Source organism: Zalophus californianus, chromosome 4 (assembly GCF_009762305.2).
Source record: "Zalophus californianus isolate mZalCal1 chromosome 4, mZalCal1.pri.v2, whole genome shotgun sequence".
Taxonomy (NCBI): domain Eukaryota; kingdom Metazoa; phylum Chordata; class Mammalia; order Carnivora; family Otariidae; genus Zalophus; species Zalophus californianus.
The window spans coordinates 74,951,664-75,240,021 of record NC_045598.1 but is presented as its reverse complement, the minus strand read 5'-3'; the positions used below and the strand labels follow the sequence as shown (position 1 = coordinate 75,240,021).

Sequence of the window (288,358 nt, the reverse complement as noted above, 5' to 3'; positions counted from 1 at the left end):
CCTAGGTATCTTATGGTTTTGGGTGCAATTGTAAATGGGATCAGCTCCTTCATTTGTCTCTCTTCTGTCTTGTTGTTGGTGTATAGGAATGCCACTGATTTCTGTGCATTGATTTTATATCCTGCGACTTTACTGAATTCCTGTATGAGTTCTAGCAGATTTGGGGTGGAGTCTTTTGGGTTTTCCACATACAGTATCATATCATCTGCAAAGAGTGAGAGTTTGACTTCCTCTTTGCCTATTTGGATGCATTTGATTTCTTTTTGTGGTCTGATCACTGTGGCTAGGACTTCTAATACTATGTTGAATAGCAGTGGTGATAGTGGACATCCCTGCCGCGTTCCTGACCTTGGGGGAAAAGCTCTCAGCTTTTCCCCATTGAGAATGATATTGGCTGTAGGTTTTTCATAGATGGCTTTTATGATATTGAGGTATGTACCCTCTATCCCTATACTCTGAAGAGTTTTGATCAAGAAAGGATGCTGTACTTTGTCAAATGCTTTTTCTGCATCTATTGAGAGGATCATATGATTCTTGTTCTTTCTTTTGTTAATGTATTGTATCACGTTGATTGATTTGCGGATGTTGAACCAGCCTTGCAGCCCAGGGATAAATCCCACTTGGTCATGGTGAATAATCCTTTTAATGTACTGTTGGATCCTATTGGCTAGTATTTTGGTGAGAATTTTTGCATCCATGTTCATCAGGATATTGGTCTGTAATTCTCCTTTTTGATGGGATCTTTGTCTGGTTTTGGGATCAAGGTAATGCTGGCCTCATAAAATGAGTTTGGAAGTTTTCCTTCCATTTCTATTTTTTGGAACAGTTTCAGGAGAATAGGTATTAATTCTTCTTTAAATGTCTGATAGAATTCTCCTGGGAAGCCATCTGGCACTGGGCTTTTGTTTGTTGGGAGATTTTTGATGACTGCTTCAATTTCCTTAGTGGTTGTAGGTCTGTTCAGGTTTTCTCTTTCTTCCTGGTTCAATTTTGGTAGTTGATACATCTCTAGGAATGCACCCATTTCTTCCAGGTTATCTAATTTGCTGGCATAGAGGTGCTCATAATATGTTCTTATGATTGTTTGTATTTCTTTGGTGATGGTTGTGATCTCTCCTCTTTCATTCATGATTTTGTTGATTTGGGTCATTTCTCTTTTCTTTTTGATAAGTCTGGCCAGGGGTTTATCAATCTTGTTAATTCTTTCAAAGAACCAGCTCCTAGTTTCGTTGATCTGTTCTACTGTTCTTTTGGTTTCTATTTCATTGATTTCTGCTCTCATCTTTATTATTTCTCTTCTCCTGCTGGGTTTAGGCTTTATTCGCTGTTCTTTCTCCAGCTCCTTTAGGTGTAGGGTTAGGTTGTGTATTTGAGACCTTTCTTGTTTCTTGAGAAAGGCTTGTATTGCTATATACTTTCAGGACTGCCTTTGTTGTATCCCAAAGATTTTGAACAGTTGTGTTTTCATTTTCATTGGTTACCATGAATTTTTTTTAATTCTTCTTTAATTTCCTGGTTGACCCATTCATTCTTTAGTAGGATGCTCTTTAGCCTCCATGTATTTGAGTTCTTTCCGACTTTCCTCTTGTGATTGAGTTCTAGTTTCAAAGCATTGTGGTCTGAAAATATGCAGGGAATAGTCCCAATCTTTTGGTACCGGTTGAGACCTGATTTGTGACCTAGGATGTGATCTATTCTGGAGAATGTTCCATGGGCACTAGAGAAGAATGTGTATTCCGTTGCTTTGGGATGGAATGTTCTGAATATGTCTGTGGGGTCCATTTGGTCCAGTGTGTCATTTAAAGTCTTTATTTCCTTGTTGATCTTTTGCTTAGATGATCTGTCCATTTCAGTCAGGGGGGTGTTAAAGTCCCCCACTATTATTGTATTTTTGTCAATGTGTTTCTTTGCTTTTGTTATTAATTGCCTTATATAATTGGCTGCTCCCATGTTAGGGGCATAGATATTTACAATTGTTAGATCTTCTTGTTGGATGGACCCTTTAAGTAGGATAGAGTGTCCTTCTTCATCTCTTATTACAGTCTTTGTTTTAAAATCTAATTTGTCTGATATAAGGATTGCCACCCCCACTTTCTTTTGGTGTCCATTAGCATGGTAAATGGTTTTCCACCCCCTCACTTTCAATGTGGGGGTGTCTTTTGGTCTAAAATGAGTCTCTTGCAGAGAGCATATTGATGGGTCTTGTTTTTTAATCCAGTCTGATAGCCTGTGTCTTTTGATTGGGGCATTTAGCCCATTTACATTCAGGGTAACTATTGAAAGGTATGAATTTAGTGCCATTGTATTGCCTGTAAGGTGACTGTTACTGTATATTGTCTCGGTTCCTTTCTGATCTGTGCTGCTTTTAGCCTCTCTCTTTGCTTAGAGGACCCCTTTCAATATTTCTTGGAGGGCTGGTTTCGTGTTTGCAAATTCCTTTAGTTTTTGTTTGTCCTGGAAGCTTTTTATCTCACCTTCTATTTTCAATGACAGCCTAGCTGGATATAGTATTCTTGGCTGCATATTTTTCTCATTTAGTGCTCTGAAGATATCATGCCAGTCCTTTCTGGCCTGCCAGGTCTCTGTGGATAGGTCTGTTGCCAATCTAATGTTTCTACCATTGTAGGTTACATATCTCTTCTCCTGAGCTGCTTTCAGGATTTTCTCTTTGTCTCTGAGACTCGTAAGTTTTACTATTAGATGTCGGGGTGTTGACCTATTTTTATTGATTTTGAGAGGGGTTCTCTGTGCCTCCTGGATTTTGATGCCTGTTTCCTTCCTCACATTAGGGAAGTTCTACTATTATTTGCTCCAATATACCTTCTGCCCCTCTCTCTCTTTCTTCTTCTTCTGGGATCCCAATTATTCTAATGTTGTTTCATCTTATCGTATCGCTTATCTCTCGAATTCTGCCCTCATGATCCTGTAGTTGTTTCTCTCTCTTTTTCTCAGCCTCTTTATTTTCCATCATTTGGTCTTCTATATCGGTGATTCTCTCTTCTGCCTCATTTATCCTAGCAGTTAGTGCCCCCATTTTTGATTGCACCTATTAATAGCCTTTTTGATTTTGACTTGGTTAGATTTTAGTTCTTTTATTTCTCCAGAAAGGGTTTCTCTAATAACTTCCACGCTTTTTTCAAGCCCAGCTAGTATCTTTAAAGTCATGATTCTGAACTCTAGGTCCGACATCGTACTAATGTCCGTATTGAGCAGGTCCCTGGCAGACGGTACTACCTCTTGTTCTTTTCGCTGAGGTGATTTTTTTCATCTTGTCATTTTGTCCAGAGGAGAATAGATGAATGAGAGAACAAAATGCTAACAGGTTAACAACGTCCCCAGCAAATATACTCTATACAAATCAGGAAAGACCTAAAACCAGGGGAAAAGAAAGGGAAAGAAAGAAAAAAGAAAGAGAAAAGAAAGAAAGAAAAAGAAAAAGATAAAAACAAAAACAGAACAATACAAAAAAAACAGAATATGATCAAATATGATCAGGGTAGTGCATAGATCAGTGCCACACACTAGATTTTGGGCATATTTTGGTCTGTTAGAAAAAAGTGCCTCGTAAAATTTTAAAGGAAGAAAGACTTATATATGTACAAAATAAGGGTTGATACAATGAAGGGATGGAAGATGACTGTAAAGATGAAAATTATAAAAGATTTTATAAAAGGAATTGATAAGATAAGAAGTTGTTTGAAAAAAGAAAGAAGAAGATTTAAAAAAAACAGGAGAGAATGTGATCAGCCAGGAGACTAGAACAAAGCCATACACTAGTGATTTAGGGTATATTTTGATCTGTTAGAAGAAACTGTACCTCAAAATTTTAAAGAGAGAACAACTTATATATCTATATATATGCCAAAAATAAGGGTAACTACTATGAAGGGATAAAATATGACTCTAAAAATGAAAAATAAAAAATGTTTTTTTAAAAAAAGGGATTGATAAGATGTTGGTTGAAAAAGGGAAAAAGAAAAACTAAAAAAACAGTTAAAAAATTAACTTTGAAAAACTAATGAATCATGGTAAAAAAAAGCCATGAATTCTATGTGCAGTGTTCCCTTAGCGCTAGAGTTCTCCCGTTCTCCTTGATCGGTAAACTTGGTCTTGGCTGGCTGTTCATGCTGATCTTCTGGGGGAGGGGCCTGTTGCCGTGGTTCCCAAATGTCTTTGCCGGAGGCGGGATTGCCCCACCCTTGTCGGTCCGGGCTAAGCAAGCTGCTCGGGTTTGTTCTCAGGAGCTTTTGTTCCCTGCAAGCTCTGATACAGCTTTGGAGGACCGGGGTGAAAATGGTGGCCTCCCAATCTCCACTCGGAGGAGCTGAGAACTGAGGGCCCCGCTCCTCAGTGCTCCCCCAGAGAAAAGCAGCCAGTCACTCCCGTCTCCCTGATCTCTGGCCGCACTGCGTGCTCACCTGGCCTGTGACCGAGCATTTCTATCTCTGGAACTTGACCCCGTGTGGAGGCTCCAAACCCAGCAGATCCCTGCGGTGCGCTCCCATGCCACTCCTCCCGGGGGAGGAGGGAGGGGAGTCTCCCTGGATCTGCCACTTGTTTTGTCCCTGCTGGAGGGGCAGTGGCCCGACTGGGCCGCAGATCACAGTTTATGGCAACCCTGAGCTGAGAGCCCGCGCCTCGGCTCCATCTCTGCAGCCGGCTTCCCTGCTCCGATACGTGGGAACTCTGCCACACTCAGGCACCCCCGGTCTTTCTGTGACCCCGACGGTCCTGAGACCACACTGTCCCGCGAGGTTTCCACCCCCCGCTTAGCCACTGGAGCGACGTCGCTCAGCGGAGCCGGCTCTAAAAGTTCTGATTTTGTGCTCCACGGCTCTATCACTTGCCAGAAGCGGCCGATGGAGGCCCCCTCCCCTGCCGTCTATCCTTCCATATCGCCTCGGATTCACTTCTCCGCCACGTCCTACCTTCCAGTAAGTGGTCGCTTCTCTGTTCAGAGAGTTGTTGCTACTCTCTTCTTCGGTCTCCTGTTGAGTCCGTAGGTGTTCAGAATGGTTTGATCCCTATCCAGCTGAATTCCTGAGACCAGACGAAATCCAGGTCTCTACTCCTTCGCCATCTTGCTCCACCCTCTACAAGTTGAATTCTTAAGGACTTTATAATTTAACCTATCAAAAAAAAAAAAACTATTCCAAATAATCAGCGATCAAAATATGGTACGGCCAATAATCTGCACATGGAGGATTCCTTTTAGCACTTGAGTACCATATGTCTTTGTCAGACTTCTGTTAATGCATTCTAGTATCTTGAAAACTTTTGAAATAACATGCATTGATAAAGCATATTTTTTCAGTCTTGTCTCAGAACCCAAGATGAATTGAATCAAATATGCAACCTCATATCCCTATCCTTACTGTATGACTTTCATCTTGGTTTTGGTGGGCCATTTTATAAATCTAATTTTGAATAATAGCCTCATTTTCTCAGGATAATCATGCCCAGAATTACTTGCTCATCCCACCTGCCCTACAAACTTTACATTTAAGGACTCAGCATATCTCCGTTCCATTGACGTGGATTGATGACTGATATTTCTATCTTCCCAGGCCCCCATATAAAGGATTTTGAAATTTTAATTTCTTCAAACATCAGGTATTATAGGGTTTCCACATCTCCACATACTTTGCTGAGAGAAAAAGGCAATGAACAAATTGCAGCCATGTGCTATCACTTCATGCTTTCTCAATTTCCCATCTGCGTCTGTGTTAACAGGACACATGCTTGAACTTACACTTGGGTTTAAAACAAAATCTGCTTTATTGCTCATTACCCTTTTGAATCGTGTTTCTTGGTATCTAAAGTATCTTAGCAACATCTTTGAGCAGCAACCAAGGGCATAGTTTCCAAATATTCCAGCGTTCAAACTGTCCTACTTGGATGCTCACTGACTTTTTTCCAGGGAACCTATTTTTGTATTTTAGGAATAGAACAGGAATCTAGAAACTAATGACTTACTGCCCCCTTCCATCAAGTCCTCAGGGAAAGTCTTCCTGCCACAAGCACATTTCCAAGACTCTAAGACAGTCATAAGGAACTTCTATTTGCTGCTGCTCTATCAACTGTTCTTTTTAAGCTTTCCAAAGAAGGCAGAGCATTTTGGAGAGACAGTTCAGACCATGTCCGGACAGGAAATACCACCGAGATCACTTATGAACATGAACACTGGGATTCTCACTATTAGCCAGAGATTTAATTTTTTTTTTAATCAAGGGATAACATTTAACAGTAAGGTGTACAAATCTTGCATAAATTTGTTGAATTATACATACATATGCACCCATGGAGGCACTGCCTAGATCAAGATATAAATTATTTCCAATATCTCAGAAGACTTTCTTGTCTCCTTTGGGCCTCTTTCCAGTTAATATCTTACTCCAGGTAACCATGAAACTGACTTCTATTATCATAGATTGGTTTTTCGTTTGTCTTTTTTTTTTTTTAAGGTTTTATTTATTTATTTGAGAGAGAGAGAGCGAGCATGAATGGGAGGAGGGGAGAAAGCAAAGGGAGAGGGAGAGGGAGACACAGACTCTCTGATGAGCAGGAAGCCCAACATGGAGCTTGATCCCAGGACCCTGAGATCCTAACCTGAGCCGAAGGTAGACACTTAACTGAGCCAGCCAGGTGCCCCTTTTGTTTGTTTTTTCAGTAAAGATTTTGCTTTTAAGTAATCTCTACACCCAACATGGGGCTCAAACCTACAACCCTGAGGTCAAGAGTTGCATGCTTTACCGACTGAGCCGGCCAGATGTCCCATCATAGATTGGTTTTGTCTGTTCTCTAACTTCATGATAAATGGAACCACTCAGCGTGTGCACTTTTGTGTCTGACGTCTTTCTCTTTACTGTGTCATTGAGATCCATCCATGTTTGTATCTGTAGTAAGACTGCATTCTTTTTTATCTCTATATCTTCTTCCACTGATCAATGTTCCACACTTTATTTATTCATTCTACTACTGATGGACATTTGGGTTACTTACAATTTTAAACTATTGTGAATGAAGCTACTTAGAGATTTTCACATGTAAAAGAACACCTTGCTACACACAAATTCTGCTATTTGGACAATCCTTTATATGCTGACAGACACAGAATGGAAAACCAAATCAAGAAGCCTATGATGCTTTTTGTGAGACATTCCAATAGAATCTGTGTGTCATCCAGGTTGAGATAAAGTGTAAGAGTGTAGGCAACAACAACAACAAAATAGATAATTTGGACTTTATCGACTTTATGAACATTAGTGGATCAAAGGGTACTATCAAGAAGGCAAAAATACAACTTACAGAATGGGGCAAAATATTTGCAAATTATTGATCTGATAAGGGATTAATAACCAGAATATATAAGAACACCCAAAACTCAACAACAAAAACTCGAGGGCAAAAATAAATAGTTCAAAAAATAAGTAAAGAACATTAATACGTATTTCTCCACAGAAGACATGCAAAAGTCCAAAAGCCCATTAAAAGATGTGCAACATCGTTAGTAATTAGGGAGATGAAAATCAAAACCACACTAAGATACCACTTCACAACTACTAGGATGGCTATAATTTTGTTTAAAAAAAAAAGCGTTGATGAGGATATGGAGAAATGAGCCCTCGGGCAGTGCTGGTAGGAATATAAAAAGGTGCAGCTGCTATGGCAAACATTTTGGCAGTTTTTCAAAGGGTTGAGCATAAAACTATCAGTATGATCCAGCAATTTCAGTCCTGGATATATACCAAAGAACTGAAAGCAGGAAAGACTTGCACAGATATTTGTACACCAATGTTCATAGCGGCATTATGGACAATAGCCAAAGATGGAAACAAATCAAGTGTCCATCAACGGATGAATGGTTAAAAACATGTGGTATATGCATGCAATGGAATATTATTCAGCCATAAAAAGGAATCAGATTTTGGTATATACTACCAAATGGATGAACCTTGAAAACATCATGCTTAGTGAAATAAGCCAGACATAGGACATCTAGTGTGTGTGACTCCACTTATGAATCACAGAGAATAGACAAATTCATAGAGGCAGAAAGTATAATAGAGGTTACCAGGGACTGGGAGCAGGGGTGGGGGGCGCAGAAAGGGGAAGTTATTGTTTAATGAGTAGAGAGTTTTTTGGGGGAGAGGATTAAAAACTTTTGGGTATAGATAGTGCTGATGGTTATACAACACTGTGAATAACTTTAGTAACACCAAACTATGTTTACAAATGGTAAAAATAATATGTATATTTTAGCACAATAAAAAAATCAACCGTAGGTATAAAACAGTAGTTCTTTGGTATTTATGCATTCAACACATGCAGAAAGCAAGGGCACTTACAGAAAAAAAGATGAATCAAACATTGTATTGGTTTTTTATTGCTGTGGTAACAAATTACCACAAACTCAGTGGCTTAAAGCAACACAAATGTATTACCTTATAGTTCTGCAGGTCAGAAGTTCAAAAAAGAAGGAAGGCTGCATTCCTTTTTTTCCCCGCTTTTGGGGGCTGCCCACATTCCTTGGCTTGTGGCCATCCACCATCTTGAAAGACAAGCTGTTACAACCTTCCAGACTTGTTCCCCTTGTAACATCTCCTCCTCCAACTCTGACCACCCCGCTTCCTTCTTTCACTTATAAGGACCCGTGTGATTACATTTGGCTCACCTGCACGACCCAGGATCATCTTCTTATCTCCTCAGCTGATTGGCAACCTTAGTTCCATCTGCAGCTTTAGCGCCCCTGGTCTGTGTGGCCTAATCACATTCACACATTCCAGGGATTAGGGCATTTTCATCTTTGGGGAGTCATTGTTCTACTTACCATACATATCTTCCTAACTTCAAAGATAGGCACGGGAGAAGCAACAAAAAAATAAATTATGGACTGTACTGCTGAAGTACTCTGAGCTCAGGGTAAGATTATTCCAGCTGAGAGAACCAAGAAGCTCAGAGACTAAAGAAACCAGTCAAAAAATATATACAAGTTACCTTCTCCATCGAGAACTTTGGGATTAATGCTTCATAATATAAATGAGTTAGTAATATTCCACATCTGACGGTCAGGCAGGATCACAAAAAAAGCCACTGATCAGTCAATGGTAGAGAGTGATCCCCAGGGGCTTCACAGTGATGTGATTCCAGCGGGTCAGCTGGCAACAGGACAGCTATGCTGTTGCTGTTTGACAAGCAAGGCTGCCCGTACTAGTAAGTCCCTGTGGGATGTGCAGGTGACCCTGGTAGGTAGTATCTGCTAGCGAACTGGAAACCCAGAGAAAGGTGAATTCTGGTATTAGCATCAAAAGTGAATGTGAAAGACTGAGAAATGGCAGCCTGGCCCTGAAATTCTCTTACACACAGTGTGGCTACAATTTGGGCTGCTTATCAGTGTTTACATTTGCACTGCATTATCCAAGAAGTGACCTCACCAGCATTTTTATATAAATGGTGGCTAATAAAAAGCAGCAAGACCCACTATATCTTCTGGTGTAAACATTTTTGAGTGACATCTCTGTACCCTTAGTAGTATCAAGAAGCTCTTTAACCCCACAGGGCATGGGCTGGGAAACACTGCTCTCCAGGTGTGGGAGTGATGTGTTCTGTGTATCCCACACAGCACAGCATGGAACACTCAAAACTAAGTATTCAGGATATCCAGCAGTGGCCACTGCCCTATCCCTTCCAGAAAGTGCGATTTGGTTTTGTTCACCAAGTTTATCACTGAATAATGAATCCACTGGAGACATAATATGTGTTCAATAAATGTTTAATAAATGCAGGAGATAGGAATAAACAAATGACTTCAGGCACCTAAAATTCTTTTTTTATAAATTTTTTAAAAGATTTTTTTATTTTTAAGTAATCACTACACCCAACATGGGGCTCGAACTCAGAACCCCGAGACCAAGAGTCACATGCTCCACCAACTGAGCTGACCAGGTGCCCCAGGTACCTAAAATTCTTAACTCGGGACTAGGTTGTGGTTCTAAGGGATCATACCTTGCTGATCACATGCATTTCCCAGCAATGAACTCTTTGTCTACACATAACCTTGCTTAGCCAATTTAACAGGCTTGCTTTCAGTCTATGTGAACTCTAACTAGAAAAATATATTTAAGGATATTAGAAAAAATGTATTTAAGATAATCTAATAAAACAAGAAATATTTTTTCTTTTTAAAAAAGATTTTATTTATTTATTTGAGAGCAAGCACGCGAGCATGCGTGTGCATGAGTGGGCGGGGGTGTGGGGGTTGCGCAGCAGAGTGAGAGGGAGAGAATCTCTCAAGCAGGCTCTATGCTGAGCTCAGAGCTCGACGCAGGGGTTGATCTCATGACCCTTAGATCATGACCCGAGCTGAAATCAAGAGTCTGTTGCTCAACTGATTGAGCTACCCAGGCACCCCAAGAAATAGAATTTTTGCCTTGGTTAAAGGAAAACAAGCAAGGCAAACCTTGCTTGTGTTCTGTCTCCAAGGACACATCCAAACCATCAGACACAATTGCCTGCCGAAAGCCCAGGAGTTTGTGCTCTTGTCTCTCTACTTGGCGACATCAAGAAATAATAACCTCTTTTAGCTGTGTGGCTCAAGGTCTGCAAGGCCCAAAGTATTTGGGAGAGTTGATTGTGAGTCTCCAGACTAGTGGAAGATGCCACCCCACACCCATAATCCCCTTATAAATGGAGCGGATTCAAGGATATGTGAAGTCTTTAAGACACTAGGTGACCCTATCTTTAAGCCTTGCATAAGCTTTTCTGACTCTTTTTTTTCTTCTATCTCCTTCCCTTCCTTCTCCCTCCCTTTTCTCCCTCCCTTCTTATTCCTTATTTCTTCTTCCCTCCCTTCCTTCCGTCCTTCCTTCTTCCCCTCTCCTTCCTTCCTTCTTCCCTTCTTCCTTCCACATATTTATTAATTCAACAAATATTGAGCACCTACAACGTGCAAGGGGCTGATTAGGCACTGAGGATTCAGCTGGGACTGAGACCAAGCAGTCCTTGCTTCCATGGAATTTCCATACTAATGAGAGGGTGAGGTAATGAACAAAGGAACAAATTGATTAATGAAATATCTTTAGATTATAAGTCTCATGAAAGCGGTAAATCGGGTTCTGAGAAAGAGAATATCATGGGGGAAGTATGTTATTTTGTAAGCGCTGAAATCTCTGTGACAGGCAACTGTCTGCAGGTGTGTGGACTAGTCTTTGGGGGGCAGCTCCTAGAGGAGAAAGCCTGGATGGGTCTTTCTGCTAAAGGAGGGAAGAGAAAACCTAACATGCCAGGGTAACTTATCTGGCGAGGAGCTCAGGGAGTGAGCGATATCCATCTTGTTTATCATAGCACGGCCAATGCACAGTACTGGCATGCCGAAAATGCTCCTGGAGTAATATTGACAGAAAAGTCAACTGACCCTGCAAAGCATACATTTATCGAACCAGTTCTTCTTCTTCTTCTTCTTCTTTTTTTTTTTTTGTCCTAGCTAGAAGAAAATCCAGCAGTCTTGAGCGATATACAGATACTTTTCCATACATGACTGACTTTGATGGCTCAGGGCAGGACCTGCCAGGAAAGCACTTAGTAAGGCATAGTCATGGGTTCAGGGATGCAAGGAAAACTTTCTTCATGGCCTCATAAGGAAGATCGAACCTCAGAAGGACACTCCATTGGTGCTGACCGGGTGTTTGGGAGAGGATTCTCTCTTGAGGCCATATTGCTGTTTACGAGAAGAAAATGAGCACTCTTGGCCCATCCTGGAAAGGGTTTGTTAGGAAAACACAATAATACCCCATTATAGCATTAACCCTCTAGTAATTTATTTAACTGTCTACACATCCATTTCTGACTCCAGTAGACCATAAGCTTCTCTTGCGGCAGCTTTAAAAATCTGATGGGAAGAGGGGGCTAAATCTTGTCTTGAAGCTGCATTTTCATTTGCTTATGTTTTGAGAATACAGGCTTAGATCCATGAGGATGGCATTTGTACTCTTTTCATAAGATTTCACACTTTTCATTTATCATCATCATCATCCTGATAAACAACTGTGTGGTTTTGGGGTGGCTGCTGGAGATTATGATCAGGCCAAACCGCCCCCCCATTTCCTCCTCCCAAAGACCCTCCCCCCCACCCCGGTCTCTTTCTTGTTGATTTTTTAAAAAATTTTATTCATTTGAGAAAGAGAGAGAGAGAGAGAGAGTGTGCGTGCGCGCGCACGTTGAGGGGGGTGCAGAGGGAGAGGGAGCTGAGCCCAGAGCCCAACAAAGGGCTGGATCCCAGGACCCTGAGATCATGCCCTGAGCCGCAGTCAAGAGTCGACACTTAACCGACTGAGCCACCTAGGTGCCCCATCTTTCTTGTTGATTTGTTTAATTGCGAATGTCCAGCACACAGTAAGTAATTGTGGTATCGAATATAAAAATACAATAAAAATGAATGAAGTAAAAGAAAAAGAAAACAGAATACAAGTGTCAATCTTCTCTCTCAACACCTGTATGTGAACATGTTTTCCATCACTATTTTTAGCCTTTCCAGTGAGACATAGAACAAACCGCAACAGGATAGTCATACTTGATTCAAAAAATTCATTTTAATACTCTCCCAAACAAGGTGTACTGGAGACCACAGAGGAGAGAGTGCGGAGGCTTACTGTCTTAGAGTAATTCATGTAAATGTGTGATATTAAGATATTCTACAAGCCGGGTGCAGGTTGGACCTTTGTAACTGCCGCCCCATCCTCCCTCTCCCAACCAAACTGCTTTGACCCCAAAAGCCTCCAAACCTTCTGTCAGGCCAGGTGCAAGAGGCAGAGGCTAAAGAGCCCCTAGAGATAGAAGGCTGTCATGAAAGCGCCATAAGCTTTTCTTCCCCAGGATAGGGCATTAGAGAGGCCATGTGAGCTAAAACGATTATCGCTGGGCTGTGGTCAACAGACAATATCCTATTCCCAGCTTATTAAAAAAATAAATAAATAAAAGAAAATGTAAGTTGAATCCAAATGAAATATAATTCTATTTCCTTTTTATCCAAGTGATTTCAGTGGACAAAGGATAGGAGCTCTGCTGAAAGCAAATTAAATAAGTCCTCTGATGCATCTGGCTTTTAGGGCAGTGAGGCCAGTGGGCTGGAAAGGGAGGTAAAGGTGCTCCCCACTTCCCCAAAGGCATGTCTCAGGATGAAAAGAGAGGGAAGTGAAGGTGATTTAAGCTCCACCCTACTGATATCCCCCCTCCCCACCCGAGGAGTGTTCATCCCCTGGACAATCACGGCTGTAAGCAGTGGGGAGTCACAGAAGGTTCTTAAGTAGGGGAGTGTGGCAAGACAGAAAGTAGCATTTAGGAAGATGAACTTGTCAAGTCTCATTAAATATTTGTTGAATGAAGACGCCTGGGTGGCTCAGTCGGTTAAGCATCTGCCTTTGGCTCAGGTCATGATCCCAGGGTCCTGGGATCGAGCCCCACATCGGGCTCCCTGCTCCGCGGGAAGCCTGCTTCTCCCTCTCCCACTCCCCCTGCTTGTGTTCCCTCGCTCGCTGTGTCTCTCCCTGTCAAATAAATAAATACAATCTTTAAAAAAATATTTGTTGAATGAGTGATTCAGATTAAGAACAAGACAGAGACATAGATTTGGCCACTTGTGTATATGGATTTCAACAGAGTTCTCTGAAGAAAGGATTAGAAAATGATGGTCAGTCAATGCCGTAACTATAGCTTTAGGTTATTTATAGCTCTCTATTTCCTTTATTCTTAAGTTAATGTAGCAAAATAGATTTGATTTGTGGAATGTGGTAAAATGGCTTTACTTTTGTTCATAACTGATCCTATGAAGTTTATTTTCTGTGGTAATCCTTCCCTGCCTTGGATAAATACAATTCATTCATAGGCCATATACAGTCAGTCCTGTTGTCATTTTAAGTCACAAACACAGTCTATGGTACCCATCAGAATGCCCAGCTCTGGTGCGGTGCCTGTGTACCTCAGTTGGTTGAGCACCAGACTCTTGATTTCAGCTCAGGTGGCGAGATCGAGCCCCGCATCGGCTCCCCACTCAGTGTGGAGTCTGCTTGAGATCCTCCCTCTCTCTTCCTCTGCCCCTCCTCCCATGTGCACATGCGTGCTCTCTCTCTTTCTCTCTCACTCTTAAATAAAATAAATAAAAAAATAAATCTTAAAAATAAGAATAACCAGCCCTGGAAATAATTAAAATTCTGAATTTTATTTAACGTCAAATCTCCATTTGTCAGATCACACCACTGGTGGCTTGGTGGCCCACATTTTTCCTTTATTTCTCTTTTCTTGCTCCTCTTCCTTCATTGGGCTCACCCCTAGGGCTGGAACACAGAGAGAGAAAGGAAAGACGGGAGCAGGAAACAGTCTTACTTCTATTGTATCTGCCATTGCTTGGCTTTGTGCTGAGTTAGGCTTGTGTTTAAAGTTGATATTCTCTTAAGCATCCTTGTGAGGGGTCCCCCTGCTGGGTTCTCTGGAGACGTGTTAATGCTCCCCACTTTCTCTGAGGGCCCACTTACACACTCTTGGAACCCCACTGCCTCCTGCACATGGTCTTCTAGGGAGACCCTAAAACAGTCTTGGGAGGGCAGGTCCTGCATCCTGTGCATCTTTGTGTCCTGTTACAGCAGGAGATGAGGTAATTTTCCAGATGAAGCAGTTACTTGCCTTGACTCCACCAGCCCCAACCCAGCTGTACCAGCTTTTCTCCCACCCTGCATATTTTCTGGGGCGGCTCGTCATTCCTCAAACTCCACACCACACATATTTGACTCTCAAAGCAGTCACACTGAAAGTTCCCCAAGGCTGGGGTTGGGGGGAGGTTCAGGCACACCGACCCTCTTATTTCCTCACCGGAGGATAGGACTTCAAGTTCTCAGCACAAATTTCCCCCAAGAAATCCTTCCCACCAGAATCTTTCCTCCTCTTTCCCACTCTCCAAAAACTTTTTATATTCTTGAAGTGCAAAAGAAGTCCTGGATAAATGTCCTGAAATTTTGAAGCTAAACATCAGATTTTTTTTTTCTTTTTAAGATTCCTCTTATGGCACTCTGTCTCATATATTTGGTAAGTGAGAGCTATAATATCAGTCCCTCTGGAGAAATTGAAGAGAGAGTGTTCTATTTAACATCAGGTTGCATTCACTTAACAAAGTCTATGTAGGGCATTCCATAAAGTAAGTTTATTTTTCTCATTTAATATTCTTGTCCTTTCAAAGCTTGAAAAGTCCCCACCCTGGGTAAATGACGTTTGCAGTCCTTACTGATCACAGTTGGTACTTGGCCAGCAGCACCAGCTCGGGGGGGTGTACATTTCACACTTCAAGAGGACACTCTTTAAGGAAATAAATGCAAAATTAGGAAAACAAAATTGGGTATAAAAACAAATATTTACTTAGAATGAGACAAAAATTATAACAAATCACAAATTTTAAGATGCTGGCTATACCACAAACATCAAAAATCTAGAAAAATTACATAATGTGTTTATGAATGAATGGTCTTAAACATATGCCTCTATAATTTCTTTTGAATTTTGATATGATCAGCAATTCCGAATGAATATAAAAGATATCTGAAATTAAGACATACAAAAAGAGTAATTAAAATACATTTAAAACCCCCCACATTGCATTAAGCTACTTGGTTATATAATCACTTTCTTTTTTTTTTTTTAAGATTTTATCTATTATTTGACAGAGAGCACAAGCTGGGGGAGCGGCAGAGGGAGAGGGAGAAGCAGACTCCCCACTGAACAGGGATCCTAATGTGGGGCTCAATCCCAGGACCCTGGGATCATGACCTGAGCCAAAGGCAGACACTTAACTGACTGAGACACCCTACTCTTTTTTTTTTTTTTTTATGATTTATCTATCCATTTCGGACATAGAGAGAGCATGCCGGGAAAGGGGCAAAGGGAGAAAGAGAGAGAGAATCTCAAGCGGACTCTGGGCTCAGCATGGAGCCTGATGCAGGGCTCAATCCTACCACCCCAAGATCATAACCTGAGCCAAAACCAAGAGTCGGATGACAACTGACTATGCCACTCAGGTGCCCCACGTAATCACATTATTCTTAATACTATATACATTGCTTTGTTTATAAATATGTATAGTGATTTCGGTTTTTTTTTTTTGTTGTGCTCCATTGATGGATAATTTTTTTTTTTAAATCTCATTTTGTTTAAAACTGCTGTCCTATTCAGGATGTGATCCAATATATTGGGTTTTTAAAAAATTTTTAATTTTTAACTTTAATTTTTATTTTCTTAAGTAGGTTCCACACCCAACATGGGGCTTGAACTCCTGACCCTGAGATCAAGAGTCGGATGTTCTACCGACTAAGCCAGCCAGGCACCCCTAATATATTGGATTTTTAAAATACATGACTAAACAAACATAGTGACCATAGAACTGGTGTTGCTTTATGCCCCACAAGCACAGGAAGTCTGGTAAGTTCTATTTTGTATGATTTACATAAAAGAATATTGTGGGCTTATAACTGTATATAGAGCTTATTGAGTAGATTCCTGGCAGGACAGAACTTTTGTTTTGACTGGGCATGTGTGAGAATCAAATCCTTATAATTTTACATATCTGAAGACTGGCAGAATTTTTCACAGACTAGCTTCTTGCTTCATTATTTTGGAAACTTGTTTCTTCTTCAATCCCTATATACTTTCAATGCCCAGTGCAATAGGTCACGTTCATATTGCAATGTGACCCCTGGCATTGCCAAAGTGGGCAGCGGGAATAATGCCAGAAGCCATTCCTGCACCAGAATAGCTAGCAATAACTTAACTAGATGTGAAAGTAAACCACATAAATATAACCTTCGTAACGCAAACTCTGTGGATCTTCAACTCAACTTCCCTTTAGCTGAATCCCAAACAACCCATGGTCTCTCTAACACCACCCTACAGAAGGGCAAGTGCAAGAGAGGGTGCGTTGGAGAGGAAAGAGACAGAGGTCTTATCTGATTGTGGCTAATATACTTTCAAGTTTTACAAAAGCGTATTACCATGTGAAAACATTGCTTGGGCCCCAAACAGGGCCTTGAAAGAGGTGTGGGCACATGAGGGCCATGGAATGTCATGAACTTCAAGATAAATCTGCCCTGCCACACAGGAATGAGCCCTGAATGAGCCACCTATTCACGGTACAATTATATTTACAGCGCTGGTGCACTGGGGTGCTTGTGGGCAAATGCAGGTTAGTATGTGCTCCCACCAGCATTTAGCAGTTGGCTACCCTCCAACAAATTCAGCAATCAAATAGCATTTTCCTGTTTTAAGTTTCATTCCTTAGCCTCAATGCCTAAGGAAAGTTACCGACCTCATTAGTGTGTTCACATGCCATTGAAAGGTGTTTGCCTTAGAAAGTGAAGGCATTTTAGTAAAGTGGCAAGGAAGAGACTCGTGGAAGGACCATGAAAGGAGTGGGCTGTGCTCAGACATTGGGCAAATTAAAGAGAGCTTGGTAAGGTGTCCCAATTATCGGCATAAGCATTCTCTTTTGCACACTTGTTTTTCTATAAGGTAATAGTCCCAAGGAATGATTTCAGCTGAAAGTAACAGAATACACCACTAATAATAGAGCTTAAATAACAAAGATAATTCTTAGAACAAAAACTTTGAAGGCAGGTGATTTGCTAGTTCTGATAAGTTGGGGCTATTTGTCATTTTCTCTCTGATTTTCATGATCAAAAGGCAGTTGCCATAGCTCTATACATCATTCATCCAAAAGCAGAAAACGGGGGGAGAGGGGCAGTGAGAGAATGTGTACCTTTCCTTTTAGCAAGGAGGACAAATCTTTTCTAAACAGTTTCCCATCAAAATTCCTCTTTAGGTCTCATTGGCCCAAACTGAGCACATGGGCATCCCTAGGTGTAAGGGGGAATTGAGAAAGTGGGTCTGGCAAAGGAGCACGGGAGTTCCATGGTTGGCTTAGTCATGCTTCATTGTTCTGGGCTGGGTATATGGCTTCTCTGAACAAAAATATAGATTCTGTTATTAAGAAGAAAAACGGAATGGCTATTGGGAGGCAACTAAGGGTGTATATATATACAACTGAAACTTTTGTGTTAGGTAAACTAAAATGATCTTTTACTTGCCAATTACTAAACTCTTGCAAATGGAGAACATACATGAATACAAACTATCATTCAGTTAGCCAGGACTCTGTGCCAGGATCTGGTTGCTAGATGTTAGAGATACATTTCCTGCAGTTAGCCTGCAAGATGGATATTATTACCATTATTTTCAGAGAGATTAGATTACCTTCCCATTAGGGAAATAAGTAGCTCTATTTTGATTTTATCAAAGTCTTTGCCTTTCTTGAGCATCAAATAAATCATATATAATATTCTCTTTTGTCTCTTGCTCGATATTAGGCCTGGGATTCATTCATGTTGTTGTATCATCATTCATTTTTTATTGCTGTGTATTACTCTATTGGTTGAAAATATCACAATTTATTTATCCACTCTACTGTGGATATTTGGGTTGTTTCCACTTCAGAGATATTATGAATAAAACTGCTTTTAACATTCTTAATATGTGTCTTTTGGCATTCCTTTCTGTTGGATTTACATGCAGAAGCAGCATAGGATATTTTTAGCTTTAGGAGATATTCTTTACATTTAAAGATTTTTAAATCTTTAATTAAATTTGGAATACTTAAATATTTTGAAATCTTTTAAAAGATTTCCAAAGTGGTTGTACCAAGTCACACTCCCACCAGCAATTTATGAGCGGACCATCTGCCAATGTTTGGTTTTGTTACAGAGAAGGTGATAAGACATATGGAAAAGGAAAAGTTGGGCAAGACAAGGGGGGTTGTTAGGGCTGGGGGAAAGTGGAGCAGGTTGAACTTTTAAATACAGTAGTTAGGATAGGCTTTTTTTTTCCTTTTTGAGAAGGTGACATTGGAGCCAAGTCACAAAGGAGGCAAGGGAGTGAGCGGAGCAAACATGTGGAAACTGTTCGAGGCCGAGGAAAGAGCCAATACAACAGCTGCTAATAGAAGCCATGTCAGGGTAACAGGTCAGTGTGGAAGAATAAGAGTGGGGGCACCTGGGTGGCTCCATTGGTTGAGCCTCCGACTCTTGGTCTTGGTTCAGGTTGTGATCATGGAGGTGTGGGATCGAGCCCCAGGTCTGGCTCTGCCCGTTCTGTGGGGAGTCTGCTCGAGAGTCTCTCTCCCTCTCCCTCTGTCCCTACCCCTGCTCGCTTTCTCTCCCTCCCTGTCTCTCTCTCTCTCAAATAAATAAATCTTTTTAAAAAAGAAGAAAGGGGGGAAGCAATAGAAGATAATATAAGAGAGGCAAATGGTGTGAGAGCATGCAGGGTCTTCGAAGACACGGGGAAGACTTCTCCCTTTACTCTGAGTGACACGGGGAGTCACAACAGTGTTTTGAGCAGATGAGTGACATAATCGGACTTACATTTTAAAGAGATCATTGTGGTGGCTGGGTTAAGAGCAGGCTGTAGGATGGGGGCAGGGAGAACACTTAGTAAGCATCGCAGGAGGTGATGGTGGCTTTTGGATCGGGGCGCTGGCAGTGGCAGTGGCAGTGGCAGTGTGAGACTGGTTAGATTCTGGGTATCATTTTTTAAAAAGATTGACTGATTGATTGATTTGAGAGAGAGAGAGCATGCATGTGCACACAGAAGCAGGGGGAGGGGCAGAGGGAGAGGGAGGGAAGTACACTCCCCGCTGAGCCTGGAGCCCACTGCAGGACGTGTTTCACCTCACAAGCCTGAGATCATGACTGAGCCAAAACCAAGAGTTGAACCTTAACTGTCAGAGACATCATTTTTACTGACATCACCAGCTTTAGCATTAGCAATTCTATGGTAGTAACAATAGTTACCATTTTTCAACCTTTTACTGCATCTGTACTCCGTGTTTTATTATCTTCATAAACTAAAGCTCAAAGACGTTAGGCGACCTTCCTAAGAACCCACATTTCGTAAGAGACCAGGGGTTCAATCTTAGCTCTAGCCGCTTTCAAAGCTAATGCTCCTAAAACTGCTTTATCGCTAGGCTCTGGTTTCCCTTTTTCCTACCCCAGTCAGTGCCTTGTACATAATAGGTGATTGATATCTTTATATGGAATTCATTGACAACATTCACTTTTTCTGAACTTTGCTTCTGAGTTTTCTTAAAAATATGGTTTTACTGTTATATTTATGTACAGCGAACTTTACTTTTTTGGGTATAGTTCTATGACCTTTTAACATGTGTAGATTTGTGTAACCACTACCACAATCAGGATATAGACAATTTTCATCCCTTCCCCCCACCTCAGATTCTCTTATGCTGCGCCTGTGCAGCCAAACCCTCTCCCACCCATAATTCCTGGAAACTACGAATCCGTTCTTTATCTTTACCGAATATAAATAAGCATTAGTGTATAGTTTTTTGTGTGAGCACAAGTGTGCAATTTTCTAGGGTAAAAACCTAGGCATGTGTTTGCTGGTTCATATGGGTCATGTTTCTTTAACTCTACCAAATTGTTTTCTAAGGCAGATAATAGCATTGTGCTATTATCTGTGCCAGCACAGTTGCTCTGCATCTTTGTCAATTTTGTTTTTTACATATATCTTAGCCATTCTAATGGGTGTGCAGTGGTATCTCATCATGGGATACCAATTATTTTTGAAATTTACAATGAAAGTGTTTTTAGACTCCAGAATATAATTTATAGGCTACATTCCAAATGATTTGTAAATAAACATGGTATAGGCATACTTTAAAAAATTTACCCACCCTGCCCTTTTTGACCCAGATACCTTTCCATTTGGAGATTGTGTTATTGTGATATAACACATATAACTAACACAACTTGCTTGCAAGACTTACAATAAGAAATTCCCTATGAAATAGGCCTAGGATTTGCTTTTCTTTCAGGGATGTTGTAGAAGTTAGATAATCAAAGCTCATAAGAGAATGAATGGAGGGGCACCTTGGGTGGCTCAGTCGTTAAGCGTCTGCCTTCAGCTCGGGTCATGGTCCCAGGGTCCTGGGATCGGGCCCCGCATCGGGTTCCCTGCTCCATGGGAAGCCTGCTTCTCCCTCTCCCACTTCCCCTGCTTGTGTTCCCTCTCTCGCTGTGTCTCTCTCTGTCAAATGGATAAATAAAATCTTAAAAAAAAAAGATAATGAATGGAAAATTGCTTTAAGGGACAAGGACGTATGTTACTACTATTATAAAAAATGCAGTCACTTCTTAATTAAATGATCACTAAGTCCCTAATATAGTGAAAGTATCATGTAAGACATGTTCTATGGAGAGTATAAATATAAAACAGAGCTTTTATCCTCATGGCATTTATAATCTAGTTATGCAGAGAAGTAAAATATTAAAACAATTTGAATAACTATTCTAGTAACACAGGAAAACACATTATAAGGCTTTATCTAATTTTTTAGAATGAATGCACAATTAAATATCCCACACATTTGTCTATTACACACTTGCATAAGTTTATACGGTACACTATAAGAGTATTTGTTCCCTCTCACAAGAGATAATGTGTGAGATCCATAAGTCCAGGATTAGCTCAGTTCCCTGAGCAGGTGAAGAAATTTGAGCTGGGCGCCTCAGAACAGGTGAGGTCTTGACATTAGAGAGGAGGGAGGGGACATTCCGGGCAAATAAAGCGTCAAGAGCCGAAATGCAGAGTTGGAAAGTGCAAGGAAGTGCCTGACCTGTGAGCAAACCAGTTGGCTTATAGACAGAGGAGTACTAATTACAGCTGTCCTTAAGTGAGCATTGACCCTGGGGCAAGCTCTGGGCTAAGTCTCATACACAGGCTACCTCGTTAACATCTCAACAACCCTGTAAAGAAACTAAGGATCTAGAACCTTCCATACCATTACAGAGCTAATAAGCTGTACACCTGGGTTCTAAGCCAGACCGTCTGATCCTAGTTCTTAACCTCGATGTTATACTGTAACACTAAACCTAGAAAAGAAATTCAAGGCCAGACAGTGGGGGGCTGAGATGTCTGAACTTTTGCCCTGAGGACTTGTGGTTCTCCATCTTTCCCTCAGCCCTCTACATCAGAGTGATAGGGCACCATGAGGAACAATACCTCGATAGAAGTGGTTCAACATGAGCACGGTGTGGGGAGGAACATCAACATCTCTAGACTGTGTGTGGAAATGTGCTCAACCTGTCCTGAGACAGTGTGTCTCCCTTTTGAGGATCACCGCTAGAGACCATGGGGGAAGTCTGGAAGTCTTAAATAGAGAACATAGAAGACCAACAGTGAGTGCCTGGGAGATGAATTTGGCAGCGAGGTCCATAATGGATCAGTCACAGAGGTCCAGGCAACGGTCCACTGCAGCCCAACGACGCATGGGTGATAAGGCAGAACTAGGGTGGGCAACGGGGACAGCTGTTCGGGAGGGAAACTGATAGGACCTGGTGACTAGAAGGATCTGGGGGAGATGGAGAGGGAGGATTTAGGCTGTAAAGATTTTAGGGACTGTGGTTTCAGGAAGAGTGGACTGGTTCCGGCGGCATCCCAGAGCCCTCCACGCCTATTGTCACTTCAGCCTTGGCCACTAGAGGGATTCCCCGCCTCGTCTGGAGCCCAGCCTGATTCACAGGCAGGGAGGGCGGCAGGACTGTTTAAAATCCAAGTCAGGCTAGTCCCTGGAACTTCATGGGAGCTTGGGTTGACAACGGTTGATTTTCGTTGAGACGGAAGGTTGGAAGGTCTCCCACTCGACTGCCAATGGCTGGAAACAGGGCCTAAGATGTAGTGGTGGGGGCGCCTGAGTGGCTCAGATGGTTAAGTGTCTGCCTTCAGCTCAGGTCATGATACCAGGGTCCTGAGATCGAGCCCCACATAGGGCTCCTGAATCAGCGGGGAGTCTGCTTCTCCCTCTCCCTCTCCCCCTGCTCATGCTCTCTCTCTCTCTGTATCTCTGTGCCTCAAATGAATAAAAAAAAAAAAAAAAAGACGTAGTGATGGATTACAGGTTGCAATTGCCAGTGTCCAGGAGGCCAGGGCAACAGGCGGGCGAGAGGAGGAACTCTCAGGTTTTTTTTTTTTTTTTTAAGATTTTTTTTAAATTTATTCATTTGAGACAGAGATACAGAGAGAGAGAGAGCATGAGCAGGGGGAGGTGCAGAGGCAGAGGGAGAAGCAGGCTCTCCGCTGAGCAGGGAGCCGGATATGGGACTTGATCCCAGGACCCTGGGATCACGACCTGAGCCGAAGGCAGAGGCTTAACCATCTGAGCCACCCAGGCACCCCAGGAACTCTCAGGTTTGAAGTTCTCCTCGATGCCCCGTCACCGAAGGCAGAGACCTTGCACAGCCGACGGCAGCTGGAGCAGCTGTGTGTGCCTGTGTGCAGGAGTGTGTGTAGGCATATAGGCAGTATCTGCATGGGTGAGCGCCTATGTGCGAGTGTGTACGGGTGAGTACGTGTGCGCTTGCTCGTGTAAATATGTGTGCACGCCTGGGAGAGTGTGGCACGTGTAAGCGTGCCTCCAAGTGTCTGTGTGCGCCTGCTCTGCAGGGGGAATGTTAATGTTTGTTGCTTGGCTTCAGCCCAGAAGTCAAACAAATAATGAGGTGAATGGAAATGAACTGGAGTCTGCTTCAGCACCAATTAGCTCCCATCAATTGTGACCGAGAGAGATAAAACAGACACAAGTGAGCAAAGACTGGAAAACTCAGGGACCTCGGTTGTACTGGGGTCTGGAAAGCCACGCAGCAGTGTCCTTGGAGGGCGAAGGCCGTCTTAGGATCGGGCTGATGGGTCATTCCTGCCCTCAGATCCGTGCGTTCTTGGTCAGCAGCTCTGTGAGCTGGCCTTGGTCCTCCTAAAGGCCACTTCACTTTTTCATGGGTTGACAGCTACCTGCCTCACCTTCCCCGGCAGCTTCCTCGTTCCTTTATCAGGCTGGCCTCCCGGCACGCTTCCCACAAACGTGACTGCCCTCTTACTCCCCAGCCGCTCTGAGGAGCCTGGCTTTGACCCGGGTCCACACTGAGTTATGCTGTCTTGTCCTTAGGCTCTCCTTTTGCCACCTGTGATGCGTTGGAGGCAAAACGGTGAAGACAGAAACACGGACTATTTGGTGGGTTGGTGAGAAGGAGCTGCTCCTTAATCTCTAGACCTGTGTATATACGTATGTGTGAGTGAGTGGGAAAGGGTGATAGAAGGTGACGTTAGGGAACCCTGAGGCAGGCCTTCCCCCCTCCTAGCTGTGGTCCCTGGCTGTGGGTTCCCCACAGGCCCACAGACACTAGTTTGGCTGGAGCATGATTGTCCCCCAAGTTGCCGAAGTACATGCTTTATCCTCAGAGAACAGGGTCTTTCCTGGGCTCTCACAAGCCCTTTGTGAACACCAGGCCCCTCGAGCAGCATGGCTATGAGAATTTCTACAAAATCTCTCCATATGTGGCAAGTTCTCCTTATAGTTGTATACTTGAGTCGGCATTTCATCATTTCATTTACATCCTAATAAATCTAGAGAGTGGCTGCTCCTTAGAAATTCTTCATAACACGTCTGGTTTGTTGTTAGTCTTTAAAGAGCCCCTGTTCTAGTTTGCCCCTTCAGGGCACAAGTGGCCCCGTCCTGATTTCCTTTCTAATGCGGCTCTTCCTTCACGGTTCACTAGGTTGAATAGTTGTGGAAGCTCTCAAACTTTAATTATAATAATGATAATAATAAATCTCCTGAGGAGCTTGTTAATTTTTTTCATTGTTAATTTTTAATAGATTTCTTTCTTTCTTTTTTTTTGAAGTAAACTCTACCCCCAACATGGGGCTCAAACTCATGACCCTGAGATCAAGACTCACATGCTCTACCAGCTGAGCAAGCAAGGCACCCTGAGTAGCTTGTTTTAAAAGCAAATTGCTAAAATAAATAAATAAACAAACAAAGAAATAAAGGCAGATTTCTCATGCCCCACTCAGATCTATGGAATCAGAATTTCTGGAGACACAGGAATTTGCATTTTACCAACCCCTCCCCCACCCCCAAGATCCTAAGTCACGTGGTCCAGCTTAGTTGGTTGACTGTCTGACTCTTGATTTCAGCTCAGGTCATGATCTCAGGGTGGTGAGACGGAGCCCTTCACTGGGGGGAGTCTGTTTGGGATTCTCTCTCTCCCTCTCACTCTGCCCTCCCCCGTCCCGCTCTCTCTCTCTCTCTCAAAATAAGTAAATCAATCTTTTAAAAGATTTTTAAAAAAGAATACATGCTGTGAAACATGGTGCTGAAAGATGGCTTGGATCCATTTTTTTTAAATGTTGAGTTTCTAGAGTGTTTATGTATATTCTAGACACAAGGCCTTTGTTGGTTGTGTGATTTGTAAACCTTTCCTCCTGGCCTGTTGTCTTTCCATCCTTTTACAGAGTCTTTCATAGAGCAAAAGTGTTTAGTCCAATTTATAAAATTTTCCTATCATGGATCATGCTTTTAGGGTCAAGTCCAAGAACTCTGCCTAGCCCTAGGGTCCCAGAACTATTCTCCTGTGTTCTTTTTCACAAGTTTTAGAGTTCTGTGCTCACATGTGAGTCCATGATCCATTGTGAGTTAATTTTCATATTAGGTCTTTTTTTCATATTATTTTTTGTTAGGTCTTTTAAAAGCTCACACTCCGAGGGTCCAATTTTTCCAACACCATTTATTGAAAAGGCTATTTCTCCTCCGTTGGATTGCTTTTATTCCCTTATCAAAATTAGTCGGGGGCATATTTGTGTGGCTCTAGATCTGGGTTCTTTATTCAGTTCCACTGATCTATGTGCTTCTTCCCTCCACCAGTACCATGCTGTCTTCATACTGTAGTTACACATGAGGCCTTACTGTTGGGAAGAGGGATTTCTCCCACTTCCTTTTTGTTTTTCAACATTGTTTTGGCTACGCGAGAGCCTTTTCCTTTCCATATAAATTTTGGAATAAACTTGTCAAGGTCAGCAAAGAAACTTGTTCAGATTTCGATGGGAATTACATGAATACTGATCAGTTTTAGGAAAGGACTGTATTCTTTTTCTTGCAGCAAAATTTTTAGAGAGCAAGGTTTAACCAAAGCAGTTCTAAAGTCTTACCTTGTTAAACGTTTCTTGCCTGAGATATACTTTTACTTATACTTTCTAGCTACAGAGAAGAAACCATGTGGAAAAACTGGGCAGCTACAGTTGCTGCAGGTTCACTAATAAACTTTGTTCCAACCTATACCCCTGGAAACTAAGTAGACTCAATACTTTCAGTTGGCTCCTTTAGGGCGCACTGTAAACTTCTTGGGATTCCCCTGCTGTCTTGAGAAAACAGAACAGAGATGGCTGAAGAGGAGGTTGTACTTCTTGAGTCTGTGAGAACCAAATGTTTATTTCATTCCCTCGATCCTCACCTCGACTTTGTCAGAGACAGAGGATTGAATGAACTTGAGAGAATTGTTCTGGGGCGGGGAGATGCGGTGGCGCAAAGAGGATGGTTTTGTTGAAGGTCTTTTAAAACCTCATGCACCAAGGGGGACCTGGGAGGTGCAGTTAGTTAAGCGTCCGACTCTTGATTTCAGTGCAGGTCATGATCTCAGGGTCACGAGATTGAGCCCCTCGTTGAGCCCCTTGTCAGGCTCCATGCTCAGTAGGGAGTCTGCTTCTCTTTCTCTCTCTCTCTCTCTTTGCTCCTCCCCCTGCTCATGCTCTCTTTCTCTCTCACACTCAAATAAATAAATAAATCTTTAAAGAACCAAAAAACCAAAACAAAACACCCTCACGCTCTGCAGTGTCTGTTCTTCATATTTCTTGTCCGTTAGGGAAGCAGCTGTCAACACGAGGAACTCCTTTTCTTCATCATCACTCTTCCTCCCAGTCACACCCTTTAGTTCTCCAATCTGTTTTTATTTTTAGTCAGTGACTCAGATATTTGGCACGTTAACGTTCATGGTAACACCAGATGAAGTGAACCCAGTTGCATTTCTGTCCTCATCTCAAAGTTGGCCCCAAACTAGTTCAAAGAATCTCTGATTTTTTCTCTGGCCAGTGTAGGCTCTGTGCGTCCCTTTAGTGATCTGCAGCATCCCGGCTTTTGTGACATCCAGAGACCGGCAAGGACACATTTGATGAAAGGGACTACATACCTGGCATCTGCCCTCAGAACAACATAATCTTGGGGCGCCTGGGTGGCTCAGTCATTAAGCGTCTGCCTTCGGCTCAGGTCATGATCCCAGGGTCCTGGGTTCGAGTCCCGCATCGGGCTCCCTGCTCCGCGGGAGGCCTGCTTCTCCCTCTCCCACTCCCCCTGCTTGTGTTCCCTCTCTCGCCGTGTCCCTCTCTCTGTCAAATAAATAAATAAAACCTTTAAGAAAAAACAAAACACCATAATCTTGATAGTGACAGTTTTCTTAAAGCACCCCCAGTGCTTTAAGATGTTCTTTAATTCTGAACTATATAGAGGTAATCGAAAGATGTGTGGAGAACGACTAACTCCCCACGTGGAATGAGCACTATATCCAGTTACCTAAACAGTTAATTGTATCAGTAACATCCAAATGTGGTAGCCACACAATAAGCTTCAAGAAGTGTCCAGTGTGTTGTCAGTTCAAATATCTGATCTTAGGGAATTAGTAACACCCTTCATCAGATCTGGCTAAAGAAATGACTTTACCCAAGCTCAATAACCTCTTTCTCAACTCCTTCCCCCAGTTTTCTTTCTGTATTACTTACCCATCCTCTTACGTCTTCTGCCACGTGACATTGGAATGGTTCCTTCTAAATGTAAACTGTAACTGATGTGGTCATCTGGTCCCATGTCCGCCAGTCATTCCTTCCTGTGAGAGCATCTCTAGGGCCTGTGGGCTGGACCGTGAAGAAAATGAGGGTGGAGTGTTGCTGAGCTAACCCAGCAGCTATATATTCTTTCTGTATTCTCTCCTTGGACAATGACAGCATACAGCTGCCTTGCTTAGGGATTAGAGAAGCTTGTAGGGCAGGGCTCAGGGCTATGGAAACAGTAATACTCATGTGACTAAGGCATCCACTGTCTGTCCTTTGCTAAGCTCACTTCCATCACTAATGCACAAATTACAGCCATCCTCCTCCCCCACCATTTCTGCCCCAATTACCTCCTCCCAGGCTGGCCCGACTCTCTCCCAAGATTTGCCAGAGGAAGAGGGGATCTTTTTTGGTATGCACAGGAGAGCCCTAGTTTCCTAGTTACACTACTCGGTCCTTCCTTGTGGCAAGCTCCTTCTACTAATTGCAGAGAGCTCTGAGTTCACAGGGTCTCGCTTCTTTCACTGCTTGCTGTCTGCAGAAACAGGCCCAGCTGCTATTTGGGGGATGGTATCTCTCATGGACATCTGCGTGGACTCTGTCTCTGTAGACTGCAAGGATGTGAGTGGTTTTTATGAGAGTGGCTTTTATGGTAGGAAGTGAGAAGCTTCCAGATTGCACATAACCTAAAACAGGTTTTCCTCACTGAACAGAAGTCATTGATACTTCCTGTGTTGCAATAACAAACACCCGTCCTTCGGGCTCATTAGGGATGTGGGGCTGGGGGGATTGGAGTGGGAGGTGAGGGGCTACGCTTTCACGCTGAGTCCATCTACAGAACACTTCCTACAGGTCCCTTCCTGCTTCTATAATCTTGGCAGTACAGAGCTGCCACTGTTCCTCTTCGCCGAGCCCTGTCTGTGCTCAGCACCTCCCGTGAGCTCTCTAATTTCCCTCTTCCTTATGCAATCCAGCTGCCTGCTGAGGCTTCTCTCCCTGTATTTACAGCCATCTAATCAGCTGGTAATTTACTTTCAATCAGTGCCAGATTGGGCTCCTCAGATTCATATCTCTTCTTTCGTTTAGTGAGGAAACGATTGCCTTTCCTTTTTACCATTCGCTTTTCATATTAGTTGCCATGTTGTGCTGATCAATAGTCTTTTAAATGGGAAGGTATAACCCACGGTTCAAGAGAGCTTCTGTCCCAAGCTGTCCCAGTTAAGACTTATATCACAGGCAAGTTCAAGTACCTGCGACTGAGGGAGGGAGGGTCTTTCACAGCCAGTCTTATGTCCAGTGCCTCAAGTTCTTGAGCGGTGAGTGTCAAATCTAGATTGCTAGAAATTCCTTGTTATTTAATTCCAAGCAGGAATTCATTTCCTTGCAGGCTGCCTGTAAGGACCATTCTGAATGGTTAGGGATGGAGGAAAGGTGGTGCAGGGCTGTGGCCAAGGTGGCTATCCCTAAGATTTTAGCTACATCAGGTTGAAGAGGTTGCCTGCTAAAGTCTGGAAAAAAACTGCAGCCTATAACAATAACAGATTATTTTTGTGGCTTTTGAGGCTGGTTGAGTCGCGTGGAAGAGAAATTAAATCGAGAAGATGAAGAGAGCTGACAAGAGGAAAGCCAGAGACTGAATGAGGGCTGAGGGTCAGTTCAAGTGCATCCACCCACTTTCCCCTCATGCAGGTGTTGGGATGCTTTGCCGGACAGGGGACGTGTTCTCAAATATGACTGATGTGAGTGATCTGTCGGTTTTACGTCTCTTCCAGAAAGATCTCCTGTGGGACACCATGGGGCTGGGAAACCCTTGCCTCCCGCCCACGCCTCCAGCTACTTGCTCTTACCAGAAACCATCATGCTCTCTCTGGCTCTTGAGCCTGAAGATGTCTCCCTCTTCCCAAACCCATTAACATTAATAATTATTAATTATAATAAATGATATATTGAAAATATATTATATTTTTTACATTAATATATGTTAATAAAATGTTTTTGTACATTTATATACTAACATTGTGTTATTATATAATAATATCAATATATTATATATAACATACAAATTAATAATATATAGGTATATTATATAAGAATTTTATTTATTTATTTGGTCTTGGTTTTATTTTTAAAAAAATTTTTTAAAGGTTTTGTTTGTTTATTTGACAGAGAGATAGAGAGTGCACAAGCTCTCAGCAGGCAGAGGGAGAGGGAGAAGCAGGCTTCCCACTGAGCAGAGAGCCCGACACAGGGCTCAATCCTAGGACCCTGGGATCATGACCTGAGCCGAAGGCAGACACTTAACCGACTGAGCCACCCAGGCACCCCTGGTCTTGGTTTTAAATGGGAACTTCTTCAAGCTGCTTTCCCTACCTCCAAACCCTCCAGACCCTGGTCAGGTGCTCCACCTCTTTGCCCTTAGGGCCGTGTACTCATAGATAATGTGCATCCATGTACCTTTTTGTACCCCTCATTCGATTGTAAGCCTAACATGAAAGACAGAAGGGATGTGTATAGTACAAGATCTAGCACACTGAGCCAACCAAATCGTTGCTGAGCTTGGTTATGGAGCTGTAGCCAGGTTGGTACATCCAGTGTCTAGAGGGTAGGGAAGGGCCCTTCTTAAGTCAGGTAGCAGTTACTGAGAGTATTTCCCATGTTGGGTACATGATTCCTCCAAAATGACCAGAGCATGGTTGGAACCTGAGGGTAGGAGGTGCTCAAGAAGCAGGAGAGTGAGCAGTCAGTCATTTGGGAGATCTGTCCTCAGAGTTTAGTGGCCTAGCCACCAGTCTGGGGTTTAGGGTCAGGGCTCTTCTCAGGGGGAGGGCTAACAAGGGAATGAGGGAATAGCAGGCCCCCAGCTTAGGCCTGGTTCTGAGCCTGGGCACCTGAGGAGGAATACCAGGCAGCACAGGATCCCACTGGTTGCCACTGGGACCATCGGATCCTGGCTGAGCTCAGCAGCAGAAGCGGAACCATCCGTTTTCAGATATGCTAAGGCCATGGGGCCAGAAAGGAGACTCAACTACACAAAGTCTGTTAAGTTCTTCCTATTCTTATAGCTCAGAATTGCCTCTAGGGCTTAATAAAAATTAGATTCCTAGGCTCCACCTTACAGTTACCAAAACAAAACATCTGGAGATGAGGTCTCAAGTCTGAGAATCTTTAGTGGGGTAACAATGGGCTCTGACAGGATGAACTAGAGCAGGCAGAACCAGGAAAATGAGGTAGAGTTCACATTGGAATCAGCAGGCAAACTCTCCCATCTGTGGCCTAATTCTGCCCATATTCATTTGCTAGGGCAGCTGTAACAAAGTATCACAAAATTGGGTGACTTACACAACAGAAACATGTTGTCTCACAGTTCCAGAGGCTGGAAGTCCAAGATCAAGGTGTCAGCAAGATTGCGTCCTTCTGAAGCCTGGGAGGAAGAATCTGTTCTATGCTCTCTCTAGCTTCTGGGGGTTTGCTTCCAATCTTTGCTGTTCATTGTCTTGCAGAGGCTCACCCCATCTCTGCTCTCATGTTCATATGGCATTCTTCCTATGGTGTGTCTGTCTCTGTGTCCAAATTTCTCCTCTTTGTTGGAGATAAAAGTGTCATTATTATTGGATTATGATCTTCTTTTAACTTGATTACCTCTATAAATACCCCATTTCCAAAAAAGGTTACATTCTGAGGTACTGGGGACTACGGCTTCAACATATCTCTTTGGGGGGACATATTTCAACCCATAACACTGACCAAGTGGGAGAATTGGTTGGGGAACCGTAGAAAGGTAGTAGATTCTTATAAGAGTCCAAAATTTGAGAGCTGCTTCTGACATGCTCTCAAAACTCTTAAGTTTGAGAGGGACACCTGGGTGGCTCAGTTGGTTAGGCCTCTGACTCTTGTTTTTGGCTCAGGTCATGATCTTGGGGACCTGGGATCGAGCCCTGCATCTGGCTCCATGCTCAGTGGGGAATCTGCTTGAATTCTCTCTCTTTGGCTTCCTCTGCCCCTCCCCCCACCCACAAGCACACATGCACACACATGTTTTCTCTCTAAAATAAATAAACAGATCTTTTTTAAAAAAGATAACATCTGGAAATTTCTGGAAAAGAAAAAGAAAAATTCACAGGTATAATCGAAAGATCCACCATGAGACATAAGTAACTTTCAAAAATAAAATTCTGATAACACAAGTGAAAGTGATCCTGAAGGAATTATTGTGCCTGCAAAGAGAGTTCTTTGGTGAGTTCTTACTGTGAAGAGTCCCTGGTGTTGGAAGAACTGTTGGTGGAAGGAGTACAGAAAAGCACAATAACCTGTACAAGGAAGCTAAGAGTGAAACGCATCTTATAAAAATTCTGAGGGCAATAAAATGAGCTTTGTTATACATGTGTAGAGCAAGGAGAACACATGTGGAAGAGGTGATGGATGTTAACTAAGCTTACTGAAGTGATCATTTTGCAGTATACACATATATGAAATTGTTGTGTTATATACCTTAAACTTATTATACAAGGTTATATGTCAAATATACCTCAATAAGGGGCACCTGGGGGGCTCAGTCAGTTGAGCGTCTGACTCTTGGTTTCGGCTCAGGTCATGATCTTGGGGTCATGAGATCGAGCCCCGTGTTGGGCTCAGCTCAGCGTGGAGTCGGCTTGAGATTCTTTCCCCGCCCATTGCCCCTCTCCCCGTTCGTGCACATTCTCTCTCTCCCTCTAAAAATAAATAAATATGTACTAGAGAAAGCACGTAAGTGGGGAGAGGAGCAGAGGGAGAGGGACAAGTAGATTCTGCACTGAGTGCAGAACCCAATGTGTGGCTGGATCTCACAACTCTGACATCATGACCTGAGCTGAGATCAAGAGTCAGACACTTAACCAACTCAGCCACCCAGGTGCCACAGTAAATAAAATTGTTAAAAAGCCCACGAATAGGGGTGCCTGGGTGACTCAGTCATTGAGTGTCTGCCTTCGGCTCTGGTCATGATCCCAGGGTCCTGGGATAGCGCCCCGCATTGGGCTCCCTGCGCAGCGGGAAGCCTGCTTCTCCCTCTCCCGCTCCCCCTGCTTGTGTTCCCTCTCTTGCTGTGTCTCTCTCTGTCAAATAAATAAAAAAAATCTTGGGGCGCCTGGGTGGCTCAGTCGTTAAGCGTCTGCCTTCGTCTCAGGTCATGATCCCGGGATCCTGGGATCGAGCCCTGCATCGGGCTCCCTGCTCAGCGGGAAGCCTGCTTCTCCCTCTCCCACTCCCCCTGCTTGTGTTCCTGCTTTCACTATCTCTCTCTCTGTCAAAAAAATAAATAAAATCTTTAAAAATAAATAAATAAATAAAATCTTAAAAAACAAAAAACAAAAAAACAACGCTCCCCACAAATATACCTCAATAAAACTGGAAAAGAAAAGTAAATGTGAATTGAATAACTAAAGAAAGAAAGAAATATTGATTTTTGTTTTTAATAAATGATTTTTATTATAAAAAGATAAATGTGGAAGAGACACTATATGGAGCAGAAAGTATATCAGCAGATGACAGTAGACATCTGTCCATTTTGTTATGGATTCTTTAATAGAAAGAATAAATTTCAAATTGTAAAGGCAGATCAAAGATAGGGAAAAAAGGAAAAGAAGCCAAATATAGATGAGATGACAGAAAAAAAATCACCTAGCTGTCTTCAATGAGTTAAAATATTTATACTAGACTAGCAGTTGGTAAATTTTTTCTGTAAAGGTGATATTTCAGACTTTGTGGGCCACATGGTTTTGGTTGCAACTACTCGACTCTGCTTTTGTAACGTGAAAGTAGTCGTTGGTGATTTAGAAACAAACAGGTGTACCTCTGTTCTAATGAAATTTTATTTATGAAACAGGCAGCCAGCCAGATTTGGGCTGGGCTGTAGTTCATAGATCCCTGCACCAAAGCAATGACAACCCCAGGACCTGAAAGAATCACTCTTGGTCATCCCTGAGGAGCCCTGCAAGAAAGAGCAAATACCTCGAATCTGGAGAAGGACAGAGGATAAGAAGAGGAGATTTTAAAATTTACAATCCATTTAGTTTAGCATTGATTTCTGGCACATTTCCAGAACAAAGTATTAGATAATCCCATTCAACAAATATTATTTTAATACCTACTGAGCACTGTCTAAATTCTCAGTGGTAACAGCCTTTGCCCTCAAAGAACCTTTAGTCTCAAGCAGAGAGCAGGTGATCTTGTAAGAAGTGATTTCAGGGGTCCTGAATGTTCTGAAAAGGGAAGGGTATGGGGCAAATGGTCTAAACAAAGAGATCTGACTTAGTTTAGTGGGGGTCAGAAACCTCCCTGAGAAACTTGAAATTTGAAGTTTGAGGAGCTAAGGTGGAGGGGGACAGGGTAAGAAAGCATTCTAAACAGAAGGAAGGACTCATGCAAAAGCCCAGCATCAGAGGGAATCCTCAAGGCATCGAAGTAAATGGAAAAGTGTACAAATGGCTGGAAGTGAGAAGGAGAATGGAGCAGGACCAGCTGAGCAGCAGGCCGGAGCCAGGCTCAGGATTGTGGACTTGGTTCTTTCTCTGCTACAATACTGGCAAGAGTGGAAATGAAGTAATTGACAAAATTTTGTTCTTAGTAAGATCGTATTGGCCCCACTCATCACATTCCCCTTCCAGACGTTCAGAAGTCAACCTCTTAGCTGCCTCTCCTTCTAGTCCTAGCACCTTCCAATCATGCCCCACTCCCATGCATCTCTTAAATTCAAATCTGAGTATATCACACCCATGCTTAAAATCCTACAATGGATTACCATGCTCCTTGGGACTTCATATATTTGAATTTTAACAAGGTATTTAATTCAGTCTTTTATGATGTCTTTGGGCAATAAACTGAATTGGTAGCTGGAGGTAGAGTCTTTAATGTAATACTGTTAAAGGTCTTTAACGGATTGCCATGGGCTCATGTAAACTCCTCTGAAGTCATGGCATTCAGACCACGTGGCCTGCAAGATCTCGAAATCAGGCGAATAGAAGAAGAGAAGAATCACACTGGCTCTTTAATGACTTGGTCCAGAAGTGACATCACCTTCATTTACAATCTATTGGCCAGAGGTAGTCACATGGCTCCAACCCAATTACAACAGAGTCTAGGAAAAGTAGGGTAAGACATGGCATATTTGGTAAGAACTGTCTTTGCTACAGTGTGCTTGTTGAGTCTATGTATGTCATAAAATGTGGGTGGTTAGTTAATATGCCTGATAGGAGAATTAGCATTCAAAAATACTTCAACCAGGTAAAAGAATATATCTAAACTAACAAAGAGATATTTAAGAGGATTCAATATATAATCCTATACCTAAGTTAAATTAAAAATGAACCATTCTAGTACAAGGTGAAAAGTATCTTGCTTGACGCATTTCAAGTTAAAGAGAAACATACAAATGGTTTTAATTAACTACATATGCAATATGAATCATCAGGGTCTGCCAAAGAAACCTAAAGTAATCATAGCAGCCTTAATGGATGTATAGAGTTCACTCTAAAGTAGATAACAATTGCCTTATTCTCTTGGCTGGTTGGAACACACTTGCAAGTGGGTTTAACATCAGGGGCTACATTTAAAGAAGAAATCTAAGAATCTGGAATGAATCCAGAGGAATATAAGTGGGCTAGGAAGGGTTGTTGAAAGATATGGGGAAAACACTGGACTGGGAATTAAGAGGTTTAAGTTCTGGATCTGCCACTTCCAGGTGATGCCGAGCAGAATCCATTCCCTACCCAGCTACACTTCAACCCCCTAAACCTCATCTTCCTCCTGGGTAAAGAAGGAGATCTGGACTTGCGTTTCTGAAGTCCTTGTCAGTTTGAAAGTTTGGCACCTATGAAATTACGCTATCTGAGTCGAAGGAATCTAGGGATGTGTGGCCTACAGCAGGAAATACTGAAAGGGGACATGAAAACTTTTTAATTATCTGAAGGATTGTCATGAGGAAAAGGAATTAGATTTGTTCTGTATGTCATACAAGAACAGACCTATGGCCAGAAGAAAGAGGATACAGAGAATATTATGAACACTGGTACTTCCTAATGATGCAATGGATTTCCATGTGAAGCAGTGACCATTTAGGGGAAGCAGGATATAAATTCCCTTCCAGCCCCTCCAAAAGTACTTGGTACAATCATACATACTGGTGTGAGAATTGTATTAAAAATTCCATCATGAGAACATGTACACACCCGTAGGAATTTCTTCAGACTTACCTCCAATCCACCTACTCTATATTCCTCATCCATCAGCATCCTGGGTATCTTCTTGTATGGCTCAGTATCCTTTATTCTTCTTCTTGCTTCTGCGAATGACAAAGTTATTTGGTCCTCTTTTTCCGGGTCTTAATGTTGGCCCCTCTTTAAGATGTGACTTTATCTGTCCTTTGATCTTTCAGACCACAACTTTGGGCAATAGGTACCACAGTCGGTGATCTTTCCTAGCTAAAAGAACAATTTGCAATTAAATTGCTATTCATTTGGCCCCATCTGACATAGGAGGTGTATAGAACACAGAAGACTCCTTATCAGCACTGCACAGAAGTATCTTACATTAGGTGGGAGCTTGTACTTCACGACCACTAATGTCCCCCTTTATTTTCAGATTCCTTTTTTTTAAAGACCCATTTATTTATTTTAGAGAGAGAGAGAGTGGGACATAGAGGGAGAGGAAGAGAAGCAGACTCCCCCTGAGCTCAGAGCCTGACAGAGGGCTTGATCTCATGACCCTGAGACCATGACTTGAGCCCAAATGAAGAGTCGGATGCTTAACTGACTGCACCACTCAGGCGCCCCTTATTTTCAGATTCTGTGACTTTCTTATTTATATTTGTCACTGTTCACAGAAAGGGTAATACCTAGAAAGTTTTCAGTGATTCTTTGTCAATAGTAACGCTCTTCCAAGAACACCACCATTCAGTTAAGTCACATATATGTAGAGATACTTTTGCTCCTTGATTTTGCCACTGAACTACCTTCAGCAGATCATAGGCAGCTCTTGGAGCAGTGGAGATGAGCTAATTCTTCCTCATTTACCTTCTTGTCTGGTGTCCTCTATGACCAACGGGAGCCTATGAAGTACAGCCAGCTAGAACAGAAGTGGGGTAGGATTTGTCATGGAACAGTACTGATGGCCACATGATCAAACCATGGCTTTGCCCTCCTTGACCCTTTGAGCTAACCAAGAGTCAATGCTGTTCAAAGGATTGTTGGGGGGAAATTATAGGCACAGTTTTGTTGATCCTGGAATGATTCAATTCCAGTGGAAAGTAGCAGAAGGCTAGGACTCTGGCCCATACATATTCTGTGTAGTGGATTTTCCTCTTCATAGAGATCCTATAAAAAAACCCCAAATCTGATCATATCCTTCCACCAATACTCTTCAACTGCACGTATAATAATATCCAAACTCTGTATCATGACTTAAATAGTCTGATTCCTTCCCCTCTCTCCAATAGTTACTTTTTGAAGGCAAAAACCTTCTCTGTGTCCTGCTACATCTGCAGTGTTGAGAATAGAACTTGGCATATACTTTAATAACTATTCATTGAATAAACGAATCTAGACTTGACTTCCAAAGAACTTTACTAAATTTATATAATGGAATCTCTCATCACTAAATTCTAAGAAATTCTATCCTCACATCTCCATTATGCTTTGGGGAAAAAAAGCATTATTTGGATTAATAATAGAATAGCTGAAGAAGTGAAGAATAATGTCATGTCCAGTTCAAACTCCTTGGGAGAATTTGGTTGGGAGAATGGAATTACCCAAGTTGGACTCTGCCCAGCACACCAGGCTTAAGTTATTGGGTAAAAGTACATTAGAAAAATGAATTTGGCAGCTGACAAAATAGTCTCTTTATGTGGAAATAAGTGACCTTGGATTTAGTTTCTTTTAAAGGCTGGCTTTCTCTGGCAGGGGCAAGAGATGATACTTTGAAAGAGCCAGCATTTTGCAATGATAGCAGCAGTACCAGGAAATTTGTGGGTGGTTATAGAGTGTCTATTTCTCAGCATCCATTAGGGTAGGAATGCAGTGGACCAAATCTACTTTTTGTTTTGCCAGCATTTAGCCTCTTCACTTGGGGAATCCCCCATGACTGTGGCTGACTGTAGTCCAAGATTCTTGAGCTGCCCTGAATCAGATACCTATGGGCAAAAAGGAAGACATTTATTGCTTCCTTCCTTTTTCTCTTTTTTTTCTTCCCCCATTTAATTTCCCACGTTGTCAGTGAATGAGTCAAAAGTTCAATATTTTTTTCCCCCAAGACTGACTTTGGAAAAGCCAATGCAGTGCATCATACTGTTTCTAAACTAGTTCATCGTGACATTCTGGGATTTTGATAGGACATCTTTTCTGTGTCAAGCCATCCCAGGGTAGCTCATACCCTTTGTTCACTTTTGACAAGATATATGGAAGGCAGGATGATAACAGAGCAGGATGAAAGGGAGAAAGTGATCTTAGGAAGGGTGTATTCATGGCCATTGGGTGCAGAGGGTGCAGACAGAGCTGAGGGAGTGGTAAAAGGCCTCCTTGTCTGAATACCCCATATTCCAGCAAGTCCCTAAGGCTGGAAATAATTTAAACAGTGGAGGCCTTCTTTGAGGTATTTATACTCTCTGCTAGTAAGGTCATAAGTAATCACCTTGATTGTGAATCCAAATAGAGCATATGGTGTCAGTCATGTCGTGATTTGAAGGAAACCACCCCAAAATACCTCCTCCACCAGCTGGTCTGGTGTCTACAAACTCTACTCACATCCTTTCTTTGTGTAAAAGCCCCATCTCTCAAAAACCCTGAGAAAATGCTGTTATTTCACCTGGGAGGGGATGGAGGTCAGTTGACAGGATCAGGCTTGGTTTATTTCGCTGTCAGAGAAAAATGCAAGTGTAATTTTAACTAGGAAGTTTGGAATGGGGTGGGAGAGGTAGGTCCGCACCAGCAATTGCTCTTGCAATGGAGTGCTCTGGGAAGGCAGGACCAGCAATAAAAGACACTTGTTTGGGGGAACCAGTGAGATCAGTCACAGACTAGTGACAACATGTGCAACCTATGAAATAGTTATTGCTTCACTGCTCCCCTTCAAATCTCACCCAAGAACATCTCTTGTGGCCACTCTAATGGAAAACATGCAGGGAAGGGAGTTCTGGGAAATGTAGTTCAGCCTCACCAAGTTAACCCTTATCAAGCCACCATTCCAGGTCAGCTGATTCCATATCTTGTGGCCTTTCCATAACACCACATTGTCCCTTTCCAAATAAACTTTTAAGTTACTTGTTCAACCTTTAAACCCACGAAAGACATTCTTCCTAGTTCCATCTAGTTTGAGTATTGATACCATTACAGGCCTCGAGAGGAGCTGGCTAGTGGCTAGGGGGCAGCATGCATGAGAAAGAATAGGAGTTCAGCATCTTCTAGAGTAGATCCAAGAACAGGCTAAACTCTGGCTGCAAAGGAAAAAGGTCTCATCTGTGGGGTGTATACAGTAGGAGTCAGGCATTTTGTTCTTCATGTATGTCTAGCCCTGCAACACCCCCTCTCACATAGCCAGTCACCAAGTACAATTAGGCAGTTTCCGTCCCACACAGAGAGGTCCAAACAAGGGGAGGGGATTGGGAGTGGCTAAAATATAGCCCTGCTTCTCTCACCAGGCTCAGGGATGCTTCAGCCTTGAGGAATGAAAACTTTTCCAATCCACGGGCTTAGAGGAGGCAACTTTTTACAGTTCACACAAAGGCACTTGATGTGTAACTGTGCCCCTTGAATCACTTGCCTATAGCTGTCTCATAAGACTTCTCTTCTTCTCCCTTGAGAAAGCCACTGGACTTCAGACTGCCCACAACTAGCTCAGCTCCTGGCCTCCCTGTGTGGAGCTTGAGTGTACCTCCATGTGAGGAAAGAAAGAGCTGAGATGAAGAAACCAAACAAATAATTTCACACTAGTCCTTTCAAAGCATCAAGACAATGACACCTTCATCACGACTTTGAAGAATTCCTCCTTTCTCTTTTGAGGGTCAGCAGAGCATTTCAATAAGAAAAGTGAGCTTGAAATACAAGGATGTGTGTGTGTGCGTGTGTGTGTGTGTGTGTGTGTTGTAGGAAGTGAGGTAATGCAAGTACATTTTGAAAGAACCAACTTCCTATCAAGATGGAAGGCAGACTGTTGATTGATTTGGGCTATATATGGCCTGTGAGCTCATATAGCAGGAACACGCCTTGTCAGGATGCCCTGATAGCTTACTATCTACTTAGGATGATTTCTTTCCTTGCTGACTGTAACAGCTCAGTTCTGCCTGCTGTAGCACTTCCAGCTTTTTGCTCTGATGCTCCTCGGAGCTTCTGCTTTGGTTCTATATATAGCCCGGCACCCTCCTGCTGGTGCTATTGTGGGACGGCTAACTGGAGCTGGTTTTGGGCAATTCTTCGTATTTCCTTTTAAGCATCAAATGAAATACTGAAAGTTTTTAATGCTTGTGATTAGAATGACTATGGAAAGTACAATTGGCCCACACCAGATTCTGCTCTAAGAATCAAAAAGAGGTGTACCAGTTGGCTAACATGCACATAGCATTGTTCGAAGGGCTCTCTGATGGAGACATGATGAACCATCATTATATGGTGGTACTGCAAGTTATTTAGGGGGCCTGGCATAGAGTTATTCACACACCCACATCCATAGGCCCAACCCACAACAGCAACATGATGCTACACGTGTTGCTGTGTTCCGGGGTCCTCACTAATTCTCTCTTATCTGCTTCCCTTTCTCTCCTCTCAGGAACTTCTTCATTCTTTACTCTTAGAACCTTGCAGCATGGAATAATGCAAATAATCATAACCAACATGTATTACACACTTGGCATGTGTAACCATTTTGCTGAGCACTTTACAGAAATCATTCATCCAATAAATATTTCCTGAGGACTATAATATGTTAGAAAATGCTCCCAGTGACCATTTTGGTAGTCAAGCTAGGATTAAATATGCTCAGAGGCGTGGAACACACCACAGACACCCACAGATTTCTGCGCCTGTGCTCGGGTGACCCCGAGCATGGGCGCTCTGAACTGAGATTGCCTGGTTTGGTGCACTAGTTTGCCTCTTGGTAGCAAGTGACCCAAGTGGCTACACCAGCTTGCATTGATGTCCATCAACAGATGAATGGATAAAGAAGATGTGGTGTGTTGTGTATATATATATATATATATATATATATATATATATATATATATATATGTATATATATATATATATAAAACACACACACACATACACACACACAAATGGAATACTATGCAGCCATCAAAAGGAACGAAATCTTGCCATTTGCAATGACATGGATAGAACTAGAGGGTATTGGGGCACCTGGGTGGCTCAGTTGTTAAGTGTCTGCCTTTGGCTCGGGTCGTGATCCCGGGGTCCTGGGATCGAGCCCCGCATTGGGTTCCCTGCTCTGTGGGGGGCCTGCTTCTCCCTCTCCCATTCCCCCTGCTTGTGTTCCCTCTCTCACTATGTCTCTCTCTCTGTCAAATAAATAAATAAAATCTTAAAAAAAAAAAAAAAAAGAAAATGCTCCCAGTGCTGGGGATACAGAATAAAACAGACAAAAATCCCTACCCTCATGGAATTTACATTCCTGAGGGAGATAAAGAGAATTTTAAAAGTAAAATATTGGATAGGGAGAAGATGGTAAATGCTTTGTAGAAAAATCAAGGGAGGAAGGGTGCTAGGTAGTATTGGTGAGGGTCCAGGAGGGGAGTGTGGCTCTTTTAAATAGGGTGAATGGTGAAGATTTCCTGAAGAGTGATCCGTAGGACATCTCTGTAGGACATGTAATATTGTTATCTTCATTTTACAGGTGAAGAAACTGAGGCTTAGCATATAAAAACTTTTTTGTAAAACTAGATCTCTTATTCATATGTTAGAGTCTATCTCTCCCAGAAGTATTTGCTATCTATCACTTTCTTCCTAGCTGCAGAATGCAAAGCAATTGTACACAGTTGAGGAATTGTAACATGAGGGTTAGGGATACGCCAAAGGTGTGAGATAGAGGAAAAGTTACATTTCCTGTGGCTCCTATAGTCACAATGGCTTAGTCGGCCTGCTGACCCGGTCTCCTTCTTGAGGGAGGATCAACCTCTGCACGATGCTAGGCAGGGTTCTGTGGCCATAGAATAGACTTAAAAAAGAAATTGCAGCCAATTTTTAAAAGTGGATTTTAGGGGTGCCTGGGTGGCTCAGTCAGTTAAGCGTCTGCCTTTCGCTTGAATCGTGGTCCCGGGGTCCTGGGATGGGGCCTCGCATCGGGCTCCCTGCTTGGCGGGGAGCCTGCTTCTCCCTCTCCTCCTGGCTCGTGCTGTCTGTCTCAATCTCTCAAATAAATAAATAAAAATCTTTTTTAAAAAGTGGATTTTACTTTTTAGAGCAGTTTTAGATTCACAGCAAAACTGAGCAGAAAGTGCAGAGAGTACCCATACACTCCCTGCACCCCCCCCCCACAGCCTCCCTGACTATCCACAACCTGCTAGACTTTTTATTTACTCCTTCCCTGTCTTGCTTTTTTCTTAGGAATGAAATCTGGGCTACAGATTCAAATAATATTACTCACTAGACGCCGAGTCCCCCCACGCACACCTGGGCTGCCCTGTCTGTCGGGGGCCTGCCACTGTCCCTCATAAATGGGGGTCTGGTGCCTGCACAGGGGGTCAGAAGGACACACAGGGATCGCAGACAGATGGCCGGGTTCCTGAGTGCTGGCATGCCCATAAGCTGCAGCTGAGGCCATCCCCGCTTAGTAGCCCTGTCAACTCAAGCAACTTTCTCCTCCAGGCCAAGGTTGTGATTTCTTTTCTAGGAATTTCCCAGCCCTGGATTTCCCCTTTTGCTTTTCAGTTTCTCATCCTAAGTTGGCTCTGCTTGCCCTCCAGACTTGCCTAAAAACTCCTTATTTAATGTTGAGCCTTGAGTAAAATTCTCATCTGAAACAGCACGCTGAGTCATGGTGATGTGACTCCTCACTGACTGGGAGCTGCCTTTCAGACGGGTGGGCTTGCCCTGCGGCTGGCAGGAAGCAGCGTCCAGCCAGACGCCCACACCTCTGGGCAGAGCCACTTCTAAGAAGCTGTCGGGGTGGAAATGTGTCAGCCACCAGGAGGGTGGAAGAGAGGCATGGGGGTGGGAATGACATCATGCTGGATTTGAGGGGAGGTCATGCATGCTTGAGCTTGACATTTTAGGGAAAAGGAGTTGAAGTCATTGATGAGCTTTCTTTATTTGAGAGTCAGGGGATGAGGTCACACTTGGGTTTACCTTATTCCGGAGAAGAAAGAGTGATATCATGCTGCGTGTCCCTTATTTGGGGTTCAGAAGTGAGGGGAGAGGGTACACCATACTAGAATGCACCTCATTTAAGAGGCTGGGGATGTGGTGAAGCTTCTTAGCCTCCACGTGGAGGTTTGCCTTCCTCCTTGCAGAGCTTGCTTTTCCTCACCTCCAGAAAGGAATCTGGGGCCGAAGCACCCCCAGCTCCCTTGCCCTCACTTTGCCTGACTGAGATGCTCCGCCTGGGACTGGGCCCGGAGAACCGCACAGAACTGCACCTGCCTTCCCGTACAGACAGAGGGCGCTGCGCAGAAGCAGGAGGCTCCATCAGGCCACAGGCTTTTATTGTTACGGAAACAAAAGGTAGGAGTGATCACATAAATTATTCACATTCACTCATTCATCCCATTCAACAAATAATTATTGAACATCAACTATGTGCTAAGCGCTAGGCCTTGGGGATACAGGCAAGTTTGGCTTTTGTGAAGCTTAAATTAATATTATACACTGTACATTTGAATTCTCCAAGGTATCTAATTATAGCCACAGGAGAAGGGGGAGGGGGCAACAGATGAGTCCTGCTGCCCCCTGAGGCAGGATTAGACTTACTAAGTTGAGCTCTCAAAATCGTGAAATCGCTCATTCATTTTTCTTCTTATCATTATCATATCATTCTTAATTCACAGTCACTTTCTAGAGATTTTTTATTTTCTCCTAAAAGTCAAAGGCAGAAGAATTTCTGATTAGCTGAAGTTTCTGGTTGTTTAGTCTCTGGTAGAAGCATTCCTTGCCACTGCCTCTGTCTCAGCATCTGCTTAAAATACATGTTAATATAAGTAGATCTGTTTCTTTACAGGCCTTTCATACTGTCCTTCTCCCTTTCATACTGAGACCTACAAAACACCCAGTCCTGCCCCACACTGGTGTGGTCACGTAACAGTAACCGTCAGAACAGTCTTCCAGGACCTCTAGTTGCCATTGCCTGTCATTGACTAACTTGCATCTCTTCTTCTAGGTCTAAACCCCATTACCCACCCAAGGTCACCTTAAAAATAGAAGATGGCTTTCTCTTCCTCTCAGGATCTGCCAGAACCAGAGGAGATGAAGAAATCATCGCTAACTAATGAAGTTTCCAAATGTCAAAACAGAAATCAGTCCTGTCACTAAACACAACTGGAAGTGAAATGTGTGAGTAGAGTTGCCTAGACAGTTCATCTGCGAATCCCAGGAGAGTATCGAGGGAGATTCAGGAGCAGAGAAAGGCTCCTGCTGTGACAGTAAGTATGAGGCTTGACTCATAGGAGAGGAGGAATGGGAAAGACAGGAAATGCCTTTTCTTTTTTAAGAAAAATTACCCAAATCAATTTATTTTTTAAAGAATGGCATGTCATCAGCCTTATCAGGCGCTTTTTTTTTTAGAGAGAGAGAGAGAGAGCACACATGGCAGGGGGAGAGGGGCAGAGGGAGAGGGAAAGAGAGAATCTTAAGCAGGCTCCATGCCCGGCGCAGAGCCCAATACAGGGCTCAGTCTACTGACCCTGGGATCATGACCTGAGCTGAAATCAAGAGTCAGATGCTTAACTGACTAAGCCACCCAGGTGCGCCTCCCCCAATATATATATGTATATATACATATATATATGTATTTATTTAAGTAGGCTCCATGCACAGTGTGGAACCCAATGCAGGGCTTGAATTCACAACCCTGAGATCAAAACCTGAGCTGATATCTAGAGTCAGACACTTAACCGACTGAGCCACCCAGGTGCCCCCCAAATCAATTTAATTAACATTGAAAAAAATATAAACAAACCCTGGTATGGGAAAATATCATAAACAAGATAATTAATATATACACAGACAATAAGGAGAAGTGTGGTGCCTATGCTACAGTATAAATATGCAAATAGCAAAACCCAATCCCCTTCCCAAGGACAGAACCAGCAGGTCTCCCTGCCATTTCGGGACCTCCCCCACCTCCCACCTGGCCCTCAGTGATGAAGTTCACCTCTGACGCACAGCCATCACCCTTAGTCATGGAGAAATCTATGAGCCTCCAAGATGAGCTAGAGGAGAAGGGAGGTGGCAGGACACTTACTCCTCCAGGGAATTACCAGGCAGAGTAGGATACTAGACATTTGTCCAGACTACACAGAGATGTGCCAGGCCCTTGGAAGCCAGATCTCTGGTGCTGACCTGCGAGCCTTGGATGGGGTCCAGTATTCCCAGTCTATATACGTAGTCACCCTCCCTTTTTCCCTTCCTCCCTCCCTTCCTTTCTTCCTTCCCTCCTTTCTTTCTTTCTTCCCTTCCTTCTGTGTAGTAAGTAGAGTATAAAGAACATAATTTAATCTGTTTCAGTTGATAATAAAAATCCTTCTGGAATTTCAGATTCACCATTAGGAATTGTTTTCATCAGTTATAATGACAGATACTGATGTAGAAAGTCTGGAGACTAGTCTGAATTGTCAAAACCTTGAGAAATGTCCTGAAAGTTGGTTGTCAGAAGTTCTTAATTTACAGTCACTTTCTAGAGATTTTTCATTCTCTCCTAAAAGTCAAAGGCAGAAGAATTTCTGATTAGCTGAAGTTTCTGGTTGTTTAGTCTCTGGTAGAAGCTTTCCTTGCCACTGTCCTCTTCTTTTCCAGATACATCAGGGTTAAAGTATTGGGAAGAACTTAACAGGGGGAAAATGTCTTCTATTTATATAAACCATCCACATATCTGGCTGCAAAATCATCTTCATATACATAATTATCTCTGGTTGAAACATTTTATCTCAATTAATTAAAGCACTTCTGCTGCTCCCAACAGCAGGGAAGAGTTTCTGGAAAGGACTCCAAAGTCATTTTGCCTCCTTAAAAGCTCTGTGGTCCACACGTCTAGACTGGTAAATGCCTATCACCGCTTTAATGATTCCATCTAGTATAACAGAAGTGTGGCAATTACATACTTTAAGTTACTTCTGTTATAATTGAACACTACCTACATAATTAACAATCTCAATTAAAAAAATGTTTTTCTATTTTAAAAGCCACAGAATTTCATTGTAGAAAAGTATAAAATACAGAGAAACAAAGAAAAAAATAAAAATCAACTAAGTTATAAATACCATTAATATTTTGGTGAATATCCTTCAGTACTTTTTTCTATTCATACAATTTTTTACTATTCAACCAAAAGCTTACATTCTCATAGGGATTTGATTTTTTTTTCCGCTAAAAAATAGATCCCAAACATTTTGCCCATGCAGTTAAGTATTCATATGCAACAGGACATTTAATGTCTATGTGGTTCTCAGTTGTTAGATGTAATTTATTTAATAAATCTATTGAGAACCTCAATTAGATTGTTATTTTTTTCACTGTTGTATGTAACCCAGATTTGGATAGCATTGTGCATAAATCTTCTCAAGAATCCCTAATCACTTTTTTTAAAAGATTTTATTTATTTATTTGAGAGAGAGAGAGAATGAGCAAGGAGAGGGGCAGAGGGAGAGGGAGAAGCAGACTTCCTGATGAGCCAGATGCAAAACTTGATCCCAGGACCCTGGGATCATGACCTGAGCCGAAGGCAGACGCTTAACCAACCGAGCCACCCAGGCGCCCCCTAATCACTTCTTTATGGCAAATTCCCAGAAACAGAATAGCCGGCTGACAGGGATTAAACATTTTCAAGTCTTTTGCTAAAAATACTGCCAAACTGGCCTCCAGAATGTATGGATGTATATACATTCATTCTCTTAAAGACATTTAAGAGAGTGACTCCCATTTTCAACAACATATGGTCTTTTACTAATTTGGTTGTTGAAAATGGGAATCCCATTTTCACTGAAAGGACTTTGAATACTAGAGGGGTGAACCCTGTTTTATGCATTTAATTGGCTATTTGTATGCGGGCTCTGGGGTATGGTCCATTCATGCCATCTACTCAATTTCCTTCTGTGAGGGTTATCTTTTACTGCTTGGTTTGTAGGTAGCTAATTGGTCTTTTCCACAGTCAGACCATTTCCAAAGTTGAATTTTATGGCAATGTTTGTTTTACATGCTTCCTTTTTGTCGAAGTTCATGGAAAATGAACCCATGCTAAAAATTGGCCAAATTAGTTTGCTTCTTAATTTACAAGTAATCTTTTTTTTCTAAGCCAAGTCATGTAATTACTCTGTTTTGAAATTTTGTAGTGACTCCTTTCCACCTTTATTTATTTATTTTTTAAAATATTTTATTTCTTTATTTGACACACACACACACACACACACACACACATACACACACAGAGAGCATAAGCAGGGGGAGAAACGCAGAGGGAGAGAGAGAAGCAGGCACCCCACGGAGCAGGGAACTGGATACAGGACTCGATCCCAGGACGCTGGGATCATGACCTGAGCTGAAGGCAGATGCTTAACAGAATGAGCCACCCAGGTGCCCTCCTTTCCACCTTTAGAATGAAAATGAAACTTACCAGAAAAAACGAGGATCTAGCAGCAGACCCCACCCGCCGCTGTGCTGTTTAATACAGTAGCCAGAGTGGCTCTTTTGTTAACTGTTCTTATCACACACACACAGAATAATAATAAATAAAGAGGGCAGGAGCAAACCTTTGGAGGTGATGATTTCCCAGTTGTATACTTATCTCCAAACTCATCAAGTTGAATACCTCGATTCTTCACAGTTTTTTGTATGTCAATCATGATGTGGAGAACAAAGGCAAAAGGAGATATAGACAAAATTAAATTTCCTTACAACTTGCAGCCCATTGACAAATACTTGGGACAGGCAGAGTATGACATTCCTCCAGGAACTCCCAACTGTCTTAGTGTTAATGCTTTGCTAAAGGCAAAAAGCAACCTTGGCTTGACAACAGCCAGACCTCCAGCATCCTGTAAGTCTTCTTTAACATAAGGAAATCGTTTTTGGAAACTTCTTTGTCTCTACCCCCCACAACTTAAAAGTATAAAACCAATAGCTCCTTAAAAACCCCAGTCAGTGCAGGTCTTTCTGCCCATGGATTCTATCCCTATGCTTTAATAAAACCATCTTTTTTGCACTGAAGATGCCTCAAGAATTTTTTCTTGACCATTCACTCCCAGACCCCACATCAAATCACATCAAATCATACTTCAATAAGGGGGTATTAAAGAGGGCATGTATTGAATGGAGCACTGGGTGTTATATGCAAACAATGAATCATGGAACACCACATCAAAAACTAATGATGTAATGTGTGGTGATTAACATAATAAAATAAAATTACAAAAAGATACAGTAGCCACTAGTCACATGTGGCTATTTAAATTTAAATTTAAAAAAAGAAATAAAATTAAAATTTAGTTCTTCACTTGCTTGATAACGACACGTAGCTTGTGGACATTTTGGACAGCACAGATATAGAAATTTTCCATCACTGCAGATAGTTCTGGACAGCACTGATCAACAGATTTCATTTTCCAGTCTCTGGGTCTGCTCCCTTCTACTTCTCTTGGCTTATGCTTGGAATCCCTTTCTCCTTTTCTTTGGCTCATTTCCACACATTCTTCAACATACAGCTCAGATGTCAACCTACTTTGGGAAAGCGTCTCCTGACCATGCATGTCCCTAGTCTGGATGGCAGGCTCTTCTATGACCCATAGAGTTCTGGCCACAGCGTGCCTGCCATGGCCAACCACGGACATCACTTCATTTGTCCTTGCCCCCTACCAATTCAGTGAGGGAAGAATACATGCCTTTAACTTTGGATTCCCCACGACCCGGCATAGTTTCTAAAAAATGGACAAAGCTTGGTGTACTATATGGACTGCCCACCATTTGCCCCACTCCGTGCAAATGCAATGGCTTATTCTTAAAAATTCTCAGGAACTAGGGGCACCTGGGTGGCACAGGGGTTAAGCCTCCAACTTTTGGTTTCGGCTTGGGGCATGATCTCAGGATCCTGAGATCAAGCCCCATGTTGGGCTCCCTCAGCACCGTGTGCTCGAGTTTCTCTCTGCTCCTCCCCTGTGTGTGCACACTCTTTCACTCTCAAATAAATAAATAAATCTTTAGAAAAAAATCTCAAGAACTAAAGTGCATACAAAAAATTATGCTCCTTATTCAAGGAGCAACACATGTTTTAAAGAATAATACAACGATTATAATAAAGTAATGAAATACATGGGTGTACTTTATGAGCTGCCTCAGGGAAGATAGTTACAAGGGCAATACCATACCTTTTCTCCTGTTAGAGATATAGACATAGTATCTTTATGCTTCAACTTGTGTATCATTGGAAAAATTACAAACCATATCCTCTTAATAATTTTCACCAAAAATAAAAGACCATGAAAACTTATCTGTTATCATTAGTCTTCTGGAGTCTCTCTGGGGTCTTCGTCTCATTTTCTTTCTAAAGTTACAGCATATTTTACTGGCAGAATGTGCATTTTTGAGCAACAGGCTTTTTTGAGCAACTGGCCCAAGATATATTTTTCCTTTTAAATTAAAAAAAATCACAATTAATACGTATTTCTTAGAGGAAAAAAATTAAAAATACTGTTACATATAAAGAATAATGGATAACTCAATCTTACCACCAAAGGACACTTTCTGTTTGCATTTGGCACATAACCCCCCAATTTTTTAAATCACAGATATATGTATTTTTTTTCTCGCAAAATTGAGATCATGCTGTACTTGGATTTTTTTTCAATTGACACATCATGAATAAGTTTTTATGTCAATAAATATGCCTATAACATAATTTTCAATGTCTATCTAGTGTTTCATTGTAAAAATGTACCATTTAAAAAAATCACTCTCTGTTTTTTGCAAATTTAGATGATTTCTAACTTCTTCTCGCCCCCACTCTTGAAAACAGTGCTGTGCTGGATGGCTGTCCTTCTGACTAAATGTTTTCCAGAGATCTGTAGACCTGAACTTCTCCAAGGAAGAAACAAGCAATGCCCTTCTTTTGGGGTTTTAGAGTATGTTGGACAGAGGTGGATATAAACCTGCCCAGGCCAACCCAGGAACAAAGCAACCAAATTAATGGGTCCAGAGCATTATTCTGAGGTCAGTGGGCTGCTGGTAGTAGGTTCCCTAGAAAACAGTCTGGGGCAAAACTTACCTGCTAATGCCTCTTTGGGAGGTGGAATGGTAGGGTTATAAAAAAGAGGGAAAAAGACAATTGAGGCAGAGAAGGAGGAAAGTGAATACTGGTTAAAGAGTTGGTCACAGCTTCATGGTAGAATACAGCCAGTTTCTTGCTGATGTGAGACATCTCTAGCAGGGCGCACCCAGCAGTTGACTTTGGGGATGATCGGTAGGAGGGAGGAAGAATATATTTGCCCGCGCCCTATGGTCTCCTTTCTGTTTTTGGTTCAGGTAAATCCCACTGGGCATGACTCCCCCCACTTCTGGGTTGTGTCACCTGGTCCCTCTGGACAGCCATGGCCGAAGCAGTTTGACACTGGGGTGCTGTGCTTCCTTTGTGTCTGAAAGTGGTTGGAAGAGGGAGGGGCTCCCTGGGTCTGATCAGGGAGAACGCAGGTGATGGAGATGCTCCCACTGGGGCAGGCTCCTAGGGGTCCTGCCAGGATCTGAGTCTCACCCCGGGGGAAGCAAGGGAGTGAGAAATACACTGAGAAATGGTACTAGCAGAGGAGGGGACGACCTCTAGCTTTTCAACTTGTACCTTTCCTTGGAGGCCCATCAAACCCTTGGTTTTGAGAAAAAAGGGATTCTGTGGAGGGTTGTCCACACGAAATACCAAGACCCAGTCTCCCCAGGAGGTAGGACAGGAATGCAGTGTTGTAAAGGACGGGAAAAGGAAATTAAGTTCTGTGGGAAGGAAAGCTCCACCTTTCCTTTGGGGACAGAAAAAGAGCAAGAGGTCAGATGGGGACGCTTGGCTGAGCCGAGCCACGCCCTCCTCCACATCTCCTGGTCTGGACCATCCAGCCTGCAGGACAAGCAGGCAGCCTGGGCTCACCCAGGAGTGGGCTTCAGCAGGGGTGGGCAGATACAAAGTGTGTACATCCTCACGTGCCTGAGATCAACAGTACCTCCAAATGATGACCCCAATACCCCAAAGGGCAGGGGCGGAAGAAGGAGGAGAGTTAGGTCCTGAGACTTACACTTAGAGTTCAGTTTAATTGAGTGGTTTCCTTTATGACTTTCCAGACTCGAAACAGAGCAAATTTCCTGCGATTAGCTGGGATATTTAAAAAAAAAAAAAAAAGGCAGCAAAGCAAAGGAAGAAACTAGGGTGTGAAAGAAGAGGAAGAAGCAGGGACAGAAGAGAATGAGTCCACTGGGTGGTTTCCCTGAGGTGTCCTAATGCCAAGGACAAGTTCAAGCAACACTTTGTTTGTGAGTCTTATTATGTGTGGCCAAGTTTGCTCGGGGCATTGTCAGTCTGCTGACGATGCTTGGCTTCCCCTTGCAGCTTTTGGTTTTCTGCCGGACCAGATGGTAGTTTTTTTCTTTTTACAAGGATTTGAAAACAGAGAGGAAGGTCTCAGACAGACTTTATAAGATTATCCAGGCTTTGGATGTAACTGAGGATGGGCTTAAATTCTTTCCCATTTCCCATTGCCTGAAGGATGAGCTCAAGAGCTCTCTGGTACGGGTGGCTCATACAGGACACCCGCAAGCTGATCTACTATGTCTTCCCATCTGCACCTTCCATCTCTTCAGTGGCTCATGATCCTTCTCTGACACCATGTGGTCTTGCAGGCTTCTGTACCCACCCAGAAAGCTCTTCCCCCACAGTCCTCTCATTTCTGCCTGGGGTGTTGCTTGCATCAAGAGTAAGCTCAGGTTTGCCTCCAGAAAGTTTTCCTATCTCCAGGAAAATCTGACCACACCCTTCCTTGCACTCATGTGTAGTGTGAGCTCTTATAACACATTCTAGCTATCAAATACTTGGCTGTAATTTTCTGTCAGATTAGGGACTGCTTCAAAACAGGGATCATATTCATTTTTGATCCTTCAGCACCTAGAACAGTGTCTGGAACCTGGAGTGCGCTGAGAAAACGCAGTTGGTGGAGAAAGAGCCTGTGTTTCCAGAATACCACGTTTACGTACTTGCTACCCCACTCATCATGCTGCCCACGGGTACTGTTTCCCTGTGACTCTCCCGGCATGCCCCAGCTCCTTGAGGTCAAAGCTACAAGCTTACTGCCTTTAAGAAAATGTCTAGCACATCTAGGTGTTAAATACATGTTGGCTTTAGGAAAACGTACAATACCGTAGGCTACTTCTTATGTTACCCAGAGTTCCGTTCCCAATCATCGTGATGCTAGCACATCTCCTGAGTGCAAGCACTGAGCTAGGCACATGACATGCGTCACACTACTAACCATCACAACAGCCCTTACGGTGGGGATCCCCTCCCTGCTGTCCATGTTACAGATGAGGAGACCATGACTCGAGGAGCGAAGGGCTTTGCTCCAATACACACATCCAGTGACAGAGGTGAGAGGTCAACTCTGGTTTGAATTCAGATGCTATGAGGTGGCCAGACTTTTGGCTTAGCCTTTACCCCGGGAATTTCCAACCACCTGTCACCATTTGAACTTCTGGAGAAAAGGGAACAAGTCATCCTTCCCTAACTCCACCCATGTCTCCTCACAGTCCCATAACTGCCACAGGATAGAGCTAACCATCCACTTGGTGGACTATATGTATGATTACATTGTCACTTCATGTTACTCTCTTGCTATCAAACCATGGGTCATACCATAGAGACCCTGAAAACAGCTATGACTTAGGGCTGAGGATACAGGTAGAATTTCCAGAGCACAGATTGTCTTTACCTTGACTGGAACCAGTACTAGTGATAAACTATGAAAATAGATGTATAATTTAGCAAGGACAGAGTTGGAGATCACACCAGCATGGGGATACATAACATTTTAGCGCTGTCTGGGAGGGGCGGAATACGGATGCCTTTACTATAAACAGAGACCAGAGAGTTTACATGACCTGCCTCAAGGTTATACATCCGGTAAATGGATAGTGAGGATTTGAATACACTTTGGATTCCAGGGCCTGTGTTGGAAAATGGGGGCCAGACCTAAATTCTGGTGGGCCTTGAAATACAGGCTAAGGTCTACAGACTCTATTAAGAAGACAGTGAGAAGTTTTTGAGCAGAGGAGCTGTAAGATCAGAATTACACTTTGGAAAACCAGTCTAGCAATGGAGAAGAGGAGAAAGCGAGGTTGGAGGGATGAGCAGCTTGCGGGGAGACCATTCGGGGAGCTGTTGCCGGTAGTTGTGCTTAGATGAGGTTTGCTCTCAAACACATCAAGCCTGAGACGACAGGACAGGAGGAAACGCCCAGAAGGCAGCTGGAGGTGAGAGGCGGAGGGCGGTGGTGCAGGTGCAGGGGCGCAGCTCTGCGAGTTGCTATGGAAAGGCAGCAGACATCACCCTGAAAGGCATGAGGTCACTAAAGGCTCCTGTGAAGACCAAGGGGGACAAAGGGCTGAGGCTGAACCTTGGAGATTTGGCATATTCAGAGCGGAGGAGAAAGGCAGGGAATTTTGAAGAAGACGGGAGGAACGTCAGAGAGGGGCAGCCCAGAGCAAAGACTTGCAGCAAACAGGCTGACAAAATAATTTAACAGCAGAAGCCAGCATCCCCCTTAGGGAATTGCGCTGAGAGAGTCTCTGATAAGCTGCCAGGGTGGAAGAGGTGAGTGAGGAGGTCCATAGCGGAAGGCCACGGAAGAATGGGGAAAGTTAGACTGCCCTGCACTGGACTGAGGAATTTGAGCTGGGGGCGGGGGGGTGTGGAGCAGACAAGAGAGAGGGGCTGGGGAAAGGGAAAGGGGGGTGGAGGAGAGGCGGGGAAGCGGGGGGAGGTGGAGGAATAGTTCATGGACAGGCCGAGGTCTTTTACAAATGTAAGTCAGGAAAGTGGTCTGCGTGGTTCTCGTGAATGCTCCGCTCTCTCCCCAAACTTTCACTAGAGTCTCCCAAACGCACCAAAGCCTGGTGTGTGTGTGTGTGTGTGTGTGTGTGTGTGTGTGTGTGTGTGTGTGTGTGTGTGTGTGTGTGTGTGTTGGGGGAAATCAAAGAACAGGGCAGCTTCCTCTTTCAGGTCTGGAAGAATTGATCAAACACGTGGAACCGTGAGGTGATGCACGGAAGACATTCCATAGAAGCAGAGGTTCAGAGCCAGTGGCCTGAAACAATACACACACTGAAAATGTGTGGAGGTTTGGGGAGGGCGCGGGACCCCTGGGATGGGGGTAGAGCCAATGTCCTCTAAATCTTAAGAGACATCCAGACTCCAGCTAACCTCTGCGGTATGACCTTATGAGGGAAGACGTGCCATGAAATAGTTATATTTTCCGAATGAACTCAGTACGCTGGTGGATTTTATAAAAGTGAACATGAGCGAGGGGAGCCCTCAGTGAATGGTTTGAAGATGAGTAGGCTGGAGGGAGGACACCGATCTTGAGGTGGCCTGACACAGACTCAGTTCACATGGGCCCCCACGGGGCAGGCTGCCCAGCTGCGAGTCATTAGTTTAAACTGTCTGCTGGAGAACATCTCTGGGACTTTTCTGGTCCCTTAGCTTGTGAGTAATTGTTTCCTAGAAAACTTTTCCTAACCCCAAATGTTCCTCCTGAGCTGAAAGGCCGAGATCTAACAGAGAAGGCTGCAGAGAAGCAGGGGGTGGGCGACTGCCGCGCCCTGCTCCTGCGGGGAGGCCAGGGAGGCTGGGGAGGCTGCCAGGGAGGCCCAGGGAGGGCAGGGAGCCGGGCGCCGGGCCACCTCTGGGGCCTGGATAAAAGTGGCTGACGTGCCGCTCCAGCTCTCCCCACCTTTCAGCACAGACACTGATGAGACTTTTCCTTTGATTCCTGTAAGTCATAGACCAGGGCTGTGCGCGCCCTGTGTACAAGTGCATCTCTGAAAACTGCAGGAAATTCTGGCTGTCATTGGGAGAAACATACGACAGTCGAATAAAATTTGTGAAAACACCTCTCCCTGAAGCCGTGTCAAAAGGGTGAAGATTTAAAAAAAAAAAGTTTTTTTAAGCTGTACATTGTTTTTGGAAACTCTACCCCCAGGTAGCGCTCAAACTCAGGACCCCCAGATCAAGAGTCACATGCTCTGCCGACTGAGCCAGCCAGGTGCCCCCAAAGTTGATGATTTTTTACGATGCAATTCAATGCAATGAAATGACGACTCTCTTGCAGTTACTTCATAACAAATTCTGCCAGGCTCTCCCATCTTGCCCAAAGAAATTAGAAACAAAGGAAAAGGGTGAAGGGACTATTAGCCGGCTCAATTTTCTGGTTTTCTACAGTAATCACTGGATTTGCTGAAGGAGTATGTAAAATGTCTCAGCGTCATTTGGCCTCCGTGGGTTCTGTATTTACTAGCTACAGTTGCTAGTGAACATTAGTCAGGGAGAAGTGTTGCCTCTGGTTAAAGAGACTGGTGTGGATAATGGAACATTGTCATTTTCGCAGAGGCCACCACTGGGTGTCTTGTTCCATCTATTCTTCCAAGGTGACATTGACACTCCTCCCATTGAAAGGTGGGGTCTATATCCCCTCTCCCCTGCCCCTAACCTGGGCAAGATTTACAACTGTTTCAACCAATAGAATATGTCGGAAGTGATGTCACAAAAGTGATGTTATACAAGGTGATACAGCATCCTTTCTGCCTTTTGGAATAGTCTCTTGGGAGCCATAAGGTATTACAAAAGAGCTCTGATTACCCCAAAGCTGACAAGCTGTGTGGAAGCTCAGGCTGTATGGAGAGGCTCAGCTGAGGTTCAAGCCGACAGCCAGAATCAAATGCCAGATGTAGGAGTGAGGACGACTCCAGACGATTCTAGCTCCCAGCCATTGAGTCTTCCCAAATGAGGTCTGAGACGCTGTGGAGCAGAGAGAAGCTGTTTTTGCTATGCCCTCCAAATTCCAGAGCCACAGAATCTGGGAGTGTACGAAAGTAGTTGTTTTAACCTACTAAGTTTTGGGGCGGTTTATTACATGGCAATAGTAATTGGAACAGATATGAAACCAGGAGCCCTATCTAGTCTCCGAGTCTTCCTGAGATACTTTGTTGGAGCACTAGAGCTTCTTGGAACACTATCTGAAAACTCTGAATTAACCAGTCTTTAAGGGCTCCAAATTCTATGTTTCCAATAAACCTGGAATGTAATGGTTTTATTAAGAAAGAGAAGCATCTTGCCTAGTGTTATGGATTGAATTTTGTCTCCTGTAGTGCCAAGGACAGGCTGCCCCAAGATGGGCCACTTTGGCATGAAAATTGTTTTGAGCTGAAGGCAATTGAGAACCTGCAGGCTCAAGAGAAAATTTTGCCTCTCCCTTAACTACATAGAAGAATCTAAGTTGGGGTCTTTCCCAGAATAAGGGTTATTAGCAGAGAGAAATTTTATCTGACTTATGTATATGGCTGGGCAAATATCTAATTACCAAATATCTGCTCTTCTTATTACCCTGTGAATTGCATTCCTTCCCTTCGAAGTCCTAGACCTCTACCCCCTTCTCCTTAGTACAGGATGACATATAGATCTCATTTTTCCTGTTTTCAGAACTTCCAGTCTGTGTGGATTCCCCACAGGTATGCTATTAAAATTGAATTTCTCCTGTTAATCTCTCTCGTATCAATTTGATTCTTAGTCCAGCTAGAGGGACCTTGAAGAGGACACGAATTTTTGCTCTCCAACACCCTCAAATGATGAAGTTCTAACCCCCAGTACCTGTGAATATGGTCTTATTTGAAAATAGGGTCTCTGCAGATTATCAAATTAAGATGAAATTAATAGGGTGGGCCCTAATCTAATATGATGGAGTTCTTTTAAAAAGGGGACGTTTCGGGGTACCTTGGGTGGCTCGGTCGGTTAAGTGACTGCCTTTGGCTCAAGTCATGATTTCGGGGTCCTGAGATTGAGCCCTGTGTGGGGCTGCCTGCTCAGCGGGGAGTCTGCTTGCCCATCTCCCTCTGCCCCTCCCCCCCCTCATGCTCTCTCTCTCTCTCTCAAATAAATAAATAAATAAAATCTTTAAAAAAGGGGAGGAGTTTGAACACAGAGGTAGACACACAGGGAGGATGCCAAATGAAAATGAAAGCAGAGATTGAGTGATGATGCATCTATAAGTTAAGGATTCCCAGAGATGGCCAACAAACCACTGAAAGACAGGAGAGAGGCATGGAGCAGATCTTCTCTTACAGCCCTTGGATACCACCAACTCTACTAACACCTTGAGCTAGCACTGAGACAATAAATTTGTGGCAGCCACCCTGCATGTGGTAGTTTGTGATGGCAGCCGTAGGAAAATAATCAATCCCAGAACCAGTTTGGACAGGGATGATGGCCCTCAGGGCCCCAAGGCTATCAGTTAATAGAGTTAGGCTGTCCAAATGTTAGAGTATGATTTTAACAAAATTACTTCACAAAGACTATATGAAATCATAAAGGAATCCCCAGAACCATTGCAATTAAGATTAAAGAGCTATTATAATTTTTATATTAAAAATCACTGTTAGAAGTTTATTATTTTTTTCTTAGACTCTAAAGGAGATATAAAACACAAGAGTTACATGCTGCCTCTTTTGTGTCACTATTCCCAAGAGCTATATTACCTGAAACTATTACTAAGAATTGAATAAACACTTTTTTAAATGGTGATGTCTAGATATAACTTTAGTTGAAATAAATTCCTTGAAAGATTAAAAAAAATAAAGCCCATTTTCTACTTGTTTGCAAACTTTCTAACAAGATTCCCTAAATCAAGATAATCAGAATGGCCAGTTTGGTTTATGTTTGGTAATAACACCTTGCCTAATGTTGTGTCTTTTGTGTAAAATATTTAGACCCAGAAAACACTCATCCATGGTATGCCTGATCATAAAAATGTTTGTACCTTGCTTTGTTCAAATACGAAATCTACTGTATTCAAAGATTTACACACAAAAATAGTACAGCCTCTCACTTTTTTCCTACTTGGATACTGAGGATAACATTCAAACTTATGCAGGCCTGGGGCCATATGAGTACCCCCAGCTGAGTCTAAAATTGTCTTTAGTGACTTCCCTCTTAGGTACTTCTGCACCCAAACAGAAATGCTTATATCTTGGTAGCCTGAACAATTAACTCAATTTATTCAACATCAGTGTTTATCTCAATATTGTGTATAAATGAAAGGACCGGATGATGGGACATTGGAAGGTACCAGTGGACAGTCTTCTCCGTATGAGCACTTGCACTGAATCACCAGCTGTCTCCATTCTATGGCATTTCTCAGCTCACGACTCCAAAATTTCTCAAGCTGCCCCACAATCCTGTGAGTTTTTTATTATTTTTTTAAAAGATTTTATTTGTCAGAGAGAGAGAGAGCATAAGGAGGGGGAGCAGCAGGCAGAGGGAGAGGGAGATGCAGGCTTCCCGCTAAGCAGGGAGCCCGACATGGGGCTCAATCTCAGGACCCCGGGATCATGACCTGAGCCAAAGGCAGACGCTTAACCGACTGAGCCACCCAGCCATCCCCCTGTGAGAATGCACACATTCATGGGGCCTCTTGCCACTCTCAGAATCCTTCCTTGTCTCAATAGACTTTCTCCCAAGGGCTATCAGTTGATTATCAATAAAATGATGGAGTCACAAATGACTACAGAAAAATACAGTGACAATTTAGCTTCAAAAGTTACCAATCACAATTTTCTTATGCCTAAGTGGTATAGAAGATTTTCTGTAAAAGGGCTTCCATAAGCCTGGGGTATGTGTGGTTAAGGAGGGGAGGCTTTCTAGCTGAGCAGAACCATTCTGATTCCTTTAAGTAACCACAACCATTACCGTAACAGCGTTGGGTGAAAAGCTGAGCTGGACAGCAATCGCACAATCTGATCTGGCAAAGGTGCAGCCATTGCAAGCCAGACTCCATATCCAGGCGCTAATTACTCAGATGGAACTCCAGGGGCACCTGAGGTAGATGCAGCAGCACAGTGAATTAAGGAAGGAAATAATTAGTCACAATTGCAGAAACTAGCTAAACACGAAGTGAAAGAAGGCATGCGGCTCATTTCCTGCGGAGCACAGAGTCTTTGCAAAGGCAGATGCAAAAACCAGGAGAAATGCAAAAGATAAACATGACTTCTATAATCCAATAAGGGACGAATCTCAATTTTAAATTACAAAAATGAGTTTATTTAAGTTATTTTCTGTTCCTATGTACTACATAGCCAAATAACATGAAGACATTTCATCGGGAATTTGCACTATGACAAATCAACTTTCAAGCATTTTCTTGACAGTCTTAGAAGTTTTACCAGCATTTGACACAATCTGAACACAGTGAGAGAAAACAAGCGGCAGGAAAAACAACTGAGGGAGCACATAAGGCATTGAGTTTCAACCCCAGTAAAAATATTCATTCAAGAGGCAGAATCAGGTGGGAGAGGGAATAGTATTCAGCAGAGAGCAAATTTATAACTACATTAAAAACCATGCATAGGAACTGTTACTTAACATGGTCAACAAGTTAAGTTGTTCAAAGTACCCCTTGTCAAGGTCTTCTGATTAAAAAAAAAAATTCCTTGGTGGGGAGGACACTCTTCCCTCGCTCCAGAATGCACTTCAGGATGTTACCTTTGTCAGTGCATGGCTCTGGGAAGATGCAGTAACGGGGGACACCTCGTTTGAAAGGCTGGGATGAAATTGTATAAGAAGCATGTCACTGAGGCCTAAATCTAAAACATGAGTGGCAGGTCTGTTTGAGACTGTCTAAGTTTTCTTACAATGTGTCTGAATTGACAAGAAAAGATGAGAATCTCTTACAGACTCTTGAGGCATTCCCCTCACTCATAACTGTTTTGTTCACTTGTTTTACTAACTTAAGGTTACTATGGGACCCTACTGTGAGTTACTGAGATCCCACCAAAAATGTAACTGCTTGACGAGCATCACATCAGAATTAATGGGGGGACACACATTGAAATTACATGAAAATTTATCTTATCTATTCACTACTAAGTACTGCTGACCATTTTCATAGAGATGGATCACGAATGTTTACTGTTTATGTAAATATAGCATTACTATTGATAGCTATTTGGTAGGAAATTGGAGAGTAGAATAAACTACTTAAAAACGGACTTTTTTTAAAACGATAGAATTAGAAAAATAAACAACAGCAAAACTCCTCTTGGGGGAAGTAGTAATAAGAGATATAAAGAATCTGTCTTCTTTTTTCTTAATATCAGAAATCATAAGACAGCATACTGCAAGAACTTGGACCTTCCTCATCCCAAGTAGCCTGAGAAAGACACCAGGTTGTTTAAAACCCTCTCTAAGAAGATGGCTTGAGAGGCAGATAAAGAGGCACCTCTGGATGAACAAAATACTCCTACCAGGCATACCTTCTAAGCCTTCCTGCCGAACAGGATGCCATGTAAATTGTTGGAACTCTTTACGCTACATGGGGAATGCAGGGAAAATGTGGGTGAACAAGAAAAATCTACAATTGTTTCACTGTATCAAGAACATTTATGTTAAAAGTGCTGTGTTAAGAACAAAACAAAACAAAACAAAAACCTAACACATAACTAGTTTTCTGAGGTGTGGTCTTCTTAGGGGAGTTTCACTGGGATACACTTCTATGCTTTGCTTCAGCCAGATCATCACCAGACATTATCTGTTCTACGCTTAACCATGAAAACCGACCAGCAAGCATACCCATCATGGGCTTCGAGCGGCCGTAGGAGTTATGAGTACGTACGGTGCTTTTAGATTTACAGAAGCAGTTTCTCATGACTCTTGTAGAGGTTGCAGAAATAGAGCTAGTTGTTCCTTTTGAGCAAGAGCACTTGTAAAATATAGAAAGGGATTAGGTAAATACCCCTTTTACACTGAGTTGATCCATTAAAGGACATTAGAAAAGTCAGCAGTTCATTTACCTGAGTTTCCCATTTAAAGGCTAAATGTAATTAAATACTTTTTGCTTATACATGTGAACAAAAACTTAACAATATTAAAAAGGGCCAGAGTCAGAAAATTGAGACTCAAAATGAAGTTTGAGACTTTGGAATTTTTATAAAATCTAATAGAAACATCTATGAATTTTCCTTCATATTTCCTTCATAGTTAAAGCATAAAGTCATAGAACAATACTGATTTACTGGATGTTATTTAGAATTTGGTTTAGGGGCCAGCCTGTGAAATCATTAAGCAAGCAAATCAGAGTCATTTGGAATTGGGAGCAAATTATTACAAGTGATAAAACTACTTACTAGTCACTTACTTCAGTTATGAACCCCATGTGAGATTATGAATTAACACCAGATAAAGACTTCAGCATAAATATGATTTTTAATCTGAATAGATCCTTTTTGAAGGGTGATATAGAAACTAACTATAAGTTTTATCCAGAAAAATAGCGCACCCAGTGTTTCACCAGTAGTTATTTAAGCTTACCTTTCAACAGGGTGTTTTTGTCATGCTCAGTCATGGAGAATCTTCCAAGTCTTTTGTTTGTTTGCTTAAAACAAAGAGGGCTCTGTTTCTAAATGCAACACATTGTTCATAATCAGGATCCTAACTATATTCTGGAATCGAATATTTTCTCCTACAAGAAATATAGCCATGTTACTATTTTAAACATATCATTTCAATTCTAGGTGGGGAATAAGTTACACAAAATCACCATTCTAACACTTGGACATAGAGCAGAAACAATAAAGCATCCCGGACTGCATGATTTCATTATTAAACAAATGAAAAGCATCTTTCCCAAATCCTTCACTCCATGACATCTCATAGCATCTCAAACACGATTGAGGTACGTGTGTCTGCTGAGTCGTTCCTATAGTTGTGTTCTGTACACGACTCAAAGCAGCACTGCACAAAATCCCCAGGATCAAGGCGCAAAATTTAAAAGCAATTATTTTGAAACCCCAAATCATCTTCCTATTTTCTTTCATTGTTGAGTCACAAAACTCTTTTAGATCAGACTAGAGCTCTGAAAACAGAGTGAATTTACTACATAAAACAAAATTCCCATGATCAGCAATACTGGTCCTGGATTGAGGGCTCAGTGTTTTCATTTTCCTGTCTTACACAGTTGAAGAATCAGTAACATTTTGCCCAAGATGCTATACTATGTTGGTTTAAATGCAAAGGTAAATAAAAGCTCTGCTGACCATCAAGTACAAATTATTTCTAAGTGACATCCACTTAGCAATTTATTCACCCCTTTAAAAAAACAAGTAACAACCATTTTAGATGAGATGCTTATTTTAAGCCAAAAAGCAGAAAGAGTTTCTGTGCTCGCATCCCTTGCATCTGCAGCAAGGGCAGGATTACGGGAGCTCCATTTATGGAGATGAGGGTTATTCTGTGTACCAGGCAGAATGTGAGGAGATGGCCACCCCTGCCCAAAGCAACCAGTGCACCTGACTACAGTGCACCAGCCCTTTCATAGACTGCTTCAGCCGGGAATATTTTTTCCATCTGATGTACCCACATATCAAGATATCAAAGGTTATTACATTACTTAAAAACCAGGCTTCTGATTCTGATTTTTAAATTTAATTACCTATTTTAATTAAAATAAATCTAGCTTCTCTAAGGTTGTTCAGCAGTACTACATAGCAATATTAAGATGAAGGGCAGGGGGAGGAGAGCCTCTGTATTTTGTTTTTAAATGCTATTTTTGAAATGCTGGCGAGAACGCAAATCAGTTAGATGATAAATGACCAATTCAGATCAGCCAACCATGGAAGATTATTGTCTTCACTCACCACAAAATCCTAGCCTAACGATCATGTTGACTGTCAGTTAGGTATATGAAATAACACAAGTTAGGGTTCTGTTGGAGATGAGGAGAAATTTTGAAAACAATGGCCTGTGGCAATGCACTTATGTGAATTTACACTCCAGAGAAGAGTTTTCTATAGGATGAAGGACTTGGCCAATGCAGAAGGCAGCTGGTATTACAATGACCAGCACGGACTACTTGGTACATACACAATGAAAACAAAAGGACCCTGGACAGGTGTAAACAAGCAAAAAATGACCTTGGCAAAACATCTATTTAAAAAATACCAAAAAGCATGCAACTTAAAATTCCCTCCCTTTCACAAGAATGAAATGAAACAAACAAACAAACAAACAAACAAAAAAACAGATGGAACCACCTGTTTCTCTCAGTAGAAAACAATAATAGATACATTAGGTTCCAGGACAAATAAAACTTTAAAATATTAATATTGAAAAAATACAATTAAATTTTTATTAAAAAATACATACTCCTTACTCAATCTTTGTGTACATTTTGTTTTGTGTGAAAAAGAAAAAAAATAAAAATAAAATAGGAAAGGCATTAAGACTACCTAATTATTTATACTGTATTTGGTAGAAGCACATTTCAGTCAAGCTTTAAAGAAAAATAAGTTATTCTGCTTTCATTTGTTCTCGGACATCAGAAGGCAGAGTTTCAAACAGAGCATCTTCCACAACCAACCCGGCTCGTTTCAGGGCCCGACAGTCACCCAGTTCTGGAGGGAGGATTTCAAAGTGATTACCTTTAACGTCTAAGTAGGAAAGGAATAATAAATTTCCAATTTTCGGTGAAAGTATGGAGAGGCTGTTTTTCCCAATCTTCAAAGTTTTAAGTTTCTTGCAGAAGTAGAGTTCGTCTGGAAGGCTCTCCACTTTGTTACAAGTGATGGAAAAATACTGTAAACTCTGTAGAACTCCGATTTCGGGTGGGATGAACCGAATGTCATTGTAGGACAAGTCCAAGTATCGGATTTTGTTGCATAGGAAGAGGTGGGAAGGCAGCACCTCTATTTTGTTGTGACTGAAGGCCAGGCGCTCCAGGCTGGTGAGTTTCTTGATATGCTCTGGGATGTAGGTGATGCCATTGTGCCACAATTTCAGCACTGTCAACTTCCTCAAGTGCTGGAAGCTAACGATTTCTTCTATAGATTTCAGATTATTCTCTTTGAGGTCCAATTCCTGGAGGCTGAGCAGACTAAACACAGCATGGGGAATGCGCTCCAGGTCGCAGTGGACCAGCTCCAGCTCCGTCAGATTGGTCATCTTCTTTAAGTTGTTGAGCATCACCAGCTTGGTGCCGTCGTTATGGATGCACATCTTCTGGAGATGGCTGGAAACGTCCACCACTGCCTGAGGGATTTTGGAAACGTTGCTTTTGATAGAGAGAATTTTAAGGCTTTTGAGATCCCGCAGAGACTCAAGGGTGACATTTTTGGAAATATCATGACTTAGAGAGCCGACCAGGTAGAGCTCTTCCAGATTCCGGAGCCCATACATCCAGGGGGGCAGCTCCCTCATATCATCAAACTTGACGCTCAAGACCTTGAGGTTTTCCTTCAGGAAAGAGAGTGCCGCACTGTGGATTTTGACTGAGCACTGGTGTAGCGAGAGCTCTTGGAGATTGTCTAGCTGCGCGATGGTGGCTGGGATCATTACGTTCTTGATGATTTCAAGTTTTAGAGACTGCAACTCTGTGATCTCAAAGACTGTGTCTGGAAGGCCAGAGAGCATAATAAGAGGCAATTCCAACCGGTTATGGGCATTCGTCTGTAGCTTCTGCCTCAGTTTATCGGGAGTCCACTCATTATTTAAGTTCAGCTGCTTTAATTTGTTCTCACTCACTTCAGATAGGAACACCGCAAATCTCTTGGAATACAGTGGGTCATACTGATCTATCATATGAAGCATAAACGCAAAGTCATTCTTCACATCCGGAATATCATCAATCCCAGTCTCCTGCCGGACGTACTCGAAAGAATATTCCCGTAGAGAACGGTAGAAGAGCCAGTATAAGGTGTAAAGGCATGTCAACCCGTAGATACTCACAAAACACAGGTAGCAAAAGGACAGCTTTGAGAACAAGTGTGCCATGGTGTGATTACAAGAGAAGTTTTTATATCCAGTCATATCCTGAATGTCCACGTTACAGTCCACGGTAAACTGGACTTTGGAAACCAGGGCACTATTATACCCAATAATGATTAGGAATTTTATAACTTTAAGCACCGTCTGGCGAACGTACATAGCATAGAGTATATCACCTTCTTCGACGTGCAGCCTGAACTTCTTCACCTTCTCAAATAAGGCCTTTGCTTGCTCACCTTCCTTCTTATCCAGAGCTCCTGCGGTGGATTTGTCAACCACGAACTTCTCAGGAATGGACTTTAACGACGGAGAGTTGACCAGGCTGCCTTCCGGACCGGACTGGACGGTGTTGGACCTGCTCATGTTGTTCTTCCTGTTGTCCTTTTCCTCTGAATCCTCCCCAGACACTTCCGATAAAGCCCGTGTGGTCCAAGGAGAGTCAAAACACTTCCCCAGGATCGAGATGAAATGTTCTATTTTGGAGCTGGAGCCAGGGAACTTGAACCAAAAGTTGCTGCAGAGCATGAAGACCAGGGTATGGATGAGGACCAGGTAAGGGAAATACTTGGCATACCAGTGGAGGGCTCGCTCGTAACACATCTGGTTTATAAAACTGTACTGCTGGAGGTCCAAGTCCGTCTTCAGCCCTTTCATTTCCACGGTGGCGGGGTTGGGAGGAGACGGCTTAGGGGGAGGCAGCGGGGTGGTGCTGGCAACTGCTTGAGAGACATTGGACACGGAAGAGTGATTCTGAGAAGGCTGGACTCTTTTTGGAAGGCAGATGATCTTGTCTTGCATGACCTGAAACACAGAAGTAATGTTGTCAAATTACATTATTCGAAGAGCTCCGATAATGTCATTAGTGTGAAGCAAGCAGCAATAACATCCAATAAATGTCCATTTCCTTCGCCTGGAGAATACAATGCTCGATTCCAGCACCAGGATTTCATTCCCGGCCCACGTGCTGGGAAAATGAAATATTGACTTTGCTCATCATGTGTGAGTTATGACATAAAACACGGCAGTTTTCTTTCTTTCTTAAGATTTTCTATTAGTTATTTGAGAGAGGGAATGAGAGAGAGAGAGCATGAGAGGGGGGAGGGTCAGAGGGAGAGGCAGACTCCCCGCTGAGCAGGGAGCCTGATGCGGAACTCGATCCCGGGACTCCAGGATCATGACCTGAGCCGAAGGCAGTCGCTTAACCAACTGAGCCACCCAGGTGCCCAACACAGTGGTTTTCTTAGGTCACAGAAGAACTCACAACAAAATAAGTATTTAAAGAACATTCACATGTTTTAAACTTTTGCGTTTCTTCTCTCCCTGAAACCTGGGAGAATCAGTCATTGGTCTGGGAAGTACGTCCCCTTATCAGACTCAATCCTGAACTGGATGGCTCCCCAGATTAGATGGGCCTGTGTATGAGAATTAACAGGATTGGCAGGAGGAAATGTGGAAGAAATTCCGGTCTTTATCATTCACCCCTTACTTTCTACCCATATCCCGGACTGCATGCATAGATGAATGCAAATGGCCTTCATACAATGGGAATTCACTACGCTTTTAGAAAAACCATTTCATCTCTCCACAGAGAGATAGGCAAGAATACAGAAGTGCTCCATAGTAAAATAATTAGGTTTCAACTTGCTGGCTTTTCACAAAAAATATTACATTGAAAATTTGTATCCCTCTACCAATACTGCAATTTGTCAGAAAAAAAATTAGTAAGTCCTAAGACTGTCCAGTAATCTCCTAACATTGTAATTTTGGTAAGAAAGAGGGCATCCTTTTTGCAGATGACGGAGTACGAGGCCAAATACTCTTTGAATCAACCTGGAGGAACTGTCCACAGGAACAATAAGCAAATAGTTCAGAGGGAGAATAACCACCAAAGAAATGACAGCGATAACATGTGGAATTAATAATGCAGGGAAAATCTATTTAAAAATGTCAAATGGCTGGAAACCCATAGCTTCCAGTGATTCTGCAATCGCAAAACATTTAGTGATTTCGGTAACAAACAGTAAAGCCCTTTATAGCAGTTATAGAAGCAGAAACTGAATCCACTGTGAAGTGGGCTGCTGTGACATGGGAATGGGACCACAAGTCGGTGACATGGGGGACACCGCCCACCAGACAGAAGTGCAAGGCCTGACAATGGAGTGGAGCGCCCAACACTTAGCAGAGTGCCCAATACAAAGGAGACCACCCGCATGTATCTGCTGAGAAAGTGGATGAATCCTGAACTGACACGAGTATTTCCGGTTCAGAGTTGTGTACATCTGCGTGTGGCCCCTAGCTCTTCTAGGGAAGAAGGTATGGATTGTGATTATAGCGCTGACGGCAGAAAACTTCTGCTGTGTTTAATATGCAACTGAGCCTATTCTAAAAACGTCATGGGTATTCATTAATTGTCACCGGAATCCGATGAGGCAGGTACTCATTATTCCCATTTCACAGATGAGGAGACCAAGGCACAGAAAGGTTAAGTTGCTTGCTACTGTCATCCTGCTCAGGCCACCTGGATCCAGAGCCCACGTAATCTTACTTTTACTGAATTTCTAGAATTAAACCAAAAAGATCCCAATCTGACTTTATCATAACAAATTACCTTATGCAAATTATGTTCCAGGAAAAGAGCTTACCTCTTCAATACCCTATGCAGATAACAATGAAAGAATGATGTTAAGGGGAAGAGAAGAAGTCTCACTACAAGAGTTATAAAAGCTCTGTCCTGGAAGATAAAGCAGGGATCAATTATTTACTGTGTCAATCAGGAGAAGCAAGGAAGAAATCACACACATGACTGCATTTCTAGAACTCGGTGGCTACAGAGGTGTGAGAACTGAGCAGTGGCCTTCAAGCGTTTTTACCACTTACCTATGTCAGAGAAAAAATGTTGAGCGTGCCCACTCAGTATATGTATGTCTATTCATAATTACATCCATAAAGTCCTGTTGATCCATATGTGAAATATTAGGAAAGCTTAATTCCTTTCCTTTGAAGCTTAAAATAAATGCAGGCATACCTTGCAGGTTCGGTTCTGGACTACCACAATAAAGCAAATATTGCAACACAGTGAGTCAAATGGACTTTTTGGTTTTCCAGTGCACAGAAAAGTTACGTTTACACTATACTATGGTCTATTAAGAGGGCAAAAGTGTCACGTCAAAAAAAATGTCCACTGTCATCTGAGCTTTCAGCAAGTCATAATCACTGGTCACAGATCACCAGAGCAACTATAATAATAATGAAGAAATTTGAAACATTGCAAGAATTACCAAAATGTGACACTGAGACAGGAAGCTAGTGAATGCTGTTGGAAAAATGGTGTCAATAGACCTGCTCGACCCAGGATTGCCACAAATCTTCCATTTGTGAAAAACACAGTATCTGCAAAATGCAATAAAATGAGGTGTGCCTGTCTAAATAAAAGTTTTCATTTTTATCTCACATCTCAACACAGCACCCTTTGCATTTCTTGGGGGTCAAGCACTCTACCTTGAAACCCCTGGAATAGAAAATAGCAGGAGGAAGCCTAGACAAATGCCAGACTACCCTTAAGGAATACAGAAGAGAGACAAATAAGCACTTTAGTGTTTGGAGTCATGTTCTGGACGTGCTCCCACTCGTGGTCTCATTTAATGCTCCAACAGTCTGTGTAGTAAGCAGAAGGTGGTGGTGAGAGATGAGCAGGCAAAGGGAGTGCTTCCCTGAGCACCTTCCCCAAGAGTGACACCTTCAAGCTTGAGTGTTAATATGGCATTGCTGGTGTTGTGATGAAAACACGGAAGACTTGGTTTGTGAAAGCAAGATCAGTTAGAAGGTAAAAAGGCAGGTACCTTCTTAAAGTGCTAACTCCCTGCCAAGCGACCAGGCAGACCCCCTTCCTGGCCCCCTGCCTAGCACTTCCCCAGGCTTGTTCCTAATGGTGGAAGATGATAGACCTATGGAGCTTGCTTGCATAAGGTTTCAGTATATCCATTGCACAAGGGTGCCAAGCAAATGGGGCAAACAAGGGTGGGCTGAAATCCTGCTGTGCTCCCCTCGGTGGGATGGAAGCCCCATCCTCTTGGGGCTATCCATGGTCACAAGGTGGGGATACTTTTTATATTCTGCACAAAGGTACCTAACTGGCTAGCATCTGCCATGCTAGGGAAGCAGGTCATATTCTCCCCATTCTACAGAAGAAAAAAGCCAACTAAGGTTCAGAGAATGTCAGTAACTTGTCCAAGTTCACACAGCAGGAGCTTAAACCTGTCTCCTGTTTACAGCCTAGTGTTCTTCTACCCTTCCACACGTCTTCTCACCTCACCAAGCTTCTGCTAGGAGGGCTTCCCAGAGAACAGCCCAGCGAAGGAGAGGGAGACAGAGCTCATCTCCCCAAGTTCCTTTCAGTCTTCTGATGCCGGCTATTTCTCTTTCAATCTTCACGAAGACAGAATTTTTAAAAATGTGCCTACTTAAATCCCAGGAGGGGAAGGACAGTGAGCTACTTTCCAGCAGCTGTTAACTATTCAGAAGTGAGCACAGAGTAGAAAAAATACTGGAATTCAGTTGCTAAGGATGATACCCGCCCCAGAGGCTGAGAGAACATTTCCTAAGAAGACTTCCGCAGAGACGCAGCTCAGAGTAGAATTCCCCCAAAACGTGACGGCTGGTTGCCTAATCCAGGACTGTGAGAAGGAACAGGGCAGGTTCAGGAGTCCAGCAGCAGGAGAGTGAGGATTTGAACAGTAAAGTGGCCACAGGGCAGAGGAAGGAAGTTGCCCCCGCCATGTTAAAGAGACACAGTATTTCTGAACATGGCAGCGCCAAGAACTGGGAGAAGGACGTGCATTTTCGAAGGTAGAAAAATAGAAGGAAGGACCGACAAAATAAGGTGGCCAGGTTTTCCTAAAACAGCAGTGGCAACCACGACAACAAACGGCACAGGGTGCTTTGTGGTATCTTTGTAAAAAAAACAGCAGCAGCTTGTAAGAACTTGAAATTCTTTGTTTCCTCTTCCCCGCTTTTTGGAGAAATTTGTTAATTAAACCGATATACCTCACTTCTCTTTACTTTTATTCATTTAAAGGTTAGAGCCCCAAACAAGCCTTACAGAAAGGCTGCAACACCAATTTCAAAGGAGCCTCAGGGTTGCAGGCTGCTGGAGCAGGACTGAGGGAGAGTGGCTGGGGGGTGAGCAGGGACAACCCCCCCCAACCTTGCTCATCCCCAGCTCATACACATGCATCACAGTGCCCCGGAATGCCACCATTTTCATCCAGAGGCAACCCTCAGAATGCCCTTTGGAGGAAAAGGGCTTGAGACCAGGAGCTACAACGTGTGTTTTTGAAGGGAGACTGGAGGGGGAGGGAGAGGGGGTAGGGGGAGAGAAAAAAAATGGAAAAAAAGCAGATACACCAGAGAATCCAATCCAAAAATATAGCAAGGTGAGAAAGTTACTATCCTAAAGGCAGATATGAGAATAATTCTTGAATAAAAATCAACTGTGTTAAGGAAAATATCCGAACGGGTTTGGGAAGCAGGAGGGGAAGGATACAGAATAAGGTGAGTCACTGAGAGCAAAGGTCAGACGAAGCCATGGCAACAAAAGTGGCCAACCCTACTCTATATTGGGATGTACGGGCTTGAAGGTGGGAGGGGGTGAGTCAGCAGAGCAGAGAGGGGCTCAAATCAAAGAAAACAGGTCAGGCAACATGGTGGGAAGCTGGAGGATATACTCATTATTTCTATTTTGAGATATAAATACCTTGCAGTCTTGCCTGAAGCTTTGGTAAAAATCTGCTACACACACACACACACACACACACACAGCTTTTGTGAGTCAATTTTATAAAAATCACAACAAAAAGGAACAACTTTCATGCTTCAATCAAATCTGTACAGACAGGGAGAATTTGCCTGGGATGGTAAAAATCTATAATCTAAACTGTTTCCATGGAAGCAGGAATGAGGACCATGAGAAGCAAATCCTTCCAGGAGTCTGTAGAACTTGGAGAGGGCCATGGGGCAATGGACTGGAATTTGATCCATCATGCTCTAGATCCTAAGGAGCAGCTGACGTCTAGGTAACCAACATGTATAAAATGCTCCTCAAGGCCTTATAGTGAAAGGCCTGGAGGGATAAAAAATATACATGTAAAATTGTTCCATCACTGTGATATTATCTAGGTAATGTTTCTGGAAAAGAAACCCAAGGGTTTCAGGGATTACAGAAATGGGCTCAGTAAAATTTGGATTCATAAATTCTCATTTATAAATTATTTTGAGATAACATAGCAGCTGCTTTCAGGGGGAAAAATGAGACTCACTGTGTTTTTGAGACAAAGTAAAAATTCAAGCTGCCTTATAAAAGGAAACAACCGGGGCTCCTGGGTGGTTCAGTTGCTTAAGCATTAGTTCAGGCTCGGGTTATGATCCCAGGGTCCTGGAATTGAGTCCAGCATTGGGCTCCCTGCTCAGCGGGGAACTTGCTTCTGCCTCTCCCTCAGCTCATGCTCTCTCTCTCTCTCAAATAAATAAATAAAATCTTAAAAAAAAAAAAAGGAAACAACCCATCTAAACCATGCGTGAAATGCTGCTTAGATCTGAGAAAAGAAATCAAATATTTAACTGTCAAATTTATACCAGCAAAGAGATGCATTGTTAAGTGGAATATGTGCATACTTTATCACTTATTGAAATGCCTTGCACTGTCAGAGCAAAATTAGGGCCTTTGGATCATACTTGTCACTATTTTAAATCATTAGTGGTCATGCGTACATCCTAGATTGTCTGATATAGCTTAGATGATAGTTATTTGAGTCTCAGCACTTTGTTAGAATTATAACATCCACTATGATAATGTAAAAGTAAGATCTACTTAATTTAGACAATTTCCAGAAACCCAATGCTGTGAAAAGCAGAACTCACCTGTGGTAACAAGTTGAAACAGTATCCCATTTGCATGAATGAGACACCAAAGAGCTGAGGTTAAAACAAAACAGAATGAGACACCAAAGAGCTGAGGTTAAAACAGAATAAAACCAAACCACTTCACTTCAGAGAAGCTGCTTGAAATAACAAAGCCAGAGCTACAGAAGTAAGTGTCAGCTTATCTCTAACACGCCAGAGATAGAAATGACATTGATGGGAGGGGCAGACCAGGAGAGCGGAGTAGTTCTGTGTGTGCCCTCAGAAGTCAAGCATTTTGGCCTACCTGCTGTATGTCAGCTACTATGTTAGGGATACCAAGAGCAATAAGCCCTTCAAGGTCAAGCATGGGAGAAAGACAACTGATCAGTCATCAGTGCAATTAACAGCTCAAACCCCTGCTCGTCTTTCACAGTGAACTTTATAATCAACTTGCCTAGATCCAGAAGGGGGAAAAAAAACCATCTTGGTGGCATTTTTATTGGAATTAAATTACATTTATAAATTAGTTTAAGAAGAACTAACATCTTTATGGCATTGATTCTTCCTCTCCATGGTGTGTTTCCATTTGTTTCCATCCAGTTTTATGCCTATCAAGAGTGTTTTATAGCTTTCCTCACATAGATTTTGGACACTTAATGTTATGCCTAAATACTTTTATTATTTGCTATCATAAACCTTTTTTTTTTTTTTAAACACAGATGGTCGAGTCCTTCTTTCCTGCTTCCCTACCTTTGTGCCATTCCTCAGTAAGCCTGCTAAGTCTGGTGTATACTCTTCCAGATCTCGATCTGTGCATTTGCATATATATGACATAAACACATGGGATCTTACTATAGGGACCGTTCCTGCACCTTGAGCTTTTCCCTTTCATTGTATGTCCTGAAGACCCTAACACATTGGCACATAGGGCTCTACTTCATTTTGAGGACCAGACAATTCACGGTGTGGATATGCTATCATTTACTAAAAACATTCCAGTGATGACATGCATTTAGGTAATTTTTCCACTGAAACCAATGTCAATGTCAAAAAATGACATGCCGTCTGATTTTATATGGCATTCTACAAAACAGGACAGAGAACAGATGGGCAGTTGCCAGAGGTTCACTGCAAAGGTTCACCACCAGGGAATGCCTTGGGCTATTGAGATTCTTCTGCATCCTGTTTGTGGTGGTGGTTACAAGAATTAGGCATGTTTTAAAACTCAAATATAGATCTTGTTTTGATAAAGAGTGCATTCTTGAAGATGGCAGGGCTAAATGCTATCTAATATTAACAGTACTCCACCAGCTTTTTAAAAAAAAATATTGTTCTTTCATCTACTTTGCACCCATCTGTGATTTCGTTTTATTTTTTAGGTGTCTCTTTTATGGATCTTAAAAAAATTCAAACTAATCACCTCTTTCTTTTTATAGTGATTTTAACCCATTACATTATTTTGCTCACTCATATTTGGATATTTACTGGTATTTGGATTTATTTCTGTATTTTTAAATTTTTATATATCCCTTTCCTTCCTTCTTCCTGCCTTCTGCTGCACTGATCACATTTTCCACACCTCCTATTTCCCATCCTGCCTCACCTGGTTAGTAAGGTGTAGACTGTATTTCTAGAAAAAGGCTACCTATAATTCTAAAAACATACACATTTATTTATTTTTTTTAAAGATTTTATTTATTTGACAGAGAGAGACACAGCGAGAGAGGGAACACAAGCAGGGGGAGTGGGAGAGGGAGAAGCAGGCTTCCCTCTGAGCAGGGAGCTTGATGCAGGGCTGGATCCCAGGACCTGGGATCATGACCTGAGCTGAAGGCAGACGCTTAACCGACTGAGCCACCCAGGCGCCCCTAAAAACATACACATTTAAAGTTTTCAGTATTGCAACCCCGCTCCAAGCATTTTTGAACTACCCACTGAACTACCTCATTGTGTTGTTCTTGGGCTTAGTTTCAGTTTTCTCCTGAAACACACATTTTTTTAAAAAAAATTACCTTTAGTTAGTTGAGCTTATTTATAGGTTTATGAAATCATACACTCACTTAGTTCCTGCATCTTCTCTAAGTAGATCTGTTAATAATTCTTTTATAAGGGTCTGTGGGCTGAAAGCTCATATACCTTATGTATCTGAATGTGTCTCTACTGCTTTCATTCTTGAATAATAGTTTAGAAAGTTATAAAATTCTCTGTTGATAGTAATTTCCCGTCAGCACTTTAGAATACTATTCCATCGTCTTCTGGCCTATATCTTCACTGCTGGGAAGCCTGCTGTCATCTCAAGTTTGTTCTCTAGTGGGCAATCTATTTTCCTCTATGGTAGCTTTTAAGATCTTGCCTTTAATCCCAGATCTTCTACAATTTCACTTTAATTTTGAATATATGTGGATTAATCCTGCTCAGTATCTGTAGCTCAGGACTCATCTTTCTTCAATTTTCGAAGACTTCAGCAAAATTTCTTTAAATATTGTTTCCACACTTGCTCCATTATTTCTTCCATTTTTTTCCTGTCATTCCTACTAGATGTATGTTAGAGCCTCTCAGTGATCCCCCCACGGGTGTGTGCACTTTTTAATCACTGCCTCTCTGTGCTGGGTTCTGAGAAACTCAGGACTCTTATCTAATTCATAGTCTTATTTTTCATATTTTTAAAATCAGTCACTTTTTTATTTCCAAACTTTCTAAATGTTTTATATCCATTTGCTCTTCTGTCCCAACCCCCCATTTTCTAATGTTATATCTTTATCTTTTTGACCACTGCGAGTGTATTTATTTGAACTTCATTATTTGGTTCAAAATGGAGTTTGGTCTCAAGTGATTCAATGGTCCAATGGCTAATTTTGCTGAGAGCCTTCTCTGAGCATAGTTTTCTTCCTGTGCCCTTGGTGGGAGGCTGTTTCTGAGATGGAGATGGTCCCCCACCATCTCTTGTGTGCTCTTCTGTGGTTTCCTGCACCCAACCCCCAGCCCCCTGACCCACCATTGGCTCTTATCACGGCATTCTGATGTTCTGCTCCGGTGTCAGGGTCTCACAGATCCGGTCGGGAAACAGCAAGCGGGCTGGCTCTGCTCCTGGTTGGGAGGCTTGGTTTCCTCAGAAGCACCGGTCCACCATCCAGTTACTTGTCATTCTTCTCCGCTTCCTTTTGGGAGGGGGGGCCTTTGGCTTCAAACAGTGACCAGGCTCCAGTCTCTTATCTTGTTGCGTGCATTTTTAGCTCCCCTTGCCAGGGGGAGATGGGGGAGAGCGGAGCCCCTGGCTGCTACCTCCCGCTGTTGGCTCACAGCCCGGCAGCTGCCTCAGCCCCACTCAGTAGTCCATTCCTGCTCCACAGAAGTGCTGTCTTGTTTTTGAGTCTGTGTATGCATTTTTTTAAAATCTCTTTTTATACGTCATCATGGCTATCTACATTGAACAGAGGGAGTGTTTTGAAGTACAATGCTTGCGTGTGTATGTTTTAATATGAAAATTTAGTCTCAAGACTAACATTATGAAGAATCAGCATTGCTTGGGTAGTGCCAGACAAGGCACACCTGTCATGCCAAATTCTCTCCCCACCAAACAAAGGTTGAATTTCTTTATACATCTCCCAATAACAGCATATGAGAGTACGTACTGTCCTACAACCTCAAGGATTAAGTCCATTGCTCTTTTTCTCTATATTAGAACCCCAAAATTATTTCTCTTGTCTAGACTTTAAGTCATGGTCATGACTATATTATCACTGAAAGTGAGAAAATGTGCTGCGTACGATGAAACAGCAGGTGTCATTCCAACATGCTAACTTGTGATCCAGGCATATTCTTTAGATTGGGGTTGACTCTTTAAAGAGGTAGTTTTTTTTTTTTTTAAGATTTTATTTATTTGTCAGAGAGAGAGAGAGAGAGAGCAGGAGAGGGAGAAGCAGGCCCCCCACCAAGCAGGGAGCCTGATGCGGGACTGAATCCCAGGACCCTGGGACCTTGACCTGAGCTGAAGGCAGACCCTTAACCGACTGAGCCACCCAGGCATCCCAAAGAGATAGTGCTTTAACTTGGTTATGGCCTAGTTACAAACAGATAGATGGCAGCCACAAAGAGGCAGATGGGCCAAAAGAAAGGTGATTAACTGTACCCTTTTCCCACCCCATAGATCCAAATACAGCTGATTCCAAAGGGTTCTACCCTGCAGCTAATCATCCAGATTTGCCCCCAATCTGACATCAAAAAAATCTCTCCTAACCCAAGAATGACCTAGCAAAAGAAACAGATCCTAAAGACCTATTTCCCAGGGCTTGTTCAGAGATACTAAGGATAGAGTAGTTTTAGTTTTATCAACTAAAACTTCTTGAATATCCACTCTATGCTAAGCAGCATAGGAAAATCAAGGAGGCATAACCAAGGTTTGCTGTTCGAAAAGGACTTACAATTCTACTGGAGAGACATAAAGAGTCATATGAAAAGTCAAACAGGGGTGCAAACAAGGCAGTATATACACCAAGTAAACAGCGTGGTAAGTACAATGAACACTCAGGCTTGGAGCAAGCAGGGTGGGCTTCATGGGGTTGGAGCACCTTCATTTGGACCTTGAAGCTACTGGACTTGGATAGGTTATGGGAGGGTTAAGGTCAGAACCTCGTGGGTCCAGAGGAAGGAACATAGGGTTGCACTTGGGAAGAGCAAGAGAAAAGATGCCAAAGATCGAGGGTGGCTCTTCCTCTCTGAGGTAGACTCATTTCTCCTGGGAGAAGGGAGAGAAATACAAGGGAAGGAAGTTAATTTTCATGTCTCTAAGTTATCAGTTAACGTACAAACTTACTGTCCCAGGAAGATGGTGCTAGAAGATAAAGAAAGCACCTATTCTCAAGAGACAATATTTGCCTCCATCAGTGACAGGATTTGCTCTGAAAATGCAGATTTTGTTTCAGGGCTAACTGCTGGAAATTTTTAGGTACAAACAAATCTTGTTGAGAAAGAAAAGGAACTGAAATGGTAGGAAAGATGGTTCTAAAAGGGTGAACATCTGAGTGCGTTCCTTCTCAGCAAATGTCCGATTCACACGTCCTGCTACTCTCCAAGGCCAGTGTGCGTGTGTTTGGGGGCAGTGACCACGGGAGGACAAACACAGACATCCCCAAGCACTGCACATGGCATCCCTCTCACCAGCACAAGCCAGCGTCTGTCTCTGGGGGAAATGGGAACGCGTATGTGCAAGGCTGTGGGCTTCCCTGTGTGCCACGGGCACGTTGTTTGCCTTCTCTTTGAGGGTGGTTGTCGAAAACTTACATGATGGACAGGTAATAACACACTGTGTATGGAGGAAGTGTACATATAGCCAGATAGTAACAAGAAAGAGAGAGAAAAAACACCAGTCTTAAGCAAATTGCCCAATTTAAAGGTGTTTATTAACAAACACAAGGGCTGAGTAAAATGTCTGTTTTTATTGGTTGCTCATTTTCCCGATAGCAATGGGGAAAGGAGAAGGAAAAAAAAGTCAGACCCTGGCACCTCTGACGCACGAGTCAATGTCCTTGAAGCAAAATTCAAGGGATTGGAGGGATGATGAACTGATTAAAATTTGAATTTTTGAATTTATGAATTCTCTTGGTGGTAAGGTATAGCAATAGTACACTTGCAATAGGGTTCATCTGTACACGACTAAAACCCAGGCATCAAGCACATCTCAAGTTCAGCGTTATCAGAAATTTCTGTGCTTGAGGGAATTGAATGCCATTAGTATGAGAGTAGAATTAAACACTGAAAAGTTAAGGCATGGTTTCCTGAGTCACTATGATACAGAATCCTTATTCCAGTTAAACAGAACTGGAACAGGGCGCCTGGGTAGCTCAGTCAGTTAATTGGTTGAGCATCTGCCTTTGGCTCAAGTCATTATCCCAGGGTTCTGGGATTGAGCTCCTTGCTCGGTGGGGAGTCTGCTTCTCCCTCTCCCTCTGTCCCTCCCACTGCTAGTGTGCTCGGGCACTCTCTCTCTCAAATAAATAAATAAAATCTTAAAAATAAAAGAACTGGAACAGTCTTTTAAGCCCTGGTTTGCCCCCATCATAGCACCTAAGGAAACATAGCGTAATTGCTCATCATTTTACCTCCTAGACCAGGAAGCCCTTTAAAGAGGGCTCCATCCTTACCAACACGGCCTGGCACAAATTAGGTATGCAATAAATATGAGGTGAATAAACAAACACATTTTCCCACCAAGGGAAACAAACCACAACAATGGCAAGCATGCACACTTATAAAATCGGATGCCACTGAACATCTGGAAATATTTGGCTTCTAGTTACCTTCCTCTGAGATGAAACAATTCATTTCACACATCTTCCAAATTGCCAAATGATGTCTGCCTAATGATTCCTAAAGCCGGAGCTAAGTGCTTACTCGTTTAAGATACACAAAGAGGGGGCCAGATTTGGGAGGCACTATCCATTTATTCCTCAGTAAAAAAGAAACCATCACATCTGCCTTAGGATCATGTCCACATTTGATACTTCCCTTAAAAAGGTGATTCTCCTACCACTGTAAATACAGACACTGACTTTTTGAGGGTAAGGATAACTATACATACTATAAATGTTATTTTATTTTAATTAATTATTTTTAGAGAGAGCGTGAGTGTGTACGATTTTGTGAGTGCAGTGGGGAAGGGGGAGAAGGAGAGAGAAAATCCTAAGCAGACTCCATGCCCAGCGTGGAGCCCCAATGCAGGGCTTGATCTCACGACCCTGAGATCATGACCTGAGCCAAAATCCACAGCTGGTCGCTTAACTGACTGAGCCACCCAGGCACCCCAAACGTTAATTTTTTTTTTAACCTTTGTTTAGCCTGAGACTTTCCAGCCATCAAGGACGCTCTCATTTCCTGTATCTTAGTGGTATCTACATTGCGTTTTCTTTTCCTTTCGAAGTCGGCTGCTCTGGGATGCAAAAGGAATTAGGGGAAAAAAAACTAAAAAAGAGGGAGTGGATCGAATTCAAAACTGTTTTTGCTTCATGGCATTTTTCCATAAGCCAAGTGGACTAGTGAATTATTTGATTCATGGCAATTTAAGATTTAAGCGGAAAGCATTTCAAAGTCAAAACCACGTAAGAAAATTTAGTGGATATAAAAAACTATGGATAAACATTAGGAACCTACAGTTAATGATTCCTAATAGAGTTTGTTTAAGTTGCCTGAGGAATTTAAAATATTTATAATTATGCTCTTGAAATAACGAAGGGAAAGCTCTATTTGAAGCAATCTCCAGGAACTAAAATCCTAGTTCTGTACTCACCTGACTTATCGCTGGACACCCTGAAGTTCACTGATAAATCTGTGAACAGGAGTAAGATGAAAGAAATTGGAGGAGTCCAAAGAGCAAACATAAATCCTCTGGACTACCTAGACAATAGTGTTGTACAACCAGCACAAATATGCATAATTCTAAACAACGGAAGCATACAAACAAAAACCTGTACTGAAAGGATTTTTTTAAAAACGGTCATTTATTTTAAAAATTTACTCCGGTAATCAAAGAATAAATTGCTACAGTACTCAGCAAGTGAATGATGTCAAGGCTGAGGTCAATCTTCTGTGAAGGAACAGATGGCATCGTTTATGAGAGAATACCAGTACCTTGTGAGGACATCATAGAAGGCTTGCAGGTAAGGCAAGAGTCATGGCAATTCTTAGTCATTTAGGTTTGTTGGATGGTAGGAAATCATCATGCTTTTTGGAAGCTAACCTCTCTGGACTCCAGAAATATCATTAATTTGGATAAGAAAGTTTCCACACACTCCAAGCAATAGATCTTTCACCACATAGGGTGAATTTCAGTTATGGATCTTTTTCTGACTTATCTAGATGGTTGACCTCCAGGCAGAATGCAAGACTCTTCTTTGTTCCTCCTTCCTTCTTTCTAGGAGAAATGGGGCTAGTAGAGATAGTAGCATTAAAGGAAAGGTAGTGAACCTTGGTGCTCAAAAGAGTTCAAGTGGCGGGAGCTCTCAAGTTCTGTTCGTCTGGACTCTCTCTTTAGAGCTTCCCTTGGGAGTCACCACTTTGAAGTCTCTCTCTTTTCTTCCTTGAAGCTGGTGAGATGTGATAGGTCTGGAGCTGCCTCTCTCTTGGAAGTGGACCGTACCTGAGGAAGGCCTGGGGAGGAGAGCTCAGACAAACTCTCCCCTTGGCTTTAGTGTGAATCAGCAATCTCCTCCTCCCTGCTTCCCCTCTCCCAGCCCTCCCTTCCCCCCTCGATCTCTTCCTTGCCCAAGTGTCCCCTTTCTTGCTCTGGGCAGGCAGAGCTTAAAGTGCAGGGAAAGAGGATAAGGAAGCTTCTTGAGCTGCCTCCCAGCCCCTCTTCATCCAGATCACATAGCCTTCGGTGCTTAGGGAAAGGAAAGCCTTGTGACTTATCTGAGGTCTGGCTTAGCTCACCAGGAGATGGATATAGTGACTTTGGGGCCAGCGTTGAACTTTCATCAAATGTTCTTTTGACTGGTCTTGTCCCCTGTCTACCAAGCTCCTGTATGGTCCTCTGGGAGAGGGAAGAATTGAGCATTTGGCCCTTTATCTTAGACCTTTCTCAATCTGTTTACCAGAGAACCCAACTAATCACACTTAGGCTATAAGGAAATGCACCAGATGTAGGCATTTGGAGTCTATAGTAAAAGAGACTAAAAATAATACATTTCTATTTTACCACCAATTTTTCACAATAGACTGTGAAATGGAAATGATGTCTATCCTGCTCATTTAATAAAACTGAGGCTCAGAAAAGCCATGTATTTTACCTAAAAACCTGTCTATAGGGGAGTTCATGTTTTCTGTTTGCATTTTGGGGGAAAGACTTAACTTTTCTCTTTAAATTTACTTGATGTAGCTGAAATTATAAAAATCAACCCAGGTTTTGCATTTCCAGTGAGCACATGAGGTTTCTTACAAGGTAAAATGATGATGTCATTGATGGCCTGTTTATTAGACAAAAGACTTGTGGTTGATGGTGCGGAATTTCTAAAAATATAAAATCAACTGACTAACCAATACAGTCATATACAAAAGTGATCCAGAAGGAGATATCTCTACATTTTCTCATGATGCGTTAAGTATTTCTGAGTCCAATATCTAGCACCTACATTTTATTTTCTTCTTTTTTTAAATTAAGTTTTTATTTTATTTTATTTTTTGAAGACTTATTTATTTGAGAGAGCACATGCCGAGGGAGAGGAGAGAGAGAATCCCGAGCCGACTCCACGCTGAGCGTGGAGGCCAACACAGGGCTTGATCCCACGACCCTGAGATCATGACCTGAGCTGAAACCAAGAGCCGTCACTCACCCAACTAGCCACCCAGGTGCCCCTTAAATTAAGTTTTTATTTTAATTCCAGTTAACATACAGTGTTGTATTAATTTCAGGTGTACAATATAGTGATTCAACAATTCCATATATCACCATAGCACCTACATTTTAAAAGTTAACATCAGCATCCTAAAACATTAGCTAACATATTTGAACTTAAAGCTACAGCGCCTTAGCTTTAGGTATCAGTGCAAAGAATCTCACCAGCTCTTAAGGACTAATATGCTTTGAGACATCAGCTCAATTTTAAAATAGCTGACCCTAATATTGCCAGTTAGCATAGTTTACTTCTTAGGAAAGCTAATGTTTAGAACTTGCTATTCCATGATGAAAAGTCACTATGCATATTTAAAAGACTTTATTCCTTTATTCTTTAGGAAGAAGAAATGCTGTTACATCAAAAACACCTGAGTCTTCATTTGCTAGAATCTTCCAAGTGAACATATATTAAATTTTACTTTGCCTCACAAACCCTATTCTTTGTAACACACCATAACACTTTCTTCTCCCGGGAATATAATTTAAATCATCCTACAGAATATTGACAAACTTGATTTCCCCAGGTGGACTTAAAACTGTTCTTCTTCCTTTGTAGTCATTGCAAACAATGGTCATTGAAATATGACCACGAGTGTGGGTGTGCACACACACTGCAACAATTATCTTGCATTTTAGATGGATGTATATGAATGTTTATTTTTGCAACAGTGTAAATATCTTCAGAGCCAAGACCAAGTTTTGTGTTGTCAGAACTTAGCTTGTAACATAGCATATAAAATAAAATGGTATAATGAATGAATGAATATGTTATTTTGCCTCTCCAACTATTCCTTAAGCTCCTTTGGGGCAGAGATGGAGCCTTAATTATTTTGTTTTTCCCATAATACCGAACACAGTCCTGGGCACCTAGTCACCATTCAATAAATACATACTGATTTATTCGTAGTTTCCTGGCAAAAATTTCATTGAACAGAATACTTCTCCCAATCACCACATATACTTAAATAAAAACTAGATATTAATCTATTAAGGATGTTATAGAAGAGATTTCTGTATTGGATGGGAACCTATAGTAAATCACCTCTAAATTCTCTGGCAATTCTGAAATTCTGCTGTTTTTATTTTTAAAAGAAATTTAATTAGTACAGGACTACAAACTTCAGAGAACAGAATAAACCGATATCATGAAATTATCACCATTATTCAAGAACCACTAAATTTTAAGTTAATTTTTAAAAATCCCTGAAAGACCAAAGTATACTAAAGAGTCAATGAACATTAAAAAAGCCCTCAAAAGTCCATTTGAAAACTGGTTGTTTAGAATGAAGAAACCATTTTCCCACAAAACAACATAGAGGTTTTTTAGACTCTTAGAGAAGCTCATAAAATCCCATCCCTGGGTACAAGGTCAAGTATTAATACTGTTACAGAACTTAATCACTGCCCATAATATAGTTTACTTTGGGATGCTGGCAGTATACTTCTCTGCACATCATCTGAATAAATGGGCAACTGTCTGGATAAGAAAAAACTGGTTTTCACCATGGCCGTCAACTACAATTTTATTATAAAACAACCACATATGGTCAAAACATAACAAATTCTCAGTTCTGTAAGATATATTTCACTGGTCTCACTGAACTGACTCTATAACTTGTTCTGCTGAGGTACCTCAGTATCTGGAAGTTTCTTTGCTATAAGAGCATGATATTTTTTTCTACACAAATTTTGCCTGTAGTTTTCTAGCACACGAAGGCGTATAACCGTATATAAGTCAGGATGAGTTGATCTCTCTCTAGCACATTATTGCAATACATCCTCAAAGGACATCCCCCCCCAATCTGATGCTCAAACACAGGGCCTATCTCACTTCTTTGTCACTAGGCTTATGCTAATTATTCTAAGAATGATGCCCTGCCCTCCCCTCCCCCCCCCCCCCCCCCCCCCCCCGGCCCCCGCCGCCGTACTTACCCAGTTCTAGAAGGCTGCGTTTAATCTCTGATATTACTAAAGGAAGATTACTTGTTACTGGCTGCTTTTTCCGCTTTGGGGGGAAGATCTGATTTTTATTACCTCTTCATTAATTACCCCACACAAAGCTTTTCTCTGGCAGTTTATGATTCAGTTTTAAGCAGCATGTTCATATAATTGGTTTTATTAAGACGGTCACTGAATTCTTAGAGCTGCTGAAGCATATTAATGCATCCACTCAACACATTTCTTGAGTGTGTGTCAAGTCTAAGACATGCAGGTGGGCACAAAGATGGATCAGACATGCATCCTGCCTTTTAGTAACTTCAAGTCTTGTAGGGACAATGAGATATGCTCTTGACATTTTCCACCACACACTCTGGCTAAAGTGTCAACAAAGGGTCATGCTAATTGCTTTAGCAATTCATAAGGTCCTAGGTCCCAAACGCTGTAGGATTAAATTCTTTGTCCTAAATCTCACGCGTCAGACTTAAATCTGAAAGCTTGTATCTAAGACCTCTGATATTTGTGGGAGCACAGTGCTCCACGGCACTAGTAGGTTTAGGTCAGTTTAGGTTAATACTGATGTCAAACCTGATGAAGAGGATGCAAACAAGAAAAATGTCAAGGGGCCACCCTCCCTGTGCTCCCTCTGGACCTGGCACACTGGCCTCTTCTGTTTCCTTTGCTGGCATTCTCTTCCTCTAGATACCCACATCCCTCCCTCTCTCAGTTCCTTTAATTCTGCTCACATGTCACCTTGTCAGAGAGGACTTCCTTGATCACTCTATTTAGAGTAGGATACTTGTCACTCTCTCTCCTTATATGGCTTTACTTTTCACAAAGCACTTATATCTGATATATTTTAAATTGTTTATTTATTTATTTTTTTTTTACCAGGGACTTGTCATTTTTATCACTGCCTGACCTCACTGCTTAGCACTATTTATTAAATGTAGAGAACAAAGGAACACTGTTTGCATGACACATGGATTCTTGGGTCATTCACTTTTTGGAAGGGCATCTCCAAGAAGAGAAAACTCACTACTTCACATGATATTTTCAGAAAGTTCTTAACTTTTTGAAGGTCTGGGTTTGTACTGAGCCAAAATCTTCCCTCCTAAAACTTCTGTTACTGGTTCTATTTGCTGTTCTAGGACACATGGAATAATTTTAAGCCATTTCGATTTTCCACAGGGCACCTCTTCAAGTATCTGCTGTCTATTCTCATGTTCCCATCAATCTTCTCAACTTTAGGCTAAGCATACCTTCTACCAGGCCTCAGACAGGGGGTGTGGGTTCTCTCTTGTACTGGTCACAGTCTCTTAAGTTATAGTGTGAGATACCCACAAATGGATATACTATCTCTGTGATTCAAAGGTCTCAGCCCCTTTCCGCAGCTGTTAGATGTGCTCAGTGTACCTTAGCACTTGGCAAAAACTGTCTCATCTGCTCTTCCTTGCTCACTCACCCCTTCATTCCACAGAACGAATTCTAGTGAGTGCTTACACCAGCCTGCTACTATTCTTTGTCCTGGGGATAGAGGATAAACCTGACATGAGGCATGGCCTTATGGAGTTTATATCACTTAGAGGTAATTCTTCCAGCTAGATTTTTGCTTTTGAAACAAAAGGATGATGAATCTTACAGCTAATGATTCTTCTACTTATGGAATTTGGAGTTAAGAAATTCCCGGCTTGGAAAAAAAAAAAAAAAGAAGACATTTCCAGGTTGTGAAAAACAATAGAAATATTTGCACAGAAACTTAGAAGTTTACAACTGAAAAAAAGGCTGAGATTTAAATGGAGCACCTGACTCATATTCCATAAAGAACATTTAAATAAATTAGTTCATACCGTTGGGGTGGTGTGTGTGTGTGTGTGTGTGTTAGGGAGAGGGGAACCTCAAGGGCAGAGGGTTGAATTATCCATATTCCTCAGTGCATAGTAATTATCATTCCTGCCATGCCTCTTCCTCCCTCCCTCTCTTCTTCCTCCCCCTCTGTCTCTTTCTTTCTTTCCTTTTATTCCTTTATGCCATTCTACTCCCCATCACTGCCATAAGTGAACACCTGTCATATAAATTTTGGTATAAGTTTATCAAGTTTCTAAAAAAATCAAATTGGAATTTTATTAATATTGCTTTTAATTCATAAAATAATTTGTGGGGACTGGATCTCTTTGCATTATCAATTCTGTGCTATCTAAGGACATATAATATCTCTCCATTAATTCGAATTGTCTTATATGTCATTTACTAGACATTTTAAAGTTTTCTGTGAAGTTCCCGTGTATTCTTGGTTAGCTTAATTCCTATATATGTGAGAGTTGTTATTTTGAATGGTATCTTATTTTTTTGTTAAATCTTCTAGTTGGTATGTATCTTCTAGTTGGGAGTGCTTTATTACATATTTTAAAAAGTGAGCACAAAACAATACTGGGTTAATTTTTTTTAACCATACAAAGGCTAGATTCCAAAACAATAGAAATTATAAAAATAAACATAACAAAAGTGCAAGAGTTTATAAAGGAAAACGGTACTGTAGAGGAAGAAAGAGCAGCACTCTTTATATTAAACAGAAGACTACAGATACAACCTAGAAACTTACTAGCCTTACAATTAAAATGTAGTCCCAGTATTAGCCGAATCTTTATCTCAGGGCCCCTGTGTGGATGAGAGGACCCATATGTTGTCAGTGTCCTCAGTGAAATGGGAAGGAGGGGACTTCAAGAGGAAGCAAGTGAGCAGAGGAGGACTAGTCGGTCTGTCTGGCTGATAGGATTAGAGGACTGGAGAAGGTCTCCAAGTGCAGGGTCCTGATAAGAAGCACAAGATTATGCCCCCCATATCAGAGCAAACCTACTCGACAGAGACCTTTAAATACAGGTCTTGGTGACTTATAACCCAGGATCAACAACAGAGACTAAATATATGGTAAATCTCATTTGCTTCTTATAGGAAAACACACACACACACACACACACACACACACCCCTAAAGTCTATCAGTGCTGTGTTATTTGAGGGAAAAGATACAGTATTAAACAGTCAATAGGTAACATGATCATAACAATCCATAATAGTGAGATAAAAAGAAATGTTCCTCATTCACTAACTGGCATTGCATGGCTCTAGATTATCTAAGAAAAGCATTTAGATTTATGCCCATGTTAAACCCCAGAGGATGAGGTGAAAGGCACTCATATATTATATTCGTGGCCAGGAATTCACTGCACATTAAATTGTCAAGGTGATAGATGACAAGAGTAAAGTTCTAGGGAAGATCAAAAGTATCAGTTTGAATAAACCACCATAACAAGGAAGTCCTAACTAAGGCATATTTTAGTTACTTAGATGCAACGGGGACTTTGAAATAGTGTTTCCCTTACAGCATCCACCACCATCCTACAGAGATGGGAAAGGCTGCTCTTTAAAATTATTTTCTCCATCAAATGATTTGTTTTACATTCCTCAAAGACCCCAAGTAGAATGGTGACATGAGGTACACAGAAACTTTATAAAACAGATCATAGATGAGGGCTTCATTTTCAGTCTACCCATTAGGGCCATCTGCTCTTTCAATCAGAATTCTGAGTTTCACCTAAAATAATAGGCTAATCTAAGTAAGAATTTCTGAGTCTCCATCTCTAAATTCAAATTTGACAAAAGACAAAGATCTGCTAGAAATCCAGATAGGATGGGACCGAGGGTGGGGTAAGGAGACAGAAGCCGGAATTCAGGGCACGTTATCAAAATGAACTCCTCTGGAGTCATCCTGGAGTCCATCATTTTTATCACCTCTACTTTCCAGTGAACTGCCTGTGAGTCTTTTCACCCGCAGGCCATTTGCTGTGGAGTTGACACTGACGGCTCTATTTCAGAGAAGCAGAATTTACCTCAGTAAATTGCACCAAAAATCAAGGTGGGGATTGACTCTGACCAACAAGCTCAAGTGTCCCAAACTCCTCTCCAGGGTGACCCTGCTGGCCAGACTACACCTGGGGATAGGCTTAAGTCCCCAGGGATTTTTTGGTAGGTGCTTTCAAGTCATTGAAATAATTCTCTTGGTTTTCTTTGCTTTCCTAATTCAGAAAGCAGGAAATGTCTTTCTTGTGTAACAGTCACAAAGCAGTCCCCTTGGACTTCTAGGGGGCTTGTTTCTTCCAGTTCCTGTTTCTGGTTTCTAACTACTAACTCTATATTTGGTAACAGCCTGCCTGTGGGCTGTTTTGGATTTGGTCATAATAAGATAACCTGGAGTCACGGAGCAGAGATCTAAAGCAATCTTATTTTTCCAGGAAGCAATGTGTTGACCTTTTGGGATTTGTTCCATTTTATTGAGTGTGTTGAGTTTTGAATAGTGTTGTTTATGGCACAAAGTTGGGTGTTTACACGATTGGTCCTTAAGGGTGTATGACTGTACAGGAATGGGATATGTACAGTCTCCTGGTTTACAATGAGTTTACATGTGCTTCTAAATGTGCACTGATATCATCTAAGGAATGCTTTTTATACCTGCTCTTATTGATGGCAGCCTCAAAAATAGCTACTTGCTTGGAAATGGACCAATATTTGTCAGAAGAGTAAGACGCGAGTGTTGACTGTAAGCCTTTTTCATCAGGGCCAAAAGGAATGGACACCGATAACAATGGATTCGTAGGTAACAACTTCCTCCTTTCTCCAGCATTTTCAAAATGCAGAGTGTCAAACCTCTACGAACACAAGATATTTTTAAAAGATTTTATTTATTTATTTATTTTGAAGAGAGAGAAAGCACATGAACATGCGTGCACAGGGGAGAGGAGGGGAGGGAAAGGAAGAAAGAGAAACGCAAGCAGATTCCGTGCTGAGCTCAGAGCTGAGTGGGGCTGGATCCCATGACCGACACTGAGATCAAGATCTGAGCTAGGGGCGCCTGGGTGGCTCAGTTGTTAAGCGTCTGCCTTCGGCTCAGGTCATGATCTCAGGGTCCTGGGATCAAGCCCCGCATTGGGCTCCCTGCTCGGCGGGAAGCCTGCTTCTCCCTCTCTCACTCCTCCTGCTTGTGTTCCCTCTCTCGCCATGTCTCTCTCTGTCAAATAAATAAATAAAGTCTTAAAAAAAAAAAAGAAAAAAGATCTGAGCTAAAACCAAGAGCCGGACGCTCAACTGACTGAGCCACCCAGGCGCCGCCGAACACAATATTTTAGGAATAAACAATCAACTTTTACTTGCCATTGGAAGAAGCCATTTCAAAAAGAGTTGAAAAGCTATCGTACTACTGTTTTATCACCACTGAGTGCTCTTGAAACCCTACCTTAGATTTTGCTTTGTCATGTGTTTGAACCATAGGAATAACTTGTTTTGTAAATAAGATCAGAAAGAATGATCACACTTCCATTTTACAAAGGGAAACCGAAGGCATAAAAACCTATTTTATGATATGATTTTAATGATTATTTAAGTATTTAAACTATTGCCTTGGAATTGGGAAAGGAATTTCAGTTTCACAGAGAACCTTTTGTTTATGATATTACCAGTCATTAAGCCAATTTCAGAGGATTATATGAGAACTAAAATAAGAGCTCAAATTCTTCCCCTAAGGAACATTATTTTCAACATTATTTGTAATATGGACATATAGGATGTTTTTACTTTCTTAAGTAATTTATACCATATTTTATTTTTTGTTTCTTTAATGTTTACTATAGGTTGAAAGTCATTCTTTTTTATGGCAGGTATATAGTGAATAATCTTTTAGAAAATCTAAGATGTAATTCAGGATATTCATTCTTTCTATTTTCCCTTTTAGCCATTTTGCACTTGTTTTTATACTTAAGATCCTGTTTCACAAGCCAATATTTGGCCCTATGATCTGTGCAACTGTCATGATTCCATATTATTCCACAGCAGTGTGCACAGGGGTGAAAGGTACAGGCTGGAGAATCAACAGCAGATCTGAACATATTTTGCATCCCTTCTGGCTTTGGGACAAGTTACCTAATCTTTCAGTTGAAAATTCTCATCTGAAAAATGGGACTAATCTACCTCTACAGTTTTCTTCTAAAGAGCTAAAGTACACAGAGATTCTAGGACAGGTTCCCTTATCAGGGTTACTCAGTGGAAATGCTATCAGCATTCTGGATAAGACAATTCTTCTGCTGTGTGGGAATGTTCCACCCCACTGCAGGATGCCCCCTAAAAGGCCATGAGTACCCATCAATGAGGGCTTTGTAAAATGATCAGGTCTTCTGTTTGTGTTTATTTTCCTTCCATTCCTTTAATATATATATACATATATATATATACAAAATATACAAATACAAATATACGAAACCATATATATATACTAAACCATATATATATATATCACACACACATATATATAAATCATATATATATATAAAATCATGCATTGAGACTTAGCTCAATTTTCATCTCAAGTCCCTAACTTCCAGCAGCTGAAATGACATCATATTTAATGTTCTTGAAGTCTACTGCCATTGAGGTGCACTGAATGGCACCACTTAGGGATTTCTATGATCTTTAGACTATTAGCAATCTGAAGGCTGGGCTGTACTGTATTTCTCTTTCAGCGTCTAGCACCCCACACAATGCCTGACATATTGTGGGTACTTAGGGATGTTTGTTGAATCGAATGGTCTACTCCCTATGAATTCTGAGCCTGGAAGCCTTCACATTCTGATGTAATCTTCCTTTGAGGCATTTCACACTGTTGAGAGCTTTGACATCTCAGACACACTCCATGGATCTAGTTAACTGAGGTCTGTTTTCTTTTAAAGGCTGTAAGGATGAAACAGGCCTGTGTGTGAAAGGCCCGGGGTACGTCACTTTCTGATGAGCTGTAGTGGCGCTGGGCGGGGTGCTCCGTGGGGAGCACCAAGAGCCACTGCACAGCAGAGAGACATGACAGGGCTGTGCTCCAGGAAGATGACTCTGACCACGGCACAGGAAGAGATGATCAAGTCATGCTTGAACTGACTTGAATTCATTCACTTGTCCCTTCTGAGCTCACTGTGGGCACACTTCTTAAATGATGTTCATTATAGACATTTTCATAGGTTCAAGCTCTTGTTTTCATTTTGGTCCAAGTGAACTACTAGTTCTTTTTTTTTTTTTTTTAAGATTTTATTTATTTATTTGAGAGAGAGCACAAGAGAGCACGAGCAGGGGGAGGGGCAGAGGGAGAAGCAGACTCCCCGCTGAGCAGGGAGCCTGACTCGGAGCTCGATCCCAGGACCTTGAGATCATGACCTGAGCTGAAGGCAGATGCTTAACCAGCCGAGCCACCCAGGCGTCCCAAACTACTAGTTCTTATAAGACACTCGGTGCAGTTTCCCCTTTCTGTGTTTCATCCTGCCATGGGATACACAAATGAGAGAAATGATTCCCACACTCTGTAAGCAGGTCCTGTGGCAGGGCCAGGTGCCATGACATGGTAATATAGTAAAACAGACGGGGTTCTCCTGTCCATGTCACCTCCCTCTCTAGTTCCCAAACCAGCCATTCTAAATATCTGCCCTTCTCCTTGAGGACCTTACTCCATGCCTTCCTTGTTGCCACATCCTGCCACCTCCCTGACCCTCACCAGCTCCCCACAGATGTGTTGCTGTCTACCTCACCGAAGTCATAAGGCATAAACTCCCATCTTTCTGTGCCTCTCCCCCCTCCCCCGACAAAATGCATCTATAGCCATCATTCCTGATCTGGTGGAAGATGCCCCTTCCCCCAAATCAAGGGTTATCCCGCCACCTGGATCCTGAATCCATCACCTCCTTCTCTGTGAAGACGACCATCCTTCTTCACCTACCCTGAACTCCTCAGTCTTATATACAACTGCTGACTTAACAGGTCTACTTGGATATCTAGTTATGCTCAAAAAACAAACTTTTCCCAGATGCTCAGGCCTGAACACCTTACAGTCACGATTTCTTTCTTTTTCTTCATATATCACATTCCATCTTTCAGCAAATCTTAGTGTTTATCCTTCAAAATATATCCAGAACCACAGCTTCAATGCTGGTGCAAGCCATCTGATTCATGTCTTGCCTGGATTATGGCACTGGCCTTCTAAATAATCCCTCTGCTTCCACCCTTGCCTCTTACACTGTGTTCTTAACAACTGGAGTGGTCCTGTTGAAACACAGATCTGATACTGACAACCTTCTGCTTGAACCTCCAAACATGTCCCACTTTGCTCAGAGCAAGGCCCAAACCTTTACAGGGGCCAACAAGGTCCTACGTGATCCACCACTGTGGCCTCTCAGGCCTTATTCTTCTACCTGCTCCTCCCTCACTCTGCCTCAGCGCCCCAGCCTTGAGGCTCTTCCTCCAGCATGCCACGGACACCCCTGCTTCAGGCCTGGAACATCACCGGCGGTCTTTCTAGGTTCATCTCAACACTCAGACTCTAAGATTATCCTAACACTCATCTGACCCTGAAATCACTTAGAAAGATCCAGGAATAAAGTCACAGCTTGCCAGCAAAGCAGCATCAGGCTTTCTACCTTTGGAGGAAACTTCATAACTGTGTATGGTCCAGACCCTGCCCAGGACCTCGTCGTTCCACGAGCCCCTCCTCCCAGATCATCTCAGGCACAAGGATAAGAGATCCACTGAAGGTGGGGTCTGCCTTTACCCTGGCTTAAAAGCCTTATGCTCCAAAGGGACTGATATCGGTTGTAACTCAATAGATACCCTTTCTGTGCGTCAAGGGACATGCCCATTTAGAGGTGTCCCCATAATCACAGAAGTCCCGTGGTGTGGCTTCCTCCCAGGCATCTGTCATTCTGCCAGCCCTGATGCAGTTGACCAAACAGCAGTCATTTCTACCATCAGCAATGTTGCCTAGTAACACAGCTAACATTCTACTTTTATCAGGTCTCCCGGGAAACAGAGCTAGAAAGTTGAGAAAGTCAAATGTCAAATTCTCCTGGAGAAGGGGAAGGGATCTGTGAACACTTTGTCCATGTGTCTCTTGCTTTTGCTCTTCTCTCTGCCGGGGAGGCTCCTCCCTGGACATCTGCCTGGCCTGCTCCTGCACTTCCTTCAATGCCTTCATCAGAAGTCACCTTCCCAGGGAAGGCTTCCCATTGGAGAACTGCAGCTCCTAACATCACCTGCTGAGACCATCCCCGTATGCTCTCCGTTCTTTTCCATTGTCCTTATTGCCTTCTAATATATATAATTCACTAACTGGTTTTTTTCTTATTTGGCTTTCCCACAGAATTTAAACTCCATAAGGCGGTGATATTTGCCTTTTACTTTTTCCTCCTGCATTGATAATTCTTAGCACCTAGGACAGTGCCTGGGACACCGTAGGTTCTTCAACAACCAATTGTTTTATTTACTAATGAACGTATGTCCTTTCTCTCTTTCAAGCTCTAGTTTTTCACTGGCATCCTTTTTGAGGGGTAAGGGAAGGGCAAAATGTTTTCAGGCTACAAAAAAAGAGCAGCGTGGGGTTAGAGATTAAGAGGAGAGAATTTGGGGTCAAACTGCCTGGGTCTCAGCAAGCAACCTCACCTTGGAGGTTTCCCTAAGCTCTTTGAGCCTTTGTTATCTCACTGGAAATGGGGATAATAATAGTACCTACATCTTACAGTTGCCATGAGGATGAAATGAGTTAAAATATGTGTGAAGTATTCAGAAGAGTACCTGACACTTAGGAAGCACTATGTGTTAACTATTATTGAAATCCTTTTTTTTTTTTTAAGGGAGGGAGAGAGGGGGTTGTTGGGGAGGGGCAGAGGGAGAGAGAGAATCCTAAGCAGGCTCCACGCCCAGCACAGAGCCCTATGCAGGGCTCTATCTCATGACCCTGAGATCATGACTCTCTCAAGTAAATGAATAAAAATCTTAAAAAAAGAAAAAAAGAACTGGAACAGTTCAAACCCTGGTTTGCCCCCTATCACAGCACCTAAGGAAACATAGCATAATTGCTCATCATTTTACCACCTAGACCAGGAAGCTCTTTATTTTTATTTTTAAAAAGATTTTATTTATTTATTTGAGAGAGAGAGAGAGAACATGAGCAGGAGACAGGAGCAGAGTGAGAAGCAGGCTCCCAGCTGAGCAGGGAACCCGACGCGGGGCTCCATCCCAGGACCCTGGGATCATGACCTGAGCCGAAGGCAGATGCTTAAGCAACTGAGCCACCCAGGTGCCCTTCCAAGTTTTTTTTTTTTTTAAAGATTTTATTCATTTACTTGAGAGAGGGCAAGAGTGAGAGAGAGCACAGAGGGAAAAGGAGAAGCAGATTCCCTGCTGAGCAGGGAGCCCCATGTGGGGCTCGAACCCAGGACTCTGGGATCATGACCTGAGCTAAAGGCAGACGCTTAACCAACTGAGCCACCAAAGCTCCCTGGTTCTCCAAGTTTTAATACAGCCATCCCCTTTTCTCTCTTCCCCAAGCCCAGTGCTCCTCCTCTGTACTCCCCTAGTGTTTTATGGATGCCTCTATCATAGTATAACACTTATTGCTGGCTTATTTAGTTTTACCTGAGAAATGAACTGCTTTTATATATATCTTCAAACTACAGTGCCTGGCACATAACAGGTATGCAAAAAGGATCTGGATTCAATATATGAATATATAGCATCTACATAGAATAAATTTTGGTTGGGTTACACTTTAATTCAGAAATAAACTTGGGGAGGGGCGCCTGGGTAGCTCAGTCAGTTAAGCATCTGACTTGATTTTGGCTCAGGTCATGATCTCAGGGTCATGAGATTGAGCCCTGTGTTGGGCTCTGTGCACAGCGCTGAGTCTGCTTAAGGTTCTCTCTCTCCCTTTGCCCCTACCCCCACTCACACACTCATGCATGCGCACATTCTCTCTAAAATAAATAAATAAAAAAAAAATCTTAAAAAAATGGGGTAAAATAATGTCACCTCAAAATGTCAGTTCTTTCAGAAAATCCTATGAGGGGTTAGTATGAGACGTAAAGAAAAGAAAAAGGTTCTATTTTGGCCATAGAAATGACACTGTGGCTGTACATGCTATATTTTACTATATTTTACTATAAACCCAACTTTGAAAGATAAGGTGTTATCAGTTATTTCCAGGACTCTTTCTTCCCCTAAACAAAACACAAGATAACTTGATGTTAGTGGCATCAAGTATTACTTGACCATAGGCAACTGTTGTTTGGGCTCAGTGAAGTCTTCCAAGTACCATATTTACCTTATTAGGAAAGTTCAGTAAATACATGTTTTGGGCTCCCTGCCATGACTACAAACACCACACACAGGCAGAGAAGGGCAACTAGTACTTACGTAGTTAAAAATCACACTGCCAGCTCTTTTTAAAGGTCTCAATAGCTTAGTGTCTTGCTCCGGCTTCTGTTCTGACCTGAGTCTAGGCACCTACCTGGAGAGTACACCCGAACACGCCGATCATCAGCATAGCCACCGAAAGGTAGTCGGTAAACACATCCCACCACGGTTTCAGCACACGGAAGGCAGGCTGCTGCTCAGAGAACTGCCGGAATTCTGTCACCGGAATCATGTTGCTGAGAAAGGAAAGGCTGTGAGTTAATTTATCTTCAGGCACAACACACCGCATTAACAGTATTCGAAATGCTGCTCCAACCCGTGAGAAACAGTCTGGATCCGTCCAGGAGTTGTCATGGCACCTGAGTGTCTTATGAAGCCAATGAAAAACCATAAAATGAAATAGAGTCATTTCCACATGGAAAACGCAAGTCCTTTATTGACTATTATCCCATAAAGTGGGTTCCCTTTGGCTCCATGTGGACCAGAGAGACCACGGTCAGGGCAGAGCATTATTTCCTGGACTCTTCCTTCCCCTAAACAAAACACAAAGGTGTCAGAGAGAACAGAGCCTAACCTTTGAAATGTTTCTACTATTTATCTTACCACCCTGCGTGGCTGCTTTAAACTCTCTTAAATGTAATCTCAGCATTGGTTTGTGTTATTTACTGATCTCTCTTTGTAAAATAATAGTGCTTGCTACCTGGGAAGGCAGATGACTTTGCCACATGGTCCTTGTCTTATGAGAGAGAAGATCTCATCGGTGGTGGTTACCGTAGGGGGAGGGGATGCTTTGGAAAGGACTTCCTTTTTTCTTGCCTCCCATTTTTTTTTTTGTCCCTGTGCTTTTGACTTGATTTCTTTTCTCTATTTTCTGTATTCCTCATACTTCACCGTGGACCTCAAATTCATCCTGATTTTCTCTTCTGAGAAATCAGTTGTCCTTGGAAATGTCTCTCTCTCTCAAAATAACAGAAGATAAATGAAGAGGATGCACGTGAGACTCTGGAGGGAAGGGGCAGGAGGACACAGCCGCTTCTAGCCTGCGTTGTACTTCCTCATGGCTCAGTCCCACTGCCTTTACTGTGATCCGGGACTTGAAGTTCGTCATCCTGCTACTGTGAGAAGGAATGTTCTTTTCTTACCTCACGGCAACGAATAAGGGTAGCTAGCCTATGTGAGACAAAAAGAACATTTCTCTCCCTTTTGCCACCTTTGGATCCGATAATCTAGTTCTCTGCATCCATCCTTGTTACTCCGTCTTAATTAAAGAACAAGGGCAACGCTACCTTGGCTGCTTATTCTCCCAAGCCTTGTTTGTGTTATGGATCTTTCTTTCCTGAATACTGAATTAAGGGCTGTACAATAAACAGCCCAAAGCAAAGCAAAGCAAAGCAAAACATCTTCTTTGAGATCACAGGTGGTTTATCTTTGAAAACTATTATCATGTTATCCATTCTGTCTTGTTTCTTTAGCTGACTTCCTCAAGCAGTGATTCGTCTTCTTTTTGGATTTGTTCCTTAAGATGATGTTGAAAATTTCAACTGCCTGGTGCTGCTATCACCTATGACCCACCTACCTGACATCTGTGTAGCATTTGATATGACCTCGTTTTTTTATGATTTTCTCATTTTAACAAAATGCAACTTTCCTAACTCCATTCTGTTACTTCCGCTGGCCTGCAGGCTTCTTGAAGGAAGAACCTATATGCTATGCCTATGTGTCCTCAAAACATAGGTTGCCAGCAAGCCACACAACCTAAATAAAGAATTTTCGCAGATTCCCAGCATCCCTGACGTTTCAAACTAGTTCAAAGTTTGATGTCCTGACACTTCGTGACCTCTTTGCCTCTCCATGAATCATTACAACCTTACTGCCCCAAATGTTTCCTAGTCCCGAAGGCTCCAGTGGCAGTCACAGAGGCTCTCGGTCCTCTTCACCCCCAAGTTCTGCTTCAGATGCTCCTGTCCTATTCTATTTCACATTCCCATCACTCACCACAGTCCCCGGCAAACAGGAGGAGACCCTGAACAACTGTTGTTGAATGAGTGAGAGCCTTCCGATGCTTATTCATGGAGGGGTGCTCCTCCGCATTAGATCGGAGGTGAGCCCGGCCACTGCCGGGACAGCGCTAACCAGAGCAGCACCTGCGCTCGGGTCTATATTCTTGGATGGATTTCTTGGTTGTTTCCTTCACGGTAAGTTCCTGTACCCCTTGGGGGGAACTGGGCTTGTTCTTTAAAGTGAGGAACAATTTGAGGAATAAAATGCACCATGTAGAGCAGTGGTTTTCAAGTGTTTTGATCTCAGGACCCCTTCATGCTCTAGTAGTGAGAAGGACCTCAAGGAGCATTTTTTTAAAAAAAGATTTTATTTATTTATTTTACAGAGAGAGAGAGAGATCATTTCTGGCAGCAAAGAGTATCAGTAGCTTTTCTTGAAGCATTAGGCTCACTTTATTCATCTTGAGAAGATATCTTCCACATACTAAAGTCTGAAAAATCAGTTGTTTTATTCAAATAAAAGTAGTGTAATACGATAAAGTAGCTAATTCAACTTTCAACTCAAATAAGGACTTTTCCTTGAGACAACCATTGTACTGTGCAATGCAGCAGAAATGCTCTATGTATTCTCCATCATACAGTGCATTAATACAATATGTAGTCATGGGCTGTGTTATTAAAATAATTTTTATTGGGTCAATAAGGACATGAAATGAAACTGGTATTATTTTTAAAGTTGTAAGTGTATGCCAGTGAAGAATATAATCACCACAGTACAGTCTGAAACCTCTATCTTGTTTCATGCTAAGGTGCCCACCATCACTTTTGCATCATAAGTGAAAAGGGCAAAAAAAAAAAAATCTTAGCATTAAAAAATAGTTTTGACCTTGTGGACTCCCTAAAAAGGTTTAGGCCACCAGGGTTCCACGAACCACACTTTGAGAAGGACTGAGGTAGAGGCTTGCTGTTCTTTTCTTTATCTGCAGCTCTTGTTAAAAAAGCAAACCCTGGGCACTCAGACTAAGCAAAGTTCTCTGAGTCCTTGGCCAAGTTGCCTTCACAGGCACTAGTCTCTTAATATGGAAAATAAAGACGAACTAAGGAACTTAAGTATTATGCACTGCCTCGAATACTGGCACAGCCTAATTAAGATGGGTCCTTAGAAAGAAGACATACACATGACCAACAGCACATGAAAAAATGCTCAACATCACTCAGCATCAGGGAAATACAAATCAAAACCACAATGAGATACCACCTCACACCAGTCAGAAAGGCTAAAATTAACAAGTCAGGAAATGACAGATGTTGGCGAGGATGCGGAGAAGGGGGAACCCTCCTACACTGTTGGTGGGAATGCAAGCTGGTGCGGCCACTCTGGAAAACAGTATGGAGGTTCCTCAAACAGTTGAAAATAGAGCTACCCTATGACCCAGCAATGGCACTACCAGGTATTTACCCCAAGATACAGATGTAGTGATCCAAAGGGGCACCTGCACCCCAATGTTTATAGTAGCAATGTCCACAACAGCCAAACTATGGAAAGAGCCCAGATGTCCAACAACAGACGAATGGATAAAGAAGATGTGGTGTGTGTATATATATATACATATATATATATACACACACACACAACAGAATACTACTCAGCCATTAAAAAAATGAAATCTCGCCATTTGCAACGACATGGATGGAACTAGAGGGTATTATGCTGAGTGAAATAAGTCCATCAGAAAAAGACAATTATCATATGATTTCAATCAGATGTGGAATTTAAGAAGCAAAACAGAGAAGCATAGGGGAAAGGAGGGAAAAATAAAACAAGGCGAAATCAGAGAGGGAGACAAACCATAAGAGACTCTTATTAATCAGAGGAAACAAACTGAGGTTTGCTGGAGGGGAGGGGGATGGAGGGTTGGGGTGACTGGGTGATGGGCACTAAGGAGGGCAATGGATGGAATGAGCACTGTGTGTTATATACAACTGATGTATCACCGACCTCTACCTCTGAAACTAATAATATACTATATGTTAATTAATTGAATTTAAATAAAATTTTTAAAAAAGATGGGTTGTTAGAGAAACAGCTGGTCAAGATGACACAGCCTTTTAGTGTTTGAGCTCCGAACACACTTCACCTCTTTTGGGTAAGTGTATGTATATAGGCATGTTTATGTACCTACCATGTATGTGTGCACATATTATAGTACATATGAATGTACATAGATGTATAATACATACCCACACACAGGCTTTATTATTTTAACATATCATAAGGCTAAAAGGTGATATCCAGCACAGCAATAATCCTTGGAATTATTTTTGATGCAAAAAAAAAGGGTAGGGATAAAGAAGTTGATTAAAAAACTCCCATAACTAGAGAGAGGACAGATGGACCTTGGGCTCACTGATTGAAAAAAAATTCTTTTTTGTATTCTTTCACAAATTTCAGCATTTCTGATGAAAGACATGCATAACAGGGACTACACTTGATCTCTCTTTCATTATTATTGTAGCTTCTGATTGATTTGTTACCATTTCAAGAGTTAGTGTTTCAAGTTGAAGGAGTCACTTCTGAAAATTAACTGCTTGGGTTTAAAGTTTTTTCCCCTAAAGATCAATCAGCATAATTTTATTTCTATTTTTTTTCTATTTTAGATATGTAAATGATTATCTCTATATTTCTTCCAACTTGAATTTCCAACTTAATATGTAAGAGTTTAGTTTATCTAATTAAATAATGTCCTTGGAAATATGGCATTTCAATTCAATCATGAGATTCTGGTATCCTAATTAAAATTATATAATTTTTACATTATGTTATATATCTGCCTCTGTGTCCTTTTGCAGAAATCCATGTGCATTTCTTTATTAAAATACTTATTTCCAAAAGTCATTTTAATGGCTCTACAAAATTTACTTCTCCAAAAGATCGTATCATATAATCCTTTGGTAAGGAATATTGGTAAAGTTACTTGCAAACCCAGAGTTTCTTATTTCTTTCACTTATTTGGCTCTCCCTGAACAATCTGTCTTCTTCCCTCTCAAGAGAATCTTAATATCGTCTTCTCCAGAATTAATTACACAGAGCAAATTCTGCTCTATTAATCTTTACCTTTAAGAACGTGAAATGTACTCTACTTCTATTCAAACCTGATTGCTAACACAGTTCTCCAATGCCTATCGGGCAGGTATGGCCAGCATTTGCTTTGTTCTACATTTTTCTGGAAGCTGGAAAGTGGCATCACCTTTAGACAGTACATCCATACACCATTCAAGGGAACAAGAGCCAATTCCAATGATAACAGGTGTTGTAATCGTAATGTGGCCCATTATAAAAATGAATTTAAGCACATGAAATATGAATTCTACAGAAAAGAAATCCACATACATTGTTCATCGATGTTACTAAATCAAATGGCCAATTCTCAGCCCTCACCTATTTGCTCTATCAGCATATCAGCAGCACAGGCATAATTTGACCATTCTTTATTTCACTTTCAGGAAGCCACAGCCTTTAGGTTCTCCTCCTCTTTCCCTGGCTGTTCCTTCTTTAACTCCTTTGCTGGTTCCTCCTCTTTGACCTGACCTCTGACTTTGGAGTGCTCAGTGCTCAGTCTTTAGTCCTCTTCTCTTCCCAAAGTCTGTCTTCGTCTGGTGATTGCATCTAGGCACAGTGCTTTAAAGAGCATCCATAAGGAACACAAATTCATATCTGAATCCAGAGTCATGGACCCAACTGTCTACTTGACATCTCCATGTGGATATGCACCAGACACATTAAATGCAGTATGTCCCAAATCCACTCCAGTTCTATTCTCTTATTCCTACCTCCTCCTAACTCCAGCAAAGCCCTGTGTCTCTTGCAACTTTCCTATCTCAGTCGATGGAACTCCATCTTTCCAGTTGCTTAGGTTCAAAAACTTGGAGTCATCCCCGACTGTTCTTTGTCTCTTACATCCCACATCCAATCTGCCAAAATATGTTGTGTTCCTTAATTTTTTGTCTGTCTCCTACAAGAATGTAAATTTCAAGAAGGCAGGTACTTTTCAGTTCTATTTTGTACGTTGATGTATCCCAACTATCCAGAAAATAATGCTTGACATATAGTAGGCACTCATTGTTTGCTGAATAAATTAGTTGAAAATGCATAATTTTAATGAAGGACGGGGTGGGGGGTGCAATTGCCTTTAGCTTTAGAAATAATCGTTATAAAGGCAAAGTATGTCTCTGAGTAATGTCATGGGAGGAAGATCCCATGGTGCAGGGCCAGGACATCAGCTGGTGTCCTGAGGCTAGTGCGGAGAAGGGGTGCAAGTGAGGAAGAACGCAGAAATACCATGATTTATTTAGGGGTTCTTCCCAGCTGTACCCAAAGGCCCCATAAATCCTAATAAAGTCATCAGGATATGCTCAAAACATCAATTATAAAAGTAAAACAAACTGCTTTTCTTCTGGCAGTACAATGATAGAAATAAAAAACGGGAGAAAATGCCAAATTTTCCAGTTCCTAAAATGATACCTTTCTCTCTTGGGAAAACATGACTCTAGATTGTATTTTACTCTGTAGTTGTGGTACACGTGACAAAATATCTCTAGAAAACTCCACCAAAGAAGATCAACTCCATGGTTCTACAGAAATATATTCAATTAAAAGAAAATCATAAACAAGTCATAAAATTTTAGAACCTGAATGGCACCTTCAGAGATGATCTCGTCAATAACTCTCCTTTTACGAGTGAAAAACTTGAGCCGAGAGCTTAGGTGACTTGCCCAAGGAACACAGCCAATGGTAAGCCAAAACCTCTAACCAAATCTTATCCCTTATAGCTCTTAGTTAATACTACATCATGCTGATTCAAAAGTAAAGAATTTTGAATATCCTAAGAAACAAACTGTTTAAGTAGAATTTGTCCTGTATTCAATTTCTCTTTTCATATTCCTATTTGATGGCATGAAATTTTAAAAAGCTATTATTAATACATATATTTAAATGACTTTTGAGCTCTACTGGCCTTACAGTCCCATAAAGCAAGAATTTGACTCAGACAGAATGGGAAGAGGCAAGTGAAACTTGCAACCCAAGGGATACTTCTGTGTTATTATCTCCTTGCATATTTCCATGATGCCATGTCAAATTAATGGCCCAATCACATTATTTGGAAAATATTCAAATTGAGCTTAACTTGTTTTTCCTAAGAGTGGTAGTGGAGGTGGGAAGCAAAAATTACTCCTACCTAGCAAATCACGTTCTTAAAAAAAGATATACCTCTTCCTCATTATACCTTTCACATACTTAAAGAAAAATCCCTTTAATCATTCTACTTCAGGTCCTACATCTCAAGGACTTTGCTTTGCATGACGGTTTCCACAGTTATCTTTATCGTAGTCAGAAGCTTTTGAATCCACTAAAAGTTTGTTACATATGATGATCACCAGCTGAATTTTTTTTCTCACAAGCATGGATTACCTTTATTTACTCATGCACTTGCTATAGAATAATGGGAGTGTAAGATATGTCAGGTACTGTGCTAGGTGCTAGGGGAATGGAAGTGAACGAAACAGAAGACAAGGTACCTGTCCTCACCCCCGTATTAAAGAAATTCCTATGAAAGCATCAATTATAATTGGTCTGCTTCGTAAATGTGACGGGATTAGTGTTTCCTGCGCCAATGATGCCTTTAAAGAGGTTATTTTTACTCTACTGAAGACAGGGTTTATATCTTGTTTATCTCTGTGTCTTCTAGAAAACACAATGCCTTAGAATGGACCTCAATTCCCATTTGTTAAATCAAACTAGGCCTCCATATACACACATACTCACACACAGATACACACACCCAGTTGTGCATTTTGTAGTAAGGGCCAAGCTCTTTCTTCTATTATTATCCTCTGTTAAAAGTATGACGCTGCAATAAATAAAAGAGTGACTATTACCATATAGCTTCACATTGTAAATAATGATTATTCAAAGAACATGCACTACTGAAGAGTGTTTGAGAAGAAGAAAAGAGTCAGGAATAATTTATGATTTCAAAGTTAAGGATCCTTGAAATTTTAATGCACAATGTTCTGTCACTAGTGCTAAAGAAGATGTGTCGATCAATAATGACTTCTTAGGTCGAGCGTGTACCCAATGGCCAAATTTTGTGACTCCCTTATCAGAACATTGCTCTATTAAGAAACAAGAGACAGAAAGCAGATCCACACGTAACAGTCTTGTTTATGATAATAATGGTTTGGAATAGTGCACTTCTAAATCTTGGTGAGATCTTAAAAAAAGGCTTTGCTTTCTTTGGAATTTTCGTCAAAGAGCTTCAGCTTCATCATATGACACCAATAACTATTTAATGCTTACAGTGTACACTTCAAGTAAATGTGAATTCAGAAATCTTTTCTAAAATGAGGCTGCATTGTGATCTGATAGTCTTAAAAAGTGATCATAAAGGATTATCATCAAATGTTACTCCCTGCCTTCCTCATCTCTGTCATTGTGAATTTACAGACAGTCTCTCCGAGAAATACGGCTTCGGCTCTCGGCATCCCACTGGTCTTCATGGTCACCTCTTTGTTTCAGGTTGTTTCCCTCTCCTTTAAAGCAGGAACAGTCTTGCAGGAGACACAGTGTATACATAAACCTCCACCCCCTCTCTAACAGGATTCTAAACCCTTGAAAAGATTGTGTGTTTCCCTTCCAACACTTGATATCATTTAAATGTGATTGAGACAAGATTTCAGTTCATCTTATCAGTTTTGACTTCCAGAAACTAAGTCTAGGATTCAATTGAGTAAATCTGTAATGACTGCTTTGAAGACTATCTCTTCCTTTCATGGACAAAAAGAAACATTTACCTCCAGTCCCGTTTTACCCGTCTGAGCAAGGAAAGCACAACAGTCCTAAGCAGCAGATGCACCGTGAACATACGGAGCAGGCCAGAAAATGCAGACAAAACAGGTGCTGGCCAGGCGGTCAGTCTCCCTGGAAGCCTGCTTCCTTTCTGACCGAAGGACAGCCAGCAGAGGATGGCGGGGAAGACAGGAAGACCCTGTCCTTCAGAACATCAACACTGAATGCTCTTAGTTTTTTACTTTTTGGAGTTGAGTGGCCTGAAAGCCAGAGGTCACCTTTCATTTCATATTGTTAGCGCCGGGGTATAACATGCTCCATAGTTTAAGTTGAATTCCTAATGATTCTACGGGGGAAGGTTGCCTCATCTGTTCCATTAGGCAGTTTGGCATGTTTTACAAATACTTTTCACAAACATAGATAGACTGATACTTAGAAAAACAGTCAACCAAAAGTGTGACAGGCAGCTAAAGCAACTTATTATCAAGAACTTTCCCACTAAGCTTTTTTTTTTTATGTGGTAAAATTAAAAAATTTCTACCTATGTTAAATATAACACCTTGGGAACGAAGTAACACTGCTCTGGAAACAAGAGATTGGTGTTTAAAGTGAGAGATTGGAAGACTAACGGATTTATAGTATAACCTTTTGATTGCCCTTTTTATTAAATTCTTTACAGGGATCTACCAATTACAATTTCTCTTTTAAGAGAAGGTTTGAGAATAGCAAAAAAAAAAAAAAAAATTAACTGCTAAGTTAATTTTGGGGCTTTTCAAAAAGGTTGTTTTCAGGAAGTCAGCTCCTGGTTTGTCTTTCCTGTTGGATGTGCTCAATAAAATCCCTGATGAAGGAAGTCCAGGTCCTCCAGCCCCCAGGAAGACACGACTCTATGTGAGAGAATTAACAACTACCATACTTTTATTGGCAGAATATTAAAATGGATGTGGATGCACCTAAAAATTAGAATATTAGGTTTTTGTTCATTCCACATAAATATTTAATGCAAGGCTCTTTGCCTACAGGAAGAATATTTGTTGGGTTTGGCTCTAACTTTAACATATTGATTTAATGGTCCATCTTTTCCAAGTTAGGTATTATATGAGTTCCCTCTTCCAACTCTTATTTTCTCACAGCAAAGCTAAATGAAATCTAACACAATGATACTCGATACTCCTAGAGGCTTGCATTCTAGAAGCTGAGGGAGGGAATAAAAGTTTTTTTATATGAAGGTTCTAGGAGAATATGGTCAAAGGCTACCTGCCTGTCAGACCTCGAATATGCCAAAAATCTAAATGAAAGAAAAGCTTGGGAGGTATGAATCAACTAATTAACGTACATCTGTTTCTGAAGATAATAGATTCTTTAGTTAAAAAGGACAAAAAACAAAAAAGCTACCCCCACCCCCAAAAGAAATAGTGAAAGGAGGTGACCTACATTACATGATTGCAAAGGTCAAGTGATCTGTGTGGCTCTTAAAGTCACTACGAGGGTGATTCAGGCAATAGTAGCAGGGAGTTGTGGTGTTAATCCTATAACTGAAATAAATGTTCTTTCAATTCCCCTTTGCTTTGCAGATTCCTATGCATCCTGCAGATCTTGGCTTTGGCGCCGTGTGCTCAGGCAAGCCACCCCTGATCTCCCCGACTGGGTCAAACCCAGCACGCAGGCTCTGCAGCACCCTGGACTCCCTAGGTGGCCTCTGTCGCAGACCCCATTTTCCACTCATTTGTGTGGTTCTTGGATGAATGTTGCTCTCCATTCTATTCCTATCATCTAGCAGTCTTTGGCATGTAACAGGTGCTCAACATATATTCACTGAATAAATGAATTATTAAAAACAAAGCTACAAGACCAAGTAAGTGTGAGATCTCAGGCTTACTCATTTGAACACTTTTGTCAGCAAAAAGAAAAAAGAGGAAAAAAAAATAGAACTCATTAGCTAACATGGAATAAGACCCAAAGCAGTACCACCTTTATAGACAAACTGTATAGTATTTTGAAATTGTTTACTTGCAGTTGCTATTATTAGTAAGAAAGATGGCTTGGGGCCAGTGGAGTCCCTTCCTGAGAAAACTGTCTCAAAGACATTGAGGGCCCTGCTAAATATATTTTTAAAAATGGTTGAAAGACCTAGAAAACAAGATACTGAAGCCCCGCAATCTATTGACTTGCATGGTGCCATCTGGTTCTCTAAAGTTGTTTTGGTCAGCAACTTCATCAGTAGGATGAAAAGGTGGACTAGGGAAACTTGAAAGGAGCACAACCAGTTCAGTAGTTGTTAAATTGGGATTTTTTTTTTTAAAGATTTTATTTATCTGTCAGAGAGAGAGAGCATAAGCAGGGGGAGTGGCAGGCAGAGGGAGAGGGAGAAGCAGGCTTCCTGCTGAGCAGGGAGCCCGATGCGGGGCTCGATCCCAGGACCCCGGGATCATGACCTGAGCCGAAGGCAGACGCTTAACTGACCCAGCCACCCAGGCATCCCAAATTGGGAGGTTTTATGTATTAATCACAAATACTGAAAAATGAAAAATTGTGTAGAAAGGTCACAGAATGTATCTAAAACCTTAGATTTAGTTGGAAAAAGTAAGGAAGAAACAAGAAAAAAAACCTACCTTTTTAAAGTCAAACATTTCAAAGCTGAGAGACTCTGGAAGTTCTGAAATAAAATGGGAATTTAGGAATGCATGGATGATCTTTTGGGTGGCTCAGGTCCAAGGGAAAATCAAGGTTTATGGAACAACAACTGTGGGGATTTGTTTGTTTTTATCTGTTCTGTAATGTTTGATCCTATTTTCAGATGACCCATGTTAAAAGCTTAATAGACTAATGTTTTAGGGACCAAAAAAATGTCTCTATAGACATAAATTTAAATTGTTTTGGTAAAGCCAAAATAAATATCCACTCAACAAAGAAACAAATTGGTGGAAAGATAGGGTGATTCATTTCTACTCCATGTCCTCAGATACAAACAGAGTCCATGTTGGGATTCTTGTGGGAAAGAAGTAGGATTTGGGAAAATGAGGTGGAGAAAGCCCTGACGTCATGATTCACCCTTGGTCTCTCCCCTCTGGAAGCTGAGAGAAGGATAAATTATCCTTGGAGATACCTACTTCAGGAGCACAGTTTCTCAAGGATAGATGCAGTGTCTTTAAGAGCTTTGTATCCCTAGCACTTACCACAGTGCCTGGCACCTTTATTCATTCGTTTTTTGTTTTGTTTTGTTTTATTTTGTTTTGTTTTGTTTTTAAGACTTATTTATTCGAGGGGGGGGCAGAGGAAGAGAGAGAAAATCTCAAGCAGACTCCCTGCTAAGCATGGAGCCCAAAGCAGGGCTGGATCCCAGGACCCCAAGATCATGACCTGAGCCAAAATCAAGAGTTGGGCACTTAACCCACTGAGCCACCTAGGAGCCCCTTATTCATTCTTTTACAAGTCCTAGAGTAGCTTTAAACTGCAAGGTATTGAGCTCACCAATGTGGATATACTAGTGAGTAAGCCAGACATAACCCTTGTCCGTATGAACCCTACATTATGATGGAGAGACAGATAATAAATCATGACAATTTAATCACAGTTGTGATAGGTATGATGAAATGGAAGTCTAGGACACTGATATATACTGAGATACCTGAGACACTGCGGGTTTAAGAAGTGATGTCTGCATGGAAATATGAAGTACAGATAGGAATAGTTATCTAGGTAAAGTTGGAAGCCAGGATCAGGAGAACATTCCAGGCATAATGAAAGGTCTGTAATATGATGGCTCTTTGTTCCCCCTTTAAGATGTATCCGTTTAGCCCTCCATCACTCATCATAACTGTTTTGTTTCTGTGTACATTGAATGAGGTTAGATCTGATATTTTCTATCTCTGGAGACACAGGGCAGCCCAAGCTGGTCCAGATTGCGAGACAAAGAGGGCAACAAGTTACACATTCTTAGACTGAAATGCCAAAGGCACTAAGACTCACCAAGAGTCTAATTTTCTAAAAATTTACACAAAGCAACCTTTTTGTAGAAGCATGTAGACCTTATCAGCTTCACCTTGTACTTTGCTGCTGAAAATGCCTTCTCAAACATATGAACCAACTTCTCCTGGATCTCCTGAATCAACCTCCACACAACGCCTTCACTCTCTTGTTAATTGTCTAGAGATGCTCCAAATTTCGGGGTGGGTAGGCCATGTTTGGTGCTGAATTCACAAAATGCTCACCACAAATAGCGAACATTGTTCTCGAATCTCAGTAGACGAGTCATGACCAGTGAGGGGGCTGCTCAGTAATTTCCTGGGACTGAGCACAGGTGGCAACTATGAGGGCCAACGCTGCTCTTCTCCCCTGCATCTGTCCAAACATGTGCCAACCTGCAGTGTAGCCACCTAGCTCAAAATTCATCTAGAATTCCTCCTTTGGAGCTGACTTCTGAGTTACACATAGGAAATTCAGTCTTTGGCCAGAGGACAGTCTCCTTTGGTTTATTTTTTTAAATTTTCTCCTTTTCTTCTTTCTCTTAAAAAAAAAAAAACCCTTCTTTCCTTTTCTTTCTTCCCCCTTCCCTCCATCTTTCCTCCTTTCCTCCCTCTTTCAACATTTGTTATCCAACTACTACGTGTCAAGAACTGGGGATAAAAGATAAATAAGCTATAGTCAAATATGTGGGCAACAGATCTATTAAACAAGGAAACTCAAAAATGTGTCATCTTTTCTCTTTGCTCCTTAGTTTTTTGCGTGAATTCAAACTCAAAAAGTTTGTGAGCCAGACCAGCATTGGGAAAGATGCATGCCAACTAGCCATTTAACTCCTCCAGGTAATTTGCCAAGAGACTTGCCAGAGAAGGACAGAGATATAAAACCAAACAGGAGATTGCCCTGGGATGAAGTAAAAATGAAAACAGAACTGAACAGGTGTCTTAACTTTCACAATCTGAACTTAGAATAGAGTGGGACAGATTTTTTGGTGAATCCTTTGCTATACAAACTCTTGCAACTTGCTATTCAAAACCCAAGACCCAAATAAATTTGGATAATAAGAAATAATATTTGTTCCATATTTTTATGTCTTTTTTTAAGATTTATTATTTTAGAGAGAGCATGCGGGTGTGTGAGCAGGGGGAGGGGCAGAGGGAGAGGGAGACAAGCAGATTCCCTGCTGAGTGGGGAGCCTTGATGCAGGGCTTGATCCCAGGACCCTGAGATCATGACCTGAACCGAAATCAAGAGCCACTCAACTGACTGAGCCACCCAGGCACCTCATCATGTCTCTTTTTAATCAAGATATAATTGACATATAACATTGTATTAGTTTCAGGTATATAATATGATTTGATATATGCGTATATATTGTGAAATGATTACCCAAATCAGTTTAGTTAATATCCACCAACCACACATAGTTACAACTTTTTTCTTGTGATGAGGATTTTTAAGATGGAGTCTTTTAGCAAGTTTCCAATATACAATATGGTACTGTTAACTATAGTTGCCACACTGTACATTACATCCCGACACTTAATTATTTTGTAACTGAAAGTTCATTCTTTTTGACCCCCTTCCCCCATTTTGCCTACCCCTCCCTCTGGTAACCAGCCATTTCTTCTCTGTATCTACAAATTTTGTTTTATTTTATTTTTTTTAGATTCCACATTTTAAGTGAGATCACACAGTATTTGTCTTTCTCAGTCTTACTTATTTCACATAGCATAATGCCCTCAAGGTCCATGCACTTTCATAAATGGCAGAATTTCCTCCTTTTTGTGGCTGAAAAATATTCCATTGTGTGTCTATACACACCACATTTGCTTTATCCCCTGATCCATCGATAGACGCTTAGGTTGTTTCCATGTTTTGGCTATTGCAAATAATGCTGCAATGCGCATGGGGGTGTAGGTACCTTTCTGAGTTAGTGTTTTTTGTTTCCTTCAGATAAATACCCAGAAGGTGGAACTGCTAGATTGTATGGTAGTTCTATTTTTAAATTTTTTCAGGAACCTCATACTGTTTTCCATAGTGCCTACACCAACTTACATTTCTACCAATAGTGCACAAGGGTTCCCTTTTCTCTACCTCCTCCCAATGCTTGTTATTTCTTGTTGTTTTGATAATAACTATTCTAACAAGTAAGTGGTTGATAACAAGAGCTGATATCTCATTGTGGTTTTGGTTTGCATTTCCCTGGTGATTAGTGATGTTGAGCACCTTTTCATATACTTGTTGCCCATTTGTATGTTTTCTTTGGAAAAAGAACTATTCAGATCATCTGCCTACTTTTAATAGAACTACTTTTTTTCCTATTGAATTATAGGAGTTCTTCACATATTTTGGATATTAACCCCTTATCATATATATGGTTTGCAAGTATTTTCCCCTATTCCATAGGTTGCCTTTTCATTTTCCTTTCCTGTATAGAAGCTTTATGGTTTGATGTGGTCTCCACTTGTTTACTTTTGCTTTTGTTGCCTTTGCTTCTGGTGTCAAATCCAAAAAATCATTGCCAAGACTGATGTCAGGGAGCTTATCCCCTATGTTTCTTCTAGGAGTTTAATGGTTTTAGGTCTTATGTTCAAGTCTTTAATTCATTTTGAGTTTACTTTTGTGTGTGGTATAAGGTAGTGGTCCAGTTTCATTCTTTTGCAGGTAGCTGTCCAGTTTGCTCAACACCATTTATTGAAGAGACTGTCTTGTCCCCATTGTATATTCATCCATTATTTCTTAAACTGGCCTTTATTTTTTCCTCTGGTGAGAAGGTCCATGGCTCTTTTCTAATCCTCAGTAGGATTTTAATTCCCCCACATACTTAACTACTATACCAACAGTACCTCAGCCATTGTGGCTACAGAAAAGCAGAAAACATCTGTGTAAAGAAAGTAGCTGTGGGAATTAAACTAGAAAAGAAGTAAGAACATGAATGAGTCAGCATGAGGGTAAAACAGCTTTAAATGCATCAACTTCAAAGAGAAAATGAAATTATTTGGGTTGCCCTAGTAACACCAAGATAAAATGTGGAAGTAAAAATGCAAGATTTAACACTAAGAAAACCTCCTTCAGCACTGAGGTCTCTCACTCGTGGAATGAGCTTTACCATGGCAACAGGCAAAAAAACATGTAAACAGATTAAAGAAAGAGAATATCCAAGGGAGTAGAACCATAGTAATAAGGACTAAGCTTATCTAATAAACATTCTGTACCTTTCTTTTCTTTAACTCCCAGAATTAAACAGGGGGAAGGCAAAGAGTCTACAGGGATCAAATGAGACTTTCTTCAGTAATGTGTGATCTTAAATGACTTTAGAAGTTCAGCTTTATGTATTTCCAGCCCACTCGTTTTTCCCCAAATGGCATGGTACCGCCACACATTCTAGAGCTCTGGTTTTCTTATAGGAAAAGACAAAGAAACAAACCTAAGGAATAGGTTACATTTCCCATGCCCAATCTCTACTTCTTGGGAGGTGATATGTCCTTAGTAATGAAGGCAAGAACAGACAGTCGTATTAATGTAGTACCAGAGTTTTAAAAGTGTTACTCTAGAATTACAGTGACGGGGGGCATAGCACTCAAGCAAGCCAAAGTGCCTGAGTGTGGATCTTGGTTCTGCCACTTGTGACCTGGGTGACAAGGAGCAGGTCTTACTTAATCTGTTTCTTCTTCTTTAAAATGGAGAAAAGCATAGAATCTTCCTTCACAGGACTACCGGGAGAAGTGTGTTAAGAGATCACTGTAGCAAACACTAACGGCAGTCCTATAGCCCTCAATATACGACAGCTACTGATACCATTGGTAAAGCTAATGATCAGATTTGGTAAGTGTGATACGGAGTTTACTGTTAGGAATAAGAATTCCTTGGTGTTTGGAGCCTTTGGTTCTAACTTGGGATATCGCACTAAAACATAATTCTTCATACAAACAGAAGAAGCAAACTTTGAATCATTTTTGTTAGAGGGAAAAGGAAAAGCATAATAACAATGAACATTTAATATTATTGTGTCTACTACTTGCCAGACATGAAACATGTTATCTGTGGGGCTTCCACATTAAACCCACGAGGTAGTATTATCTTTGCTCTACAGAAGAGGAAGTGTGCAAAGAGCGATTAAATAATTTCTCCAAAGTTTCAAAGGCTGTGACTAGCATAGAAAAACTTCCCACTCGGGTCTGTCACATTCCAATGCCCAAGCTCATTCTCCTTGATTAGAGAAATTATTTCAGTCTCTAACAACTTCCTTTACGGAGAATTCAGCCTTGTCATCCATGGGCAACAACACCTATTTGAGGAGTTAGCTATCTGAGGACGGAATTCAGGGCAATCTTATTTACAATTTGCTCATTCTAGTCTAAAATCTGGCACTGAGAAAGAAAGCCAGTTTGGGGTAAGATCTTCAGGGTTATAAAGGGCTCGGTTTCTCTCTGTAGAGGAGTAACTGGTATGAGACTTACTATTCTATCACATGGAGCTAGAAAAAACAGAATTTTACCAGAGACACAGAGAGTCCTTAATGTTATACTTTTGGTTATTTGGTTATACCCATTTTTCATTTGACACTAAACCCTTGGTTGGAGAATGCCATACTCAAATTTTATACTGTTCCAATCTCTTTTTGGGGGAATCTCCATGTGATTTCCAGGAACTCAGAGCAGCAAAACAGCAAGAACCTTCTGTACTGAAAACTTGAATACTGGGAAATGTATACCAAATTAAAACAGAAGGACAGCGACTACTTACTTCCTTTTCATTGTTCTTTTTCAAATTAATCTGGCCAACACACTTAACTATTAACCATCTCTTGCCTCTAGAAAATTATCAGAATTTCCCTTCCCTGATGCTCTAGCAAAGTTTTTGCTTTATTACAGAGATGCCCACAAAGAGGATTGGTTTTTCTACAAAATGGTTCAAATGTTCACTATCTTTTTAAAATTATGTCTCTGCATTTCTGGCTTCCCCATCCAGGTCCACAAAGTTTCCAGAGGCAGGGAATAGAAAATGCTTCAGGTGGGGGTGCCTGGGTGGCGCAATGGGTTACAAATCCAACTCTTGGTTTGTGCTCAGGGCCGTGATCTCAGGGTCATGAGATCGAGGCCGGTGTCGGGCTCCATGCTCAGTGTGGAGTCTGCTTAAGACTCTCCCTCCCTCTCCCCTTCCCCATCTCCCCTCCCCAGCTCTCTCTCAAATAAATAAATAAACTTTAAAAAATATACTTCAGGGGAACCTCATGTGAATATTCTCATGGGTACCTAAAATTTCTTCCCAATCCCTGGAGCTACAGCCTTAGTTGTGCCCGCTAATTTTTGATGTTAAGACGTATCCAAATACAGAGGACCACTCCGAAGTTGTAGCTCTTGTAGGGACTCATCTGGCTTATGATGTGGTTTCACATCAACTGAGTTCCAGAGCTCACATTCCCTTAGCCTCGATTTTCTTCATACCATCAAATAGTACCCTGCAGATACTTCTATTACTGCTCTGCTTTCTGCTTTATTCATTTGCTTTGTCCCAACTCCCCAAGTTTCCACCTTTTCCAGTTTTCCCCAATATAAGTAATCCTGATCAACCTGATGGATGAGATGTGGGGTTTCAGAGAGGGAGATGACACCAAGATTTTTGACTTGCAGAAGAGAAAGGATGGGATTGCCATTTGCTAAGGGGAGAGAGAAGCTGCAGCAAGAACTGGCTTGGGGAAGGGGCAATAAGCTTGGTTAGAGGCCTGTTAAATCTGAGCCACCTATCAGGGGCTCCATTCACAGCTGTTTACACTAGGCTGGAGCTAGGAAGATCTGGGCAGGAGAGACAAATGTGGGAGTCATCACCCTACAGGAAGTGGGTAAAGCCATGGGGCAGGATGAAGTCACTTAGGAAGTGCATAGCAAGAAGAAAACCACCTAAGGACTTCCCGTAGCAAGGAGCATTTTCCTAACAGATGTGGGACTGAGTCACTCTCACTTCCTTAGGTTCCTGTGCAAATGTCATATTATCAGACGCCTTCTCTGGTCACCCTATTTGTTTTTTTAAGATTTATTTATTTGAGAGAGAGAGCACGCAAGTGAGCGCAAGTGGGGGGACGGGCAGACCGAGAGGGAATCTCAAGCAGACTCCTGCTGAGCACAGAGTCCCACATGAGGCTTGATGCCACAACCCTGAGATCATGACCCAAGCTGAAATCAAGAGTCAGCTGCTTAACCGACTGAGCCACCCAGGCGCCCTTCTGGTCACCCTATTCAAAATATTAATACTAACTTGCTGTGGCCAGTAGCACACCAGCCCAGCATTCGCTTTTTCATTCTAAGTGACTTTTCTCAACAGCATTATCTTTGTCAGATGTACTACATATGTACTCACTTGTTTACTTGTGTCTGTCTCCCGAGTTATAAGCTCAGTTCCATAAGAAACGGGAACTTTGCTTTGTTTACTCCTATCTCCCACTGTGCAGAACAGTGCCTGGCACATAAAAAAGTACTCAATAAATAGTTGCTGAGAGACAAGGGTATACTTACTCTGAAATTCTCCCAGTGGTTAAAAATGTGTAGCAGAAATATTCTGTGAATACCAGGATTTACAGTTAAGTGCACTTAGTTTGGGGGAAGAGAACCACCAGATGTCTTTTGCAATACTCTGCATTTTCTCATGCTTGCACTCTGCTTAGGGGCAAAAGGGATGCCAAGAAGGCAATCCAAGGCCACCTGAGAGATTTATGAGTAGGTTGAAAAGGAAAATCTTTTTTTTTTTTTTTTTTGCCTTGTTCAAGGAGTTGGGAGAAGGAAGATGGGAACGGGAAAAGAGGTGTTCTCAGCCTGATTTATTCTGAACCTAGGGTTCCTTTATAAAAATATTAGTAGGATTATGTTCTTTCCTCTACTCCCATTGCCTGCCTAAGCCACCTTCCAGGGACCTACCACTGAATCAGGTAAAGGCCACAAGAAAGGAAGAACAGGTGTTTACTAAGTAACAGCAGTGCAACAGTGGTCATTGATAGTTTGGGTCAAAATTGTCAGTGGCAATTGACCAGCAATGCACAAGTGCAGGAAAATGTGGGAAGTTACGGTGGATCAGAAGTAGAACAAATCAGCAACACTGTCGTTCTTTAAAAAAACAACAGGATACTGAATTTGGGGTATTCAAGGGCCAGAAAGTTAATCTTTTTCTACAACTAGAATGATTCGGGTCCATTACTGGAGTTTGAGGAATGTGGAAAAACATCACACACTTATTTAAGAGCAACAAATTCTACCTTCAAAAATATATCCAGATCCAACCGTTTCTGACTCATCTCTATTGCTTTTACCCTGGTCCAAGCCATCATTATCCCTCAACTAGATTATTGCAATCAGAACTGATCTCCCTGCTTCTACCACTGACCTATACAGATTAAGTCTCAACGGAGCAGCCAAATGATCCTATTAAAATATTGGGCCAGACACTCTCCTAGACATCTCCTCTGCTCATCTCACTTAGAGAAAAAAGGCATAATCTTTGCTAAAATTCTACAAGGCCCCATGCAATCTGCACCCCTCCCACCTCCAATAGCAGTATTTTAGCCTTCTCCTTCACTCTCACTTTGCTCCAGCAGCACTGGTCCTTCTTGCAGGTTCTTGAACATTCCAGATTCACTCCTGCTTCAGGGCATTTGCATTTGCGGTGCCCTCTGCCTGGAATTCTCCTCTTCATGATATCTGTCTGGCTCAATGCTTTGCTTTCTTCAGGCCTTGCTGAAACTTATCCAGATTCTAACCAGTTTTCACCATCTCTGTCACCACCCCTCTGGTCCAAGCCTTCACCAGCTCTTGCTTGGGTAACACGGCAAAGCTGATTTCATATCATAAACCACCCCCAGCCCCGGCACTCCGTGTCTCCTGCCCTGCCTTATTTTTCTTTATAGCATTTAGGACCCTGAACATACCACATATTTTACTTATATATTTCTCTTCTGTTTCCTCCCACTTGAATGTAAGCCCCAGGAGGCCAGGAATTTTTGCCTGCTTTGGACGCTATTTTGTCTGTAACATCTAGGAGAGTGTCTAGCCCATATTTGTCATTCAATAGATATTTGCTGAATGAAAAAATTGTAGAAACAGAACCCACAGAGAAATGTTACATACACTGAGATAAGCAAAGGAATATAGAATTCTAACAGATGAGTCAAGAACCTGTAAATATATGGACAGACTAAGGTACCAAATACAAAATCCTTCAACTTTGTGTATAAAAACAGACTTCAAACTGTTACGTGAGAAGTTTACGGTAGACAGGAAGAATCTGTTATTAAATGATTGAACAGAAGGCTCTAGAACAAAACCTGTCAGGTGGTCTTGCCTTGGAAATGTGAAAAATAGGCAAGACTCTCTCTGGAGGCAGAATGCCAGCTAAGAAAGCCCCCTGCCGCTCCACTCAGAGCCTAAGATAAGTCTTTCCTTGGGAGCCAACGTTACTTACGAAAGAGCAGAAAGGGGTATGTGTTTCCAAAGGGAAAACATGTGGACTGATATGAAATTAGGAACTGTCAGTTGGAAAACCTGTTGACAGAATCTGGGCTGAGCCGGTCTTCTGAAGCTTATTAGAACATCTTGCGGGGAGGTAGAGTAGTGGCTCTCAATGTTGCCTGCACACTGGGCTCAGCTAGAAAGCTTTAAAAATACTGATGCTTGGGTCCAATTAAGTCAGTATATCTGGGGTGGGACATGGGCATGAGGTTTCTCAGGTGATTCTAACACACAGCTGAGGTTGAGACCTATTTCCCTACAAACATCTTACTTCCTCTTCTTGTGATAAAACATAAACTCAAGCATCAGATGAAATCTGAAGGAAAAACCAGAGCCTTATCTGGGCCTATCAAAGCAGAATTCACTTACTTAAAGGGACTTTGGTACTCTATAAATTTATACTCTAGAGCTATAAGGAATAGGTTAATCACATCTTAAGTTACTAGGTACCTCTGACCCTCTCTTTCCCCAGACCAGCACATCAAGACAGGATCTCCCTGCAGCCCCTTTCCCATGGGAAATACTTGCCACGGGATGACATCTGCGAGGGTCTTAGACCATATCTGCAGTGTCCTATTTTGGAAGCCTGTGGCTCAGTATTTTTGTACACAGTCCAGGACCAACACTTTCCCTTACCTGTTCTGTTCACTCCTTCACGCCCCTCTCTGGGTTATTTATACACCCATCTATCTCCCCTCTCATACTGTAAATCCTGCAAGGGCAGAGTGTTGCTCAGTTTGGCACTCCTAGACTCTGCCCTAGTTGTCTGAGCAGTCATGGTTGTACATGGACATGAAGCTCCACACAGGCAGCAATGATTTACCCCTCCAGAACATTCTCTGAATGTAGATGATGCTTTTAAACGTTAGAACTGCAATCCATTTTCATTTTACAGGCATTTTATTTTAGAACGACAGTGAGTATTGATCTTCCCTAGCAAAGATCTCTTTACATATAAAGGAAAATGCACCTCCAGCACAACATGAGCTAAGGTTGACTGTGCACCTAGTCAGTGTCTGGCCCTTTGCATATAACATATTACTTCATCCCCAAATATCCTGAGGCTCCAGGTACTGTCAGCCCACTCTTACAGAAGAGACCGAGTCTGTGGAAGGTAGATGTCCTGCCCGGCGTTACACAACATTAAGCAGAGAATCCTGACTACAAGGCAGGGAATCTGTTTTTAGAGCCAGCTATTTTAAGTCACTAAACCTAACATTCCACAAACAATAGAAACAACAGAATTGAAGACTGAATTCCTTCAAGATTTAATTTAGGAAATAGTTAAAAAGAAAGGGTGTTTTCCTCTACAGAAAAAATTCTTTAAAAACCGGAGTGATGCTACTTAAAATTTCCTATTAGCTTACATTATAATATCAGAGATGCTTTCTTTCAAATTTATATTCTACTCAGTGTATAATATCTACTCTGTGTGTGTGTGTATTATATTAGCATGTGTTTTCTTTTAAATTTCTGTTTGCTTTTCCATTGGCAGTGGCTCCCAATGCTCTGGCTTTAAATCTCTTAGCTCTTCAGTCTCTTGGTCAAACACTTAATAACTTTAAAGAATTTAAAGGGTAGAATCTACTTCATCCAATAGCTAAATGAGAGTATGAATAGTCCATTTTCCTGTTAGAAAAGTGTCCATTTTCAGCATACTGAACATCCATATTATTAATAAGCACAGTTTACCACTTGATAATGTACAGGTTCAATTTTTACACCAATTGCTTAGTTTTAGAAAGACAACAAAGGGGAGTGGCTCAGGCAGTTAAGCGTCTGACTCTTGATTTCAGCTCAGGTCATGACCTCAGAGTCATGAGATCGAGCCCCGCATCAGGCTCTGCGCTCAGCGTGGAGTCTACATGAGATTCTCTCTCCCTCTGCCTCTGCCCCTCACCCCCACTCATGTTCTAAATAAATAAATAAATAAATAAATAAATCTTAAAAAACAAGAAAGGCAAGGAAGATTTCTTTAATCCTGTTCATAGGTGATTCTAATATAAAACAGTGATGGTGCTTAGGTAAAATCTTTTTTAAAGTGAGGACATGGTTGTCTATTTTTAAAATACTGTGTTTCTCTACCTTCCCGACTTCCACTAAATAAATGTCTTGGTTGGAGTTCAAGATGTTGAGAGATGGGGAACAACTATTTTTTTAAAATTTTTTAAAAAGATTTTATTTATTTATCTGAGAGAGAGAGAGAGAGCACAAGCCGGGGGCAGGGGCAGGGGCAGAGGGAGAAGCGGGCTCCCCACTGAGCAGGGAGCCCGATGTGGGACTTGATCCCGGGACTCCGGGATCCTGACCTGAGCCAAAGGCAGCCACTTAGCCGACTGAGCCACCCAGGTGCCCTGGAAATGACTATTTTAAAATGTTATGGAGGTTACAAATTTTCTCTTTTTTGATTATATTCTAAAAACAAGTATATTTTATAACAGGCTTCACTCCAGGTTTCCAAGCAAACACACCCAAATAGATTAATCTATCAGAGCCTTAGACTGTTTTCAGATGCTATACTTAACACTGCTTATAATGTCATGCAAATAATTTCGATTCAGTTTGTATATGTCAACAGGAAGAGGTCTGGCAGAAACATAAAAATTCTAAGCAAACTAATTCTGAGACTCAAGCAATTCCATTACCAGAAATGTTAGTTAAACCAAACAGTAGTGTGGCCAAAGCACATCAAGGAACACCACTGTTTTCAAGATTTGTGGTTTCCTCATATAAGGGACCTATTCTGCTCATATTTGGATGTGGCACAAGGGGGCTTTTGGAAAGCATGGTGTATTTCGATTACAAAAAAATCTCTACACAGCTGAGTAAATGTAAAGATGCTCGCAGTCATATACACTCTTGTTCCTGGAATTCTCTATAAATATGTTTCCTGCTTAACACTGAGAACACACCTTGCCTCCCCTACACCATTTTTGGTTTTGTGTATAAAATATTCTAATGTGATATGGTCCTTTGTGTGTGGCTCCAGTTTGGGTCTAACATTTTTTTCTCTTCTGTGGCAGAATAGATCCCCTGAAAATTTCTGCAGAGGCACACTGTCATCAGATTAAGCATCCTTCTTCTAAACCACAGCGGCCGCTGCTTACTGAGCCCACGGCCATCCTTAGGTGAACTTATAAGGAAAGGATATGCCCCTACTTAGAACACTGGCATGATTTTCAGAGCATTTTAATATAAAATTTCAAGGTAGTTTGTGCAAATTTCCTTCTCTATGAAGTGATTACAGTTGTTGTGTACATCTAGGGTGATATAAAGTCCTTAGTTCAAAACAAGTATATGCCCACAATAAAACTAATAAAAAATATTCCTGTTATTACCTTGTATATATATATTACCTCACTGAACATGGACATTCCCAGAACATGAGGTTTAGTCATAAGCAGCCACATTCATCCAAAAAATAAAAAGTCATCCCTACTTGCCATTTTTTTTTCCAACCTAATGTAGTGGTTACAATGCAAATTTTACAGCTAGAAAGACCTGGGTTTAAAATCTATCTGTGGGGCGCCTGGGTGGCTCAGTCATTAAGTGTCTGCCTTCGGCTCAGGTCATGGTCCCAGGGTCCTGGGATCGAGCCCCGCATCGGGCTCCCCGCTCCGCGGGAAGCCTGCTGCTCCCTCTCCCACTCGCCCTGCTTGTGTTCCCTCTCTCGCTGTGTCTCTCTCTGTCAAATAAATAAATAAAATCTTAAAAAATAATAATAAAAAAATAAAATCTATCTGTGGCAACCTTTTTAAATTATGCACAGTTTGAAAAGTGCCTGGCAGGAAATATGACAATTATCAACCTCATTATTTAATTAAGAAAACATGAGCTAGGCTTCTCTCTTGGGAAGAGTCTGGATCCTCGAAAATCCTATTTACTCTATGTTTCTCTATATTTACTGTTCATGGAACGTGTCTAAAAAGTACCCCAAAACTGTGGTGTCCTCTTTAAATGTTTGCTAATTTTTTTTCAAGATAGGCCAGTTTCCTCAAATCAACATCTCTAATTCCATGTGTTACCTGTCCTTGTTGCATGGATATATTGAAACAAAAGCCCATGAAAATGCCACCCTGCCCCAATTCTTGAACCAGATCTCTACAAATCCAGACGTCTCGGAGGTGCAAATCTGCCAGATCCCCCACAGCCTATGTGGCTCCTGGAGCTTACTCAGCACCTAGCAACTCTGGAGTATGACCTGGAGTTTTAGGAAACTCCCGAGTTGAAGGAAATCTTAATGATGATGATAATGATAAAGTAATGGTAAGGTTAACTGAACAGTTGACCTTAAGAACAAGCCCTTCCCTACCGCACACTGTCAGGTGGGTAGACCTGCTAGTGCGAAGAACACACAACCTTGGAAAGGCTGTTCCTCGCTGCCATCTACAAACACAGCTGCCTTTCTGTGGTCTATGGGATGGTCAGCAACGCACGTGCCTCTGCTCTGTGTGCCTTCAGCTATAAGACGGCAATACCACGGTGGGAGAGAAGATCACTTACTGTCTCCCAACATCCAGTCTCTCCTTTTTACATGATAATAGGCAAGTATATGTTCCAGTCCCTTTGGAGGCAGGGGTGACCATGTGACTTAGTCCTAGCCAGTGAAACAGAAAGAGAAAAAAAATATCGTCAACTCCGAATTGCGCCCTTCAAGGCAAGGAGTTTGCCCTCAACATGTCCTCCTCCCCACTTGTGAGTTGGGATGAAGGTTTAGTATTCATCACCTTCAATCAGACCAGTGAGGGATACATGAAAGCGATGGTGGAACGTCAAGACATGAGGAGGCTGAACCCTTGACATCACAGACCCACGTGATTATGTTCCTACTAGTATGAGAGGGAAAGAAAGAATGTCCTTTCTTGTTTCGGTCACCGTTAGGGATGGAGAAAGCAGACTCTGATAGTATTTGCACTCCTGACTTAACTCTTTAGCCGCATGGGGCAGCGCTCACCCCAGAGGAGGTAAGTGCATGCCAGATGGGGAGTATGAGAAGCCACAGGGTACACACGGCATATTTTACAGGCACGCTGAACTTACTAAAAGATTTTGGATTAAAAGAAAGTGTTATATTGAAACCAACAAGGGGGTAGTTTAATGTGCTTTTTAAAGTTAAAATACAAGATATTAAATGAAATCTGGTACTTCACCTCTGCTTCTAGTTCTACTCCAGATTTCTGAAATAAGCTGAAATTCTGAAAGTCTGATTTCTGAAAATCACTTCTATCCTGCAGGAGGCTTGATGGAAAGTATGAAGAGCATTAGTTGTAGAAAGAACATTAGACTGGAAGTTCAAGGTTCTAGACTAAACTCCATCTCTGACTATACTATATTAGACAAGTCCTACTGCCCTGGTGCTTGTACATGAATAAAACAGAGTCTCACACCTATGTGTCCAGTCAATACACACTATTGTATATAGACACACACTACTGGGTTGTGTGCAGGATAAAGATGATGTAGACATGACCTTGCAAGGCAGTAAGATGCTAGGTGTTGTAATCCTGGAACAATGATGTCTAGGTGGAAACCTTCCCCAAAAGGCTGCTTAGCACCATAAACATCCTATTGGGAAACTCTTCAGTGGATAAACTCTACAATTCACACAGTACTCCTAAACAGCTTTCTATGTTTCGTTATGAAATGTGAAAACACTATTGTAGATTACCAGCCGTTTGGGGAATGCCTCCAACCGGAAAGACAGATATAAACACATAATCAAGAGTGAATGAACTCACAGAAAAACCAAAAGCAGGAGCAGCACACAAAGCAGATTGCAACAGATCCCATTTAAATTAATAATTAGCATTCTCAGAGCACTAGAAGATACTGTATCCATAAAATAAACGTATCAGAAAAAACTTGGAAATTAAAAATAAGATAATAAAAAAGTCACTGTAAGGGTTAGATTATAATGCTGAGGAAATTCATCTTAAAGTCAAACAAAAAGGCACAGGGGAAGAACAAATAGATACATAGATTTCAGATCCGACAGCTAAAAAAAACCAGAAATCTCATAGAATAAAAAGATAAAATGAATGAAGAAACTACCAGGGAAATATTGTAAAATTTTCCCGAACTGAAGGGAAAGGCTGACCAATGTGTCTAGCACAATGAATGAATATAAATCCTTGTACCATCATGAGGTTTCAGAACTCAGGGATAAAGAGACGACCCTAAAAGCTTCTGTGGGAGATGAAGTGGGAGGAGACATACAAAGAAACAAAACTCAGACCAGCGTGAGACTTTTCAGTGACAATACAGTGACATACCAGAAGATAATGGTTAAAAAGAAAACCTTTAGAATTCTCAGTGAAAGTAATTGTTAACATAGAGTTCAATATCCAGCCAAACTAACTTTCAAGTCTGAGAGTAGAATAAATAATAGATTTTAGACACTGAAAGGCTCAGAAAACTTAGTTTTATGCATTCTTTCTTTAAAAAGCCCCGAGGGATGTAAAGGCGATTAAAAAAACCCTTCTCCTAAATCCCAGCCTTAAATAGCCAGCTGCAGACTTGACATTTATAACTGGATGTTTAACAGGCATTTCAAAATCAGTCAGTTCAAATCAGAATTCTTCATTTTACCCCCAAATCTGCTCTTTCCACAATCTTCCACATTTCAGTTTTTCTGGTTCGAAACCTGGAATTTTGACTTTATTCTCTCACATCCAGGTCTATCCCGTCCACAAAGCCTATTGGGGTCAACCTTGACAGTATCTCCAGAATAGGACCATTTCTCATCACACCGACTGCTATGACCTGAGCCACCAGCAGATCTCCTGTGGTTCACTGCAACAGCTTCCTAACTAGTCTCCCTGCTTCCATGCTTGCCTCCTACAGCCTAGTCCCTTCTGTGCCTCTGTTTCTCAAAGGGTGCCTTTTCAGGGGCTCCGTGAGGTCAATACTACACATTATTTGCCTTTTTATTCTCATTTTCTTGTGAGTATACAGTGTTTTCTAGAAGCTACATGACATGTGATAGTGAACAGGCTCAACAGACCCCCGAGGAGACTGTAAAAATGTAAACAATGTCATTTTCTCTTTTTTGGAGGAAAATATAGTTATTTTCATTAAAATATGTTATCTGTTAGCATGTAGTGGCTTTATTATTGTCATCTTAAAATAAATACTTAGTTTTAAATTCCTAATATGGTAAATATCTACAGATCAAAGACACACAAAGCCCTTTTGGGGTCTTCAAAAATTTTTTAAGAGTGAAAGGCCCCGAGGCCAAAAAAAAAAATTGGCGAAGGGCTTCTGTACACTGCAGCCAGAGTGATCCTTTCAAAAGTCAAGTCAGGGCGCCTGCGTGGCTCAGTCGTTAAGCGTCTGCCTTTGGCTCAGGTCATGGTCCCAGGGTCCTGGGATCGAGTCCCACATCGGGATCCCTGCTCAGCGGGAAGCCTGCTTCTCCCTCTCCCACTCCCCCTGCTTGTGTTCCTGCTCTCGCTGTGTGTCTCTCTGTCAAATTAATAAATAAAATCTTTAAAAAAAATAAAAAAAATAAAAGTCAAGTCAGATTTTGATCCTCATTTGTTCACAATCCTCTAACAGCTCCTCACTTCGCTCAGAGTAGAAGTGGACAAAAATAAAATCTTTTAAAAAGGGTCGGGGGGGGGGGCGGTGCCTGGCTGGCTCAGGCGGTAGAGCATATGACTCTTGATCTGGGTTGTGAGGTTGAGCCCCACGTTGAATGTAGAGATGACCTAAAAATAAAATCTTAAAAAAAAAAAAAATGGAAGCGGACAAGATACTCCATGAGTCTACAACATCCTCTCTTAATAACTGCTATTCTCCCCCTTACTCAGTGCCCTTCCCTCACCCTGGCCTTTTTGCTGTTCCTCCATCGCGCCAAGGATATGCCTTTATATTTGCTATTCCCTCTGCCTGGATTGCTCTTTCCTCAGATAGGGATGGCTCCCTCCCTGAGTTCAGGTCTTTGCCTTCTAAGTCATATTTTTCACTGGTTCCCTTTCCAGATATTTAAAATACTTGCAAATATTTCTTTGTCCCCCTGTGGTAGTGCTACCCCTTATCTTTGCCACTTACATATTTGTTTACCTTACCCACTCTGTCAAAGAGTAAGTCCTCAGGGACAATAGCTGGTTTTAATCTCCTCAAAGGATAGCAGACCTGATGACTTGTACCCTGTATGGTCTTAAATGAAAAATACATGATCTCAAGGGGTTATCTGGCTAAGCCTTCAGACAAGACCATATTTGACCCATGGCAGAGAGCCCCAACTCTACTCTATTTTTAAAGTGTCTTAAAGACCCAGGCTCTATGAAAATTTGTGTAAAGGCTGATGTCTTGATGTCATCCTCATGCTGCAGGTTAATTTTTTACCTGTTTTTCTTTTTTTTTAAGATTTGTTTTAGAGAGAGAGAGAGAGAGAGAGAGAGAGAGAGCATGAGTGGGAAGGGCAGAGGGAAAGGGAGAGAGAATCTCAAGTAGACTCCATGCTGAGAGTGGAGCCCAATGTGGGGCTCAATCTCATAACCCTGAGATCATAACCTAAGCTGAAACCTCAGTTCAAAACTGTGGCACCCAGGTGCCCCAAATTTTTACCTCTTTTGAGAAGAGATGTACAATCGCTGTTCACGTTCAGTTGGAGACCCCTTTATACCCTTGGAAGTAATTGTTAAATTTCTCCTTGTCCTCATCTTAGCTGAAACATCCAATTCCTTTCATTTTTTCCACATAGATTCAGTTTTTCAATGCTTTAATCCGTTTGTGATGGTCTTATGACTCCCTTCCAAATTTTTCATCTTCCTATTTATTTGTGTAGTCCTAAATTAAGCTGTAAGAGTTAGTGTGGCGTCAAAGTTCCTAGAGTCTACTTTTCTTTTACTGCATCCCAGTGTATGCTTTTAAAATATACAATACATTGCCTTGTAAAAGAAAAATCGTTCCTAATCTGTTTGTATGATATAATTTGCAACCTCTTCCCAGAAAGAAATGTGCTCGCAATACAACACTCAAGTAATGATTCTCATGAACTTTAATGACATTAAGACTCGTTCTGGGAAGTTAGTTACCACCCACACAGTTGACCAGCTGTCAACCAAGTTTAGTGCCCTTTAACAAATATTATTTTCTTTTGATGTCAAATCTAATGCTTTTCTAACCATTCTCTTCTCCCACAAAATGTCCCTACCAAGAGAAAATCTTTAAATTAGCCTACTGGAGAGCTTTTCTCTTACAGGAAGTTTGTTATAAAACTTTGACACATACTAACAATGAAGTTGTCATTTTTTTTTTTTTTTTAAATGCAGGGATAAGGAATCTTGCTCTAAAAAGGGAGTGATAGTAAATATTTAGGATTTACAGGTCACATATAGTCTGTGTTGCATATTCTTTCAAAAAAAATTTAAACAACCCTTCAAAAATGTAAAAACAAATTTCAGCAAGTGGGCCAGATAAAAAACAGGTTGCAGACCCAAACTATGTTGGCCACAGTTTGCCAATAGTTCTTGAAGGTTCAATGGAGACTCATCTCAAAAGAAGCAGAACTGTGAGTATCCTCTGGATTAAGGAACTTCATGGCATGTATACTGTTGAGATCCTTTGTGTTTTTCTTCCTGGGTCTTGGAGTTTTTGCTGGGATATGGCAGTTTGAGCACTTGAATGTCCAAGTCTAATGGCTGAATGGGTTCTCATTCTACTGGGCTTAGATGACTTGCCATCCAAGTTGAGAGCTTGGAGAGCAGGCCCTAAGAAGTGGCTGAACTTGGGGTTGAAGTTAAAATAGAACTCCTCCCCAGAATGAGGTTAGAGAGGTATATTGATATCTGAGAGACATAAACGACTCCCAAGGAGTCAAGTGTAGGACCCAAAGTTTCTGTCCCATGTTTTGAGGATTTCCATGGCCAGGGTTCTGTATCTGACACATTCCACGGCTAAATGTCTGTTATTTTACTAAGAAACAATCAAACCCCTTAAAAAGAAAATTTACGATGGGCAAAAGTATGCATTGTTAAGGAAAAAAGTACCCCAAACTTGGAAACGAGACAGAGAAGGCAGTACACCTTTTCGATGTAATACTAAAGACCTGTTTAACGGGCTCACCCAAAGATTTAGAGAAATATACCTTTCTTGGACTTGCTAAGTATTGCTAATTAAATTCCAGACTTGTAGATTTTTGTCCAGTATAAAAGAAAACCCCAAATATTGCTTGTTTGTTTTTTATAGCCCTGCAGGACATTACCTATTTTTTGTATCTAACCTAGCAATGTTATTCTAACATTCTTTTTTCAGATAGTTCCTTGAATGCTCTTTGAACCAGCTGGCTTCTTTATTAAGAGCTTGACTAAATCCTTTACGTGTTCATTCTATATTAGGAGTTATGTTCAACTTCTTGAAAATTATCCTTTGACAACATTCACAGAAGTCTTAAGTTTTCTGTGTTTTGCTTGTGGTCAGATTGTGTATATATTTGCATTTGTCTAACAGTTAAAGTTGTATGTAGGAATTTTTTCAGAGGTTTTCTGTTCATTTGCTTGTGTTTGGAAGCGGTTATTTATAGTATTCTGTTTTTATGGTGAGTGAGTCCCTTGGGCCCCTACTAGACCTTTAGCTTCCCACTTGCTTAGAACACCTCTAAGAATGAAGGTTAAGTGGTTGCAGGAGTTTGTCTTTTGTGTGTTAGAAGAATACTTCCTTAAACAAATAGATTCACTTTGAAAGGAAGGGAAAAGGGAAATCTGGGTGATTTTACAAGGGTGTGAAGAAAGCATTAAGGGAAATTTCTGCCAGGTCTTGGTCTGACAGTGAATTAAAAGAATAGTAGGAAATAGACTGAAACAGATCCAATTTATCAAGACAGCCTCTCTATCACCATCCCAGGCAAAAGAGCAGTACCTGAAAAAAATGTTAACCAATAAGAGATATTTTACTTTTATAGGTGACTTTACCTCTTTCCAGAGGGAAACTTAACAAGAATGTAGACTTCCAAATGAATGGAGTTCACATTTTCTAGGCAGAAGCTAATAAACACTTACATACTTCTAGAGTAAGGGAATATGAAAAATATCCCTCCTCCACCCTACAATAAAAAGAGGAAAAGTGCACAGAAGAAAAGTTTGGCATTAACCGGTGGTGTTCAGTTCACTAAGGATAGGGAACCCAAAAATATACAAATAGCTACAGAGTTAGCCTTCAGTAGTCCTTTCTATATATATATATATATATATATATATATATATTTTTTTTTTTTTTTTTAAGATTTTATTTATTTTAGAGAGAGATGGAGAACGCGAGCAGGGGGAGGGACAGACAGAGAGGGAGAGAGAGACTCCCAAGCAGACTCTTTGCTGAGCACAGAGCCCAATGTGGGGCTTGATCCCAGGACCCTGAGATTGTGACCTGAGCCAAAATCAAGAGTTGGATGCTCAACCAACTGAGCCATGCAGGTGCCCCCTTTTCTATATTCCTTAACCAGAATTTTTAATCCAAAATTTAAAAAGATTTAGTGGTGCATTAATAGTACTTTGCAAACTGTGGTTGAAGTATATTAAAATTCAAAGTTCAGTGGATATTCCTAATGATGAATACTTGGACAAATTAAACTTTTGTTTTCATTAAAAAGACAGTTGAATGTTTTAGCCCTGATTTTATTCTAGTTTGGGATAAGATGCAAAAATTATACCTCATTTACATCAAACTCACATCAAAATTTTAAACACAAAGTTATACATGACCCAGCAATTCCATTTCTACATAAACCTATCCCACAGAGAAATGAAAACCTATGTCCACACAAAAACTTGTATACGAACATTCATAGGAGCATTATTCCTTATAACAACCTAAAAGTCCATCAACTGATAAATGGATAAGGAAAATATGATATATCTATACAATAAAATATTACTTGGCAATAAAAAGGCATGGAGTACTGATACATTCTAGAACATGGATAAACCTCAAATGTACGCTAAGTGAAAGAAGCCAGTCACAAAAGACCATATATTGTAAGATACCATTTATATGAAATGTCTGGAACAGGCAAATCTATAGATACAGAAGATAGACTGGTGGCTGCCTAGAGTTCAAGAGGAGGAGATGTCGGGGGGCAAGGTGGGGAGTAACTGCTAATGGGTACAGGTTTCTTTTTGGGTTGACAAAAATGGAAAATTAGATTATGGTGAGGAATTCTGTAATTATACTAAAAACCACTGAACTGTATCCTTTAAACAGATAAGTGTTATAGTATAGAAATTATGTATCAGTAAAGCTGTTAAAATATTTTAGCTTATGCATGACTGACCTGTTCTCTGATAGGATGCATATTTAATTGGAAGTTACTAAATTCCTTGTATTTATATCATAGGTCAGATCATTATTTACACTAAAAATTTAAGTGTTTGTAGGTATGTTCAACAAAATTGAATTATAACTAGTGTCTGTTTCTTTAATGATGGTTATACATTTTAGGCAATGCTGCAGTAAAGTGAAAGCATGGAATGTCATATTTCTTTGGTAGATTTCTAATATGGATAGGGATCATACTATTTTTAAAGATTTTATCTCTTTATTTAGAGAGAGAGAGTGCGTGTGCACATGGGGGGGTGGGAAAAAGGGAGAGGGAGAGAGAGAATCTCAAGCAGACTCTTGTGCTGAGCATGGAGCCCTACTTGGGGCTCGATCTCACGACCCCGAGATCATGACCTGAGCTGAAATCAAGAGTCGGACGCTTAACTGACTGAGCCACCTAGACACACCTATATTATTTTTAAATGGCAATGTAAATTGTAATTCAAGATAATTAATTTTAAGGCTTGGGACGAATATTAAAATTGGATAATGGATGAATAATCTTTGACAAAATACTATCATGTGGTAGTTTAAATTTATATATCACATATACAAACATAATTTGTTCTTCATAACATTTGAAGATCATAATCATTATTTTATAACATGCTCTATAAAATTAATTTTATCTTAAAAAGTAAAGTCTAACATTTTAAATACTGTCATCCACCATTGCTTAGCTTGTGATTTATATAAGAAATAACACATACTGAGATAAAATTATTTTTTAAAGTAGCTTAATAGAATAAATGACAACTGAGAAAGAAAATGAGATGGCCTTTTATCAACATGAGGCTGTAAAATTATTTACTTACATATCCTACCCAGGTAGCAAAAGTTATTTTTGTCTTTACCCAACTCAATGTGTTCTTTCAAAAGAGGCAATTAGCTTTTTTGCTTTTTTTAAAAACTTTATTTATTTATTTAAGGGAGAGAGCAAGAGAGCACAAGCAGGGGGAGTGACAGAGGGAGAGAGAAGCAGACTCCCCGCTGAGCAGGGAGCCCCCCGTGGGGCTTGATCCCAGGACCCTGGGATCGTGACCTGAGCCAAAGGCAGACAGACACCTAACCGACTGAGCCACACAGGTGCCCCAGCTTCTTTGCTTTTATACTGTTTTTTGGAATTGAAATGATAAATAACTGAAAGTAAACAAGCAGAATAATAAGAGATTCCTGGCCTCTAGAAAAATTAAAATCCTGACATTTCTTTATAGACTTTCTAATTTAGTTGTTAGTAGTTAATACAACAACCAACAATATGGCCTTCTCTTATCATTGGGCATCTATATTCTTCTCTGATAACATTTTATAATGTTATGTTGTCTTAAGATTATCTTCCAAATTTGAAGCAATAAAGACAGGAGATTTTTTATACTCAGAATATATCTGATACACACTAGACAGTATCTAGGTAGCATCAAAAGTTTGCTCCCTCTCCTACAATCCAGAATATGGCATTCATAAGTAAGAGATGCTGGAAATCATTAATTTTAATTGATTTGCTCCCTAATTCCTTAATTAGGTCAATAGTAGGCTGCTCTGTTTATTGCAATCACATTATGGGAAAAGCTGTCATGTGGGGGGAAAAAAGCTAATAGACAAAATGTTATTAATGTGATTACATTTTTAGGATACACTCTCAGGACAAGTAAAATCTACACGCTTATGTACAAGGGTTGACTGAAATAATTACTGTCAACATATTTACTTCTAAGCTTTTTGGGGTAAATTTTAAATACCTGAAGGTCAATTAGATTAGTGAGACCCTTATTGTTAATTGCTACTTTATAGATTCCTTAGGATACAGAATCCTAATTTCTAATCACAAAGTTTATAAGGAGAGATGTTTTTACTTCACCCTTTCTCATCTTTATGTCTTTAATTTTTGTCATCCCTATTGCCCTGGCTAGCCTCCTGTACAAAGTGGAATGGGGATAAGACCCGTCCTTGGAAACCAGCTACCGAGAGACCCAGTTAACTGTCAACTGTTACTCAAGAGTCTAATAACCCTCAACCCACATTTTTTATCTGGTCTCATAATGATGTATAACCATCCATTACTTTTAAAAGATGTCCCCAGTAAGAATGAATTTTCAAACTGACTTACCAGAAACCTTTTCTCTTATATGTCAGACTGAAATAAAACTTTAATATATGCTCATAAATAAATGATTTGTCTAGAAAGTTTTTCCAACAATCTATTCAGCCTACTAGTTACCCAGCACCATTTCCTTAGGAATAAATTTGCTTTTGCCCTCATGGCATATGGTTAGTCTTTCTCCATCTTGCATTTCATTCATTTATTCATTTAACAAATATTTATTGATCCTTTGCTACATGTCAGGCACTATTCTAAATACTGGTGCTACAGAAATGAACATACCCAAACAAAACTCCAGTATATTTATATGGTTGGCTTGCTTATTTTTCTTCAAGATATAACCCTTTACTTTCCTTAAGTAAATTTTATTGCTTCATTTTGACTACTTCCTTTCATTTTATTTTATTTTTACGAAGCTCATTTCCAATCCTTGCTTCAACACCAAGCCACTCTATCCACCATGGAGCCATTTAACAAAATATCAGATACATGTTTCCCATTATTCCACGTAGATTTGTAGATAAAATACCTAAGCCCTCAACTCAGATCCAAACTCTAGACACATGTGCAGCTACTAACTCCTCAGCTTTAACCACGCTCTGGGAGCCACACAGCTTTGCATTAACTAGAAAGTTGTGTGTGCTGGACAGTATTTCCTAACTTTACTGATAAGAACATTATCCTGGAGTTAATGTCAAGGGAGATAATACAAATTAGCCTGGCAGTGTTTTTTCTAATGAAGCTATTCTCATAGTTATTTTGAAAAATCAAGGTGTTATTAGCTTAATAATCCTCTATAATACTTTTCTAGAAGTTGGATTTATTGGTTATATTTTATTTGATATTTTGGTTATATTTTATTTGATAAGATATTTGAAACTTTTTTTTAAGATTTTATTTATTTGAGAGAGAGAGAACATGAGCAGGGGGGTGGGGCAGAGGGAGAAGGAGAAGCAGACTCCCTACTGAGCAGGGAGCAAGATGCGATGTGGGGCTCGATCCCAGGACCCTGAGATCATAACCTGAGCTGAAGGCAGATAGATGCTTAACTGACTGAGCCACCCAGGCACCCCCTGAACCTGTTCCTAATTTTCATAAACTTCAACAATATTTGAGAAAGAATACTTAAAAATTTTTATTGGTTTGACACTTCTTCAAATACACGGAATGAAATCACAGGACTTAGGAGTTTTCATATATTTAGCTTATTTAGTGACTTTTGCCTCGGATTTATTTTGGTTTCCGGACTTCATATTTTAGATAATGCTTGCCCCTAATTTCCAATCACATATAGAAATATTTCCCTGTACATATTTCATGACCCTATTAAGAAGGATAACTTCTCATTACACTATCAAATTTCATAATCAGAATTTAAAATAATAGAAAGGGAGAAGGATACACTCCAAACTGGTAGCTTAGCAATGTTACTGTAACATCTATCATTAAATATTTATCCCACAATGCTGTCTTGAGCAGCTATGTCCCAGACACTGTGTAGGTGCTGTGGATACAGAAGTGAACAAGACAGATACAGTCTCTGCCCTCAGGGAGGTTTCAGTGCAGCTCCAAAAATGAAAGAGAAAAGATGGTGAAAAACAATTACTGGAGGTTTGACAGTGAAGGAAAGGAAAAAGAACAATACAGTTAAAACAAAAGCTGGAGGAGATGAGGATGAGCTATCTGGGGGGAAGGGAGCGTGCAAGGGCTGATGGGCTCCAAATGCTGAAAGCAGTCAATATGCAAAGAAGCCAAGCTCTTCTAATGCTTGCAGCTCCCGAGACTGGACACCAGAAGCCCAGGCTTATGCTCCCTAGGGAACTGGAGTAAGGAACAGAACACGAAAAAGCTAAGAATGACTTCAGAGCCCCACTGCACCCCCCCCCCCTACAAATATCTACTTGTTACGACCTGAAATCTCTTTGGTAGGGAACATAGTGTTTCATAAGTATAAATAAATGGCTTAAAATACAAATGCTCTATTAAAGACAAACTAATTTATACTCATGTATAATTGACTGGTCACAAGAATGAATAGTTAATAGCAGAGCCTTTCCAGCATAACATAAGTAAAGGGTGTTGAGCATTTAAAGTTTGGGGAGGGCTTCCTATCCCTATTCCCCAAAAGAATGCAGGTAGAGGGGCTTTGGAAGATAATTTTATAAATTTAATAATTTTGCCAAGGTAGAACTGGGAAAACTAGAAGCCTTACATTTTTTTACATGTATATTTCAGCTTAAGAGCCAATAAAGTATGCTTTTCTGAAAAAGGCAAAAAGAGAAAAGAACAATCTAATGCCAGAGAATTTGTCAAGTAAGGTATCATACACTCATACAAATAAATATGTTGACTTTTCTTCAGGTCTTTTAGTTCTATATGGCTCTTTCACAATTTTTGGACATAATATAGAATTGTGCCACACCATGTGTTCTCAACTGGGGGGCAATCTCGTCCCTGTCAAAAATCAGTTCTGTGGGAAAAACTGCAATCCATGAAAATTCTCTTAGGCTTTTATTTACAGGAAAAAGAGAGAAAGTATAAACAGAGTAAATTAAATCTGATGTTTCTAGCATGTGAAAAAATGCATATTAAACATTGGTCATAAATTTGCAAATAAAATCTAAAAATATAACACAGGATGTTTTTAAACTATGTAGACATTGTTTTCCGTCCATTTTCATTCTTCTTTTATTAAGAAAAAAGCAGAAATAAATGAATAAAAAGGGAAAATAATAAAGAAAAAAAATCAGTTCTGGAGGGCAGGGTAAAAAAAGAAATCTTAAATAATGGTTTGTAGCCTGCCAAAAGGCCACAGTTCATGAACAGATATACAGTGTATCTGTATCATAATTTATCTATAAAAAAAAAAAACTCGTGGAGGGAGAGTAATAATGAAATAAAAGGTTGGGTAACACTTTTCTATGATCTCCATTATGTGCTCCCTGGTGTTTCAAGCCTTTGGGCGGTTTTTTGGCTTTAGCCAAAATAACTCCTCTTTGCTCTACCTTCCCACTCTTCTCCAGGAGAATAGCTCTGGTTCTTCCCAGTTCTTAGAAGTGTTCTTCAAACAACATACATTTCTGGATTCCTTTGACTGAAAATACTTCAGTCTTCTGAGACATCTTCAGTTACTTCCCTAAACTTTAAGGAATCTTTCTTAAAATTGGTTTCTGAATTTTGCCAATTCTCCCTTTTCTAAATCCTATTCATTTTCTGAACCCATATTGCCATTTCTCTACCAGCTGCCATTCACAATTAGATACACCACAGACTATATAACCATATTTTATTTTATTTTATTCTATTTTATTAAAGATTTTTTTATTTTTATTCATTTGAGAGAGCGAGCACAAGTGGGAACACGAGAGCAGAGGCAGAGGGAGAAGCAGGCTTCCCACTGAGCAGGGAGCCCGATGCGGGGCTCGATCCTAGGCCCCCGGGATCATGACCTGAGCCGAAGGCAGACGCTTAACTGACGGAGGCACCCAGGCGCCCCTATAGAACCATATTTTAGAAGAGCTCCCATCCAACATCAGAAAATGATCCTAAATTCACTCCCAGAACCTGTGAGTGTGTTACACTTCTAAGCAGATAGCCCAGATTCTTTATTTCACGTCTGATACTAGAGAAGAGTTCAGTCATTCTCTACTCTTAATAATTAGGAAACTTTCAATATCTTCCTGCCAAACTATCTACTTTAAGCAAACCTCTGAGATTACCCTCTTGTCTTTCTGTGCCAGCCCGGGGTACAAATGAGAGTATATTAAAGGTACTAGATGTTTGAGGCCACACTAGTTCCTCTCCTTTCTTGCCAACTTGCCTCACCGTCTCTTTTCTATTTCTACACTCCAGGAATACCATATATCTAGCAGGCCTCCGTCATATACTATTATAGTCATGCTTCCTTTCTGTTACCTCTTCCATTTTTTCCACCTCTCATATTTGTGTGAAACTGCCTGCGTCTTTTCCCTGTGCTAATTCTCTCACGAAGTCACTTCTGGTTGCAGCCTCCACACTGTGCCATGGTTAGTCCTATTTCCAACCAAAGTGGTTTGAAATCCTCCTTGCTCATTACCTCAACCTTCTCTCAAGGTAGGTATTCCTTTCCCTCAGGTAAATCCTATTCCTTATTAAAGAAATCCATCTGGACCATTGAAAATACCAAACTACTCAAATACCGTTGGTGTGCTCAATATTTGCAAACTTAATGAGTTTTTTATCCCACCAGAGGAGCCATTTATTAACGAACCATAGCTATCTCACCTGGTACCGAATGGCCGAAACTTTAAGAAGTATGGCCTTCCAGGGATGTCTGAGTAGCCCAGTCAGTTAAGCGACAGACTCTTGATTTCAGCTCAGGTCATCATCTCAGGGTTGTGAAATCAAACCCGGGGTCAGGCTCTGTGCTGGGCGTGGAGCCTGCTTGAGATTCTCTCTTCCTCTCCCTCTGTGCCCCACCCTCCCTCTCTTAAAAGAAAAAGAAAAAAAGGCCTTCCAGTAAATGTTATATATCAGTTAAATTGGTGGAGAAGCCTCGGACAAACAAGTCTCGAAGAGGAAGGTGTCACTAATAATCATGTAACAGAGACGAATAATTTAGGCATCTTTCCTAATTACTGTAAGGCTCTCCCTCAGAATATCTGACTCACCTTTCATTCAGAAATTAGAAACCATTTGTATTTTATACTAGCAAGAAATATAAAGAAATAGAAAAATTCCCTTTTCCTCAAAGAGTGTACAGACTTTCATAGGATATTATCCGGGCAAATAACTAAAAAAGTAAAAAAAAAAAAATTTTTTTTTTAAAGATTTTATTTATTTGACAGAGAGACACAGCAAGAGAAGGGACACAAGCGCGGGGGGGGGGGGGGGCGGGTGGTGGGAGAGGGAGGGAGAAGCAGGCTTCCCGCAGAGCAGGGAGCCTGATGCGGGGCTCGATCCCAGGACCCTGGGATCATGACCTGAGCCGAAGGTGGACGCTTAACAACTGAGCCACTCAGGCGCACCCCCGCAAAAAAAAAATTTTTTTAATTATTAGGCTATATGGTGTCTGACTTATAAGTGAACTGAGAAAGGATTTAAAATGGAAGGTATGTGGGCTCCAGAAGGAGGTAGCATTTAGGCTGGGCCTTGAAGGACATGCAGAATTTTAGCTAGTGGAGATCTGGCCAAGGGTGAGGTAGGTGGTGGGAAGAAAGTGGGACTGTCATGGTGCCTTGAGTGATAAGCAAGGCTGAGAAATCAGGAGAAGCAGAAAACAGGAAAGTGTGTTTGCCAAAAATTACAAATTCCAACTCACTGAAGTATGGCCAGTAAAGTTCTAAAAAATATGCAGAGTGGAGCAAATGACAAACTACGTAAGGTGAGTAAATGTAAGTCAGGACTACGAAAAAAGGATGTGATTCAAAAGTTAAAGATGCTAGAAACCAGAGTGGACCTTTGTCTAGCCATATGAAGAATGAATCACTGATAGCAACGACTAATCACTATATGCATGTAAAATATAGATGGAGCTAATTCCAGCAGAAAATTTCCATCAACGCCAGGATACAGGGGTGCTAATCCCTGCCATTTACTGAACACCTAGTAGGTGACAGGAGCTGTCCTTTATACAGTTTGTTACATTTAGTCCACACAGTACTCCAACTAATAGGTTTTATTAACTCCATTATACGTCAGGAAATGGGCTCAGGAAAGTTCCACAGCATGAATTAATTTACACTCCTACTGGACAGTAAAACCAAAATCTGATACCAGCTTTTCCCATCTTGAGACCATGCTCTTTCTCCCATGCCAATCTAGCCTGATTTATATGTTAAGAGAAATGAAGTGGAATCAAGGATACCTCCATAGTAATATCACCCTCATTGGCTGCAAATATGCTTTCATCAGTGATAGAGCTGGAGATACAGCCAGCACTCCAGGGACTAAGTATAAAATCTTGAGAGTGTACTGCGGCCTATGAGACCATCACTGTCATGTTGATGAGAACCGCTGATGAAAAAAAGTAAAATGTCGAGGCGCCTGGGTGGCTCCGTCGTTAAGTGTCTGCCTTCGGCTCAGGTCATGGTCCCAGGGTCCTGGGATCGAGCCCCGCATCGGGCTCCCTGCTCAGAGGGACGCCTGCTTCCCCCTCTCGCACTCCCCCTGCTTGTGTTCCCTCTCTCTCTGTGTCTTTCTCTGTCAAATAAATAAATAAAATCTTAAAAAAAGTAAAATATCCATTAGGTTAAGTTCTTAATCTGTCATTTAATAGAGATCAGTGGCAAGAACACGGGTTTAGGAAATAGATGGCCCCAATTCCAAATGTGAATTCTGCTATATACTATTTACATTGGAAAATCCTGGATAGTGATTTTACTTCTTCAATCTCAGCTTCTTCATAGAGTCATTACAGCAAGTTAACAATAAATCTTTGTAGAAAAAAGATAGGCAGCTTTGGATAACAGAAAAGTACATCATTGAGGCTAAAGAGGTTTGGCCTCATTCAGGCATTAAGTTAGCTGTCTTGTCTTGGGCAAGTCACAGACTCTGACCATCTTTCTTCTGTAAAAAGTAGATGGCACCATCTACTTTAAGCATTTGTTGTACGAATCTGAGTATAACGTATGTTAGGCACCTACAGTACTAGACTATATTATAGCAATGTATCCACCATATTAAATCATTAACACAATGCTTGGCAAAATATGTGTAACTTTCCACCCCAACTGTTTTTACACTTGGGCTCTATTATAATGTTATTGGTGATTATAACTTAAAAATACTACAGACTACTGGAAAATCGTAACAGCAATTTGGTAAAAATTAGACACCTTAGGCATTTTAAAAATTGCTAACTTTGTATTGTACTTAAAAGTTAAAATTTACATAAGTGGAAAATTAGTCATTCTTTTATACTCCCTCATACATTTTTTTCACTAAAAGCATTCCATTAAACAAAGTGCTTAGTCAATCTGAGAAATAAAAGATTAGTACCATTAACAGAGACTTTGATAATTTTATTGCTAAGAAAATTGTTAAACATGCTTGCTATCTCTGATAGCATTGTTGAAGTGGTAGGACCCAGCTGTGGTCAATCCATTATGTGAACCATGAAAAATATCCATCCTTGCAAAACTGGTCCCCAACTGCCCCTCAAAAGCAAACAAACAAACTGACGTCAAGACAGTATTTAAATCAATCACTCCAAAGTAAAGTAAATCAGGGTTACACCCCTGGTATTCCCTAATTAAGCGAGTCAGAAGAAATATACAGAAAACTAGAGCAGGATACATCTAATGGGTCATCTATATCCACACATCCAACACTTGGTTTATGAATCGAAGCAAATTTGGGAAGTTCAATGTACCTTTTGGGTTTACACAAATCATTAAAAAATAAAGAAAAAAATGTATACACGTATAAAGCTCCTTGGTTCCAGCGATTTTGCAGTGTTGTGCCAAGCAAGAGGGTTAACATCAGTTTGCCTCCTTTCCCACCTAGACGACATCTTACTGATTTATCCATGAATAAGCCTCGTGGATGCCTTAGGAAACCACTCCATACCTGTCCGGAAATGTGCCCGTTGGTTGAAGCTCCATTTCTTACATTATAAGAAGTATGCGAATAAAATAGGACTGCCATTTCTTTTATCTATTCCTCCCCCGTAAAGCTGCGATAAATAGGGTCACTCAAGCCTCCCTTTGCCCAACGCTAGCACTCCCACAAAATTGGTTCTTATTTTTTACCTTAAGGAGGATGGGGAATTGAAAGTGTTTTCCTAACGGGTTTGCTGAGTTTCAGATGTTTAAAAAGAATTTGAAACCAAGTGAAGTTTGGTCTTCACACTGAAATATCCGTCCTGGGATGTGGGCTAGGTGTCTGTGGTTATTCAGAGCGAGGTACCCTGTGAGCTTCTGAAGGAACTGTAATCTGATGTACACCGGCAGGCGTGGGGTGGGGGAGGGAAGAACTGGCCGGGGAGAAAAGAATGGAATTAGCGTCTACGGAGCACATCCTAAGGTTCCGGAGTTGCTGACTCCATCCCTAACCACCTCGCTGCTGGGAACCAGCTGGAAAGGGAAAGACCGGCGACCCTGGGTTGAGGTTGAAGGCGGCGGTCCTGGTCTCAACAGCCGGCCTAGACACCTGGCTTCTGGGGCCCGCCCGATCCGGCTAAACCCTCTCTCCCCGCCGGTCCTGCAAAGGGGTAGGCACCGCGCTCTCGTTCCCGTCGGAGATCATCAGATTCCTCTCTCCCCGAAAGTGCTAACTTCAGGGGCTCAGGGGTACAAAGGGAGAGCAGACCAGAAGGGACAGGCCGTGGGGTCTCGGGGGCGGAGGGTTCAGGTAGGGAAGAAGGACGATCGCCCCGGCGGTGGCCGCCTTTTCTCCTCGTCCTCCACCCCCGATCCCCCCACCCCCCACTAAGTCCGCAGAACCTGCGGCGGCCGCGCGGTGCTCGGCGCCAGGCTGGGGTCCCTGGCCCCGACGCTGGGGCTGGCTCGGGATGGGTGGGGTGGGGGCTGGCGGGTCCCAGAGCCCCAGCAGCGGGTGGCTGCAAGGAGCAAACCCCGGGCAGGCGACCACCTTCCGCCCGCCCGAGAGCGCGAGCAGCAGAGACGCGAGCGAGGCGCAGGGCGAGCAGCGGCTCCGGCGCACCTAGCGGACCGAGCCGGGCGGTCCTCGGCGGGCCGCCCCTCTCCATCCCTCGGCGGTCCCCGCCCTTACCTCCGGGCGCGAGGGTGCCGGCGGGGAGGGTGCTGGGGAGCGGCGAGCGGTCTCCCGGTCCGGCTCAGCGGCGGTCAGCGACAGCGGGGTCGTCGGCGGGGCCGCTGCTCATGGCGTGTGGCTCCCGGAGCACTGCGGCCGCGGCCACGGCGGCGCCTTCCTCCTCGTCCTCTTCGCGGGCTCCCAGCCGGGACGCAGCTACCGCCCCAGCCCCGCAGCCCTCCTCCCCTCCGCCTCCCCGGCCGCGGACGGAGCCGCCTCCAGCGCCGCCCCGCGCGCAGCCGGGCCAGCGGCAGCCAGCGCCGCCCAGTGCCCGGCCCCGGAGTCGCCGCCGCCGCCGCCGCCCGCCCGGCGGTCCCAGCCCCGCTGTGACGCAGGCCGCCGTGCCCGGGAACTTCCTCCCCTGCGGAGACCACCGCGCGCCGGGACTGGCCGGCGAGGCTGCCGCTGGCAGCCGGAGGCTTTCCCCTGGCCGTGGAAAACGGGCCCTCCCGCGCTTCCCGGCGGGGCCGCTCCCGCCTCTGAGGCGGCCACCTGGCGGCGTCTGCCTGGGGAACGGGCTGCGTCCAATACCTCCCCCATCCCTAACAGGGCGCGGAAAACCGAGGCTTCTCCGCGCTCTGCGGCCACTCCACTGCCGCAGCTCCTCCCCTGGGTGTTAGAGGGGAGCAGCTACCACTAAAAATAGCCCTTCTGGCAACTCCCCTGCGGGACTGGGGTCAGGATGGAGATCATCCCTCCTCCACATCTCCCGCCCCGCAGGAGAACAGAAGGACCCCATAAGAACACAAGGATGAGGTGGGGCGGGATGGAGGGCGGGCACTGAGGGAGACGGGGGAGAATGGTTAAAACCAATCTCCCTGGACACCTGAGTCTCCTCTCCAGCAGGAACCCCCATGTTCCCGGACACTGAGAGCTGGGCTCCCTCGTCTCTTCAGCAGCAGGTTCCAGAGACGCGGAAATTGAACGCTCCGCCTACAGTTGTGAACTGTGCATAAAGGAGTTGATCGTCCTCATCAAAACCACTTGTTGTTAAGAGTATGGGGGGGAGGGGCTCTCCCTATTGATTGATCTGAAGCATGTTTTTCTTCTCCACATTCTCCTACCCACTTTCCGGATGAAAAAGCAAACTGTCTTCTTGAAAGCTGACAGCTATTCGTATGGAAAATCTTCTGCCCAGTGAAATGTACAAACAAGATTACTAGGTTATATAAAATCTCCTAGGATGCCTTCTCAATGTTCGTTATTCTAAGAGTACTGAAAATGAACCTACTACTCTGTCCTGGCAGTCAGGAAAAGGCCGATGTACCTAATTGTCTTTCACTAGTTGATTTGTTCTTACAAGCAAGCCTGAAGAAAGCAGGCACCTCCTTTAACCCCATTTGTAGTTCCAAGTCAAAATGAAAAGAAAATTTGTCCGGAAGTTGCTCTCTTAAGCTTTTTAAAAAAATTTATTTTATTATGTTAGTCACCATACATTACATCATTAGTTTTGATGTAGTGTTCCATGATTCATTGTTTGGTATAACACCCAGTGCTCCATGCTTCTCTTAAGCTTTTAACTGCTTTTCCTGGGCTCGCTGGGCCAAATTCAGTATGCTATGGAAGTCAACCTTAAACCCTCTTAGGCTGTAGGAGATGACTCTAACACCAGCCTTAATTAACTAGATCAGCACAAAAATCTAGTGTGGGGCCTTTCTCCTCGATAGCAGGTAAAAAAATTCCTGGAGAGTTCCTGGGAAAAGGGAGAGGTTGGCTTCAGCAATTTGCTAAAATTGTGATTACCTTGCAAGCTACCAGATACTATCTGAGGTAGCTCCAGCTCTTAAATACCTTACCTGGATTTAAACACTCAATGAGGCAAATACTAAGGGCACAAACCTCCTGTCGGGGGCTTTGTTCTGCAAGTGCTTTCTGAACATCTCTATCCTCTGTACAATTGTCACCCTGACCTCAAGCTTGCGCATCCCTGAAATGCTCCCTCATTACCCAGTGATAAGGAACTATTAGACTAGACTTTGGACTCAGGTGAACCAGGAATAAATCCCTGTGTAAATGTAAGGGAGTTACTGCTAATTTTATTTTTTCCCCATCATCAGCAATATAAGGATAGTACTTTAGGGTGCTGTGCGAATTAGATAACATGCTTAAAGCAGCAAGAACAGTGCCAAGCACTTTATAAGTACACAATAAACAGTAGCTGTTATGTACTTAATATACTCTTCATAGACCTGAAAGCAAAAGGACCAGGAATGGCAACAAGGTTTGGAAATGGGATATGAACCCTGAAAATTGAGTCTCCTGCCTCCCCCAGATGTTTAATTGCAATACTTTTGTCCGCACTTGACCTGTTTTTTAAATAGGGTGTATTGGGTAGGGCTACATGTAGTCACGTGATTCACATGCACCCCAAAGTCTGAGAGGCATGAGTCTGAAAACCACTATGTTATACAGCTTAGTATATTTTTTCTTATTTTAGAGCATGTAAACCCTAAGTCTACTCAACCTCACCTCAGTCAACCTAACTTAAATCAACATCCACACTTATCAAGCCCTCGGAAAACCATAAGGTGAATCCACAATCCATCAGCCAATTTCTGTGAGTGCTGGACTCTGAGGGTCTCAAAGAAGCATAGTAGACCCCATGATCTCTGGGGAATATGCTCCAATACACCCAGTGGATGGCTGAATTTGCAGATAGTACCAAACCCTATAGAGGCTGTTTTTTTCCTGTACATACATACCTGTAATATTTATAAATTAGGCACAGTAAGGAATCAACAATAATAAAATAGAACAATGATAACAAAATCTGTAATAAAGTTATGTAAATATGGTCTCTCTCTCTCTCAAAATATCATATTGTATTGTATTCCCCCTTCTTCCTTTTGTGATGATGTGAAGTGATAAAATACCTATGGGGCGAGATAAAGTGAGGTGAGTGACATAGGCATTATGATGTAATGTTAGGCTATTATTAGTCTTCTGACAATTTGTCAGAAGGAGGGTCATCTCCTTCTGGACCAGAGTTGACTGTGGGTATCTGAAACCATGGAAAGCAAAACCTCAGATAAAGTGGCGGGGGGGGGGGGCCTGCTGTATAAGGCTTATTCCCTGACTTCAAGGTGTTCACAGAGCTTGAGAGAGGGAATCTGGCAGCCCATGAGTCAGAATAAACCATTCCAAACTAAATGTGATTGCATTTCAGAATAAGGAGAGGGCACTATACCCCAGGTGAGCCATGTCTACAGAGCCACCATCTTCACCTTTCAGTCACCCAGTTCTTGATACCAAAATTTGAGATTCTCTATGGGCTTTCAGAGTGAGTTCCCACACCAAGACTCCACATACTTACAAGTTAATCATGTACTGGTTGGCAATAGGGAGCTGAAGTGGATTTTCTGGGCAGTGCAGGGCCATGGTAGGGGATTTGGAATGATACAGATCTGGGCTCAAGTCCTCGGGCCATTCCCTACTATCTATGTGACCCTGAGTTTCTTAATTTTTGAACCCCAGTTTCTCCATCTGTCTATTAGAACATCAATACCTACTTTTTTTAAGGTTCTAGTGAGGGGCGCCTGGGTGGCTCAGTTGTTAAGCGTCTGCCTTCGGCTCGGGTCGTGATCCCGGGGTCCTGGGATCGAGCCCCGCATCGGGCTCCCTGCTCAGCGGGAGGCCTGCTTCTCCCTCTGCCACTCCCCCTGCTTGTGTTCCCTCTCTCGCTGTCTCTCTCTGTCAAATAAATAAATAAAATCTTTAAAAAAAATAAAAAGGTTCTAGCGAGACTTAGAGTATCTGCAACCCCTCTAGTGGGTTGTATAGAAGTGGTAATTACATTGTTTCGTTGTTAGTTATAATAAAATGCAGGCTGGGCTATAGCAGTCCTTGAAGGCATATTTCAAAAGTCGCTTTCTCTGTGAAGCTTCCAGAGGCTCCCGGCAAGTGTAATTCTCCCTTTCTTGTGCTCCCACAGCACTGACCATGATGTGCTGCCATTATCTCTTTACATTTTTGTTTCACTACTGTGTCTTTTTTCATCTCTATGTCAACACCTAGCACAGAGCCTGGTATTAAACGTTGAAAGAATGAGTTTTTTAAAGTGTCAATTTTTTGTACTGTTCTGACTTCCAGTACACAGTAATTTGTATTAAACATCATGCTCTAGAATGTGAAATCCTTTAGCTCATAGAGTTTATACTGACATTATGTATCTGCTTAAACCTTGATTTTTCAATGTTGGGCCTGTTCTTGAAGACCAACCTGCTATGCTTGTTTTGTTTTATATTTGATGTCAGTTGATCCTGCCTAGTAATAGTGAAAGTAAAATCTAAATTCTAAACCAAAACCACCAGCAGGGTTTAACCCAGCATTCTCTACGCACCCTATGCACATCTGCTCCCCCGATCCTTTCTGAGCTTTTGTGGGAAGGTCCTGAGCTAACAGAAAGCATTGTTGTTTTAAATTTCAACTCTTATAACACTGTTGCAACAATTAGCACTTTCTGAATTAATAGCTGCCAGTTAAAATCCACCTTTAGCAACAGTTTTGAAATCCTTGGCTCTATGCCATTAAAAATGCTAAGACCAGGAGAATAAACCCCCCCTAGAAAATGTCGTGTGAGCAGGAAGTTGCCCAAGAGGTAATGTGGTCAAATGCGGTCTTGACTCTAAAATGGCAGTTGAATTTGTGCCAGCGGAGAGGGTGGTGGTGCTGAGGATTTAAAAATAGGATACTACAAAACTATGGGCCAAATTCTTATAAAATCAGTCTTGTTTATTGACCACCCCACCCCCCCCCCAGCCCTCACCCACCGCTAACACATACACACACATAAGACTGAAGTGGTTGGTCCCACTAATCTGTGATAGGCTTTGGAAATGATACTAAGAAACACTTACTAGGGGCGCCTGGGTGGCTCAGTCCTTAAGCGGCTGCCTTTGGCTCAGGACATGATCCCAGGATCCTGGGATCGAGTCCCGTGTCGGGCTCCCTGCTCCATGGGAAGTCTGCTTCTCCCTCTCCCACTCCCCCTGCTTGTGTTCCTGCTCTCGTTATTTCTCTCTCTCTGTCAAATAAATAAATAAGGTCTTAAAAAAAAAAAAAAGAAAGAAACACTAGGTACACACTGTGTGCTAGGTACAAGCTTTATATGCATTGTCTGATTTATTTACCCTTGCTATCCAGGCAGTGTTATTTCCTCCTATTGACAGAGGAGAAAACTGAGGCATATTATAAACAAGTCACTAATCAAAGGTCATATGACCACTGAGTAGAAGAGTTAGGATTTGGGCCTGGGCAAGTCTAATTTCAGAGTTCTCCTGCTTAACCACTACTCAGTCATATGGAAAATGAATATTTTTAAATTGAATCCATCAGGTACATTCAGTAAGGTACTTTTTCAGGAGGTTTTGAAATGGCATTAGTTTGTGCTGCCCAATAGCCTACTCACGTCCCAAATGTGTCTTCATGAGGTGATTTTACAGCTTACTCTTTAACTGAAAAGCATTTTATGACTGAAAACAAACTTCTTAATGAAAGATCATAAAGTGTCTGTGGCTCGGAAGTTAGGCAATATGAAATATACCAGGCAGAGAAACCCATTCTTAGAATTATTGTTCGTATGGGCCAGTGATATATAAGTAACTTTCACATAATACTTATATAATATAAGCTTAAAGTGAAAAATGAGTTTGACATTCTCAAGAGTGGCTTTTATTTTTTTGCACCTGAATCTCACTGTTATAATTATATTACTAAATAGTATCTTCATACTACTATTTATTAAGCACATGCCACCACGCTCGAAGAACTTCACATCATCTGTAAATGACTAGCTGTAACCATGCAGTGAATTATTCTAAAGGTAATGAAACATCCTTAAGGGGTTTGGAATGTCCTTATTTATTAAAACAAAACAAAACACTAAGATATATCTCCTAAGAAAGGTAACTCAATTTTCCCAGGACTCGACATTTCCAGTCTTTTAATGCCATATCTTATTATGCATATAGAATGTGCCATAGAAGATCTCAGATCACAGTTTAACATTGACTTGCTTCAAATTTCAGTGACATCAGCCCTCACGAAGCACCTAACTTCAAGCCGAAGGAATTGCTTCTTCCCTTTGACTAAGAAGCTGCTTGCTCTCTGAGGCATGACTATCGATGGCTCAAGAAACCTTACCAGGGTAGTGAAATTGAAGATGCTCTTGTTACTTACATAAACATGACTCTCTTTGGAAAAATATCATGGGGACACCTAGGTGACTCAGTTAATCACCCCACTCTTGATTTTGGCTCAGGTCATGATCTCAGGGTCGTGAGCTCAAGCCCTGCATCGGGCTCTGTGCTCACCTTGGAGTCTGCTTGAGATTCTCTCTCTCCCTCTCCCTCTGCTCCTCCCCCCATTTGTGCACTCTCCCCCCCAAATAAATAAATAAATAAATAAATAAAATCTTTTAAAAAAAGGAAAACTATCATGAAAGGTGCTTTGTATACTTAGAAAATGCTTTAACCATGCCCAGGTGATGTCTTCTTAAAACCACCACCCATACTAATACAAGATGATTTTCTTGAATTCATTTATGAATTTCCTGAGTTTACTTATGTTGTTTACCTCTCTAGGAAAAAAAAAAAAAAACAAGAAAGCTTGGTTTTCCTTCTCAGTATCAATGATAGTGGCCCTTAATGGTCACTTTTATTGCTGTTCGTGAAAAGAGCACAGATTGGGATTAATGAGACCTAGATTCCAGGCGTGGCTCTGCCATTAACTAACTTTGTGACTTGGGACAAGTCTTTTAATATCTTTGCATCCTCAGTCTCCTTGTTTGCAACAAAGGGGTTGGAATAGGTGATTTCTTAGGACTTACTCAGGGCTAAAACTTTTCAGATTGATCTTAAAATGATACATATTTATCCTCCCTAAATTTCAGTCAGTAATGGCTATAATCACCAACATCTGATCAAGGAAGGGTGAAGGCACCCATTGCTGCTATCCATAGGAAATCTGCCCGGAGCATGGCAGACCCATCAGGCAAAATCTTCCCAAAGCACCTTTGTCGTTCACCATCCATGGTCAGTGAGCTAGGGCCATTTCCCCACTGAGGCATTTCCAAGCAGCTTTCCTTAGAACTCTCCCCTTCAAGACTCCAGAGAAATAGGGGTCTGTGGTCAAATTCCCTTGGAGGATACTATATCCCTTTCAGAGATTCACAGTGCATGTTAACATGCTTAGGACTCCGAGAAGTCCTGAGTTAAAAATACTTGTTTAACTTTGCTGACCCTAGCATGTCTCTAACTTTATCTGATAATGGAACTGTTTCCTTTGTCACAACTACCAACATTCCAGGAAGAACAAAATCTCTCAGAATAGAACATTTGAACTGTTATTCTAGAGTTAAAGACTGCAGAACCTTCGTATGACCTTTTTTCTTTGGAAAGCACAGGAAATTATCAGCCCTATTAATTCATTTAATGAATGCCCACCAAGATAAGCCCTCTGGGTAGATGTTTTCCATAGCTCCTTTCCTTACAAACATCAGTAAATAGAGTGCCCCTCATCTTTAATAGGACAAAGAGCACCAATTCTCACTAGTAATAGTGTGGCCTTGGTCCTTTACACTGAGGAATATTTCCTTGCCTTTACATATTCTTATTAGCCCCTGGGTTCTTTGACATCCTTTTAGAAATTTGAAACTTGTATAAGACAAACACATACATCCTGAGTACTTAAAGGGGTGGCATGGAATAGTTTATTTATTAGTGACTTAGAAGACTGTTCTCCATGGGTTTCTAGTATTTCCACACATCTTATGAGCAAGGCACTGCACGTTTTATAAGTAAGACCCTTTCTTCCAGTCTAAAATTCAAGGATACTTGTAGAGTGAACAGCCTTTGAAGAGAGAGAAAATTGCTTCCCCCGGAGAAAAAGGCAAGCAAACCTACTGTCCAGTATAATAAAGATAATGTTTCTCTTCAGAGCAAGAGGCAGACATACTTAAACTCATTATAAAACATTCACATTCCCTAAGCTCATGGTTCCTCTCCTATAACACAACCTACTATTACTGTGTTGGGACTCCAGGAACTGACACAAAATTGCTAATACTCTGGCTTCTACTTTTGCTGAGCAATAAACTTTCATCTGATCCAGGAGTTTCCTGCCTTCTACCACCATCCAAGAAACTGTGGCAGGCTCATTTTTTTTAGCTTGCAAGGGATAAAGTCTCAGATCCTTCACAGTTCTGACAATAACTGGCTTTTTTTTTCCCCCTACGAATTGGACATTGGTAGAATAACTTTATATCCTTAGGTGTTCTCCCTCCCAGAATCATCCCCGGTCTTATAATTATTCTCTCCTTTGACTGCTTTTCTAGGCCTGGTGTAACATTTATAGCTGTCTCTCCTTGTTTCTGAGGTACATTCAGTAGAGGGTTATTAGGAGTGATACATTCTGATTATGGAATTTCAAAGAAAGGCACCATGAATTCTGTCTAGCATGATAACGTTTCATCAAAATGATTAGAAAATATTTTACATTCTATCTTGTTTTTAAAAAGAAACTGAAAAATTAATCCTCAATGAAAAGGAAGTACCACCTTATAGTAAAGAATGGACATCTGTGTGTGTGTGTGGTGGGGGGTTCAGGGAAACTTCCGAGTTAATTGCACTGATTGCTTCCAAAAGCAATGCAGAAAGAGAAAAAGACTTGAGTTAGATAAGATAAATTGCTTCATGTGACCAGAGGAAGGATCATTTTACCACAACATGAAAACAACTGTGGCCTTATTTAGGAGACTGAAAACATCCAGATTTCTTGAACGTCGTCAATCAAATGCTCCTGACAACAGTCTGATCTGATGTCATTTCACATTAACTGTTGAGTTCATTGGCTAAAGCAGAACTCAAAATTATGCTTCCTGTAACAATGCTTCTGATCAACTGCTTTGAAACAATCAGAAAATGTTTTCAGGGACTTTAGAAATTGGTTTGGGAACCCAGTCTGGAAATCGTAAGTGGTACGATTGCTACAGTGATTTGAATGCCACAGATAGGGTAGTAAAGTAAGTTTTGTTGAGTACTCCACGCCAGGCATGGTTTAAGCATTTCACATGTATTATTTCACTTAATTCATGTAACAGCACTATAAAATAGGTACTGTCACTGTCCCCATCTCACAGATAAGAAGGCTGAGACACAGATAGGTACTGTCACTTGCCTAAGGTCATGGTGCTAGTAGGTGGCAGAGCCAAGAACAGAATCCAGGCAACCTGACTCCAAAGCCTATACTCCTACAACTCCCTTTTTACTTTATAACATCACAATTTTTTAAACTGCTGGAAATGTGATTTTTTTTCCCCTAGAACATTTAAAAGAAATCAACATCAGTTTTCTTCTTTTGATTTTTATCTCTAGATTATTATCTTCCCAGATATAATGCTGTTCTTCATTTTTCTACGAGGAATATACCTCAGGACTATTAAGGGTAAATTATGTCCATCATCAGCCCACACGGACAGAGAAAGGAGATACTATGTAGTCCGTTTAGAGTAGGGAGACACTCCAGTTAAGCCACCTTGAAATCTTCTGTGTAAGATTTTGTCTTGAACTCCTACATGAAAAATCTTTAAATAATCTAAAACAATTACACAATAGGTGTTGAATGTTTCTCTTTAAGTCTGTATCCAGAGAAGGAAAAAGCAACAATATATTGAAAGTTATCACTTCTTTACTTGGGCAAGCTTTAATCTTTCATGATCAGGAGTGGTAGGTAATACCAAATCAGCCACAATTGCGACAGTCCCCAGATAGGCACACTGTGACTCTGTCTAGACCAACAATCACATCATAATGCTTTTCCTCAAATCAGACTGGCCCCTTATCCCCTCCAATCTCCCAAAGAGCATGGAGGTGGGAAAACTGGGGGACTTCTGCATGCTTGAAGGGGAAAGGAATTTTCAAAATCTTGGAGGACTATTTCTTAGAATGGTGAGGAAAGCATTTATTATATAGCATTTATAGATTGCTGCCCAGCCTCTAAAATTCCAGAATATTTTTGAAAACTAGTGATAACAAAGCTTATGTAGAATTCTCTGCAAGGTTAGATCTGTTTAGTGTTCTGAAGACAAATGGCGTGGTACCAATTTCAGATGCGAGAGCGAGAAGCACTTCTGCACGCCCTGCCACCATTTTCACAGGAAAATGAGGGAGTCAGCATGGTCTTTGCTGAACATTTTTTGTGGCGATTGGTGGATATTTTTCTCTCTTCCCATTAAGGCCTTGTAAAGCCAAGAGTTGTGTGGAGATTCCTGCCTGTCTTCTCAAATCGAGAGTAAAGCTAGAGGTTCAAGAGAAGCACAGATGAATCTATCTTCTGATCTTTCTGGGACCCTAAGCAGCTGCATAGAAGTATTGTAATTCCTTAACTAAAAGGATTTGGATTTATCTTGATTTTACCCAGCACTGTTTTAAAAACAAAAAACAAACCAAAAAAACCTTATATAACTGAATTCTTACAAACCTAACTTTCTTTAGCAAAATCAACTTCTCAAATGTTACAGTTTACTCTGAGGGGAACTGCCATCAAATTTGCATGTGCCTTCAGTGGCTTCACAGCTCTTTACCACCTCCTTGATTTTGTATGTATCTTGACTCCCTTTTCTAATTTCTCTCCCCTCTGTTCTCTCCTCCAAATTGCATCGGTCTTTAAATGTCCTATCCAAATCCTAGCTCCATGAAGTGTTTCTAACACTTTCTTTTCTGAAAGCTCTTATACTAATTAACCATTTTTTTTTTTAATCTTCCATAGGTGTGAAAACTTAAATAAGTTGCTTGGCTTCTCTAAGCCTCAGTTTCTCCGTAGATAAATGGGGATAATTATAGTACTTTAGAGTGTGTTGTGAGGATTAGGTGATTTAATACATGTGTCTTAGAACTGCCTGATACACACAAATATGCACTGTGTCAATTTTTATTAATAGTCAACAGTTAATTTTATCTTCTCTTTTTTGACACTTTACATTTTTTTTGTTTGTTTCCCACATAGTTGAGGTTCAAAAATTATTTGTTGACTTAATTATTTTGATATTATGTCAAAGGGGGAGTACTTCCTTCATGTTTTTTAAAATAATTAATTGATGGGTGCCTGGGTGGCTCAGTAGGTTGAGCAGGATCTGACTCTTGATCTCAGCTCAGGTCTCGATCTTAGGGTCATGAGTTCAAGCCCCACGTTGGGCTCTATGCTGGGTGTGGAGTCTACTTAAAAAAAAATTAATAAACTGATAAACATGAAGAACTGCCAGTTGACAGTTTCTTAAAAGCCAAGCTCTTGCAGCTTGATATATGATTTTTTTAAAAAGTAAACATAAGTGCTTATTGCAGGAATACAGCATATATTTTTTATACTTTCATTTCTATTTCAATTTAACATATCACCCATGATACATAAAATAATCATTATTTCTCTTCCTCCCTCCAATTGAAACCCGTGAAATTATTTTTTTTGAGAAATTTTTATGTAAAATATCTATTATGTTGCAGAACTTCTGCAAATATAAGTGATTTAGTCAATATCTTAGTTAATGTTACGGAAAAAAGAGTATACACTGAGAATTTTGAAATATTGTTTTTATTGTTTACCAAAATCTGCATGCAGGAAGAAATAGCCAGTTTTAACATATCAATGTTACAGGTTCTTTTTTGTACCCGATTTCCAGAGGGGTCCATCCCAACATTCCCCCACCAGCTTCGTGAATTTGTGATCTGCAAGGGAAGGGAGCACCTTGCCCTCCAAAGAGAACACATTTCAAAAGTCTGCTTGAAAGGTAAAAACTGACTATGTTCATTTTAAAACAGAAATAGTTTAGCCATTGGAAGACAAGAGGAGTCAATATTTTTGTTCAGAAGAATAATGGAAATATGGCATTTAAAAATCAGGACAGAGGTTGCTCTGTTGCTGAAGGTTGCTCAAGAGCTGAAGTATTAAGATCTTTCCTGCTAGTTGAGTTTTCAATGTTTAGAACACAAAGCTCTGTTAATCACAAAGGAGCCAGTTTATCAATATTACTTGGATTTCTTTAGAAAGTAGCTAAACTCTTCAACTAGTCTTCTCTAGTCATCATGTAGTAGTTTGTAACAGAGACAAAACTTTGAATGGGGGAGAGAACTGGTAGAGAGACCAGATTGGCCGGGTTAGTTCCTGCATTCCGCCTTCTTGTAACCAGGGTTTGCTTTCTGCTTGTGCTGGACTCTGGTACCCAGACGGAGTTATCTGACGAGGAGAAAAACCTGTTCCAGGTGGAACAGGAAATGCAATGGCTGAGGGACGGGCACCAGGGACCAGACAGAGATTGAGTTTCATGCCAAGATACTGGATTCTTCTGGTCAAGATAAAGAGCTATGCATGTGTTAACAGTGAAAATGGCATAATCTGTGTTCACATCCCATAACTTAAAGGCATGACAATGAGGGAACACACATGGATTTGTGGCACATGGAAATGTGTGCACAGAAAAAGGGGATCTATGATTTTCTAAATGTAGGAGGGCATTCATTCTTTCTCACCAAAATGGCTACATCCTGCTTGGTTATCAAGTCTGAAAATCTCTAAGAATGAGACTGTGTCCCTGGGGTCCCATCAGACCCTTAGGGATATAGCAACATGTTCTACCATGGCCACGACTGACCCTGTGTTGTGGTCCTGGCCTTTACACACCACTGGAGGAAGTGTGACTTTATTTCAACATGTTGATAAGTTATAAATTATAAAATTCTTTATAATTACTTCAATGCTATGTTTATTGGTCCTGGCCTTGTCCCTTTGGGGCAGAAACCAGAAAATTCTCAGGATAGTGAAGTCTGCCAAGCATACGGGGCTTGCATCACTGCAAAAGGTCTAACAGATATGTGATGAAGAGGGACCATCACTGTCCTTGGATCAGCAACTGTTGTGGTTCCCGAAATCATGCTTCCTTCACACTGTTTCTCCTTTGAACACCACTGGCTTGTATTCATACTGCCTTCGTTTTTGTTAGGACTGTGTTTACACAGCTTTATAGTTGGCTCTCCTTTGGGTGAAATATGGTAAAGATTGATATGAATGCAGCTTGGAGAGACCCTCTTCCAATTAATTCCCTTTGAGTTAGCAGCTTTTGGGGCCACCTTGTCTGCCTTGGGATTAGCTTTAGGAACAACCATAGCTGTTGGGATGTTATTTTGTAACCAGGTGAAAATAATTCTCACAAACAAAACTTCTATTGAATCATGGATTGAAGAAAAGGTTAAGGATTGAATTCAGTATTACCAACTAGCTGAGGTCTTTGTTTTACCTTATGATTATGGGAAGTAGATGGAGGAATTTTAAACAGGTATTTACATGGTCAGGGTCCCTGAAGGAGATGGGCCAGAGTGGCCAATTAGAGGAGGCTGTCAGCAGTAGAACAATTGAGACAAAATACAGATAAAAGAGTCAAAAGTGGTGGCGCCTGGGGGGCTCACTCTTGATTTCCACTCAGGTCGTGATCTCAGGGTTGTGAAATCAAGCCCCAGATCAACTCCACACTGGACGTGGAGCCTGCTTAAGATTTTCTCTCTCCCCTTCCCTCCGTCCCTCCCTGCTTCTAAAAAAAAGTTGGGGAGGGGGCACCTGGGTGGCTCAGTCCGTTAAGCATCAGTCTCTTGATTTCCACTTAGGTCATGATCTCAGGGTCATGAGATTGAACCCCAGGTCAGGCTCTGCATAGGGTGTGGAGCCTGAGGAGCCTGACTAAGATTCTTTCTCCTCCCCACGCCCCCCCCCCCCCCACCATGGACACTCTCTCACTCTCTCTCTCTAAGAAAAAAAAAAAAAGAAGCATTCAGTATAAAGCAATAGAAGACTATAGTGGTACCTGCTGTCCTTTGAATACAGGAATCAAAAGGAATGAAAACCTTCTTCATGAGCCCCCGCACTGAAGAATATCGAATAGAGCTATAGAAAAGGGAGTTCATTTCAGCCATGAGACGGTTATGATACTGATTGTATAGAGGTAAAATTCTTGATGATTCCTTTGATAGAAGGTGTTTCAAGAATAGGAGTCTGGTTTTCTAGAAACTGTGTGGAGACGTATCCATGTAATTCTGAAATAGATCAAGCCCCAGAGGGCAAGAAGAAAAATAGATAGCCACAGTTAAAGTAAAACTATTCCTTAAGTCCTCTCCATTACTTGAAAATTGTACATATTACTAAAAAGTTATGCAGTGAGCCTACTCTGATCAAGGCGTGTTTTTTTCCTCAAAGGTGCCCTAGTGCCATGATCTAAATATTTTTATTACCATTTTGAAATGGGAGAAGCCATTCTGCTTATGCCTTTGAATTCCTGCCCCTCTTTGCCACACTTCCTCTCCCCAAAAGGAAAAACACTTTACCAAAGTAGGTCAGTTGCATTATCCCTAGGATTATTTTTATGTGTTGCACACTATGGACCACACCTGCAGATATGGTGATGCTTTTACCCTCTTTCCCCAGCGGACATTTCTTATGTAATATTCTAAATACTACAGAACTTAATATGTTAGATTCAATATAAACTTAAATTTTATTACCTGTCTTTTAATAATGCAGATTTTTATCAAATCAAATAAAGATCAATGGATGTTCTGTAAAAACAAAAACAAAAAAAGATGGTAAGTTGAAATCTTCCTTCAAAACCTCTCTCAAATACCTCCCAAATTTTCTGTTTCCACTTGTGCTCCCCTAGGTTAGCTCTCATTGCTTTATGGCTACACAGGGGCTACTGCCTCCTTCCTAGTCTCCTGTCTTCACGTCATGCAGACCACCCTCCATGCAATCACCTAAATTATCTTCCAAAAGTATAGCTCTCAGCATGTATATTTTGAATGGCCCATAGTAGCTGCTCAATAAATCACTTGCTTTAAGTGATTCCCACTGCCCAAAGGAAGAAGCTTAAACTCAAAGCCCTTATGTTTTGTAAATAATAATAAGAGACTATGATATAATAAAGAATATATTTGGTCTTTGCTGGCCCCCTTCCTGATACAGAGCTCCTAAAACCCTTGGAATTTCCCGAATGATAGAAATGTCTTTGTTAAGCTAATGAGATGACTCCTGTGGGCCTTTAGATAGCTTCAGGATGGAGGCTGGACATCAGAAAGGCCAGCCATGTGATTGGAGTGTTGGAATTTTGGCCCAGCCTGACCTGGGTGAGGGAAAGTTGCAGGGGCTGGGAGCTGGGGAGGGGAGAGACTGAGATCAGTCATGTCTTCATAATGAAATCCCAATAAAAACTCTGACATCAAGGCTCATTGGAACTTCCAAATTGGTGAACTCATAGAAGTGCCTGGAGGGTGACACATTCTCTCTCACTTTGTGGGGAGAGGACACAGAAGCTGAGTTCTGCCCTAGGCTCTCCTCATTTGGCTCTTCTTGAGTTGTATCCTTTCAGATACGATTGTAATCATAAGTATAGCATTTTCTTGAGTTCTATGAGTCAGTCTAGTGAATTATCAAACCTGAAGAATTTATGGAACTGCCATATTTGTAGCCAGTTGGGCAGAAGTTTGGGTGGCCTGGGGACTCCCTGAAACTTGTAACTAGCATCTGAAGGGGGAGGGCAGTCCTGTGGAGGGCTTTGCCCTGAACTTGTGGAGTCTGCGCCAACTCTAGATAGTCGGTGTCAGAACTGGGTTGGGTAGAAATAAAATCCAGTATTAAGCTGCTATTACAAGAATCTACAGAAAGAGAGCATGTCACCAGAGCATGACTTTGGATATCATAGCTGTAATGGAAAGATTGATTTACTAAAAGCCTCCCCAGGACCACAAAATGATAACACTGCTTCCTGTACGCTGGCTTTCGCAGAACCTGTTAGGTTGGCCCCATGCTAAGGAACCATGCCCGTGGGTCATTTGAAGAAAGAAGAGTCAAAAGATTTTGACTAGCCTAGGGCAAGGCATTTGAAATGCATTATGATCTACGGTCTTAATTCCAGGGGTCCTACCAGTGGCTTATTTTGGTGAAGACAACGTAAGTGTCCCTCCCCACTTAGCTTCTCTGAGAAACATTCCACTTAGGCAAGACAGCCCAGCCTGGCTGATGAGTTATAAGTTAATGGGTATGTTCTTTGTGAAGATTTGGAGTCCTCTGTGCTGTCCACATCCTTAGTAGCACTTCTGAGAAAAATCAAGCTGCTGATGCTGGTGACAGTGGTTATGGCAAGAGAGAGGCCACTATACATTTGTCCCTCACCAAGATATCTGTTTCCAATTTTGCAGTAAAACATGGCAACAGAGGGAAAGAAAAGAGAAGGCCCAAGGCACTGCACACCTCTTGCCTACCAGACTTCGTATGAGTGCTTTGACTTAAGTTAGTTGATTTCATCCTCGTAACCGCCCTGGGGCGGAGGGGGAGGTATGATCATCCCACCTCACAGAGACTCAAACTGTGCCTGTGAGTTCCTGGAGGCCTCCCAGCTCATAAGTTAGAGAAGAAGCAGGAGAACTCAGGGCTATCTGAACCCAAATTTAAACTCTCCATTCTCTGTTACAGCTGACACGCCAGCTTTGGGCTTCACCCTGGCATGCCCAACTTACACTCTGGGTGAGGAAAGCAGAGAAAGGTTATCTTTTCCCTCTCAACTTAGCCTAGAGTATGCTCCTGAACCAATTTCCCCCAGACAAGCTGGAGATTTCCACTGGCAAGACAACATGGAAATCTTTTGCAGCCTTTTCTTTCAGCATTCTCCCATTTAGGCAAATTGGTGCTAATTCTGGAGCAGGTGGGAACAAGTCATCCTCACAGCCTCCGGAGACATTGTTGGCACAGCCTCCCAGGGCATACTTGGCCATGTTTCCAGAATGCTCCCCCCACGCCCCTGAATTAGCTCCATCTACTCACAAGTAGCAAACAGTGACCCTTCCAGAAGAATCCCTGATGGTGCATCCCTCTGACTGCCAGAAGACTCGCTAGAGGGCTGGAAACGTGCTGAAACCGGCCTGGGAGGTTGAGGCTTGGGCACCTGCGTTATCAAGTGTCTGTGTGTCATTAGTAGGTGCCTTCTGTAGCGTGGTTGGCAAGGCCCTGACACTCGAGGGCCTGGAGTATAGCGCCAGACCCTGGTGGCAGACGCTCAAAGGACACTCAGATAAGACATGCTGACCTTGGTTTCACTCAACCACCAGCACAGCGGCAGCCTAGGACAGTGTCTGGCCTGTCCAAAATTTTTAACAGCCTGGGGGCTGGAGCCTGGGCTGCAGGCAGAGGGTAGCCACACACCAGAGAATGAACACCTCGAAATGAACCACACTCTCCCTTCTATTTCCTAAGGTTTCGCAGAGCTTGATTTCCCATGGAAACAAGCAGAAGTCCGTTTTAATCATCTGGCATTTTTTAGTTCCCTAATTTGTATGAGAACCTGGAGATACTGACATATGGTACATTCATTACCCCAGAAAGCTACAGCTGAAAGAAAAATAGTTAAAGCCAGTCTTAAAACTGGAAAGCTTCAGCATATGCCTTCAAATGACTTTCCTTAATCTCAGAGATGGTCAAAAAGGCTCCCAGGCTCTAAGCACTGGGAAGATAGTTGTTTCTGTTGCAGCTCAGTGCTTCCAGCAAGATTCACATTTGAACCTTGGTGTGTGCCTCTCCCTCAGTGCAACCACCCGCTTACCTCCTGACCCAGACAGAGAGAGTGGAAGGAGCCCTGGCTGAGTCCCGGGCCCGATCCTTGCACTCACTAGTCCTGTGACCTTGGGCTAAAACAGAGCTTCTCTGGGTCTCATTTTCCTCATCATGAAAATGTCATTCAATCATCTAACATATTTATTGAACATCTATTTTGTGGCAGGCTCTGTTCTAAGCACTGGGAAGATAGTAATGAATAAAATAGCATCCCCACATTTGTGGAGTTTAAATTCTTTGTGGGGGAGATACACAAATGCGTAGAAGGCATAATATATTAGCTGGCAATAGGGGTCATGAAGTAACACAGAACAGGGCAAGGGAGTACTTGTGCAGGACGATTGCAAGTAGGAAATACACTGGGCCAGGAAGTCCTCCCTAGAGAGGAGGCAGCTGAGGAGAGGGCGGAAGCGGGTGTGAGGTGCGCCGGGTGGACGGCAGAGGAAGAACATTTTGTGGGGAGGCCCTGGAGTCGGGGACTCCCTCTGCTTTTGAGAGATAGCAAGAAATCCAAAAATGGCTAGAATCCGTGAGCGTGGGGCTTTAGAGGCCACCAAAGAGGATTTGCCCGTGGTTGCTCTCAGAGGGTTTTGAGTAGAGGAGATACGATCTAAGTTGTGTTAAGGTCACTCTGGCTCCTATGTGGAGAATACAGTGAAGGGGGACAGCGTGGGGCTGCCTTCGCTATAATTGAAGGGAGGCCCCGTGATGGATGGGACCAAGGGAATTGGCATTTGGTGGTGAGAAGTCCTTGGATTGTAGCCTATATGTTATTTCGAAGGCAGAGCTGCCAGGGCTGCCAGAATAGAGGTGGGTGTGAAAGAAATAGGGAGTGAAGGCTAACTCCACGGTTTTTAGCCTGGTTCCCAGGAAGAATGGAGTGTTCATTTCCTGCAACTGACAGTAGTTTAAGGGGACAGGTGGGGAGGCATGGAACATCTGGAATTCAGTTTGGGACATGTGAAGTGTGAGCTGCCAATTGGAAATCAAATGGATACAATGGAAGCATGTCACTCAACAAACAATAAAACTTATCAAATGAATTAGATCTAAAAGAACGACTGCTTTTGTCTTCAAGAAAAATAAGAGTAACCTCTGGTGATGCCATGTGGTGAGAAGCCAAGATGCCTGAGAAGTAAATCATTTTGAGAAATGAAGTTTCTCTGCTTTTCTAGGATGGTCACTATTATCATTATTACCTTCTTGCAGCTAATTATCTAATGGGATTCCAAAGGTTCACAAATTTAAAGGTAAAGAAAGGTCTTGTCACTGGAACATACAATATAGAAAGCACACATCCAGGGCCCCTAGGTGGCTCAGTGGGTTAAGCGTCTGACTCTTGATTTCAGCTGAGGGCATGATCTCAGGGTGAGACCGAGCCCAGCGTCAGGCTCTGTGCTGAGCGTGGAGCCTGCTTAAGATTCTCTCTCTCCCTCTCCCTCTGTCCTTCCCTCTCTCTAATAAAAAAAAGAGAGAGAGAGAGAGAGAGAGAGAGAGAGAAAGCACACATCCACCCACCCATTTATTTGGTCTCTAGGAAAGTTACACAGTGCAATATAGTCTGAATGTTTGTATATCCCCCTTCCCACCCCCACACACCCTGGCAAAACTGATATGTTGAAATCCTAACCCCCAGTGTGATGGTATTAGGAGGTGGGGCCTTTGGAAGGTGATTAAGCCATGAGCTGGGAGCCCTCATACATAGGAATAGTGCCTTTATAAAAGAGATCCCACAGAGCGTCCTGCCCCTTCCACCATGTGTGGACACAGCAAGAAGTTAGCAGTCTGCAACCCAGAAGGGGACCCTCACTAGAACCCAACCATGCTGGCACCAGATCTTAAGTTTTCCAGCTTCCAGAACTATGAGAAATAAATGTGTAGAAGCTGCCCAGTCTTTGGGATTTTGTTATAGTAGCCGAAATGGACTAAGACATACAGGCTAGAGTTGGAAGAAGGGTATTTATGACTAAGGGTGTAGAGAAGACCATGGTACCTATGCTCATCTCAGTTTGAAGAAACTTTCTGGCCCCCAGATACAGAAGACTGTGAAGCTGGAGTCAAGATGTGTAGTGGAAATTATAATTATAATATCTTGTTTGCAAGGTTGCCCAGGGCCTGGCTCATAGAAGGACTCAATGAATCTTAGTTCACTTGTTCTTAAGGACAAGAACCCTGTGCTATTAATCTTTGTACTCCTAGTAGGTACATAATAAATGTACTTATTTCCAGATATGAATATGGTCACTTTATACATTAATACTTTTATATTTTTATATTATATACTAATTTTATATTGTGTACTAATATATATGTATGTTTCTAAGGTCCTGGAGACTTAAGGATCGGGTAAAGACAAAGTTGAGACTTTAATTTAGAGCAGTGGTACCAAGTAGAAATATAATGCAAACTACACAGGTAATTTTATGTTTTCTAGTATACACATTTTTAAAAAATAAAAAGAAAGTAATAAAATTGATTTTGGTGATATTATTTAACCCAAAGTACTATCCTTTCAACATGTAATCCATATAAAAATATTGATATATTTTATTGTTTTTAACTAATTCTTTGAAATCCAGTGTGTATTTTATACCTACAGAACATCTCAGTTAAAACTAGCCACATTTCAAGAACTTAATAGCCACATGTGGCTAGTGACTATCATACTGGACAGCATGTTTCTGGTGGCAATAGGCAGGTATTTTTTTTCCTCTTGCTTTATATTTTTATGAGCCTGACATTCACCTATAGAAACATGGTGTATTTTCAGTCATTCAGGCTCAGATATTACTTGTCCCTTGGTTTTATAAAGCAAGCAGTTATGTGGTCACTATTTTTATACGTGTTGGAAACAGAGGATCTCAGATTATCTTTATGCACTAACCACTAGAAATGGAAAATTGCTCTGCAGGTCTCCTGTTTCACTTCTTATCTCTCACAGGTAGAAACAAAACCAAATAAAAACCACGAAGGAAAGATCCAATAGCAAAACTTCTGCTTGTGTGGGTGGTCATCCTGATGCTGCACTTTAAAATGTTATTTTCCAGGGCACCTGGGTGGCTCAGTTGGTAAAGTGTCTGCCTTCAGTTCAGGTCATGATCCCGGGGTCCTGGGATTGAGCCCTGCGTAGGGCTCCCTGCTCAGCAGGGGAGTGTGCTTCTCCCTTTCCCTCTGCTCCTACCCCCGCTCATGCTCTCTCTTGCTCACTCTCTTTCTCCAAACAAGCTCTCAAATAACTAAATAAAATCTTTAAAAAAATAAAAATAAAGTGTTACCTTCCTCTGATTTTATGTTAAAAATCTCTATGATGAAAAAGCATAAAAATGGTGGTGGAGGGGCACAAATTACTTGGAATTGGTGGCAGAAGGTCTTCCGAGAAATGGCACTCACAGGAAATAAAAACAAGGGGACAGCTATCTTGAAAAACATAGAGCTCTTAGTCGCAGAATAAATGGGACTTTAACTTAACATTTCAGTTTATCAAAATAACTTCATGTACTTTTGCAGACTCAATCATATCTCTTACAAAATTCCTCCCTGACTCCAGATTCTTAGTGTTGGTACTTAACGGAGAGAGTTACTGCAAGCAATACTGTTCTAAGCGCTTTATTTATTTATTTAATTTTATTTTATTTATTTGAGAGAGAGAGACACAGTGAAGTGAGAGAGGGAACACAAGCAGGGGGAGTGGGAAAGGGAGAACCAGGCTTCCCGTGGAGCAGGGAGCCGGCCACGGGGCTCAATCCCAGGACCCTGGGATCATGACCTGAGCCGAAGGGCCACCCAGGCGCCCCTGTTCTAAGCACTTTAAATGCATTAATGTGCTTAATCTTTGTAACTGTCCTATGCTCCTTATAATAAACCTGTAACAGGTTTGAATCTCAGCCCTGTCACCTGCTAGTTAGGAAACTTTTTGAGATTCAATTTTCTAATATGTAAACACTTATCTCATAAGGTTGTTGTGAAACTAACTTGAAATGTGTGAAATGTACATAGAACAGTACTCCACACATAGTAAGATCTCCATAAAATTACTGCTCTTATTAGTAACAAATGGTTACTTTGCAAATCTTGAGGAAAGAGGTTACAAATATTCTATGGCAAGGAGGCCACAGGATTAGAATCTCTTTTTCTGGCTATTAATAGGCTATTAATAGACAGTGATTTTCAGCTTCAAGAGCCAAAATTTCCCTTGTCCATATTATTAGAAAGCTTTAGAAGGTGTACTCCAAGACATGGGAGAATTGTTTCTAGATTATATAAATCGAGAAATTATTTCAACATCATTGACATTTTTTTAAAGATTTTATTTTTAAAAAGATTTTATGTATGTATGTATGTATTTGAGAGAGTGAGTACAAGCAGGGGGAGAGGGAAGGAGAGAAAGAATCTCTCAAGCAGACCCTGTACCGAGCTCAGAGCCTGATGTAGGACCAGGGCTGTATCTCACAACCTTGAGATCATGACCTGAGCTGAAATCAAGAGTTGGACACTTAACCGACTGAGCAACCCAGGTGCCCCTAAAGATTTTACCTTTAATTAATTTCTATACCTAATGTGGGGTTTGAACTCACAACCCCAAGATCAAGAATCACATGTGCCACCGACTGAGCCAACTAGGTGCCCCCCAACATCACTAATGTTTTTAAAGTAATTTCTGAATAGGCAAAACATGCACAGGATACAAAAATAAAAGAGAATACAAAAAGATACACAGAGAAAAGGGTATACAAGATGTCAACTGAGAAAAGAGGCTGAGCTACAAAAAACCAAAAGCATTTATCTGGGGTCTCAGAATTGCAATTTGGGGAACACAGATTTGGGCAGGAATCCAAAGTGTACCCCCACCTCCAGCTGAGGGCACAAAAGTCAAGGGTTTTTAAAGACAAAAGGGAATGCCTGTATATGTTGTTTACAAAAATTGTGATTGGTGTTGGTGGCAAAAAAACCAATCTTGGCTGAATACGATTGGTTGCTAAGGCTATCACCAAGCAAAGTCTCTCACTATAGGACGTTACAGGTGTTGAGGCTAGGTCCTTGGAATATTTGCTGTTTGGCCCAGTTCAAAAGTTCATGGTTCCACCAGGACGTGCATAGGGCCCATCTCCATAATGGCCTCTTGGCTCCACTTAAATACCTCTTGACATAACTAACCCTAATTCATTTCACCCTTCACATGGCCCCTTTTGATCAGGATCTTTCCCAGAAAGCATTGCGGATCAACCATAGATGACTTAGTCCCTCGTTACTGGAATAGACCTGTCCCAGGAAGCCATGTATGGCATTGGGGAGCATTTTTAATCATTGAAGGTTGTTTTAAGGCATCCCTGTCGTTAGGGTCAGGCCACATGTGAGCAATAAGGGGGCTGTCAGGAAATGGTTCTTAGGCAGTTTACTCATCTGGGGCTTTATGAGGTCACCTGGAGCTTCTGATGGATCAATTCATGGAGTGACCATATTCAAATGCTTATAGAGGTTTTAGCAAGGTGACAAGCATAAAAAGAGCAATCAGCAAAAAATAAATTATAAACCTCATGGACATTTGGCCTTAATCTAAGAAATTGTTAAGAATGTTAGATTATTAAGTATCTAAGCGTTCAGTAAACTTCAGGGTGATAGAGCAGTTCTAAGGAAGTAAAACCTTACGTTAATTTTCACAAATCAGCAGGGATAGCACAGATTCATTTTTTAACAAGATTGATTACCAACAAAAATGGTGTCCTTGTTGGCAACTCTTTTTATAAGGTGGTTAGTTGAGCCAGGACAGACATGACTGGGAGAAGGTTGAAGGGGGGGGGGCGCCTGGGTGGCTCAGATGGTTAAGCGTCTGCCTTCGGCTCGGGTCATGATGCCAGGGTCCTGGGATCGAGTCCCGCATCGGGCTCCCTGCTCCTTGGGAGCCTGCTTCTCTCTCTCTCTCCCTCTGTCTCTCATGAATAAATAAATTAAATATTAAAAAAAAAAAAAAAAAAAGAAGGTTGAAGGGGGTAGGGGAATACCTGGTTGTAATAATGTAACCTGAGAGGTAACATTTATAGGTTGGGGGTATAATCAACAGTAGCATTTGGGACTATAGAGAAATTAGGTATAGGGAAGACCAAGGGATCTCTGACATTGTGTTTTTTTGGTGATAGATCTAACAGTCAGAGAGGTTTCTTCCTTTTGCAGTGGACTGAGAAATGGGGGTAAGAGCATTGTCTAAGAGAAAGAGGGGAAAACAAAAACAAAAAACCAAGGTAGAAGCAACAGTGAGAAAATGGTATACAGGCCTGGTGGAGTCATCCTGGGAAAGCTGTCTCTTTCAGCTTTCATCTATTTCAGTTCCTGGAAATTTTTATTTTTAGGTCACCAATTGGTGTGTAGGTCTGGTCAGGATTTGGTGTTTTGTTTTGTTTTGTTTTTGAGATAATGACTGGTGAACCCAAGGGTCTTTTTCTTTGCGTTTGCTGGCACAAGGATTGGTTCATTGTACCTCATGGGAGTCTTGCCAATGGGGTTTTTGGAGATGTCTTCTCTAAGAGATGAAATCTCTGGGTTTGTAAGGTGTGATGTTAAGATTTCACTCCCCAAGAACACACTGTGAAAAGATTGCTCTACCAAAGCATGGTTATTTTTTATACAAGCAATTAGGCCCTTACAACACTGACATATGTTGTCTTTTGTCAACTGTGGATCAAAGAAGCAGAGGTTATGAGTGTTGGGTGTCCTTTTATAAGAACAGATTTCTATTAAACTTATGCAAATACATACATTTGTCATGAAAAATAAGAATATTTAACAAGAGTTTTAGAACTCTGGATGTAGGGAGGAAAAGATAAATGTTTTGACCTTTGTTGTAAAGACAATGTACCAACTTGTGGTAAGTTACAGATAGCTGAAAGTGGAGGGGCAAAGAGGGTGGGTCCTTTTTTTTTTTAAGATTTCATTTATTTATTTGACAGAGAGAGACACAGTGAGAGAGGAGGGAACACAAGCAGGGGGAGTGGGAGAGGGAGAAGCAGGCTTCCCGCTGAGCAGGGAGCCCGATGCGGGGCTCAGTCCCAGGACCCTGGGATCATGACCTGAGCGGAAGGCAGACACTTAACGACTGTGCCACCCAGGCGCCCCTCAAGTGGTAGTTTTTTAATTTCAAAAACTTATCTAGAAAAGAAATGATGTATGACAGTTGTTAAAGAATAATTACAGATTTACTCTTAGAGGATAGTATAATTGCTTATGTATTGCATTAAATGAATATAAATTCCTTCTATATAGCATAGTTAAAATAAACTATACACTTCTAGGAAAATTATAGTGTGAGATTTATTTGTCTACACACTCATCCTGATATTGCTCTGCTAGACTGGAAATGGTAGGACAGACAAGGGCAATAGGATCCCCACATTATTGCTGACAAGGGTTGTTCTAAGTTGAGTGAGGCAGAATAAGGATTTGAAAGATGCAGCAGCTCCTAAACTGATGGCAGAGCTGTATCTCTCAGAGGAACCACCACCAGAATCCCCAGCCTTGCCAGGAGTTATACGGAATGGGGGAAGTTCTTTTAAACAAAGATTGTTGCCTGGCTGTAAGTTGGAAAAGATAAGACAACAAAGTATGAACCCATCAAAGAGTGATTACAGCTTGGCCTTGAGGAGTTACCACTGTGTCTACAGGACCGAAAGGGTGGTTTTTTGGGTACTGGCCTTTTCAGTTGGCCACATAGAACTTCTGTTGCTCAGTTTACTGTGGTATGAAGAGCGGTGGCTTTTAAATATGTTGGATCATTCCACAGCAGGAAATACAGTGTGTGCTACATCCTAGCACATACACGTATAAAACTGTGTGACTGAAATAAGAGTCTAATAAACTGACACAATATTTCTATTTTCAGTCTACCCCCATGAGTGCATTTTATTTTTCATTTTATGAAATTATTCTTTTTCATAATATTTTTTAATTTAAATTAAAATCCAAAAGTAGGGATGCCTGGGTGGCTCAGTCTTTAAGCGTCTGCCTTTGGCTCAGGTCATGATCCCAGGGTCCTGGGATCGAGTCCCGCATCGGGCTTCTTGTTGGGTGGGGAGCCTGCTTCTCCCTCCGCCTGCCACTCCCCCTGCTTGTGCTCTATCTCTGACGAATAAATAAAATCATAAATAAATAAATAAAATAAAAAGCCAAAAGTAGATAAACTTATGTTTAGCATTTGATGTTTGTCTTATTTGGAAAGATAATTTAGATATTCAGTGAATATCCATTATTTAGTTTAACTTAGTATAAACTTTGATCTTATTTATATTTACTTAAATTACTTGTTTTTAGTAATTATACCTGGATTATCCATTATATAGCTGATTATCATTTTAAATTATTTTTTGCTTTTGTTGACAAATTTTGTATCATAGAGATTATATGAGCTTATTTGATTAGTAAACACAGGTTAAAAAAAGTGGTTGATTTCATTATATTTAATGCTGATAATTCTGAAGACAGGATTAAACCAACAAACTTGAATTAGCTTTCATTTATCAAAGATTATTTTAGATTACATGAACTTGGAAAAATTTTGGGGTTAGTTTTCATTATACTTCTGAGAACTTTAAGAATATTTAATTTATAAGCATTTGACTTTCCTTAAGCCAATTAAATAGAGCCCTTTTTTCGAACTAATACCATCCAGAGGTAGAACAAGATCACATATCTATAACATAATCATATAAGCATACAGATGAAGAGACCTTATAGTTTTCATTTTTGTTTTGTTTTGTTTTGAAATTTAGCAATGCCTCAGGTATGAAACTCAAAAAGAATAGTTGGATTCTTTTGGTTTTATGGTTTTAGCAGATGGACAAATTTAGGGTTACTGGCTTAGATGGCCAAAATCTTTTACTAAAGACTTCTATACTATTTGTATGTTATAAGGATCCTTTTAGAACTGTTTCTGAAGACATTTTGTCTTTTAGAAGCTTCTGTACATCAATCAAGGGGCATATTCTATTGTCTCCCAGAAGTTTGGATTCCTCTCTTTTAAGGATGCTGCTTTAAGGTGGATTGATCTAAGTTAAAGGTTCCCTAGTATGGCGTTCACTTACAAGCAAATGAATAAGCTGGTAGAGACAGAATAACCAAACTTCATAAATTTGAATGACCAAATTAATTTTTTTTTAGCAGACTCTAGAGGGTCTTGAGGGGTATTAAGAAATTCTTCAGTAATAGCTCACAATTTAACTTTAGTTTAAGGGTGCTAAGAAAAGGAGGGAGTTCCTGAACCCCCTTCATTAGGGTTTATCTCAAAGGGTGCTTGACTGCCTGCAGGATTCAGGGAGCCTTCAAGGTTGTTGCTATCGATGAGAAGCTCAGCTACATTGGGGTAGATAGGTAGAGGATGGGGGGAAAGAAGGCAGAGGAGAAGTACTAGTGAGCATGGTCAGTTCAGGAGCTCCAGAAAGCTTTTCTACTTTGGAGAACCTCTGGGGAAGGTCAGAGTTGTCTTTAGAGAGCCAGGATTAGTTTCTTGTAAGAAAGAGAGTCTTGAGTCATTTGATCGCTTGGAGGCCTCTAAGTACCAACTGAAACATGCTTCTCATTGATTTTGCTTGGTTATATACCCCCTCTCCAGTTGTGCATGAAAATAAATTCATTTTCAAATTTCAAAGGATCTCCAAAGTGACCATTGCAATTTTATTTGTTTATTTATTTTTAAAGATTTTATTTATTTGACAGAGAGATAGAGAGCACAAGTAGTCAGAGTGGCAGGCAGAGGGAGAGGGAGAAGCAGGCTCCCTGCTGAGCAAGGAGCTGGATGAGGGACTCGATCCCAGGACACTGAGATCATAACCTGAGCTGAAGGCAGACGCTTAACTGACTGAGCCACCCAGGTGCCCCTGTGACCACTGCAATTTTAAATGGATAGTACTCCCCAGATAACTCTGGATAGGAGTGTATTAATACCGTGCAGAAGCCTTACCAAAGAGAATCCCGTTAGGAAAGTGTTAATCCCCTGTGAGTACTAGATAGAGTTAGGCGGGATGTGTGAATCCCCTGTGAGAAATTCTACCTAACAGAATTGGGTCAGAGAAGTTTTACTCCTCTGTACAAGCCAGCACCAAACAGATATCCAATCAGAGGCTAGAACTTTAAGCAACGAGGGAGGTTCAGAGCCAGGAGGACTCAGCACAGGAACTTGGGCTGTGAGGAGACAATAGAACACAGAGGATTCAAGCAGGTACCTTGCTGGTCCAACAGCAGCACCAAGTTGAGGTGGTGTGTCACTTCAGATCCTGCTTCTTCAGACACCAGAAATGTCAACCGAGAAAAGAGGCCGAGCTACAATTAAAAAAAAAAAAAAAAAAAAAAAAAAAGGCATTTATTTGGGGTCTCAAAATTGCAATTCAGGAAACACAGATTTGGGCAGAAATCCAAGCAGTGCCCCCTCCAAAATATTTAAAAGACAAAAGGGAATGCCTATATATGTTGTATACAAAAATTTTTGATTGAAAAAAGAAATAAAAGAGGCTTTTTTTGTGATGGGTGTTGGTGGCAGTAAACCAATCTTGGCTGAATATAATTGGTCACTAAGGCTATCACCAAGCAAAGTCTCTCAATATAGGAAGTTACGGGTGTTGAGGTTAGATCCTTGGAATATTTGCTGCTTGGCCCAGTTCAAAAGTTCATGGTTCCACCAGGTGAGGACGTGCATAAGGCCCATCTCCTTAATGGCCTCCTCGCTCCATTTAAAAACCCCTTGACATAAGTGATCCCATTTCATTTTATCTTTCACAAGGGTTACCAGTTTTTTGTGCCTCCTCCTGATATTCTGTGAATATCCAAGCTTACACACACACTTTCAAATACTCAATTAGCAAATGTATTCCATAGGAGTCTATTGTCTTAACTGAGATATTCCAAAACCATAGTGTTTAGAAAGACTTGGGGCAGGAGTTTTAGTTTAGGAGTATTGATGAATGTTTCCCCAGGGTCACTGTCTTGCAGGCTCACCATTCCTATTGACACTGTTAGCCATTGCCTCACCAAGGGTCCCAGAGAGGTATCAATAATCAGGTATAAGGAACGAGAAGTGGATAAGCAGAGAGCTCAGAGAAAGGAAGGGGAAACTGATGAGTACCTATCTGCTGTCAGATATGACTTCAAGAATTTTAAAGGTACTGTGTGACTTCATTTTCCCAACCCCCCTGGGAGATGCTTATTATTCTCTCCCATTGTACAGATGAGAAAACTGAGGTGTGGGGAGGTTAAGTGACTTGCCCAATGTAACACAGCTAGAAAGTTTTGGAGGCAAGATTCACACTTAAATCTGGCTGATGTCAAAGTCCCAAGCCCATTGACTTCCACCCTCTGGGAAGGACAAAGGGGAGCAGGTAACCAGGAGGGGGGAGATGGCTGAACTGCTCTAGGAAGTGGGGGGAGGCGAGATCTGGAAAACGAGCAATTGTAACATCGCAACCACACCCGATAGGCAGAAACCACAGAGGACATCCCGTTCTCTGTCTCAGCACCTCTTCGAGTCGAATGCTCAGCTCCGAGGTGAGTGTGGAGCTGGACACGGGGTTCGATCCCAGGACCCTGAGATCAGGACCTGAGCCGAAGTGAAGAGTCGAATGCTTAACTGACTGAGCCACCCAGGTGCCCTGCTAATATTTTTATAAATCAAAATGCTCGAAGAAACAAAACCATGTGGACTCTTCACCAGGCCACATTTTAAATGTTCACAGAGGTCCAGGCTAAGACAAACAAACACAGGTGAAGTTTTGTCAGGAAAGTGAACATTCTACTTTTATGTGTGCTGCCTTCGTCCATTCCCAGAATCCCTACTTTGGTGGCTAAGTGGAAATCAGTTATAATCACTTAAGAACATAACTAAGATTTACTTATTTTAGAGAGAGTACGTGAGCAGGGGGAGGAGCAGAGGGAGAGGGAGAGAGATTCTCCAGCAGACTGTGAGCAGCGTGTGGAGCTGAACGCAGGGTTCGATCCCAGGACCCTGAGATCAGGACCTGAGCCGAAGTGAAGAGTCGAATGCCTAACCGACTGAGCCACCCAGGTGCCCTGCTAAGATTTTTATAAATCAAAACGCTCGAAGAAACAAAACAAAACTAGGTATGCTCTTCAGTTCTGGTGGTGTTATTTTCACAGTCAGTTTAGGCCACTTTGACAGAATACCACAGACTGAGTAGCTTAAACAATAAACATTTCTCACAGTTCTAGAGGCTGGCAGTCCAAGATCAAGGTGTTGCCAATTCAGTTCTTGGTGAGGGCTCTCTTCCTGGCTTATAGACAGCTGACTTCTTGCCATCATAAGACACAGAGAGAGAGCTCTGGGTTTTTCCTCTTTTTCTTCTTCTTCTTTTTTAAGTTTTTGTTTAAGTAATCTCTACACCCAACATGTGGCTCGGAACTTACCACCCTGAGATCAAGAGCCAGCTGGATGCCCCTCTTTCTCTTCTTATAAGGACGCTGATTACATCATGGAGGCTCCACCCCCGGGACCTCACCTAATTACCTTGCAAGGCCCCACCTCCTAATACCAACAAGTTGGAGGTTACAGTTTCAACATTTGCATTTTGGGGCGACACATTCAGTCCACAATACTAACAATAACAAGCCCATACACACAGAGCTTAGCAACTGGCAAAGTATTTTCACATAAATCACCTCATTTGCACCTCATGATTGTTACCAGTGAGTTAGCTATTTTTATTTTCCTTGTTTTACAGATGAGGGAGCTAAGTTGAGAAGGATTCAGAGATTTCCCCAAGGTCACACCCCTGGTAAGTGGCCGGGTGGAGTACAAATTCAGATCCTCTCATTCCAAATCCTGTGTTCTTTTAACTGCAGCAGGAATTGGGCCGTTCTGCCCTGGTATGAGAAACAACAGTCTCAAATCCAAAAGGAGAACTGATGTTTACTTAGTGCTCTGCTACAGGCCAGTCTCTTTGAAAACACTATCTCTAGGATAGGCATTATTACTCTACTTTATGTCCCTGAAAAAACTTAAAACTATCAGGTTTAAGTCACTTTTTCAGATCATGCAGCGGGTCTATGACAGAACAAGTATTTGAACCAGGTCTGGCTGAACCTAGAGATTATGTTCTTAAAATCCTCTTCTCTTTGAAATGCTCTTTGGGAAACAGTATATAAAATGAAAATATTCTGTTAGACATACTTACTGAGATTTTAGTAGAAATGGATCTCTTGCCCTTTTAAAAGCATTAGCGTCGTACAATGTACTCCATTGAAAGCCCTATTTTCTAAGCACTGCAGATGGAGGACAGATGTTTCTTTATGCTCTGAAAGGTCCACTCTATGTAGCCGACCATAATGAGATTGTATCTTGTTCTGAATGTTTCAGAAAAATGGCATCGGACAGATCATTCCAAATGAAAGCCAAATCAAAGGAGTTACTGCATAGATTTGATGAAAACAACAGGATGTTATTCAGTGGTTTGGGTGGGAACTTTTCATTTCAGAGTTCATTCTGAATCACACAGACATTTTCAGATGTGTTCGACCCTAAAATTCAGCCTGAAGTCAGAGAATTGCATGCATTGTCTGATTGAGATTTCTGTGATGAGGTGGGGTGTCACAGGTTTGGGGCTTGCAGTGCTGGACTTTATTTCACTATGATACAGAGTTACACGTATAACGAAGTCCCTAAGGCCATGGAGAGGGAGTGGAAACTTGGACTTATGTAGACTATTCAGATAAAGATACTTTCTGTGAGTTCAACAGTTATACTTTAATGCCTGAGTATATTTTAAACACCTATTTGGGAAGAATAATTAGGCCTCTAAGATAATATTTCATAGGCTTTGTTGTGTTTTGGGGTCATGACTGCAACCCATGAAAAGGTTTTCAGGGCCAATACACCAGTGCACTTAAGTTTTGACTGAGCTGACTGCCAAGTCAGGAAGTCTGCTGGTATTCTACAGAGAATCCTAGTATCTCAGAGCCTGAATTTGGCCTCACAGACACCTAGCTCAGTGTTTCTCATTTTATTGAAGAGGAAACCAAAGTGGGACCCAGTAAGGGTGGGTGACATTCTGGAGCCAAACTTAATACAGCTGAGGGAGCATTCCCCGAAGACCTAAAGGGCCCAAGTTCAAGGTAGTGCTTGAAGATTTGATTGAGGTTTTGCATAGCATCTAAGAACACAAACTCTGAAAACAGATCTGCTAAAACAGATTTCTTTGCTTACTAGCTCTGTGTGTCTTGGTAAAAACATTTAACTTCCTCCAGACTTAGTTTTCTCATCCGTAGAATGGGCAAAAGATTTTCATCCTTTAATTTCACCACACCCATTACACCTTCAAATAATGTACCTAAAGTTCTACTTCCTTATGCTGTTTCTTTACCCACAAACCTTCAATGACTTTTCATCATTTTCATATTCTGTCCACAAAAGTATCCACTAGTAGTTTCTGGCACATACACTTGCAGTTAGGCATTCTGGGTGACCCACTGGCCCCGTGACACAGTTTACCAATGCCTAGCTTTCTGCTATTTATCATTCTGCACCTGCAATGTGCTAGGCACTGTACAAGATTTGGTTTCTGTCATCAATTTAGTGAGGAGGAAATCTAGAAATAACCTCACTACATTGTCATTCCAAATAAAAGCACCTAACTCCAATTTCGGAGAAGGAATGTGGTCAGAGAAGGTGTTGGAGACAAAATGATATTTCATCTTAGTCTTGAAGAATGAAGGGAGGGTTGACCAATACACAGATAGATGATGATGGGTAGATAGATGACAGATACTATTCCATATCTCTGTGGAAGGAAGGAACTTCTGAAGGAGAGAACAACATGGGCAAAGACACATGGAGGTTTAGAAAGGCCTGGCAAAGAGGACTGCCATGCAGTTCCATATGGTGGGCTTGCAGGAATGCATGTGGGAAGTCCAGCACTGCCCAGAGCATTTGGATTTTGGCCAAAAGAAAACCACTGGGGTCAGGTCACATCGCTGCTTTGTTACATCCCACAGGGCCCCAAAGGGCAACAACATTAACCTTTGCAGTGAGTCACATGTAAACGGCTGTGTTTGCCGAAGTCTCTTTCTCAATGTACTGAGCCTGGGGGCATATTTCATACTTCGTGACAGAGTGAAAAGTCAACATGGTTACATTTCTGCCGCTGACATCATTCTGGCCACGTGGCATTGGATTTCATTTTTTAAAGCTTCTTCTAACTAGTTACAAGAGACAAGACCTTTTCCTTTAAATCATGCTGCCCGGCTGTGAGAGGGCAGATGAGGGTGTGACGGTGGTACATGGTCCCAAAGGAGACTCCTGCCCTGTTCTCAGCAGCACCCTGAGTGGTGATGGATAAATCTTGTTACCAATGGGCAACCCAACAAGCCATCCTTTGCACGGTGACTTGGCTACCTGATTGCCTCCAGAGAGATGGAGGTGCTGCCCAGGGCATGGCCTGTTTTTTCAGCCATCTCTTGGCTGTCCCTCCTCTTCATATTAGGCCAGAGAAAAGAGGAAGGACAGAAAGGGCCCATGTGCTCTTGGTGGGCCAGATTCTCCTTTTTCTGGTCCAGTATACTTCTCTTATTTGGAAGAGAACATCCCATTCACCTGTCAGCCAGTCGGATGGTCAGATACTTATGGAGCATCTCAAAGCCGGGAGCCCAGACTTGCGGGAGACATGGATGCTGTCCACACCAGCTTTATAGTCTAGTCAGGAACACAGACACTGAACAAGTAGTAGCTACCAAAGTGACGGATACCTCAAAGTAGAGCACCAGTTGCTATGAGAACACACAACAGGGGGACGTGGACATGGACCTGGTTGAGGAAGTGACCACTGACCCCAAGCACTGGATGAATGGGAGTTAGCTAGGCAAAGGGAGCACGGAAGAGCCTTCTAGGCAAAGAGAAATACATGTGCAAGAGGTGGGAAAGCACACGTTTTAAAAGATTTTCTACCATATTTGGAGGAAAAGTCATTAGAGCTAACCAGCCGTTAGCACTTGCTAGGGTCAGACAAGATGCTAAGCATTTTATATAATCTCATGGAATCCTCCTAAAGCCCGATTTCCATGAAGGTGGGGCCCTGTTTGTCTTGTCCCCATTGATTCCACTGTACCCTCAGTACCTGGGGCGGCAGCTGGGTAGGAGCAGACGCTTAGTGTTTGTAGACTAGAGTTTATGTTTTATAGAAGAGGAAACGGAGGCTCAGAGAGATAAGGTTACTCAAGTGTTACTGGCGGAGATAGGCCTCCAAGCCAGGGTGGAGCCGAGTGCCTTCCCGGTAGCCTGCTGATCGTCTGGCTCTGTCTTGAACAATGATCTTGCTTTCCCTTCCAGACACAACGGAGCCCAAGCCTAGGTCTGGAACAGTCCTGAGCTGGGCCCCAGGACACAGAGGAGGTGCACAGCACATAGCTCCAGGACAGCCCGCCGAGTGTCCGGTGAGCCCAATGGGCACACAGTCTGCCGTGGGAGCTGGTACCCCGTTGGAGTCGTACCCTAAACGCAAGGAGAAGCCGACATGTCTCAGTCCACCTAAGACTGGAGGCATGTCTCTCCAACTGAGCCTGTCTGCTGCTTGGACACTTAGGCCCAGAGCCCCATGAAACAGAAACCTGAGAACTGAAAACTTGGAGGCATCCGTGGGCCCCGAGTCAGACTCTGGGCTCAGTGTCAGTGCTGATGGATCGGCCTCAGATTTCCAGCTTTGGTGTTAAAGCCCAAGAGGGTCAAGTACCTCACGGGTCACCGTTCTACCTGTGCAACCCTAGGACATTTGTCATTACTGGGAACTGTCACCTGAGCCTGAGGAAGGCCCTCCTGAGAATGTTCTATGTGCCCTGCCCTCGATAGCCCCTTTCCCCGTTGTGCTAGCTCACTAATGCGGAGGCATGGCAGAACAGCTCTTTCAAATAATTCCATCCTCCTTCACTGCTATTACGCTTTAGGTTCTCCAGCGAATAAAAGTCTTATTCACATGTCATAAAAATGAGTCATTTCAGAAGCTCAAAAATAAGTGTATGATGTGCTCAAACTCTTAAGAAAGTTAATATTAACCCCAATCAACACTTCCTACTCACCCTGCCTTCTATGTAGACCTGAATATTAGAGTTGCAGGCACCCTAGGGAACACTTAAGTTCACCTTCTCACTAGGCTCAGTTAGGCCAGGTCCCCGAAACATGCTGACATATGGCCCTGAGAGAGAAATGTGTTATTTTCATACAGGCCCTCCTCCAGTCACGGGCTCAGCCAGGGTCTCTGCTGATTATGCCAAGGCAGCACCCAAGCCATCTGGCTCATTTCCACCCTTGTAAAAAAATTCTCTGTGGGTACTCTTTTCTAAGCAGGAGGAATTAGACTCACCACCAGAAGAAAAAGGGCCAATTTCGTTCATCTTCCAGAAGAAGATAAAAACAACCAATGTGATTGCACAAAGTTGCTTGGTAAATAATCTTCCCTTCCTCAGCAGAGCTCAGTGGCGGGTGGGGGACAGGCAACATCCAAGAGCTGCAGTCCCACTGGGTGCGCGGACCCTGGAGACAGCTGACCTGATGTGCCACTAGCCTTGAAAGGCACGGGTTTTGAAGACACCAAAGGCAAATGCCCAGGGAATCAGTGCTTCAAGGAGTGGGTTCTTTGCTTGACTTCAGGCTTTTTCCATGCTTAGCAGTGTATTCAGCCAAAAGGCAAAACCAGGGAGGGACACACCATCAGCTTGGGATGAGAAACACAGCTTCTTAGCTGGAGCATGGCATGAATTCAATAAGGACAGCATAACCCGCTCCTCCAAATGTCTAAATCAGCAGAACGCATTTAGAATGAATTTAGCCTGAACTGGGATTGGTAGTCATTTTGCAAGTCTAAAATGTCTGCCAGTATTTCCCTATAATAAATCAGGACTCTCGGGGCGTTAAACTGCAATTCTGTAGTGAAACCCAAACTGACGGCAAGCCTCATCCTCACCTTGAAAACAAAAACCAAAATATTAACCACTCCTTTTAATGGGATGAGGGTCTTTATTGAACATCTCCCACAGGACTCAAAATTCAGAATGGCATTCCATTCTTCTCATGATAGCAAACAGGCTCAGAGTTTAGGTTAGGACATTTAAATAAAAACTGCATTTTTCAAAAATAACCACATTTAAAAATACATTAGACCTTTGGATGAAATTTTATATTTACACTAAAGGGTGTTTAAAACTGTGTTTGTGCATATGTGTGTGTGTGTGTGTGTGTATCAATCTTTTTCCAGAATATTCAGAGCCTGTAGATCATAAAGAACAGTATTAGATGCCGAAAACCTCAGCTGTACTCATCACTCCATCCCTGGCTTGCCACATGACCTTGACAGTGTGCACTCTACAAAAAGTGGAGATTTGGTGCTACAGAGTCCCCGGTTCAAAACCTGCCTGTGCCACATACTATGCAATCTCTTATATGACCTAACATGTCATTTAACTTGCCTGGACCTATTTCTTTTTCTATAAGATGGAGATAATGCCTACCTTAATATGTTTTAAGGATTAACGATGTTACATCTATGGCAGATGCTCAATATGGTAACCATCGAAGATGTCTCTTTCAAAGCCTAGTTTTCTTGTAGGTGAATTGGGGACAGGAACTGCTTTGTGCCCAGTAATGCACTGTGCAATGGAGGGGTTGTTATCAAGATGCAGGACGCAGCTCAAATGAATGCAGCTTGTTAGGGAATGCACAGGACTGGAGTTAGGGAGGAGGCCTGGGTGCTGACCTCGGCTTTTCCACTCTTTGGTTAAATATAGATTTTCTGGGCTTCTGAGAACCAGCCTAGGAGAGCACAAAGAGTACTCACCAGGGGGACAAACAGATAGGTGGCAGCTCCCTCAGATAGTGGGTCTGTGATCTCAAACAAGCCAGTTAGGTCTTCCTCTTCAGAAAAGTCTACATGGTTCCTTCCAGTTGGAAAGTTCTAGAATTCTAGAATTACATTTGGGAAAGGGAGCAAATAAAATGGACAGGAAGTGATTCATTGGCTCAGAGAAGACAAACTAGGACAGATATGGAGGAGGAAGCATGGGGCTTAAAAGGAAGGGAAGAGGGCAGTGAGCCCTGAAAACCAGAGAACCACCTGTGAGTCTTCAAACCTCAGGGTGGGGGGGAGAGAGGAGGTAGTGCTGAGTTGTGTTCTTTACCTACACCTCTGTAGAAACAGGCTTTGCAGGCCTGTAGGTTGAATAGGATTCCTCTTCTGAACAGTCATGAGACCTTGGAAAATGTTACAATTTCCAAGTTTGTTTTCTCATCTGTAAAATAGGAATAACACACCAAATAAGGCTGTTGGATGGATTGAGCTCACACACATAAACAACCTGCCACCTGGCACGTAGCACGCGCTAAGTAACATTATTGTTCTATTCCATTATGCTATTTCCCCTTCAGGGATGGACACCAAGCTGAAGGAGCATAGACAAAAGGATTCGATTTTTATCTTTTCTCAATTTGAAATCATTAATGTGGTTCATGATGTATTGTTCTGCCCAGGGATCACAAGCCCGGTAAAATTTCCCCAAGTCTCTTAAAGCAGAAGGAATCAATTCTCCTTCACTTGGCTATTTCTTCAGGCTTTCCCTTTTCACAGAGCAATTGCTGGAAACTGGCTCTGTCTATTATGAAAAGGGCGACAGACTGTTCTCTTCTCCCCACAACGATCTAAGTAATTTCTCTGGGAAGCACTATAGAGACCCTAAGACAAGGATGTGAATTCAAACCCAGTTCAGGCAAAGGCTAGAAAGAAACTTCCCTCACACAGGTGGCATTTGGTCCTCCTGGGGTTTAAACATTTGCCTTGGGTACTAATTTACACAGAACACAGTATCAATGAAATAATTGGAATTAGGAGACCAGTTAACTCATTTGCAATTGTTTCCATATGCAATTCTTGAGGTTGCCAGCCTAAGGAATGCAAATTGGTCCTACTCCCATTCAGTACATTGAAGAAGTCTCTTATTTGGAATTTGAAATTCTGATGAGAAACCACCTTCTAAGAAGGGAGAATCTTGATAAGTGAAAGACATTTATTTTGGTGAGTACAAGCTAAAACATCATTCTTACTATGACTTAATACTATCAAAGATGGCATTTAGTAATGGGTGAGGATATGTAAGCTTGGAGTGTGTAATTAGGAAAATACTAAATAGCACAACCAGACGAGGGGTCGAGGGAAAGCGAGGGAGAGTGATCTGGAAAGGGAGATGGTGGGGGCCAGGAGAGTAAGGGACTTCAGTCCTTCCAAGGGAAAAAAGAGAGGTGAGTCCCAGCAGCTGACAGGCCTGCTCATGAGGCCTGGGAGGAGATTCTCTCCTGGGGGTGACTGACAGAAATTCTACGAGCTGTGAGAACTCAAGAACTCTCACTGGCCCTACGACCCCTGCCCGCAGCTGTCTCTACTCTTCAGAGTTTTGTTTTGGAAGAAGGGACTAATTAGACAGGTGACACAAAAGTTCATGATTTTTTTTATTTTTAAAGATTTTATTAATTTACTTATTTGAGGGGGGGGGAGAAGCAGAGGGAGAGGGATAAGCAGACTCTGTGCTGAGCTTGGAGCTTGACATGGAGCTCGATCTCACGACCCTGAGATCATGACCTGAACCGAAATCAAGAGTTGGGCGCTCAACCGACTGACCCACCCAGGTGTCCCGAAAGTTCATGATTTTTGCTAACAGAAGACCAATTCCCTTATCTCTGCCAAATGCATATTGAATAAATAGTCAAAGCAGGTTTTTTAAAGGGGTGCCAAATTCTTACCTGCCTTGGGCACCTACATGTCTGGTCTGGTCCTGGTGCCAGGCACTGCATGAGGCTTTCTGAGTGCATCTCATTTGAGATGGAGTCACTGAGATTAAGGAGGGGCCACTGAATTGTCAAGATCTTACCTCAGGGGTTGCATTTGATAAAGGCAAGGCAAGGAGAAATGGAATAAAGGGGAAGAAGTCGAAGCTGGTCACCTTCTATTTGATTTATTCTCATCTCAGCGGCAGAGGGAGGCAGAGAGTAAAAAATGGTGTGACAAGTCCTCCCCGAACAAACAATAGGCACGTGTAAAAAGGCATACACAATTTAAGGTATTTATAAGAAATGATTTGAAAAGCTTCCGAGTAGCGCACAGGCAGTTCTATAGAATCATTGGTATTTGGGAGGCAGGACTTACAATTCTAGTCCAGAGGATGAGGAGCCAACACAGGATGAGGAGAGACTTGTAATTTAAAAAGACCATGCATTTTATAAAATGACTTTTTTTTTTCTTTCTGATCTTTCTTTGGCATACAGATCTCTTTTCTTCTGTAAATATGGGGCTTGAGTTCAAGGTGTGACTCTTTGCCTTTGATCAACCACTTTTCTGTAGAGCTCAGAGAGGAAGGGACAGATTCTGCTGCTAGGCACGGGATTTTAGAGAATCCCCAGGAGTAGGGGAGTGTGCCCTCAACAGCACAGGCACACCCCTCCCCTGCTGGCAGGCCCTCACTGCAGTCACAGTCCACAGTCGGGAAAAGCCATGTTGCAGCATGGAAGGGAACGCCGAAGAATGAAGCCACGCTTCTACCTGCGCTCGGGGCTCTCGGTCACTGCTCCAGAGGCTGTGTCCCCAGCGTCCCGAGGCCCCTGCCAGTCCCTGAATGGCTGCTGACGTCTTAGGTCAGACACTGGTTTCCTTTCCTCAGTGTCTCCCATTGCTCAGGCGCTTCAAGGTGAGTGCACACCTTTCTTGAAGTACCGCATTTCCAGGGTAAAACACGGCCAGCCAGTGTCAGCAGAGTCACTTTCCTTTATAATCTGGTTCAGTATATGTCGAGCTGTGTCTTCCAGCAGAGAAAAGTCTTTGATCAGCTTTCTAATGTGCTCCTGAAAGTGTGTGTGGGGGGCGGGGTGGGGTGGGGTATGAGTTTGAGAGGGAGACAGAGTGGAAAGTCTTCTATCCAGAAGGCCAAACTATCATGTGCTTTCTTTGCCCAATAATTCCATTTTTCCCCTTTTACTCAACCTTCTCAAAATTTTGTCTTGCAGTTCTTCACTTTTTATCTAGTCCATATTTAGCATTAGTGCTAAACTAACAGTAAATGGAGAAACGAGAGCCAAAAGGAGAGGGAGAGAGCTGGGTCGATTTGTGAAGATCAGTCCCCAAGGATGAGCACCATTGGAAAGGTGGACCTACTTAGAGTTGGGACAGATCTCACCCCTCCCTGCCCCCTGCCCCAGCATATTCTAGGATCAATCCAGCTCTTTTCAAGGGGCTTTGTTATTTTGTGATCGTTGTCACATATTTTGAAAACTCCTACTCTTGTTACAAGATCCACACGTAAATCTAAAATCAATCATCTTGTGAATGATAGTACAACTGCACCGGGACAAATCAGTACAGTCAACTTTTTCCAACATTTAGACTGTTTTTATTTGCCATTTGTTATAAAAATTGAATCTGTATTTTACACAAAAGATACTTTAAAACAGGGAAATTTACCAAAAACCACCGAATCTCAGGCAAAGGGGTTCACCACCAAAATGCAGATTTACACGGTAAACCTGAGGGCCAAAAACATTCAACTTACAAAAAAATCTTATATTTTCGAACAATTCATTACCAGAAGCAAAACCTGATTACATACATTTTTCAAAATAGGTGACAAAATAACAAATTCCAGCTTTCACTGTGAAGCTAACCAAAGAAAATGCCTCTACTCAAGATTGGCCCATTATTTCACTCAGAGTGAAACATCTGAGGAGCTTTAAAAATATTTAAACATAAATACTTGGGTTTACACACAACACACATATGCACAGACATATCCATTCTAATTCTATGCCCCTTTGAATTTTTTAAATTGCACCATCTCTGTTAGAGATAATATAGAACATGCAGGAGGCATTCGTAATTGTTTTTCTCAGCAGTGGTGGATTATACAAGTCAAATGCAAAATTTAAACATGAATTAGGTACAACTGGAAACCATCTCAACTCAGTACTGTAGCTCATATATTCTGTGTTAATGCTTTAGTGTTGATGAACTTGTTCATATTAAAAAAAGAAAAAAGGTGAAGAGAATGTAGTCCATTACCAAAGGTACTGAGCAGATAGTTCCCAGCGGATATAAAAAGTGATGGACCAGAAACAGGAAGAAACCAATTAAATAGGACTGCAGGTTTTCACTGCTTTCACATTCAACTGAAGATAGAAATAATTATATTCAGGACATTTTCCAACAGCCATGAGTTTATACCATTTCATGTATATAATGTCTTCATAATTCAAACGAGGATACTAAAGAGCTCCTCCCCCTCCCATCAGCCTCCCTCTTGTTTCCAGAAAGAAAGGAACACAGATTTTGATGCAATATACAGTTCCCGGAAACAAAGTGGACTTATGGTTATATTCTCATGCTTTTGGTAGGGATGAGAGATCATGGATTCAATCAGCTCTAAATACTGCAGGGATGGGTAAAGTGGAATAACTCAATTAGGCGTCATTAGAGGCCCTGGCTTCCCCCCAAATAAATACATGCTCAAGTATCACTGTGAGTTCTTTAGCACAAATATATTCTGTTATACACAAGTGCTGACCAAATTTAAGGAGGTGAGTGATGGAATGGAGTTACCTATGCAGTTAGGGGACGATGCTAAGAGAATGTAAAGATGGAAGGAGCGTTTTATACAAAATACTGGGAAAGAAAGCTGTCAACCCACAGGATAACTGTTTGATTATTTTAATGGTTTCTGAACCCATCATTATGCAATATTTTAATTAAACATACAAAATTTGAATCATGAAACGCATGGGGAACAGAAACAAATATTGTCGCTCTCAAACAATAATATTATGCAAAGAACTCACTGACGCTTACCACAGCGCGGTAGTTAGGTTACCACACGAACGAGCTATGCCACAGCGCTGAGCACCCATGGATCTCTACTTACCCTGTTTAACGCAAACATTTGTTAAGTGACCTGAAATATGATGATATCCAGGGAGAAAAATGAAGACTGAGGATGAAGATTGAAAACACAGTATCTATGCGCCACACAGATGTATCCTAACATAGGTGAGGGAAAGAACACTATACCTTACCGGGAGTGCTCAAAACTGCCCAGGGTGTGTGTGTCTCTATGTGTGTCCAAGCTCATCTGTGTGTGTCTGTGTGCATATGTAAGTGAAATGAACCTATGCCATTGCTGGCATTAGCCATCAACTTTGTTCCAAGTAACATCCACATGTATTTTTTGGAAAATGCATTATACATTCTTGGAAATCCTATGCCATCTAACGTGTCCTAATTGAATACATCGCATTTTCCTCATTGAAAATCCTCTTAAATGAATATGAACACTCGCAAAATGAAGATCTGCTCCAACAATGCAGTAAAGGTGGCATCCAACACCACATTTCCAATATGTCAGGTGGTGGTCTCAGAGTTCATTGCATCAGTACTATGTTATTTCGAAAGCTCCCTAAACACTGGTGTGTAAGCCTGGAATAAGACAGAAATCTAAAAACTATGGCATCAAAGAACAAGGTTTCTTTGTAACCATACCCTAGTGTTTGGAAAGCAGTTTACAATATTCAGTATCAATCCTGATAAGTAAGTAATGTGCTTCCAGAAATTGAGCGAAGCGATAAGGAAGATTTAGTCAATGACTTTTGCAGGGGAACACAACCAGTGTGACTAGCCGTGGAGAAGTTCTAGTTTGTGAGAATGGTAGCAAATCTGGTTTGTTTTGAAAACTCTTCTTTCTGGAGAGGGGGGTGGGATTTTTCATAGACATTATGGCTAATTATATGGCCACAAACATTTCAATACCTCTTCATGCATATTCCATATTCCAAAAACTTAAGATTAATCCAATCCAACATTGAAATCCGTACATATGACAATTTTACTGTGAAACATTAAAATGGCCATTAACTTACATTAAAAAAACAAAAAGAACAAAAACCCAGATAGAGTCAGAATCTGTTTTCTAAAGTCCTGGAAGAAAGTTTCATCAGTTATGCCTGGGTCCCTGAGAACTTGAATGTTCTGACTAAAGGCAAGTTTTGGTAAGAATTAACATTTTTACACTGTTCCTTCTCATTCAGAATAAAAATAAATGTTTTAGGCAGCTGTTGGTGTTTATAGTTTTATAGCTCGTATTATTCAAATTACATTTGACACAAGCAATTCCTTTTTCTGAGCTTCACTTCAGGGGTGTGTGGCAGGTGAGGGGAGCTACACTTTGCTATAATTTAAAGACTCACTTTTATCTTTCTGGAAGGGGCAAAGCAAGAAACAACATACCACGCATCACAATTCCATGTTCACAGTACTTTACCCATAGTGTTTTCCAGTTTTGTCTAGGTGCAGTTAATAGGTTACTTCATAGTTAACATCCAAAATGAGACTGGCATCATAATGCTTAGACCCATCAGAGAAAAACCATGGTAAAAATGTACATTTCCCAAAAATGAGTCGGTTGACTTTATTCATTTTACAAGATGTATGATAATAAAAGGCTAAACACAAAGCTCTTTACAAAAAAAAGAGCAAAATGTATTCCAGGAAAGTTAGACAAAGGCATGAGATGAATTTCAGTTAAATGGATCTACTGCTTTGTGAGCTTTGAGAATTCTTAAATACTGAACAGAGGCGGAGTGTTCTACATTATAATCATATCTAGAGATCATGCAGATGGAGAAGCATTTTGCTTTAAGTCTTAATTTCTCCAAGTGTTTTGAAATCACTTTTAAGGATTCAAATCTGTACCTCTCCCCTCCATCACAGTTTTTGAAGTAATTAAGAATTGTTACCCGTACAATAGCACAGCGACTAGGGAAGAGAGAGGTAGATGATGTGGCCATCCTCTTATAAGGAAACCCCCCAAATATTTTAGGGCAAGAAACACAAGGCTTGTGTTACCCAAAAGTAATCAGTTGCAGAGTACAAAAACATTCTGGGGCAGGATGCACACAAATATGAGACTCGTAAGCAGCCAAAACCAAGTATATTAATAGTAAATTCTTAAAGAAATGCATGAGTTCTCTGTACCTTACAACAATTATTCTCACATATTTTAAATCCAAGATTATACCACAGAAAATAGTTATATGTTTTACATTTAATATAAAAATGATCAGCAAATAAAAAAGGCTTTGATGATACATAAGAAGACATTTCAGGAAATAGAGCAATTTTCAAGGTGCCCCGAGGGTGACGTGTCCTAAGTATTCTGTCCTTTTCTATGCAAGGGCCAAAGACAGGCACGTTTTCAGGGTTCACCCTTGTTTTGGGGCTTTTTTTAGGGCTCCCATTGTTAAGAAAAAACAAAATGAAGGAAGACTCAAGCGAGCTGGGACAGGAAATAAAATCAAGCCAAGAAGGAATTCAGCCAAGCACAAGGTACACCCTGCCTAAAAATATTTAAGAACATAAATCAAAGACAGTGTTGAGTATACATCAAGGACCTTTATACTTATGAATTTATGGTCTAGGTGATAAGTATCAAAACAGGAAGTCAGTTAAAACGAGTGTGCAAATAAGTAAGTAATGGGGCCTGGGGGGAGGGATACGAAAGAATATCTGATCTTCAAGGTAAAAACTGCCAGGTAGAGATTCAATAATTCCGTGTCCCCCATGCCACCCTTGAAGTGTACTTCTCACATCTTAATAAGTTAAAGGTCAGTTATTCACAAAACTTAAGTTCAGTGTTAACAATTTTGACCTGTTTAACTTAGGGCTAGACACTGAGTTGCTTTAAAGACATTTGGTTATAGTTAGTCATAATTATTACCCATTTTTCATCTTTATAACTTAGAAAATTTTAGTTCTCATTTAAAGCCCTGGGGCAAACTTTTGAAAATTATTTTCTCTTTAGGTCAACGTTTATCTAAGCATGTCTACAAACGTTCTGTTACAGGGAGAGGAAGAGTGTTGAGCAAATTCTCCTCTATAATCAGACAGCTCCGTTTTAGGGACTGACATCCTTCCAGTTCAGGAGGAAGTGTTTCCAGGTAATTACCAATGAGCTCCAGATGAGTAAGGTTCGACAGCTCACCCACGTGAGGGGACAAACTCATCAGGCTATTTTTCCCCAAAAGTAAACACTGCAGCTTTTTGCACTGAAACAGCCCATCTGGTAGCGTCTCAATCTGGAAAGGGAAAAAAAGAAGCCAGTAAAACTGGTTTTCTATGGCCTATGATAATGCATTTGCTTATTTATACCCCTACCGCTTTCCGAAAACATTTCCAGACATTTATAGGAATGCATAGAACAATGATGATAAATTTGAAGGAGATGGAAAAGATAAAGGGAAAATAAGAACGTCCTGACTTGAACTTGGTGCTGAGGCTACCATGAACTTCTAAACACTTGCTGTATATGTGGGTGGGCCAAAGATTTTATTCTAAGCATTCTAACAAGCAATTCTCAAGCAAAACCTAATTAGTCACCTACTCATGGTCCCTAAGAGAAAAAACAACAACAACAACAACAGTATTTTAGGAAAATCACAATTATTCTTGAGGCTGAGGATCAGAAATAACTTTTCTCAAGAATCCTCATAAAGAGTTACTGTGTAGTGTAATGAGCAATATCCTCAAAAACATTGTGAGTACAGACACAAGGCTATTTCTAAGGGTTTCAAACTAGACTGAAAACTTCATTCTGTTAAAAGAAAAATGTCAACCGAAGCATAGACAAGACATGATCATCTATACACGCACATTTCATTTCCCTCTACATATATACTCCTGAGTATTTACCCTTCTTCCTGCCCTCTGGCAGTTTCAATTAAATCATGTAACATGGAGAAATAATTTAAAATATGATAAATAGACTGAAATTAGGTCAACTCCTAGGACTGCTCAAATGAGCTGCTCCCCTATGTGGTGGGTCGACTGCATGTGAATTTCTAAGGGAGCCACAGTCCACATGTGAAAGTTGGTTGGAAAAGACATCCACAGAAGAGCTGAGAACAAGCATCCTCCACTCTCACCATGCCACTGCGAGATGAGTTTGCACCAGGCAGTGCTGGACAGCACACACCCCAATCTCTAATACTCCACATATTTATGTACCTGTGGATGGGGCATCTTTGCAACTATGAAATAGCACAGGCTCCTTCCTTGGTTCAGGATGTGGCTTTGTTAGACACGGGGATGAAAGGGGCACTCGAGAGCTCAGCCTGCTCCTCTGATGGGCTAACACAGTCCCACTGAGCCAGCTCTCCCCTGGAATTTCCAGGGCCATCCAGAACTATCTCCTCAAAAGGATAAACATTCTCTCTACAAACTAAAAAATGGTCAAACTGCATTCAAAAATGCTCATTATATTGGAAAGTCCCCTCTCCTCCATCACTGCCACATACACTCAGTATCAGATATCCTTGGAAATAAATCGAATGATCACCATTGCTAAGTATGGCATTCAATAAAGTTCATCACTGTACACCAAAATACTAGGAATAAGCAAAGGAAAAATATCTACCCTTCCATTTCATTCTCTTCTCAAGAATGCAGATGCAAAACCATACATATGTAGATTTCAGTGTAGAGATGTGGCAGAGAGATAAGAGATGGGAGAAACGTAACCCCTGGGGCTCCTGGGTGGCTCAGTTGTTAAGCATCTGTCTTTGGCTCAGGTATGATCCTGGGGTCCTGGGATCGAGCCCCGCGTTGGGCTCCCTCCTCAGCGGGAGGCCTGCTTCTCCCTCTCCCACTCTCCCTGCTTGTGTTCCTGCTCTCGCTATCTCTCTGTCAAATAAATAATAAAATCTTTTTTTAAAAAAAAGAAAAGAAATGTAACCCCTTTCTAATGCAACCTCTTCTGGTCATACACCTGCAGCTCAGAAGTAGGGTCAGTGATGTACAAGTAGAGTAAACAATCTGTCCTGTGCAACCCAAGCTCAACCCTGAGAATGCCTATTAGTGTCTAAGCAATGACTTAGGCAAGCGAGCTGAAAAAAAGAGGGCAGGCTTGGCTCATCTCTATTCAGTAAATGCATGCAGAGAGCCTCCTTTTGTGCCAGGCTCCCAGTTAGGTGTTGAGGATAAAGTGCCGAGCAAGACAGATGGGTCTTTGAGAACCATGGTCTAATGCAGGGTTTCTCAACCTTGGCACTGTTGACATTTTGGGTGAGATTCCTTTTGTGGGGGTGCCCTGTGTACTGCAGACTATTTAGCAGCAACCCTGGCCTCTGCCTACTAGAAGCCAGTGCTATGCCCCTCCTCAGTTGTGATCATCAAAAAGGTCTTCAGATAAATGTCTCTATGGGGGCAAAAGTGCTCCCATTTGAGAAGCACTGGTCTCCTGGGTGAGAAATACTAAACAGTTAGGTGAATAATTAGTCTGTATTGGGTGCTGGGAAGGAAGGACTATATCAGAGACTGTGTCGGGACTCCTCCATCTCCCTAGTACGGTCAGTTTCCAGATGCCCAGCAAGTACCTTGCTTAATTGGACTCCTTTGCACTAGGTGAATACCCTGAAGCCATTGCCATCACTCTCCTTCTGTCTGGCTATCAGCGCTACCATGTTCTCCTCCATCTTCTTTCAAATTTCCAAATTTGTGATTTTAGCGACTTCTCAGCCCCCTAAGACAGGAGAGGGATTTCATAAGGCAGTGGGAGTGAGCCACTGGGGTCCCTCAGCTGTGCTGCTGTCATGAAAGTGGGGCAAGGGCTGCAGTGAGCAGTTCTCCTTCCCCATTGCCAAGTGTCCGTCTCGGGGACTTTTACTCAGTGCCAGCACCCAGCTGAGGCACGAGACCTTTTGTCACCTACCTGAATTCAATTATGTTAAAGGAGGCTGGAGAGCTGTGTTAGAGACACAAAACTTTCCTTCAATTCAGCAATTTTATCCTGAAAAGTCTACTAAACCTTTAAAAATAGTTTACCCTGGGGACGCCTGGGTGGCTCAGTTGGTTAAGCATCTGCCTTCGGCTCAGGTCATGATCCCAGGGTCCTAGGATAGAGCCCCGCATCGGCCTCCCTGCTCAGCAGGGAGCCTGCTTCTCCCTCTCCCTGCTGCTCCCCCTCTTTGTATTCTCTCTCTGTCAAATGAATAAATAAAATCTTTAAAAAAAGAATAGTTTACCCAGAAGCTTATAAGAACATCAAAAACATTTTGCCTGGGCCAATACATTTTATAAAAAAATTTTAGATAGCATTTATTTCTTCTCAATTCATTTAACATGCTCTTTCCTAGACAATATAATATACGATCCAAAAAGGAAAAACTCACCCTCATGGACTACTAATTTCTTTTAAAAAAATCAAAAGAAATATTTGCAGACTATCAGGGAGATGACAGACTTCATATGCAGAATGGTTTTTAACAGAATAAACTATAAACGAAACATGCAATAAGCTATTAAATAAACTGGAAAAAAAAAGAGAGAAACTAATGCTACATCCTAGAATTCTCTGGCAACAAAGTTTCTTGAACAAAATGTAGTAGAGTCCCCAGACATCCATGGAGGGATGGTCCCCTTCCTGTATCTATTGCTGACATGTGATAATTAAATACTCCCCTGTTTCCAGAGCTGAGACCTTACTTCAGAATCTGTCTCAATGGCAGATTTCCCTTTTGTTTTTTCTGGCCATTGAACACATCATCTCAGAACACGCTAACCAAATCCATAAAATCCAATCATTTCAGGAAACAAAAATGAATATTTCCATTTCTAAGCAGTGATGTCAAACACAAGCTCCGCCACATAAATGATCTTCAGAAGGGATTTCTACTTCCAGCTACAAGTCTTTGAGTTAATAAAAGAAATGCATTAAATGCACAAATGTAGAAGTTGGAAGACCTAGGTGTAAATTGGAGTGGTTTTTAAGATTTGAGTGTAACTATTGAGTCCTCCCCCCTTTCCTATGCTTCTCCATCACATTCAATACCGTCATAATCCAATTACGCTTTGGCACTGGTATAGAGATGCTGCCTCCTCTCTCCCATCTCCCACGCCCATCCACACACACCACTGCTTCCCGCATCAGAGCACTTGGTTTGACGAATCTGAGATGCAGTAGAGGGAGGGTCAGAGAGGGAGTTGGAGCTCTTGGGTTCCATCCCAGATCCATCGCTAGGAAGCTTCAGACTTCAGGCAAATTGCTCTGAGCATCAGTTTCCATATCAGTAAAATGAGGGCAGTAAGTAGAGCAGAGGTTGGAAAGTTTTTCTCTAAATGCATAGGATAGTAAATATTTTAGGTTTTGTGGGTGAAGAAGCAAAACTGAAAATATTATGTAGGTGTTTATACAACAGGAGAGAAAAAACTTCATACATTTTTAAATGAGGAAATTCAAAACAGAATAACAATTGAGGATGATTTTTTTTGTAATATAGGCCCACGAATGAGAACAATGGAATTTATTCATGGCTACTGAGATTTGAATTTATATGAAATTCATGTGAGACAAATGTTTTCATGTGAGACAAATGTTATTTAAAAAAAAATTCCCTGATCATTAAAAAATTAAAAAAAAACTATTCTTCGGTTGGGGCTGTATACAAATTTAAAAAGCATTCTTAGCTCAGGCTCTGGGTGGGTTTTGGTCCCCAGCTGCAGTTTGCCGACTTGATGGCTCATGGTATTCCTTTTAGATATAAATCTTCATTTTTTGTTTTTAATTTATATTCCTACTTCTAAACCATAATTGATTAAACTTTTTCAAGGGGTTTTATTTCTTGATTGTATTCTCCCAATCCTTGCAAGAAATGGGTTACAATTAGAGCCTCCTTTGAAGGTGTCAGTTCATGCTAAATATCACTTTCAAGCTCAAGTCTGACCCCACCTACTGTCCAATGAACTTAAACCTGAACTTGACTGGCAGACTTCAAGGCATTCTCCATTCTGACCCACCTTCTAAATGCTCTCATCTCTGATTACATCTGGGCATGCCTCTGCACATGACCTCTATCCTTTTACATTTCCCCAACCCCCAGTGTTCTTAGGAACACTCCTCTCAAGAGTTACTATATTAAAAAAAAAAAAAAAAAAAAAAAAAAAAAAGCATCTTGGGCTCCTGGCTGGCTCAATCAGTAGAGCATGTGACTCCTGATCTTGGAGTTGTAAGTTTGAGCCCCACATTGGGTATAAAAATAAAAAAAATAAAAAAATAAAGAGCATCTTGCTCAAATATATTTGGCAAACATTGCATATCATACCTCCCTCTTGGAGAAGCACAATGCATATTCAACTACTAAAGGCTCTGAGGAATCCTGCAGCAAAAAATATGATAAAAAGAAATGTTTAGTGTTTTGTGTGATAACACCTATTACTATCTTGTGGAAGACTCTCTAGCGTGCCCTCTCTGTGAATGTCTGTCATTTGGGGGATGCCCAGTATCTTCGATGTTTGGAGAATTCCCTACTTCATCTTGGTGGGACTCTTGGTGGGAAGCAGAGTCCACTTCCCACTGGAGGAATTGACACCAGATTCTAGTGTTCCCAGATCCTTTACAGCTTGAGTGTGGGGTGGGAGTTCATAAGCTCTGCCAATCAGGTGCTCAAACTTGGACTTTAAATCGGAGCTAGTGTCACAAAGCAGCAGAAACCACGAAGAATTTATTTTGTGGGAGGGCGAGGGCTGCAGTAGCAGAAGTATCCAGTTTTCAGGGTGGGATGGTCAGCGGCAGGGTACCCTCACCATTTTGCTTTTGTGCTATGCTTTTGACATTTTGGTTATCCGACTAATTTTATGCTTGTTTTCCAAGCTTGATTCTGCAGCCTTTCAGTGATAATATGAGAGACACAACATCCTTTCAATAAATGTCTTTTCTACTTAACCACAGAGAGCATTTGTTGACTCCATCCATGAACCTGGTATACTGCCCAACTCTAGAAGAGTATTTTAAAACCTCTCCTTTCAGGAACCTTTACCGACTTTTATTACAAATGGACGAATCAACTCACATTTCTGAGTATGTGCATATCTAAATACTTATGCATCCAATTTGATGTTTTATTTTCTAATTTAAAAAAAAAATATTTTGGCCTACATCATAGAATCTTAGGAATCTCCAAGTTAGAAGGAACCTTGAAACTGAAACATGAATCCCTGATTCCCTTTAACAACACTCCTACCAAGTGGTTGACAATCTATATCTGGACAGTTTAATAAGAAATCACTTCCCCCTTCTCAAAGGTTCAATTTTTTGGGGCGCCTGGGTGGCTCAGTCATTAAGCGTCTGCCTTCGGCTCAGGTCATGATCCCAGGGTCCTGGGATCGAGCCCCGCATTGGGCTCCCTGCTCCGCGGGAAGCCTGCTTCTCCCTCTCCCACTCCCCCTGCTTGTGTTCCCTCTCTCGCTGTGTCTCTCTCTGTCAAATAAATAAATAAAATCTTTAAAAAAAAAAAGGTTCAATTTTTGGACTTTTTGGGAAATATGAGAAATCTTTCCCCTGCTTGTCCTGGTTCTAACACTCATGGTCACTTGCAAGAAGATTTCTATTTAAGTTTTCCAAATATTTAAAGATCAATATTGTGAACTATTCTTTCTCCCTTTCCTCCCCAATACTTCCTATCTTTAGACTAACTGGTCCGCTGGAGAACTTTTCATCTCTCTGGCTGCTATCTCCTGAGTGAGTTCCACTTTCTCCATATCCTGATTAAATAAGTCTCTTCACAGTTCTGATGAGAGTGTTCCTCACCCATTCAAAGGTGTCATGGTCATTGTTATGGCTCTGGGATGCTCGGCAACTGCTGGTTATTAGACTTCTGAGACAACTCAGCCTAAGATATCATTCTATTTTGGCCATAACTGCCTTCAGCATAGGACTTTTCTTTCTTTCCTTTCTTTTCTTTCTTCCTTCCTTCCTTCTTTCTTTCTTTCTTTTTGTAAGATTATTTATTTATTTGTTTGAGACAGACAGAGCACGAGCAGGGGGGAGGAGCAGAAGGAAAGGGAGAAGCAGACTCCCCGTGGAGCAGAGAGCCCAATGCAGGACTCAATCCCAAGACCTCGAGATCATGACCTGAGCGGAAGGCAGACGCCTAACGACTGAGCCACCCAGGCACCCAGTATAGGACTTTTTATGTGCACCAAGTATCTTCCCTTACTCAAGATAAAATGTGTCTGATACTCGTACCTAGTTTCTCTTTTAGATGTGGTCAAGTCAATAAACTTGGTATCAAAAGTACCAGTGGTCTTTTTTTTTTTTTTTAAAGATTTTATTTATTTATTTCACAGAGAGATAGCGAGAGCAGGAACACAAGCAGGGGGAGTGGGAGAGGGAGAAGCAGGCTTCCTACCAAGCAGAGAGCCTGACGTGGGAATCGATCCCAGAACCCTGGGATCATGACCTGAGCCAAAGGCAGATGCTTAATGACTGAGCCACCCAGGCGCCCCCAAAAGTACCAATGGTCTTAAGGTTTTATTATATTAAACGAGAAAAGCACATTAACCTGCTTACACACTTAAATAATTCATGGCCAGCTAACAATTTAATCAGCTGCAACTTTCAAAAATTCATGTAGTGATATAACCACATAACAACTTAGTGGACCCAAAGCCTTTCAAAATAATTATTTGTATTTTTTATTATTGATTTAACAAAGGGAAAAGTATAACCAAATATTAATATTAATGAACGACATGATTAAACAACACTAATGATAAATCTCTAGACATACAGTTTTCAAAGTATGGTCACCACACCAGTAGAATCAGCTTCACCTGGGACTTTTTAGAACTGTCAACTCTTGGATCCCACACCAGACCTACTGAATCAGAAACTCTGAGAGTGGGGTCCAGCAGTCGGTGTTTTAACAAGCCCTTCAGGTAATTCTGATGAACATTGCTAATCTAGATCAACCCTCAAGGAGTTTTACAGCCTCATAATCTTTTAAGACTCTTAAGATTTCTCATTTATCTTAGAATGGGTTCTAGCCTTTTAACATATGAGTTAAGTCTTAGGGTTCTAAAAATCAGCAAGAATTTTGCTCTCCTTCCCCAACTTTCTGGTGTTTTCCCAACAATCCATGGTTTTTGAAAATAATGTCTGGTGATTAATATGTTTATTAGCTAACACCATGCTCATAGTTATATTTAGCATGAAATATGAATTACAAAAAGTCTAGGAGATATTACATTTATGGGGGTGGGGTAGAAGAAAATAGCTCCCATTTTCTACAACAGGAAGATCAATTTTCATTTTTTGGCAGACCTGATTTCTGAAGGATTTTTTTTCCTTCTTATATGGACATTACCATCACTCTCTTGCCCTTTTGGCTAGCATGATTTTTTTTTCTTTTCCCTCCTGCTTCACATTTTAACCTAGGAAACTACTCATTTATTTTTTTTTTTCTTGTTTCAGTGAAGTCAAGTTTTCCTTAACTTGGCTTTACTGTTGCAAATTATGGTTCATTTTTAAAGTATGGATGCTGGAAAAAGCTTCTAAGAAGTCCTAGTGTTGCATTATAGAACCAGGCCTTTCATTTTGAATTGTCTTTCTAGACATGCATGTAGATTTCAAGTCTTTTTTACTGCATCACAAAAAAGATTTATGAATAATTCATGATCCCAGTATTTTTAACAGAAATTTCTTCTCCTAGGACAGATCTGGAAAGCTAAAAACTTTTATGACTTTCTAACTACTTAAGATCTTTCCAAAATAAAAAGTAAGCTCTGTTATAACTAATTAGTTGAAAATACTTCAACTGTGATGTTTATGTAAAAAAATGGGGAAAGAGAATAAAGAGAACATTCATTGAGCAATTACTATGTGCCAGGAACTGTGCCCAGTGCTTATGTATATTTTTCTCATAAAATCTCCATGACGACTTGTAAGTTAGATCAAAAACTGATGCTCAGTGTTTTGCTAATTTACTCACAGGCACGTATCTAGTAAGTGGTAGTCAGGCCAGGCTCAGAGGATACTTCGTAGGACTGAAAGTCATTTTCTTTAACCACATTATACACTGCAACAGCAGCTGCTCAAAAGACTGGTTAAATAGAGGGAAGAATGGATTTACTTACATTGTTGTTGGTCACAGCAAAGTACTGCAAATTACTCAGATACTGGATTTCTTCTGGAATGAAGGTCAGGTGGTTATAGCTTAGATCCAAATAATGTAGTTTGGTGCATAGGAAAAGCTGCAGGGGCAGATTCTCAATATTATTATGGTTCAAAGAGAGCTGCTCTAGATTAGATAGTGCCCCAATCTGGGCAGGAATATAAGCAATGTTATTGTGCCACAACTTTAAGCAGGAAAGATTCTGGAGATGCTGAAAGCTAATGATCTCTTCCACAGTTTTAAGGTTATTTTCTTTAAGATCTAACTCATGCAAATTGTTCAGGCTGAAAATGGAGTGTGGGATGCGTTCCAGGTCACAGCTGATCAGCTCCAGGCTTTTCAGGTTGACCATCTTTTTCAAGTTGTTCAACACAACCAGTTTGCTTCCCTCATTATCGAGGGACAACTTCTGCAGTGAAGGCAGGAGGTCTGTAATGACTTGTGGGATCCGGGAGAGGCTGCTCTTCAAGTAGAGGGTCCTCAGGTTTTTTAAGTCCTGAAAGCCCTCCAACTGCATGGTACTCAACTGCTCAGGGAGAACACAGCCAGACAGATAAAGTTCCTTGAGATTCTTCAGGTGAAATACCCAGCGTGGGATTTTCCCCATTTCGGTAAATTTCAGGCGGAGGATTTTTAAATTCTCCTCCAGAAAGCCCAGCGCCGGATGGTCCACCACTAGGGACGAATGGTACACATGAAGCTCCTTGAGGTTGACCAGCTGTGAGACTGCAGAGGGCAGCTTGACCTCAGGGATGAGCTCCAGGCTGAGCACTTCGATTTCTGTCAGCTCAAAGACATTGTCTGGAAGACCATTTAGCATAAAAAGATGCAGTTCTACCTTGTCCTGGGAATTTTTCACAAGCTTACTTTTCAGTTTCTCAACCGTCCATTCGTTGTTGAGGTTGATCTGTTTCAGTTTGTTCTCACTGACCTCCGACAGGAATATGGAGAAGCGTTTGGAATAGAGAGGATCGTACTGATCGGCCAGATGGAGGATGAAGGCAAAGTCATTCTTGACGTCAGGGATATCGCTGTAGTTGCTTTTCTCTCTCAACGCCTCAAAGGAATATTGCTTCAGAGAACTCCTCAGCATCCACCACAAGCTGTAGGAGGAGGTGAGACCATAAAGTATAACCAAAATCACATAAAACGAAGCCAGGACCTTAAATATTTCTGCCAAGGAGTAGACACACTGGTAGCGCTTGTAGCCTGTAAAAGCTTGCACATTGACCGAACAGTCAATTTCAAGAGTGATGTAGGTTAGAAAATACGGAACGTAAGTTATGATGAGGACAAACAAAATGACCTTCACGATGATTTGCTTCAGATACACTCTATAAATGATGTCCTTCTGCTCCACATGCAGGCGGAACCTTTTCACTTTTTCAAAGATGGCTTTGGCCTGTTCGCCCTCCTTCTTGTCCAGGACACTAGAAGTGGGGCTTTCGATGCCAGCTGACTCCAAGCCAGGCTGTGGGTAGGGCAATGACTGCTTGCTGGAATCAACATCGGCTGAACACCCTGAGGACGAAAGCAGAACCTTGGATTTGGAGAGTGTCAGGGGCCTCACTGATTGCTCGGCCACCGTTTCAGACAGGGCACGGGTGGTCCACGGAGAATCGAAGCACTTGTGAAGGATGGCCACAAAATGCTCGAGCCTGGAACTGGTACTGGGGTAGTGAAGCCAAAAGTTGCTGCAGGCTGCAAAGATGAGTGTGTGCAGGAGCACCAGGTAGGGGAAGAACTTGGCGAACCAATGGAGCTGCTTCTCGTAACAGACGGCGTCGATGTAGGAGTACTGCTGTCGGTGGAGGTCATTCTGGATTCTGAGGGGGAGCGGAAGCGGGGTCCCGGGATCAGAGGAGGACGTGTTGGCGCTGGCTTTCAGGAGGTCCCAAGGCACGGCACAGTGATTGTCAAATTCCACCTTACATGGAAGACAGCACAGAACCCTGCTCTGTGTGAGCTGGAGAGCTCCAGCCAGCACGGCCACCAGCAGCATGATCAGGGTGATGTAATACCAGAAGACATCCCACCATGGTTTTAGGATGTGATAAGATGACTGGGCGTCTGCTAGACATTTCAGCTCTGTTAGTGTAATCATGATTTTCCCTTGTAGGAGTACAGGAACTGGAAGAAGAAAAGAAAAGAAAAGCCACTGAAGCAAGTATCCAAAACTCTAATGGCTTGTCCTACCCAGGTAGGATTTAGCTTGGGGACAGAACCTGGGAAGCAGGGCTGATCAGAGGATACAAAGGTCTTCTGGTTTCATGTGAAAACTTTGGCCATCCCAGCTGTGCACTTTAAAGTCCTTCAGGTAAGAGATCATTTGGTGGTCGCCAGACTGGAACTATAAAGGTATTTGGGGCAGATTGTGAAGCAACTATCTAGTTTCCTCCTGGATCTTGACTCTCTGCCAAGCTATTAAAAACCAGAAGCCATGTTTTCTTCAATCAACCTTAGGAAAACTTACTCTTATGCTACTTATTTCTTATAGCCATATTTCATACCTTCCAAACGGTCTGAATAAGGTCTTTTCCATATCCTACCCCTTGTCTGGAGCATTAGTTGCAGCTTAGGATTTGTGTTTCAACCACTATGGGGAACCTCTTCTGAGCAAGCACTGCTTTATATAATTATCCCTTAGGATTAGAGGGATCTACCAGTTCTATGTTCAAAACAAACTGTGAGTTAATGCATTATCTCCTCTCCCCTCAAGCTCCTGATTTCTAACTTAAGTTCACGTCCAACTCAGAGTATTTAAAAGCTGACAAAACAACAGTAGTGGCTTAAAAGGGGATAGGGAAGAAAAACCCAGTTAGAACATGCTACTACGGGGACTCTCTCTCATGATTACTGTTTTGATGGCAAAGTACTAATAGGATAAACGATTAAGGGTATACTCTATTATTAAATTATTTTTGCCTTCAGAGAAAACAGATTTTGCATTTTTTCATATTAAAAAGTATTCAGACAGTGCTCCTTACAGCAATGATTTATGTAATGTTCAACCTTAGATACATCAATTGTTTAAAAAATAGCTAATTAGTAAAATCCAGACCACCTATAAGGTGGCACAGAGTAAGACAAATAAAAGGAAATATTTGGATCTAATAACATATCTGGTAAGAAAAAAAAATCACAGTAGCATCATCTTTTAATGGATAAAGAGAATGAGCCAGATCATCTCTAAGGGCTCTGCCAGCTCATAGTTTATGGCTGTATTTGTCCTCTTAAAGGTCCTGAGAGTTAAATTCATTTAAGACATACAACTGAAATTGCAGAAGAATGTAAACACAAATGGCCCCAACCATGAAGGGTATTTGACAAAGAGCGAATATTTATTCAACAAAGAACACAACTCAACATTGACCAAAATAATGTACTTTAAATATTTATACTTACTGGATGAAAAAAATGAATCCAATAAGTTGACTGTGCTTCAATCAGGAGGCCGACACCTTTTGAAATTTCTTAGACACACCATCTCTGTGTTTGTCTTCATTCTATGAGAAAGCATAGATATCTTATAATAGCTGCAGTATTTCAAACAAAAAAGGAGATACTGTCTTCAGAGACCCTCTCTGTCATAAGACACGATACAGCAAATAGATTTTCATAGATCAGTTTACTTTTCACACTGGAGGACATTTTGGCAAAGCTATAAATAAGGACCCCACCCATGTATGAGATCATACTCAGCCCCTGAACTCCCTTAAATTACAGAGAAGTTTCTATAGAAACCTAGATGTTAATATATTTAAAAATGCCATATTTACAACACTTAGATGAACATTTAGCTTTTCCAAGCAGCCTACATATGTTAATTTCTCTCATTCAGTCCTCATATACAGTTGGTCTTATTTGCATTTATCAGATGGCCTGTCAAATCATGTAATTTCTGCATCCTAATTTAAAGCCACACATCTCTCCAAATAAGAAGACTCAGTGGTCTTCAAATTTAGCCTACTGATTTCAATAGAAATAGTCACAAGTTAATAACTTTTGAAGACACAGCTCAGAAATATGGCTGAAGTTCTCTGAAATTATGATATTATTAAATGTAGCTACACTTTCTATTAGCTTTTTTTTTTAACTTGGAGGTTAATTAAGTGCTATTCTTAGCATCTAATTCAAACAATCACTTGTAATAATTTAAACTGCATATATATCGATCAGTTTGAAATATGGGACCATTCTAAAATATACAAAAATTTTAAGTTGGTATGGAAATTGTATTTTTTTAGTGCCTATGGTGCCTCTGAAAAGTTGCTGGGAATGTTTATATATTTGCCCTGAAGATACAATCCTTTTTTGGTTTATTAAGTACTTGAAATCCAGCTCAGCGTACCAACCCCAAATTGTATTTAAGATATTTTTAGTAATTCTCTTGTGACCTTGTCATTTTCAAAGATCAAAAAGTTGGGCATGTCTGAAATTTACTTAGGATTTACCAAACCATGTGCAATAAAGCCTGCTTGATAACTACTATCCAGTACCAAATTATTTTGTAGGCCAGAAAACACAGTTAGTATGACAATCCAGCTGTGTACTAATTCATACTTAGATAGCACCACTAGAATATGAGTTTCTCAATCACAATTCATTTTTAGAAGTCTTCTAACATATGATACACAACTGCACTTATGTGCAGCAAGTATGATAAAGATATGTGAGGTGTGAAACATTTTACATATTCTTCCATTGCATTGCATCTATAATGTATCAGGAAAGAATTTATTGTATAACTCCAGATTGCTACTCACCCATCCTGATACCTCTTGTACAACACATTTTCTTTTAAATATTGCAAACACATTTTCTACTTTAAACACAGTATTTCTATGAAAGAAGAGAGTCACAAACCACCAACTATAGTAATATTTTAAAATAATAATAGGAGAAACTATTATAACTAACCTGTTAAGAGAATCACAGCTCACTATAGGTTTACCATATTTATACTAACTGAAAATGATTTGTAAAGAACTTTTCCTGTTTACCTTTTTAAGAATTATGAACTTTCCCTCCAATCACCTAATTTAATTTTCCATTGAGGAATTCCTTGTCAATAAGAGAGCAAATAAAAATGTACTATTTATAAGCTGATATCTGTTTTCCTACTTTCAAAGCACTTTCATTTATATTAATTTGTTTCATATAATAAGCCGTTAGATAAATATTATTATTCTTCATATTTTAAAACATGGAAAATAAAGCAGGCCCAAAGGAGTTAGCCTGTCCAAGGTGACAAAACTGTCAAGAAATAGTTCCAATTAGAACCTACGTCCTCTGACTCAAATTTCAAACCTTGTCCACGGCAGACCATGCTGTCTCATTTAAATCCAATTAACTATGCCACTCAGTTCTTTCAAAGGCTAAAGAAAAAGCTGAATATTTCTTTTTCCCAACTGCAGTAGACTAAATACTTTGTCCCCCTAAAACAGATATGTTGAAATCCTAACTCCCAATGTGATACTGCTAGGAGGTGGAGCCTCAGATCATGAAGTTGGAGCCCTCATGAATGGTATTAGTACCCTTATAAAAGGGATTCCAGAGGGCTCACTTGCCTCTTCCACCAGGTGAGGATACAGCAAGAAGGCGGCTGTCTATAAACTAGGAAGTGAGCTCTCATTAGAATCTGCCCATGCCTTGATCTTGAACTACCCAGCCTCCAGGCACTGTGAGAAATAAATGTCTGCTATTTAAGTCACCCAGTCTGTAGTAACTTGTTAAAGCAGCCTGAACAGACTAAGACATCAGCTATTCCCAACAACTGCATTGTAACTGGGTTCTATTTTAATCTTTTGAAAAACAAGGATGCAAATATACAGTTTTCTACCATGTCCCCTGTAACATACTATATAATCTACTTTCCCAGCTAAACTTTTTCTACCAAACATTTGCCACTGAACTGAGACTTCACATATAAATACATAGCATCCGGATTTAATGATGTATGAAAAATCTCAAGCATTCCTATATATGAAATGATGTTAATTTTTCTAATCAAAGTGTTTAATTCAAAAGCTAGAGCATAGCTGTTCTTTGTCATTACAAAATTTAATACTGTTTGTGTGTCTAAGAAATTTTTTCCAGACTATATTTTTGCAAACAATGAGGATTCAATCTAAATCAGATCTCTATTTCTAATATACAAATGCACTACTAAATCAGTTCAAAGAAATCATGTTAAGAGTAAAGGATTTTATGATCCTAATCCCATTCCTTTAGCTTTTAAACCTCATTAAAAAATCATAAAAGCTTTTCAAAGCACATGAATTCATTTGACAATCTCACCCCAAAGACTCTCGGACTGAAACAAGAACACTCAAGTTAGGCATCTTTACTTCCCACTAGTCCCTATTTTACTTTGAAAGCATTTCCAAAATAACCAGTGAAAAAACAAACAAATGATGATCAGATGGTATTTAGAGTCATTCTATGCAGAGAACTGGACACTACTTCAAAGATCTCTGTCTCTGACCTCAGGCAGGGATATAACCAAACAATTCAAAAAGGAGTTTCTCTACACTGTCACTGCAAATTGATTTAGAAATTGCCTTATAGCCCTTCAAAATGTTTAGTACCACTTCTCGTCAAAAGATGTTTCTTGGGCCTAACATATATCCAACTGAAGTTTAAATTCACCTCTTTGAGTTCTCTCTGGGAAACAGTGCATCAGTATCGTTGATTAATTTGCTCCTTTTCTTCAGACTAAATTACCCCTTGAGCCATTCTTCAGAGATGTGATGATAATCATTCAGCATTTCTCAAGAACTTAAATGATCACTAGCAAGACACTTGGTATGCCAGTTTATGTCCTTTACCAATTGTTTCAGATCTTGTCAATATAGCGACTTCCAAATAATAAACATCCTTCCCAAATTTAGTCGTAGTTTTAAGACTTCCTAGAAGGGAACTAAGATTTATACAGTAAAGTGTTTCAGTAACATTAATGTTCATAAAAAATCACTGGAGAGCTTATTAAAACACAAAGTGCTAGGTCCCACCCTCAGAGTTTCTGATTCATTAGGTCTGAAATAGGCCCCAGGAATGTGCACTTCTAACAAACTTTCTAGTTAATGTTGATGCTGCTGGTGTAGAGACCATTTCTGAGAATCTAAGACAGTGGTTCTCAACTTTGGTTTCCATTAGAACAACCTGGAGTGCTTTTAAAAAAAACCCCTCAAATCCAGGCCCTATTCCTATAATTGATCAAGCAATTTAACCCGTCTAGCTTAGACCAGTACTTTTTTTTTCCCCCCTCCAAAACTCCCCCCGGAGGAGAAAGCTCACAAGACAGAATGGCAATAAAATATCTGGGGAAAGTGCCAACCTTTTAAATCTCCCTGAAAGTTTCACTAGATGTCTAGAGTGCTGCCCCTCTCCACAGACTACCAGTAACAGCGACCACCTGTTCCGTGAGCCCTTCAGAGACCCGAGACCCAGGTGTGTGAGGCAGCAGAACAGGGAGTCCCTGAGCTGTAGGGGTTTGTAGGGTGGACTTGAGGAGGAATCAGAGACAACAGAGCCCAGCTGAATCAATCATGTGGGCTGAAGTAATGAGGGAAAATTTTGCAACACGTTTGAAACGAAAGCAATGAATGAAATACTCACTGTAAATGAAAATTCAACACCACCTAGCAACAGCATCTAGAGGGGTCCATGGAGAAGCAGGAGTCAAATGGATTCAGATATTGAGTTTATGGTGTTATATAGTATCTTCCACAGTTCCTAGCACATGGTGTGCAACAAATATTTGTACAGTAAATAATTGAGCATATCAGAGTGCAGAAAGAAGTACAGTCAGATGTTAGGCAGGGTGTAGCTAAGGTCATAGGCCTTTCCTGGGAGAGGCCAGCACTAAGCTGCATGTAGATGGGAAGGATTCGGGCTATTCTGCATATTCTCAATATTAACGGCTTAAAAAAACAATAGGGTTCTATTTCTCATGATTTACTTCATGGGATCGACTGGTGCAAGAGTGGCTGGAATGTCCAGAACGCCCTCATTCTTCAGGCTGGTGGCTGGAGCTGGCTGCTGGCTGGCTCTTCCAGTGTGACTTCTCATGGCTCTTCGAGGGTCCTCACATTGTAGTTGGGTTCTAAGACGGTGCCTTCCAAGCACAAAGGTGAAAACTGCAGTTCTTGTATGGCCCAGCCCTCAAAGTTACACAGTGTCACGTCCACCACATTTTATCAGTCAAAGGAGTCACACAGCCAGCCTGGATTCCAGACGACAGAGGAGCGGAAACGTGACTTCTCAATGGGAGGACTGGTAACAGATATACAGCCCGGCTTAACTTACCCTGCTCTTCCTGCCCCCAAATGATTTCTACTCCTTCCTCCTACATGCAAAGCAACACTCACCTTCCAAGCCCCTAAAAATTTCATCTGACTATGGCATCAAGTTCAGGCTTGAAGTCCAGGATCTTGTCATCTAAATTAGGTCTAGGAGGCTGTGGGACAGCATTCTTAAGGTCCTTAGAAGCCCTGTTATCTAGCAGAGAAGGTCCAGGAGGCATGGCCTTACATCTTTCTGAAGTCATAATACAGGGTCTTACAGCAAGGCCCTGGGTTTGTTTGCACCGTGAGATTAAGTTTTACTGGCAGTAGTGCTCTGGATCTGATCTTTCGACCTGAGGCCATTTCTTACTTTGACTACCTTTTGCTGGGTGGAAAAGCTGGGAATGAAGAACAGTTTTATTTACAACCCTAGACAATTCTGGGTGGGAAATATATCCTCTCAAGTCTGTTTAAAATCTGAACAGTCTCTTCTTTAATTCATCTCTCTCTTGCAATACTTTGGTCGTGGTTAAAAAAAGTCAGTTGGCACTTCCAGTATTTTTTTTTTTTTTTAAGTAGGCTCCATGCCCAGCATGGAGCTCAACACAGGGCTTGAACTCATGACCCTGAGATCAAGACCTGAGCTGAGATCAAGAGTTGGATGCTTAACCAACTGAACCACCCAGGCGCTCTGGCACTTCTGATATTCTGCTGGAAAATCTCCTAAGCTAGATACACAAATCCATTAGGTTCATTTCCCATCTTCCATGTTGCTGGGGGTGTCAGTCTGGTCAGTTTTTCTGTCAGTATGCAACAAGGGTACTGTTTTATACTCCCCAATAGCAATTTCCTCACTGCCCTTCCAGCCACGATGAAAGTTGTCTTACTTCCCTTGAGACCTTCGTTGTTCCCTGGTCTCAAAGCCAATGCCAAATGTTTCCTTATGGCAGCACCTCACTTCTGGGTACCAATTTTTGTTTTAGTTCTTTATTGCCATGCAAAAAAACCATTCCAAAGCTTAGTGGTTAAAACAACCATTTGTCATTTCTCATGAATCTGTGGGATGATGAGGCAGATCTGTTTCACATGCTGTTGTCTGGAATGTTGGGATGGCTGGAAGGTCTAGAATGCCTCAGTCACAGGACTGGCATTCGGGCTGTCTGCTGGTCTTGCAGCTCAGTTTAGGCTAATGAGCAGGGGCCCTGCCACTTCTCCACATTCATGGCTGGTTAGGCTTTCCCCCGGCAAGGTGGCTAAGCTCTAAGGAACACTGCAAGCACAGAATAGCAGAAGCTACAAATCTCTTTAATGTCCAGCCTTACAAAGTACTCTACACAACTTCTGCCAGACTCGAGGGTTCAAAAAAGGTAACCGGGGCTGGTCCAGATTTTGAAAGGGAAGGGAAACAGACTCCAACTAGAAAAATCACAAAGTATTTATAGCCATCTTTAATTCACCGTAGGAACTCAAGAACATTGAAGTAGTAGATACTACCATAGAAATGAATTCGTTCTTTGAGAGAAAGAATCAGTGATTGAAGAACAGAATCTCTCCCCTGGATAATATATCACATGAAGAAGAACTCTTAGACCAGAAAGAGCAAAGGGGGAGAGAGAAGCAGGGTCAATGAGATAAAGGAGAAGCACAGTGTTTCTGGAACGGAAATCAGTTGCAAGGGAAGAGTATGACATCATGGTCAATAACACAGAGAAACTAAAGGAGAGAAGTGGTGTGTAACTACCATTCAGCAGTTTCTTAGCCAGAGCCATCCAGAGGTAATGGGTTTCCAAAACAATCATAAATAATATTCTAAATATTAGGAAAATTAATCATCTGAAGCCCCAGAATACAGTTACTGAATATGACAATTAACAGCACAGGAATAACTCTAGAAATCCTAATTAATACTAATAATCTGAGTTATTCTGAACTTTAAAAAAAAACAAACATTGCTCTACTTTTCCTTATTTCTGACAGTTATGGAACACATGATTTATTTAATGCAGATGGTAACTGTCTTTCTAGGAAAAGGCTTCTCAGTTCTTTGAGGCATTTAGTAAGCTACTGAATTGTCTAGAATACATTTAAAATGAAGGAAGTTGCAGTCACATTATAATATTAACACTGGCACATAAGCTACCAGTGGCTACATAATTCTTAGAATATGTAAGCAGAAGGCAACCTTGGACCCTCTCCACCATCTTCATTGTTTATAAAAATGTTTTCTTGACTTGCCCTCCCACCATCCACAGTAAGCACACCATCAAGTAGATCCAAACTCAGTTCCTGTGTTTGTGAATCTACATGTCCTCCTTTTAAATGTCTGGCTGATAGCAGAGATCATTATTCCATTTGCTTCTCCCACTTCTCCCATAGGTGACCTACCTTTTACAGGAGCAGAATTATATGGGCTATCTAATCTAGGAAGAAACCATGGCGATTAGACTCTAACTCTACAAGTAAGAAAACTAAAGTGTAGAGATGTTTAAGTTACTTCTCTAGGGCATGGAATTATGGGCAAATTTCCTAATTTGAAAAGAACTGGGAAGTTGATAGCATTGATTCTGGCCACCTAGCCTAATTAATAATAGGCCTTCTTAATGAAATAAACAGTTTTGAAACATGAATTTGCGAATGTAGTCCAGAATATTTCTATATTACAATTTTTAAACTATAAACATAAATCAAAATGAGATTTTTTTTTTTAGCTTTGGGACAAACCAGTGTACTCTAGAAATACTAAAAATATGGTTAAGCCACTCGTCTTAACCTTTCTCTAAAGTTACCATTTAAATACACTCAATTAGGGAGGCTAGGACTACAAAGGCATACCGAGGCAATATGACACCTTGTTTCTACTTTCATGGGATTTACAATCCTATTGTAGAGAGAAGACATGCATAGTTGAAAGGATCAGTATGCCATGCTGTCACAAGGGCCAAATGGGTGGCATGATGGCTAAACCTAATAAGTATTACATTTGATTCTATACAAAGAAAATACCCCAAGAGAATGCATGGAGCATCCCTGACCAGTAGCACTTCTCAAAGAGAGGTCAGGATTTTAGTCTGTAGGATAACTACCACACATCTGGTGGAGGTCAAAGTGTTCAGAAAATACAGATGTGCAAGACAGAAAGATCCTTGCTCTCAGGGACCTTACTGAGGAAGAAGGAAAGAGAGAAAACCAAATATATAAACATGATAAAATCAGAAATGCCATGAAGAACATAGAGCTCCTTTAGATTGGACAGTTAGGGAAAGCCTCTTTAGATCTGAACAGAGTCAGACATGCAATGATATTGGGGAAGCTCATTCCAAGTAGAAGGAGCAAGAAGCTTAAAATAGGTGCAGATCAGAAGGGAGGCCACTCAGCTGGGATGTTAGGAGCCTGGGGAAAGCAGAAGAATGAGAGGGCCTGCAGGCCAATATACAGAGTTTGGATAATAAATAGTTCAGGAGGAATGGAAAAGCCACTGAAGAGCCATAAGTAGAGAAGCAGCTGATCTGTTATTAGTTTTTTTTTTTTTAATTTATTTTTTAGAGAGAGGAGGGGAGGGGCAGAGGGAGAGAGAGAGAGAAACTTAAGCAGACTCCACACAGAGTGTGGAGGTCAATACGGGGTGCATAGGCCCATGCCGGGCTCTGTCTCATAACCGTGAGATCAAAACCTGAGCCAAAACCAAGAGCTGGATGCTTAACCGACTGCACCACCCAGGCACCCCTGATACTAGCTTTTAAAAATTCATAGTCAATTCAGTGAATCAGCAGGGATATGTGGATATACTCAAGAAGTCAAAGGATCTATACTTTCATCTGTAAAAGAAGGGTGTTCACAATACACAGAGGACAGACCCAATGCCCTCACCACTGCTTCACCTGGATTATATATGTTCAGAGCTGGGCAACACACTTTTCAAGACGTGTGTCGTATTCACAATACTAGAGTCATGCTACTTAATACAGTGTACAAATTAATTGCTCATCATGTCAAAGTCAGAAGCTCTGCCACAGAACTAATTTAAGATTAATCTTCCACAACTATAAAAGATAAATGATGTTTGTACAAAGCAACAGATATGGAGCTTGTTTATTTCCGACATGTAATCTGGGAAAGCATGGCCATTGTTTATTTATGGAAACATGGCAAACCAATTCCCTGCATAAAAAACACTACCTTCAACAAAAATCAGAAAAATATAGACATGGAGTCATGGAGTCTAAGTCTGTCATAGACATTATATTCCTCAGATCTTTAAGGTTTAAAAAAATGACAAATATCAAATGCACACAGACATATACTCTGCAACATACAAGACCAACAAAGGACCGGAAGAGGCCATTTTACCAAAATGTATACAGATTTAATTTTCTTTTTAACTGGTTTAAATATATCAAAAGGATTTTATGCAAAAGGTCTGTAGGAATAATAATCTCTTTTTACATACTAAGTATTCAGTATTTGCCCCAAGCTACCAATGTAATAGTAATTATCTTTACCATGTGTTCACAATTCAGAATGTTAATCTTACCCTATGAATGCTGGTCAACCGGAAACTCTGCAATTAGTTTCTATTTGAAAAATTCCTAAAGAGAAATCATAAACATGTTGTTACACTTTACTCATCACAGGACTGCAAGACAAGTTATCCACTTACGTGGTTCTAAGATTTCCAAAATCTATAATAACTTTATGAAACATACAACTTAAAAAGTGAGTGTTATTATAGAGGTCACCTTCTGATCTCCTGCAAAGGCTGTCAACTAATACCCAGGGAGAGACACAAATCACTGTCACATTTAATGTCATCACCACAGCAATTTATAAGGCATAAAATATGAACATTCAATTTTTAATTAAGAATGAGATAAGCATTATATCTCAGGTACCATTCATTTTATAAATAATTGAAAAACCCATTGAAAATATTTGTGTTTCTTATATAAAAAAGGGGGAAACATGGGGGGAATATTTGGGATAGTTTCTCTTTCCAGTTTTTATTGTTGCTGTTTTCAGGGTTTTTTGTTGTTATTTGCTGTCCTGCTATTTGACACAATTATGTCACTCTAAACTTCAGTGGCACAATATTTTTGCCTCTTATTATTTATCATACGCTTCCTTAATGTTGTTACAGATTCTCCAAACAACATTTTTTTTAAAGGATTTTATTTTTAAGTAATCTCCACACCCAGCTCACAACCCCCGGATCAAGAGTCGCATGCTCCACTGACTGAGCCAGCCAGGCACCCCTCTAAACATCATTTTTGATGGAAGCATAATAGTTCATACATAGATATGTCATAGTTTACAAAATTATTTCCCTATTGAATCTTAGATTTTCCCTTTTTATTACTGACAATAGTGTAAACATCCCTGTACTCTTGTTCATATGATTTCCTTTGCAAAGATCTCTAAAAGCGAGAGTAATGGGCCAGAGGGCATAAACATTTTAAGGTCTCTGATATATAACAACAAATTATTTATTAAGAAGGTTATACTAATTTTCTGATCTATAAACAGTATACGAGTAGTACCCTTACCAGATGTCAGAATCATCATTAAATAATAAAAACAAACAAAAAAACCTTGGCTAATTCCATCCCAAATTATCTTATTGTTTATTTTGCATTTCTTTGATGGGGTTGAGTTGAATGCTTTTCAACGTGCTTTACTAACAAGTTTCGGTCTTCTTTTTCTTTTTTTTAAATATTTTATTTATTTATCTGACACAGAGAGAGAGAGCACAAGCAGGGGGAGCAGGGGAGGGAGAGGGAGAAGCAGGCTCCCCACGGAGCAGGGAGCCCAATGCGGGACTTGATCCCAGGACCCAGGGATCAGGACCTGAACCGAAGGCAGACACTTAACCGACTAAGCCACCCAGGTGCCCCTCATTCTTCTTTTCTACTTAACATTTACCTACACCAGAGGAATATTTTGCTGAGAAGATATAAGCGTAATGAAAGCTCCCTCCTAACGACAACTTGTCATCTCAGAGTGAAGCCATTGCTGCCAAGTAAAAAAACAACAAAATGTAGCTCAGTTTCTTTATCCAGGCTAAAACCAAATGGCTCAAAACTAATTTTAGAAACGATAGCATAAGTAATCACCTTTCTTTCTCCACAGCTGCAAACAAAAGTACAAGTTAGAAAAATAAAATGTGAAAATACTAAATGACAAGGCTTGTTAGGATAGAATAAATAGTCCACGCGAGGCAGGCAAACCCAGGACTCGACTGCCAGGGTAACGCGGCCGGACCCAGCGGCTGACAAGCTGTGGCGTCAGTGGCTTTTCTAGCTTGCGATGCTAATGAGTGTTATGAAACTGGTATTACCTACCCCCACAAAAACATTTTCTCTCCCCGCTGGCAGGACACAAGGCATGTTCATTTTCACTTAAAAAGTCAATTCCAAGAGAATCTTAAAAATTCTATTCTGGAAGATTTGGAGATGACAAACATAATACTAAGAATTCCCTTTCTCAGAGAAGAGCTCCCTTCAAAAGGTTCCCAGCGAAGGACATACAAGGGAATACTTTCAAGTGACTGTGGATTAAAGAACAATAGGGGACAATCAACTATGATAGAAAAACAAGAGGCCCCCTGCCTTTTGCTTTGAAAATTGAGAAGTCTGGATGCTCTTATTTCCTTCTGGTCAGTAGAGATAGGGGAGATTGACAAAAAAAAACTCCTTTGTAGTTAAGCAAAGAACGGCTCTAAAACTCTGGAATCTGAGAATGGCTCTCCATTGGCGTGAATTTGTGTCTTAGTGATGGTTAAATAAAATCCTTCCCTTTAAGGGTTAGCCAGAAATCAAGAATCTTTGCCTAGTAACTTGATCTCATTTTGTAAGTCAGATATGGCAAGAATCATTGCAATATCACACTTACTCATCCTGCCTCGAGCAATGCTGTAAGTTTAAGGCTTTGGGTTATATAAAGTTAAAGTAGCCTATTTCATCAGTTTGAAAAGTTCAAACTAGGAATACCAGATGTACTTAAAGGAGAGACATTTCATTTCACCGTTGGTCCCACCATGGCATCAGCTCCAAAAGCCACCTTGACCTCCACAGCCTGAATTCACTGCTCCTCCATCTGTGTTCCTACCACATTAACAGTTCTCTTACACTGTTTTATAGTATATAATAAGCTATTGCCCCAAGTTCTTTGAGCGCTGAGGCAGCATCTTATTTATCTACATTTCTGGGATCTATCCCAGTGTCTCTTTCCAGGGCTAGATTAAAAGCCTGGATGTTACGACAGTTTCCATGTACAGACATCCACGGGGTGCTGAAAACATCTCTGGAAACTTAACTAAATGAAACAAAAATAGTATCCACCAGAACTATTCTCAGGGATTGTAGAGAATATGGTTGGAAGGAAAAAGAAGGGGTCTGCTATTTTTCTTCTGGTCAGTTGAGATCCTAGAAACTGGCAGGAGAGGGATTTGAGGGATTTGGCTACCCCCTGCCCTCTTATCTAGGGTTTGGTTTTTCCTCTTAAAAATGTTGTGAACAAATATTTAAAGGACAACAGTCTGAAGTGGCATCAAATCATCAGCCTGCCCAGGGTAACAAATTATTAGCCTATCTCTTGGACCCCCATATCTCAATCCTGCCCCTATCACTACCATAAATATTTAGTAAATAATTACTGAGTGAACCAATAATACTAGATCAGGTTTTACCACCCAGCTAGGAACCAAGGGTATGGAGGAAGAAGGCCTGGCTCTCTGAATGACCTATAAACACAACTGGTACACACACACAATGGGTCTGGGAAGGCGGGAAAGCAGAGCAGGGGGGATAGAACCTCTGGCATTTCCATCACCCCATGAGAGGTGCAGAGATTCAGAAGCAGAGGCAAAGCTTTCACCCTTCAGGAAGAAAGGAGGAAAAGTCATACTTTTCAATGTAGCCACCAAACATGACATCTCAGAAATCTGAACGGAGAACTGCTGTCAAATTTAGCATGACTGGCTGCATTCTAATGACGGTGAGTCATTTTGAATCAGTGATGGCTCGCTGGATAAATGCTACAGCATTCCTAAATGACCTTAATATCTTATCAAATTATGATTTCACAATTCTTTTGTACAAGCTAAAAGTACATTGCGACAGGAATCATGCCAAGACCAGGGGAAGTATCAAGTTTTCACCCCAACAAGGATGGTGTGTATCATGCTGTTCTGTGAGCCCTTTCCCTCTCCACCTTCCCCTAAGACCATGGGCTCAGGGAAGGCAAGAACATTTCTTGTCTCCTCAGGGTCCCACCAGATATTAGGTGCTCCGTAAGTTTTATAATTCTACAACTCCTGTGAGCTATGATCAAGCTGAAAATATTATGTACCTCTGGATGGTTTCAGTCTCCTAAATCAGTAACATCTGATAGCAATCACTATAAAGAATGCTATATCCTGTAGAACATTTTCTTAACCCAATGACAAATACCAAATTGCCATGCACTGAAAATCAGCCTAGTGTTTAGGTCGAGTTAACTTCTGACTTGAAAATATAAAGGCTTAATGCTCACCAAGTATTAAAACCGTTGAACACAAAAGATGTTTAAAATGAACGCTGCTACCCACTCTACCCCCCAAAATCAGTAGTTGCTTCATACTTCATGCTTCTTCAGCATTTAGGGAGTGCTGATAGTTCTATTATACTGCCATTAATCCGCATCACAAAGAGCTGGTTAGAGGCCTTCCTGCCTCTCTCTTTGAGCTCTTAGAAGAATACAGAGTACGGGACAGCTGGATAGGACCTAACACACAAAACATTCTTAGTAATAGCTATATGCTGAATTAAAAAGGTAGAAGGAGATGGAAAAGGGAAGGCTAACATTTACTGTGTATTTAGTGAGGTACGTATTATGATCTCAGCTCTAAAGGTGAGAACGTTGAGGACTGGAAAAATTAAACTTGCTCAAGCTCACAAAGCGAACCTTGAATTCACACCAACCAGCAGTATGAGCCATCTGCTACACCGCCTCTCCAGTGAACTATATAAAAAGGAGTTTTATATAGAACGTGGCATCTCTCTTTAAAAAAAAAAAAATCTACAATCTATCTTTTAGAGGAACCAAAAGACATAATCTAAAAATCAGATCTATATAGGTTTCCTAGCTCACTACTCAGTAATGAGTAGGAAATTTTATTGTAGTTAAATGAGTAGTTATTTTAAGAATTAAATGAGGTGGAGGCACCTGGGTGGCTCAGATGGTTAAGCAGCTGCCTCCATCTCGTGAAACAGAATCAACAAATCCTCCCTCCGTCCTGCCTGCCTCTATTATATAATTAAGATAGACATGCTAGATAGCCAGAGCAAGGGTGCAACCTGCAGGCACAGCCTCTTACAGAGAAACATGCCCCCAGTAATATAATAAAAGGAATAACAGGTTTAATCTGTATTTAAATGATATTTTACAAGGCTTTTCTTCTTGGTTTTCCTATTAAAATGTGGTTAAAATAAATTAATACCATATCCCCTACATACAACATTCTTTCTGAATGACTTAATAAAGAAGTATCACATGCCTTCAGTATGTTAGTTACTTTTAATATGTTAGTTACGTTGTTAGGCCTAGTTCTCATTATAAAACTCTTAGGAATGTTTGAGAAATCTGGAAGGGAACGCAGCAAAATGGTTAAGGTCCGATTGAACTCTAACTTTGTCATTTACCACCTGCTTGATGTTAGATAAGCCAAGTATCAATTTTTTCATCTGTAAAACAGGGACATTGCAGTTATTTTAAGAATTAAATGAGGTGGAGGCACCTGGGTGGCTCAGATGGTTAAGCGGCTGCCTTCAACTCAGGTCATGATCCCAGGGTCCTGGGATCGAGCCCCGCATCGGGCTCCCTGCTCCGCGGGGAGCCTGCTTCCACCCCTCCTCCCTGCTCATGCTCTCTCTCTTCAATAAATAAACAAAATCTTAAAAAAAAAAAAAGAATTAAATGAGGTAACCATAAATCAAATGCTTAGCACAGCAGCAGGTACAAAGTAAGCACTCAATAATGGTAATTCATTAACAGAGTAGCAGCTTTATCTAAAATTAATCCTTTAAAGGTTGGCTTTAAAGTATTAGCCTGTAAAGAGAAACCAGATTGGTTGTCAGGGGGTTTCCTTCTCCACCTAAATGAGCGATTTCCATGCCAGGTTTTGCAATATATCACATGATTCCAGTTACTAGAAAGTGTTGTAAAACATAAACGTAACTTACCTCAATTATTTAATATATGGCCCAGAGGGAAGACAGTGTTGTGAGGCCAAAACAATACAAGCTGATGCAAAACTAAGTTACCCCCACTTTCTGATGCAGTGCGTGTCTTCCCAGTCAAGATCCATGCTGCAGGCGAGTCAGATATCGCCAATGTCACCCAAGCAAAGGCCATGTTTTAAAATCCATAGTTGCAGAACAGTGTGCATGAACTTAATGTCACAGAACGGTACATTTAAAAATGGTTTAAGATGATACATTTTATGTTATGTATATTTTATCACAAAAAACCCTATAATCATGTAAAACAAAAGCTGTTCTGACTGCTTAAAAATGAACATAAACGGATTACACAAATCTAATATACAGTGGGCCCCGATGTACTGGAAGGCATACTGACAGATAAAAAATATGTTTACTATGTCAAATTTACTTTACCCATAATTCCTAGATTATAATAAATACTATTTAATTATCAATTTTGTTTGTTACCTTGAATTAGAAGGATCTGGCTGTGTGAGAGAATATGATCCTACTAATTTGTCCAGAAAAGGCATAGATCTTCTTTTCTACTAGAGAAATAGCCATATATGAAGCTAACACGTTCAAAAATCTTCTATTTAACTATCTAGGTAAGCACACATATGAGATCTTTTTTTCTCCCTAAAATAACCATTGAAGCACCCACATGTTTACAAAACTCACCAATAACTTTATATGGGTTTGAAAAGTACTTGAGCCTCTTATTAATCTTTTATTAAGAGGCCAATCTAGAGGAGGCATCAAGGATAGCCTAATGTGAAGGAGGGCTGGGGGAGGCGCAGATGGCAGGCGTGGGGGTAGAGGGAGATGGAGTGTGTGTTAGGAAGTAATTAAAGAAGAGCAATCATAACCCTTTCCATTAGTGATAGCAGACATACTTACTGGGCACTTAACACTCATCAATCAATCAGTCAATCAATTCCTGAGACTCTCATAATTATGAACTCATTTTTGTAGGATTGCCTTGTTACTTCCTTGGGCTCTGGATATGTGGGGTGGAAATGACCAACCAACGCACAAGAGGGTAGAGGTAATGATCCATATCAAATGAGAGCTAATTTAATAAGAGAAATCACAGCTCTGCCTCTCTGTAGGGCTATACTGGAGGAGAATGAGGGAATACAGGAATGAGACTGGATGTTCAAATGAAGGAAAGTCACCATCACAGCGACAGAGGGAAGAATCAAAACCACAAGGCAGCATGGCTTAACAGAAAGAACCCCTGACTAGGTGTCAGGAGACTCAATTTTTACTCCCTACTTTCTACCGATCCAACAGTCTAACGTCGAATGAGTCACCTCGCCTCATCTGACTTGACTTTCCTTACTTGTCAAGTTGGAGGGAAAGCCAAATGATCGATAGACCTTCCACTTCCAACATCCCACCGTCCACTGAGTTGATTAATTGCAGCTGGAGCTGGGGGATGCTTAATCTGAAAACACTCCTCTGGAGTGGCAAGAATTGAACAGGGATTAAAAAGAAAATGGTGACAGCACCAGGGCAAACATGAATTCAAAGACAAACAGTGTAGGTTTTCTTAGAAAGAGCAATGAATGGTCTATAATTGGCTACTCATAAATCAGTCTTGCTAAAAAGAGAATAAAAGTAGGTCATAGCAAGAGAAGAAGGTCATTGGATCAAACAAAGTAACAAAAGCACTGATTTTGATTGAAAGTAAAAAGGTAACTGGGAACCATGCAAGGGTCCTAATACAAACCTATCCCTTAAGAACTGGGGTTCACCAGGATTCAGTCTTTGGCCAGTAGCTTCTCTGCTCACGCACAGGCGTTCCTCAAGTGACATCCTCTACTCTAAAGGGTCATCCACCACCTCTATGTAGGTGATCCCCAAAGCTACAGGGTAAGCCCTGCTTTCTAGCTCTGAGCCTCAAAATCATCTCCCAAACATCTTCCTGGCTATCCACTGAGATGTGTGGAAGCAACTCACACTCAGCACATCCCAAACTAAATCCACCATTTCTGCTCACACCTACACCAAACTCGCATTTCTTGGATCTCTGAATGTTGGTAGCAACATCAAGACTAGACAGCTGAATGATGCTGAAGGTTGATAGCAATGTCAAGAGCTCAGGCACCTGCCCCCCATTCTTCTTTCTATTCCCTCAAATTTACCCGTTCTTGCCTTAAACTAGCCCCTTCTGCATCCCTGTCTCGGGTGAAGCCTGCTGAATCTTTGGGGAAGACAACCGAAATGTCTTCCTCACTTGCCCTCCTTGGTCCCATTTCCAAACAGCAGTCAGAGAGCCCTTTTTAAAACATCAAACCCTCCTGATTTTTGTTGTTGTTGTTGTTATAAAGTCAAAATAATATCCCAGGGAGGGTTCGGGAGGCCTGGCAATGGAACGTGATGGGAGCAAATGCTATCCGGCTTCTCTTGCTGTCTTATTGGCTCTTGCTATGTCCTTCCCAGGAATGCGAGGGCTTGACTCCAAAAGGCTGGGCAGATTGGGTCACATAGTCTGTGATCATCTCTCACTTGAGACTAGCTGGACTAGGAAGAAAGGATATTTCACCCTATGGCTCACTGTGGGCACTCATTCAACCTGACAAGTCAGGTATGCCCCAACTCCTGCTCATGCTGCCTGTGTCATGGATTCAGATCCAGTTGGGACTAGTGCTGTGAGAAGCAATTTTTAAAGCCTTTAGCTCTGTTTCTACCTACATGTTACTGGTGTCTATGCTCCCAGATATTGGGCATTTTTACAGAAGTTTTCTCCTCCTCGGTCAGCAGCAGTCATTGCTACAGTAGTCAATTCTGGGATAGAGAGTGATTGCTCGTCCTGCTGATGCGTTGCCCTGTAAATGTTCTGGAGTCGAGTTAGGTGAGTGCAAACCATCCAATTTTTATTTATTTTTATATCTCCTCTTCCCTCAACCCTGGGGCCCTGTTGCTCATCAAGTGAAGCCTCAACTCTCCATTCCCCCCCACAATCACGAATTCAAGGCAGGGGCTGGTTTTCCATGGAGGCAGTGTGGAAAATGTGCACTTCGAGTCCCCAGCCTTCCTCCACCACCATCTGCATGGCCTTAAGCAAATCAACTCATCCAACCCAGGCCTCTAGTCCTCACCTTTACAATATGGACAATTATAGAGGCCCTGAGGGTTGATATTGGTGGTAAAATAAATATTGTGGAAGTACTTTGGAATCATTAAAATGGCATATAAATGTAAGGGTGAACTCTTATAAAGAAAGCCATTTTTTTTTTTTTTTTTTTTTTTTGCCGGTAAAGTAATTTTAAAAGAGGATGCCTTTGGCCTTGGAATATTATCTTAAATCGAAACAAAACAACCCATGAAGTGAGATTTATTTATACCACTTTCGTTCCAAGCAAACAAAACAGCGAGTGTTACAAGGTCATTGACATCTCCTAACATTTAAGTCCCACTATAAAAGTCAAAAGGAATTTTTCCAAAAGGCCCAGGGGTCCAGGTAGAAATATGTAGCCCAAACACAGAAGTGCACAGTGAGAAGACAACAACAAACGTAAACAAATTCTTTTCCAAATCAACCTTGCAATATTGGACTGATAATGGACCATTTATATTCTGTCCATTGGAGAAAGAAAAGAAGAAAAGATGACACAACACCCACAGCCTCTGGCTCCCAATGCCAATGAAGGGCAGCCATGCCTATGTGCCCAGCCCAGAGAAGGCCTTTTGAAACATTCCAGTCAGCTGACGTTGCTTATCTCTTCCCTGGAAGAAGGTGTGGGAGGAGTGAAGCATCCAGCAAGAGCATGAGCAGAGAAAGAGGTCAGTTTTGAAAGCTCTTCTGGCATCTACATTTCCTGTAAAAAGTCCACGTTCACCTTCATGTTAAATCAGTGCTTCATGTTTGCAACTTGGATATGGCTCCTGGTCAAAATCACTGATTTCTATTTGCTCCTCTGCTGGAGCAGAAAAATATCAGGTTTACATTTCGAGTAAACATGGTGAGGTGTCTTTTTTCTGACACCATGTGGGTGCCCTACCATGCAGTCCTATTTTGACACTAACTACCTCGAGTCAGTGTGAGACTCCAACAGGTTTAAGGGCTCAGTCCCACAAAGCTGCCCCCACTTCAGACACCAGTTGTAAGTCCTAGGACCCCGAAAACCCACTCTTCTGTCTGACTTGGTCATCAATCCAAGGGTTTCCATAACCCCCTCCTTAAATTTGATAATTCACTTGGATGACTCATAGAACTCAGGAAAACACAAACCAGCAGGTTTGTTGCAAAGGATACAACTCAGGAACAGCCAAATGGAAGAGATACCTAGGGCATGGTACTTGGTGGTAGTCTTGGTGGGGGAGGGGGAGGTGGGTATGGAGCTTCCATGCCCAATCTGAATATGCCAACCTCCCAAGCACCAATCGGGAAGCTCCCCAAGCCCTATCATTGAGGAGTGTTTATGGAACTTTCATTACACAGGCATGGTTGATTAAATCACTGGCCACTGGCAGTGAAAAACCTCCAGCTCTTCCCCCCTCCTCAGAGGTCAGGGGTAGATTGAAAGTTCCAACCCTCTCATCACATGGTTGGTTCTTCTGGTGACTAGCCTCCAACAGGAAGCTCTCTATGGGCCCACCAAGAGTCACCTCATTAGCAAAAACTCAGGTATGGTTAAGAGGTGCTCATTATGAGTAACAAAAGATGCTCCTATCAGGAAATTTCAAGGGTTTTCGCCCTGTGCCAGGAACCGAGGGCAAAGACCAGATACATATTGTACAACCTGTAGCATAGAACCGCATAAGAAGAGCCACACCTGAGGACTAATTCTCATTCAAAACAGTTGCAATTTGAAAGAGTGCAAAGCAGTTCACTTAGAAGGTCAAACTCACCTTCAAGGGCCCAACCAGGACCATCATTAAGCCTCTGATTTCCCCAGTCAATGACTTACAGACATTCTTCCTAAGGAAAGCCTTCCCTGACCATTCTGACCAAGCCCATCACAATGAGCTCTTTTAGTTTTCCATCCCTCGCTTTCACAGTGCTCACCACACACCCTCATGCAGTTGTTCAATTAAAAGTTTCTCTTCCACTAAACTACAAGCTCTGAGGTCTGGTCTACATGAGTCATGCTGTATCCCCCTGTGTTCTTACAGGCAGAAGCTGCTATTAAACATTCAATGAATGGATAAAAGAATTAAGATTAGACCCCCTTGTTGGAGCAAAGACCATAGCAACTTCCTACAATCACCACATCATCTTGTCTTCAATTCTCCAAATTCCATTTGACATGCAAGGGCCCCTGAGTCATTTAGCAGATTCAAGCCCTATCGGCAGAGAAGAAAGATTTAGCTCAGCCATGGCATTAAGAATAATTTCAGGTCATTCAGGGCATACTGAAGTGAGAGAGTGAGGTCAGGCTCTAAAAGAACCCACAGATAATGAATAGGAATCAGGTAGAATGCCTACATTGCAAAGGTGACAGTGTTTCTGCACACTAGGTTGGCTTTGGGCTTCAGACCCTTCATTTGTTGTTAGCAAAGCAGGGAAACCATGTTCCCTCTGGGAATTTTAGAGTTTTGATGGCTTCTCAGGAGACAAAAGTCACATTCCCCATCTCGAAGTTTAACACATGACTTCTAAATCAGGGTGGGGCTTTGTCTGGCTCAGTGACAAATTCAGCTGCCTAACAAGCATAATCTCTGGGTTAGTGACCAAAGTTTCTCCTTTGTGCACAACAAATGAATCTACAGTTATGTCTTAGCAACCAAACTTGAAAGGTGGAAAGATTGTACCAAGAAAGCTAATGGTGTGTTTTTTTTTCCTCTGTCCTTTTTTTCTTCCCCTTACCACACACAAGAAATAATATTTTTCCATTCATATTTGACACCACCATCTGTTTTTATTGTGGAAAGTCTTACCCATTTAAGGAAAGCCACAACTTAGCTGCTGCTAGTTGAATGGATGTAGAAATAAAGAGGACCCTATGTACCACCAACTGTGTCATGGCCAGAGATGGGACCCCAAGAGAAAGTGTGATAGGATGTCATATCTTGCATCCACTCTGACACTGGGTGCATTTGACAGTCATGACCTCGCCTCTGCAAAGGTGCAAAGCATGATCCCTAATGTTGAAGGGAATAGAAGGGTGTGTGTCAGCCTCAGACATGACCCTCAAAAGGAGCTTATGCTTTAGTGAAATAAAGCATGAATACAAGAAAGCTCAAATGGATTACAGTTGCATCTTAGGGCAATATACACCAAAGGAGCCTAAGAGTTATGAGTGGGCCAAGAAAGATGCATAAGATTTATCTAGGTGTGAGGCAAAGGGATGAGGCTGAAGGCGCGAGGATTAATAATAAGGCACATAGTATTTTATGTGGAGGAATGGAGGAACAAATAAAGAAGGTAGGAGGATGCCAAGGTGAATTTTAGGAGTTAGTGAAGAGACATATACTGATGGAGTGGAATTTTTGAGATGGAAATAATGGAGAGAAGTAGATTAGGGTTAAATAGTAAAGTCTCCAATGTCAGGCTAAGAACTTTTCAAGACATAGCTCAGGTCTTATTAGTGCATGACTGACAGGCACCTGAGAAATGATTGTTTTAGAGTCACTTTATGTCAGTTTAATTTCACTTTTAGAATCAATAGCCAATATTTTTATGGGAACAGAAAGTAATTTAGATTTGATCATATAACCAGTGGGGAACCATTGATGGCATCTGAGCAGGGGAATGATGGAAAAAATACATTTAAAGGCATATTAGTGTGTATTAGGGAAATTAATTTGAAAGCATCAGGAAGAATTCATTGCAGGGGGTTTGACAACAAGAACAGGAGGCCTACTTCTGTATTAGACTATATATCAGAACACCTCATAAAATAAAACATAAATGGACTGCAAAACTAAAATCTCAAGTAGAAAAATAGTTACACTTTAAACAAACTTTCAGGGGCACCTGGGTGGGTCAGTCGGTTAAGCATTGCTCAGCCAGGTCTTGATCTCAGGGTTGGGGGTTCAAGCCCCACATCTGGCTCCACGCTAGGTGTAGAACCTACCTAACAAAAAATTTAAACTTTCAGGTTAGCCAAATGATACACATGGACAAAACAATTATATTTTCAGTGAGCAGACTTTTCCTGTTTCACTGGTATTTTCAAAAGAGAAATGGATTTGATCAGTTGTTTTTTTTGTTTGTTTGTTTGTAACACTAGATGGTACCTGAATACTTTGGTGAAATTAGATGCTTTGGAGTAAAAATATCACTTTTAGAATTAACAGCCAAATACTTCACGCAATGCTATAACACATAAGAACAGTCATTTTAAAAACACACACAAAATGGTGCCAGACAGACTAGTGGCCATGTGAAACACACCATAAGTAAGCCATCAGCTTAAGAATATACTGACTGGGCCCTTCTTTTGGAAAAATCCTTAGGCATTATGTCACTCACCATGCAATCAAGCGTCTGCTTAAAATCAAGTTACAATTACTCTAATTATGGGCCAACACTTCATTTGTTTCACAACTGGTGCCTAATCAAACAGTTCTGTAGACGACTTCACCACAAGGTAACTTAATTTCAGTGCCAAAGGTTTTTTTGTTTTTTTTGTTGTTGTTGTTTTTTAAGTTTTCTTTGGGCACCTGATTTGCCAGTTTAGGCGTCAGAAATCTTACTAATATAAAAATCACTACACGAACTAAATCAAAATCAAACCCAAATGCTTTCATCCATTACAAAACAATATTCTTCTTTCATAAATGCTTTATTTAAATATTTCCCAGCAACAACAGGCTTGTGTGGACAAACCAGGAAGTGAAACCAAGTATGATCACATTGTGAAAGCCGAGTAAAATGAAAGAATGCATTGGAATTAGCTGAGGCACTATTAACATTTCGTTTGAAAGTCCATTCCTTTGGAAACTTCAATTTAATTAAAGCAGCAGTAAGAGGAATTTCAAAAGCATACATCTTCATTTTGTTGTTTGACAATTTCCCCAATATTCTATGCAAATGTCTTGTCCCGCAGCCAGGCTGGATCATCTGAAATGTGAGCACTCGCCCAGCCCACCTGGTGAGTGGAGCACTTGGTTTTAAGCTAGCATTTTCCATTGCACTAAATCTACTCTGAAACAAAACAATTACAAATCCTTAATGACTTGCTTTGGAGAAATGTACCCCTGGATTGTAAGGTAACGAGCAAATCCCACTTCTCCTATTTTGCTGGGGTTCCTATCATTCCCTTATCCTCCACAAATTAATGAATTCCCTGAAAACAGGAACTGTATTTTAGTGTTTGATTCATTTGTTTTTTAACTGAGTACTGAGACTCGGTGGCGCAGGCATAATAAGAGTTATGAGTACCTGATGGTTATTCTTACTGTCCAAGGAGAGTGTTATCCAGCAAGAGTTGCCAGTTGATATTTTGCTTCAAAGGCAGACACTAGGCAGAATCAGAAACTCCTGCACTCTACTGCCCTATCTCTTGTTCCCAGGAAATTGCCTGTGAGAGAGAGGCTAGAAGACACCCTTGCAAAAATGAGTTCTTATGGACTGATTATTATTCTTTATTTATATTAATTTTAAGTATGATTTGAATAAGTTTAATATTATAATGTTATATTTTTGGACATTTCTTAGCAATTTTAATAAATAGTTCCTGGAGGTACCTATGACCTTATCAAGTGATCAGGTACCCCCGTCATTGCACAAACACATTGCAAATGTGAGTATCAGCACCACTCTGCAGATGAAGCAGACACACTCCTGCTACATGTGACAAGGAAACCGAAAAGGAAAGAGAAAGGTGAATAATTACAGGCAGGGATAGACAAATCCACTGGCACGTACACATGTGCATAGAAACATACTGTGTGCATATGGATGCGTCACAGTAGGAAAATTATGTGGGTTGTGAATTCAACAAACATTTGAGAGCCTACTCTGTGTGAGAACTGTTACTCTTAAGAAGGTGAGGCAACTCTGCTGCTGGGGTATAAAAAGTTTGCAGAGATAGCCTAGGAGTCAAATCCTGAGCTTGTCTATGGACCCATGAAAGAAGTTAGTACTGAGGCAGGCCAATTCCCTAGATGGGCTCTTTTTCTCTGGTCACCTTGTTTTCTTCTGGCTACTCTCTCACTCCCTGTATCAAATACTGTTCTCTCCTATCGTACCTGAAACTTTACACTTTTATTCATTGGATTCTCTTGATGGGAAAATTTATTTAATGTTTGCTATGGTGCGGGATGGATAAGAAGGAATAATAGTAATGAGAATTCATTGTATTTTTTTTAAGATTTTATTTATTTATTCATGAGAAACAGAGAGAGAGAGAGAGAGAGAGAGAGAGGCAGAGGGAGAAGCAGGCTCCCAAGGAGCAGGGAGCCCAATGCGGGATTCGATCCTAGGACCCTGGAATCATGACCTGAGCCGAAGGCAGACGCTTAACCATCTGAGCCACCCAGGCATTGTATTTTTGTATTTCGTCTTATATCTACCCTTAAAACATGCATAAAAGGAAGATGGGAAATATACATTAAGTGATTAGGCAACAGGAAAATATATTATCAAGATCAAATATCAGTATCAAAATATATTACAAATAGTATATAGTTGAAACAAAAATGAGATACATGTGCATGATGCTTTAAAGTTTATGGGGCATTTTTTCCCCATTAAGTCATTTAAATCATTTGCTCCACTTTATGATAGGGATACCAGTTCAGAGAGGAAAAAACAAGTTGCCTAAGACACGTTTTGTGAACAAGAGCTTGATCCCATAACTGATACCAACCATCATGTTCTTCCTACCATCCAAAGCTGCCTCGTACAAAGGTCAACAAAGTTATAGTTGAGGGACTAAAGAAAGCAGCCTGGGTGATGTGCATCTGAGCCTGTAGGGCTAGGCAGGAGCTGGATCAGAAAGCAGAACTCCAGTTGTAGAAGAGCAAGAACAGAGAGGTCTGGAGTTAAGAGCAATAGGCAGCAGGTCCCACTGAGGAGAGAATGTTCATAGTCTGAGTGAGATGACTTCACAAATGAGTGATGTAGTGAGGACATTTAGGATTAAGATTCCAGAATGAAGAGTATGGCTTGACTTGACTCACAAAAGAGAACCATGAGAGATTCTAAAACAATGCAAGCCATGTTTCAGGAAGACTAACCTGGGGGGGGGGTGCACAGAAGATACAAGGGGCAGGAGAAGAAAGCGAGACAGAATGAAGGCAAGAGAACCAGGTAAGGATCCTACTGTAGTAATTCAATAACTAAGTCGTGAAGACCTGAATGGGGGAGTGTCAGTGAAAATGACCAGGGATGAAGGAATTTAAGTAGTATTATGAGGGAAAACCTCACAAATATTGGCTGGTGGGAGAGATGTGGACAGGAAAGAGGATTCAAGCTGGGCTGGTAAAAGGTTTTATCATAAAGTACTAGTTAATAATCCAATATTCACTGGAAGACCAATGAGCAAGCCCCTGAATTTTGCTCTTTCACTCTACCGAGGATAATTTATTAGCCTAATTAAGGTTTCAGACCTTTATAAGGGGTCTGGCATAGCTAAGTTTTGACTGAGTATTGCTCTCAAGAGTGAAGCCAGTAGGAAAGCTGAGCAAGATGAGGCGAAAGGACATTTAGGGTCAGGTCTTAAAGAGACATGGGCACAATGTCATGGAGTCAATGAGGGGTTTTATGCAAGGGAGTGACATGATCTGGTCAGTGTCAAATTTTAAGTTTAGAAATTTAGAATTTGCAGCTTTGGTGGTGGCATGGAGGAGTCATTAGAGGGGGAAATATACAATGTGGGTAGAGAACCAGATCAATAGTCCAAGGCGTAAAACAAGAAAGAAGGTTTGAACTAAGATGTGCCTAGATGGGAGGAGACGAGGGGATAAAAGCAAACAGTTTTAAGCACCTTCAGGCAGGTACTCTACTAAACAGTTTATGGACATGGATTCTAGGGTTACTCAGGTATTGATCAGAAGGACTTGGTGGCAGACTAGATGTTCAGGAGCCCCAGGGCTCAAGGACAAGTGAGCACCCTAGTCTTGGCCAAGGGTCAATGGTGAAAATTTGTGGAGGAGAGTGATGAATGTGGTTTTTAAAACACTGAGTTTGCAGTACACTCTAGGGAGAGGGGGACATATAAATGAATTTGTTAGACTGCACATTTTTGGCACTGACTCTGGCTAATACTGGGTTTAAAAGCTTGGTAACTTGGAAAAAATCATTTAAAATAAAAAACTTGGGGCACCTTGGTGGCTCAGTCATTAAGCGTCTGCCTTTGGCTCGGGTCATGATCCGAGGATCCTGGGATCGAGCCCCACATTGGGCTCCCTGCTTGGTGGGGAGCCTGCTTTTCTCTCTCCCACTCCCCCTGCTTGTGTTCCCTCTCTTGCTGTCTCTGTCAAATAAATAAAATCTTTAAATAATAAAAATAAAATAAAAAACTTAAGGTAGCCTGGGTCTATCGCCTATAAAAAATTCATTTGTACCTTCCTTTCTAAATATTTCCATTTAAAGACAAAATTTTTATGAGGGCAATCAACTTGGACTAATTATATAAAGTTTGTATTTTGTAATACACACACACACACACAACCTCTTCACTTTGAATGGCTTCTACTTGTCTATCCAACTGGAGGTAAATAGGTTTGGAAGTAATCAAAGACACATGACAGTAATCAAAGCCTCATTGTTGTAGGGGCTCCAATGCCCTCCTGATCATGAATGGCCAACTCTCTCACAAAATATGTAAGGGCATATATTTCATTTTACTTCAGTGTTAAAAAAACCCTGCTACCTCTCTCACAGTACTACAACTTTCATTTGTGCTCTAAACTTACTGGTGGTAAAAACAGTGAATATATTTGGTTTATCAACAGAGTTAATAGAAACACGAAGGAATTCCAGTTGTGGTGTGTTTTGTATCTTTATAATTATCAATCTTTGCTAGCTTTGATAGAGTTGGAAAATGTATCCTTGGGGAATCTAATTCTATTTTTTTTTAAAGATTTTATTTATTTGACAGAGAGAGACAGCGAGGAAGGGAACACAAGCAGGAGGAGTGGGAGAGGGAGAAGCAGGCTTCCCACGGAGCAGGGAGCCCGATGCGGGGCTCGATCCCAGGACCGTGGGACCATGACCTGAGCTGAAGGCAGTTGCTTAACCAACTGAGCCACCCAGGTGCCCCGGGAATCTAATTCTAGAGAATATTTCCTGTTTTGCTTTTCTCTAATTTATCTCTGTTTAATGTACTATAGAATTATTTCTTCTATTGTCTAGATCTACCCACCAGGCAGTAAGCTCCGAGAATGCAGGGCTTTTACCTGTAGGGTGCACTGAGTGAGGTATGCCCAGCACTTAGCCAGATAGTAGAAACTCAATAAATTATCCTGGAGTGATCAATCATAGTCCTGCGATTCTAATACTTCAAGAATTTAACATATGTTTTTCCTTAGCATTCATGTCTCAATCTGCATGCTTCAACTTAATCTTGAACCATGATTTCTATTCATAGACTCTGAAGAAATTCTTTCAGGACTTATGCTGTGGTGGGACCCCACAGGGCACTGAAGGTTATGAGTGCAAAGGAGTTAACAAGAAAACTGCAGCCAGGTCTCAAAACGTCCCAGGTTCTCCTGGTGACCCCTCTGTCTAGCTCTGTCTTAGGAGGACGAGTCATGGTTCTTGCCCTACCCGTGCTACTCTCACTTCTGGTTTCCTGATCTCGATTCCTGTTTCAGTCTAGGCTTCCTTTTGGTATTCTGACCCAGGTTACCTGAGTTTGACATCTGTTGTTTTCATTGCTTGACACTTTGATTCCCCCCCGCCCCATGGTTAAACCTACATAACAGTCTAGATCTGTCTTTCTACATGGACCAGAGACTCACATAACTTAAAACTACAAAACAGATATTCTAGACTACTTTCTCCTCAAGGTTCTTACTGTCCTTCCCTACCCCCATTATAAAACCTAGTAATTTCCTCACCACACCATTTGATGGGACAATCACAGTGACCCCTTGCATTCCCTCACTCAACATAATTTTTTTTCTGGCCAACTGGATTGAGTTAGTATGAATTATTACACAATCAAAGACAAGAAGAAGCTATTACCATAATCTAACTTCCTATTAAGAATGAAATGAAAAGGACTTTAAACTTAGAGAAAAAGAGATATATTCTATGTAATCTATGCTACACATTTCCCATTTGTTGTCTAGATACGTGTGAGGAAATATACTGTGAAGTGTTTGTGCACTCTTCGTGAAATGCAGTCAGTATGTAACCTATGCTGTGCTTCTGAAGTCACTGGATTGGGTCTAATTGAATTCATAGGCCAACGATTCTAACCACATCACTCATATCAGCGAGGCAATGTTTAGAAAGGCTCTCGTCATCTGCACAGAAGACAATTCACTTGACAGCACTCCTTTCTTGAGCAATGACTCAAATCAGCTAGACTGAAAATAAATCTAAAGGGTACACAGCTGTCATGTAATCTGAAGTAGCCCTCTGAGCAAAAACTTGATTCATTTTCTATTTGTACAACTGGTTCTGCAAACAGGATTGTAATCCAACAAATGCATTTTAACCCCACTGTGATGAGAAAGCTTTTCAGTGTCCTAGGGAGGGTTCTCCTGGATTCCTCTGTCCTCATGGGTATGGTAAACTGCACATCATGATTTCTTGATTTATTTCATGAGAAATAGCCATTTAAACTCAGTGATCTATGTGAACCAGCTATGAATCGGGCTCTACAATTAGAGAATAATATTTTATCAAAGGAATGTTGGCAGTATGAGGGGTCGACAGGTACCAGACTATCTACTGGGTATAGGCAACTTATTTATTTTCATTGTAGCATTCCTTGTTTTTATTTTTTTAACTTTTTAACTTTTATTACGGAAAATTTTAAACATACATGAATGTAAAGAGAAGGGTATAATCAAAATACCCACCCTCACTGGATTACGTGAAATAAATTCTAGATATCATATTTTATCCTATTTCAGAATGTATCTCTAAAAGGTAAAGAGTCTTTAAAACATATAACCAGAATACCATAATCATACCCAGTGTGCTGGTAGATATTCAGCAATCAGTTCTCCAAGGGGGAAGAAAAGGGCTGAGTCACAGTCTTTGCCAGTTTGTATGGCATAACTACTCCCACCACAGCCAATTTCAAGCTACTAACATGATGGCACTGAATGTGGGGTTGAGAAGAAGTGTGCAGACACCATGATATGGGACTTGCGCTATGCAGATATGTGAGACATAAGTAATCTTAGGAGCATGGATAATAGCAAATTATAGTAAAATCATTAGGAAGGGATGAGTTTTGAGTATCAATTTTATTTTAATATCTCAAGTTTATATAATTTGTTTCATGGCATGTTTAACAGCTGGCTTGCAAAAGTTCCTGAGAATACGACAATTGGCTCTTGTCTGCTCTGGCATGCCACTGAATCACATCCAAATAATGAATAACTCCTTAATATTACCAACTCTCCAAATTTCTGACATATCTTTCCCCTTCTCTCCTCAGCAGTAGAGAAACATTTTAAACAGGACAGAAGAAGGAACTTTGCTTCAGAAAGCTACAGTAAAGCACCAGGTTTTCCAAATGGTTCAGAGCCACTGCATATAACTCAGTCTGCTGGTAAAATCTGTTTTCAGGAGATTAGATTCCACCAACCACACGTACCTTCATATTACCAGAGAATCACAGTAATGATTTTATTTCCTTTTAACTGTCCACTCTTATGCCCACAAGAGAGGGAGAGAGAGAGAGAGGAAAGGGGTAGGAGAGGGACTTGGCAGAAGGGAAAATAAGTCCCTTCCAGGTAGACAAGCTTAAGTTAATGAAGTGTTCTGCTAGGAAGATTCTCAACAAGATACAAGACACTCTTCTGTGTCTGAGGTGTCCCACCAGGGAAACTTGGGTTTGTAAAAAGCTCTTTATAAACGTGCTTTCCAGAACTGAATATACTAGATGAGATGCAGTGGGGTCTACACAGATTTAAGTGGGTTGTGGCAATCCTTCCATCCTTGATGAGGATGCCAGGCTGCACTACAACTCCACCTTGACCTCATGGTAAGACTCAAGTCCAGTCAATGAAGTCTAGTGTCTATCAGTACTTACCCAGACTCCACAGGGTATAGTCATGAACGCCCTCTCCTACCAAATCTGATACCCAACTGCCTTCTCAACATCATTCCCCACTATGCCTTTGAACAAACCCTTTATTCCAGGTAGGCCAGCCTACCCACTTTCTGTACCATCTCTGTATTTTAAACTTTTTATAGGAACATAATTCCTAACACATACAAAAGTATCAATAATAGTATAAGGAAGCCCCAATGTCTCCCTCACCCAGATTCAACAATTATCAACTCCTATCATACCCATGCCCAGGATTATTTTGAGTCCTCCTGGATATAAAATTCATCCACAATTATTTCAGTATTGCATCCATTCTTTCCGGCACACCTCTGCTTAGACATTTCCTCCCTCCACCCCCATCTTTCCTAATTCTATGTCGTCCTGCAAGGCTGAGCTCAGGTCTCACCTCTAAAGTTGTTTCTACTGAACTTGTCACTTAGTCATGTCACATTGGGACATCTTTCTTATTGCTATTCTGTTGTTCCTTACCTCTTAAATCATTCACTTATAATAATATCTTTAGCCTGGAAAGCAGGAAACCTCTCTCACCACACATATACAGCAATAAAAAAATGCTTAGAAGGGAAAGGACTAAAGAATAATACTTTGGTTTCATAAAGTGCATTAAATTTGGTCCAACAATTCTACACAGTATATTGAGCAAATTCCTTATATGAGAAATGTCTCATGGCACAGAATAGGGTATATGTGAGCACAGTATGACAAGGCAGAAATAACACTGGACATGGAGTTAAAAGGCCTTGTTCTTGTCCCCCACACCCCTTCTGTTTTGTGTGTTATTTTGGGTCTGAGTAACTTCTCAGAGCCCACCATAAAACAGGAATTAACTGCAGCCATCCTTCCTCTTTCCCTTACTGGATTGTCAGAATCAAAAGCAATTACACATGTAAAAATAGCTTTGTAATTGATAAAGCATGTTGTTAATACACATCATTACCTGTAAACGCAGAAATGTTTGGCCATATGACTTGACAACAAGGAAAACTACTGCTTTAGATACTGAATATAGGCAGGAAATTTAAGTCCTCAACAGGGAAAATGGGAATGTGATAAATAGTTTGGAGATCAGGTGGGATTTGGAACCAACAAAATTAACCCTTGGAGGAACAACAGAGCACAGCTTTCTTTCTGAGACTTCAAAAGCCATGGCCTTGCAATTAAAACAGACAAACTGAAGGAGCCCTAAAAAGAAATCACAAGGAAGCAAGATACATTGTCAGCTATTTAAAAAGAATCCTGTTACATGAAATAATTAAATGGAAAGGCAAAATTCATCATCTGATTCCCTCCAAACAAAACTGCAGAATTATCCAACAAAGTTGTTGTCATTCTAAGTTTATGCTCTTCTAGGACATTGTCAAAGCCTTTGTCCTCTCAATTTTGCAGTCTGCTTTGCCAAAAAGAATAACCATTAATATCAAACTTCAACCATTTATCATATCACATCAAACACTACTTAAATTACAATGGGATGGAGGTCTCTCCTTCTTCCAAGAGAAAAGAGGATAGATGGCTTTATCAGGAAAACACTCTTCTACATACCATGCTACAAGTGTCCTGGGAGAGACCTTTGGCCTAGCTACACCATCCATTGGAATATTAATAAGTTTCCTTGCAAGAAAATGAAAATTACGAGGGTTGGGGAAAAGGCTTATTTTATAAAACTCTAAATAATCTTGGGGTGCTTGAGTGGCTTAGTCAGTTAAGTGTCTGCCTTCGGCTCAGGTCATGATCCTGGGATCCTGGGATTGAGCCCAGAGTCATGGGCTCCCTGCTCAGTGGGGAGTTTGCTTCTCCCTCTCCCCCTCTCGCTCCCCCTGCTTGTGCACTCTCACTATCTCTGTCAAATAAATAAATAAAATCTTAAAAACAAACAAACAAAACCTACATAATCCTGGCCAAAGTGGAAAAAACAGTTTTTCAACTTTGGACATTAATGCAATTTAGCAATAGTCGGTGAAAACAACAGTTGCTAAACCTGGTAAATCCAAATGAGATTATTAGGTTAAAATCACAGAAATACAGAGAGGATATTTCAAAATTCCCAGCACACCGACAACAAAGCACCAAAGCAGAGTCTCATTAGGAAAGGAAACATTTTGTTTAAAAAGGAAGTTTTTTATAAGACTTCACTATGTGTAACTTCTCTGAGGACTTCCCTGGAGAGGAAAAACACAAGAATCATAAGGGTAAACTAGAGAACAAGAATTTCCTTCCTCTCCTCCCTCTCCCCCCGCACACACCAGGTAACCTCTGTATGTTCTTACATCTTGCTCTCCATAAACACATACACTCACAGAGATTTTTCAAACCATGCTTAGTTTCCCAAAAATGAGATGATTAGAATAAACCTTCTTTCACATAGACCCATTTTAAATAAGGAAACTACCAGTCACTGATTCTGTTACCTTCATGTACAACAAGAAAAAAAAAACCCACAAAGGAATTATAGGACTTCTAACAAATACAAAGACTTTTGTAACGTCTCAACTTGTGTGACTTTGAATACTGTACCCTCAATGGTCAAGATGCATGAAAGATTTTTCAAGGTTAAAGTCTACCTATCTCCAGGGAGCAAGATGGCGGAGGAGTAGACCTGGATTTCGTCTGGTCTCAGGAATTCAGCTGAATAGGGATCAAACCATTCTGAACACCTACGAACTCAACAGAAGACCGAAGAAGAGAGTAGCAACAACTCTGAACAGAGAAGCGACCACTTTCTGGAAGGTAGGACATGCGGAGAAGTGAATCCGAGGCGATATTCGGGAGGATAGACGGCGGGGGAGGGGGCCTCTGTCCGCCGCTTCTGGCAAGTGATAGAGCCGCGGAGCACAAAATCGGAACTTTTAGAGTCGGCTCCGCGGAGGGACGTCGCTCCAGTGGCTAAGCGGGGGGTGGAACCCTCGCGGGGCAGTGTGGTCTCAGGACCCTCGGGGGTCACAGAAAGACCAGGGGTGCCTGAGTGCAGCAGAGCTCCCAGGTATCGGAGCGGGGAAGCCGGCTGCAGAGACGGAGCCAAGGCGCGGGCTCTCAGCTCGGGGTTGCCATAAACTGTGATCTGCGGCCCAGTCGGGCCACTGCCCCTCCAGCAGGGACAAAACAAGTGGCAGATCCGGGGAGACTCCCCTCCCTCCCCCGGGAGGAGCGGCGCGGGAGCGCACCACAGGGATTTGCTAGGTTTGGAGACTCCACACGGGGTCAAGTTCCAGAGATAGAAATGCTCGGTCACAGGCCAGGTGAGCACGCAGTGCGGCCAAAGACCAGGGAGACGGGAGTGACTGCTTTTCTCTGGGGGCGCACTGAGGAGCGGGGCCCCGAGTTCTCAGCTCCTCCGAGTGGAGATTGGGAGGCCACCATTTTCACCCTGGTCCTCCAAAGCTGTATCAGAGCTTGCAGGGAACAAAAGCTCCTGAGAACAAACCCAAGCAGCTTGCTAAACCCGGATCGAAAAGGGTGGGGCAATCCCGCCTCGGGCAAAGACATTTGGGAACCACGGCAACAGGCCCCTCCCCCAGAAGATCAGCACGAACAGCCAGCAAGCCAAGACCAAGTTTCCGATCAAGGAGAACAGGAGAACTCCAGCGCTAGGGGAATACTGCACATAGAATTCATGGCTTTTTTTTTACCATGATTCATTAGTTTTTCAAAGTTAATTTTTTAACTGTTTTTTTAATTTTTTTTCCCTTTTTCAACCATCTTATCAATCCCTTTTCTTAAAAAAACATTTTTTTTTTTCATTTTTAGAGTCATATTTTATCCCTTCATAGTAGTTACCCTTATTTTTGGCATATATATATATATATATATATACATATATATATATATATATAAGTTGTCCTCTCTTTAAAATTTTGAGATACAGTTTCTTCTAACAGATCAAAATATACCCTAAATCACTAGTGTATGGCTTTGTTCTAGTCTCCTGCCTGATCACATTCTGTCTTTTTTTTTTAAATCTTCTTTCTTTTTTCAAACAACTTCTTATCTTATCAATTCCTTTTATAAAATCTTTTATAATTTTCATCTTTATAGTCATCTTCCATCCCTTCATTGTATCAACCCTTATTTTGTAAATATATGTCTTTCTTCCTTTAAAATTTTACGAGGCACTTTTTTCTAACAGACCAAAATACGCCCAAAATCTAGTGTGTGGCACTGATCTATGCACTACTCTGATCATATTTGATCATATTCTGGTTTTTTTTGTATTGTTCTGTTTTTGTTTTTATCTTTTTCTTTTTCTTTCTTTCTTTTCTCTTTCTTTTTTCTTTCCCTTTCTTTTCCCCTGGTTTTAGGTCTTTCCTGAATTGTATAGAGTATATTTGCTGGGGACGTTGTTAACCTGTTAGCATTTTGTTCTCTCATTCATCTATTCTCCTCTGGACAAAATGACAAGATGAAAAAAATCACCTCAGCGAAAAGAACAAGAGGTAGTACTGTCTGCCAGGGACCTACTCAATACAGACATTAGTACGATGTCGGACCTAGGGTTCAGAATCATGACTTTAAAGATACTAGCTGGGCTTGAAAAAAGCGTGGAAGTTATTAGAGAAACCCTTTCTGGAGAAATAAAAGAACTAAAATCTAACCAAGTCAAAATCAAAAAGGCTATTAATGAGGTGCAATCAAAAATGGGGGCACTAACTGCTAGGATAAATGAGGCAGAAGAGAGAATCACCGATATAGAAGACCAAATGATGGAAAATAAAGAGGCTGAGAAAAAGAGAGAGAAAAAACTACAGGATCATGAGGGCAGAATTCGAGAGATAAGCGATACGATAAGATGAAACAACATTAGAATAATTGGGATCCCAGAAGAAGAAGAAAGAGAGAGAGGGGCAGAAGGTATATTGGAGCAAATAATAGCAGAGAACTTCCCTAATGTGAGGAAGGAAACAGGCATCAAAATCCAGGAGGCACAGAGAACCCCTCTCAAAATCAAGAAAAGTAGGTCAACACCCCGACATCTAATAGTAAAATTTACGAGTCTCAGACACAAAGAGAAAATCCTGAAAGCAGCTCGGGAGAAGAGATAGGTAACCTACAATGGTAGAAATATTAGATTGGCAACAGACCTATCCAGAGACCTGGCAGGCCAGAAAGGACTGGCATGATATCTTCAGAGCACTAAATGAGAAAAATATGCAGCCAAAAATATTATATCCAGCTAGGCTCTCATTGAAAATGGAAGGAGAGAGAAAAAGCTTCCAGGAAAAACAAAAACTAAAGGAATTTGCAAACACAAAACCAGTCCTCCAAGAAATATTGAAAGGGGTCCTCTAAGCAAAGAGAGAGGCTAAAAGCAGCATAGATCAGAAAGGAACCGAGACAATATACAGTAACAGTCACCTTACAGGCACTACAATGGCACTAAATTCATACCTTTCAATAGTTACCCTGAATGTAAATGGGCTAAATGCCCCAATCAAAAGACACAGGCTATCAGATTGGATTAAAAAACAAGACCCATCAATATGCTGTCTGCAAGAGACTCATTTTAGACCCAAAGACACGCCCAGATTGAAAGTGAGGGGGTGGAAAACCCTTTACCATGCTAATGGACACCAAAAGAAAGCTGGGGTGGCAATCCTTATATCAGACAAAGTAGATTTTAAAACAAAGACTGTAATAAGAGATGAGGAAGGACACTCTATCCTACTTAAGGGGTCTATCCAGCAAGAAGATCTAACAATTGTAAATATCTATGCCCCTAACATGGGAGCAGCCAATTATATAAGGCAATTAATAACAAAAGCAAAGAAACACATTGACAACAATACAATAATAGTGGGGGACTTTAACACCCCCCTCACTGAAATGGACAGATCATCTAAACAAAAGATCAACAAGGAAATAAAGACTTTAAATGACACACTGGACCAAATGGACTTCACAGACATATTCAGAACATTTCATCCCAAAGCAAAGGAATACACTTTCTTCTCTAGTGCCCATGGAACATTCTCCAGAATTGATCACATCCTAGGTCACAAATCAGGTCTCAACCGGTACCAAAAGATTGGGATCATTCCCTGCATGTTTTCAGACCACAATGCTTTGAAACTAGAACTCAAACACAAGAGGAAAGTCGGAAAGAACTCAAATACATGGAGGCTAAAGAGCATCCTACTAAAGAATGAATGGGTCAACCAGGAAATTAAAGAAGAATTAAAAAAAATTCATGGAAACCAATGAAAATGAAAACACAACTGTTCAAAATCTTTGGGATACAGCAAAGGCAATCCTGAGAGGAAAGTATATAGCAATACAAGCCTTTCTCAAGAAACGAGAAAGGTCTCAAATACACAACCTAAACCTACACCTAAAGGAGCTGGAGAAAGAACAGCAAATAAAGCCTAAACCCAGCAGGAGAAGAGAAATAATAAAGATGAGAGCAGAAATCAATGAACTAGAAACCAAAAGAACAGTAGAACAGATCAACGAAACTAGGAGCTGGTTCTTTGAAAGAATTAACAAGATTGATAAACCCCTGGCCAGACTTATCAAAAAGAAAAGAGAAATGACCCAAATCAACAAAATCATGAATGAAAGAGGAGAGATCACAACCATCACCAAAGAAATATAAACAATTATAAGAACATATTATGAGCAACTCTATTGCCAGCAAATTAGATAACCTGGAAGAAATGGGTGCATTCCTAGAGATGTATCAACTACCAAAAGTGAACCAGGAAGAAATAGAAAACCTGAACAGACCTACAACCATTAAGGAAATTGAAGCAGTCATCAAAAATCTCCCAACAAACAAAAGCCCAGGGCCAGATGGCTTCCCAGGGGAATTCTATTAGACATTTAAAGAAGAATTAATACCTATTCTCCTGAAACTGTTCCAAAAAATAGAAATGGAAGGAAAACTTCCAAACTCATTTTATGAGGCCACCATTACCTTGATCCCAAAACCAGACAAAGACCCCATCAAAAAGGAGAATTACAGACCAATATCCTTGATGAACATGGATGCAAAAATTCTCACCAAAATACTAGCCAATAGGATCCAACAGTACATTAAAAGGATTATTCACCACGACCAAGTGGGATTTATCCCTGGGCTGCAAGGTTGGTTCAACATCCGCAAATCAATCAATGTGATACAATATATTAACAAAAGAAAGAACAAGAATCATATGATCCTCTCAATAGATGCAGAAAAAGCATTTGACAAAGTACAGCATCCTTTCTTGATCAAAACTCTTCAGAGTATAGGGATAGATGGTACATACCTCAATATCATAAAAGCCATCTATGAAAAACCTACAGAGAATATCATTCTCAATGGGGAAAAGCTGAGAGCTTTTCCCCTAAGGTCAGGAACGTGGCAGGGATGTCCACTATCACCACTGCTATTCAACATAGTATTAGAAGTCCGAATAGCCAGAGGAATATTGAAAAAGAAAAGCAAAGCTGGCGGCATCACAATTCCGGACTTCTAGCTCTATTAGAAAGCTGTCATCATCAAGACTGTATGATATTGGCACAAAAACAGACACATAGATCAATGGAACAGAATCGAGAGCCCAGAAATGGACCCTCAACTCTATGGTCAACTCATCTTTGACAAAGCAGGAAAGAATGTCCAATGGAAAAAAGACAGTCTCTTCAACAAATGGTGTTGGGAAAATTGGACAGCCACATGCAGAAGAATGAAACTGGACCATTTCCTTACACCACACACAAAAATAGATTCCAAATGGTTGAAAGACCTAAATGTGAGACAGGAGTCCATCAAAATCCTAAAGGAGAACACAGGCAGCAACCTCTTCGACCTCGCCAAAGGCAAGGGAAGCAAGGGCAAAAATGAACTATTGGGATTTCATCAAGATAAAAAGCTTTTGCGCAGCAAAAGAAACAGTCCACAAAACCAAAAGACAACCGACAGAATGGGAGAAAATATTTGCAAATGACATATCAGATAAAGGGCTAGTATCCAAAATCTATAAAGAACTTATCAAACTCAACACCCAAAGAACACATAATCCAATCAAGAAATGGGCAGAAGACATGAACAGACATTTTTCCAAAGAAGACATCCAAATGGCCAACAGACACATGAAAAAGTGCTCAACATCGCTCGGCATCAGGGAAATCCAAATCAAACCTCAATGAGATACCACCTCACACCAGTCAAAATGGCTAAAATTAACAAGTCAGGAAACGACAGATGTTGGCGGGGATGTGGAGAAAGGGGAACCCTCCTACACTATTGGTGGGAATGCAAGCTGGTGCAACCACTCTGGAAAACAGTATGGAGGTTCCTCAAAAAGTTGAAAATACAGCTACCCTACGATCCAGCAATTGTACTACTGGGTATTTACCACAAAGATACAAATGTAGGGTACGTGTACCCCAATGTTTATAGCAGCAATGTCCACAATAGCCAAGCTGTGGAAAGAGCCAAGATGTCCATCGACAGATGAATGGATAAAGAAGATGTGGTATATATACACAATGGAATATTATGCAGCCATCAAAAGGAATGAGATCTTGCCATTTGCAATGACGTGGATGGAACTGGAGGGTGTTATGCTGAGTGAAATAAGTCAATCAGAGAAAGACATGTATCATATGACCTCACTGATATGAGGAATTCTTAATCTCAGGAAACAAACTGAGGGTTGAGTGGTGGGGGGTGGGAGGGATGGGGTGGCTGGGTGATAGACATTGGGTAGGGTATGTGCTATGGTGAGCGCTGTGATTTGTGCCAAGACTGTTGAATCACAGATCTGTACTTCTGAAACAAATAATGCAACCTATGTTAAGAAAAAAGAAAAAGAAGAAGATAGCAGGAGGGGAAGAATGAAGGGGAGTAATTCGGAGGGGGAGACGAACCATGAGAGATGATGGACTCTGAAAAACAAACTGAGGGTTCTTGAGGGGAGGAGCGTGGGGGGATAGGTTAGCCTGGTGATGGGTATTAAAGACGGCACAGTCTGCGTGGAGCACTGGGTGTTATGCACAAACAACGAATCATGGAACACTACATCAAGAACTAATGATGTAATGTATGGTGATTAACATAACAATAAAAAATTAAAAAAAAGTCTACCTATCTCCAAATATCCATTAAAAATGTGAAACCATTGTTTTTTCGGGTTTGGTTTTCTTTCTTATTTGTCCATCTGCTGAATAATTCAAAATTGAATTTTGGAGAATGGGAAGATGGAAAAAGTTTCAGGCTATAACAACAACTCAGCTTTTCCGATCTGGTGCTGAGGCAGGTCTAATTTCTCCTAATTTGTCTATAGAGTGACTATTCGATCAGTAATTATACAAGCCTAATTTGTCAGCATTAAGCAATTGACTATACTTTAAAAATGACCAGGAAAAAGTCCATTTAAGCCTAGTTAACTGAATTGACAAATTATAAATTATCCAAAGAATCAGGAAGAACTTGCCCTACGAGTTCCTACTAGGTAAATAACACAAAAACGAGCCCAGTGTGGGAATACTTAGTCCCCAAGTAGCTGATGTGAGGCCGAAGTAGTTGAATATGCGCAGTTTATGATAAGAATCATGGAAGTTGGTGCTCATCACAAGGTAACCATACATTAAGTATTCTTCTAAACCCTTTATGTCAATTAACTGATTTAATGCTTCCAATAACTCCATGAGGGTTATCTCTGCAGATGAAGCAACTGAAGCAGAGTTGTGTGATTTACCTAAGCCTGCATAACTAGTAAACTTGTAATAGTAACACTAGCGTAAATTGGAATAATCTTCCAAGAGATATTTGAGAAGAATAAAAAGTAGTTTACCTAGTGGAACCAACAAAAGACAAAATGTGCATTTGTTCATGCCCTCCTTCATTAATAAGCACAGCAGAAGTCTGACTGAGCAGAGTGAACTCGAATCCTGCCTACCATCTGCCTTAACTTTAGCCAAGCTACACAGTCTGTCTTTCTTAATTGCAAAAATAGAAATAATTCTACCTGGCCTACTTTCTACCTTCATATTGATGATACCATCAAAAGCAATGTAAACTCCCTCTGCGTAGGAGGGATCAGAGAACAGTCACCCACAAAGGAGTAAATTCCTCACAAATACAAGCTCTGTTCTCCTCTGGCTACAGAATATACCCAACGTGCCCACAGTTTTCAGGCCTTCTGGAAGACAAGGAGCTGTCCTGCATGGAGTGATTACCTGGTGTCAGCAGACCTCTCCTGTGCAGAGTCATTATTCTTCCACAGACCAAATATTACTTCTCCCGAGTCTCTTCTCATTTCCAGTCACAAGATATCCATGCTTAGAAGCTGTCTTAGTCCATTTGGGCTGCTATAACAAACTACCATAGATGGGGGGGCTGGCTTCATCCACAAACATTAAGTTCTGATACTTCTAGAGGCTGAGAAGTCCAATATTAAGATGCCGGAAGATTCAGTGTCTGGTGAGAACTTGCTTCTTGGTTCGCAGACAAATCTCTTCTCCACCATGTCCTCACGTGGTAGGAGGGGCAGGTAGCTCTCTGGATTCTCTTTTATAAGGGCTCCCCCCCCTCATGACCTCATCACCTCCCAAAGGCCCCACTTCCTAATATCTTCACCTTGGGGGTTAGGTTTCAACATATCAATTGGGGGAAAACAAGCAATCTACAGCAGAAACTATGATTTTTAAAGTTCTGCTAATATAACGTATATTTGCCAGTACTATGAAATTTGAGGCTTTTGGGGGGACCCAATAAGTAATCAGGAGAGAACTTAATCCATTCTTTCTATGAAAAATGATTGAAAGTTAGGAGTAACAGTCAAACCAGTAAAACTTTGGTGAGCATAATTTGTATTAAGTAATTCCACAGGATCCTTGTGATGAAAGGAAATGGGACTGTTTAATCTTATGACGTCTTTCTCAAGTTTCTTTCATATTAGTCTCCTCTCTTCCAACCCTGCTGCTCTACTTGGTCTCCCAAGATGACCTCAATTATCTCCAACACATCCTTCATACAGCTGATGGCATTACTTCCCAAAACAAACCTGATGTCACCTTTGGCTTCAAAATCTTCCTTGTGGCTCCTCCTGATGAAGCTGTGTGCTTGTTTATAGGGTTAAAAATGCATCTTCAAGCCCACCCCAGGTGGCGGCTGAGCCAGAGTCAGCACTGAGTGTTCCAATCCTCACTCTAGGCTTGTCTTCATTCATTCCACGGAGGGGGAAAGCTGCCTTTGGGGGCGAGGGGTACACTGTGTGGGTATTTAAGAAAGTCAGAGAGGGTGGGGTTGACTCTAAGTATATTTTCACACCAGTGTGAAAGCCATTATAGCAGATGACAAAACAGGCAAAATGCAGGCTCATCAGGTAAAAAGATGGGAGCCACAGGGCCAAAGAAATAAGACATTAGAGCTAGAAGGAACTTCAGGCTCTCATGACACAGGGCAATAGGTACATGGAACCTTCAGCTTCCTTTAGCTCCAAAAATGCGTCATGCTCAGGGACTTTACATCTAAAACACTGTGCTAAATTATTTTACTCTGTACATGCCCCTTAAATATGAAAATATAAGCAAAACCTAAAAAATAACAATAAATTAAAAAATAATTCTCCAGGGGGCGCCTGGGTGGCTCAGTCCGTTAAGTGTCCGACTCCTAATTTTGGCTCAGGTCATGATGTCAGGGTCGTGAGACTGAGCTCCATGTTGGCCTCTGCGCTAGGCATCTCAGGGTCCTGGTATCAAACCCAGACTCCCTGCTTGTCCCTCTCCCTCTGCTCTCTGCTCCTCTCCCTGCCCATGTTCCCTGTCTCTCTCAAAAAAAAATCTAAAAAAAAAAAGACTCTCTCTCTCTTGCTCTCTGCCCCTCCTCCACCCTGGTTTGTGCATGCTCTCTCTAAAAAAAATAATAAAAAATAAAAATAATTGTCCAGAAGGTGGAGTAATTGAAATATTTTACTTAATCTTTGGGTAATTCATTAGGAGCACTCAAGAATATGATACATGAAGATGTAATATATGAAAGTATAAACATGCATGTGGAAGGATAAAAAAATACCTATGGGGGGACACCCGGCTGGCTCAATCAGTAAAGCACGTGACTCTCGATCTCGGGGATGTAAGTTTGAGCCCCACATTAGGCATAAAGATTACTTTTAAAAATGTAAAAGAAATACCTATGGGCATCTTCTCCCAGATCTTATGGAAAACACCAATTTCTACAATATCTAGAAAATATTTCATTGTAATTCTAAAGCAAGCACACAATAAGCACAGATTAGTAGTTTAACCACTTAAACAAATTCAATGGATGGGAGCAAACACTGCAGGCTGTTGGTAGTAATCAAGATAGGTATTTTACTTTGAAAAAAATCTAAGTACCTTGAAGAAAAGAAAGCCTAAACTGGCAAATCTCTATTGAAAGATGCGGTTGAACAATGCAAAATCAAGCAATAGGATTAACAACTGGTAAACCTTAAAACCAGTCCAAGATTCCCTCTCGTGTAACATGCTTTGGCAGAAATACTTGTCTTTTGCAGTGGGTTGACTCTGTGGCACTAGTTTCTGTACTACATCCTCCTTGCAGGCTCCCATTTCTCTTCCTTCACCCTCATGACTCATGGGTAGAGAAGGGTCTGGTGAAGTGCAGAACAATGGGAATAGTGAAGCCTAAATCAGCTTGTAACCCCAGGTATTCCGCCCCCCCAAGTTGGGCTGGTCCAGTTCTGCCACCAATAAAGATCAAGCCATGCCTGAAAATCCTAGATTCTTTTTTACCATTGTAAACCATGTAAGAGATGTGCATTACATCTGCTTTGTTCTCTATTTCTATAGTGCCCATCACCATAGTAACAAGGCACACAGATGGAAAAGTAGGCTAGAAATACCCAAAACTGGGGGTGGGAATGGAGAATATGGGGGAAAGGGCCTTTCACTGATTAAGAGAGAAAAGGCTAAAGTTTCTTCTATCAGAGCTGTCAGTACATTAATAGGCAAGCTAACTGAAAAAAGTAGGTTTTGTCTTTAAGTGGGCCACAGCAGAGAGCAGCCTAAAAATTCAATAAATATCAATATTTAGAGGAGGTGGACTTGCTAGGTTTCTGAGGTTTTAAAGCCACAAATATTTTATTAGAAAATCTTGTATGCAAATCAAAATTTTTACAACAGCCTGCAATTTTGGAAGTCAGGTACTCATCTCACAGTGTGGATGATTACTAGTAAAATTTTTTGGTTACTTTGTAGTACTCAAAGTTGAAACACCTGTTAAGGAAGTGTGGCTGAGAAGATAAGTTGATATAATGACTATTTTTCTGAAAGTGACAAGTTTATCTTCCAAGTTTTTGTGTAAAATGTCCCAAAAGGAAATCACTGGGTGGTGAGTGGGGGTGACTGTTGTTTCATCTTAGGGAGTCACTGCCCCAGTTGAAACTGGGACAAGGCCATTTCCATCTGCAGCCCCTCTGCTCTCAATAGGTTTAGAGATCTTCATGGGCACTGTCAGTCCCTCTATGCTCTCTAAAGTAATGATGGGCCAAAGTTTCATCTGTAAGAACTCTTCCCATTCCAGGATCTTTTTTTTTTTTTTCCTTTTTCCTTTCCTGCTGCCAGCCTGAGTTCTCCTTTCTAGGGTATTTGGAATATCTGGGATGTTATTTACATAGTTACTGGTCAGGAAATAGGAAAAGGAGCCACACTAGCCACATAAACTACTTGTTTTACTACAAGGCTTTTTACTACATGGGTTTTACTCTGTGTACATAAAAATGGTGCAAAAAAAAAAAAAGCAGGAGATGCTTTATAGATTACAATTGTTTTAGAGAATTTAACACTCTAGCAACTGGGGCGCCTGAGTGGCTCAAGTCGGTTAAGCGTCCGACTCTTGATTTTGGCTCAGGTCATGATCTCAGGGTTGTGAGATCAAGCCCCATGTTGGGCTCCTCACTGGGCGTGGAGCCTGCTTAAGATTCTCTCTCTCCCTCAGCATCTCCCTCCCCTTCCCTCAAAACAACAATAACAACAACAAAAACCCCCAAATACAAACAAATACCACTCTAGCAACTTACAGATTTTAGTGGAAAAAAGCAACAGACAACTTTGTGGGAATCTTGACTCAGCCACTAACGAGTTCTGACTTGTGCCTTTCTCAACCTTAATCTAAGGATGATCTCAAAGCATGTTAAAATGTTATGCATATTAGTGTATGCATATTTTCTGGGAAAGACCCTCAAGCATATCTATAACATAAAGTTAAAAATCAATAGACATTCTGTAAGGTTTCTTCCACATGACTCTAGAATACCATGACTTGAATCAACTTACCCAAATAAAGCCAAAGCTTTGAACTTAGATGCAGTTGAGCATAATATTCAGGTCTTTTCAAGTCCCCAACCCAGGGATGCTGTCCCTCACCACCCTATCTAAATCCCATACCAACCACCCTTTAGCCCTTTACACTGCTTTATTTTTCCTCATAGCATTTAGCACATGACATTTTATCTTGCATTTGCTTATTATCTATATTCCCTCTAGGATGTACGCTCAATGCAAAAAGGGTTTTTTCTCTTTTCACTGTTGGATTTATTCCCAGTGCCTGGCACAATGCCTAGCACACATTAAGTGCTCAAAAAAACCCAAATGAATTAATTTTTTAAAAGCCATAAAGTAAAGCATGGCAGAACAAAAACTCAAATACATTCTTCTCCTTTTTTTTTAAGTCGGGGGGCCTGCTAACAGCCATGAATTTTACTAAGCATGTTGCAAGCATATCTATTTTACTTAATCTTTAAGGCAAGTTTTCCAATCCCTAGAGCCTTTTATAAAGTAACACGTCTGGGAAAAGGTGCCAGGCAATATACTGTAGAAAAAGCTGCTTCATCAGGGATCATATCTGCCACTAACTTGTTGGGTTTGCTTAGACAAGCCACATGTCCCCTTACAAACCCCGTTTCCATGTTTATATAATATTTGCCCCACCTACTGCAGGTCATCAAGAGAATAAATGCTTTAAGTATTTAAGTGATAGAAACATAAGTAATATGGTGGGGGTTCCTGTAAAGTGCTTCAGGAGAGATTTGCTCTAAGACTTGGGGGAAGGTAAGAGAGCAGGGGACACCTGTACAGAGTTCTTTCATACAGGGCCAGAGCATCCAGGAACTGGGAGGACCCCCATAAAGCCTCCTTATTTAGCAGGATGACAGCCAGGCTCAACTCCTCTCCCTTCAGGATGCATTATTCCATAAAGAAAAAAAATGTCCCAAATCTAGCCTGGGACCAATCCTTTATGCATGCTGTAATTTACAACCTCCTCCTGGGAAGAAATTAGCGTTCTTGATAAAACTCTAAAAAACACTTTTTTTTTTCCCCAATAGGATTGAGACTTATTCTTAGAAACCAGTCACCTACTGACCCAGCTCACCTTCAGTCAAGTGTCTGGTGATCTTTACCCATGTTCTTTTTGCTATGTTCTATTTTCTAGTCTAACAATGGGTATAAAAAATTATGTACAATTTCTAACTGTGTGTTCTTAAAATGGATGATGATGATTAAATCACTTTGGCATCAAATTAGCGTCTATCAGATATATATAAAGAAGTGATGTGCTCTAACCACTCTCTTTCCCTATTGAATGTTCTTTCCCCTAAAGAGGAAATATTTAAATTGGCCTATTAGAGACCCTTTCCCTTAGAGTTGACAGCTAATTTGACTGAGGAGTTTTCTGTAGCAGGCAAACCACTTGATCTTCAAACAGGGTATGAGGTTTGGGTTTTTTTTTTTTTTGGATAGAGGGGTACTCTGGTAGAATCTATTTGTAGATCATCAATTAATCTTTCTCTAACAGTATCTGCTTCAAAACACCAGATGTCATCTTGATTCTTTCTGGCCATCTTCTTTTTCCCTTTTCACATTTATCTTTTCCCACATTCTGAAAGAAAGGCAAATATCTCACTTTTTAGGAGTCTGCTTATAGTGCACTGCCTTGGGATGTAAAAATTTCCAAGCCCCAAGCAGAGGGCCATTTTGAAACACCTGTAAAGGTTACAGATGCAATGAAAGTGAATGACCTTCATGACTGAGAAACAAATCTTTTTGGAGTCAGAGGAGTTTCCATTTTTTTGCTTCGAACGCAAGATGAGCAAGACCTCATCAACAGACAATAGAAAACTGAATAGAATAGAAAAACTCAAAGTCATTTTTGGGATCAATCACTAGCTAACTTTTGGCATGTAACTCAGGCGTCTGGGTGTCTCAGTCAGTTAAACATCCGACTCTTGATTTCAGCTCAGGTCATGATCTCAGGGTCGTGAGATCAAGCCCCGAGTCCATCTCCACATTGGGTGTGGAGCTTCCTTAAGTTCTCCCTCCTCTTCTGCCCCTCCCCCCTCTAAAAAAAGGGTAGAATTACACTGCCTTCATCCCCCTATACTTATTTATGTAGCAAGATTACTTAAATGCTACATTAAAAAGGAAACACTTGATTTGATAATAAAGGCTATCGTACTCTAGCAATAAATAATATTTATGTATAAATAAACTATTTTTAAGCCCGAGTCTCGAGAGATGATTTTCCTGTAAAAGTTTACCTATATCTAAAAATGATTCATCAAAATTCTAATATACTTGTTCTGATCAATTGTGTGCTAGTAAAAATCATGACAACTTAATCCAAAAGAGATTTTACTGTCACAAGAACTTAAAAAAAAGATATATAGTATGTGTAAATGTGTGTCTCACAAGAGTTTGAAAAGGTAATCGATGGAAGATTTTCAAACATAAGAATGTTACATTGGATTAAGTTTTATAGGAAAAGAGAAATAAAATGAGTTCCATAAGGGAAACAACTATGAAAAATTCCTGACTTCTGGAAGAGCTTGTTCATATGTTTTTTTTTTAAATATATACATATATTTTATTTATTTGAGGGAGAGAGAACAAGCAGGGGAAGTGGGAGAGGGAGAAGCTGAACAGGGAGCCCCATGCGAGCTCGATCCCAGGCCCTGGGATCATGACCTGAGCCAAAGGCAGATGCTTAACCCACTGAGCCACCCAGGTGCCCCCGTATGATTTTTAGATGATGTTATAATAGACATGAAATTACTTTGGTATTTAATTTAGCTTCTATTGGGTACATCACAAAGAGTGTTTTCCAAAGAAATCAATATTTATAATATCAGAAATGTCATCTTTCAGAACTATTTAAAATTATGATAAAAAACTTTAGATTTTAACTTTTATTTATTTTTAAAGATTTTATTTATTTATTTGAGAGAGGAAGAGCACAAGCAGGGGGAGGGGCAGGAGGAGAGAAACAAGCAGACTCCCCACTGAGTGGGGAGCCAGACACAGGGCTGGATTCCAGGACCGTGAGATCATGACCTGAGCTGAAGCCAGACGCTTAACGACTGAGCCACCCAGATGCCCCTAGAAATTAACTTTTAAAGTGTATTGGGAGAGCACATAGTTTTTCAAAATCCTCTAAGGGGTACTGGAAGAAAAAAAAAAATCAGAGATACTACTCTAAACTACCTCTAAGCCAAAAGCTTGTGTTGACTATCTGAAGTTTTGACTTCTGATAGAGAGACAAAACCAGGACTATTTCAGAAAAGTGTAAAATCTGTCTGAAGCATCCCCTGCAAGTTACCAAATCCATAACTCTGAACACAGTAAATATTCAATAAACACTAGTTCGTCAACAAAATATTTTGGCCATCCAACTGATATCTATTAACAGCTTATATGCAATATCCCTTCCTACTTCCAACCTTCAAGGAGAGCTTTCAAATTTTGGTCAAATACCAGTCAAAAGTATGTGCCCAAAACAAATCCCAGGACTAGGTAATAAGTACGCAGAGTTTTATTCCTAATTCTTTCCCACATAATCATGTACACGCCAAGTATGATGCCTTGCCCAGGAAGCCCAGGAGGTAAACAAAATAATACTTACAAGACCCAGGACCAGGTAATAAGTATGTAGAATTTTATTCCTAATTCTTTCCCAGATACTCATGTCCACGCCAAGTATGATACCTGGCCCAGGAAGCCCAGGAGATAAACAAAATAGTCCTTACAAGAGCATCTAGGAGGTAACAGAATGTTCCCTGCATAGGTATTACAACAGGTGTACAAAACTCAGCGCCAGCACAGAGTAGGGAATGCAGAGCTCTCGTGGATGGTAGGCAGAGGGAGCGTGTCTGCAATGGCCTTTCAGTATACGTATGCTTGAACTGATCCTTGAAAGATGGGCAGGTGATTAACAAGAGTATACCAGCATCCCAGGTAGAGGGAAGGAACAAAGCCATGAGTATAGCCATCTGACTACCTCATGCCTTCCTCCTTATACTGCTAAGAGCTTAGGATGGCTGGTGGGAGAGTGTGACCGTGCACACTGTCCATGGTGCATACATTGGTGATTTGGAAATGACAGGGTGGTAAGAGGTGAAGCTGGAAAGTTGTGGAAGCAGACAAAGGAAGACTTGATTATATGGTTCACCAAGGCATTTGGACTCGATCCTGTGGCAAAGCAAGTCATTAAAGGGTTATTGAACTGGGCAGTCATGGTATGAGATTTGCCTTCCAGAATGATTACTTCCCTGCAGTGTGGACAACAAATTTGGGGGGCGGAGGATACAGAAGGCTACAAACTGAACTACCAGCTGGAAGACCATTAGCAGTTGTCCTGGAAAAGATGCAGGGCAGTAAAAGGGCCGTGGAGGAAGGGTGCAGATGGAAAAACCTGAAGGACATGGCCCCTGGACAAACTGGTTACAAACTGTACAAGGAGCGGTTGCGGGGAATGAGGCGAGGAAAAGCCCAGAATGACTTCTACATTTCTATGGGTTATGTAATTGGGTAAATAGTATTGCTATTTACAAAAATATGGACTCTAAAGCGACAAGTTTTGGGGAAACAAAATATCTTCAGTAAACTGACTCCAGTCCCTCATTTGTTCTATGGGGCAGGCAGCAGAGGTATTATCCCCAATCTCTGCTCAAAGGGGTAAATATTTTTGCCCAATATCACATGCAACAGTTTGGGAAGCTTACCATATACCCTACTCAAGAGCAGGTAAACAAGGAAGACAAGACCCATACGTTCAACAGAACTTATATTCTGTTGGGGGCAAGAGGAGTAGAAGACAAATAAGCAAGCAAACAATAAACCAAGATCTGAAAGACCTATGATGGGGCAGGTGTGTGGGGGGTGTCCGTACTTTATCTGAGGAGGTCAGGGAAAGCATCTCTGAAGTCCCATTTGAGCTGACCTTTCATTCAGGAGAAAGAAGCATTCATGTAAATTCATGAGGGAAGAGCATGTCCAGACAGAGAACAGCAACTGAGAAGTCCCTGAGGTGGAAACAAGGTTGGTGTGCCACTGAGGGAGGAATTCCAAATACCGGGGCAAGTGGGGAACGAAAGAGGAAGTCCCAGTTCCAAGGGTATTCCTGGGAGGGTGAGGGTGAAAGACTTGTGGCCCCTCAGGGCAGCACTGGCATAGCATAAACTCTCTTGGGAAGCGTGCAAACCACCATGAACAACACTGGCATCTGAGAAACTGCATCATGACTCACAAATGCTTTTGGAAGACAAGCCATTGCTCAGTGAGAACTGCCTATTTTGGCATTGAAATAGGGCCAGGAACAAACTCATTTAGTTTTGCCTAGAGAGTTGAGCTTTAAAATCTTTAGATGAACAGAATTCATTTTATATTTATCCACTCAGAGCAAGAAACAATCTGCAGTATAATGGCAGGTGGCTCTGCCCCCGCCCACCCCCCCCCCCAGGCTTGGCAGAGCCCTAGCACACTACATGGAAGCAGAGCCTCCTTGCCCACTCTCCCAGGTTCTCAATGGGATTAGAAAGGCGACATTTCCTCCAAAGGATCCCCCAGTAGCTCAGCTGGAGGGCAAGGAAAAATTGTACCCCCGCCCCCGCCAATGTGCCAAACAGGGTTCATGTCTATGTACACCTGAAAGCCTTGGAGGGACTGGATGTTGGGGTTGCCTACTGGCCCTGACACAGGCCACCCAGGGTGCAGTAGTCCAGCCAGCTCTTTGGAACACACTGCCCATGCCTCCCATCCTGTGGTCATTTCCCACTGCTGCTTTATGGGCTACCTCGTCTTCTGTCAACCGTCTTTCAGATGGCCCTCATTCAGCCAAATGGCTTTAAATTCCACTTGCTAAGGGTGATGCAGATCCACCCTATGACCCTCTCTGAAAAGATCCTACTTCATAGCCAACTTGCTCAGATGCATCTGCTTGGTATATCAAAAAAACTATCTGTATTTAAAGTTTGCCAATGTAGCATGAATAAATTATAGAAGAATTATTTCTGAATTATGTAGCTCCTTTCAGAGTATCACATTGAGAAGTTATAGGTTATATGCATTTACTTTAAAGATGACTCCAAGCATTATGAACTGCCTTCTTTGGAACGGTGTTATAAACCTGTGACACATTACGATCCATGCCTAGGGGCAGGCTCATTTCATGTCTGAGCTCATTTCAAACTACACTCCCATACCATCTCTTTACTTCAATTCACTGGCCATTTTTTTCTTCCTAAAGTCACCATTCAACCTGTGACCATAGGACATTCACATGTGCTTCCATACCACCTGTACTTCCCCTTTTTAAAAAAAAGATTTTATTTGAGAGAGAGAGCACAAGCAGGGAGAATGAGAGAGGGAGAGGGCGCAGGGGGAGGGGAAGAGAGAGAAGCAGACTTCCTGCAGAGCAGGGAGCCCAATGTGGGGCTTGATCCCAGGATCCTGGGATCATGACCTGAGCTGAAAGCAGACCCTTAAGCAACTGAGCCACCCAGGCACCCCTCTCCTTAACAACTTTTGAAGTGGCAATTTTTCATTTAATTGCAGCGATCGATTCGCCTGTCTCCCCCAGTAACCTGCAACCTCCGTGGGGGCAGGGACAATGTACATTTTTGCTTACCTTCTGTCCCCAGAACCTGGCATAGTGTCGGGCACACAATAGCTGTTTACTAAATAGATGCTAAAAAAATACTATGAAATACACTCATTGGTGGAAATGTTTCAGTTTCTGAGAGCAGATCAGCCAAAAATCATTCAAATCAAAGTTGAAGAATGTTAAGGCTGAGCTGTTCTGTCTTTGATCAAAAGATATAGGAAAGATTTTGCTGCTAGTTGGGTTTAAACTGATTTTGGAGACAACTCTCAAAAAGCCTAACAATTTAACAATGCTTATTTGGATGTATATGAAGATTAAAAATTTTAAAACTTTTTTTTTAATGGAGTAAGAGTTAATTCTCAGAAAGATTCACCCAGATTAGGCCAAATTTTAAACAAAGTTACCATTTACTTCATCGGGCAGTTTATTAGGCACTCTAATCCTCCTATCTGATTCTTGCCCCCAGTTTGCAGATGAGGAAACTGAGGGTACAAGAGGCCAGGGCTACATACTGAGTAAGCGGCAGAGCCAGGATTCACATGCAGGTCTATTTGATCACAAGAGCTAGGTTTTTAATCTAAGCCATGCATTAAGCGAAGAAGTAAATGTTGACATTTAGAAATAATGCATTGCACCCTCCTGTAGAAAGGTACAAGACTACATAGAGTCTGATACTACCAACTGGGGCAAATATTTAAGTATTTTAAAAAAATAGAATCTGGATGCCAATGATGTGGTAGCAGGGAAACTAGACAATTTATAACAAAGGAATAAGGAGAAACATGAACTATCATCTACTGAAAGCTTGTTTTATGCCAGATACTGTATTAGATGCTTTACTGTTAATATTTCCTTTAATCCTAAGAAACCTGTCAAATGGGTAATAAGAGTCAAGAAAGCAGAGATGTAGAATAACTGATGTTTGGCTACCACAATGTTCCTTCCCTCCTTCCTAAGGATGTGACCTCCCACATTTTAGTGGGGCACAAGGTTTTCAGAAATAAGGACAATATTTTCCAGTCTCTATTCCAGCTAGGTGAGGTCACATTACTAAGTTCTGGCCAATGAGATGGAACAAGGAGTGTATGATGGCCTCTGGGAAATTTCTGTAAGAGACCATGGTCTCTTGCCTTTCCCCTTTTTTCCTGCCTTCCTTCTTTCCTCCTTTCTACTACTTGGAACCCACATGTGATGGCTGAGGCTCCATCTAGGACGATGAGGTTGAGGGCCTCTTCTGATGTGTGGTAGATCTATAAGGTGGAACCAGCCTAGGTCTCAGAAGACTGTAATATCTTTATACCAGCCCTGGATTGTCTCTTTATAAACTTTTTTTTTTAGTGTGAAAGAGAAACAAACATCACTTTGTTTAAACCACTGTTTTTGCCGTCTCTGTAACTGGCAGCTAATCTTAACTAATCCAGCAACTGGTTCATCAGGCCCTTCTGCAAAGTCCACACTCTCAGGTAGAAGCTGAAAAACTCCTGTTTATAATTTGCAAAAGATTGGGGGAGGAGGGCAGTGAAAAAGGCTGAAAAGGAATTTGACAGAAGAAAAGAAGGTTTAAATCATGCTCTCAAATCTGCACACCTGAGAAAAGATCAAAAGGAATATGCTACTCAACAATAAAGAATTTAGTCTCCATCAGAGATGGGCGGGGGGAGAGCTCAGTCACCTGCACAGAGCTGGAAATAGAAGAGAAATAGAAGCAGCACAGCTGGTAGTTTCTGAGAAAAATGCTGTTGGCTGAGGAGTAAGCACTGGAGAACGGAGCCCTGGAAATGGCCATAGGATGAGACAGTCAAGAACAAAGAATTACAAGGAACTCTGAAACTGAAGAAGCAGGAGATGAAGCTCAAAGATACATGGTCTGGAAAGGGACAAGCAGAATCATGTGACCCATATCAAGGACAGCATAAAGGTCAAAAAGGCAAAAGGAAAGGTCAAGAACGAAGCTCTGACAACTCATTTTTAATTCATTTCCTTTACACAGGTTCACAACAGCACTGAAGAAGTGAATTTAAATTGTGTTGCAATGGAGTAGAATCCTAAATGAGAGGAAGTCACAGAACAGGGAGTTAATTATTACCCTTTGCTCAATTTCTAAATGAACAGCAGTGGTAAGAACTTAGCAGAGAGATTCAATGACTGCAGTTAAGCCTCATTTTATTTAAGATCAATCTTCATGATTCAGAAAAGGAAAAATAATTTATGTCTGCCAAAGACGCTATTTTAAACATCAGAAAAAAAACTAACTCACAATAAAGGTATGTAGGAAGTGTAGAAAATACAGATGGGAAATAAAATGAAAGTAAGTGATAGCAATAAAAGAAAAGACAGGAATATCAAAACACACATGACAGAGATGAGAATGCATTTTACAACTGGTTAAAAAAAATTCTGCACTATAACTGGACCTCCCAGATTGCTTTTGAGTGGTCACAGGTCTGAATCGTTTGTGGAACATCCAGTATTCTCTTAGTCGGGGAAATGGGGAAGGACATGCTACATGGAAGGCAAAGCAAACCATTCCACCAAGTCTGGAGTAACACGACAGCTTTAGCATACATTCATTTCTGATATTATCAGTGTACGCTAGAAGGGGGATGGAAAGGAAAAACAAAAATAAAATTTGGAAATTCAACTTGAGAGACACCAAGTGTAAATGGAGGATTAAATACGCTATTTTTTGTATGGGCAGTAAAAAAATTAGGAAAGCCCATAAAAATACCCAGATACCATTAAAAATGATTTGAAAAAAATTTTTTCAGTTGTTTACAAATAAAAACATTGGCTAAAGCAAGAATCTTTTAAATATTAAAGTATTTGCCCGTTTCAACTTCAAGAAAAGAACAAAAACATCACAAACTTCAGGCCACTGAAGGAAAATACCCACAGTCTTAAAAATAATTGGAGTGATAATGGAATGTTATTCAGCGCTAAAAAGAAGTGAGATATCAAGCCATGAAAAGACCTTGAGGAAACATAAATGCCTAATACTAAGTGTAAGAAGCCAATCTGAAAAGGCTACAGAGTGTATGATTCCAACTATGGAGACCATAAAAGGATCAGTTGTTGTTAGTTGGGGAGGGAGGGATAAAAAGGTGGGGCATAGAGGATTTTTAGGGCACTGATACTGTGATATAGTATCATAGTCTGTTATTACAGTGGTAGATACATGTTACTCTATATTTGTACACCACCAAGAGTGAACCCTAATGTAAACTATGGACTTTGGCTGATAATGATGTGTCACTGTGGGCTCACTGATTATGATGAATGTTCCACTCTGGTGGGGGATGTTGATAATGGGGCAGCCTATACATGGGTGCGGAGGGGGATGGGAGCTTTAAGGGAAACCTCTGCACTTTACTTTCAATTTTGCTATGAACCTAAAATTGCTCTAAAAAGATGAAGTCTATTAAAAAAAAAAAACAACTTGGTGGGTCTGGTATCTTCTTCAAGTTGTATTGATTAGGGCCCTTTTCGTTTTAATTACTGTTGGTGCTTCCATTCTGAGGATTCTGAAGAATGAAACAGCAATGGGGAATGGTCTTAGAAAAGCAAATCTTAACAAGCAGTCAAATGAAGTCACTCCAAATGTGAAAATATACATGTTAGGCTGGACATGTTGGAACACCTTTCCAGTCGAAGAAAAACAGAACAAGTTTTGAAGAATAGTAAATTTAATTCTAACATGTAGGTTTTTTATTTTTTGCTATAATAAAAACATTTTAGGGGGATAGTAGGTATAAGAAAAAGTACCATGACTCAACTGTACAATCAGTGACAACTTCGCCTCCTTCATTACCTGAACTAAAAGTAGTATCAGACATGTTAAGGCTTATATTCTTAAATCACACAGGCCCAATTACTCCGGGGATTAGCTGTCATTTTACATTCTCTTCAAGAGTGGAGCTCGGACTAGGAAAGCCAGGGGCAAAAGAAAGTCACCTTGGCACCCACAGCTCAAAGGAGCATTTTGGGTTCTCAGGAGGTGCAACCTGAACACACTGAGGACACTGGAATTGTTAAATAATTATACTGCATTTTGAGGACTTCTGTGCCCTTCAACCCTACACTTAGGTTTAAGAGAGAGAACAGTCTGACAAAGACACATGCCATTTAATTTTCTCCTAGAAAGCAGGGAACAAATGGACTATTTCAAATTGGCTACATATTTGCAATTTAAAAATTTCATACTGCTATCTTTTTCAGAGCTTTAAAACCAGTTTTGAGGCAAACGTATTCAAGAAAGTTCAGGCATAGGTTTGTTTTTAAATTTAGGTTCAAACTTTTCTTGGGAAGGGAAAGGGGGTTGCAGTCTTTCTGACTACAAAAGAAAGTCTTCCACAAATGTCATCTGACTAAAGGCAACCTATGGACTTTGGGAAGTCAGTTGGGACACAGAGTAATGAGCCAACAACAGAGCCTCCTGCCTTCTGACCTCTCAGCACCTGCTCGACTGTAACCTAGAAGAAGGGAAACTCTTGGCTTCTCTATGTGGGTACAGGTTGCCCCCCACCCCACCCCCTTCAAGCAAAGGAACACCAACACCATCAAACTGTAGGCGAACAAGGACTACCCAAGGAGTTTGTCAAAGAACAGCGCAAGGGCAGGGGGCAAAGGAGCGCGAGCAAAGGCGGACGCCCTCGGGAGAGGTCTGCTCACTCTAGCCTGGGAAACCAGAACCCAGTTCCCGCACCGCGCCGAGGGCTCACACTCAGGTGCAGCGCCGAGACCCCTGCGGCGGAGAGGGGACCGCCTCGTCGTGGCCGCCCACTCCTCTTGCCCCGAATGACCCCAGCACCCAGGAGGGGTCCTCTCAGGGGTTTCGCTCCCTCTCTCCCGCAGACAAGGGAGCAGCCAAGCTGCCACTCATGTGCGGCCGCGCCACCTGCCTGCAGGCCCGGCTCGCAGGTGAAGCGCGGGCAGGTAACCGCACCTGCTCGACCAGCCCCACCTGCTGCGTCCCCTCACCCCGTCCTCCGCCTCCACCGGTGGGGTCGGCTCGGCTCCTCCTCCGGGAGCGGGGGGGGGTGCCCCGCTCCGACCTACCTGAGCGACCCCAGCCCCGGGCGCCCGCGCTCCCCGCTGCGTGCGCCCCGCGCCGCCCCGGGCGCGCCGGCGGCCGTACCGCGCCGGCACTTTCTCGTTGACGGCTGCTGCGGGCTCAGCGGGAAGCCCCAGCGTTGCCGGGCTCGCCGCCTCCGACCGGCTCCATTGTGACGCGGCGCGTTCCTCCGGCCAATCGCCGCGCGGCGGCGCGAACCGCTGACTAAGTTCGCGTGTGGAGGAGGAGGGGACTGGGCGGAGGCGGGAGGCGGAGGCGGTGGCCGCGGGGTGGCGGCGGCAGAGGCGGAGGAGGAAGAGGAGGAAGAGGCTGCGGCTGCTTCGGTAGCTGCCCCTGCGGTGAAATCTGCAGCCGCCACGGCCCGAGTGTGTGCCCAGCTTCGGGCGCGCGGGGGCCGGTGACTCACCCCTCGCCGGTGGAAACAAAGCGCAGCTGCCGTCACCCGGAGCGCGCCATGTGGCCGCCCCGGCCCGCTCGCCACGGCTGGGGTCGGCGGGCAGCGGCGCCCAGCTACGCGACTCGCAGGCGGCTGGAAGACGCGGGGGCTGTTTTCAAGAGAAGGGAGGGACGGGGGCTTAGGGCGGTCCGCCAGGCGCACCGGGCAGGAGACTTTGGACTGTATTTTTTGCTGCCCGCCCCCCCGCCTTTTCACGTGGGCACCCCTGAGTAACTTATTTTCGTTATGTGTGCTGGGCCCTGAGGGAAGGCTCAGGTGGAGCACGTGGGAACCTACCTCTTAACACAAAAGTCTTTGCCTTTATTCGGCGGGCTTAGGAAGGCCCCAGGGCCGAGTCCCCGTGCGGGAGAGTTGACGGTTGTGCCAAACCAAGGGCCCCCAATATCATCCGTCTCTCTCAGGGGTCCTTATCCTCGGCAGAGGGAACATGGTGGAGGGGCCATGCTTAACGCATCACCAGCGTTTTACTGCTAATACACTGCAGGTCCACCTCATCTACTGCCCCATTTGGTTCCCTCTACGGTTGGGGCCCTGCCTTTGAAAAGTAACAATGCGCCTTAGAGAACAAACAAAAAAATCAAACCCAGGAATTTGGGGACTTAATGTTGTCATCCTCATTCAGTCCCCATTTCGTCCCCACCCCAGATTTATCTCGGGCTTTTTGCACAGACTATCATCTTCAACACAATGATTCAATTAGGCAACATTTATATCTCCGAGTTGCTATGGCAATCACATGCCCATTAAAAAAAAATTTGTAGAGGGACCTCCCAAAGGAATAAAATGAAGACTGTAAAAGACACAGGTTTGTGTAAATGGGAGAAAAGAAACCGGCACAACTGGGTTATATGAGACCAAACTGTGTCCTACAAAGACTGTTCAGATTAGGACTACAATTTGAATTACTCTGAAAGGGAATAAGAAGAAGGCTGTCTTTCTGACACTGATCTATTCTTTCCTTGTCCATTCCATTCTAGGTTGGCACCTGTCTTCTTCCTGAGTCTTGGAGGAAAGGTTGAAAGAGCATTTCTGCATAAGGTCTTTCAGAGAGTTTTTATTGAATTTATGTGTGAGACGCTGTGTATGTACAGATCTGTTAAGCCAATTTAGGTTTAGGTTTGCTCCTCAAAGGGCTTACCACCTGGAGAGGAATATAAAAAAAATATACAGAATTAAATATGAAACAAGGAAAAACGTGAGTGTTATAAGCAATACTGACTATAAAGTCATGAGATTAAAAATTGAAAATGTCCAATTTTCCATATGTATCTTGGAATGTTTGGAAAGGAATTTTCTCTTCCCTTCCAAATCCACGGACAGATAATCCATCTTCTATCATATCACTACCTGTGTGACTGGGTGTAGTTACTTAACCTCCTTGGGAATCAGTCTCTTCCTCTGTAAAGTAAAATATTATAAACCAGATGATCTGTTAAGATTCCAGTTCCAACGATGGTATGAATTAAAAGCTGACTGCCATGCTTGGTAACTCAAGGTACCCTTTGCAAGAAGTTGAAGTCATTGAGTTCATTAAGACTGCATTAGCTCTGGGTTAATCTCAGACATGTCGCTTATAAATATGTTTATTTTATTCCAATTCTCATGAACAATGTCACCCTCCATGATGACAACATTTATTATTGTCACTAGAGGATGTGGGCCTTTGAATTTGTGATATTGCTTCTGGGAATCCTCCTCTGAAACATACAGTGGATGTTTTCTCTTGTTTCTTCTTCCCTTTGTGATGCTTCATATAAGCTCCTGCTTGCATTACAGTGAGGAGAAGGATGAATAACCTCTAATCCTACTCTTGGAGAACTTTAATACTATGCATGTGGTATGGGACCATAACGAAGAGAAAGTATTTACTAACTGGAAACTACTGGCATCCCAGAGTAGACCTTATGAGAAACATAAATGCAGTTTGTCTTTTTATGCCTGTACCCAGTTTTAACACTACATTGTAACCTCTTTGAAAACAGGACCTGTGGAGTCTTAGAAAATGACTTAGACTATGTCAGTCCTTACAGGATTACAGGAGTATCTGAAATTCTCTAAGGGACTCTCTGATTAAGTTATTTTGTTAAAAAAAAATTCTACAAGACTCAATCACTATTTCCACAGCCAAATTAATTGAAGTCTAAAATGTTAGCAGGCTACCTCTGAGCTAATTCTCTGAAGGGAAAAGAAAACAACAACAAAAAACCACACATCTCTGAGTGTCATCAGCATAAGCTATGCTCCATGTGGCTGTCTTGATAAGAGTTTCATTTTTTTTGTCTTGAGAAAATTTTTATGATTAATGGAAGACAGAATATTGTCCAATGTTAACAGTTCTTTTCCAATTCTGTATTCTAAAAATTATTTATGATATGAAAAATCCTCTGTCTTTAAATTAATTAAACATTTGAATGTCTACACAGTATAAAAGGAAGACTGGGGATCTGACAGAGGTGAGGGAAATATCCAGATAAATACAGTAAATCATTTTCTTAAAGATATGTATTCTAGTGTGGAAGGTATATCCAGGTAGCATACAGCATCTCAAAGAGGAGGGAGGGTTGGTGGGCCATGTAGGTTGAAGGAGAATCACACTGAACATGGGTCTGAGAAAGTTTGGCTAGCTTTAAGATTCTAAACTGGAATATTACTTTTAAATATTGTCTCAGCAAAATAAATAAATAAATATTGTCTTAGCACCATGGTTCAAGCTTGTTAGTTTTATTGAGATGTCAGGTCAAAAGAACAAAAATTAGAAGTTATTCACAGTTTTGCATTCTCAGAAAGTTTGCCTGAGTCCCCCTGGCTCAGCTGTATATGGCTGAACACATCGTTATGGATAAAGAATTTTTATTTTTGGCCAACACTTCACCCTGTTTTCCTGACCTTTTCAATCTACTGCTTTCAGAGGTTTAACATGAGTTTTCTTGGGCCTGGGGAAAATCCTGAGAATAACCCCTGAGGATGAGCTCAGTGGTGGGAATTCTGAGGACACAGGATGAATAGGGCATTGCACATGTGTCTGGAATAAAGTAGCTTGACCTAGAAATCCAGATTGCAATTGTGCAAGGCTGCTGTGCACTTCAGCGTGAGTTGATCCCTTATCATGGTCCCGCTCTGAAATATTCATGACTAGTTACTCTGTGTTCTCACCACTCACCATGCTGATTGCCCCCTTTGCCTTAATTGTACATTGCTCCTTACTTATGAGAAAAGTGCTACAGAGGTGACCTCCCAGCCTCTTCTCTGAAGGAAAAACACCAATTCCTGCAGCAGGATGCCCGATATCCCCAGCTGATGCGTCTTCTGGGAAGTTGTCCAAATACTTCTTTGAAAGTTTCCCATGCATCCCATTTAAAGAATACATACTGTCATCTGGGTCACATATTGGAATCCACCACACAGCAGCCAGCCAGTTACTGACTTTTGTCCCTTTCCTATCCATAAAAAGGAGGTGACTTCTAAGAAAATATTTGCAAGTGAAGCCAGGCTGAAAGCCTAGAGATTAAAGCAGGGTTGGTGCTCCTCAGTGTCTGCAAAGTGGTTGAAAAAGGCCCTGACGAGGTCTGCTAGTGACTGGACAGTGCTCGTTGGGATCCCTGCAAGGATTCCCTCTGTGTTCCATGAACCATGTTGCAATCTGTGCAGTAGGTTTCCTGGTGTTGTTACAGTGACTGGTTTCTGAGGTTCCACATAGTAAACCCTTCCATTTATTTGGTTGAGGGTAACCCAAGTCTAAGACCAGCCAGATCTTGATTTCTCCCCTTTTTTCTTACCCTTCAGCAGCTGTGTGTGTGTGTGTGTGCGCGCATGCCAGAGCATTTCTTGGCCTGATATTAGGTCATCTGTTAATTATAATACACATTAAATATTGGACTTCAACTCTCATCTAAACTGATTCCTTTTTTTTAGAGGAAGGGAGAGAGAGAGAGGTGGGGGGAGGGGCAGAGGGAGAGAGAGAATCTTAAGCAGGCTCCACACCCAGTGTGGAGACCAACGTGGGGCTTGATCTCACAATCCTGAGAGCCTGACCTGAACCAAAATTGAGTCAGAAGTTTGACTGAGCCACCCAGGTGCCCCTAAACTGATTGTTAAGGGTAGGAGCTAATATAGCTCTGTGGTTTATTAAGAATAAAAAAAAAATGTAAAAGAACAGGATTCAGGACATTTTAGAGCTGGAGAAGAAAGAGATATATGCAAGAAAGAGCACTGGATTTGGAGTCTTGGGTTCTACTCGTGGCTCTTCTGGCCATGAAAGCCATCAACAGTCTAGGGAGGAGTTTCTATTTTACAAGGTTTTTAATATATCTATCGTGAACTATCTAAGAAAAGAAGATGGATATAGTTCACTCATGTTTTAGAAGTTTCAGAGTTCATTTCACTCATTTACCATCCAACAAGATTTATCCTATGCAAAATACTGCACTGGTTTCGGGGGATACACTGGTCCATATGATGGATGTAGCCTTTGCTTCCTCAGGTCCACAGTCTCTCAGCATTGCTCCAGAGAACGTTAGGCTGGATGTGATAAATCAATGAGGACTGACTAACCAAACTCCAATCCGTCCCCACGACTCCATCCTCTTTGGCTTGGTCTCCTGAATTCTCCATATCTAAATGCAGACACACTTTCCAATTACCTACTTCTTCTACTGACTTATCTCTGTAAACTTCTTTGCATCCAATTTACTATCTCCACCAAACTATTGTTTTTGGAACATATAAAAGCAAAAGGACATTTCCCCTCAAGAAGTGTAAAAGTTTTAAAACTTGAAAAAATAGAGGCAAATATGTAGCCAGATAAGTGAGCAAATATGGGGCCTGGTAGAATCTCCTAACACAGGATATTGACATGGCTCAGAGCCTATAACTCAAATATGCTTGATAATAGCTTAATATAATCTAGTTACCTTATGAAAAAGAGCAGTAAAATAACAAAGCAGATGTTCTTTTTCATTACAAAACTGGTGGGCAAAAGTAGTAAGGCTTACACAGGTAGAGGAGAGGGTGGGTTAAAGTAAGAAAAACTTCTCAGAGAAATTGAGACCTGATGAGTAAATTAAAGAACTCAGGGCTTCAAAGAAACCTGTTGTTTCAGTGAGTAGAACAGCTTCTGGTGGTTGACAAAGGCCTTGTGTAGGTGGGGGAGTTATGGACAGCTTTATTACAAGTAAAGATGAAGTGAAGCATCCTGAAGAATGAAAACAGGTATATAGGTGGGTGGAAACTTTACACTTTTATCTTTATCTTTGAGTGAGCTTGAATGTCAAACAAAATTCCCGGATTTACTTAATTTACTTATCAGTTCAATAAGCAGATACAATATTTTGCTTTTCAGGGTCCAGGACAAAAAGGATCTGTGCGTTCTGAGTAAATAACAATCAAAATGCAAATAATTTCTATTTATAAACTAAAGCTCACACAAATTACTCAGTGTATTATAGCCATTTCTGAGCAATATTCTCTTACCTCTATATTCTTTATACCTAAGAGTGCTGTCATCTATTAGCAGTCCCTAGCCTTGCTGAGTCACACTGTGAAACCTCCTGCAACCCAGCCATCATTCAGAAGCCCAGTAGGTTGAAAGATGACAATTACTTAATTGCAGATCCCCAACATCCTCTGGAAGATAAAAGCTATATCCATCACATGGACTATGCATCCCCAGAAACTGGTACAGTGATTTGCACATACTAGCCACAGAACAAATAGTTGTCAAATGATGAATGAATAAATGAAACAAAATGAAGTCTGTGATTTCTGAAATGCACATATTCTGTATATTCCAGGATTGTCTCAGGATTTAACCCCTAGCTCTGTTCACTTCAGCTCCTATAGTTTAACATGATGTCACTTGATTGAAGAATCAACAAATTTAAAAGACTGGGATTTGGAGGTGCAAAGGAGTACATAGGGATGATTTGAGACAACAAGGGGATGATATAGAAGTGGCAACATTTTTCAAAATTAGCTGAAAAAAATTTACTTAGTACAAGATCACTTATTATATTTCTCATGGCTGTGAATGTCTTCATCTCCTCTTTCTTGGTAACATATACATCCACACTGGCATTGGGCCATTTCTTCCAACTTAAGTGTCTTGTGGCTTTGAAGTGTCATAATATCTTGAGGTTTCTTTGATAATATTTGACCAGAGGACTGGCTTTGGAGATGCCAGAAACCATGATGATTAGCATACAAGACAGCATACAAGACAATGCAACACCATGAATCAACAAATTATAACTACCTTTAGAAGGCAGATGCTTAACAACTGAGCCACCCAGGTGCCCCCCTTCAGAGCATTTGTTTCTTTAGAAATAGCTACCTATATATAGCATAAGTGGCTAAAAGCATGGATTCTGGAGCAAGGCTACTTGGGTTCAAATGTTGGCTTTGCCCTTATGAGCTGTTTGAGTTTTGTTATTACTTAATTTCTCTTAGCCTTAGTTTTCTACTTGAAAAATGGGTTGTGGTAAGGATTAAACGAATAATATGGTTAGAATAGCTCCAGAAACATATTAATTTAGCTCTTATCATGATTTTTGGTAAGTGAACCACTCTGAACTAAGAGTTTCCATGCACAGAATGAGAGGTTTTGAGTAGATTATCTCTAAGACCTTTCTCAATCTACTGTTTTCAAGCAAGAACAGCTAGTCTAAAATTTTTCTACATATATGTGTGTGGTCAGAGATAGGGAAGTGGGTGATTAGTTAGTAAATGCTTTCCTTGATTGATGGAAGAAGGGGTTATTGGGATATTAGGCCAAGCTTCTTTCCTAGACTCTAAATTCCTTGGGAGTGAAAAATATATGGTTCTTCTTCCATATCCCAAGGCCTAACATGGTACCCGGGGATAGTGGGTGCTCAATAAACTGTTAATGAATGTGGAATAAAGGCTGTTGTGTCTTAAGTTCCCAGATGTGTGGGAATCAGAAAGGGTAGTAACTGCTTCCTAAGCCTTTTCTTGTTTTAACACTCCTTACACAAAATATTCAAAAAACAGTAGTGCTCTCTACTGGAGATATTCATAGTGCAGGAATTCAGTTAATTGGTTATTGATAGCAGATTCTGATTGGAGTTCAGAAATCCTGGATTTTAGAACAAGGATATGGCAGATAGACATATTTTACTGTTTCAAGTACATATTTGGTGTATGTCATTGAAGATGACATGATTTGCACTAAAATTTCTTTGCCTTCTATTTCTGACCCTCCTTCAGAGCATTTGTTTGTTTGTTTGTTTGAAGATTTTATTTACTTATTTGACAGAGAGAGAGATAGTGAGAGCAGGAACACAAACAGGGGGAGTGGGAGAGGGAGAAGCAGGCTTCCCACCGAGCAGGGAGCCCGATGCAGGAATCGATCCCAGGACCCTGGGATCATGACCTGAGCGGAAGGCAGATGCTTAACAACTGAGCCACCCAGGTGCCCCCCTTCAGAGCATTTGTATCTATATACATTTGTACAAATTGTGTATTCTTTCTCACTCATTGTGAATAAAAAGAGGACAGCATTAATTAAAATATCAATGTTGAGAAAGTAAAAAGACAACCCGCAGAATGGTAGAAAATATTTATAAATCATATATTAGATAAGGGACTTGTATCCAGAATGTACAAAAACAAAACTCAACAATAAAAAAAGACAAAAACACAATTTTAAAATGTCAACAATTTGTTGACATTTCTCAGAAAAAAAGAGATATACGAATGGACAATAAGCATATAAAGAGATACTCAACATCATTAGTCATTAGAAAAATGCACATCAAAACCACAAGGAGATAATACTTAAAACTCATTAGGATGATTAAAATAAAAAAGACAATGACAAGTCTCAGTGAGGATGTGGAGATACTGGAATCCTTATAACATTGTTGATAGGATTGTAAAATTGTGTATCCACCTTGAAAGACAGACAGGCAGCTTCTCAAAATGTTGACCATAGAGTAACTCTATGACCCAGAAATTCTACTCCTAGGAATATACTCAAGATAAATGAAATATCACCATACAAAAACCTATACATGAATGTTCACAGCAGCATTATTCATAATAACCAAAAGGTAGAAACAGCCTAAATATCCATCAATGGATAAAGGAATTGTGGTATATCAGTATAATGGAATATTTTTTGGCCATAAAAAGTAATGAAGTATAGATAAGTGCTACAACATAGACAAACCTTAGAAACATGCTAAGTGAAAGAAACCAGTCACAAAAGACCGCATATCCTATGATTCCATTTACACGAAATATCCAGAATAGGCCAACCCACACACACACAAACAGTGCATTAAAGGTTGGGGGAGAAGGGGCAGAGAGTGACTGCTAATGGGTACAGTGTTTATTTTTGGGGTGACAAAATGTTTTAACATTAGACAGTGATGATGATTACACAACTGTGTGCATAATACTAAAAGACAATGAGTTGTATACCTCAAAAAGGTGAATTTTGTGGTGAATTACATCTCAATATAACTGCTATTAAACGAAATCAATGTTCTCTAAACATACCCAGTTGCAATAACCATAGGACAAAATGTCAGGCTTTGGTGGATTTTTAAAACCTGTACTTTGCCATATAAAGATCTCCTGGAGAGCTAAGCCAGGCAAGTGATTTCTGTTTTGTTTTGTTTTCAACTAATCATCTGAGGTTGTATTAGTATGATGCCAAAATTGTTACGGAACCTGGACTGGATTGCCCGACAGAAGAACCAAGTGGCACTCGCAGATCTTGGAGGATAGGATGTTTATTTAACACCAGCGGGCTCAGAGGAGAGTGATCTCCAAAGGTTTGAGCCCCGAGCACAAACAAAGGGGGCAATTTATGCACTTCTACTTCGGCATACTTGGCACTTTTGGCATGTGCATGAAGCCGGGCAGAGGGAAGAACCCAGAAAAGCCCCAGGGCAAGGACTGGGACTCTCTCACTGGCTCTGTTGGCCATCTCAGGACACAGATTTTCCTTATCGAAATAACTGATTAAGAAGTAAAAAAAAAAAGCAATTTGGTTATTTTAGTTTTATTGAATTTAGACTTTTTACTTTCTATTAGGCAAACTCTCAGGTATGTTATTTTTTTTAAATAAAAAATATAAAAGAATGAATTCTGTATCAAGTACTCCCAAGCTGTGCATTTGGACTTATAATAAATGCTGGCCAGGGCTTTAAAATAATAGGGAATGTTATGTATATGTATATATTTCTCTTTTCATTTTTTTCAATTTTTGTTTCATATCTTTGGTGTTTTGTTGTTAGGTGCATGTGTTTATAATTATTGTATCTTCCTGATGGATTGATAGTTTCATCATTATAAAATGTCCCTCCAAGCTCTATTGTTGTTTACATAATGTATCTTTTTCTATCCTTTTACTTTCAATCTATGTGTAATTTGGCAACAAACTGTATCTCCTTTAGACAGCATTTAGTTGGATCCTGTTTTATTTTTAAACCCAGTTTGAAAATGTTTGCCTTTTGATTGAATTATTTAGTCCATTCACATTTGTTATGAGTACATTTGGACTTACATTTGCCATATTGTTTTCTCTATGCCTCAAGTCTGTTCATCTATTTCTCCTTTACTACTTACTTTTTCATTACTTGAATATTTTCTAATGTTGCATTTTAACTTCTTTAATGATGTTATCACTATACATTTTTAGTTATTTCCTTAGCGATTGCTTTAGGGCGTACCATATACATCTTAACTTGTCAAAAACAGCTCAGAATTATATTAACAATTCCAGTGAGATGTAGAGACATCATTCCCATATAGCTCTATTCTCTTTCCTCTGTTATTGTGGTATTATTATGTATTACCTCTATACATGTTATAAACCCAATAATATGTTGTTGTAATTATTGTTACTTGTATGTCTTTTAAAGAAGCTGAGAGAAGAGGAAAGAACAAGTACATAATTTGCGGCTTCTGTTATATTAGCCATCTTATTTGTCATTTTAGGTTTTCTGCATTTGTTCCTGTGGATTCAAGTTAACATCTAGAGTTAATTCTTGGCTCAGTATAGCTTTGTCCCCACATGCTGTTATGAGCAAATACATTACATTTCTGTATGTTATATAAGGCCCAGCAATACAACTACATATATGTTGCTTTATGCTCTTCAAATCAGTTAAGAGAAGAATGGATAAGAAATACGTATTTATATTCTTATAATTACATAATTACCTTTGCCAGTGCTCTTTGTTGTGTGTGTGTGTGTATTTAGATTACTTTCTGGGGTTATTTGCTTTCATTTCAGTCTGTTGAACTTGCTTTAGTATTTCTTCTAAGGCAGATCTGCTAGCAATGGAAAATATATTGCTAGCAATATTTTCTCTGTTTCATTCTCTCTCTGTTCTTCTGGTATTGCCATTATATGTATTTTGGTGTACTTAATAGTGTCTCAAATTTCTCTGAAGCTGTATTCATTTTTCTTCGTTCTTTTATCTGTCTGTCCTATGGATTATGTAATTTCTATTGATTATTTGTGAGTCCTCTAGTTCCATCTTCTGCCAGTTCAGATTTTCTATTTAGCCTGTCTAGTGAATCTTCAAATTTCAGTTATTGCATTTTTTAACTCCAGAATTTCCATTTGGTTCTTTTCATAACTGCTATCTCTTCATTAATTACATTAATTGATGTAACATTGTCATCATACTTTACTTCTAAAATCCTGGTTTCCTTTAGTTCTTTAAACATATTTATAATGGCTTCGTTGAAGTCTTTCTGACAAGTCTGACATGTAGTCACTCTTCCAGGCAGTTCTGTTGCCTTTCTTCTGGTATATAGGTCACATTTTCCTGTTTATTTTGTATGTCTTATATTTTTTGGAAACAGAATATTTTAGACCACATATTATAGCAACTTTGGGTACTGGCTTCATTTCTCCCCTCCTCTGGGGCTTGTTGTTATGAGTTTGTTTACTTGTTTAGGGACTGGTTAGATTACTTTAGTGAAGCCCCTTCTCCAACTCTCCCCTCCACCCTGCTAAACACACACACGATGAAGCCCCTGATGTTGTTCCTCAGGGGTCCATCCTTGGATATGGTCACAGTCACTCTGGGAGGACAGGGGTTTTGGTGTGGTTCTCTGTCTGATTATGTGCCCACATCCATCCGTGTAGCCGGTTGCTTGCTCTATTGTTTGTAATAATGCTCTGGGGAATAAATTGCTTCACACATTAATACAATCAAATTTAGGCCCCCTTGGAGGGACGGTTCCTGACCTCAGTGTTTGAGGTTTATTCAGACTCTAGGAAAGCTCTTCCACCTGTATCTTTGCTTACTTTTCTCCAGCAACTCTTTGGTTCACTGTTTAGCCTGTATCTTTCATGAATCTATCAGTCTCCTCCCAGTTGTCTTTCACCAAAACCTCTACTCTTTTTGAAAGCAGCCTTAGGCTTGAACTTCATATTCTGTTGCAAATGAAGTTGTTTCCTTTTTGGAAAGATCTTGAGCATTCTGTTCTATGGCCAGCTTTTTCTTCCTGCCAAAATTTCTGAGCCACAGCTCTGGGGCTGAGGGAAGGAGAAATAGCTCACGTCTCCCTAAGTGAAATACTAGATTAAAGAACTGAGAACTCAGTGGATGTAGGGGCAATAGCCCCAGGTGTCCTTGGCTTGTCTCCCTTGGCATGGTATCCCCGCCCTATGAGCTGAGGCAAGAGCAATTGGGACCTCAGTGTTCTACTATGCCCAAGGTAGAGACTTTGTCCCCTGAGTGGGAGTTAGTGGAAGAATGGAGTCCCTCCTCTTGGCTGCACTTGCCCAGAAGTTTGCCTCAGCAACTAGTAGTTAGGGGTAGCAAGAGAAATGCTAATGTCTTATCCCTCCCAGGAAAATAGTCCTCCAATGAAAAGCTGGGGGAATTCAGAACCTTGTAATCTTGACTGTACTAGTCTGGAGTGAAGTTCCCATCTCACTGACCTGGAAGTAAGGAGGGAGGGTATAGCTGTTGGTTCAAATACCACGGGCTCTTGCAGTTTTATGGAATTTTAGTAAATATTCTTGAGTAAATGTTTCCTCTTTTGCTGTATCCCCATAGGGCCACTTCCATTTTTTGTATGCCCCTAGGGTTAAGCATTTTTAAATGGTTGTTTTAGAAATGATTTCATTAGTTTCGCTGAGGAGTGACTCTGAGTTGCACACTGTCATGCTGGCAGTGGAACCAGGAAAGGGATACTTTGATCCAGTGTAGATCAGCATTGTCTTTAGCAGAGTGCTTTAGGTGTCTGTGGTTGCTAGTGGAAGGCCTAAGATCTATTTGTAGTAATAATGTTAATAATAATAAGGATAATTTCTTAGGCTAGTATTCCAGAAGCAAGGCTAAGATGGAAGTTCCTGTAGGTGGTTTGTTGAGGGAGTCCTTTAGAGAAGTGGTGACATGGGGATACATAAGTCCCCAGGCATCTCCTGAGGCAGGTGGTATGAGCCTATAGCAGCCAATACCCATCGCATCTAGGGAGGGATACTCTGTGCTGTAAAGAGATCGGGAGCGGAGTTCAACAGAGGTAAAGAAGAGTTCAAGAACTAAAGAAGAGAGAAATGAAAGGAGGAAAAAAAGAAAGAAAATAGAGAAAAGGATAAAAAAACGCAAAAAGCCGGGGCATGCGTGGAAGTGTCAGGGCAGCACCGACAATGTTCCCAGTGGTCATTCGGGAGTACAAAGGCCCTTGGCTTTGGCTTCAGCCTTCTGAGGTCAGGCATGTCAGAGCCCAACAATGTTGAAATCTCTTGGTTAATGTCATCCAAGGAGTGAGAACTTTGGGAACATTGCCCATGGACCCAGTTCCTACTCAACATGCTTAAATTATTTGGTTTAGCAAGGAGGAGAGCTATTTCCCTAAAGCAAGAGACCCGCATGGCAAATATTTTCCTTCAGGTTAATTGGCAACAGAGAGACTTCAAGTGGCACTACCTGCCCCCGAAGCCCCACTGTGGTTCAAGTGCTAAATAGTTAGGTACTATATGCACATCAACTTAAATAGCATGCTGTGGTAACCTCTTCAGAAGGAGCTCTATTTTTGTAAATAGAGTATGCATGCACCTGATCTCTTTTTGATAAGTGACAGTGTGATATCTCTTAATAAGAACAAAGTGAAGGAGGATTTGCAGACTGAATCTACCCATTGTTAGGTGTGATAAATGCTTTCTCCTTTCACCGAAGATGCTTAATGAAGTAGATTATAGAGACCATTTCAAAACCTTTGCTTTTAAGGTTAAAGAGAAATTGCCATCCAGTAAGAATAAAATCCCACTGAACTGTTAAGTTAGGTACCTAATTAAACCCCATATATGCCAGGGAACATGTACTAGGGAGCTAGAAATCACTTTCTTTGTCTTGTTAATTTAAAATACATTAGCAGGTAAGTAACCCTCTCAATAGCACACCTGACTCCAAATCGTGTGCCATTCCAATACCACAGACATATTTAAAAGTGGTGATTTTATTACAAAACAATACCTCTCCTATTCTCCTAAAGCAGAAGCTGTAACTTCAGACCCAGAAAAACCAGTGCAATCCAACAAATTAATAACTTCAACAAAATCACAAAGACCTCATTGACATATGAATATCGGGGGGAGTTGTAACAAAGACATTTGGGAGAAATTTAGATATATTATATTCCAACAGAGTACTTTCTAAAGTTTCCTCTAACATCTGCTTTTTCAATGCCAGCCAAGATTGGTAGTATGATTGAATCATATTTTTAATCTCTTGGGTTTCACATTGTTTAAATTTGTCATGCCAGAATATTTGTTTAGCAGATGGCATTTCAATGTTTTTTTTTAAGTTTCTTACAGTTTCTAGGAGAATTTAAAACTAAATTGTCCTTAGGAAATGATTCCTTATCTCTTCTCATTGGAAATAAGTTCAGAACTCACAGGTGGATTAAGTAGAACATGTGAAGCAATGGTACTAATGATTTGTATCTGTTGTTAGATGACCACTACTGATGTTTCATTCCTTACGAAATCAGACTGATCTGTAATTCACTATTATTCTTGTTATCATTTTGATTTTATGATGCAACAATGGAACAGCACTTTAAGACAATGACAGTATATTAAAACAATAATCTATACACCAGTTTTTAGTATTTCTATGTTTTCTCTCAGATGTATTCCATTTGCACTGGATTTTTATCTTCAATGGCCCTATGTTCCCCTTCAGTGCCCACAGCTCCAAAGTCAACTGCAAATGGAGGGGATACGACCCTCCTCATGCTTTCAATCTTATTTCTCCTCTTGCTAATCCTTGGGATTCTGCCCTGTCAAGTCAATTCTAGAAGTGTCAGTGGTTGATAATAGCTTAATATTTGCTAAAATCAACAAAAAGTCATTAAATATCTACTATGTCCTAGATGGAGTATATGCTTATGTTTTATGTTATCTCTCTCTCTCTCTTTCACACACACACACACACACACACACACACACACACACACACACACACACACACACACACCCCAGGCAGTCCCTTTCCATGGAAGACTGAAATGTAACAATGAACCCGTGATTTTGAATAAATCAAATATTATTATCTTTCTGATGACAGTATGTTTTTAGATAGGAAACATAATAAACATTATATAATACTTTTTTTGAAAGTCTACTGACATTGATGAATAAATATGCAATTATTGCCTTACCAAGAACTAAAAAGAGATAGATCCCATTTTAGGCAAAGTATTCATAGAGGAGACAGAAACCCAGGATTATAAAACAGATTGATTAGGGGTGGTTATTTATGTTAAGCAAGGATAGTTTACAGGATTCTTTTAAAGTATAAACTCTGATTTAAACATTATTTTTAATAAGATTTTTAAAAATTCAATTTGTGCACTAGCTTTAGGGGTATACCTGTTACCATTACAGCTACATAGATTTTAAATTTAAAAACATTGTATTTGAGGATTGATTCTCTTGGAACATTGGGTATAGAGAAGAAGAAAGCAGGGGTAGCTAATATTTATTTAATATTCAACTTTTTCAGACTTTTTGCTAAGTGCTCTCTCTTTGTCCCATTCAGCATCAGAACAGTTTTTGAGGTGAATGTTCCTATCCTTATTTTGTAGATCAGGAACAGAGTCCCACAAATTACTGTGATTATACAGCTAGCAAGGACTGGAAAGAAGTTTACAATCCAGTTCCACTGGACTCCAAAGTGCATGCTTCTTTTTTTTTTTTAAACCATTTTATAAACCATAAAAAAGCAACCAAAAAACCTCCTTGATTTTGAAAGGAAATAATAAGTATTTTTTGAGTACAAAGAGCCAGATTGTTACACTCCAACTACATGTAAAATAACTTTTCTAGTTAGCTAGCTTTAAGCCCTTGCAAATTGTGGGTTTAGCCTCTTGAAAAACACTGAAAATTCACCATGCATGAAGAAAACAATTCATTGGACCCATTATAGCCTACTGGCATATTAAATGCTCCGTTTTTATGAGTAAGCCATGCCAAATATAGGATCATTTTAGCTGTTGAAATCTGTCTTTATGTAAATAGATATATGCTCTCATTGGTGCCATCCCCAGCAATACAGATGGGTTATTTGTTGTCCAGTGCCAGCCTGTAGAAAGATCTCAGAGTACCACAGATTGGTCTGCTGTTTGAGTTGGAACTGAACCAACCAGCACGTGATGACTCCAGTCATCTCTTATGATAGTCAGTTCTCTTCATTAGCATTCATTTTTGCTCTTGGGATTCAGCCCTCACACAAGGGGTGGGTTCCTGACAGCATCTGGTTTCCCCTTTCTATGTCGCCAGCTTTGGGTATTTTATTAATTGCAGTGCAAGCTGGTATCATTTACTAGTTTTAACTACTCTCCAATGCCATCGGTTATGTATACATAACTCTTTGTTCCTTCTTTATCAAAAGATCCCAGGATTAAAAATCTTTAGCTCATTATGATGTAGTTTATTTCGTTCTTGGTATGGAGTGAGCACAGCCAGACTCTCAGAATGTGATAAACACTTTGCTGTGTGATGAAGCATTTTTCTTGTATGACTTTATTCTGTAGTGACTTTCCTTCAATCCACCCTGCCTACTGCTGGAACTCCTTCTATTGCTTCTCTCCAACTTGCAATTCTTTCTCAGAGTTAATAGATGTCACATCTGTGCCACTTCAGAATTTTCATGTGTCCATATTCAAGTGATGCCCTTTGCCCTCTTTTACCACAATGTGAATATGGACCATGAGGTTGGTCAGGCAACTAAGAAACCTAGCCTCTGAAATGACCAGTTTATCCTTTTCTCCACCCAACCCACCTCCAGGGAAAAGCCTGGAAAAATTCTCATGAGACATATGAAAGGCATGGCACGTATTACTGCGAATGAATCCTATACGCTAAAGAAAAGCAGGAGAGCATCCGAGGACATCCTGGTGTGGCAGCAGGACAAGAGCCCTGCCTCAGAGCCTTCGGAATCTAGAAGCCCTGGGAGACACACAGGATGACAGAACTTTGGAGGGCACCTCAGATGCCAGCACATTTGCCGCCCTCCCTTCTGTAAGCAACTATATTCTGGGTCATGAGGTGGAGTCACTAGGATGTCTCTATTCCTGGTGTTACTCCTTTGTTCACTCAGCAAATATTTATTGCTTGCCTGCTGTGTGCCAGAAGCTAGGCATACAGCTTAGAATCTTTTTCTTGGCACCATGGTGGTCTTTCCTCCTTCTCTCTCCAACCATCAGCAAAGTATCGTTAAATATTTGCCAAGCATTTGTGCTGTCCTAGGCACTGTGGTGGTTATTGACATACGTATCTCTCATCAACATCTTAATCTTGAATGGTAGATGCTAATATTCCCATTTTGTAACTGAGGAAACTGAGACTCAGCAAAAACTAGTTGATCTTCTCAAAGTCCAAGGTGGGGCCTGGGTGCTGTGGACCCTCATCCTGTTAGGCTCCAAACTCAGCTATGTGACATGTTCTTTCCCCTTGGGTGGTAGAAAACCCTCCTGAAGTGTGAATGAAAGTGCTCGACATGCCAGACCGACAGCTTCCTGCAGTGCTTTGGAGCAATTCCAGCTCTTGTCCAAGCAGGGCTAAAGTCGGGGGCTTCCTTCCCTCGCCAGGGTTTTGGTGACAGAAGGTTCTTCTTTTTTCTCTTGTGTCTCTTGACAAATGTGGTCCAGTTGTCTAGTAGCAGACTCAACTTTTTTTTTCTTTTTGTAGTTTTTCTCACCTGTGTGAGAAAATTTGTTCTCACTTGTCTTTCCTTTTCCTAAAATGCACTTAGCCTTCTTTTCTACAAGGCTTAAGTTTTTCTGTGCCATTGCCTGGATCAATGGAATGCCTTTTTTCCCTGTTGAATGTGCATACATCAAATTATCAATTTTCCTAGAAACTTCCACATGGTTGAGTCAAGTCTGGCCTTTTCACTTAAGAGCAATTAGTATTGGGCAATACCTAATTGAGTATGTGCCTCAATTTCCTCATTTGTAAAAGGCAATAGTACCTACCTCATAGGGTCGTTGTAAGACCCTGGGACACCTGGGTGGCTCAGTCGGTTAAGTGTCTGCCTTTGGCTCAGGTCATAATTTCAGGGTCCTGGGATCGAGTCCCGCATTGGGCTACCTGGTCAGCAGAGAGCCTGCTTCTCCCTCTGCCCACTGCTCCCCGCTGCTTGTGCGCGGTCTCTCTCTCTGACAAATAAATAAAATCTTTTTTAAAAAAAGACCAAATAAAAAATACAATACTTCCCACAGTGACTAGAACTTAATAAGATATTAGCAGATGTTAACTCATTATTATTGAGATTTGGTAGAGCATGTCTATTACTTCCATTGGAATATGTTCATAGGCGGGCATAGGACCTGGCAATAAACCCACCCACAGGGGAGCTGGACCCTGATGCATATGCTCAGCTGGAGGTTTAGGTCGTCAGGTTAAGTACACTTTCCAAAGACTACAGTCAGGTTCAACTAGGCTAATAGTTGGCAACAGAACTGACACTGAAGTAGCAGGGAGTCCTGGCCCTGGAGCAAGAGACTGCAATGGAAACTTGAGGAAGATCTGTCAAGGGATATGAAGGCTCAGCTGCCTGGGCTGATTGCTAGGATAGGCCTCCAAGCCTTCAGACCTGACCTTCAGAAGAAGTCCTGGAGAGGAAAAGGAATGTAGGCAAGTAATGAAGATGGGCAGAAGCCAGCTGCACGTGAAGAAGGTAGATGCCCAAACCGGGAATTCAGTGAGGGCCCAGATTTCAGATGGAGGGCCCAGCGCCAGAGTCAGATTCAGAACAATGGGAGCAACATGCAGCTCTGGGATGCGGGGCTGGAGCAGTCCTGGAGCAGTCCTGGGGCAGTCCTGGGGCAGTCCTGGGCCACGCCTAGGGATCCAGGCAGTCAGGGGGCGCCTGGACCCAGATTCAGTGATTCTGGGTGGGGAGAAATATAGAGGTGAGGAACCAAGCTGAGCTGGATCCTTTATACATTTATTTTATTAGTCATTATTAGATCTGTAAACTCTGAGAGTTTAGATAGCTCTGGGTAGGTAGGTAGGTAGGTCTCTGGATGTGACGTTTAATTAACATCTTATCCTGCTATCACTGTGAAGGGTTGTAGAGATAATGAAAAATAGACGTGAAGGTGGTTTTTAAGTTTTTTTTTAAAGCTTTTAAAATGTAAGGCATTATGGCCATTATTTATAATCATACTTTTTCATGATAGCAATGCAATTTTCCATTAAATTTTTTTTCATGATTTAGTCTGAATAATATTTCCATTAAAGTAAGTACAACTGGTATATTGAATAAGCATGCTTTGAGGAATGTAATAAGAAAAGCAATTTTATTTTTGCCTCCTACTGTCACTTTAAAGTGTATTCAGGAAGAGAAATCTTTTTCCTGCTGCTGGATAAAAGCTCAAGGAGGCTTAATGACAGAAAGTCCCATGGTTGCTTTAACTTTCAAAACAGATCTTGATTCAGAAATTAGCGTGTCTAGTCCAAATTCTAGTTTTCATTTAAAGGTAAGACTTCCTTCCCCTCTCCTTCCCCCTCCTATCCCGAGCTGCTTCCTAGCAACCTTGGCAGGGAGGTACTAGGTGGCTTCTTCCACCAAAGCAGGAAGCAGCCGCAGGTCTGTCTCCCCTGAACATTACACTATAAAGCAGAGCTCAGGGAGGGACAAGGGGAAAGGCAACAGAAAGTTCCTACTTGATAGGTACTTCCATTCTATCTTTTTCCTTTCTGGGTGGCTGATGTTTAAAGCTGACTTTTTCTCTCTGAGACCAGCCTGAACAATTTGACAGCTCATCTGAAGGGCCCATCTGACCTCAACTCCCACAGGGTACAGCGCTCCTCACCCTGCTGGTGACAGGCACTCCTTCTTGGCTTCCAGATTTCCAGCAGTCCAGCCCGAGCCCAGACTCTGTGGGGACCTCTTGCTCTCTGGCCAAAGCCGTGATTGAACAGGTAAGATCCCCTTAAAAAGGCTTCCAAGACGAGCTCTCATTCTCTGTTGATGAGTCAACAGCTGCAAATCCCTTAGCTATTTCTGTCCTGATCCTCAGACCAGTCGCCACAGCATCCCACCATAGTGCTCAGACTTGGGTTACACCCCAGCCCAGGGAACATGGGTTAGGTCTCCCAGCCGCTCCATAAAAATTTCCTCACCTCATTTGAAGAAGGACAACACTCTTTTCAGTAGGTGAAATTTCTTTATGACTCTACCCTCCCAGTCTACTCTCAGTGTTTTATATCATCCAATTAGGTGAGGGGTTTTATTTTATTTTATTTTTTAAATATTTATTTATTTGAGAGAGAGAGAGAGAGAGAGCAAGCAGGGGGAAGGGCAGCGGGAGAGGGAGAATTCTTAGGCAGACTCACCGCTGAGTAGGGAGCCAGATGCAAAGCTTGATCCTCGGACCCTGAGATCATGACCTGAGTTACCCAGGCACCCCTAGGTGAGGGGTTTTAAAAGTACTGGCTTCTCATAATTTTATTTGCAAATGTGTATATGGTCTGACATCTCATTTTGGGATTAAATATCTATTGAAACAGACATTTAAGTAACAATCACTTCACCTTCCTGCCTGCCCTCACCCACTGCCTTATTAAAGACTGCGGCATCCATTAATAGCTACTTCAAGGCACTTGGGGCTTTCATCAATGTTCTCCTCAGTGCCCACTGCCCCGTTCCTAAGCCACTCCCACATTTCAGATATTCGCTGTGGTAGCACCCCACTTCCAGATACCAAGATCTATAGAAGTTGTCTCCTTTGGAATAAATTACTCCCAAACACAACAGCTTTAAACAACAAATATTGATTATCTCAGTTTCTGAGGATCAGGAAGCTTGGAGCAGCTGAGCCGGTAGTTCAGTTTCAAGGTGTCTCACGTGGTTGCAGGTGGACTGTCAGCTGGGCTGCAGGCTATGGAGGCTTAGCTGGGGTTGGGGTTCCATTTCCAAGCTCATTCCCCTGGCTGTTCCCCCTCCCATGGGCCTCTTTCCACAGGGCTGTTAGGACAGCCTCTCTGAGTCAGTGATCCAGGACAGAAGAAGCACATTCCCAACGAGGAAGCTGTAGACTTTTTACACTCTCATCTCAGAACTGAATAACATCGCATCTGCTCTATCCAAATCATCAGCAATTAGTCATTAAAACTAACCTACACTGAAGGGGAAGGGAATTAAGCTTTACCTCTTGAAGGGAGGAGATTTGACAAACTTGTGGGCAAACCTTCAAAACCACGGCAGGCAACATGCTGACTGAGGAAGACCATTTTAGATAGTTTAAACCTCTTTGTTTCCCAGTTGTCTGAGTTTAAGATATAAAATATCTTAACCCCATCCTCTAAAAAAGGTTTAAGTAATATTAGTTATATGAAGGCATTAAAGGAATTGGTCATTAAATTTCACAATCTAGCTTAGGCAAAGAGTAAAGGAAAAAGAAATCTTGCATGCCAGGCTAATTTATAAAGCACTGACATCAATGCATTGAGCATATTCTTGCATCAGCAGTGAAAATAGACAACTCCTATCTCTGGCTTTATCTTGTGGCTTCTTTCTTTCAGATCTGTGGTTAAATAATATGTAGTCAAAGGGTTTTCATCACCTACCTTGTCATTATAAATACTTCCTCTTAGTTGACTTCTATTTAACTTTGAACAGTGTATTACAACCTGAATAAGACTTATATAGAGAAAATCCACGAATTTGAAGAGGATACATAAAAATCATTTAAAAGCTACAATTAAATATTACAGACATGGTGTAGACATGGCATATTTGTTCGTTCCTTAGAGAGGTGTAGAACCTTGCCAACTGTAATTTTCATTCGCATTTTTTATTTTTCTACATAGATGCCAAACAAGGTAGTGTTAATTCAATAAGTAGGTAATATTTAATGGTCATAAAAGGTTGGAATAGTTCTAGAGCAGTTCTGTTGTCATCCATTGTTCTGGTAGGAACTGGAGTTCACTAGAATTGAGGATGGGAGAAAGGAACTTTTTCCAGTCTTCCCTAATATATCCACGTGGGCTGTTTAAATTGAGCATTCAACATCAGGTCCTAAAAAAGGAAGAGGGCTATTTATTAAGTAGAGTCGACAGGAAAAGTAGTCACTGATAACCTATTTTTCTTAATTTACCCTCAGGGTTAAAAACTGTACAGGCTTTGGAATGGTTGCAGCTAGTGATGAAGGTGATGTTAATGTTTCTCCTATGGCAGCGGATGGCCATAGAGCTCAATGCCTTGGAATCAGCTATTCTGCTCCTCACAGCGCCCTCTTGTGGCCAGAGTTCAATCTTAGAGAATTTCTCCCCTGCTTCTCACAGATCCCTCTTCCAGTTACATCAGAAATAAAAGATTATTTCTCACAGATTACTTACTTCTACAACCAACTCATTAGAAGTGGGAACTTAATTATTATGAATTCACATGCTTTATGTGTTCAATACTTATAGGAATCAAGAGATTGTTGTCATCACTGACGGGTTGGATTGTTACTTTTATTCTCTTGTACAAGGAGTCCATAAAAGAATTTAAGGTTTGTTCTCCTTTCCTTTTCTTCCCCAATGCATGATCATTATAAGCAGAAATTTAAGAAATCACTATATTTGTATGTTGACAAAATCATAATCTTATAGGAAATAATAACTAACAAAAATCTCAATAATTTTCATGAATCATTCCAGTATCATGATATTTAGGGGCATATGGAACAACCTACAGCTATCAGGAGTAAATAATGTCATTAGAAAAGTAAAGCTCTCTGATGGTGATTTGTAATAGTAATGAAAGAGGAATTTCCTAAGCATTAAACTTAAAAGTCTGTAATGTACTCATTTATTGTTTCTATGATTATTGTAGCAGATGCTATATATCATCATTAATATTTTGTCAAATAAAAAAAATTTTGTCAGCTCATAATTTCCACTGAAGAACTATATAATAAATAAAAATACAGGAATACTTTTTTCCATATTTTCCCCATATTTTTCCATATTTCCAGTTTTTAATAAAAAAACTAGAATTAAGTATGACTTAACTCAGAAAAATGAACAAATTATAAATGTTCAGCTCAATAAACTATCACAAAGTCAACTCAGCTGTGTAATTACCACCCAGGCCAAAAGACAGGGTATCATCCTCATTCGTCTCCCAATCAATGCCTCCTTCCTTCTTTCCCAGGAGTATACATTACCCTGACTTCTAGCATCATTTTGGTGGTTTTACAACTTCATATGAAAGGAATCACAAAGCATGTACTCTTTTTTTTTTTAAAGATTTTATTTGTTTGTCAGAGAGGGAGAGCACAAGCAGGGGGAGCGGCAGCAGGGAGCCTGATGCAGAACTTGATCCCAGGATCCTGGGATTGTGACCTGGGCTGAAGGCAGATGCTTAACTGACTGAGCCACCCAGGCGCACCTCACAGCATGTATTCTTTAGTGTTTGGCTTCTTTTGCTCAACATTGTGTTTGTGGGAGTCATCTATATTGGGATAAGCTACAGTTCTTCCATTTTATTTATTTATTATTTATTTATTTTTAAAAAGATTTTATTTATTTATTTGAGAGAGAGAAAATGAGTGAGCGAGAGAGAGAACACAAGCCAGGGAGAAGAAGCAGAGGGAGAGAGAGAACCAGACTCCCTCCTGAGCAGGGAGCCAACTCGGGACTTGCTCCCAGGACCCTGGGATCATGACCTGAGCCAAAGGCAGATGTTTAACTAACTGAGCCACCCAGGCGCCCCTAGTTCTTCTATTTTAATTTTATATAGTATCTCATTTTATGAATATATATATATATATACTATACAATTATTCATTTCATGTTAGTAGACATTTGAATTATTTCCAGTTTAGGTTAGTAGAAACAAGGCTAATATGAATGTTCTTGAGCATGTCTTTTGGAGCACATATGCATGCATTTCCATTGGCTATAAATCTGGGGGCAGATCGCTGCGCAGGGCTGGCTTCATGGGCATGCAACTCGTCCAGTCCCAGAGGGACCCGTGCTCACAAGGCCCCTGAACTTGGTTTAAGGCTCTGCTGTGACTGTCCTGAAATTCTTAATCATTTGATCTTGAAACTTGGATTTTGTAATTGAAATTTGTTGAGATAACAAACATGTGCAGAAGCAGAGGAGAAAGACACGATATGCATGTTCCCGGTGGGTTGTGGCTTCATTTGCATATGACCAAAATTCCACAAACCCAGAATTCTGGGGAGTGACTGTTCATGGGGTTCAACAAGACTCAAAACAAGTTTAAGGTAAGTCTGTTGCAGCTACAGACTGAGTAAGTGGGGCACTGCCAGACTTGCGAGGCCATGCTTTCTTTCAATGAGAACTTGCAGCAGATGCAGCAAGAAGGCAGCTTCTTCTAAGAAACACAACTTCCATTTATTAGCCAACCACTTCACTCTGAAAATGCTGACAGGGTGGGAAAAGGAAAGATGGGACAAACTCTAGTTGCTTTTCCTGTTAGTCTTTCCCCAGTCGTCAGTAGGCCAAAAGTAGAGAACGAGCATATGGAGAAGTGAACAGAAACAGCAGTTAGTTCTGTGCAGTTTCCACTGTTTTGGCAGAATAAAATACATGCGCTTCAGCGGGCTGTAAAATACAAGTTGTGAAATTTTGGTGATTACACATACGAGTTAAATGCCCTTATATTTGTGCCTAAAACTGTCATTGCACAGGGGTGCTTGGGTGACTGAGTTGGTGAAGCATCCGACTCTTGATTTGAGCTCAGATCATGATCTCAGGGTCATGGATCAAGCCCAGTCTTGAGCTCCACACTGAGCATGGAACCTGCTTGGGATTCTCTCTCTCCCTCTCAGCCTCCTCCCTCCATCTCTCTAATAAACAAAACAAAACAAAAATTGCCATTGCACAATATAGAGAGCAATGATGTAATTCATGCTAAATAATTTAAAATTTAATTTTTCTTCATTTAGAATGACATTAAAGAGAAAATAAACAACATCATGACAAAGTTGCCAAAGAGAATGTGGAAGAAAGGAAACATTTTTATGTTTTATTAACTTTAACAGCACTTTTGTCCCTGTGATTTGAACAACTGCTTGTATTTTTGTTTTTCATCAGACCTAGAAATTATGTAGCCGGCCCTGCTACATAGGGCCATAGGGTATACGTGACTGTTTTAGTAAATGGTATTTCAAAAATGCTTGTACTAATTTACACCACACTCAAAGGGGACAAAATTCCTGTTGTGTTAGCTTGTCCGTACTTGATATTATCAGTCTTTAATTTTAGATATTCTGATGGGTGTGTTGCATTTCCTAGATGATCAGTGAGATTGAGAACCTTTTCATATGTTCATTGGCCAAAGGATATTTTCTTTTGTGAAGAGTCTATTTAGGAGAACCATTTTTCACTGATTTGTCTTTTCTTTTCTTTCTTTTTTTTTTTTTTTGACAGAGAGAGAGACAGCCAGAGAGGAAACACAAACAGGGGGAGTGGGAGAGGGAGAAGCAGGCTTCCCGCGGAGCAGGGAGCCGGATGTGGGGCTCAGTCCCAGGACCCTGGAATCATGACCTGAGCCAAAAGTAGACGCTTAAGGACTGAACGACCCAGGCGCCCCTGATTTGCCTTTTCTTACCAGTTAGTAGGATTCCTCATATATCTTAGGATGTGGACTCTTATATCTTCTGGGTTGAAAAATATCTCCTCCCACTTTTTTTATTACCTTAATAGAGTCTTTTTATGAACTTAAATTCATAATTTAAATCTAGTCCAATTCCTTTATCTTTTCCTTTATGGTTTTTGTTTTTTGGGGCATCTTTAAGATATTTTTCCCTATCCCGAAATCCTGATATTCTCTCATGATTTCTTTTTGTTTTTCCTTTCATATGCAAGTCTACAATCCATCTAGAGTTGGTTTTTGTTTATAGTGTGAGGCAGAGGTAATGTTTCATTTTTTTCCCCACATCACTATCTAATTAATCCTGCACCAGCTTTTCCCAGATGCTATCTTTAAATTTTTTTTTTCCTGAAGAATAACTGACATGTAATATTGTATGTATTAGCTTCAGGTATACAACACAGTGTATTGATATTTATATACATTACAAAATGATAGCCACAAGAAGTATAGTTACCATTTGTCACCATACAAAGTTGTTACAATACTAACTATATTCCCTATGTTGTATATAACATCCCCAAGTCTTAATTCATTTTGTAAGTGAAGGTTTTGCCTTTTAATCCCTTTCACTTATTTTGTCCAAATGAGCAGTGCTACCTTTTTAACAAAACAAGGGTCCATGTATATGTGTCTGCTTTCTGTGCCCTCTGATTTGGTCCATTGGTCTATTTGTTTATTCTTGTTTCAATACCATCTTACTAAGATGTCTTAGTTACTGTAGCTTTATAATAATAATTCTTGATATCTGATAAAGCAGGTCCTAAAACATTAGGCTGTTCTTCCAAAGTGTCTTGGCCACTCTTGGACCTTTGTATTCTTTTTCTTTTTTTTTAAATAATTTATTTATTTATTATTTACTTATTTATAAATAAATAAATCTTTATTTTTTATTTATTTTTTCAACAGAGAGAGAGACAGCAAGCGCAGGCAGAGGGAGAAGCAGGCTCCCCACTGAGCAGGGAGCCCGATGCGGGGCTTGACTCCAGGACCCTGGGTTCATGACCTGAGCCGAAGGCAGATGCTTAACGACTGAGCCACCCAGGTGCCCCTATTTATTTATTTTTAGTAATCTCTATATCCAACGTGAGACTCAAACTCATGATCCTGAGATCAAGGGTTGCATGCTCATCTGAGTGAACCAGCCAGACACCCTGGCCCTTTGTGTTCTGATCTAAATCTTTGAATCTGTTTGAAAATTAACATACATATACAGATCTGCTGTGATTTTTATTGAGATTGCAATTATTTCATAGATCACTTTGAGACTTTGATCTTTACAATTTTGAGGCTTTCTATTCCTAATATAGTATTTATGATTTTCTTTGGTTTCTGTTTTATAATTTTCCATATCTTGAACATCAAAACAAATTAAATTTATTCCTAGATATTTGATGTTTATTTACCTCAATATAAGTAATGTCTTTTTAAATTTTAGTTTTCACAGACATATATACCTATGATATATTATAAGTAGAAATATAATTGAGCTTTGTAATATTGACTTGGTGTATGTGATATATAATTTTTTATTTTATGTATATTTTATGCCATTTGCAAATAATGATAGATTTCCAATTATTTTGTTTCTTTTTCTTAATTTATTTTACTGGCTAGAATCTCCAAGTGTGTGGAATAGAAATGGTTATATTGGAGGATCCCCTATTGGCATTGTATTATTTCTGTTCTTACAAGATCCACTGATGGCATTGAATCATTAGGTATGGTGTTTTCTAAAGTTGTTTTGTATGTACTTTTTGGAAAATAAGAAGATCCTCTTCTTACAGTTTGCTATATTAATTATGAATGAGTATTGAAATTTCTGCATTTTTGAGATAATCATATGGCTTTTTTATTTTGTTAATGTGAGGATTATATCAATTGATTTAAAAATACTAACCAATTTTTCATTCTTTGAATAATCTCAAATTAGTTGTGAATCATTATTCCTTTTATATGTTGTATTCATTTTGCTCTTGTTTTGTTTGGGATATTTGCATCAATGATCATCAGTAAGAAAGACTTACACTTTTATTTTCCTATAGTGTATTTGGTAGAATTTTTTTTGCAATCCTTTGGGCCTAGAGATTTTTTTTATGGTAAGTATTTTAATTATTCAATTCCTTTAATTGTTACGGTACCATTTAGATTTTCTATTTTTTGTAAGTTCTAGAAAGTTATGTTTTTCTGAAGAAATGAAGTGATTTACATCTAAATTTTCAAATTTATTTGAATACTACTTTTCATAATATTCGCTTCTGATATTTCTAATGTCTTTCTGAGTCATACTGATTCTACCTTGTAAATGACCAATATTATTTATTTTATACTTTATCTCTTTTTCTTAATCAGGCTTGCCAGGGATTAATCAGTACTTTTATACATTTCAAATAACAAGTTTTAGGCATTGTTTATCTTCTTTGCTAATTGTTTTTCTGTTTTTTTTAGCTGCTCTTATATTTATTTCCCCTGTAATTTCTTTGGATTTAATTTGCTGTTCTTTTTCTAAGTTTTGTAATTGAGCTTAACTCACTGATAGTTTTACCTTTTTCTCCTTTTAACATATGCATTTTAAGGCCAAAAATGTTTGGCTTTAGTTATATCCTAAAAGTTCCGGTGTTGACTGTTTTCATTATTATTCTGTTCAAAATATTTTGTCATTTTCATTTGTTTCCTTATTGGCTTATGGGTTATTTATAAGGTATATTTTTAAATTTCCAAATTTTCACTTTATCTTTGCACTGTTGATTTCTAGCTTAATTCCACTGTGGTGAGATAATATGCTCTGTGTGACATGTTTTATGGCCCAGCAAGTGTTCAAAAAAAAGGATAACTATAGTTGTTTGGTGTAGGGTTTCATATATCAATTAAGTCATTATTATTGTGTTGTTCAAAACTTCTCTAGACTTACGAATATTTTCCTCTGATTATTCTAGTAATGAGAGAGGAAAGCTAAAATTTCCCACTTTATGTATTTCTCTTTGAAGTTTGATTAGTTTTTGTTTTATATTGTTTGAAGCTGTGTTATTAGATGCATACAGATTTAGAATTATTATAATTTCTCTACCATTAAATGGCTCTCTATCTATAGAAATATTTTTTACTCTTAAAGCCTAATTTCTGATATTAATATAGCTATACTAGCTTTATTTTGGTTAGAGTTTCTATGGTGTATCATTTTTCCATCATTTTAATTTCAACTCTTTATTCTTATAATTTTTAATGTATCAGAAGAACAAAACATTTGAACTCCATTTATATTCTCTCCCTATTTAAATGTTAATTTGTAGTGACTTTAATTTTTATATAATTTAACCTCAGAGATACTATTTCAAATTTTTACATTTTTAATTGTGGTAAAATATACATAACATAAAATTTACCATCTCACTTTTTTAAAGATTTTTTTATTTTATTTTTTTTAAAGATTTTATTTATTCATTTGAGAGAGAGAGGGAGAGAACGCACAAGCAGGGGGAGAAACAGAGGGAGAGGGAGAAGCAGGCTCCCTACTGAGCAGGGAGCCTGACATGGGGTTCGATCCCAGGACCTGGAGATCATGACCCCAGCCGAAGGCAGACGCTTAACCATCTGAGTCATCCAGGAGCCCTATTTTTTCTACTTTAAAGATTGTATTTATTTATTTGAGAGAGAGAGAGAGTATGTATGTGTGTGGGGGCAGGGAGGGAGAAAGAATCTCAAGCAGATGAGGTTGGGCTCGATCGCACGACGCTGAAATCATGACCCGAGCTGACGCCCCAGAGAGAGTCGCTCAACCAAATCATCCACATGCCCCTCATCTCACTCACTTTTAAGTGTATAGTTTACTGGTATTGAGTGGGAATTTTTCATTCATTATCTCTGCAAATATTACTTCTGCCTCATTCTCTCATGTTTTTTTTTCCCCTAAACTCAAGTATATGTTAAATGTCACTGTATCCCCTCTATCTCTTACATAATTTACTGTATTTTTCATCTTTTGTCTCACTGTGATTTATTCTGGCTTTTTTTCTTATGATCTATTGTCATTCCCACAAATCCCTCGTCAGCAGTAATTTAAGGCATTCTAATCTGCCCCTAATTTATCCACTGAGTTCTGAATTCCAGTGATTTTATTTTTTTTAATTCTACAATTTCCATGTGATTCTTTTTTCCCCTGATAATAGTTTTTTATTGTGGCAAAATATACATAACATCCAATTTACCATTTTAATAATTATTTATGCGTACAATTCAGTGGCATGAAGTACATTCACATTGTTGTGTTAATCATCACCACCACCCATTTCTAGAAGTTTTTCATGTTCCCAAACTGAAACTCATACCCATTAAACAATGACTCCTTATTTCGCCTTCCCCTGGTCCTGGGCAACCACCATTCCACTTCCTGTCTCTGGTTTTGACTACTGTAGTTACCTCACATAAGTGGAATCACACAATATTTGTCTTTTTGTGACTGGTTTATTTCATTTAGCATGATGTCTTCAGGGTTCACCCACATGGTATTTTTTTTTTAAGATTTTATTTATTTATTTGACAGAGAGAGACAGAGCAAGAGAGGGAACACAAGCAGGGGGAGTGGGAGAGGAAGAAGCAGGCCCCCCCGCGGAGCAGGGAGCCTGACACAGGGCTTGATCCCAGGACCCTGGGATCATGACCTGAGCTGAAGGCAGACACTTAATGACCGAGTATACCCAGGCACCCCAGGGTTCACTCACGTTGTATTACCTGGTAGAATTTCCTTCTTCTTTTGAGATCCTTAAAAAAAAAAAAAAAAAAAAAAAGTTTCCAGTTCTTGGAAAACTCAATCTTTTAAAAAATTTCTTTAACCATGTTAACCATAACTTTTAAAAAGTACATATTTGGTCATTCATTATTTGTAACGCCTGTGGACTTATTTTTCTTATTTGGTGTTTCTTTGACTTGCCTCATCATATGGCTTGTTACTGTTGATTGAGTATTGAACATTGAAAATTGTGTTAGAAAATCACAGAGATTGTTAGATGTTTAAGATGATGTCATATTCTTCTAGAGAGGGTTTATGTTTGCAAACCCAGATATCTAATCGGGAATTGGTGTATTCAAAGCTGAACATCAGTCCCTGAAGGGTCTGCCCCTTCCAGATAATACCTTATTTGTATTGTAGGGTCCAATAAAAAGCTAATGGGCTATCAGGATCTTCAATCCTTGGCAGGTCCTGAACCCTAATTTTGTCCTGCTAACCGTGTGAATTTGTTTACATCCTGGTTCAGCTTCTCAGCCTCTCACTTGTCACTGCTGGAGTTGGCAGATATCCCTAGGAGAAAAGCAGCCCCAATTGCCTGGTTTAACCCTCTGGCCACCTAATTTTTCTTTACCTTTTTAGTGCTTTGATGTCCTGAGACATATGTTTGCATATTTTTTTCCACTTCTTTTAGTTGTTCTATGTGGGAGGGTTGATCTGATTCCTTTGTCATTGCAAGAAGTGGAAGATAAGACTAGTGTGCTTTACTCTTTTACTCAATGTCCAAAATACGCTATACTCTGCATAAAGTAACACATCTTTATATCTAAAACATGCGATTCTGATTTTGAATAAAAGACTGTGTTCACGTAGAAGACTCTGTGAACAAATTAATGAATTTTGGGAGGCTTCACATTTTGTTCCCATGGGAAATTCTTTATTTACTTATTAACTAAATGCCTCTGCCATGCTTAGAACACTTGGTAAATACATGCATTTTATTTGTACAGATATGTTTGCATTATTTCTGTTCTACTTGTAGTTCAAGGCTTGACACAGATGCCATTTCTACCATGAAACCTTTTTTGATATCTCAAAGCAAAATAGTTGCTTCCTCTTTAGGACTTTCATATTAATTTGTACAGCTGTAAAACTACACTGTAACAGTCTTTTATTTTCACTGTACAATTTAAGCTCTTAGGAAGAAGAAATAGTCTCACCAAAATATATACACTCCAAAACATCTAACATAATATTTTGCATATAATGGGAACTTAATATAGATTTGCTAAATGGGGCATCTGGCTGGCTCAGTCAACAGAACTTGTGACTCTTGATCTCAGGGTCATGAGTTCAAGCCCCATGTTGGGTATGGAGCCTACTTAAAAAAAAAAAAATATATATATATATATATACATATATATATACACACACTAAATAAACAGAGGGATGAATGAATTGAGGATGTTGGAGCGCAGTGAAGGGAACACTGATTGGAATCAGAAGAGCTAGGTTCTGTGCCATCTCTGCCTTGGGTAAGTGTTTTAATGTTTTCTCAGTATCTTTACTTGTGTAGAATGAATGCCTACCTCAGGGAGTTTTGAGGCTTAAAAACATAATTTATCTTCATGTGCACTGCAAAACAATATACAAATATAAAGTGGCCATTTATAGTTTTAAAACATGTGAGAAGGGAAAACATATGCCTACAAAGGCATAAAATGTCTTTAGAAGACGATACAAGATACTCAAGGCCAGGGAGCAGGGGGTTGGGTAGACAGGATAGGAATTTGACTTTTAACACTACACCCATTTGAATTTTGAATCATATGGATATTTTAACTACTAGAAATAAAATAAATAGAATTTAAGAAAAATATAATGTACTGTTGCTCTGTTTTGTATCAGAGTAGTTGGCTCAGCAAAAACACTGCTTGTGCTGATTGCAGTGATTGAGAGTCTTATCTAAACAATTAGTTTTATAGATGGAAGTTTAAATAATCTGTGAATTAGTTACTTTGATTTATTTATTTATTAGAGAGTTCTTACTCTTAATATGTGTACTGTAGTTCAGAGCTTGGAGCATATACTGATTATTTCTTACATTCATGATGTAGTTTAGGTTTGTTAGATTACTGTGTAACTAGATTTGGAAGGGTCAAAAAGCTAGAGATTTCTGGCATGTAAACTTCCTTGTCACTTAATATAACTTAGAAAGGTTTCCTGAATACCCTGTTACCAATAGAGAGATCTCTTTGGGGACATTGAACGGAGAAGGGCAGCTACTCATGTGTTCTTGGTGAGGAATCCTGCCCGCCTGGGCTGGCCTTGCAGCACTGATGGGGATGCATGTGACTTACCGAAAGAGGACTGGGCCCTCAAGCACCTCAATCAACCATCCAGTTTGGTGTTAAACGTAGTGACACATGAGCCACACAGATTGCCTTTACCTCCAGAATGTCCGTAGAAGTTATCTGAGTCCACTTTTTAGTCATTTACAGTATTTCCTAATATCCAGAAACCTTCTAGGCTTTGGTTTTGTCTGTGTTCTGGCCATTTCCAATTTCATGAGATGACCCAATGAAGACAGACTGGGATCTGAAATCCAACCTAAGAAAATATTGCTCCTTTTAAATAGTTCTTGTTGAACTTCAATGGAGGAGGGACTGAAACTAGTGCCTAGTTTTTGTGTTTTTTTTTTCCTTTTAAAGATTTTATTTATTTATTTGACAGAGAGAGAGACACAGCGAGAGAAGGAACACAAGCAGGGGGAGTGGGAGAGGGAGAAGCAGGCTTCCTGCTGAGGAGGGAGCCCGAAGTGGGGCTGGATCCCAGGACTCTGGGATCATGACCCAAGCCGAAGGCAGACGCTTAACGGCCTGAGCCACTTGGGCACCTCACTAGTGCCTAGTTTGAGGATGGAGGTTGGCTTTGGAGCTCATTCATCTATGTCTTTCCCAGCTTGGCAGGAATTAAGAAAAAAAAATTAACTTGACTTTGTCTCCAGCTATTGTAAAATGATTTCTGACACTTTTTAAACTTCTTTTATTTTCCTTTTCAAACTCTGCAGCTTCACTAAATTTAATTTATGCTGTTTTAAACTAAATAAACTGAAAAAGACTTTGGGAGGAATATTTTCTATTTATAATTTGTTTGGATATCCCAGTTTCTTAATCACATCTCTCAAAAGACTCAGGTTTTTTGTCTTAACCTTTCAAAATTGGTTATATTTCCCTTGAGAGGTAAATGGGATATTTGCCCAGAGCCCTGCTATTTCCAAATTTGAACATCAAAAATAAGTCATGTCAGGCATTCTATTAACAAAAGATTCACAGTGTCCACTAAGGTGCAAGTAATAAGAACTTGTTATTTAGTTTCAGCTTGATTAAAAAACTGAGCAAGCCATTTTACATTCATAACTTTTGGTTCTGTTGCTCAATGTGAAATATAATATGGACCAATTTTCTAGGTGTTTCAGTTACATATTGCTTATAATTTGGGGTGGTTTGTTATACAGCAATAGGTAACTAAAACAACAGGCAGTAACAACCATTCATTTTCTCATGATTCTGCGTTTGGGGCAGGGCTCAGTGGGGATGGCTTGTCTTTGTTCATATGGTGTTGGCTGGGGTGGTTCAGTTGAAGATGGAACATTTACAAGCTTCAGTTGCAAGTCTGGTGCCTCACCTGGGGGTGCTGAATCAGCTGGAGACTGGCTGGGCTTCTGTTTTTTCCTTCAAAATCTCTTATTACTCAGGGCTTCTTTCTGTATACATGGTGTCTATATATCTACTTATTGGTCTATCTATCTATTCATCCACCCATTCTTCTGTGCACCCACCTATCCATCCAAATGGCTCTCTAACATGGTGGTTGAGCTTATTATATGGCTGCTACCTTCCAAGAGAGTAAAAACAGGAACTACCATGTTTTTTAAGGCTTAGGCCTTGAACTGTCAAAGAGTCACTTCTGCCATATAATTTTTAAAAAAACAAGTCACAAGGACAGTCCCGATTCAAAGAGAAGAGAAATAGACTCCATCTCTCCAGGATGAAGTGGCCTGGGTATCCAGAGACAAGAGGATGTTGGCCATCTTTGGAAACAATTTACCATATCAAGACAGCAACACGGTCCACTAAAATATCTTGATGAGTTCTATTTTCATTTATGTATGTATATATGTATGCATATATGTATGTATGTATTTTGAGAGAGAGAGAGAGAGCATGTGAGTAGGGGTGGAGGGGCAGAGGGAGATAGAGAATCCCAAGCAGGCTCCATGCCCAGCACAGAACCCAATGTGGGGCTCAATCTCACGACCCTGAGATCATGACCTGAGCTGAAATGAATAGTTGGACACTTAACTGACTGAGCCACCCAGGCACCTCTGAGTTCTCAAAAAGGAATCACATTCCCTAAAATATGTCCTTTTATGACTCTGACATTTTAATCTTTATCTGATTATTATCAATGTGCACAGGTTTTTATACTTTTTACATTACAGATTAAATGTTTAAGTTTGCTTTTCTTATTACATTTTTTGTAATAATTACACATACTTTCATGAACATACACACACACACACACACACACACACACACACAGAGAAAATGGTTTCTACAACAAGACAGATCTAGGTTTTAATTCCAGGTTTTATCACACATTACCTGTATGGCCTTGGGCAAGCTATTAAAATCATGACTCTCAGTTTCCTAATCTGCAAATTGGATCAACAGAAATATCTACTGATAGCATAGTTCTGGTATTTCAAGTTCATTTATAAAAGAGTGTTTATTTTCACTCTTATTTTTCAAGGCTCCCTATAGCTTGAACAACCAGGTGAATGGTGGTGCCATTTACTGAGGTGGGAAAGACTGAGATAAGAACTTGTTTCGGGATAAGTAATTTTGTGAGTAAGAAATGATCGCAGAGGCTATTAAGATGATATATGAACATATACTAAATGGTGCATATATATTCATATACACACGCATATATTTAAGTGTATACAGCTACATAGCAAGACATGCAGACCCAGGGAGGGAGGGAGGGAGAGAGAAAGAGATGGGGGGCAGAATAATTTTGTAAAAAATTATCCCAACTGATGATGCATGACTAAGGACTATTCATTACTCTTTGCTCTCAAAGACAGAGATTTTACCTTATTTATCTTTCTAGTCCCCATAACACACACCACTCTCACCTCCATGTGATAGAATATTCATATACTTTTTTACTAAATGGTGTTAGCATATTCCCTGTAGAGTGAGCTTGAGAAATAATCTGGAGACAATTTTTAGAGCTCCTCAGTATTCCACAGATTCAGTTATACCCAGGTCAACTCATGCCTTGCATTTGCCGAATGTTTTCAATACCTTTCTTTGCTTTTTTCAGTATTATAATAGAACAGGGAAGAACTTAAAATGTGAGTATGTTCTTTGTCTCTAAGGCTGATAACTGACAGAATTTGAACAAACAGATATCTTTTGTTACTTATTAACCTTTAATACTAATAACATGTATAATTTATAAAACATTTTCATAGTCATTACAGATTTGATAAAGATAAACCCTTGAGGTATCATCATTATGCCCATATGACAGAGGAGGAGACATGCTCAGAGAATGTAAGCACACAGGTGGCGTGGAGCAGAGCTAAGATTCAAGCACATGTCTTCCACCTCTGGAATCTATACAATAATAAAAGTATTGATAGAAGCAGCAGCTCTGGGGATGTATATGAATTGAAGTTATTCCTGATTCCTATTACCAGGACTAATTTGAAATAACTCCACATATTTCAAAATTTCTAATTAAAATATTTCAGTAATGTCCTTTTAAAATGCACCATCTGTGATTGTCCAGCAACTTGTCACAGTGGATCTG

General features: G+C 41.0%; 2 protein-coding genes and 1 pseudogene across 16 annotated transcripts; 1 reads left to right on the top strand and 2 right to left on the bottom strand.

Moving 5' to 3' along the window:
• Positions 1 to 49,533: 49,533 nt before the first annotated feature.
• Positions 49,534 to 139,152, bottom strand: LRRC8C (leucine rich repeat containing 8 VRAC subunit C). 3 transcript variants are annotated; one of them, XR_004820007.1, is made up of 5 exons: positions 138,898 to 139,152; positions 94,553 to 94,694; positions 63,627 to 65,769; positions 61,519 to 61,669; positions 49,534 to 49,549 (listed from the first exon to the last, which is right to left on the bottom strand). XR_004820007.1 is itself a non-coding variant. In XM_027592524.2 (4 exons), the coding sequence occupies exons 3-4, from the start codon at positions 94,688 to 94,690 to the stop codon at positions 63,496 to 63,498; spliced, it is 2,412 nt and encodes an 803-aa protein (XP_027448325.1). In that variant the 5' UTR covers positions 94,691 to 94,694; positions 105,918 to 105,961; positions 138,898 to 139,152; the 3' UTR covers positions 63,359 to 63,495. The 3 variants fall into 3 exon arrangements, 2 of the variants coding, with proteins under 2 accessions (XP_027448325.1, XP_027448255.1); XM_027592524.2 differs by lacking the exons at positions 49,534 to 49,549; positions 61,519 to 61,669 and adding an exon at positions 105,918 to 105,961 and having other exon boundaries at positions 63,359 to 65,769; XM_027592454.2 differs by lacking the exons at positions 49,534 to 49,549; positions 61,519 to 61,669 and having other exon boundaries at positions 63,359 to 65,769; positions 138,898 to 139,151.
• Positions 139,153 to 151,066: 11,914 nt separating this feature from the next.
• LRRC8B (leucine rich repeat containing 8 VRAC subunit B) lies at positions 151,067 to 253,159 on the bottom strand. 13 transcript variants are annotated; one of them, XR_003519815.2, is made up of 9 exons: positions 252,162 to 253,156; positions 205,385 to 205,439; positions 195,971 to 196,071; positions 192,528 to 194,695; positions 183,568 to 183,697; positions 166,779 to 166,875; positions 153,477 to 153,530; positions 152,783 to 153,011; positions 151,067 to 151,181 (listed from the first exon to the last, which is right to left on the bottom strand). XR_003519815.2 is itself a non-coding variant. In XM_027592734.2 (5 exons), exons 4-5 carry the CDS (start codon positions 194,667 to 194,669, stop codon positions 183,446 to 183,448), a joined length of 2,394 nt encoding a protein of 797 aa, XP_027448535.1. In that variant the 5' UTR covers positions 194,670 to 194,695; positions 195,971 to 196,071; positions 205,385 to 205,439; positions 252,162 to 253,155; the 3' UTR covers positions 178,949 to 183,445. The 13 variants fall into 13 exon arrangements, 1 of the variants encoding a protein (XP_027448535.1); XR_003519802.2 differs by lacking the exon at positions 151,067 to 151,181 and adding an exon at positions 151,752 to 151,960; XR_003519823.2 differs by lacking the exon at positions 151,067 to 151,181 and adding an exon at positions 151,752 to 151,960 and having other exon boundaries at positions 152,783 to 152,862.
• On the top strand, positions 151,682 to 153,055 carry LOC113922036 (annotated as a pseudogene).
• Positions 253,160 to 288,358: the final 35,199 nt, after the last annotated feature.

Excerpts from the sequence above, each read along its gene's own strand:
- LRRC8C (XM_027592524.2), bottom strand. The coding sequence starts at position 94,690 with ATGATTCCGGTGACAGAATTCCGGCAGTTCTCTGAGCAGCAGCCTGCC. Across the intron at positions 65,770-94,552 it reads TGTTCGGGTGTACTCTCCAG|GTCATGCAAGACAAGATCAT; the intron begins GTAGGTGCCTAG and ends TCTGTGTTTCAG.
- LRRC8B (XM_027592734.2), bottom strand. The coding sequence starts at position 194,669 with ATGATTACACTAACAGAGCTGAAATGTCTAGCAGACGCCCAGTCATCT. Across the intron at positions 183,698-192,527 it reads TTGCTGTGACCAACAACAAT|ATTGAGACGCTACCAGATGG; the intron begins GTAAGTAAATCC and ends TTCCCTTTCCAG.